The sequence below is a fragment of the Epinephelus fuscoguttatus genome, linkage group LG16 (assembly GCF_011397635.1).
Source record: "Epinephelus fuscoguttatus linkage group LG16, E.fuscoguttatus.final_Chr_v1".
NCBI lineage: Eukaryota > Metazoa > Chordata > Actinopteri > Perciformes > Serranidae > Epinephelus > Epinephelus fuscoguttatus.
The window spans coordinates 33,386,622-33,618,071 of record NC_064767.1 but is presented as its reverse complement, the minus strand read 5'-3'; the positions used below and the strand labels follow the sequence as shown (position 1 = coordinate 33,618,071).

Sequence of the window (231,450 nt, the reverse complement as noted above, 5' to 3'; positions counted from 1 at the left end):
ATACCAGTACTAGCACATACTGTATTAAGACACTTTATCTTGTGCATTCATCCCAATGAATGTTTATAAAGATGGATGACACGACCGCTCCATGTATTATTAAAGAGGACTGTATACTGTGTTGGAGGCGGGGCCCCGTTCATACCTATGAAGTGGCTCAGTGTCGTGCTCATAAAATTACCCGGATTATCGGGACTGCTTCTGCACTGTGTGGCCCAGAGAGCAGGTGCACCAGAGACTCCACCAGCTGAGTCGGCTAATTCCAGTTTAGCACTTTGCTAAAGTCGTGCAGCTCTGCTAGACTTCCAAATGTTATTGGAATAAATGGATCAAATTCTGATAGTGAAATGACATTAAGTGGTGTGATACTCAAAAACTGTATTCGCTGATACACAGACTTCTCTTTCTCTTTCCATGTTAGTCTATGGGGAAAAGTATTTTTGGGATGCATGGGTTATGGTATGGATGTAAGTCCACTGTTTGGCCACTATGAAAATGGGCTTCAAAGCCCAGGGCACTTCCTGGGGGCACGAACAGCTCCCCAAAAGTAAAGCTGAAACATCTCAATCCCTCCCTGGTGGCTGGCTGAAGTAAAGGTTATAACCTTGCCCCCTTTATGTTAGCACGGGCCAAACTAAAAGCTCAAAGTACATGTCAAATAAGTTGTACCCAAAGATGGTTTCTGCCATTTTAGGTAGTTCTTAACAGGCTGTTTGTTCAAGTGTTCATTTTTCTGATAAGTGTGGTTTTAATTGGTTATTTAACACTATAAAACGGGATATGACGTTATGATTGTCACCTGTGTTTGTCAGTCAGTGTGCTTGTGATCAGTGGCGCTGCTCATGATTGGGTCAGATCAGTGTACGGGTGGGAACTCAATACTGCGGCTCCACTTCCTGATGGCTACTGAGCAGACTCTGGCTCCGAAAGCACAAGATGGCAGCTGCCATATCTAGGATATTTTGGCTTTATTTTTATACAGGGGAAAGAAGTGGAGACATGTTTACCATATTTATACAGTCTGTGATTTAACCTGTACATAAACAGAAATTCAAAACTGACAAATTGTGGTTTTAGGGGAAGTTACTCCCAGTTCTCTGGGAGCAACAGCTGGGTGCAGCAACAGTGAGTCAGACATGCTGTGCAGACGTACTGACGGATAAACTGGTGTTCACCAAGAAGTATCAGCATGCAGCATGTAAATTCCCTTTAAAATAAAAAAATGTGTTTTTAGTATTTCAATTTCTTCATGTTTTAAACAAACTAAATACAGTTAAAGGGGCTGACAAATGGAGTTAGAGAGAGAGCCAAGCTAGATATTTCCCCCTGCTTCTGTCTTCATGCTAAGCCAGGCTTAACACATCCCAACTCCAGCTCTGTACGCACATGAAATTACATGTTACATGTTACAATAACACCTCTCTCACTGAGCAAATTAAAATGTTTGAAGGGATTTTTTGCATCAGTTTTTTCACTCCTTTCATCATCTGCCAACAGGTCCTTTTGTTCTGAAAGAACAGCACCCTCTTCATGTCTTCATAGCTGTAAATGCCAATCAGTGCCCGCTTCCCCAGATCATGTCTTTGTTTGAATTAATCACACTGATGTGTCATGGTGATGATTTATTGATGCATAAATGCTATGTAATTCTCTTTTAAATCACTCAAAACTGATTGTGTGTATTGAACTGGAAGGACCTTTGCCGTCCTCTCATCCTGTATGTATGCAATCAGGTTTGGAAGCAGCCCGCATGAAGTAACAAGTGACGTCTCTCCTGACAAGCTGCCATCAATAATGTAGAGTCTGTGGGCCGACAACAAAGAGAACTCGCCTCACAAGTAAACGCACTTGCCAGCGGTGGAATAAAAAGGCATGAGTTGAGTAGACAGGATATAAACAGCACATCAGACGGGCGGCTAGTCTCACAGCTCAGATGTGAAAGAACTGTTTTTCTTTAGTGCATTTTAACGGCAGTATTGTCCTGATCGCTGAAGTTTAGAGGGCACTGTGTAGGTGTATGATGTAAACACAGGAAATAGAAGCAGGAATAACTCCAGGACTCAACAGCTTTTATTTCAAATGACCCTCTTGTGGAACCGAAAAAAGGAGCAAACAGAAAACTCCCAAATGATAAAACAGTACTTTAACAGTTAAAAGAGTCATTAGACAAAGATGAACACAGAAAAAGTTCCTGGATATTTTTTTTTTTTTAATGCACGGAAACCACTTTTCTCTGTACTAGGCACCAGAAAATGTAAACACATTGGAAATAAACCTGGAGGACATTAGATTTATTGTTAACGTGTCGTTCACACTCGCCACATGTGTGTAAGAGAGTCTTACAGTTATTGCATGGCAGAGGTACCCTGTGTATACAGACATGAATCTCTGCGTCGGTGTTCGGCAGTGTGGTCTTAACTCTGTGTGCATACGTGTGTGTATCTGTTTGTTCATTTCAGCTCTTGCTCCTCTTTTCTTATTCTCAAAAACAAGGACTGGACAGTGGTGATGGGACCCATCCAGTGTTTTCATACAGGTCCTCTTTTGCTAGCATTGTCCAGTCCTGTTCCTCCCCCACCGTCCTGCCAGTCTAGCCCTCTGATTGGTCATCCAGGTTTATTTGCTTCAGACTAACTGTGCTTCTCTTGTACTGCACACAACAAAACACCACAATAAAGATGGCGGATGGCAGAACATACAGTTATAGCGTCATATATGAAGGGAGCAACATTTTACGTCACGTTGGTCCAGTTTTTAGAAAGAAAAAGATTGTGGAAATCCCATCTTGCTGTTGGAAGTGAGCTGACAGTTCACTTATCTCTGCTGTTCCCCGACAACGATCTGAGAGACTAAACCACACCACAGCGGGAGATACAGTACGGTACCTGCTCTGCTATTTAAAGTGCAGTAAAGACAACCCGCTGTGATTCCAGTGGCGCTTTATTTTGCCTAGGGGAGCGCGGGAGAAACAGCTCATTTCAGCAACAAGGAATGTCTTAACTGGGTCGGAGCCCAGGTTCCACTGAACCCAGCTCGTTAGGTTTTAAAACACATCAAAACACCACAGCGTGGCTACCAAAGACACCCAGGGGTGCTCAGAAATCACTGGGACTTAGAGGGAATCCTTTGGCTTGTTTTAACCAGCCTGCAGTGTGAGACACAGAACTGGACAGAGATATTAATAAGCCAATAAAAGTCTGATACTGGATAGTTGATCAGATTATGTTTGCACAGCCAGTGTGGTGTACATATATCAGTGGTTCCCAACCTTTTTGGGCTTTGAGTCTGGATTGTATATCACCGTAATGATCAATGATCCAATATTATCGATGGAAAGCGAAAAGAACAATACATATTATCTTTAAGATATGCCTTTATTTTGAAATTCCCATGGCATGCGTGTGTCACCATTTCTGTCCAAGTACACCTCTTTCCTAAACGTTCAAACAATGCAAGGTGCCTGGCGTCAGGTGCACAATGGTAAGCAGCCAAGAAAAAGGCAATGAGGATATTTACTGTTCCTTTTAGTTTCATATTGAATTAACTCGTATGGTGACAGACTCTGTGATATCAGCAAAAACTGTATTGTTGTCCAAATAATATTGTATTTTGATAAAACTTGTGCTTTACACTCCTCTCACAGGCTTTTTTTTTTTTGGATACAGCCAGGCTAGTTGTTTAGCCCAGTTTTCAGTCCTTATGCTAACCTCGGCTAATTGCCTCCTGACTTCAGCTTGATACTTGGCAGACAAACATGATCTAACTATCAGCGAGTAAGCAAATAAGGTTATTTCCCAACTTGTCAAAGTATTTCAAAAGAAAAATATTTTATTTTAGCAGGTGCTGATAACACCCAGGTGTCCAAAGACCAACGATGCTACCTGAGGTGTACATAGCCAATGTGGCCGTTTATACCCGGGTGTATATATTCCTGGGTGTCCTGGCAACATTTAAGTATGACATTAACTTGAACAGGTGTATTCAGCCATACACAGTGTGCATTCTGCTGCTTTATACATCATAAAAAGTAAAAATATTAAGTCTAAAAGTCTAAAAATAAAAAGGAAACATTGGAATCAGAGTCTCATGGGTGAAAGTCCTGTGTTTGACCCATTTATCCACCACACCTTACTCTCTCTATAAACTGTGTCACTCTTTATACAACGCCACCTGACTTTCTGGCACTATATTTGAACGTTTTTCTCATGTAAATTCACCACTTCACCAATACACCAATCTCAGAGAATATCCGAGAGTGGCTGGCACGAGTCCTAACCATGACCTCTTTGCCCTAATGCTAAACCCTTCCAACCATGATGCATCAACTTGATTAGTACTAGCCAATGACAGCACGCAGTGGGAACCACAATAACGTGTCATAGGGATTGGTGTAAGTAGCTGAATAGCTGCAGTGTGACTGTTCTCACCTGAGTGCAAGTAGGCAACTTCTGGGCTGTATCATCTGGCCCATGTTGTGACCCCCTGTCACAGTTTGAATATGTCTATGAGTCGGGAGAAGTTCGAAGAGTCATCTTCCCATCAGCCAGTGTTTAACTTGAATAGTTTTTAAAGTCCTACAAGGCCTTTTTCTTTTAATCACATTTCCTATTTTAATGATCTTGCCTACCCCCAGGTGTATATTCTGACCCAAGCTAAAGGTTGGGAACCACTGGTGTATGTGACCTTTCCTGTAGAGCTGATCCGTGGTACACTGTCTGCTATGGGGGGGAAAACGTAACCTCAAATGGATGTAATGAGACACTGTTATGTTTTCGAAGTCTTTGTGGGAAAATGGTCAGATTACGTGACAATGATTCAGTGAATCAGTGCAAAATAACATCTACTGTATAAGCAGCATTAAACCCATGTCAGTCAAACCCCATTTAGCTCCACAGGATGCTTTAAACTGGAGAACCTCATCTCCAGATCCCCCCTCCCCCCCATGGAGTGATGAAGAGAACTCAAACCAAACAAAGTCACTGAGAGTAGAAGCATCAACCTCTCTCCTATGGCTCTGAAAAAGTGGGAGGTTCACATCATAATCACATAAATACAGTACTGTTCAGACGACTATCTGCTACGGGACTCTGCTCGCCCTACAGAGAGGGGGAGGGGGAGAGGGAGGGGGAGGGTTACAATATACACAGCAGAGAGAGGGGTGAGGACATGGTAGCAACCACAAGATAGCCATATCTACTGTAGGTATTGAAAGACTATTCACTAACTATCCATTTTGGTAATGATATAATATTACTATAATAGACACTTGGAGTTATTGGTCCAGCAGCTCTCTTTTCTGTCGATTTCTGTCTCTTTCTTCAGACAACAACAACAAAAGGAAATCAAAAAGGAAGAGGGAAGCTGAATAACGGCGGGGAACAACAGCTGCCAGTCTTTCTTTTTTTTCCCACTCCATCCAGTGTGATGTCATCTTGGCTTTTAAAGGAACCATAGTGAAGGTGTGTAGGGTTTGAGGGGAGGCAGTCAAACTACCCCCACTGTGTGTTCTTCATTCTGTGAGGAGATGGGTGGGTCAGGAGCTGTTATGGCTATTTCCTTGCCATATGACTGCCCTCCGTCCCCCCCCCACCTTTCCTCTGGACCCAATTCTTGTCACTTCCACAGCTGAGTGCTGAGGGTCTGGCCGGAAGCTGCCGGTGGAGCCGCAGGCCAGCCAGCCGCAGGGGCCCCTGACTGGGTGAAAGTGGCTGGCGCCGGCCCTCCACCACTCACAGCCATGCCTGACATCTGCTGGGTCATCTGGGGGTGGAAAAGAAGGGAGATAGAGGAGGGAAGTCAGTGTTCGAATTCATCAGAGCTAAAGTAGGCAGCTACTCCCTCCTCCCTGCCTCTGGGAGGTGGGAGTAGCTGACTCCCGGGCCTCGATTCCTCGCTTTTTACCTTCGTCTCTGCTCTTAAAGGCTCAGGGCTTCCCCTGCTCCCTGCCCTCTCCCCACTCTTCTCTCTTCACCTCCCCGCCCCATCCACCTCCTCTGCTCCCCTGCTCGTCCTCCTCCTTCCATTCTGCCTTATCTATTATGAATGTGCTTTGGTGCAGCGCAACTCGCTTATCTGGTCATCCGAGAGCTACGGGTGAGTGTGTGTGTGTGTGGTTATGAATGTGTGTCGCCCAAGCCCGGACATACGTGCATCCAAGTGCTCGTTCATCAACTCACCATTCCATTACATCTTCCTGCACAATACACACACACACATACACCACCTTGAACAGACAAAGCGGGAGGTGGATGACTAGGTGTGTGTGTGTGTGTGTGTGTGTGTGTGTGTGTGTGTGTGTGTGTGTGTGTCTGTATGTGTGTTGGTGGTGATTTATGATCTCTCATTAACCTCCCAAGATGTCAAAATGCTGACAACAGTTTGGAGCTCCGAGTGCAACTACACACATATACCGTATGAAAAGGAGTGGCTTTAGGTGTGTGTGTTCAAGCAGCAGGTAAGAGACTAATGAAGGGAAGCTCTTGGACAGATGTGTTGACAGGCCTCCCAGTATTGATCCAGCATAGATACAGCAGAAGTCCTGATGTCAACATGTTTGGGCAAATTAAATTATTTTAACATGAATCATATCTGTTATTAAATCAGAAATCAATGTGGTCATTTTGATTATGCAATACAGTGTCGCCACCAAGGGTACATGCAGCACGTGCTGTGCACCAGTGCCGGAAGGGGGCACCAAAACGGGCCAACAGGATTTCATCGATCACAATTTTACGTATTGCATTAAGTTTTCCAGTTAAGGTCCTCTCAGACACAGCACAGTTTGAGCCCCACTGCCGATGGTTTCAGTGAACACAGCACATGCAAAATTACCATTGGATTCATGGCACATGGATTTCATGCCTATGTTGGTAAATCAGAATCATACTAAACTGAATGGCTCGTGCCCACTACTTGCAATCATCATGCCAAACTGCAATGCTCCCATTTCTCTATACCATTAAATATGTTTGCTGAGAGGTGTATCATGGAGAAGGTGGTGAAGTTATACACACAAATAAAGGTCCTGAAACTCCAGTGTCAGACCATCAGTGAGCATCTGTGAATGTGATAGCAGTCGATAAGCCATTAATTACTCTTGTCAAAGTTCAAACATGTCAGTTTTCCAGCAAGGTTAATCTTAACACCTGCTTGGAGGTGGACCAGAATCTATTATATACTCTGTTAATACTCATAACACTTAAACACAGTTAAAATACAATAATAATAATAAGAAGAAGAAGAAGAAGAAGAAGAAGAAGAATATAATGAAAATAACAATAACAATAATTTTGACAGGCAGATTCAATAAAAACAATGAAAACCAAAACTGTTACATTTTGATATGGTCACTCTCATAAACTCCACAGTAAGCTGGACTGGGACACATATCTTAATTATGACAATAATTGATGGGGATAAAAGGCCAAGGATGAAATAAGTGCATGCATTAGTAAATTATTCAAATTAACATGTTTAAATATTGTCCATTAAAGCCTTTTTAATGAATGCAGTTTTAATATTCTATGCATTTAGTTAAAAGATGTGTCTACATTTTATAAGACAGTTTGGCCCTCATCACTTTGTATATACACATGGTCTGAGGCAGGTCTAAATTCGTTCGCAAATTACGAAAAATATTAGGCAAGAAAAAATGTTTGTAAGCACGGTTTATGCACTCTTCGTAAATGAGACCCAATGTTTTTTCACTTACTAACTTCTAACTTCTAGCTAAGAAAACCCCCGTGCAATGTACAAAAAATAAAATGTCACTGAGCAAATGTTGCCTCAATTAGTTTCAAGTCAACTAAAAAATGGACCACTGTGTTTAACTAAATATCTTTAAATGTTACAGTTATGGCTAAAAATGACAACAGAAATAAACAAGTTTGCTGTTTTCATATCCCAGCAATCGAAAACAATCAGACAACAAGTGAGTATTTCTGTTAGCGCAAAGTCACAATGATTCAGTCTATTCATTTCTCAGTTTTGCCATTTTGAAGGATTGAAGAATGAAGTGCACAGATGCAACCTCAGACAGTTTACCTGCAGCTGAAGGATCAGAAATTAATTAGTATACAAGTTACAGTGCAAACTGTGTAAGATCTGATTTCATTCCTCTCTTGATGGTGACCAACAGACTACTTACATATCCACTTAGCTTTAACCCACCTCAGCTGATGTTTTTATTAACAGTGTCATAGTTGCATTTGGGCTTAATGATAAATGTCTTCTTTAATCAAATCATTAATTGGCAGCACAGCTTCACTCTAAGCCCTCTGAGGCAAATGTGTGATATCAGGCTATATAAATAAAATTAACTTGACCTTGAAAGCTTACTCTGTAAAGATTAGTGAGTTTGGTTTGTAAACTGGGATGAATTGAAGTTTCTGAAACTTGCAGAATCAGACTGCAAAGAAACAGCTAAATCTCATCTGTAAATGATCTGTCTCCAATTGTGATCAGATCCAGCTAAATAAAGCTCATTTAGCAACTTCGCTTACCTTTCCACCAGGTGTAAATGTGGCATATGAGACAGTTAATGAATGTCAAACAAGGACAGAACAGATTGACTCGCTGTAACTAAAACACAGCTGGTTTACTCTGTAAATACACTCAGCTAGTACAGTCTGTTAACTCTGTTTGTTGCAGCTGAGAGTCAAACAAGGAATAACTGAGGTGGGAAATACAGAGCCAGCCTTCACTCCTGGGCTTTGTTCGTTTCAAATCAATCACAGACATCAGATGTGTCATATCTGAGCTGGGCAACACTGACTGCAGCAGATTAGATTTTAACTAGAGGACAGATTTCTGCTCCATTGTGTATACCAGTCCACTCCTGCTGGCTATGGTCAAATGTTTAATTACTGGCTATCAAACTGCAGACCTGGACATGATCAGGAATAATAATAGACTTAATCACAGGATCAAAGAAAATTCCTTCCCATTTTTTTTTATAATAAGACAATATTTTACCCCACCCTGTCATGTGTCACTCTCAGCTAGTTATAGGTTTTTAAATCTCTTAAAGGTTTTAAAAACTGTCACAGCTCCCCCTGTATCAAAGAATCCCTCCAAATGTTATGTACTCTCTAATCATTTCATGGTACTGGGCTGGATTTAGAGGCTAGACTAGGGACAAGAAAAAAAGACTTCAAGAAATTCAAGAAAAATCCATTATATTTCATACAATAACCTTGGTTATAAAACAGATTGAGTAGTTGATTAAAGCTTCTCTTCATGGGCTTTTAGAGAGGCTGAAGGGGTGAGGTCATTACTGCACTGGGCTTTGCAAAAAATTAAGGAGCAGGACACTGTGTAAGACCATATATTAACTATTAGGACCAGGTTAATGGAACTCTTTGACATGTGCTGTGGAGGAAAAAGATGCTATATTTATGACATTTTTATCCAGGTTAGTGAAAATACAGTAAACATGTAAGTGTGCATCATAAAAGATTAATGTGCAGAGAAACTGGAGTGGGATTATGGTCAACTAAATCATAAAATGAGTTCATTACTACCATAAAATGAATTAAGTACCACCACTCTGAGTGTGTCTTAGTTGGATGATATACAATGTATATGTCTGTTACCTGGCTCATATTCCACTGTCCTTGCTGCTGTCCTTGCTGCATGCTATACATGTTCTGTCCTTGGTTGGCTGGCATCACGCCCTGCTGCTGCATGCCCATGTAGCCGCCGTTAGGCAGCGCCATTCCAGACATCATGGCCCCTCCGCCCATCATGGTGGTTGGTGGGACAGGTCCGCCCAACCCTGGAGCAAAACCCTGCGGAGTGAACGGCATCTGAGGCTGGCCCACGTACATTCCTGCTGGAGCAAAAAACAGGCACACAGAGTTCTTCATGTGAACTTGCCTACTGCTGAGAATATTTTCAACTAAACATAAGAGAGAACAGAGCTGTGCTTAAGTAAATAAACAGATTTCCAGAATCAAGTTTTGCTTTGATTTACTAGGAAATGTATGAAAATGATTAATTTAAGGAGTAAATAGCTACTCCTTAAAATCCAAATATAAGAAATCCTGAGGATACATCAAAGTTAAAATGTTCATTACTCTTTAAAACACCCAGTATTGCCACTACAACCAAGACAAGGAGGTCATGTCTTTGTTTGTTGGTTTGTCTGTCTGTTTGTCATCAAAAGTATGCAAAAACTACTGGCCAGATGTTTCTAAAAGCTGGTGGAAGGGTGTAGCATGGGTCAAGGTAAAACTGATCAGAATCAAGGATCTGATGGTCTTAAAATGACCCACCTGCCAAATAGCAGCAAAAATTCTTTGATGTTTGGGTGTGTTATAAAGTTATAATCCTTAATAATGTCATTATAACACAACCCAGTTTTATACCATTTATGGTCTGCATCCTTTTTTTAGTGGTGAAGTCCACCATTTTTGCAAGGTTCAAGTTTGGGGATTCATAGAACCCTATGCAGCATGTGGTTAAACCTTAATGTTAGATTTTTATCTTATTAATAGAAGTCTCACGGTTTACTTTTCACTCTCCTAATGCAAACGCAACAGCTACTTCACATTAAAAGCATTCACCTGGTATGAGGGTGGCTTTTATTGTGAAGCAGCTATGATAGACACAATGCATTTGGCTCCAATGTTACCCTCTGATGGGTCATATTAAGAATCTTTGTTGTTTACATGCACTTCTAAAATGGACAGTTCCAGTCCTTGATTATGACTGGCCGATGCCATGTTTTGAAGCCCACTGAAATACTGCATAAACACACAGCTGTGACCAAGTTACAATTTCAGTATTGTTGCACCAATCAGTTACCTGTTGTCATATGGAACGCAGAGCTTAAGAGAGCAACCACCAACTAAAGCACAAATCATTTATCATCCACCAGGACGGTCAGGCAATGATACACAACGCTGTCATTCAATAACTGCAGAAAAAAAAACACAAAATGCCACTAAAGAAACAAAGAGAACCTAGGAGGATTCATGTTTGAGCAGTCTTTATTGCTACCCCAATCCATCAGCCTTTTATCCCCACCCAAAGTGGATAAACTACATCAAGTATCAATGGTAAGTTAACAGTATGACTTTAGCTAACTTGCGTGTTTTTATTTGTAGCCTATTATGCTCAATTATGTTGTGAACTGCTAGCGATATTGTTGTTGTTTCAGTGTAGCTTGGTTACTCAGCATGTAACCAGGCTACAGTGTAACCAATATCGCTGGTGAGTTTCAACAGCTCCCAGAGAGTGAGCATAATAATTGCTGATGGTAGATATATATGTGTTTATATTGCTACTGGAACATGATTATTTCTTTTTCTTTCTCTTTACATTAGGTATACCAGAGCCGTAGAGGGTGAACTTATTGGCTTCACGTTGCCACAGATTTCTAAAGTAGCTGGTACTCCACACTGTGTCTGTAGTGCTTGACAACCATTCTGCTAAAATTTGCTGACGAACTACATTGGTGGGAGGAGGAAAGATTATTTGCTACCAGTAAATTACTGCATTTCAGTCAGGAACACTTAAGTCAAAGAAAACTTTATTTCCATTTGCAGTATTATATTTGGTGGTATGGCTCTGTTCTGGGGCCCCTCTGCCTTTCCTTGGGCCTATACAGAAAGCCTCTTCCACGTGCCTACATGGAAAGCATAAGGCGGAGAGAGCACACCTGTCTGCCCTTCCACGTGCAAATGAAGAAAGCCTGAGACAGAGAGGCAAACCTTCCTGCCCTTCCATGCGCCTACATGGAAAGCAGCAGCAAAGAACCCCCCAGGAACAGAACAGAGCAGCATCAATGACAAACAGAAATGACACTGATAGGTCAGACACAGCATGAAAAGGAGGAGCTGGGGTGGAAGCGGGTTGCAAAGTGGCTTACAGAGGAAGCAGCAACAGTAGACAGGCCAGAGCAGTTGAAGTAGGGCACTCTGAATGAAATTTGTCAATTGGTTGCATAGAAAGGAATCATGTGATGTATGTATGTAAGTATGACTATGACTATCTATGACTCCCTTTCATCAATCAGCTGCTCCATCGTTGACTGGCTGTTGAGATCAACTGATGTAGCTAGGATGCGAGCTGAGCTTGACACTGTGTCCGGCCTGAACTAACACTATGCTCAATTTTTTGTTGCTGTGTGTTTATTTGATGAAATGTTGCCAATTATATGAGGTAACTGTTTTCTAAAAGCAAAAAGCCACAAGGCCGGGGTTTACAGTAATTTTGGAACCAAGGGGGTTTTAGACAAGGTGTGAAGTTAGGTGCCTAACAAGTGCTTTATTCAAGCAGAACTTAAAAAACATCCAAGACGAAAATCTTAACAATTGTAACGGCTTTTTGTAAGTCACCGCTAACATTAATGTGAACATTAAAACATAACACCAAGCAAATTGTAAGTTTGCTCCACAGAGCCCATTTCCACACACCAAATGTCAGTGTCATTTTTAATTTCTTTTTTTATTTAATTGCTATCACGTCTCAAAGTTTTTGAAATCCTCAGATTCAATGTGGAAATCCATAAAGGATACATGGACTGTCTGTAACTTTTGACATTTTCATCATTTTGTTAGCTGCACTCAGAGCCACATCCATCCTGTTACAATACACACACACACACACACACACACAGGATGGAAGTCAGTGATTTGAGGCATTAGCCAGGCGAGCTTCTCTTGGCTTTGATCTCCATCAGCATCTATTTGGATTCAGAGAGGACAATAAAGCAGCAGAAAACCCTTCATCCTGATTTCCATTCCTAATCCTCTTTACGTCAGTGTAATCATGCAGCCATATAATCAATATGCACATTTGCCTGCTGCCTACTGTCCACCATTCAGAAAATATGTACCACTAATACTTTCCCATACACTCCCAACATGCTCAGGTTGATGTATGTGCACTTATGAACACCCACCCACATAAACACACATCAACAGTCTTGGCACTTGTCTTTACACATAATAACTGTGAGATGAGTGTGAATCTGCAGACACTTCTCTATTTTTACTGCTGCAGTGGGACTCCAGTAAGTGGAGCTGCCTGCTTTTCAGCACACTGACCTTTCATCTGCCTTCACTCTCCTCCATTTTTATGATGCAGCTTTCCTCTGATGTATGTGTGAAAGTGTATAGGTGTGTGTCTCTGTGTGTGTACAAACACCTACATCTGAGTGTACACTCTTGTGCTTATATTACTGCGTGTGCCCCCCCTTTGAGACACTGTGTGTGTATATAGTGTTTGTTTACATTCTACATAAACGACACATTTAAGTGGTTTGACCTGTCAGTCCTTGAACTCAAATAAGTGGTAGCTGTTGCAAATCTTCCCCTCGGCAACTGCCATTTATTACAACATAAAAATAGCATGTATTCCCCATAACTGGCTTACCAACTTGAGGGGCAAGATCCCCCCCAAGGTGTCACAAGGTAAACCTAAGGTGATTCCAGGGATAGGAAAGAAGAACATATTGTATATCTGCTGTACAAAGTTGTTTGTCTCAGATTTTTCTCTATTCTTTACCTTTCTAAAAAACTTTAACTATCCAGGATTGTGAATAATGGCCAGTTCCACCAATTCAATGCTATAAAAGTGGTTAATTAAATTCACCTGAGAAGGAAAAATCATTCTTTGGTTATACTCCTAACAACTCATATAATGAAACGTCTGACAGCAGGGTTCACTCAGCAGCTTTACAGCTCCCTGAGAGGAACTGCTCACTGGGGAGCTCCCCCAAGAACTACATACCTTCAATGGCTTTTTTTCTGTTTGATTTGCACCGCCAGTTGGAATGTCAAAGTGACACATTATATCCAGACAATGGTTGGTATAGCAATGTCACTTTTGCTTTGATAAGTCAAAATTGCACATTGATGAAGAACTTCAGAACTGAAGAAGCATCTTGGATGAGAGGTGAAACATCTTCAAGAAACTCAAGCAAGTCTAGTTGCCAAGGATATAGCACTTAGGATTTTCCCTTAGCTCTGTTTTGGTTTGCACCAACTGCTGAGGGAAATATCTGGCTCCTCAGCTGCTAAATGCTCTACTTAGTGATTATCTTTTTCTGTCTGTTGACTGGTGCAGACAATTTACAGCGATTGGTATATTGGAACGTTTTTTTTTTTGCACAAAATAGTTGCCTGCCGCTGGACACAAGCTTGATGGGAGGTGTGAGAGGGAAGCAAAATAGTAACTGTGTTGTAAAATCTAAATAAAAAAAAAACTGCCAGTGTTCAATAGGTAAGAGGATTCCTGGCGAGGAGGTGGGACACTGTAGCTGTAAACTGCAGTTTGATCGCCTCGGTTGAACAGCTGAGATGCCAACAGTAGACATTATTTTTGCAAACACATACCCATAAGCCTTTGCACATTAGGGTTATTTCCTGTAGTTGAATGGATTAAAGGAGCATATGCTTAGGAGTTGAAATAAACTGCTGCTAGTTTGATGTGAACAAATTTTAGTCCCTGAACATAAATATGTTGGATGTAGGATGTACGGACGACAAAGGGTTAATAAAAATGCTGCGTGTGTGTGTGTGTGTGTTACCTTGTCCTGGAACAGGCTGCTGCTGGCTCTGCGGCTGACTGGCCACTGAGCTGCTGGCGTACAGAGACAGGATGGAGTCTTTAGATAAAAGCTTCTTCTCCTCCGCCTTCGTGGTGGTAGTGGTGGAGGTAGAGGAGGAGGCAGAGGAGGAGGTGGAGGGGTCCGCCTGTGGAGGTGCTGTACTGGAACCAGACTGTCAGGGAGACAGAAGGGGGAGGGGATGAAGAGAAATGGCATGAAATATGTATAGTTGGTCACCTAATGCACACATACACAGGATAATACAGTGCAGAGTTGTATATGCCAATAATACGGCTGGGTAATTTTCTGATACTAGTAACAATAACATATATCACGCACATATTTGGCACTGATACCAAAACATTTTTTTAAATACCTTTCAATTATTTTTTAAATCCCCTGGAAAATGAAATAAAGATAAAGTGCGGAGCACTAATTTCAGGAGAGAAGCAGTCCACTTGACAAGGCTTATATTACAGACAGGTGGTTCTGCCTATTTTTTTCCATCATATAGTATATTTTATCATATGTTATTTAGATGTATTGTTTTTCCACCCACTTCCAGTTTAATTTGATGTTGATGAGGGCTGAAGGATATGGGAAAGTAATCTCGTTGTGAGTTTTTTAGACCAATTGTAATTGAGATTCAGTATGCAACTTTTTCATGTTACACAAGCAATAAATCATTCTGTAGTATGACCATCACAACACTGGATACAATCAACATACGATCAGCTCTTTCATGTCAGCCAGGCCTATGTGTTATGATTAATGAGGTGAACTGATGCATGAATTGATATGAATAACTCATTTATTTAGCTACTGAATTGTAAAAAAACTTCAATCACAGTAGAATATTGTAATTTGTAACCTTAACTTTATGATTTATATATAATCTAAAAAAAGAACAAAAAATCACTGCAGTACAAAGGGCCAAGAATGAGCATTAATGTATGAAAAATAAATATGAATCTTACTGATCTCCAGTCAGTTACAGCAGTATAACAAATCACACAAACGCATACTGACTATGGCTCTAAAATATTTAGATAACTCGAAGCGTGGTTGTAAACATGTTGTTGACATGTTGTAACGTCTTCAGCTTCCAGGCTGTGGTCGGGAAGCACAGGAAAGATTTTGTTTTGCCTCCAGGGCCAACGCTGATGCTCACTTTGGGGTTAACCCCCTTCACTTCACCCAGCAGCTGGGAAGCAAAACACGGGAACTTTACGTGGGTCTCGAGGATCTGCAGTGTTTATTTGTAGCCCAGCTGAAACCTACACTATTCATTTACTACCAGTGGCGTGCACAGACTTTTTGAAGGGCAGGGGCGAAAAGAAAAAAAGGGCACATACAGCGCATTCTCGCCACTGAAGAGGGCACTAAGTTTTGCGTGTTTTTGAGGGCACTTTAGACATGTTTATATGTTATACAAATGGCACATTATATAGCCTTAAAACAGACTAACTAGGCAGACTAATCAAATTAGTTTGTAGTTAGGATCAGCATCCACGAGAACTGTGTAGATTCAACGTTGGACTGTGAAGAACACACAGAGACATGGATGTATGAAAGAAATAAATCCCTGGGGGGTCTGGGGGTCCTCCCCCAGAACATTTTCAATTAAGTTGATGCCATTTCCTGTATTCTAGTGCATTTTAACACCATATTAGCACCAGATAATCCAAACTGGTTCTGTGAGATATAGTTCTGGCTCAATATAGATCAAAAAAGGGCACAACATAAAAGTCATTGCAACAGTAATGTTCCATAGTATTTCTTGGTCCTAATAGTCTTCTGGAGTTTAGTGTGTTTTCTTCACCCAAGAAGGCAGTTTAGTGTGTTTTGCCAACCAGGATGGCACTTTAGCACGCGTTTTGGCTCCAAAGAGGGCACTTTAGCACGTGTTTTGGCTCCAAAGAGGACACTTTAACGTGCGTTTTGGCTCCCAGGAGGGCACTTTAGCACGCGTTTTGGCTCCAAAGAGGACACTTTAGCGTACGTTTTGGCTCCCAGGAGGGCACTTTAGCACGCGTTTTGGCTCCAAAGAGGACACTTTAGCGTGCGTTTTGGCTCCCAGGAGGGCACTTTAGCGTGTGTTTTGGCTTCCAGGAGGGCACTTTAGCACGTGTTTTGGCTCCAAAGAGGCCACTTTAGCACGCGTTTTGGCTCCAAAGAGGACACTTTAGCGTGCGTTTTGGCTCCCAGGAGGGCACTTGAGCGTATGTTTTGGCTCCCAGGAGGGCACTTTAGCACGCGTTTTGGCTCCAAAGAGGACACTTTAGCATGCGTTTTGGCTCCCAGGAGGGCACTTTAGCGTATGTTTTGGCTCCCAGGAGGGCACTTTAGCATATGTTTTGGCTCCAAAGAGGGTACTTTAGCGTGCGTTTTGGCTCCCAGGAAGGCACTTTAGCGTGTGTTTTGGCTCCAAAGAGGGTACTTTAGCGTGCGTTTTGGCTTCCAGGAGGGCACTTTAGCGTGTGTTTTGGCTCCAAAGAGGGTACTTTAGCGTGTGTTTTGGCTCCCAGGAGGGCACTTCAGCGTATGTTTTGGCTTCCAGGAGGGCACTTTAGCGCGCGTTTTGGCTTCCAGGAGGGCACTTTAGCGCACGTTTTGGCTCCAAAGAGGGCACTTTAGCATGTGTTTTGGCTTCCAGGAGGGCACTTTAGCGCGCGTTTTGGCTCCCAGGAGGGCACTTTAGCAAGCGTTTTGGCTTCCAGGAGGGCACTTTAGCGCACGTTCTGGCTGCCAAGAGGACGCTTTAGCGCGTGTTTTGGCTCCCAAGAGGGCACTTTAGCGAGCCTTTTTCAACAACTGGGCCCATGGCCCAAAGCCCATGAGGCCAGGTTTTGTAGTCCCTCTGTTCAGTTAGATTGTGTAGCCTCGAATTTTTTTTTTTTTTTTTTTTTTATGCCAGCTTTTGAGATTTGAGTTTTGTGTTTTATTATATCACGATGTTGGCTTGAATGGGCTTCATCGTTCAGCCCCACAGTTGATCCTGTTTCCTCTGGATACGAAGTCAACCATTTTTTCATGTTTACATCTTTTCTTGATAAATTCAGCTTGACGTATACATCAGTATAAAAACAGAGTAGTCATATTCACCACTGCTGCTCTAAGTTTCACTACTCAACAGAAATGCTGTTGTTACTATGCAGTGTTAAACTGCTAGAAACTTTGAATGGGAATCAGCATATGTGTGCAGAATCTGCTGGCAACAGGACAAGACATAGTATCAGAGGCATTCTGGTTTCCCTCTGTAGTCCAAGTCAGGTGAACAGTCCTTGTGGAGAGGTCTAACATTTTGGCCAAAATGCAATCTTAGAATCCACCAGCTTTTATCTGACGATGATTTATATTTATATTAGCTTTTTTCTTTTTTCTTTTTTTTTAAATTGCATTCTTATGCAAATATGCCTGAATATCTGCTTGCTACACCAGATCTCCTGAAACATTCCACCCAGAGGTTTTGTAATTGTCAGACTGATAGCTGATGGATTTAATTCCTATATTCTGGTAGGGTTTTAATGTAAAAGATCTACAAGAACAGTTTCATTGGTGGCAGCTACAGAAAGGACAGCAAAGTAAAACAACTGAAAGTAACTGGTGAGTAGTATAAGGGGACCAGCTTTGCGCGTGCATGTGAAATGCGCGTGCACGTGAGACGTGCGTGCGTGCGTGCACGTGAACCCCTACACCCGCCCCTCCCCCACCCCCCCCCCCCCCCCCCTTCCGGTTCTCCCCCCCCCCCCCCCACACCGTCATATGAAATCCAGCTCTCATTGGTTAAACATAGCGCCTCCTTCTGGGGGGCTGGTTTCCAATGAAACCCTAACTATTGGCTAATCAAAAGCCCCTCCCGTCATACGAAATCCTGCTCTCATTGGTTAAACATAGCGCCTCCTTCTGGGGGGCTGGTTTCCAATGAAACCCTAACTATTGGCTAATCAAAAGCCCCTCCTTGCGCCCCTGCACCGGAAAAAATGTCGACAGGTGTTGATTCGTCACCTCGCCGGAAAGTAGCGACAAGTGTTGATTCAACACTTCACCTAGCCCAGACCACTGCGCATGGCGCGGGATGTCCGAGATCAGAGGAATTAAGAATGCACGGATGTTTTTACAACGACCCCTGCTGTGCAGCATCTGTTCGGTGTAATAAATGTTCAGACATGTCCGGCAAAACACGAGAAGAAAGTACAGTAGCCAATCATACAGCAAGGCTAGACCAACAACCAATCAGGGTTTCATGATGTGTGTGTTTGTTTTATTGTTTTACCCAAATGTATAAAAATCCCAGTGAAACAAGCAGAGGATCTTTTTTAAAAAAGTCTAGGTTGCGTGAAACACAGCGGACCCTTTTCTACAGCTTTTACTGCGGACAATGGCCTCATTAACGGTAAGCGTGCCTAAACTATATTGGATAACATTGCTCTCTAGATACTTAATTTTTCTCAGAAAAACATTCTAAAAACAACAACTACAAAAAAAAAAAAAGTATTTCTCATTAGGTACAGCTGCTGACGATTCGGAGTTGAAAACCGTGCCCCTGCACCCGCTGCAGCAGCCGTAAGTTAACATATCATTTCAGTAGTGTGCGTGCTTGTGTGTGATTACTTATTTTCATTATTACTGTTATTAAATTCTAAATCTAACGAATGTATTTTCGTTTTAAATCTTGATCTAATGAATGTATTTTATTATTATTATTTTAAAGAGTGTGTTACTAAGCTAAATAAATGGTATTACTTTCCAGCTGCAGCACAAAGACGCTCACTTTCGTTGAAAAGGCGCAGAACAGACCCTCCAGCCTCTGCTGCTGCTAGAGATTTTATACCGTAAGACTGTTTTATTTTTATATTTTATTTATCATTAATGGGGGAATGCTTGCGGCATCATTGCAAACATCTGTTTTACCTCCTCTTTCTCCACAGTGCACAGCGCAGGCCACTGAGACCCCTCAATCAGTTTTCTAGCGGGTTTAACACGTAAGACACAATGTTTTAACGCTACTTTATATGAATATTATGTTAATATGTGTCGGATACAGAATACTGCTAACATATCGTTTTGTTTGTTTTTTGTTTTTTTTCCATAACAGTGCCTGGGCGATTCACCAGGACTACCCGGCTGAAAATTTCCAGAGGGTTACACCGTCAGGACAAGGATTTCTCACGTAAGACACGTCGTTATTTAATAATAATAATAATAATACTAATAATAATAATAATAGCAGCCTAATAATGATAATAATATTAATAATAATGATAACGTTAATGTTGTATTTTTTTTAATAAACAGTGCTCAACCGCCTGAGCTGACGGCCACGCAAGAAACAAGCGCCGCTAGCTGCGTTACTGGTTGTCAGGGATTATCTGCGGGTGAAGCGGGAGCGCACTAGGATCGGGCGGTGTAGAATCGGCTCCAACGGCTGTTGAGGAGTGCTTCAACGGCACATTCGAGGAGGTCGGGGAGTCTGTGAACTCGTTTCCTAACGGTCGAGAGGAAGTCGGCGGAACAGCGGACGCCCAGCAGCGTGAGAGGGCATCGATCAGTGAGGAACACGGGCCATCTCCTCCTCCTCCTCCTCCTCCGCACCGGCGGCTATTTAACGTGGGAATATCTACAGAGGCTTTGTGGAGTCAGCAGGAGTCGCTCTCCCCACCACAGAACACCAGCCTACAGCATCAGCACGAAGTAAGCAAAGATCTATTTTCTACGAGTACACCTGTGAAGGCTGGCGTTGCTGATACTGGTGCTGCTTCTGCTCCCAGCGGAGAGGTGTGTGTGGGGAATCTCCCCACAATCCCCACATTATTAAGAGGTGCTGACTATATTCCAGATTTTGATGATCTGTTAGACAGTACTGGTGATTACAGACACAGTAACTTACCCGACTTACTGACATTATCACCTATACCCGCTTCATATCCTCCCCCTCCCAGTGTTTTTGCTGACGTTGTTGTTGAAAACGGTGAGGAGGAGAGCATAGCATTTATTGATGCACATCCAGGCCAGGCCTCCAGCCCGCCTCAGCCTATCCCTTTTCCCCTGCCTCCTCCAGTAGGTGTTGTTGTTGATGTTGATGAGAGTGTAGTGTTTGTTGATGCGTATCCAAGCCATCCCTCCAGCCCTCCCCGGCCTATCCCTCACCCCCTGTCTCATCCAGTAGGTGTAGGTGTAGTTGTTGATGCTGATGTTGAGAGTGTATTGAGCCATACGTCCCCGCCCTCCACCCAGCAGCCGCCTACCCCTCCTCAGCCTATTACCGACCCTGTCTCACCCTCTGATTCTCCCACCCCAGTGGCTGTTCTAGCAGAGAGAACGCATTGCTCAAAACCAGGTGCAGGCATCAGGCTAGGCTAATCAGGCGCGAACAGCGTCAGAAAAGATTTGCCGAGACGCGATACCTCCTCCTGGCAAGCGAGCAGCGAAACCTGATTAGGAGCACTAAAACTAACGAGCGACGCTACAGAGCCCTTAATACACAGGTACATTTGCTTAAACAGAGCGTCGGCACCTTAATTGAATTACAGCACACAATCACAACATCAATAAATAACTTAGTAGACGCACTGTATAGAAAAACAGGAGCACATTGTTAAGTAAACGTAGATAATGGCACCACCGAGGAAAATGTTAAAACGAATGAGCACCCAGGTCGGGATGGTCGTTATGACACAGATGACGAAAGCACACATTTTACTGATAATGTCGATTCGTCCCAGTGCACTACAGAGAGGCGGCGTGCTTTGACAGGTACAGTTAGGGAACGTTTTAACACACCCTCTGGACCAGATGTACTGGCTAGCCACAGCAGTGTTATGCGCTGGTCCAGATACATTATAAAAGAATGCGGGGGATAGAGAAGAGAACAGCACTGTTTTTAAGAGACAGAATTTTATGCCCATCATCATCAGCGTCATCACCATCACTCGCTTGCGGTTCAGGTTCTGGTGTTGCTGCTACTCCCGCTACATCTAATGCTGATGTTATTGTAGAAATCGGTGTTAATAATAACAACAGTGACAACGATAATATAGCATCACCATGCCGCTGCTGTCAGTTCTGGGACTGTGAGTGTCTCTCGTGTGAATGTGTGCGTGATAATGGAGCCTCTGCTGAGCATGCTGCTGCTGTCAGTTCTGGGGCCGTGAGTGTCTCTGGTGTGAATGTGTGTGATCGCGGGGTCTCTGCTGTGCATGCTGCTATCAGTTCTGGGACTGTGAGTGTCTCTCGTGTGAATGTGTGCGTGATAATGGAGCCTCTGCTGAGCATGCTGCTATCAGTTCTGGGGCCGTGAGTGTCTCTGGTGTGAATGTGAGTGATCGCGGGGTCTGTGCTGAACATGCTGCTGTCGGTTCTGTGAGTAACTCTATGGTCTGTCAACACGGCGCAGGAAATCCGGTAGAAGGAACACCTGCTGTTCCATCTACCAGTACAGGCGGTGCACAGTTGCGTGTCCGTGACATACCTAGATTCAACGCTGCCGAATTTCGCCAGAGGGTCGATTTCAGAGACGTTAGTCTTGATAACATCACCCAGGCAATTGACGGTGTTAGAGAGAGGTTGTCATGCGTGATTGGTGCAGCCTTAGAGGACTCTCCTGCAGGTAGTGTATTAAATGTGGTTTTGAGAGGACCATCTCTAGCCAGCGATGTGCAGGCTGTTTTAAGCTCTGACAACGCATATAACGCTGACGAGTTTTTGGAGGTGGTCTCTCAAGTTGTGCAGAGTAATGACACGTCGCTGACAGATGATGATCTGGAGTTTGTTGTGACCGTGGCACGGGTAGTAGTGGTGGTGGTTCTAGACTGAGGCTAGGAAGCGTCCCTTATGATGAAATTTTATCTAAGAAGGGAAGGCACCTGTATAACCCTGAAAACGACGTGTCTCAGAACAGTCTTTGTTTCTCTCTTTGTCTCGCCCATTTTGTTAATGAAAGCTTGTCTGCCACTGATAAAATGCAGTATGCTAAACAACTGCATAGCGCTGTAGGATTTGATGAAACCCACAAGGTGTCGCTCTCTGATATCACAAAATTTGAACATCACTTAAACATAAAAATCGTAGTATTCCACCATGGTTCAGGCGTAAACACCTGCAGTGTTACAAAACCCATGACGCTGTACACGCCAGCACTGTGTGGATGTACCTGCACAATGACCATTATTACCTGATTGTAAATAAAACCGGTTTCTTTGGCGGGACCTATGTGTGTGACTACTGTTACGGTTCATACACAGAACCGTTTAAGCACGTTTGTAAATACCTCTGCAATGTTTGTTATACACAGTGTCACATGCACACAGGGGCCACTATAAAATGTACAGGGTGTAAGAATCTGCAAGTCCAGACACTGCTATAATCAGCATAAACACCCTCACTCTAAACACGGCGCTGCGTCGTGTGACAAAGTGAAATATTGTGAAGAGTGTGGTAAAACCTACAATGCGGCAAGAACGCAGCATAAATGCAAGCCACCAAAGTGTACACACTGCGGCGAGGCCCTAAATGAGAGCGATGCTGTACACCAATGTTTTATCCAGCCGCTGAAAAAACAAACCCACACACAAAATACATATTTTTGATTTTGAGACACGTTATCACGAGGGCAAGCGAAGCAAACTTTGTGTGTGCTATGGACACAGAGGGAAACATATTTTGCTTCAACACCCTAAAATGAGTTGAAACGTTTGTTAAACGGTACCGGGAGCCAAAATATAAGGTGTACACATTTATTGCACACAACGCCTCTGGGTTTGATAATTACATACTGCTGGAATATTTTGTGCAACAGGATCCCTCCCACAGTAACCATGCGTGGCAGTAGGGTCATCCTGATGTATGACAAGGCGTTCCAGCAACGCTGGATCGATTCTTTCAGCTTTCTACCCATGCGTTTATCCAGGACACCGGCTGCCATGGGTTTTGAGGACATGGAGAAGGGGTATTTTCCGCACAAGTTCAACACCAGGCGACGAGTACTATGTGGGAAATACCCGACCCCTCTTATTACAACACCATGTCTGACAGTGACAAGCATAGGTTCATGATCTGGTATGACACCGTCCGTGAGAAAACCTTTGATTTCCAGACAGAAATTCGCCACTACTGTGTTAATGATGTAGAAGTGCGCCTGTCTAATTTATCGTGAGACATTTATCAGGTGCACAGACCTCGACCCGTTCGGCGTTCACGACACTGGCGTCGAGTTGCATGGGCGTTTTCAAAAGCGTTTTCTACCCAAAGACACCCTTGCCCTCACGTATGAAGGCGCATACACACGGCAGAATAAAACCTATTCTGAGGTGTCTATGCAATGGCTGGAATACGTGGCCAGGGTAGAAGGCTCCGAGATTAGACACGCTTTGAACCACGGTGAGCAACAATTTGGGCAGTTTTTTGTGGATGGGTATAACAGGGCCACAAACACATGCTACGAGTTTGCGGGATGCTTTTTTCACGGATGTGTCAAGTGTTGCGTCAGACCGAAGTGAATCCTGTCACCAAAAACCCTATGGCAGTCTGTACCACTCATTCTGTGAAAAATATCAGCGTTGAAAAGTGTGCATGGTCTGCGTGTGGTGGTGATGTGGGAATGTGAGTGGAGGCGCTAAAGCGTTCAGACCCATCTGTTCAGGCGCACCTCAACACTTACAGGCTCAAAGAACGCCTCGACCCACGACAAGCCCTTTTGGAGGCGTACAAAGCGCCATCAAGATGTACCACAAGGCTGATAACGCAGATGAGAAAATCAGATACTACGATTTCACAAGCCTGTATCCTACTGTACAGTCAAAAAAACAATACCCGGTTGGACACCCTCAAATTATCCACGAGATTTTGGTCCGGTAGAAAACTATTTCGGGTTTGTAAAGTGTACCGTGCTTCCTCCCAGAGGTCTGTACCACCCGTACTGCCCTACAGGTGTCACAAAAGGCTCATGTTTCCGTTGTGTGGCAGGTGTGCTGCGAGTTAAACCAGACCAGTGTCTGTGCGCATACTGACGCCGGCGACAGCTGTCAGGTGTGTGGGTCTCGTTTGAACTTCAGAAAGCTGTCGAGAAGGGTACCTGATTGTCTGCATTGATGAAGTGTGGCATTTCCCAAACAAGACAGACACCTTGTTCAAGGAATATGTCAAGGCGTTTTTGAAGTGTAAGCAGGAGGCGTCAGGCTACCCGGGCATGTCATTACTCCTGCAGAAAGCCCAGTACATACGTGACTACCATGAAAAGGAGGATTTTACTCGATGCTGACAAAATCTGTGTCAACAAGGCGGTCAGGAATTGTAACAAGCTTCTCCTGAACTCATTGTGGGGCAGATTCAGCATGCGGAGTAACATGCCCTCCTGCGAGTTAATTACAGAACCGGAGAGATTCACGCAGCTCATGTTCAGCGACCATTATGGCGTCGTCAGTTTGGGTTTATATCCGATGTCGTGGCCATTGTCCAGTGGTGTCACGCAGATGGTAAGGCGTCCAGAGTGAATGATGTGAATGTGTTCATAGGGGCTATGACCACCGCCTATGCTAGGCTGATGCTGTATGACTTGTTGGACAGGCTGCAGGAGCGTGTGCTGTACTGTGACACGGACAGCGTCATTTTCACGTCCGGCCCAGGTGATTGGGTTCCCCCTCTAGGCTCATACTTGGGTGACTTAACCGACGAGATCAATGACGGTGATGTGTGCGGGCTCCCAGAGGAAGATTATATCACAGAGTTTGTGTCTGGGGGTCCAAAGTGTTACGCCTACTGCACAAAACTTGGTAAAACGCAGGTCAAGTGCAAGGGTGACACACTTAACGACAAAAATGCAGCAGTGCTCACCCACGAGTCGCAAGGGGTTGGTCAGTCCTTTGTGACCAATCAGAACACTCAGATGCATGTGATCACAGAGGCGGAAACCATCAGGCGTGATAAAAGAAGTTTCATCTTAAAAATGACGTAGTACACAAAAAAGTCAAGGTTGTGTATAACAAGCGCAGAGTCCTGTCAGACTACAGCACCCTACCTTATGGCTACTAACATCTCTTTTGACTCAAGACTGCAGCATCCGTTTAGTTTGGTGGTGAGTGGTCCCTCAAATTGTGGGAAGACATATTTTGTCAAGGGTCTTATTGAAAATGCATCTACAGTTATTTCACATAACATTGATAATTTGGTCTCACGTATACTCATGCTGGCAACCTTTATATGACCAACTCCTTAAATTAAGAGACATCAACTTTGTTAAAGGGTTACCCGATTCCTGTGTGACGACGAGCTATTACCCCGGACAAGACTAAATACTCGTAGACGATTTAATGAATGACGCAAGTGACAATATAGAAGTTCAGAATGTATTCACCAAATATGTCCACCATAGAAATCTCAGCTGTATATATCTGGTTCAAAATTTGTTTATACAAGGCAAGGCTAGCAGAACCATTAGTTTAAACACAAACTACCTTGTCTTGTTCAAAAACCCTAGGGATAAATATCAGGTTACACTCCTGGGCAAACAGATGTTTCCCGGAAACACTAAATATTTTTTAGAGGCGTTTACTGACGCCACTAGTTCCGCATACGGGTATCTCCTCATAGATTATAAAGCTGTCACTCCAGACCACTTGAGGCTCAGAACCGCTTTGTTGTCAAATCAGCAGGTTGTTTATATGCCTAAAAACAAACAAAGGGCTAAATAATGTCGTCACGCGTGCAGAGGAATCTAGCCATGTTGGAGTTGTTATATAAAGCAACGCCGGGTATGAGAAGGGTCATTGTGTGTGCTAGCGCAGACTTTATCGATGCACTCTGTGAAATAGCTTTAAATGTGTTGAGAGGTAACATCCCTTTGACAGAAAAACAGTACTCTCAGTTAAAAAGAAGAGAGGCATCATCAGACTGGTTGGACAAAAATGTTAAACATTTAAATAAGAAAAAGAGGATTAACCAGAGCGGGTTTTTACTACCACTACTTGGAGCGGCTATACCATTTATCACAAGCCTGATAAGCAGAGGTTAAGAAAGAAGAATATGGAGCATGCACAGAAGATGTTTTTGGTTCCTCAGCATCAGCTTGACATGTTAAAACAGCAGCAGCAGCAGCAGCAGCATCAGGACCAAAACACTGCAAGCATAAGACAGGTAGTACAAAACGACCTTGACCGAGCCATGTCTGACATATTGAAACTACCGGACACAGACATATATGAAAAAGCCAAAAAATACTCTCAAGTACTGCAGCGTTATTTGGCATTGGTGAGACAGGGTGAGCGTGAAAACTGTACTGACCCTGGCAATGCCTGATAACGAAATTAGACCAGAGGACCGCAGACCTGATGATGATGATGATGATGATGGGCATAAAAAGGACACGGTTTTAGAGGGTGTGTTAAAACACATTCCTAAAAGAAGTCAGAGAAATGCTGAATACATTCTAGATGCAATTACCCGCTCAAAGCATGTTTTATCCTGGACAGACAACGCTGAAATTGTTGTTAACGGCCGTCCTCCACGGTACTCATTTGTATGACCTGGTGAAAAGTGTCACTGCATCACACAATATTTCAGACATTTCTAGACCACTGGGGTGGGACGTGTTCCTAAAAACCCTAGCCCATTTAAACATACCTTTAATGGCCATCCCTAACAAACAGGTGCGTGGGGATATAGCGGAGTATAAAAGAATCGGAGACGCCCTAGTTTTTCACCCATAAAAGCAAGGGGAAAACGGTCGGTAATAGGCTCACCGGGGTGCTTTAGCGCCCACTAAGGACACCTGCTTCAACACGCTCACTACCTCACAGACTAAACACTTCACAGTGGGAGGATTTTTAATAATAAAAGTGTGTGTGTGTGTAATTTTGTTACATTTGTTCTGATTTCTTTATATTTTTAATATTTACTATTGAATGTCGTTTGAATGTATTTGGTTTTTTTTTAACTTTTGACCAATTTAATGTATTTTTGTTTTATCTCTTGACCATATGAATGTATTTTTGTTTTAACCCTTGACCTATTGAATGTACCATCATTTTTCATCATTACTATTATTAAATTCTTGACCTATTGAATGTATTTTTGTTTATAACTCTTGATCAATTGAATGTATTTTTTATTTTTCATTATTACTATTATTAAATTCTTGACCAAATGAATGTATTCTACAAATGTGTTAAATAAATGGAATGTCTGAACTGCTGATCATGCTTTCTCTCTCTCTTTATTTATTAGAATTATTCACAGTCACACAGCATGTTGCTGCACTGTACACATGTAAAATTATATCCACGACATACAGAGGGCTGTATTTTGTTTACAAACTTGCACACCATAGCATCATTGCGTGCCAGATTAGCACTATACATGTTTAACATTCTTGTAAAAGGAATTCCTCTTTGTATATGACACAGAAAAAAGACACAATGCTGTCCACAGGCTGTAGAGTAGTTGTTCTGAACCTGCCTCTGGGAATAATACACGTCTGCACAGTTTTCAACGAGGTATCTGTATATCTCCGATGGAAATTTGTCGCTGTCGGGAGGGTTTCCAAAGCTATCAAAAAAATATCCATGCTTCTGTTTCGTAATATAAATAGCGAGCCAGTGTTCACCGGGCATGTTTGAGGTGTGTGTATTCACAACCAGCATGGCTGGGAACGCTGTGCCTTTATGGTTTGACAGTTGGTCGCATGCCAGGACTCCTAAAAAATTTGTCCCGTTAATGATTCTTTTATTGAGGATGCCGGTCAGCTCTATAGTGTTCATGGCTGATACCGCTTCTTCTTTTTAGTAATAATCCAAAAGTACTTGTCTCTTGTTTGATATTTCGATAACAGAATCGTAAACAGCATAACACACGAGGTTAACGGTGCGCTGTAGAGGTACTCTGAAACGGACTTCCAACCTCACATTACCACTTTTAATCAGTGATACATTCCCTGCACGACCATCGTCCAGTTCCAGATTGAAGCAGAATAACGTGTAACCATTCCCAAATCATTACGTGATATGGCCAGAGACCTGTCTTTTAAATGACGCCCTGTAGTTTGTACCAGCTGGAAATACTCTCACATACTGACCTCTCTGAAATAGTGGCTGAAAGGGCTTTGCAGGGTGAGACTGCCCGTCTGCGTACAAGCTAATAAACTCTGTATCGTAATGCTGAAAACAGAAGGGGTTCCGGTTATAGCTCCCCGAATATGCCTCATGGTCAACAAAGCCTATGATGACGAATTTGGGGATTTGTCCCATGTAAAGATTTTCCTGGTTGCACACTCTTGTTCCTGCAGGTATGGAAAATGTTTTCAGAGCCACTCTGTCAATAGCGTATTTAGCGTTAGTGTGCTGCAGTGCCCTGCTATGCGCCAATCTAACGGCAGGTGCCACGCCACCTTTTCACAAATAAGCTAGCCGATACGATCTTCACGGCGCATTGATTATTTTGCGCAGTCATTAAGGCAAACTCGCCCTTTGATCGAATAAATTTTAGGGAAATGTCTATACCGTTAGCAATAACTTTTCCTGAAAAACAAATCGGAGTGTATCGGTGCTATTAATTCCACAGTGCGACTGTTGACGGTGTATCGCCTCTTTCGCCAGGCCTTCGTTATCTCCGGTTATGGAGGCAGCATTCATGTGGTCTGCTGTGTCTTTACAAAACAGGCCGCTGCTAAACTGCGATCCAAGGTGTCCTTTCCGTAGTTGATTAAACACTCGATTATCCTCACGGGTATGTGTTGGAAGATTGGGTTATAAGCCTGTCTCCTAACATGATATCCACTTGCGAGAATAACGCATACACCGGGTAATTTACAAAACCCACATCTGCGGCTTGGGCCAAATCGGTACCATCGGGTTCGTGATTCTCGCGCATGTACAGGTAGGTATCGCTTAGATCAATGTAATCCTCGCCGCAGGCTGATATAAAAATTCCAGAGGCCCCGGCATCCCGTAATGCGAAACCGGTGGTATTTCGACAAATGTAGATTTTTCAATGGATGTCTGTGTGTACGGCACTGTGAACAGATCCAGCTCCGTCTTCACACATTCTTCCGACTGGTTGTGTATGAGTGCCATGGCTGTTGATGTTGTTTTCTCTTCTCAGACTAGAATATGTCTTTACGCAGAATCACTGCGCGTCTTTTGGAAGTTGTGCTTCTCTTGGTGGCCGACTTCTTTCTGATGCGTCGTGTCACTTTGGAGTCGTTTCGCTTTTGGACCTGCCGGGGCTGCGACCCCTCGATGAGGGGGGTCTTTTGGACGGTCTTTTTCTGATCACCATCAACCCGTTTCCTTCCTGTCGTCTCGATACAGCGCTTCTGGCAATGTTGGACGCCATATCCCCTACAATGTTTACAGCTGCGTTTTTTAAATGTGGCTTGGCGATGCTGAATCCTTTTTAAATAACGGTACAGCCATTCTAAGCAAGCCTCGAAATATGCCGCCTAAACCGTTACCGTATTGTGTCCTTGAACCTATAAATCCAGGTAATTCGCCACCCGCTTGGTTCATGTAATATGTCATATATCGGGCATCGTCACGCACATATGGTGTGTAGGCCATTTTCTCAGGTCTAGAAATACTGCTTCACAGGTCTAAAGTGTAGTTTAACAATCACTTTTCCGTACGTGAATGGTATATACTGGTTTTGATCGTTTTTTAACGATATCTCGATATCGTCAATGACAGATTTGGAGAGCGAGGTATAGTGTGGCTTGTCATATGTCAGAGTGGGCATCGACCTACCTCGGCGTTATATTTATACATCGGAGGCGGCGCGTGGCTGTCTCCCACTAGCTGATAATCAACAATATCGCTGTAAGCGTATATATTATAAACTCCCCCAAAAATATCTGCGGGGTGAGGAGAGGCGTAGATTTTCTTAAAAATAGGGGTCGCCGGTATCTCAAACGGCTCACCGGGCTTAAAACCCAATATTTCGGCCAGTTTCCCGCGGAACGTCACCTTATATCCTTCTCCTCCCGAAAAATGAACGTGATTTGTAATGTTGTTATATTGAAGACCTAAAGCGCGATGTTATCGGGTTACCGATGCATTTAGCATTAAATTCTTTTAGTATTCTGGGAATGGAGTCGTAAAACCCGGCAAACAGTGTTATAGTGGCTGTCTGGTTGGTTTACTATCGTATATTAACACGTCGCGTCAGAAGCAGGAAGCGTTGACCACACCTAGGGTACTGAAGTTCAATAACCCCCACCTAAATGCGGTTCGCTCAGAACAATCGGTTTTGCTAATTTTTTTAGGTAGAGCCATATCTTGTTATTAGGATACACGTGTAGCGATGCATTACTCGGTAACGTGACATAAAATCCGTTCTTGTTCTCCATCTTCTTGATGTTGTTGGGACGTGCGACAATTCCAAAGTGGCTGTGTAAACAGGTAACGTCCCGTGATATATATATATATATATATATATCACACGTCAACGATGTCCTTTTCAGAGACCCACGAGTTAAATTTCTCAGGCCACCCCAACCATTTCACAAGCGCCATCTTTTTCCGGCCTATAGTTTTTCTGGATATTACTTTCTCTATTTTAAACACCTTGTTTTTGTCAATGATTACCGGCTGTAGCTCAGGCTCGTAAAATGTGCCTTTTACCTCTTCACCCGAGCAATCTGATATTCTATACACAGGCTGGTCGCGGGCTATGCGCCTAGTTATTGTAAAAAACTCGTCTGTATATGTTTGTTCATAACCTTTTCTAAACACACGCGGAGTTTTGATATTCTCACAGTGTCCCCTACATTATATTTGAGCAATCACGATCTTCTGCGGTTTCTTCTTCTTCTTCTTCTCCTTGTACAGCGTGTTAAAAGCTTCGTTGTCTTTGTTTACATCGGATGGGGTCATCTTTATCGATCTGTGGTGAGACTTGTTGTAGCGTTGGCGAGGTCCTGGGCGACATCAACATATCTCTGCGAATTAACAGGCGTTAGATATCTCCACATGCGGGTCTTAAATGTTCTGTTGAAGCGTTCAACCGTAGCCTTAGTCTCGTTTGAGGTAGAGAAATGTTTAATTTTATACACCTCCATTAGATGTTGAAACTGTTTGTTATAAAACTCTGTCCCCTGATCGGTTTGGAGTTTTACAGGTATCGACCAACCGTTCAAAATGTCTTCAAACGCCTTTGCAACAGATGCACCGGTCTTGTTTTTAAGACACCTAACCCATGCATATTTAGAAAATACATCGATACATGTCAGCAGGTAGCACACTGTCATTTTCTGCTGAATATTCACTCATGTCCACCAGATCGGCCTGGAACTGTTTGTCAATACCGCAACACCTATTTCTAGGGAAGTGTACAGCTGCTTTAGCGTGGAGGGTATACACATCTTGCCCCTGTAAGTAACGCTTTACTTCAGGCATCCCCGGAGCCTCCCCAGTGCATTTTCTAACAGCATCGCAAAGTTTTTGTACACCTCCAAGACCCCCTGGGTGTGCGGGGTCGTGGTAAATCTTGTCTAGCGTGCGCTCCATATTCAGTCAACAACACAAGTGGCCAAGATGAATTCGACACACCGTCTTTTATTTATTTATTTATGGTTTTCAACATGTTTAGGTATTTTACACACCGTCACATCTCTGTCTATCATGTGTCGCACTAGGTGCTGAACTGCATCACAAACATCTAATGGTACACCATTTTTAATCATCAAAACACGCATCACAAAGAAATGCACAAAGACAAATAACATGGCGTGTTGCAAGCGCCTCAGACTCATTACAGTTTGTGAAATATGCCGTTACCACATCTTTAACCGCTGATGAACTGTGTGCTGCCGCACACTGTATCATTCCAATTTTTAACACTTGTCCTTATAACGTTTAAATGGTTGTTGAATGTAACACATTCGCAGGGACACCGTCACCGTAATTACCCCGCAGAAGTGATGTCAGTCTGTTCACGGCATGGCGTCTTTCCACGTGAAAAGATATGTGGCTAATGTGATCCCAAAGAACAACATCATTTTTTCTGCGGTAAATATTACAAATCTGTCGATATGCAGCAGCGGCACTTGGTCCACACGGTGAAGGTCTTGCGTAAAGCGGTCTCGTGCTTGTGGTCCTCCTCCGTCTCCATTTCCTCTTTGGCAGATGGTCCGTCACATCCGGGTCTGAGATAGTGTCTCAGAGTCTCGGCCGCTCCTAAAAGCCTGTCTTGTGAGAAAGCCCCCGGTGATATCTGCGCAAACAGGTAATGCAGAGCTTTTCCTAGAGACGGGTTGAACACAGAGTCCAGGATCTGGTCAAAATACATACATCTGATCTGATCAAAATCATACAAGCAAGAGTGACGCTGACTCGGGTGGTTGATTTTACACCCGTTGCAGAGAGCTCTTGTTTTTTCCAGCCCTGCGTGATACTGGCAGCGTGATAGAAAGTCTTTGATCGTGTCCACGTCGTCTTTTGTCAGGGACCGTGTCGAGACATGTCCCTTCTCCTCCTCCTCCTCCTTCTTCTCCTTCTTCTTCTTCACATGCAGCGCCTCAAGCGGCTTCATATGAGGTGTCCAGGGTTCCACACCACCGCAATCGTTTTCCCAACACCCTCTAGTATCATCGCTGCCATGGGTGCTGATCAAGACACTGCCTGTAAAAACAACAGAAAAACAACATTAAAATCATATACAGCGTTTATCATAATTTAAAAAAGACAAAAATACAAAAGTTATGCTAACCTAGGCTTTATCAGTAGTCGATGTGTCTGATGATTTTCGGGCGGCACAGGGAAGGAAGGTGACTACCCCGCGCATTAGTCTGCGCATCATCGAAAGAAGACGTTTTCTAACACTCTGGTAAGAAGAGAGGATCCTGTCTCTTCTGATGCCCTTGTCAGCTTCGTCAAACAATTTCTGCAGAGATCTCCAGTCACACCACTGAATAAAGAAAACAGTTTTAAACCACTCGTCACGCTCTTGAAGCGTAAGAGGTAGGGTTGTTGTCCCCACGCGTCGCGACCTCTGCTCGCGATCACAGATTCTCGATCTTTGCACACACTGAGAAAATAAAGTCCTCCCGCTTTGTTAAAACGATCCGTCTCAATGCGGTACATCTCGGGCCCGCTTTTGCTGACCCACTGCGAGACATAAATACTCTCTGGGAAACACGGTTGGTCGAGGTCAGGACAGCCCTCAGACCAAACCAATTTCCAATCGCTATGCATCAAACTGACCGACCATGTTTAAACGCCTGGAACCACACTGCGACCGGTGGCCGCACTGAGTGTGACAACAGAGTCCTGATATTTAACATTGTAAACATACCCATTAACACCCTCCAGCTCTAGCTCAAATTCACGATTCTCCGACGTAACGAGCCCACTTCCTACACGTCTCCTTTTCTTGTAAGGCCCGAGCATCCACAACTGTCGCGGGTCATCAGACATACCTGGGCGCCGCTGACCCGATGCCGCTGTTGCTGGTGCAGGAAGACATGGTTGCAGAAACGCGTCTTGCAGAATACAGGCGATCGTTGAAGAAAAAAAAATCAGAGCTCGTCCCGCCGTAGCTTCGCCGTCCGAGAAGTTGAGGATGTCCTGTTAAGAAAATCCCTTGTATATATACACCACACACATCCGTCCGCAAGGAGGGGCTTTTGATTAGCCAATAGGAGGCGCTATGTTTAACCAATGAGAGACGGATTTCATATGACGGTGTGTGTGTGTGTGTGTGTGACCCGGAAGGGGCGGAGTGTGGGGAGGGGCGTAGTGGGGGAGGGGCCGGAAGGGGCGGAGTGGGGGGGGGGGGGCGAACCGGAAGGGGCGGAGTGTGGGGAGGGGCGGAGTGGGGGAGGGGCGTAGTGGGGGAGGGGCCGGAAGGGGGGGGGGGCTTCACGTGCACGCACGCACGCACGTCTCACGTGCACGCGCATTTCACATGCACGCGCAAAGCTGGTCCCTATATACTACTCTGGTGAGATAAAAATTGAAAACTAGAAGCTCAGAAGAAGTGTCATTTTTTCTTCAAGACCCTTTTTTCATTGAACAAATCAACCAAAATTCTCAAATATTAAATGTTGTCTAAATATCAGAAGCCGCACAGGGACTTTGACTAAATAAAAGAATTTTAAATTGACAAAATTTTGACTAAAATCCCAAACTATCACACCAGAGAATAAGAAAACAAGAATACTAGTCTACTAGACATCCAATGCCAACTGTCTGTACTCACACTTTTTTTGGTCAGTACCAAAAATGTTCCAATGCCTGTCCCTAAAGGACTTCATGTCCTTTTGCATTTAATTCCTGGAAGCCTTTCTCTCGGACTACTTTAATTTAGAGTTGCATTAACATTCAGGAGCAAACTTTGACACATTGTCTATGTTTTTGTTTGCTGTATAGATCTTAAATCTATACAGGCAACAAATAAAAACTAAGTCCACTAATCAGAAGAAAACATTGGCATTATTCGTTTCTGCACACCGCACATACATTACATTTGTACATTTCACATGTATCACATCAATGTTTCTAAAGTGACGTAGTATATGAGCTGATTTTGTCATTGGAAGTTGGAGGGGATGGTAGACTGCGTGCCCCCTAGGCAAGATGTTCCAAGCTGCAGACCACCGTTCGAGGCCAACAAACAACAAAACTAGTTGTTTTTCGGCAAGTCACTGCTGCCTTTCCTGACGGGATAGTGCCATGAAAACTGGGTACTTTAAGCCAAAACATGATCTTTTCCTAACCATACCCAAGTGTTTTTTGTGGTTTTAAATCTAACCACACAGCTATCTCAAAACTGGACCAATCTCAAAAATTGTTGTTCCAATGAGTCACTTCGATACAAAAGCAAGGGAAAATAGGATCCAGGTTGAAAAATACAATTTTCTTTTCAAGGTATACTATGCAGGGTTTTCCCTTAAAAAGTATAAAAGTAATCCCACTCAACCATCACCTATGTATGACCCACTAGAAGTGTGTGGTGGTGTGTTGTTGAAATGAAAAGAAACGAAAGCCTTCAATATATCTGCCATATAATAACATACAAAAGTAACTTATGGTTTGAAGAAATCTGATTTATTCTGCCAACGAGGTTGTAAACAGGGCTGGAGGATATGGAGAAAATCAAATATGACAATTTTTTTAACTACCTTGATATCTTTATTGTGATATTGAAGGGTTGACTATTGGTGCTTTTACAAAATATTTACACAATGAGATTTCTGATAAATAATAATCAGCAATCTGGATGCTAAGACTAAGTGGGTAAAAGCAAATTACATAAAATCTAAAACAGTCTGGTCAGTTCAGAAAACTACATAACTTGAATGTGTGCAACCTTTAAAACCAAGAAAAGACAATATAATATCCAAAATCTAAAACAATACTGAGTCTCAAATAACAATATCCATATAATATCGATATATTGCCCAGTCCTAGTTGTAGAAACTGTGCACACAGACTGGGAGTATATTCACTCATACATACTGTATATATCAGGGTGAGAGAAGATGAGAAAAGACAGGAAAACAGGAGGGAGGCAAAGGGAAGAGACACGATAAAAATAAAGGGGAGAAGTGCAAGAGCTGAATAAAGGACAGGAGAGAGAAGAACGGAGGAGACAAAAGAGGAGAGGCATTGTCACCGTAAGTGAGACAGATGACATTAATTAGGCCGCTGCAAAAAGAGGTAGACATGAACAGTTGCAGACAGGACAGGACACACACACACACACACGCACACACACACACACACACACACACACACACACACACACACACACACACCTTTTTTCTAACCTTTCAGACACACACCCATTATGTCTAATGGATGGAGCTGCCAAAAAATGTAACACCTGCTTAAGAGCTGTGTACAGGTGTGTGTGTGTGTGTGTGTGTGTGTGTGTGTGTATGTGCGTGTGTGTGTGTGTGAGACAGAGAGAGAGAGAGAGAGAGAGAGAGAGAGAGAGGACTTGGAATGGAGAGAAAAGGGGAGGCGATAGTCAGCTGGACTTCATGAATAAGATAAGGAGAGATGGTGTGATAACCAGTGGCTCCTGCATCTCACACACACACACACACACACACACACACACACACACACACACACAAAGAGCTTTGCGAGTGGGTTGTGCTCAACTGCTTAGCAGGCAGTGCTGCTCCCCTCTGTCTCTCTATGCTGACTTCCTTCGACTGGAGGAGGGAAGGAAGGAGGAGAGGCGGGAGGCAAAAGAAGAGATATCACAAGGAGGAAGGAGACAGAAAGGAGGGGAGGATGGTAAAGAAAAGGAGGGATAGAGGAACCTGGTCAAGGAAAGGTAAGAAGGGAGGAACAAAGAAGAAAGAGGGAGGGGGCCAGAATGCAAAAGGAAGAGGAGTGTGAAGTGGGAGAGGACAAAACAAGCCAGAAGGAGGAAGGAGAGAATGACTGAAGGCTACAGAAAGGAAAGAGGAGGTCAAAATGTGAGGAAAGCCGACAGGGGCAGATGAAGGCATAAACAGAGCTGAAGAGGAAAGATGGTTAGCTAATCATGCCAGCACACACAGGGTCCATTTTCTCTAAAGTGCAGCCAGTTAAGGTGTGTCAGGTGTTGGCGGAGGCAGGATGGAGCTTCTTTCCTATTAATAGCTGCAGCCTATTAGCATGATACTGGCTCGTGATTAGAGGAGGGAAGGGAAGGTGAAAAGAGGCAGCAAACTGTCCTCACCTGATCCGTCTGATGTCAGCGAGATACATCACATGACTCAATCAAGGGGCTAAGCCTATTTGCTGCTAAGCTTGTTCGCAAAGTTGAAAACACATTTAACAGACTTTAAATCCCCCGAAATGCAGTAATCGCCAGCCGTTCAGCTTCCTTCTTCCAGACATATTTGTAGAATGGACGGTGTGACTCTGCCAGAGTCTACCAGCTCTGAACTTATGTGATAACACCATCATCCAGAATGATTTAGGAAGGGGGCAGCAACATGTGGAGCATGTGGAATGTTAACTGCTCTGAGGTGGGAGGAGTACAACTAAGTTTGTGAAACTCTAAAACTCTTAAAACCCTCTGTGTTCTACACAGTTAGAGACAAGCTGGGGAACATAGTGGAGCATTTAGCAGCTAAAGAGACAGATGTTCTCAGGAGGAGGTGGAGACAAAACAGAGCTACAAGAGACTGATTATTGGACTTATATTTTCCAGGTGACCAGGACTCAAAATGAATGATCATGTTGCTCCATATCTGCTAAGTGTGAAACTATGAGCTGTTTGCTAGCAACGTCACCATAGGCCAGCACATGTGTGTGAGGGGGTGGTGTGTCTGTGAGATGAGGCTGTGAGATTGGGAGAACATTGTGAGACAATTGGAGAATCGTAATGGCGCCGCCCTGCTGCTGGAAGACAATAAACCACAAAATCAGTAAAACAAACCTGGCTTTTGTCCCTGGACTATTGCTAAAAGCTCTGGATAACCTGGAAAAGCCCGCTGCTGAAACAACCATGACAAGAGTGGTCCACCAATACTGAGGACAACAGGACCACAACTATCCAGGTCAGTCTGCTCTAATCCATAAACAATAAACTTTTAATACTGGAAATACTACACACAGACATAAAAGGCCTAAAAACCAGTCTCAAATACACCCAGTCACATGTTGAAACCCTACAGGTGGAAAATAAGGAACCTAAACTCACCGTCAACACACTTACTACCCATGTCAACACCATTTCCAATGAAAAGTGCTGAAAGAAACCATAGTGGACCTCCACAGCCCCAGCATGCAGGATAATCTAATTTTCACTGGTATAACAGAACAAACACAACACAACCAAGAACAAGCGATAAAAGACTTCATGCAGTCAGCGCTGAAACTGACACACAACACAATCAACAACATAACTTTCCACCAAGTTCACCATATCGGAGCCAAAAACAACAACAGCAAACCCAGATCCATCATAGCTAAATCTGAACAATTCAAACAAAAAGAACTTGTTGAAAGCAGAAGAAGAGAACTTAAAGGAACGCACCATGGGATGAATGACCATTGCTCACAGGCAGGACAAATGCAAGAAGTTACTCCCAAGTCTTAGACAGTACTGTGAGAAGGAGAGAAGAGTTGCACTGAGGGTGGACAAACTGTACATAGACAGTCAGCAACATCACCACCTGGTTATAACCTCACGCACTGACACTTCTGACATCAATCTGAGCCTGTCAGTGGTAAAAATAAGCATTTTTAGCGGATGAACATGACAGTGCGCTATCGCCCTGTGTGGTTACATTGCAACACGTTTCACCGTTGCCAGCTAAAGCACTCTACGTCCAAACTGGACCAATCTCAAAGAATGTTGTTTTAATGAGTCACTTTGATACAAAAGCAAGGGAAAATAGGGTACAGGTTGAAAAATACAAGTTTTCTTTTCAAGGTATACTATGCAGTGTTTTCCTTAAAAAGTATAAAAGTAATCCCACTCAACCATCACCTATGACCCATTCGAAGTGTGTGGTGGTGTATTTATCTATCTCTGCCTGTTTTGTCTTATTTTCTTCTTTTCTTGCTTTGTTTGTCTGGACAGCACGCAAGTGAGGTCTGGACTAGGTGCTAGACAATAAGCAGCATGCATCTCCTTCTCCCAACTCTGGTCCATTTGGAGATTCAAGCAATACAGTCTCAAAACGAAGATGCTCTTGTATAACAGCATGGTCAAGTCTGTTCTGCTGTATGGTTCAGAGTTGGCGAGTGATCAAAACAGACATGATGAGAGTCACAATGGATGCCTCAGACGAATCTGCCAGATCTTCTGGCTGAACAAAATCTCCAACCTTCGACTGTACAAGAAAACAGGTAGCTGGAGCAACACCGAGGAAATCACACACAGACGTTTGAGATGGTTTGGCCATGTGCTAAGAATGGAAGAGGGCAGGATCACAAGAGTCACAAGATGGACACCATCAGGCAAAAGAAAACCTGGAAGGCCCAAAACCACCTGGCACAGAAGTAGGACACAGGAGTTGGAAGAGATGAACATGTCATGGGGAGAGGCGCAACATGCTGCCAAGGATCAAATGCAATGGAAAGAGCTCAGTGACACCTTATGTCCCATAGGGAATGACGAGCAGTAAGAAAGTAAGATCCAAGGGGGAGCTATGAAAATTGTGGACAAAGCACCAAAAGAACACAAATATAGTGAGGTGAAACGCCAAGTGGACACAGATGAGAGTGAACCTGGGATTGGCTTTCACTTTCACTTGCAACATTATACACAACAACAATTCCTGCATAGTACACATTTAAGGCAGTGTTTCCCAAACGAGGGACCCCATAACCACCCATTTAATAGGGTAGACCTTTTGATAGTGAACACTTTGATGTGTCAGGTTTATTTCATTTACGAACCACCACACATAGGCTTGATCCATTTGAATATCTGTTTTTAAGAATTATGTCCACAACAGGGCAAACCAATAGAACAAGAGACATGACTACTTGTGTAGGTATATTTATTTCAACATAAACATGTCAAAATTACAAAATGTTTATGTGTTTACAAAACAGATAAATAAAATAATGTCCTGTATTGTACAACTTCATTTTAAGACTGCAAACCGCCATGGCTGTCACTCAGGCTAAGATCAAATGAATGATTTTTAATTGATATTTTATTTGATAGCCTATTTTTATATTGTCTAGGTATTTCAACACTTTTAAATAGAGTTTAAATAGATAAATTGACAATTTTACAAATTGATTATATAGAATATTAATGGACAGCCCTATAGAGTATTAATTACTTAAACATATTGCATTACATTTATTAGGCAGACACTTTTATCAGTTTTTCTGTTCTGATATCTGATAACACACAACTGCAGCTAATTTCAGTGTGCTGTAATTAATGGCCGACTTACCCAACCATCTGACCCACCAGACATGATATATGGCCCCTGAGACTGCATTATCAAAGTCACAGACAGGCTGATGATATCTAGTAGTCTCTGAAAACATCAATATATCACTGTCAAAGTAAGTGTGTAGTTGTAGATAGTGTGATGCAAATGAAACTGTGGATGTTAAGTAGCCTTTACCTCATCCTGGTGCACGTGTTTCTTAAATTAAGGCCTCTTTTAGCACAAATGCAGATGCTTAAGTCTGAACACTTTCCGGGGGTCTTTCACTCCCTCCACCCTCTGCGACTGCCAGATACTCCAGGAGCATTAGCTCAATGTGTTTGGAAAGAACAGCAGAGCAGAAATCCTGCAGATATCTTGCCAAAACCAAACTGGTGGCACAGAATGTAAAACGCAGTGATACATCAGTCTAACGTCATTCCCAAAGGAAGAGAAATTTAAGTATGTCACATATGCATCTATCCTTTTGTCTTTTTGAGTCACACAAGTAACACACATACACACACCGTCCGCATAGTGTGTGATGTGTTGCGGGGCTCCTAGCAGCACATTGTGTGATAGAAAGCCTCTTCAACAAGGCTCCATTCTTCTCAGCCAATGTTGGTGTTGATGGGTGCAGCCAGAGCTCTGAATTACCACTCTGACAGCCTTTTCCTCACTGTCGCTATTCATAGACCTCTACAGCCAAACACACACACACACACACACACACACACACACACACACACACACTATAGACTATCTTTCACCCTATGGTATTCCATCACTGTTTGAAATACTCATAAACTCCCCTCCGATACACCATCTGTGTCTTTAAAACCACACCAGGCTCTGTGTGTGTGTGCTGAAGGATTTGGGCTAATTTACTGAAAACAAAAGCAAAGCTTGCCTTGGAAATCTGAATTCAAGAAAGAGAGTGCCAGTAAGGAACAGGGCGGAAGAAGAGATGAAGAACAAAATAAAAGGAAGAAAAAGAGGGAAGGCATCACTTGCTGGTCAGTTCATTACCTCATTCCTCTCCACCTCCATCCACTTCTTCTTCATCACTCAGTAAACTGCATTCACCTCCCCCATCCTTTCTTCAGCAATCAACCGCATTTCCTCTTTTCTCTCTTTACTCTCCCTCTTACTCCTTATTCCTTCACACTCTTTCTCATCCCTCTCCAAGTCATTTCTTGTTTCTTTTCACCTTCTCTCTTTCATCCCGCCTTTGTCCCCAAACACAGCGCACTTTCACAAAAGCCTCTACTTTAACTTAATGTCCTTGTTTTAACAACAGAAGCCATGTTCAGTTAAGGGACACTTGCAAGGTGTTGGTCTCTTTTTTGTTCCGTGCACCAATTTACACAAAAATACAGTTTTTGTTGACTGGACGGAAAGCCATGCCAGTTGCTACAGAAGTTCTTGTTCACCACCTAACCAATCTGGTACTAGAAGATATTAAGGTTATTCCTGTAAGATAAGAAGAATACTTATAACTTTAAAGCTTCACTAATCAGTAAAGACTCACCGGATGTAGACTGTGGCCATAAGCCTGACAATGGCCAGCTGATCTGCACGTTACCTTTTCTAAATTTCATTTTCTACAGGAAACAACAACAACCTCCAAGCTAACAACCTACTTGCTGAAAATGTTTTGACAAAGATTTGGATCGTGTAATAAGGCATGCCTGGTTCATTCCTTCAGTGAATTGTTGTAGAGATCTACAAGGAATAAAACAACTTGTCAACACACCTCAGAAAAGCCCAGACTCTGTTTTGTAGGACTCTCATACCTGATGTTGATCTGTTTTCTGACACGACCAGTCAGAGTTGATTTGCCACATCTTTGTACCCTGGCAGGTGCATGGACCAGTGACAGTGACTTCACCAATCTGTGACATTTGGTGCGGGCTTCTGAGCTATCGTCACAATAAATTTCTGCAACAGCTAGCAAACTGTTTGTGGTTTTAACGGGTCCAGTGAGCTCCTCCAGAGCTAAAGTACAGCCATGCTACACCTCTAGGGCAGCAATCATCAAATTATGTTTTTCTTTTTTATTACTTGAAGTTGAAGCACACAGTGACACACAACTGTTAATGTTTTTGTAGAGTTTTCTTTTGCAGAGACATTTTAATGATGGTGCTTGCCTCCCTGCCTGCAAATGTTTCACCAAAACAAGTTCACCCCCAACACTATTTTGCAAGGGCAGGGAGGCGAGAAATAAAAACAAGCCAAAGCATTTCTTCCCCCTATAGCAGAGTGATAATCACTGATTCCAGACCTTTCTCTAGTGCTGACACTTAAAGCTCTGTGGACATAGGTCTGGCTATGCAAGACTACATCGAAAGCTACAGTGGGTAATTTTGTAATAACAACGACCAAAGGTTTTTCTTTTCAGTGACTATAGCCCATCCTGACAGCAGTACATGATTCAGATAATCTGAGAAAAAAATCATATTCCTCTGCCTCCCCCTAGTACTCCTGATGACATCTGTAAGAAGCACAATAATGATCAGTCCGAGTCAAAGAGACTCTTGCGTAGCTGTCAATCACATCAACTCCTGCTTGTGAAGTGCGCTCAAACTGTCAAGATAGGTGGCACTGATCAAATATGAATCAAGATACTCTTACTGCATTGCCTATTTATTATTATCATTTATTTTAGTATACTGTTTGGTATGGCCAGTGGGCACAAACATTCTCTTTTTCGGCTAAACCGTCACTAAAATATGTCTCTGAAAACATTCAAGTTAAGAGATATGCAATGCAGTAATGGAATCTTGATTCATATTCAATCAGTGCTGCCGAGTTTGACAGTGTGAATGCAGTTCACGAGAAGTAATTGACAAGATTGACAACTGCTCTCTCTGAAAATCACCTGTGATTGGCCAGTGTCTCCTGTCATGGGCTAGATTCTCTAAAGCCTGAGTGGAAGTGCAGGAATCTAGTTTTCTCTCAGTCTACTTGAATTACACTATTGTATTTTTGCCCAATGATGGCAAAATCAGACTACGTACAACAGTATTTACATAAAAGTCACTTGTAGTGATGAAAACACAAAGAATTATCACCTGAATCATTTCCTTCAGCTCTATTTTATTTTATGGCCCATAGCCTTAGTGTTTTGGGTCAGTCCTATCAAATGAAATGAAAAACATTTCCAGCTCCAACATTTTTAACAAAAAAAAAAAAAAAAAAAAATTTCCCTGTGCAACACCAAATGGCAGACAGATAAAGTTACTGATTAGCTGGAGAGCCAAAAAGACAAGTTCAAGACCAAAACTTGACATTGGAAAAATGTCCAACTCAAAATAAATGTTACAGCTTGTTGTGCCCCCCCCCCCCCCAATTACACACACACACAAAAAAAAAAAATCAATTCATACAGGTTGAAGAGAGTTGGATTTGTCCTTGCAGTTAATCTTATCTTCAGAAACAGGTAAACATACCCACACTTAACCTTACAGTCAGTATTATACACTGTTGCATAATCTCTTATCTGTTTCCTGGTAAAAGCTTTCTTCTCATCTTTTCCTTCAAGATTAGACATGCTTTGTTCCGAGTAGACTGACAATCACCGTCTAATTGTGTTGCTGTGTCTTGAATAGGGTGCTCTTTGATCAGATGGCTTTGTTTGTCTGATGGTGTTCTGTCTCAAAAAGATATTCCTTTTATATACTGGTCTCCAAATGGCGTGCAGATTTCATGCCCACTAGTCTTGTTCTATATGAAAATGAAAATCTGTTGCATTTGTTGCACTGTCCACTTAGGGACTTTGAATTTAGCTGTAATTTGGTGCTGAGGTTGTTTTTTCGACACTCAGGAGAACAATCTGGTTCCTGACTACTTCATTAATGCTCCTCTAACATCATTACAAACAACTGGGAAAAAGCCTTAGTAATGGGGACAATTACAGCTGGAGGGTCGTACTGATTTAGTCAATATAGAGTACCAGTTCTTAGAAGATCAAAAACTACTGCAACTGTGAACTATGAGCAAATAACTGCTACATTTGAAGTTAATAGTGTATGCAATATGGCAGTAACAGGATTAGTCACTGTTGAATAATAATGAAGGCCAGATTTACTTTGGTGTTTGTTCAACTTTACATGCTTAACTTAAAAATTTAGTAATAAGATTATGACAAAATAAAATTTAGCATATATCCAGGTAATAATATATCAGAAGGCAATTAACACATATATGGAAAACCTACACAAGGTATACAAGGCACCACAGCTGGTGGAGGGAGGAAGGAGAGCAACAGATTCAGCAGAGGTGGCGATGGTGTTGATATGGATATTAAAACTGAGATTACTGTAGTCAAGCACGAACAGAAATGTCTTAACAACAACAAAAACTGTTAAGTTGCAGCCTGAAGTGATTCTACTGTTGATAACTATAAACCCAAACATCCCATCCACTATTTTGTTGGGGCTACAGCAATCAGATACAATGTCATTAATAATAGCCTAATAACTAGTGCATTTTTATAAGATTATTTTTTGGCTTTTTGCCTTGATTAGATAGGACAGTCTAAGTGTGAAAGGAGGAGAGCGAGAAGATGACATGCAACAAGGGGCCGCAGGCTGGAATCAAGCCCATGGCCACGTCGGCAAGGACACTGTCTTCTCATATGAGATGCCTCTACCCGCTAAGCCCCTGTGCGCCCCATGCATTTTTCTTTTTATCACCACAATCTTCCTTTGGCTCATGTAAATCCCCATCCCCTTCTTATTTCCAGGTTGATAAATACTGACGCTTTGTCAGACCCCCTTGGCGTCTGATATCAACACACAGGGCACCCTCTTGCACCTGTATGAGATGCATGTTGTCTCCTGGTTGAAACACATAATAGGTGGTAAGCATTAAGAAACAGATGTCATTAGGTTTAGGTGACAAAACTCGACCCAATCACTGCAATAAATGTTCTATGTTAAATGTAAACGATCCACATCATCCACCATCCCCTCCACCTTCCAATGACAAAACTAGCTAAGTATGCCAAACTAAGTATTTTTGTTAGGGGGTTAAGATTAGGCATAATTCAATATGGTGTAACTACATAATGTAAGGTATTACCTATGTAACTTATATAACGTTACATAAAAACAAGTCAAAGTTGACTTTTGGTTTCACATGGGACAAGAACAGCAGTATCCTGGATGAAAGTCCTGATTTGTTTGACCCATCCAAACCAACCTCCTCCATCTGTGGGCTCTGTTGCTCTTTATAGTACATCAGTTGCTCTGAGCATCTAATGTTGCAGAGGATGGTTTCACACTGGAGTGATGGGTGCGGGTATTTTCCCCACAAAAACTGACCTTCTTAAAACCAGACAAGTGCAAAATAATTTTAAAAAAAACACAGTAATACACTTGTAATTTTATATTTTCTCCTCCTAACCCAATCCCCCATTCAGTTGACAAATACATAATCAACCTCTGCTAACGTGTGTCCTCCAACTGCTTCCACAATGCACATGCACTGAGGAGAGAAATGCTCCATGAAGACATAAGTGACACTCGAACTGCAAAGCCTTAGTAAACCTGGCCCTGGGTTTCTTATTGGTTACCTCAAAACTTCGTAACCTGTGTGAACCCACAGCTTCAGGGGAAAAAATGAAATAGGATTGGTGGCGGTGATTCAAGCCAGTGCTTCAGGTGTGTCTGCACCATCGCACTCATTCTCTTAGAGCTGGTGGGACCTCATGATACATGTCTTGTGTGTCCCTGCCCTTACCCTCCACCTTCTGTTATTCGTTCATTCATCTCCTAACCTGCTCTCTGCCCACTCACCCCTCATCCATCTATTGCCCTCAACATTTTTTCCTCCCTAACGTGTTCTTCTGCACACTCACTCTTTCTCCCTCCTTCCACCTTTGTTTCCCTGCTCACCACTTCAGATTAAATGTTTCTTGTATTTTCAGTACCTTTTTTTCTTTTTTCCCCATTCTTTTTCTTTTTTTGGTAAAACCTATTTAATATCTATATTTTTCTCACTCAGGGTGGGGTGAATGAGAGATAGAGGACGAGACATAGTGTGTGTGTGTGTGTGTGTGAGAGAGAGAGAGAGAGAGAGAGAGAGAGAGAGAGAGAGAGAGAGAAGGGAAAAAGCTAGGGATAACACAAATCCTCCCCCTCCTACAAGGGTGTAATCGTATTTTTGTAATTGACGTATTCGCAGATAGGCAAGCGCTCCCCAATGCCAGTTAATAGCTGCACGAATCAGCAGGCTGCCGGCTTCCTCTTTCTTCACGCACCCAGCTAATCACAGCTGTAAAGCAATATCCGCCTGCTGAATCCCAAAGTCAGCCCTCTGTATGTGTGTGTGTGTGTGTGTGTGTGTGTGTGTGTGTGTGTGTGTGTGTGTGTGTGTGTGTGTGTGTGTGTGTGTGTGTAAGGTTAGGTGGATGTGTACTGACTGTCAAAACTGTGCCCTTGTGCAGACTGCTTGCTTGTATAGGAGGGGAAAGGTTGACACTGCAATGATGACACTACAGGTAAGTTCATGGAGTTTCCTCTTGGGAGCGTGACCCTGCAGAGCAAATTCTGTCTGCGTAAGGGATGTCAGCAGTTTACTGTTACTCAGTTAACCGCCAAGAATATTTTTGACTTGTCACAGATGTCGGTCTGTAGGTTAATTTTGCTGCTCTTCGGTATAATGCACTGCTTACCACCTGGGCCTGATGGGTGCTAGAAGTGCCACTCATTTGGCAAATACTGCTAGTACTCCCATCCTGACCCAACAATGTTGCTGTGGGAATATTGTGCCCACCCTCTGTTCTCTCCCCCGGGTCACTCAGCAGCTCAGTTTTTTATTTGCAAACCCCCTTTAGCCAGTCCATCCAGGATGTCATGACCGCAACAATTACAACAAATTTAGCCAATCCCTGTGAATTTTTTAAATTTTTTTTTTTATATATATATATTTCATTAATCCCCGAGGGGAATTCTGTGCAACCTTGAAATTTTGTCTAATCACCACAACTTTACAGCAAATGTGACTAGGACTAACGGTTAGGATCACATGGTTAACATTACCCAATGATTATTAACAGATTTAGTAACAGAGTTGAATAATTTTGGTGTTGGTGTGAGATTAATGGCTCAGTGTCAGATGTTAACTGCTGCTGTGAGACTTCTGCCCAGGCAGCAAAATATGACGAGTAGTGATGAGAGGATGTTGCGCTGTGTTACCTTGTGCTAACTGGGCAGGGAGAGCAGGAGGAGAGTGGCTCTTGAAGACGGTTCCTAGTGTGCATTAAACGGCACCACCACCTGCAACTCCCTGCCATCACAAATAAATTCTGTTTCTGTGGGAAACACTGAATGCTCATAATAGGATCCAAATCCTATACAGCATCACGACTACTTTTGCAAATTTAGCTTTTACTTGCAATTTTATTGCAAAATAATATTTATAAACTTTGCAAAATGCACTGGATTTTTTTAAAGAAAAGCTGCTATGAAATCAGGCAATTGAGGTTGCAAAAATCCCCAAAACAGCCCATAAAATCCTGAAGGGACTGCTTGGCATGTTAGCACTGTTAGCTGTGTTAGCACCATTAGCAGCTAGTGGTGCTAACATAGTTAGTAATGCTAGAGGTTTTGTGGCTCAAATTGAAGCTGTGTACCCACCAGGGTACCTAGGGGTAGACCGGAGTGTGGCTGCCATGTATTTGCAAATGAGTGGTGCTGCTAGCTAGCTTCCACACGATCCAGGTGGTGCTCAGGGCAGAGCGGCCAAGGCTAACTCACTGGTGGAGGTCAGAGTGTGGGCAGTCAGCGCTGCATTTCTGCATGTTATCAAAGCTAGCCAGCTGTCTGTCAGCAAAGCCAACAGAAAATGAAATAAGGCAACACATTTACATCACAAAAACATTAAAATTTCACCACCTTTAAATGGATAGTGCTTTGAAATGTGGTGCTGAAGCTCAGTCAATGGTGCACCAGACTAAAAGCAATTAAGGTCTGTTGTATTTCATGTCATTTTCTTTTTTTTTTTCTTTTTAAAAGTTAACCAGTTAGTTACCATTTAATGGGTCCTGAGCTATCGAAGGCAAAATCAACCAAAAATGACATCCCTTGTTTGAATCTGTTGGGGGGTCAGGAGGTACACTCATTTTAGCCCTGATAGTTTGGCCTGATGATGGCCCCACATGAAAGGTCACATAAATCCAATTGGTTTCTTCTCCTAGGAAGCAGACACATGCACATGCCGCTAGTTTCTCTGCCTTGTTGGTTACAGGCTAACCAATCAGGCTAACCTTCACACCAAGACAGATGCAGTTATTATCGACATACTGTGAGGTAACTGCCTCTTCTTCTTATGCTGCTGGAAATGTCAATGAAAGTCTCCACGCTCCACTGGACATGTCTCAGACAAAGACAAGCAAGATCTCTCCCGGTGCAAAAACTGAACTTTTGGCGGAGACTGAAGGCAACAAATAAGACACATCTTTGGACCTTGGTGGTGTGTTAATACATGATGAATAAAAAAAAAGATCCTGGCTGTGAGAGCTGCAGTGAACTCCATCTTCTGAGTAGAGGACTTGTGGCGGAAACAAAATGTACTCTTTGACATTCAAATAATACATTCTACAAGACAGACAGTGCTGCCGCAGGCAAAGGGCCATGTGAGAGCAGCCTGTCTGGTATCAAACAGCCACGACGGAGCAATCACTTGCGGTCTATGAAGTGCTGCCTGACAGTCCAAGGCTTTAACAGATAGCACAACTGCACTGCAGTGATAAATAATTATTTTTTATCTAACGTCTCTGTTCTTGTCTACAACACTTCAAAGGCCTCTCCATGGATGTCATGTGTATGTAATTGTTATTTAATCTGACAAAAAGTAGTAGAAAGTACATTTATTGAAGCTCGTCTTATGAGGTACTTATCGTCAGTATTTCCATGCTATGATACTTTATACGTTTATTCCAGTACAGCTAAGGGGAAACAGTTGCCCTTGTCCCTTTTCCCCCCCTACGTTTACTGAAGAGCATTAGGTACTAGTCACTTTGCAGATTAAGATTGTAACAACCAATAATACACTTACATAACACAATACATTAGCCCCTTTTACACTGCCAGATTTTCCGTGAATGTTGGGCCATTTTGCCGGCAAGCTGCGAGCGTTTATACACACAGAGGCGGAGTGGCGAGTTGATCCGAGACGCCCAAATTTTCCGCCTCGTAGGGTAGACATATTGGCAGAACCCTTTCAGTTTAAAAAGACCGAGACAGCCTTCCACAACAGGAGGGGCTGTTGATGCCGCACATGCGACCCACTGGCAGCGGATAAACAGGAAACAGCTGATAGCAGGAATTAGCGAGCAGCTAGTAGCAAGAGGGAAACGCAAACGCAAGTCGACTTAGGAGAGAATTGCCGCCTGACTATCGCTGCTTGACCAGCTGCGGCTACCCTCCCACGTCACTGTTCACCATTATAAGATTGTACAGGAACTACATATGGTTAAGTAGTTTAGTCCTGCAATAGTTCCCAGCCTAGGAGTCGGGCCCCTCCAAAGGGCCACAAGATAAATTTGGGGGTCATTAGATGATTAATGGCTTGAAAAGTACTTGTAATATTCTATGTACATTTTGCTGATAATATGTTTGCGTTTACCTCCACATTAATGTTTGGTAATTTTACTTACGTACCAGTACAGCTTCCCCACTGCTGCTGAATAATGGTGCACTTATATTAATAAGAAGTTGGCCATAGTGTAGATATATTTTTTCAGAACTGCCTGCTGTGCAGCACTGTGGTAAAACTATTTGCGTCGGTGAGCCTCTAAAATAATGGTTCAAAGAACAGCATGCATTATGCAGCTCATGGTGGGTGTGAAATTCCAGTCTTGTCTCTTTGTCCAGTGTTGGAAAGAGGTGGTGTCAGAAATCAAAAACCTACTGTGAGTTGTGAGTTTTTCCTCACAATTTAATATACAGTTTTGCTTTAGTTTTTTTATATTAAGATCTATGAACCTATGTAACCCGAACTGCAACAGTCAGGCTAATGTTTCAAGTGGGTGAAAATTTGCCTTTTAAAGTCAGTATATTCACATAGTGAACAGAGTCTGTGCAGAATTTTAATTGTTTCTATGTTCTTGTTGTATAAATAATTGTATGCTGGTACAATTTTTGTAAAATTACTCTAAAAAGGCCATCATTTGCTTCAGCTTTTTAATTACTGGACTTGAGAAAAATTCAACAAATAAATGTAAGAATTCCTTGTTTCTTCATGGTGCCGTGCACGAATATGATCTTGGCTGCATTTGAATTTTATGCACATTTAAGTGTACATCCAAGTTCATAAATTACACTTAGAAATGCTTGTACAGTATGTCTGATTTACACATATATTTGTACACACCTAACAGTGATTAATGAGGCCTTAGGTAAGAGGCAAGGTAAAGGACGTTAAGGGAAGGAGGCAAAAGGGAATAAGATAAAAGAAAGAGGTCATATGAAGGGCAAGACGGAGAATAACAGGAGCAGATCTCTATGTGCAGATTCAAGGAAAATATATTCTTGTGAGAGAATGAATGGTGAGTGACAGTTGAGAGAGAGAAGAAAATTGAAGGACGGGGAAAGGGTAGACGTACAGATAATAAAGGAGCATAAAACTGTGAGAAAAAGAAATGGTCGAAGGTGTAGGCAGAGAAAAGAGACTATTACAGGGAGGGTAGAAAATCTATGGTGTAGCAATATTAGTAGCCTGTATTTCTTTTGAAAAATGTACAAGCTTACTTATAAACGTCTTTGAAATGATGAATCTCACACATTAAGACTTCTGCTCCTGAGGTAATTTCATGTGAAAGAGTTGGAAGATCTCTGACATACTTGTTCCTGATTTGCTAAAAAGGACTGGATAAGCAGGGTTACCTCACATCACCTGTGACCACAGCAGGTTTTCACAGAGGAGGGAAGAGGAGATTGGTATAGGAGGAGAGTTTAGGACTAATGGGTTTATGGAGATGAGCAGAGGTGCGAGGCACACACAGAGCTGCAGTAGATGGAGTCACAGAGGAGGTGAGCATGGAGGGGAGATTAGAGGGTAAGTGGGAGGCTGGCAGGGGCAGAGGGGGAGCTTGCAGTTACAGCAGGCCATAATTGTTCGTCATGCATGGGTCTCCAGCGAGCAACTGCCTGGTCTGGTCCCAGGAGGCTCGGAGATGTGCGTGTGCTTGTGCGTGTACCAGAGTGAGATATTACACTTGAAACCTGGGAACAGGTCAGAGAGTTAAAGAATGAATTTTCAACCCAGGACTGGGTCACTTGTAGTTTGTGTCTGTTTGTGTCTGTGTGTATCCTTTGAAATGCATATCGTGTTTGTTTTCTGCATGTGTTTTCTCTAGTCCCTGAGTAGAAGTGTGCAACTGCATGCATCTTCTGAGTGTGTGTATGAGGGAAAGAGTTTAAATATGTGTCTGCATGAATGTGTGTGTCCTCATTTCCAGCCGAGCTGAGGTCAAAGGCCACGCTTGAGGGACCACAATGGCATTTCAAACTCAGTGCTGCTCCTTGAAAATGTTTAATTCAGCCAACCACATTGGCTCCCCTGAGACTAGCTGCTGAAGGACTGGCAGAGGGGGAACTGAAAAATAAGTGAGGACAAATATCTGGAAAATACAGTCAAGAATGTCATCCATTCCTGTTTATTTTCTTTCTCTTCTTATTCAGACAAACACCCAGTTATGCTTTGTTTACCCAGAAGATGACGACAATCTAATATGGCTGCGGACACTCATTGCACACCCAACTCCATCATTCCATCTCTGATTTTATCTTAGTTTTTACTTTCTATAAACTCCAAACGTGTATTTGTGTGGTGTATTTAACAGAATTACTTAAGGCAGTTTCATTTATTCAAACCATCAGAGAAAATTAAGCTAGTTTTCTGCAAAATAATGTTAATTCAGCTGACATTGACAAAAACACAAATGGGATACTTAGTATAGGTTACTTACCAATTTTCAGGTATAATCATGGTATTTAAAAGTGGTGGGTTTTTTTTAATTAATAAAAGCTACATACTGTCTATTTATGATAATAACAAACTTTTGGTGAGTGATGCCTGACCATGTACTTGCTAAAATGAACCTAGTAAGCTATGTTTCACACATGCTATGGTGTAAACTGATTAGATTTGCCTATTTTAGGCTAACACAACAGTGATTTTGTTTAAGTCCTACCTAACCAAAGAAAGTCACATAACAAATCAGAACCAGATCTCACAAGTATACACACAATAGCTATGTGCGGGTCAGGGCTTTTTAAAACCTGTACCAACCTAACGACCTACATGAACCACAAACATGTACGTTAATCAGTAGCCTAAAACCGACCAATAAACCCACAAACTTGAGCTGAAAATTTCTGTCAACTATCTCGCCAATAACACCCTACTTGCTGCTGGATATATTATATGTCATTCCCAGTAAATATCACAATATAAAACAAGTGTTTGCTGTTTATAAGTACAAACACAGGAAAACAGCAAGTACTCATCCATCTTTTACGTGGTTAAATCTTAAATATGATCTGGTGCGCACAGCTATTGGCACAGCGGTTTGTTTACAAGACAACAGAAATGCATATTTAACTGATTCAGAGAGATGCTTGCTTGTTGTTAGGACATGGTGGTAGGCTTGCATAATCTCTGAGGGAACTATTTTTACCGAACACTATGACCAGAGCATATTTAATATGTTGGACTTTGACAGACGAATAACAGCAAGCCTGAGCGGAGTAGTGCTGATGATAAAGCTACTTGCTGTGTGAGTAAGAGGGGCAGAGAGGCAGAGAAAAGGTGGAAGTAGAATTATTGCACAATGTTTCTGAAATTATTAATATCTCACTGAGAACACTTAATGACTCGCCTGCCCAAAACCTGCAACATTTTCTAACAACCTTACCCAAACCGCCCACCCTGAGCGCTAATGTGGGAAGTTGTTTTACAGAGGTCTTGATTCTGAGCTAGACTATGAAAATAACTACCTTATGACAATCACCAGATTCCAAACACTGTTCACTCTCCACCACTTTTACTAATTTCTAATGACTTACTGAAAAGCTAGCTGCAAGCTAGGTGTCTGAAAATGAGGCAAGGCGAGCAACAATTTTATGAAATACCTGTCACTCTCTTTTTCAACATTTAAAGATGCTTCTCTCCATCTCACTGAACATCAAAAAATTACAATGGTGCTACTTTCTCGACAAAACCATCTTTAGCCGAACGCAATTAACAGTCACCAGCACATAAACTTGACCACAGCCAAGTGTGCCTTTTCACAGTTTGTTGACAGTTTGTCATTTTAATCTCCCAAATTACACTTTTGAATGGTGACCAATTAATCTGTCAGATATGGCTTCTATCATTTTATGCTCACGCTCTCTCCCTCCATTTCCCCTCCCATTTTTTTACTTCAAAAAAATCTCTCTTCATTTCTGATTATTTGACTCATTCCTTTTCAATCTGTTCCTCATTCACCTTATTTGAATTTTTCAGGGTTGTTACAAAAAGCAAATGCACATAAAAGTATTTGGTGCGTGTAATCTTTCCCCATATGTCCAAACACAGTTTATCCATGTGTTCTTTCGTCAGCTGCATTGGATTCAAATTACATGCAGACAACAGGTGTGTTATTGCTTGTTTTAGTTTCTTTATTTGGCTTGTATATTTTAATCTAGCTCTGCTACATAGATTGGAGGGGTAAACTTAAGAAGTCTTAGACAAATTCAGTGAAATACATTAATATTGCTATATTCTAAAAAATATTATCACATCTCTCTCCCAGCTCCCAGCTGTTGTCTCCATTGTCACAGTTCACCATTGTTCCTCTTCCCTCTCTCTCACACACTCACTTTGAAGGACACTGGTCAAATTGATTCTGTAAAGCAGAGTCTGACAGTTTCCTTTGATATGATCCTTAGAGAGTATGTGTCTGCATGTATCAGAGAGATGACGTGTGTGTGTGTGTGTGTGTGTGTGTGTGTGTGTGTGTGTGTGTGTGCACTTGCATCATGGGAGTCTCCACAGACTCCCTGTGTTGCGGTCTGCCTGTGGTGATAAGCAGATGATGAAAGGCTGAGACTGTGTGTGTGTGTGTGTGTGTGTGTGTTTGTTACCTGCTGTGTGTTGTTGGAAGAGGGGAGAGGGTTGGAGACCATTGGTCCAAAGATGTCCAGTTCATCGCTGATTGGTGCAGCACCACCCGAGCCCCTCCCACCTCCCTCTGGAGCATCTGACAGAGAGAGAAAGAGAGAGTAATAATCAGATTCTAAGATGATTACCTAATACTAAAACCTGGCTTTTTACAATTTTCGAAGACATTTTTCATACATCTGATGGCACAGATTTCTCTCTGCACTGAGAAAAATTCAAAACCAATGTTTAACCTGCTGATGAAGATATTTTAATATGATCGAAAGCTCCAGAACAGCTACAAAATGGACCTCGAGGTCAGGTTGTTCTCTCAACATACAGTATATTTAGCCACATGACAATGACATTACTAAAATAATTAGTTAATTAAAAACAATGTAAGACTTCTACTGAAACAGTCAGCATATATTAATGATGTGAAAGACTAAGAATAAGAATTAATGGACAGACATAGCGAAGGATTACTGAAGACAGAAACACAGCAAAGAGTTAAAGCACTGACACAAATAGGAATTAATCAATCTGACCTTCACATACATATGCAAGGGTGTTTATAAGATTAAGGCTTTCACAAAATGCCCCACACAACTTAATTTACAATTACCATGCTTGTTAATTGGAACATCCTCAAGAACTTTTTGATGACTGCACTCCTTCAGTACTTAGCTTCACCCTAGAAATGGTTTCATTTATGCTTCTCCTTTTGCCCTTGGAAAAAGACTTACTAATTAATGTATAATTGCAAAATGACATTGTGTCACAGAGCTGGTTTAGTTTGGGGTGTTTTTATTTAAATTCAGTCGGATTAACAAGAGTCTAATATTGTACAGCTCTAAAAAGACACATTCTGTCTTCCAGAGAGCTGAATAAGCGTACTTATGAATTGTTAAAATGAATATAGACCTTTTTTACAGTAGGTATTTTGGATGTATTAGCAGAAAGGGCACAGGTGTAAGTAATAACAAGAATCACTGATGGCTGCATTCCATTTAGGTGTGCCAGTTTCAGGGTGCTGGTATTGTGCATGTTGACTCTGGCATGGCTCACTGGTGCATCCATATGGATCTGGGCCATCAATATTGTTATTAGTTCCGTCTTTGTCTTTCCTGCTCTGATGAGTCCAAATGTGTGAAAGGGTCTATTGTTTGTGCTGGCTCACTGGCATGATTTACTAGGGCACATAATGGAAAAAGCCAACTCAAAATGTCTGCTGTGAAAAAGGCATATGTCAAAGGTCATAAAAAACAATACTTGTCAAATGACAACTGAGGTAGTGCAGGCAAAACTTAGTTACCCTCTGATACACCATCGTTGGGGAGATATACACCGCCTGATACGCAGAATAATTGCATGTTTACTTTATGATGATCACCACCTGTGTGCCATTATTTTTATATCTTTTGTATTTGGTTCTACAGCACTGATTATGACAACAAGTTCAAGAAAAAAAATCTAACCTTTTGAGAAATACTTTTACATTTGCTTTCTTTACAAGAGTGAGATGAGAAGACCAATCGATATCAATTTCATGTCTGTGTGTTAAGTACAGGAATGGATTCAGGATTTGATTAGCAATGAAGACTGGGAGCAGGGTGACACATCTATCCTGGCTCAGTCAGTTACTCATCGGCAAAGTAAGAGCCTTATTTGATGGTTACTTTCCAAGAAGACAAAGGAAATCTTTAGCAGCCAGAGTCAAATTTCAAGTCTGGGTAAAGTGAAATCAGAGACCCATTTCTAAATGCATTATACATGTTAGAAAATATTTGTGGAAAACATTTGATAGGACTTTCCACTACAGTATATGGCAGAGGTTTGGACTTGAGTCATATGACTTGGACTCGAGTCAGTTACAAAGTTACAAAGTAAGTTACAAATTTGTTGAATTTAGACACGACAAAATCAAAAAAGACTTGCAACTCAACTTGGCCTTTAACACCACTGACTTATAACTTCACTTGAACTTGAGCCTTTTCACTTGAAAATACTTGATACCTTCCCACAAGGCCAAAAAGTAAGAAGTCTGTTATTTAAAAAGTGTTCTGCTATTCTTTCCCAGCAAGTCAACACTTCATTCCAAGATCCACTTTGTTTGAACCAATTCAACAACATCCAGTCATGTTGCAAGAGTGAACCACAAAGAACTTAAAGGGACACTGTGTAGCATTTTCAGTTATTTATTGGCAAAAACTGATGTCTGCATTCAGAAATATGTCACCATTGGTGTATTATTACCTCCACCATTAATATGACTTATTCTCGTAAAAGGAGAATTTCAGATTTGTTTGTACATTGGGCGGGTAAGTCATTTGGGGGGTTCCATAATGTTTCGCCATCTTGAAAATACATCTGCCAGCAAGGGACATATAGCACCACCAGGGAATAGCCCCGCCTTCTGCATTTTCGTTGAGAGCTAGGCCAGCAATGCGTGACTGAGAAGCCGAAGGAGAGCAGCAAGAGGTGCTTCGCTACTACCCCGGCACTACTGCAGCATAACAAAGTCTCACTCTTTGAGCATTATGCAGGATCATGCCAAGAAAGCGCAAAAGGGAATCAAAAAGGCAATGTGACCTACCCTGGAAATCCAGACCCAAACCTTGAAAGATTTAGGGTCTGGCCATGAGTAATGAAAATGGCCCAACTCGAGGGGCGGCACCAAGCATGCATTTGTAAATATCACTGCACGCAATTGGATAACACTACGACCAATCAGAACAATACATGGGGTGACGTATACGCTTAGCTACCAACGGAGCTAACTGGTAGATTAGACTCTTGCCGTATCCAGTCTGCAAAACAGCAAAAACGTCCTTCTTGCAAAGGAAAGACTTGAGCGCCGTCTTCTGTTCCTCTTTTACAGAAAAAAAACAAGTCTAACTCGTTCATTGTAGCAGGCAAAGCTGTTTCAAACAACTGGTGTTCATCCGTAGCCATCTTGCAATGTTTACTGACTGATTCCGGACTTCACCGTCACAGTGCTGTCGTCATCTGTTTAGCTGGCCTCTGGCCTGCCTATATCAGATACACTGATGTGATTGGTGCAGCTTGGTTTCATGGGCATAGGTAATAAGCATCATTACTGATTGCCAGAGTGACTCGCTGAGCAAATTCAAATTTCAAATTTCCAGGGTGAACGTGACCGGCAAATTCAAAAAACGAGGGTCAACATCGGGGTAGCCTTTCCCAGGTGGAAAGAGCTGCTGTCAGCGGCGCAGTGTTGCAAGGAGAGGGATGAGGTGTGTGAGGTTGAGCCACTTGTCAGTTGCCAAAAGACAAGACGTGATTGGTTTGTTTCGATTTACACCTGCCCCAACAGTCCTACGTTATAAACACAGCCAGCATCGCAAGGAGGGGGTTTGTCAGCTCGCATCGCGTGTGTCTGTGTAGGAGCCTGAATGAATACTCCATGAAGTATCAGATGAAATGGTTTCATCAATGTTATCATAGCTTTTTGGTACACATCGGCTACTGTTGTTGCAATAGGTGTTTAAAACAGTGAGGGGCTAGAGTGCACTATCCGTTTGAAAGCAATATATGATTTCAGCGTTAGATGGGAGAAATTCCTACACACTGTGGCTTTAAGTTATGTTATGTTACTTACAGTCAAAAAAAAAAATGATACCAAAGATAACTTTGTTTGCATACAAAGCAATATAGTGGTAAACAATTTATTTATATATAGATGTATATATATATATATATAAATGAAGTACAGTATGCAAATTGCGTGGGTTGAAAATTACAGAGACACGACAACTTTCAACAAACGTTTTAAAAATCAGTACAAACTGTAACAACATTGTGATTTTTGTGAATTTTGTTACTCTGCTGTTAAAATGGCCTTACATTTGCTTTTTAGGAATTGAAACTCAAAGTTTAGAACTTGGGACTTGAACTGGGAATTGAGTGCAAAGACTTGAGTCTTACTTGTGATTTGCAAAACAATGGCTTGTCCCACCTCTGGTATATAGTACTGCATTGTGGAGTTTGACTGTTTTTCACCATTTCTGTTTTCAGGACTGAAGGTTTGGCTTGATGACGGAGCCATCTTTATCATAACCGCGTAAACTATATAAACACTAGAGTTCACTTGACCCGTTATGAGAGCCAATGCATATGCATTAATTAGCCACCTGAACCCAACCCGCCAACTGTCATTTTTGTGAAGTATAACGTTACAATTGTCAGTACTGAGGACTGAGACGGACAGAGACAGGGACTGAGTGTCCTTGTGTGTGTGTTTGAGAGAGAGAAAGGTAAGAAAAGTTGCAAGGGAAACAGAGACTGACAATTTTCAACCAGTTCTGTGTCATTACAATGTGGTTGAGTCCTGCCTGACACACTGCAATGGCACAGAGCTTGTTGAAAATTGGGCAATTTCTACTTTTAATAATTTACTAGGGACACTGCTTTTTCACTTCATCATACATCACTGACTGCTTCAGCTTGTTGCTGCCAACATCGCCGCCATATTGGATGGGCAAAACTGATCTTCAGTGGACAGGCCCCCAGCGTTTCAAAGCAGAGTGCACTGCTTTTTTTTATGATTCTGAATCCTAGTTTTTTATACTTGGCATTTTGGCAGGGTGGTTAATAACACATTTTTCTGCAGTGTGACAAACTCAGAATAAATATTTATTTTTGCTTTACCTGGACTTTAAGCCTTGTCTCATTCTGACGGGTGTACTGTCTCTTAAGCTGCGTTCACACCAAACGCAAATTCGCAAATTCGCGCGTCAAGATTACATACAAAGTCAATGCAAAGACGCGATTAGATGCGAATGGACGCGTCTAGCACGACGCGATGGACGCGATAGAGGTGTCCAGCGTCCCACGCCTCATCACTCAAGTTGAAAATATTGAACTTTTGAGGCGAATTCGCGTGACGCTGTGCCGCAAAAGCCAATCAGTGTTGAGATTCTCCCGACGTCACTGGCATGTGTCAACAACAATAAACTGCTACTCACCGGAGACAGATAGACAGACGCTCCGCAGCTGAAATGGAGCGGCTGTAGTTGGTGTCCTGCCCGGAGATCCTGGCGCCAACCCTCGCCAACAGGTCCTCAAACTGGGCCCCAGTCAGCCTGAAGTGCCGCTGAAAGCGGCTATCATCCAGACGGAGTTCCTGGAGGAGGTGGTGAAACTCGCCAAGCTGGATACGCTTCTGCAGGATAGTGTAAACCCAAAAACGACGGCATTTGGCCGTCCGACGCATTTGGGACCTCCAGAGCAGGTAAACAACAAAGCAGCGATGGTGGTTATCTCAGCCATGGTCGTCAGTGACGTCTTGATGCCCCGACATCCAGTTATTGATGCTGAGATGGAGGAGAAACTTATCATTGCGGTGTGCGGCTACCCGGAGCTATATGATACTACCTGTCTACTCTGCAGAGACCGCAAAAAAAGGAGTAGGCTTGGGTGAAAGTCGCCGAGGAGACTGGTCTACTTGGTAAGTTCTGTAAATATGTGTCTTTTATTAGTCTGCAGAATGGTTGTACTATGAACATTAGCACTAGCTTAGCTCCGGTTAGCACAGCCGGCTTCCCCACTACTTGCACGAATGACGCGATAACGCGAATTAACAAAATGGTCCAGCGTCCAAACCCGCGCGTTACGGGCGGCGCGTTACTCACGTCACACGCGTGTAATTCTCTTCACTCGCGCCCGGTGTGAACGCAGCTTTATTCAGATCCAACACATTTGCTTAAAGGGCCAGTGTGTAATATTTGGCATGGTTTATTGTCAAATATGAATCTGAATCTGAATATTCTACCCATTAATATGTTTATATAAGTGTATAATCGCTATAAAATAAAATTCGTTTGGTTTTCGTAGCCTTATAATTATGCTTTTATATATATATAGGAAGGGCCTTGCTATAGAGAAGTCGCCATCTTGCGCTGCCATGTATGTAAGGCAGCCCTAGCAGATAATCCAGCCAGCCAGAGAATGCGTTTCGCGTGTATAAATAAACCAACAAAGACAGCGGAAGGAAGGAAGAAGGAGGAGGAAACAGCAGAGAGTTTTAGCAGTTCATCCATGGAGAGTAGTGAAAGGTTTTTTTAGTTATAAAGTTTGCGAATGGACCACACTTACCACGCAACAGGAGAGAATGAACCCGAACTGTCATCTGCGAGGAAAAGAAAACGCAACTTCACTCCTCGTGATGCACTCTCTGCGGCGCTTTTCCTCCTGATGATATATCTCCCCAACGATGGTAGCACCGAATCCCATTCTGTGCAGCAAAATGGGAGCGGAGGATTCAGCCTCTCTACTCGCCTGCTCAGCATCCAAGTTCCTCATCTGTATGCTCCGGCTCAAACAGGTATGGCTCTGGGTCTGTGTCCGCTACAAGAAACTGTTCAAAATCGCGTTCAAAGTCGTCCATTGCAGTTACTATAGTCCGGAGATATTGCTAGGCTAAATAAACAGCTGAGCTCTGTTTACTGGCTACGCTGTCAGTCAGTGTGCGGGCTGGAGATTGGTGGAGCAGAAAGGGGAGGGGGTACACGCTAGGTAATGTAAACGAGTATGTGTATATGAAGTGTGTGTGTTACGCTAGAAGAGTCACGCCAGATTTCCACTGGATGCGTGTCCGTTGCAGAACGGCAGCGCTGGTTATCCGCTGCATGTTCCGCCGTCCGTCAATACCCACCGGCTGCGTTTGCTGTGTGGAGCGGTGCAGCTCCGCCGGAAGACATCTCGGTGCACTGCCGTTATTAATATCTCCTCGTCCATGGTGTTAACGGGGTACAATGACGTCTAAAAACCTCTGACCTGTTGACTTCAGGCCTGCCTCACACACACACGGTTCACTCTCTCTTCCCTTTCACACACTCCCTCTCCCTCTTGCATCTCCATCACTCTCGCTGTCTCTCAGATGGCTGTACATTGTGTACTGGGGGTTTCCTCCTCAGCTCCACGGGAAGGGGTCTCTCTCTCTGGACAACACAGTTTTTGTCATTATGTCCTTTTTCAAGGTGTAGTGCAGGGAAATATGATCCGTGTGAACACTGTGTATTTTGTTTTGAAAATTTACCAAATGTTTTATCGTGTTTCTGTGCACTTCCTGCCCCGCACGTATCTGTTGCGGAGGGCTCCGGACTGCCGGAGCTGTGACGGAGCCGGAACGCAGCACAGCCGTAGCTGGTGGAAACACACACATTCACTACAATTGAATCCTATCGGCTCTGCTGCCGTGCCGGAGCGGAGACGCAACCAACACGCATCTGGTGGAAATAGGCCGTCAGAGTTTGGGACAGAGTCTTTTACACCCTGGAGTGTTAGCGGAGTTTCTGGAGTGCTCAAATAAACTGGCCTTTTTCCTGAACGCTACTCTGGTCTCCTGCTCATGAGGGATTCATTACAATATCGTAACATGGTTTAGATTTCTAAATAAACATTTACCTTGTTGCTAGATAGACCTACTCCTGAAAAACTCGTGTCTGCGCAAGGCTTTTTGTCCCTACGAGGCCACCGTCATTTACCTGACAGGAGGGGTGAGCGAGTGAGCCCTGCAATCTAGAATTTGACCACTGATGTCACTGTTTTCAACCCATTTTACACACTGGCCCTTTAACTGAAAATATGGCTGATCTTTGGCGGTCGCAAACTACAGTATTGTTATGGAAAAACTGTGTTGTCCAGAGAGAGACCCCTTCCCTTGGTGCTGAGGAGGAAACCCCCAGTACACAATGTACAGCCATCTGAGAGACAGCGAGAGTGATGGAGATGCAAGAGGAAGAGGGAGTGTGTGAAAGGGAAGAGAGAGTGAACCGTGTGTGTGTGTGTGTGTGTGTGTGTGTGTGTAAGAGCCAGGCGAGCAGCAGAGGTCATTTATATAACCACAGTGATGAAACATCCATAATTTAGCCCTTTTAAAGTGTGAACAAGACTGAGCTCCTTTAGCCAGACAGCAGGGTACAAGGAAAGCCATTTACTTTGAGAAGGCTAGAAAGACCACTCGACATCCTTTTAAACCACTTATTGAAACTCATTTTCAAAGCATTACTTTGATAGTGACATCTTCCATCCTAATAATTAAACTATTGATTTTTTGCCCTCTTTCCATCTTGTGATGCCTTCATGTCATTTATGAGCATGGCTTTTGTTTTGATAGTTAAATCACTCACACGTAAATTGCTGCTTGAAGAATAAAGCCTATAATGATTATGATTATTGCTTTAGGGGCTGATGAGAATGACAGGTGCAAGTCACACTGTTACATATTCAAATAGAAGAGAGAAAAATAGCATTTCATGTGCATCAATTACCCCCCTATCACCCCCTCCCTTCCCCTACCAAAAACTCATTCACCCATTGCCATGGAAATGAGCCGCAGGGAGAAAGGGGCCCATCATCATCATCGCCGCCATGTCGGGCAATGAGCCCACCATCCTTTATTACGGGATGGAGCCGCTTCTTGAGAGCACTCTCAACTTCACCATGGAAACAGACCCATCGTTTAGGGTGGGGGGGGTGTTTTATAATCACCCCAAACCCCAAATACATTCACATTCACACACACAAACACACATACACACATAAAGACAGAGCTTCCCAGTATCTTCAATGAATACAGCGGCCTCATTCAGCAGTGGGGGGCTGTCACATTAAGGACTTGGCCACAACACAAGGGGTAAAATATCTGACTTGATTAAACGCCTTGCATTAATTCTAATGCGATATTCTGATTAGATTTCACACATACATGTAAAATTGTCCCAATGGTCAAACTGGTGCTTCACAGCCTTTCCCATCCCGACACTACTACAATTAACTGGGTCTTTGAAGTGCCTGTACAGCCATAAACCCTAAAGTATGTTAATTTAACCCACTTTTTCCCAAAACACAAGTCGCAACTAGGGCATGAAATGAAGCTTTCCCGCTCTCCTGCGAGTGATTCTTACAGCAAGTGGGTCCAGAAACAGGAACACAAGCCCAGTTGGTGACTATTATAGAGAGGGAAGTGTGGAAAATGGACACAAAATGACCTGCCACTGGTAAAATATGTTTGTTTACAGGTGATAAAGGAAGTAGGACACAACCTCTTGCAGTCTCTTCGAATAAGCAGTGATATCAAATGGAGAACAGATAATGGTTTATATTGTGATGTTTGTGTTCTGATACAACATTGCACACATTAATGGCCTTTCGAAATGCTGCAGTAAAAAATAACTGCCTGCATTTCCACATTTTTTTTTTAAGTTGAACACTTATGCAACCAGAGTGAGAGTTCTATCAGTCAAGGCTGTGCAAAGTGAGCAACTGCATATTTCAGAATAAAGTTGTAATGAATTAAATGTGGTTGTATTTCTTCAAAATACCACTAATGTAAGTGACACTTTTCTCCTTGGGCCCACTTACAGGTTTATGTGGCCATGTTAATAGTTTTTCTAATCCCACTCCTGCCCGCTCCTGGTGCATTACTGACCATTACTGTCCGCTCCCACTGAGTGTGTTATCTACTCCTACAAGGTGTGTGTCAGCTCTCGCCTGCACCTGCAAGCATTCTGACCATACATGACCAAACAATAGACTGATAAACAGCATAATTATGCTGTAGTGCATAACAACATTCATAATTACAGTTATTCTGGTGTGTGGGGGATTCTATTATTATTATCTGTAATATTCCTGAGAAATTCCTCCAAATGTCTGACTTGTGTTGCTTGTAATGTAATGTCCTGCTTTTATCTTCTTTTCCACTTAACTTGTTGACGTCTCCATCCTTCATATGAATTAATCTCTGGGACCTTCTCAGATCTTTTTGACCACCCAGGGTTCGACATAAGCAATGGCCCGATGGCCCAGGGCCAATCAAAAAGTATGTTGGGCAAGTTGACTGACAGGTCACAGGCCCGCTCGGGCCAGTTACGCTGTAAGGTTTGTTTTTTTTTTTTTGTCAGGGGAACAACTAAAGCGGATTTTTATCCCACTTTTCTCGAGCTTTAAGTGGGCTTTTTGGCCAAAGGTGCCCTCACCTTTGTGCAGTGAAACGCCGGAGGAGGGGAAAACATGCCGGTGCGCTTGTGCGTCTCCGCCAACGCGGACACCGCACACCGCTGCCAGGTATATTTCTCTCCAACGTGCGTTCGCTGGCGAATAAACTGGATGAACTTCAGCTACTGATGGTAGTGAAGACTTTCTACATCTGCAGTTTTGTGCTTAACGGAGACATGGCTGTGTGGATCGATACCAGAATCTGCGGTGCAGCTGGCAGGCTTCCAGCTCTTTAAAGCGGATCGTAACACGTAACTCTCCGGCAAAACTAAAGGTGGAGGTATCTGTTTTTATACTAAGTGGCTGGTGTAATGACGTGACAGTGATCCAGCAGCACTGCTCTCCTAATCTGGAATCTTTTTTCATCAACTGCAAACCTCTTTACTCCCCCCCATGAGTTTGCTTCATTCATTCTGGTCGGTGTTTACATCACACTGCAGGCCAACGTACAGAAGGCACAGCGCACGCTCGCCGACCAGATAGCTACTGTGTGTGGTGTGTGGAGTGGTCTGCGGCCTTCACATGATTAAGAACAATGTGCTTCGCTCACCGCCAGGTGCTGCGCAGCGGCGCGGTCAAAGTTCAAATAATTTCAACTCTGAGCGCAGCTCTTGGGCGGAAAATCCGAGCGTTGCCACCCTGTCCATAGACAAACAATGGGACAGCCAGCGCAAAGTGGTTTTACAGCTGATCATGTGTAGCGGCCTTTACCCAGACTTGGCGACTTTAACAAAGGTAACCTCACCCATGAACTCCCCAAATACAAACAGTTTATAAAATGTCCGACCAGAGAGAAGAATATCCTGGATCACAGTTAGGCCTACACAACTGTTAACAACGCCTATCACCCGGTCCCCCGCGCTGCACTGGGCCACTCTGACCACAACACCATCCACCTGATTCCCTCATACAGGCAGAAGTTAAAGCTCTATAAACCTGTTTTGAGGTCATCTAAGAAGTGGATGAGTACACAGAGGCTGTGACATCATCCATCAGCTTCTGTGAGGACTGCTGTACCATCACACACTACGGTGAGGTATAATGGAGTTAAATGAAATGAAGTTAAATGAAATGAAGTTTTATAGACATTCTCTCTCTCTCTCTCTCTCTTTTTTTTTTTTTACTTGGGCCAGTCAGAAAATTTTTTTATGTTGAACACTGCCACCTGCTCCCACGCGTGGCAGATTTGAAACCACCCTTTCCCATTTGTGTTGGGTCTCACAGGATAAGTGGAATCCCAATCCTAATGCAGTCTTCTAGTATCCGTACTTATCCGAGTACAAGTTTCATTCAAGTAAAATTTGCCAATAGCCGTGCTTCTGATAAAGCAAAATCCTCACTTGTATTGCTGTGTTCAGTCTGTTACTCTTGGGATCAAAAGGATCTGAAGCTCAATTCTGAGATTGATCTGTTAATATTTTCTAACAAATTATATAGTAACTTCTGACCAACCCATGTCAATTTCAAGTTTAAATTAAAAACGTCTGGTTTAAACTCCACTGGTTCGATATGGGCACAGATAATGGTGTACTTGATCATCCCAACTAAATACACGAAAGTCAAAATCATTTTCAGGTCAGTTTTGTAAAGACTTTCATCTGAATGTCTGAACTACAGAAAGTTAACGAGTTCTTCTTTTTCTTATTTTGTATGGTAAACTACATAACTATGCTTCGCCAACACATTCTCACTCCCAACTCGTCAAATATGGTAGCTTGGTCACCAAACTATGACGCTCCAGGTTTCCCTCTATTGTCAGTTTTGTACAACACAGGACAGCGTGTCAGTTTCTACTAATTAAATTAATACAGTGTCTTTTTAAAGTAAACTTCCAACGTAGGTCTACTTAACTTCTGATTTTTGTTAGGGTTACACAACAAGAGTACTAGGCATCGGGAAATGACAAGGTGAGAGTTAAAATAGGTTGGCTTCACTGGCAACATGTGATAAGGAGTGATAATGATACAGCCTTGTTCAACCTGTCTCATGTCTCTTCCTGCTCTCTGTGATCATCTGTGCTGTGTTCTATATTTTCTTTTCTGTTTCCGTTGTCAGACAACTGAATTAATATGAAAGCGCTGACTGAATGTGGTTCATAAAGACTACCTGTTGACAAGGCCAACAGTAATTTTCATTGTTTCACTGAGAAATTGGTCGAATCAGTATTTTAACGAACTGGCAGTCCTCTGTCAAAATAGACACAAATGCTTGGAAGGCTACTTTGCTGGCTTTGCTGCTCAAACTACAGGCCATACATTCCCATTTTCGTATTGTCCGCCACCCATGCCGCCACTGTGGACACAAAGACTATAGAAGTGGTTCACAAGACAAGACTCCCCTCTCTCTCTTTCTCTCCCTCTCTCTCTATTTCTCTCTCTCTCTCAAACTCTGATAAAACATTTAAACTAGGCAGTGCTGATCAGTTACTAAGGTTTTTGTTACTTCACCTATTTCTTGCCTAAAATGTTCTTTAGGAACCTATTTTACTGCACTGTTTCACTGTCATAGCAACAGTTTGTAAACTGGAAGTGGGCACCATACTGTTTGCTGCACAGTGAAAACATAGGCTTAAAAAAAAGAGTTAATGGTAAAACTAAGCAGCGCTGATCAAATATAAACCAAGATTCTGTTAGTGAACTTCCTTTTTCTTGCCGCAAATGTTGTCAGAAACATATATTTTTTTCAGTATTTCAACAGTGAAATACTTCTTTAACGCTACGGAACAATGTTTTCAAGAGTGAACCCTTGTTGTGATTGTATTGTGTACACGCACATGGATGAACTTGCATGCACAAGCACCCCTGACTGACAGCAGGTGCCGGTAATGTGCTAAGAAATATAGCAATGCACCAACAAAGAAGACTGCTAGCAAGAATACAGGAATGTTAACAACACATGATGAAAATATTCAAGTAAACAGTTTTGCAAATTAAGCTCACTTAGTGTCTTAGCGTGTAGCATACATTGTTGTTAATCCTCATTGTTTTAGAGGACCCAGGTGTGCTTATCTTCTCCTATATTTCCCCTTTTTATTAGTCTCTATCTGGCGTAAAAAAGCCAGCAGTGCTTTGCAAAATCTATATGTTCGATGATGCATTTAGAAATTGTTAAGACTAAAATTAAGTGAATGGAAACAAAAAGATGCCTCATTCCTGGCTGCAACAATACAATTTCTGTATCTCCAAATTAACAATATGACTTAAATAGAGGTAAAGCTGGGACCAAAATAAGGTCAGCTGCTGCTGGAATAGAGGAGACAACATGGAGGAAAAATCCTGTTTATTCCCTCTGGACACAAGTGTCAATTCAGCGTGTCAAGACCATTGCAGTAGGGAGAGACCGAGGCAGAATTGAAAGGGACACAGAGACAGAAAAAAAGCTGAAACAAACAGACAGGGGTGCTCCATCAATAAAAGTTTTTGAAATTGATTCAGTGGCTCCTGAAGAGTTCTTTTTTTTTTTTGGCAGGATGGAACATCTCTGAGACAGCATTTATCACCATGGGACACCAAAGCTATCCAAGCAAACCCTAAAATAAACACATAAAATATGTCATAACGTTGCTGTGGTCAAAGAAAGTCCTATTTTCTGATATTTAATTAAAAAATCAATATTGGCCTAATTGTTTGGCAAACCAAGAAGAAAAAGCTGACTGAGAAATTGTGTAAAAATGCTTATCTGGCTGGTCTTACTGTATTGTTTATATTTTCATTCCAGCACAGCCTGCTAAACTGAATTAAACGGACCAGAGGAACTGACAAAAACACACACACACAGACACAGAAGCAAAAGCAGAGTCTGTTTGACAGCTGCAGAGTGAGGTAACCAGAGACACAGAGGGATGGATGGAGGAACGGGAGGATGTGTGAGTGCTGAAGGCATGCTGCCACGTATTTGACTTATTGATTATGTGTGAAATCTCATCCACTCGACATGGCTGCAAGGTGTGTAGCATTGGTTATTTATAGCAGGGCGTCCACACTCACTCTTCCATGCTGTGGTCGGGAATGTTTTATCAATGCTGTATCCACCAGCTCTTTCTTCTGCCACCAGAGCTTACCCTCACCTAAGTCTAATACAATACAGCCTTGTACTGGGAAAACACAGGGTGACTGCATATTACAGATTTATGGTGAAAACCCCTGAACCAACCCTGACTTCTTCTACTGTGTTTTTGCTGTCCAGCGCTGGGGTTGACAAGCAGGAAGCACAATGTGCGGCCGGTTAACGGGCCAAGACACATACCGTGTACTCCAAATGTCACAGGTTTGAATCCAGCTTGTGACCTTTGGTGAATGTCATATCCGCGGTGCATTCGATATCTCCAGCTTTTCTACTGCTGCGTTCCTCAATTAGGCACAAATGCCATTAACATGCATGCATGCAGGAGATTACGGACACATGATCAGTCCTCCCTCTAAACTGACCGGTACATCCACACATTTGTCTCATACTAATAATAAAAGCTTCTCTCCAGTTGTTGCTTCATTTTTAGATTATTTTGCATTGTGCATACTTAAATGTTGTGACACTTTGCTATAGATGGAGGGGTTCAAACTATTTTTAGTCACTCAAACTGATTAGACCTCTCGCCTGGTTAAAGTTGGTTAGGGCCACTTTTGGGGAGTAGTGTATGCTGAGGTCACCAAATTTTATGTATTGACAACAATCACAGAGATTAAGGATGGACAAAATATCAATATGGGAATGTATCATATTACTTTCTCTGTGATATGTTATTGATACTCTGGTGCCAAACATTAATATTTCTATTAAAACACACAGGCGCTCTGAATGGAATCCCCTGCCAATATGACTCACCAGAGTCAACTACTAATACTACAAGTACTTCACGACTCCTTGTGGTGGCACATCAAATGAAAGAGGGCAAAGTAAATGGAAGTTAACAAACTTGCAGTGAAGAACCTCACAGCATAATAATCTTCATAAATGAACAGTATTTTCATGATTATTAAAACCTAAATGTAATCACCAGACGTAAAAAGCTAACATTGGGCTATAAAAAAACCACACCACAGTCACATGACCTAACGTCACCACCATAACAAGACTGTAAAGCCGTGTTCGGTGCTGCTTGGCATGGTGATGCTCTGTATCCCATTTAGCCATTTGTTAACAGTCGCCTTTTTTGAGATACATTGAAACTTCAGACTTCGTGAGTGGGGTATTTACTGATATGTTTTATGTTGCAGAACAAAATGTTAAAGTCTCTTCATCTTGGGCTAATCACAGAACTTATTTCAGGTACCTAACCACAAACCCATTCAAAAAACCCACTGACCTTGAGACAGGGAAGCAATGAGTAGTAACATGATAGCTCATTTTCGGGTTTTAGGACTCATTCCCGGAGGAATCTATGGCAGACAGCGTAGAGCTGGACAGTGGGGGAAAACAAATCAGAAAGGCGCCATCATCTTTAATTCAAAAGACTGGGCCCATTTGGCTTTTACAACACAGCTGGGGCAAGCAAAATCAACACATTCTCACTCTGACCTTGTCACATATTGACATTTGGTCATGGACTTTCTACGTCAACATACAACGTGCAAGGTACCCTGGGTGAGTCTGGGTGTGTTGGTTGTTGATGTTCTGGGACGCCGCGTCAACTTCAGCCTGTTACATGCATTGCCTATTTTCAAAATACGCTTCCGTTTTCACAGGAAATGTACAGTTTGCATACAGTCTTTTTCAGAATAAATGCACTACATCGGTACAACACTGCGAATTGACCTTTTTTTTCCAACAGCAAACACACATGGTTATGTTTTGCAAAAATACGCATGTGTTTGGGTTTAGGAAAAAAGAACAGGATTTGGCTTTACAATCTTACAGGAAACTTATACTGGCCTCCTGGGTGAGAGTCGGTGGTTGGTGGACCCATCCACCACCCCTCTTGCCCACCCTACTCAAACTTCCTAAAACTTTCATTGTTGTCCCGCCGCATTTCTCCTTGATGCCAACGGGTGCTGTTAAACAATAATGGTGACCAGCCGCCTATCGTGCCAATGTACAGTCAAAGAACAGCTTTTTTTTGTCGGTGTCTGATGCTAGAAGTCAACGACCAAGAGCCGGATTGTGATGACGTCAGAGTGAGACCCGGCTGGCAAAATTAACGGGTTATGCAAGAGAGAGAAAAAATTATTGTGCTGCATTCTGTTATGCAATGCCGCTGTTGTCTTGTAGTATAAATCCAGCGCACCCTTTACATTCACAGTGATGTGCTTAGTGTTGCCAACTTGGTGACTTTCTTGCTAGACTTAACGACTTGTCAGGCCCTTGAGTGACTTTATTCTAATTACCCGCTGCCAATGCGATCTCTGCAGGTGCATTCTGTTGAGTTCACATTATGTTATGAGGAGGAGCTCTAAGGTTGACTGCTAATATTTTTGAATATGCCGTTATCTCCATGAATCTGAATATGCTGATTGAAGAACAAGACAAAAATCCACTGGAAGGCGAGTCCTTCTTCCCACAGAGTTCAGGCAGCCTCACACTGTAGATTCAGACCGTGCCAAAGTATTAACTAGTGCTATAGAATGTTTTGCTGAGGATATCCGCCCACACTTGCATACTGTATACTGTGGGTCACAGAGAATACGGAATTAAAGCATATGGTCAAAGTGCTGGAGCCCTGCTACAGTGTGCCTTCACGTCTGCATTTTAGTCAGTCTGTTGTGCCTGCCCTCTATAAACGAGTGCAAGCTGCAGTTCAGGAATTATCAACAGGTCAGAGTCTAGTGATGGAGAATCAGACTACATTACTTACATTTGTGTTATTTATTTATTTTATTGGATATGTGCCAGTATTTGAGCACCTTGACTGTTAAGATTTATGGCCACCTACAGCTAAATTACTATGCATTTTAATTTGAAGGAAATTCACTGTTAAGTTTGTATCGTGAGTTACTCAGTGATTTTCACCTGTAATAAAGATGACAGTAGGTGATAAAGGTAACAGGAGAGTCAACCACAGTGTGTACACACTGACACAAGCCTGATGGTGCATATTATAAAAAGCAAAGTGAAAGTTCAGGGTATGAAACCAAGTAGTTTGTTTGTAGTGGCCTCCAACAGACATCTAAAGAGGTGGGGCAGAAACCAAAGAAGGAGGAGACCTCACCTGACACTTTGGCTGACATCAATCAGCCTAAATAAGTAAACATTCATGAGTGGGTGCACTTTAAGTCAAGTCCATTGGGGTTTATTTTAGTGCCATTTGGTGCTTTAGTATGGTCTTCTTGTACTTCCAGCAGTCCATCCAGGACTATAGGTTTTTTGCGCTTTGCTGACTTAGAAGCATTTGATGTCCTCTTACAAATTTTGAAGCCACAAAAATGTATTCAGCACAACTGTTTCCCTCTACTAAAATTACTTTTTCTCAGTAGCTGATTTTCAGGTTGCTATTTATTAGAAAGCAAGCACACAGTTACTAATAAGCCATTCCAATTATTTTGTTCCTTTCACATTAAGGAATAAACCAGCTACAGGTTTCCCACAATGATACTGTATGTTTTACAACTGTACTGGAATCTAACAAATATTGTCCATAACTTTTTTTGTTGTAAAATATGATTTTCTAGTATGTGTTTTAGTTATGAAATTAGCTGTTTTTGCCACATTTCAAGTACTTTACTTTCCATTTTTGGAATGCACACTAAATCAAAATTGGATGGTCTAGCGCATGACTACTGGACTACTGGCCTGACACCAGATGCTATAATAACTCTGTGATACAAAGGGTCTCTGTACAGTACATGACTCAAATAAAGCTTGACAGCAATAAACCTTTACTTTATAATGTCACACATTATTTCTCCTGCAATTATTACAACGTCAGTCTAAAAATGGCATTACGTCATCCAGGATAATTGGTTTAATCTGACACATTAGGCAGTCATGTGAATATGGTTTGACAAGTTATTATATTGTCCGAGGGTTATTATATTGTAAGTTGGCAGAGGGTTGGTCTTACCCAAGCCCAGCAGGTCCACAGCCGGCTCTGTGCTTTCCTTGGGACTGGCTTTACACTCTGCCTGCAGACAAAGAGAAAGGTGAAAAAAAAGATTTAATATAATGTCCAATTTGCCACAGCTTCTATGTGTTCTCAATTTTAAACTATTATAGGATGTTGCAATTATGTGCAAGAATATGACATGTCTATTTAAGTTTGATACAGAAAAAGCGATTCTGACCTCTATTAAAAAGTAGTATATTAAATAGTCCAAGTCACCCACTGGCCATATGTTTTAGCACAGCTACAGAGTATAAAACTATTCCACTGCAGATTCCATTCAAGATGATGAGTTTTTGTAAAATGATTGCATTATTATGCAGGCCATAGAGTATGTCCTGCAATTATCCCAACCAATGAGTGGAAGTTTGGGGTGACAGTGTTTGATCTGAAGATAAAACAAAAAAAATCCAATACCCTGGATTTCAATGGAAAGTTTTCTTGTTTCAAGGGTCCCTTTGGAGTTTTTCATCAGCAGTGACACTATGGTGCATTGTTTTGAGTAGGCATGTCAGGACATGATACAATACATTTAGTAACTGATACAAATACCAGTAAAATTCCATGATTCTCAATACCTAATTTTATACTATAATAATAATAAACAAAAACAAAACAATAAATTCCATGCTTTTAAACATACACTCCTTCATTAAAACATTTAGATTTGATCTGCCTCAAATGCAAAGTACCAGTCTATGTGGTTTTATGAGATTTTGTGGCTGAGGATACATATATTAATATATACAGCCAATAGTATATTAACATATTTCTATGTAAAATGTCATGGCTGATCTCTGTGGTAGGCTATTCGCCCCACCCCTCCTCCACTGTGGTTGGATGGCAGGGTAAAAAGTGACAGTAACGAGTGCAAAGTTTTACCCAAAGTTAAACGTTTTTCAACTCTCAGCAACCAGAAAAAAGCCCGGATGCACAGCGCTCTGCACAGGATAGAGGATTAGCGCCTTGTCATGCTGCTGCCATTGAAGCAGGGCATAAATACGTGGCACTCCCACGGCAAAGAATTAACAAAATACGCTGACCTCAGGAAAACACTACATACTATATTCTTTGAAAAAGTCAACACAGAGCTGTCGCCACAGCTGCACTTGTTGTCATCTTTCTTCCGCCTCTGGTATTTAACAGCAGACTAGAACATTTGTAGGTGTATATGCCGCCCTGTCAGGTCCACAAGAATTGCATCCCAGGTACCATAGGTACCTCTAGATCTCCTACAAGTTCTGTTACATTTTCAGAACTTGGCACCGATGTATTGTGCTGACATGCTTGGTTTTGAAAGTCTGGGTCCCTGTTCTGTTTGTATCTTGTGCTCTACTATAAATGCACGTGCTCATAGGTGACATAACAGTCCCACTGATGGTTTCACACTATTCCACTTACAACTGGTAGTGGTTATGCAACAAGACGCGTAACAACAAGAAGTAAAAACAACAGACATTTTTTCATCTTATAAAGTTGACATGGTGAAAATGTCAGCAAACAGTTGCCTTTAAACATATACAGTAGATATGAAGCAACATTGCATGTCGTCATTTAATTCCTTTGTGTTGTAAAAGCAAAGGCAAATTGTTCCAGAAATTTACTTTGCAAATGTTTTATGTGGGAGGAAATGCATTCAGTGTAGTAACCTGTGAGGGATCAAGGATACTGTGCATTAATGTGCTTTGGTGAGAAACACTGAATGTAAACTTTGCTAAACTGTCAACAAAAAAAACAAACCAGGGTACCTTTCACTTAGAGGGAAGAAAAAGCTTCTACAAAACTCCTCGGCTCTATTTCTTTTACAAATCTGCTTGTTTGTTTTACAGCACAGCACGAAATAGAAAGAGAGCACTGTTTTTCCCGACCTAACAGATCTAATTGGTAGATTTCTGGGGCTTCTGGCAATGACAGACAGTAGAGAGAGTTTAAGTAAGTAGTAAGTAAGAGTACCCCCTCTAAATGACCTCTTAAAGAAAATCAATTAGCTTACAGACAAAAAAATAAGCAATATTGATAATCCCCTAATCGTTTAAGTCATTTATGAAGTAAAAATACTAAATATTTGCTGGTTACATCTTTCAGCTATTTGTCAGTGTTATAGTGCCATGGCAGTATTGTTTCTGATAAGCAATCATGTTAATTGAGTTTTTAAATTGAAAGCAAATTAGGGGAGGTGAATGGGGAAAAATAGTTAGTGGGGAAGGAATAGGAAGGAGTGCGAAATAAAAGGAAAGACAGAGGGAAAGAGAAAGAGGGAGAGATTAAAAGTCAAAGGGTAGGAGAATAAGACAGGAGGATGAAGAACAGAGGATGGGGCAAGATAGAGATAGAGTGAGATTGGAGAGAAAAATGTAGTGAGGGAGAGAGAGTATAAAAGGTTAACACATGGGCCATGAGAGATCTACAACGCTGGTAACAAACCCAATTTCCCCCCAACAAAAGATCGATGGACCACATTAAATTCAATGTCGTTCCAATCTGAGGCAATGAAAACAATTACTGTGTCCACGCCTAATCAAGAATGCATTGGCTGTGAATTGATGCGTGTTGGGACTGCAGCAAAGCTAGAACAGAGGCGGCATGAAACGCAGCAGGAAGGTCATTTGTGTACAGCAGCAAAAGGTTGGTTAGTGCTGTGGAAATACAGAACTAGTCAGGGTCAGAAGAAAACCCATTTTACGAGATATTGCGGATTGTGGTACCTTCCAACTACAAAAAGATCTGACCAAGCTACATCTTCAAAAGTTCTTAAGATTTTCTTTGCGTATTTAATCCGTTTCATGGTTCAACAATATTTCGTCAGTCAGAAACAGTTATGTCAAAGGACTGCCCATGTATAGCAAATGGTTTTAGTGAGATTTGGAGAATAAATGCCATAATTTCAGAAAAGTCTCAAATAACTGAATTATTTTGCAGGGAGAAATAATCCCCCTGGCCCAGTTGTTCAGAGGTATTCTGATTGGATTTCGGCTTGGATTGGATCAACACTTAAAAAGGGTTGTTCAAAATGGGAAAAAAAGGAATCTGAAATGAGAGTAGATGATGTAATCCAGTCTTGGTTTTGATCTTGATCAAACATTCAGTATGCATTGTTCAAAACTTTTTACTAGGATTGGGATGCCTTTGATCCCCAAAAAAATCTGAATTATCTCAATCAAGCAGAAGGGCGGATTAAGGGTGGATTTCAGGAACAAAATGCAATAAAACTTTTGGTCAAAAAGTTGGTTGAATATACATTTATTTATATTTTGTACTTTATTCGTTTAACCATTAAATTCAAAGTACATTGAGCAGTCCTTAAGCTATCTACTGAGCCTTTCTGTGCATTAAAGTAAAAATAAAAAAGTAAATTATTTCGTCCCCATAAAATAATCACCCAGACAGCTGTCAATAGCAAATAAAAATTATGTAATTCATCTTTCATTTATCACTTTATATTAATTCTAACGACATAGTCAAAAGTAGATTCTAACAGTTGCATCCCCTGTGCTGTTTTCTGTCTCCTCAAATAAAAACACTTGAAGTGACCCCAGACTGGCTATTCTACCTGCTGTTTTTTACATAGCTAGTCCCACTTAGAGCACTAGTTATCTCGATTTGGTCGTCTGATCCAAACCAATTTTGCTTTGAAAAAGTGGCACAAAAGTAAGATTAACTGATCCTGCATGGCAAAATGTGATTTCCAAATTCAACTGTTTGTGGCCCTTGATACTCACATAAACAGTGAGATCTTTGTAAAGTCAACAAAACTAAAACCCTAGCACATGAAAAGGTTGGGTTGGTGGAGGCAGGAACAGTGAACAATAAAAAAAGTATGTACACCTGTAAAAATATGACTTGATATTACTGGTCAGCTGGTCAAGCAGCTAATAAATGAGTTGTGAATGCTGCTGATGCCAACCAGCTTATAAAATTACAACCTCAGTTCTATGTCTGAACTTATGCAATTCATTCAGAGAAGCTTAAAATGCACCGTTAAGCCAGTTAGAAATTCTGTAGCACTTTCAAAAGCAATGGTTTGTTTCATGTCATGGTCGCAATGGTCTTCAGTACCTAGCCATATCAATGGTCTTTGTTTTTCAAATTTTAAAATATCTGAACCTCACTAAGTGGTTCTATTGGAATCATTTTTAAATTCAGTAACATGAGGCCAGGGACTGCTGTGTCTAGAGCTTGGTATTGTTTAAAAATTACAATAGCAGTACCAATAACCGTACCCTTAAAGTGGCACTGATACCAAAAGAGTACTGCGTTTGATACCCTTTTTATGACAGGCGTGCAGTACAACCAACTTTCAAACATTTTGGTGGCATCTTGGCATGCTGAACTACCAACTCTGTCAAATACACCACACTCAACCTCACCACACCACAAACTGTATGGGTTTTAACTGCTGCCATAGTATGACAATAACACATCACATTAAATTAAATGTACCCAGACCTAGCTGTGGAATTATAAACTAAGGCCCTGAACTGCCATGACCGAATGAATCTAACTGATAAAGGAAACAATTATAATAGTGGTGATGAAAAAACTGTATATCCGACTGGCACCAGGATGAATACAACAAATGGTATAATTGCATCTTCACCCCTAACCCAAGAGTTGAGGAAAACAACATATAATTGATAATTTGCATGTTTGAAAATCTTACAGAATAAAGTATTTATTGTCAATACAATTCTCAATTAGACATACTATATGTATTATTATTGGCCAAACTCAGACTCAAATCACAATACCAGATCTACTCAGAAAAGCCCACACCTCCATTAAGAGTATTTGCAGGGAGAAAGCAACAAGAAAAACAGTTTTTGGTATGCCTGTCCATTTGATTCCCGACATTTCAGACCATGCACAGTGTTACAAAATTGAGATTACATAGCCTTTCAATGCTACATCCCACACAGCTGCTGTGAGACACAGAAGAAAGAAATAAGAAAATCCAAAATGTCACTCTGCACAAAAAGCTTAAATTCCCTGCTGTATGTTTCGAAGGATTTGGATAGACATGCTGCCAATATTCTTCTCCAAATGCTGGCAGACAAGTTGGGTTTTCCATTAGTTATCCAGGATGACACCAAGTGATGCAGCCGACAGACGGCTAGCGACAGACTGATTGGGTGTCAGGGTCAGTTGTGTTTGAAGACAGAGAAAGTGGAATTGGAAGGGAGGCCAGCAATCGATAACCGCCACCCCCCATCCCACCCAAACAGGTGAATAGACTCTTCGACAATGAAGGTGATGCCAGTTTGAATGAAAACCACTGAGCAAACCAAACCCTTTGATGACTGCTGTCACATCAGATCGCTGTCAGATTCACACCAGACAAAGCCTTCAGCTGACAGCTGTCACACTGGACGTCTGAGTGTGGGCAAAATCCGCTGTAAGTTCGTCCCTGATGTACTCAACAGCTTCAGCTGGTGACAGTGAGGAACTGTTGAGTCCCTTTTATTTTCTGTTACCATACAAGGTCCACAGCAGTTATTCCATTAGTACAACAATGTAAACATTGATTCATTCCAGTTGTGGCAACTTTGGTGGGGTTTTTTTTTTGCTTTGTGTGAAGCTGTCAATGAAGCTCAACACATTCTGCCAATTAGGGTTGGGCTGATGGGTGATGCCATTATCCATGGAAGATGGGCCAACAGACATACATACCGATTAGGGATGCACCGAATATTCGGTAACCGAATATATTCAGCCGAATATTGCAAAAAACCACACATCCGGTATTCGGTGGAATAAGTTAAAAGCAAGGCCGAATAATAGATGCATTTTGATAACGCAATCAAACAGCGTACCGTGACGGGCGGAATAAAATGTCGGTAGTGTGGTGATCCGTCACGGCACTCGCATTTGCGACTAAAAATAGTTTTGAGCGAGCAAAATAGGCTTAAATCATTCAGCACGCTGTGCGAGCAGCCTACAGATTTCAACCAGCAGCAGAAATGAAAAGCGAATCCCACCAATTGTGGGTTGAACGGGGGTCACAGACACAGACAGTAACGTTAATGTATTCCTGTCAAATACGGCGGCCATAGGCTTACCGGGCGACTGAGAAGTCGGCTCCAATAATATCCTCTTCTTGGCGTCATGACTGCCCAGAAGTACCTGAACAGCCGAGCCAGCCGAACACAGGTATGTGACGTGTCAGAGGAGAAATGAGCCGCTCACGGCCCACAAACCTCACCGCACTTTAGGGACTGTTCTTTACTTATGAAGGGACTGTCAGGGGAGGAGGGTGGCTGGTTGATTCTTATTTTTTTTATTTACTTTATTTTGATCCCCCCCATCTTAATCACTGATTGATGCTGTTTTTGAAGTATGAATACATCAGTAAGTAATTTATTCCATTGAAATATCATTGATGTATTATAGAAAAGTGATTTATCTTTTTATAAATGACAAAAGGCACATCTGCCTCATTTTTTCTGTGGTATCGTGATACTACTCAGAACCATGGTATTTTCATTGGTATCGCACAGTGGGTCCCAATATTGGTACCCTGACAACACTAATCTGGAGGGGGTTCATCTGCAAAAACTAATGAAAAACTAAACAATGATATTCGGTATTCCGCCAAGCGTTTAATATTATTCGGCTCCGGCTTCGGCCACAAATTTTCATTTCGGTGCATCCCTAATACCGATGAACATGCATGCTGACGAACAATGCCATTGTCCATCAATGGACAATGGATGGATACCAAAACCCGGTATTAAACGGACCCTGGGGCCTAATTATTAAAGACCATAATCTTGATAAGCTCCGACATTAATGATTCTGTTATCAGTATTGGAGAAATTCAGGAGATATACTTCTTGTTTATTTAGGTTACATAAACATTGTCTTGTACAGTTTTTATCTCCCTAACTCCGCTTCTAATTTGCAACAAGATAAAAACATTCATCACTGATGCATTTTTGCAATTCAATCCAGAGGAGAGCTTACAGCCTGCTGAATTTGCGATGGGCGGGGCCAGCTCTGCAACTCTGTGTCACACACACACACGGAGGCCTTGCTCTCAGTGACAATGGCGGAGGGAGCAAAACGCTCCAAAGTATGGTTATACTTCACAAGAGTTGATGCCGACACCGCTTGTTGCCACACGTTCAACAACACCTGTGCACGTAAAGGCAGAAACACGAGCAATCTTTCGAAACATCTAGCAAATGTGTGTCACATGCAGGTGGAGAAATGCACTGTTGTCAACCACAGTTCTCATCTTCCATTACCCCATCCACCTTGGGTATATTACAGTCTATAATAATAATTCATCCAGGTTGCTGGGGTTTCTAGCATTTTTTTCCCTGTTAAAGGGTTTTTGGGGGGAGTTTTTCCTTATCTGCTGTGAGGGTCCAAGGACAGAGAGATGTCTCAGAGTCATATTGTGAATTGTGATACTGGGCTATATAAATTAAATCTAAATTAAATCTAATATCAAAATTTTTATACATTGAAAATGAAGCAATTTTATTTCTGTTCTTATTTTGTTTCCTTTTGTCATTAAAAGAACAGATAAGAGTACAGTTAAAGTACCGGTTTGAAAAGCAGTATTGGTAAGTACTAGAATCGTTTGAATCATAACGATGCCCATCCCTTTCCGTCACCAATGGCTTGTTGGTCATCGACCATTGAGTCTGACATCATGATTTACAAGCCCCCACTCTCCCTCTCCACACCAACATTGGAGCACGGGTTTACGATGGCGCTAAAGGCATTCATTGCATGCTAACAAGTTCTGATTTACCTTCCAGATGAAGTAGAGGCTGTCAGATGGGTGATGTGGTACCTTTTTCCGTAACCAAGTTGCTACCATCGCGGATCAATATCCACTCATACCTGCTGGGCTGATCACCTTTTTTTTTTCTTCTTCTTTTTAAATTCTCTGGTAATGTTATATAAATATCACAGGTCCTGGTGGGCCATTCAAAAATTGACAAAGCCGTGTTCTGGGTAATTTATTAATACTTAGGCCTACAGAAACACTGCATGCAATAATTCATCTTTTACCTTGTCTTTGTCTGTCTCTTTATTTTAAACACACACACACACACTCACTCACTCACTCACTCATCACACGCCTTGGAGAGCGCTGCAGTGCTCAGTCCTAATTGCCTCTGCCCCTGTTTCAGTCCTCAGTCCATACAATAGTGCTACTGTCTTGCATAAAGTTGGCAGTGGGCTGGTTAGGGGTTCAGTGCGGATGGTTGATCAATCTTTTTTTTTCTTTCATTATTCATTCATCATATTTTTGCATCTTTATCCCCCACCAAACACACACAATCAACAATATCCATTGGGATTTTTCACTGGGGACATTGTCATGTGCCAGTTCAGTAGACAGCACCCAACCCTATTGTCGATGTTTACCAGCAAAAGGAATGATAGTGCCCCATGTGCTGCTGTAAGGCTTTTAATATGAAACATTTCTGCAGGAAGTTTTTCTTGTTAACAACTTCATTCCCATCACTCCTACTTTGCTGTTTTTTTATTCAGTGTTCCAGCCACTGTCACTGAAACATACTGAGGCGGCTGTGCCTCAGGAGTTGGAGTGGGTTGTTCATAGATGGCAAGATTGGTGGTTCAGTCTCAGGCTGCTGCTGTCCATGTGTTGAAGTGTCCTTAAGCACTGAACCCCACATTACACGTGACAGGTTCTGCCGCCATCAGTGTGTGAATAGGTGAATAACAGGCAAATTGTTAAGTCCTTTGTTCGTTAAGGTAGAAAAGCACTATGTGAATACAGTCCAATTACCATTTACATAACATAGACATTTTACATTAAAAGCCTTCCACCAGCTGAAACTGCATAATCCTGAGGTCAAGAATTAACTTCCAAGCTCAAATGAGAACATTACTTTTGTTTGAGAAAAGTTTAAGCACCTGAGTGGTGAGTATGATAGTGCTGAATTTAACATGTTTATCATTATTTGCATACCTTTTTTTATTTATTTCATAGTTATTAGCAACAGTGAGGCATTACTGGGTCTGTCTTTTTTTCAGTCATATAAGGTTATGTGGATGGTTGATCACTCAAGATGTCCAACATCTCTAAATGGTTTTCAAGGTGAGAAAGATTCAGCATCTACTGTTACAAAAATTCAAGTCATTTTGAAAAATTTATGTCACGACCAGCATGGAAACAAACGCTGAGGGACTCATGAGGAAAAGAAATAATCAAGATTGGGAAGCAAGCTGCCAGAAATGGTAATACTGTATAAATATTCATTAGGTACATGAAACTGGACCTAAGATCCCCTGGGTACCTGTGGCATCCTAATTACATCAAAGCATGAGATAATGCTATTATAAAAAGTGCTTGATGAGACGATAAGCAGCACTTTGAAAGCAGACAGCAGCTTGTGTATCTGGCATTTATGCTTCTGCATGCAGCTTATATTAAGTGGACAGGATAGTCTGCCATCTCGAAAAGAAAACAGCACGGCGAACATGCACACAGAGGCATGACATTCAGATTTTGTAGATATCTACCACCTTGAGAACCTGCACAACAAAAGGTCAAACAATGTGGAGGGAAGAGAAAAGGGAGCTGCTGTCAAAGCAGTTGAATGACAATACAATAATGAGCAAATAATGTGGTTTTCATGCTGAAATTCAAAGGGCAGGCTTCTCAGGCAGGAATTACCCTGAGCTCAGGCTGAAAACTAGGGATGATTTCCAGTAGATGTCTTTCATGAATATAACATAAAACAGAAACTTTAATGTGTGCTTTTACTGACTTCCAATTGCTCCAAGAATACAGCTCATAATTCTATTCATCACTTATAAGGCATTTAATGGACTGGCTGCAATCTAAACCCGCTTAACTCATACATACAAGGGCGCACACTTAGCTCAGCAGGGCTCTTCTCGTAATTCCTAGGGCTAGATTTGATGTTAAGGGTGCATTTGCTGCCATGGCGAATATAGCAGCCATTTTAACATCCCCTCATCCCCTCATGTGTACAAGGTATCCCAGTTTTAACTTGTGTTCCAGTTACTTTTTTTGTGAAGACTTCAATTAAGTTTAAGTCCACCTAACTTACAGTACAGGCCAAAAGTTTGGACACACCTTCTCATTCAATGCGTTTTCTTTATTTTCATGACTATTTACATTGTAGATTCTCACTGAAGGCATCAAAACTATGAATGAACACATGTGGAGTTATGTACTTAACAAAAAAAGGTGAAATAACTGAAAACATGTTTTATATTCTAGTTTCTTCAAAATAGCCACCCTTTGCTCTGATTACTGCTTTGCACACTCTTGGCATTCTCTCCATGAGCTTCAAGAGCTAGTCACCTGAAATGGTTTCCACTTCACAGGTGTGCCTTATCAGGGTTAATTAGTGGAATTTCTTGCTTTATCAATGGGGTTGGGACCATCAGTTGTGGTGTGCAGAAGTCAGGTTAATACACAGCTGACAGCCCTATTGGACAGCTGTTAAAATTCATATTATGGCAAGAACCGATCAGCTAACTAAAGAAAAACGAGTGGCCATCATTACTTTAAGAAATGAAGGTCAGTCAGTCCAGAAAATTGCAAAAACTTTAAATGTGTCCCCAAGTGGAGTCGCAAAAACCATCAAGCGCTACAACGAAACTGGCACACATGAGGACCGACCCAGGAAAGGAAGACCAAGAATCACCTCTGCTTCTGAGGATAAGTTCATCCGAGTCACCAGCCTCAGAAATCGCAAGTTAACAGCAGCTCAGATCAGAGACCAGATGAATGCCACACAGAGTTCTAGCAGCAGACCCATCTCTAGAACAACTGTTAAGAGGAGACTGCGCGAATCAGGCCTTCATGGTCAAATAGCTGCTAGGAAACCACTGCTAAGGAGAGGCAACAAGCAGAAGAGATTTGTTTGGGCCAAGAAACACAAGGAATGGACATTAGACCAGTGGAAATCTGTGCTTTGGTCTGATGAGTCCAAATTTGAGATCTTTGGTTCCAACCGCCGTGTCTTTGTGAGATGCAGAAAAGGTGAACGGATGGATTCCACATGCCTGGTTCCCACTGTGAAGCATGGAGGAGGAGGTGTGATGGTGTGGGGGTGTTTTGCTGGTGACACTGTTGGGGATTTATTCAAAATTGAAGGCACACTGAACCAGCATGGCTACCACAGCATCCTGCAGCGACATGCCATCCCATCCGGTTTGCATTTAGTTGGACGATCATTTATTTTTCAACAGGACAATGACCTCAAACACACCTCCAGGCTGTGTAAGGGCTATTTGACCAAGAAGGAGAGTGATGGAGTGCTGCAGCAGATGACCTGGCCTCCACAGTCACCGGACCTGAACCCAATCGAGATGGTTTGGGGTGAGCTGGACCGCAGAGTGAAGGCAAAGGGGCCAATAAGTGCTAAACACCTCTGGGAACTCCTTCAAGACTGTTGGAAAACCATTTCAGGTGACTACCTCTTGAAGCTCATGGAGAGAATGCCAAGAGTGTGCAAAGCAGTAATCAGAGCAAAGGGTGGCTATTTTGAAGAAACTAGAATATAAAACATGTTTTCAGTTATTTCACCTTTTTTTGTTAAGTACATAACTCCACGTGTTCATTCATAGTTTTGATGCCTTCAGTGAGAATCTACAATGTAAATAGTCATGAAAATAAAGAAAACGCATTGAATGAGAAGGTGTGTCCAAACTTTTGGCCTGTACTGTACATCTCGCCTGGTCTACTAGACATTGTAGGCTACAAATCTCCTTTTGCCATGCACAGTAAACAACTTTACGACACCATAGCTGTCAGAAATAAATAATTCTAAATGTATTCTAACACAGAAATGATAGTAATATATTAGTAATATATCACAGTTTAAAATTTAGCCACTAATTTTATGTTTTTATTTGAACATCAGATAAAAACACACCTGTTTAAAATTACTTTTAACTTGTCACACAGGATCTTTGTTTAGGCACAAATTATTGCAAGTGTGACATGGGTCTAATACCGTGTTGGTCGGAATCTGTGTCAAACTGTAAAATTAAACTTTCGAGACGTGTGATGAATGCATAGACAATCATACAGCTACAGTGGAAATAGAAATCAAAATGTAGCAGCCTCTCGCCTGACCTATGTATTCTGCATCACTTCATGCTGTATACTGGTTTGGTCCTAAATTTCTGAGAATTTTTTATGTAGGCTGTCTTTTGTGGCCAAGGCTCTAAATCAGCTTTAATCCCGTCTCACAGTGTGGTCTAGGACAACCACGATACCCCACGAAAACCAGAGATTTCACCACATTTCTCTGTCAACTCTCATTCGAGACAGCCTGAAATTGCACAGCGTAGGGGCCTTAAGATATGTACCTTCTGTCACAGCATTCCTGGTAAGGAGACCTTTGTTGCATGAAACCCAATCTCCACCACCACATTTCATGACATTATATGCTATCAAGTAAATGTTACATACCCCAAACACTCTTTAAAAAACTTGAACAGTAGAATATGGTGAATAAAAATACTGAAAACTTGCATAAAACACCTGCTTTCAACAGCATGACTCCTAAAATATTTGTATTGACATAAAAAAAAACACTATTATTTGAACTCTGGGGAGCAATGCATCGTTGACTACCACCGCACAAATGATGAAACCTGGAACCCACAGAACTTAGACACACATATACAGACACACACCTGCAGCCCTTCACAGAGAGGCTGGCGACCCACTGAGACTGCACTCAGCCTTACGCAACACAGAATCCCACTGTCCTCCTTCACATATACGAGGCAGATGAAACAAACGTCTTATCCTCTGAGGAGAGGCAGAGCGAGGTGATGGAACAAACAAAGAGCAAGCAACACTAAAAGAGGGAGAGGAAAAACAAATAGAGTGGAAGGAGACGAGCGGGAGATGAGGGCTGCAAATTGCTTAGCGGTGAAGAGTAGGAGTGGGGGGGTGGGGGACAAATACAAGAAGGACAGGAAATAGAGGACGAATAGGAGAATGAGGAAGAATAAACATGAGGATGATTGAGGGAGATATTAGACGGACAGCTGCAGACAGTGCTGCTAACAAGCAGGTCTATAACAGCTGTAACAGGTCTACGTGCACCACAGTACTGCAGCAGCAAAAGTAGTAAGCTGTAGATCAGTTTGATTGGTATCAGTCAAATGTTACATATCCACAATAACTGTGATCCATGACTGTATATTGGTTTGTGGCAATGAGCTAATGTTGATGTGTTAAGCTACTGCTGACAATCACCACCTCCTGCATGCACTCTAAATTAAATGCATTATAATGTCATGGTAATGGTAAACCTTTACTGTGAAACCAATGTGTTGACAATGGCATTCGTCATTAGTTGACATAACCAGCATTAGCCTAAACATACCATTACCAAGCGGCAATCTCCAGGGCTGTAAAACGAGGTCAACACGGCAGTGCTTAAAACTGCAGTTCCTCTAATGGCCACTTGAGGCTGGCTCTAGAAGCGAGTAAATACCTATGGACCCTCATGTTAAAATGTAGCAGAAATAAACATGTTTACAGTAGCCTGGTTCCAGACCATAGACCCCGCCCACTCAACTGAGTAGGCTTGCATTACTGGTCTGGCATACTTCGATGAATTTGCGATTTGTCTCGTCCAAACGATGGACGGACCAATGAACGCCAGGGGTTTAGCGATTAGCCAATCAGCGCCATGCTGATGTCAAGCTGTACGCCGGTGGGTAACTGGTGAGGATAGCAACGATGGCAACCGCTACAGATCCTACAGACCACATTAACGATGCTATCGAGGTATTTCGCCACTACTCGCGTTAATGGAGGACCAAATTAAGGAAGCTGCAAAACTGGATTTAACAGCGATGCAGCTGGGCGTGCATGACGACGGAGACATTTTAAACGGGCAATGCTCGCTTGTTTTCGGCACCCCCGAGGCATGGATACTAATGACGTCAGATTCTGGGTGAGTCGTTGATCTCTACTGATTGGTTAGGGAAAAATCAAATTCCCTCCCCCTTGTAAATCGCCTTCAATGGAAGCCATGTCGGACTGAATGTTCTGGGAACTTCAGTCTGACACTCAGGCTATGTTTACAGCCTAGTACAAAAAACAGCTTTGGTTTCAACAGCTAATTTTTCTCGTTATGTGGCCGCTTTGAGTGACAGACTGTCAGTGAGGCATCATCACAGTCGCTGAGTCAGACCTCGCTCCTTCGTTTGCTTCCTCACCCTTTCTCCCAAACATGGTCACTTCTGCCTCCAACAATTCAAGATGGTGGCGACCAAATGTCAAACTCAAGGCTTCCAAAAAGAAGTCCACAAACCAATGGGTGACGTCACGGTGGCTATGTCTATTATTTTTAAGACCATATTCAGACCCAAAATAGAATGTTTTACAGTAGATTTATGCATTTTCTGCAATATTTCATGCACAAAGTAATGTTTGATTGTTTTACATGTTTAACAATAAAGATGAGTGATTAAGAAAGCATAGATCAATATTACTTTTCTATTAAGATTCAACTTTTTGCAACTGGAAAAACGTTCATTGATGTTTATGGCTCATGAGGAAAAAGAATAGCAAAGATGAGGCACATACAGGTGTATATAAGAGATGAAAATCTGCAGATGCATGTAATTGAGCCAAATATTAAACTGTGTTTAAACTGTAAACTGTTATTAAGCTGCCATCAAATCCACTTGTTCCAGATGTCTGACATTAAAGGCCTACCAGAAAAGTGAAAGATTATGTCCCACAAGCTGCTGAAAGGCTTTTAATGTGTCACATCTGTGCAGGAAATGTAGCACTGACAGTAGCTTAACACTGAACAAATAACACACACACACACACACAAAAAACAGCAAGGTAAAGGTGATTAGAATTAATAAGACTGAGATGATGAGAGTGTGACAAAATAATCTCAACTCAGGGTCCACTTACCAGGTGGGATTTGAATAATGTTTTCACACTGTACTTATTTGCTAATCAGTTTTGATTGCCTTACTTTTCCCCCTGTGTTTAGCTTCTTCCTGCACAGATGTTTCACATTAAAAGCTTCCCAACAGCTCCAAGTCCATAACCCCACAATAAAAAATGAACGCCCATACACACGTGAGAAGAGTATATCTGTTTAAAAGAATAAATTCTAGTACCAAAGTGGTGAGTATGATGGGATTAAATTGATCTCATGCTGACGTGCTGACGTATTGCGGTAAGTGAGTTGTGTCATTTCCGGTGTTTCTGTGACAGCGTCTCTGTACTGCTCTGGAGAATTCTACTAGCCTGCTTTCTGCTTTCTCACTTCAGCTGCTTTAACGTCTACTCCAAGTCTTAGCTCTCCTCCTTTCTACGACTTTCTCGCTAATCTCTTAGCTGTTGTTTGCACGTTACTAGCCTTGGTAGCTACATTAGCTTTACAGCTAGCGATGGCGTCTCTCTCTGCTTTTTCTTGCTCGGTGTGCCAAATGTTCAGTTATGCCTCTGCCTCCTTTAGCGACAGTGGTAATTGTAACAAGTGTAGCTTATTTGCTGTGTTGGAGGCGAGGCTCAGTGAATTAGAAGAGCGGCTCCGCACCATGGAAAACCATTCAGTAGCTGTGGTAGTTAGCCAGCCCCCTGTAGCCGGTGCGGAGCCACATAGCATAGCCTTAGCCTCTGCTAGCTGTCCTCCGGTAACTCCCGTTCAGCCGGGAGGTTGGGTTACGGTTCGCCAGAGGCACAGGTCCAAGCCGAAGCCCACGGCTCACCACCAGCCTGTTCACGTTTCCAACCGCTTTTCCCCACTCAGCGACACACCCGCTGAGGATAAAACTCTGGTTATTGGCAGCTCTATTCTGAGGAACGTGAAGCTAGCAACACCAGCGGCCATAGTCAAATGTATCCCTGGGGCCAGAGCGGGCGACACTGAATCAAATTTAAAACTGCTGGCTAAAGCTAAACAAAGATTCAGTAAGATTGTTATTCACGTCGGCAGTAATGACACCCAGTTACACCAATCGGAGGTCACTAAAATTAATATTGCCTCGGTGTGTGAATATGCAAAAACGATGTCGGACTCCGTAGTTTTCTCTGGACCCCTCCCAAATCTGACCACTGATGACATGTTTAGCCGCATGTCATCATTTAATCGCTGGCTGTCCAGGTGGTGTCCAGCAAACGATGTGGGTTTCGTTAATAATTGGCAAACTTCATGGGGAAAACCTGGTCTTATTAGGAGAGACGGCATTCATCCCACTTTGGATGGAGCTGCTCTCATTTCTAGGAACCTGGAAAATTTTATTAGTAATTTAGTTGTAGTTGTAGTAGCAGCTGCCAGCAACAATTGTTGGTATTGCACATTTCTGCAAACCATATACACATTCCTTTGTACGTTTTATATGTGTCATATCAGAGTTTCTAATGCAGGCGGAGGCCTGCCAAGCTGCAGACCATTGTTTGAGACCAACAAACAACAAATGTGGTTGTCATCACAAAGTTTCCAGCAGCTTTTTTAGCCACTAAACATGGGTGTTTTTCAGCGACCCCTTGCTGTTTTTCAAATGAGGATAGTGCCACTAAAAGCAGTTGTTTATTTACCAAGACACTGCAGCATTTCCAGCCAGGATAGTGCCACCAAAACCAGGTATTTGAAGCCAAATCATTATCTTTTACTAACCATAACTAAGAAGTTTTTGTGCCTAAACATCATAACATACTTAACAGCGTATAAATGTAATATATCTGTGGGTTGCAGAAATGCACAATGCCAACATTCAGTCTGGCCATTGGTATGTAGCTGCAGTGGTGACAACAGTAGTAGAGTGACTATTAACTATGACAGCAGTAGTAGCAGTACTGTAGTACATTAGAAGTTGTAGCACTGCCAAAATTGGATTGTCTCTCGTGACTGACAGCTGCCTTATTAACACTATAAAAGAGAATAATAAAGCTGCCACTAGCTGGATGAGCCAGTGATGCCAAAGACTGACAGCTGCAGTTGAGGGAAGAAGAAAAGAGAAGGAGAATCGGAGTTCACCGAGGAGGAAGGGGAGGATAAGGAGGTCAATCTGTGGGGAGAGGAGAGGGAAAAAAGGAAAGCATGAAGACAGAGGAGAGCAGAGGGCAATTAGGGGGAGAGAGGAGAGTGCTGGATGTGGAGCGAGGGAGACGGCAAGATTAAGAGCAAAGGAAGCAGGGAAGGTGGAGAGGCAGGTGGACGATGATGAGGAGGACAGGTATAAAAAGAAAAGATAAATGACGAGAGGAGAGGATGACAAAGGGAAGGACAGGGAGGGAGGAGAAAGATAGATAGGAATGGACGATGCATGGAGTGAAAGTGTGTTGAAAATGCATTATCAATACAGGCTGGGATATCCATATCATAAAGTCGGCAGCACCCCAGCTCTACCCGGAAACACACAACAAAGTCCATGTGTGTGAGTGTGTGTGTGTGTGGCACCGCAGTAAGTCAGAGGCTGTTAAGTGTGCCGGGCTGCTGTAGTTCTGCACCATTCAACACAATCTGTCACTCAGCTGGTGGCACACACACACACACACACACACACACACACACACAATCTAAAAGGTTTTGTCACAGAGGGGAGATCTAAGCTGCCACACGCAAGCATCTCTTCCACCCAGTTACATTCATCTGACAGTCATGGAAAACCCATTTCATTTTAACACACACACGCACGCACGCACGCACGCACGCACGCACGCACGCACACACACAGAAACATCAAGACATAAACACAAACAGGTAAAAACGCACATACTCATACATATAAAAGAAAAAACAAACACAATTGTAAGTAATGAATGCAAACGTGCAAAAACAACCACAACACAAACTTACACACATTGGTACCAAGCACACACACACACACACACACACACATACTCTACAAATATATGCACCCACAGAGACGCAAACAACACACACACACACTTGAGTGTTTGAGGAAGGTCATGGTGTGGTCTGACGGCTGATGCGTGACGGTGCTGTTCAGGGAAAGAATACCTAATCAAATCAAAACACTGGCAACTAGCACACACACACACACACACACACACACACACACCAATTTAAACAGGGTATTTTCAGGTGTTTTCAGGAGTGAATCTTATTTGTCACTAAACAGGAGAGCTTTCAGAGCATTGAGAATCTTGTTAGGCTGTGTTTTTGAGAAATTGGCAGCCAGCTTCAGGTTAGAATTTGTTTGGTGGATTTAGGGAACACACAGACAACTGCTTCGATTCAGAGAACACACACCCAATGCCCAACTTGTCTTGAGGAACACACTTAACGAACTGGATTTGATGTACACACACGCACTGAGACACACATGGATTTAGGGAACACACACAGTTGGATTTGGGAAAAACATGCGCAACAAGCTGGATTAGCATGCCGGCGCTACCACGGAACACTGCGCTAGCAATCTACCGGGGACACAGAAAATCTTCCCTCAGTTTTCAGTGTTTTTTAACCTTTAGAAATCAAAGATGTGTTTTGTAGTTTAGTAAGGTTGTTTTACTGCTACTCTCCTCCCACATACTGTAGTCTCTCATGTCCTGGTCCAGCAGTGAAGAAGCAGGATTGGACCTCATGTTGTCGCTGTGAAACCCTGCTCCACCACTTTGCATAAAGTAATTGGATTTATAGTGTTTTAAATTTGGTGTCCTAACTTTACTGTCAGTCCAACACCAAACACAGAGCTACAGAGTGTGTGTCTACATGTGCAGCAGAGAAAGTTGACAAGAAGTGAAAAGTGTGAAGAGAGACTAAGTGAGAGAGGGAGTGTGATTATGTTTGCATGTACGTTAGTCATTAAATCTGTTTGTAAGATAGCTGGTATTTTAGCAACTGTTTCTGCGCCTGATAGTCAGATGTGTGAATTAGTGAGAGTGAGAGTGTGACCGAGACTGTAGCAGTACTGGAAGGGGGGAGGTATAGATAGAAAGTACAATTCAAAGGAAAAACCCACCATGAAGTGTCTTAGTATGAAGTCAGGGAACCACAAGCCTCCAGAATAGCTTTAATGCTTCTCGCCAAGAGTGTGGTACTCTGTTGGCAACCCTGTCTCACCCCAAGCTTGTCAAATACTGATGCTTGGTCAGTGGCCCATCGGCGTTAGACACTGTCCCACAGAGGCACACTTCAGTGGCGGTATGAGACGACCCAGCTGGCAGCATATGTTGACGCTTAGGGCAACTACTGTAGTATTAACAGCAAGACAGTTGCTTTGGTTGGGTGGGAGAGGAGGTGGATGGGTCAAACAAACTTCAGACTGTCACTTGGGAGGCTGTTCATGTCCCCTGTGAAACCAAAAGTAATTTGAGTTGTTTCAATAACAACATACTGCTGGTTTGTGTAGCATACTATGCTAGTGACATATGTGACATTTGTGATGTCACGTTACATTACGTTAGTGACAAGCTTACTTATTTTAAGCCAAACCATGAAGGGTTTTTTCAAAAACCTAACCACATACTTTTGTTGTCTAAACCTAATGAGGTAAACATACAAAGATTTTCTTTTCCAACATTGTAAGTTTATTTTTAAAGAGACTTTTCAGTTAACGGGCAGCACAGTGGTGCAATGGTTAGCATTATCGTCTCACAGAAAGAGGGGTCTTGGTTCAAAACTGTTCATTTCCTGTGAAACTGAAGTTTATTTTGAAAAGAGACAATGCATGTAATGAGCAAAAGTTGACACACCGTCCCTGAAAGTCCAAAACTGACACAGGAGGGGTACCTAGTGGGTCATATTTTGATGTGACCAACCAAGCACTGGTATTTGATGAGTTGGGAGTGAAAATGTGTTGCTGTTGGAGGGGTGAACAGCATTTGACTGCAAGATATTCCCTCATTTAAATATACAACCTTTATCTGACCAAGTAATGTCACTGAGATCAAGATAGAGGCCTCTAGTTTCGCAGACCGGGTGTGGCGGAGGTGCAGCACACCTGCGCTTCGCCAACTAGGTGTGGCCAGGCGGATTTTGCAAGTTTGGCACACTGTGCGTGCTGGCGCAGCTACTCCTCTTTCCCAACTCCGTCCCTCCTACCTGCGCAAGTCGGAAAGAGGGAGGAGAGAAGGCGTGGAGTGGATTTTACACACATCACACCAATCAAATGAGCCCCTCTCCTCGCCCTTCAATGCGCCGCGCGCAGGCTTAATGAGAGTTTACTCAATTCGCCATGGCAGAAGAGAGCAGCAGCGTCAGACGGCCAAACTTCTCCCAGGAGGAAACTGATGTTTTGGTCCGGGAGGTCCAAGCTCGCAGTGTCCAAATATACGGAACTGTGAGCAGACCTCCACGGGCTGATGATGCAAAGGTAGCCTGGGAGGAGGTCACCACAATTGTAAATCAATGTTGCGTTTCTCTCGTGCACGCACACACTCTCTTTCTCTCTCGCAGTCTCACTCTGTTTCTTTTCTTTTCACTTTTCTAAGATGACAGATGCTGAATATATGCTCCCTATCTGATGCTGTGGCTGTTTGTGGTTGGCTGAGAGGGATGTGAACTCATTAGTTTGCAGCTGTGTTAATCAAATCAAGCTGGGTTTCCATTACGCATGCCAAACGTGCCAAACGGTGCCAATCCCCTTTGATCTGACATCAGATGTGACGGGACAGTCGATGTAGAGATACATTTATGTGCTGATTGCAGATAGTGTGAGGTTTTGGTGACGTGTGCGCACTGTCCGCCGGTCAGCCAAACTTCGGCTTACACCGGCTGCGCTCCCCCTGCACTGACAGTAGACCTGGTTTCAGCTGGCGAGCTTTTAGCGCACCTTCGGCGAAGACTTTTGGCACAAAACTGTCACTGCGCCAAGCTGGATCTGTCGACACCTCCCCCTGCTGCGCCGCCACACCCATCTCAGCGCACCTCCGTCTTCCAAACTACCAAACTGAGCGCGCCTCAGGTTGCACTGCTCAAAACTAGCTCTGCTCAAAGCTAGCTCTGTGAGGGCTTCGCCACCCTGCGCCACCCTGCGCCGTGCCGGGAAATAAGAGGCCAGAGACTCAATGCTTTGCATATAAACCTAATAACTACTTAAATAAGTAGGCAGACAGAGCATTAGATCCAGATCAAGGCTTATGGCCTTGGTGAAAGGCAGTGACACTAGTGAGCCCATAATATGCATGTCTTTTGGCATGAAACCAGAGCAAACAAAGGAGAGCCATGTGAACACAGGGAGAACATGCAAATGGAATATTTCTGAGCTTTCCTACCACAAATAAAGGCATCACCAAACCATGTTGCACAGAACGGACATCACACCACAACGTCACAACAACAATAGACCTGTTGATCATTTGTGGCCTCTGGCTTCTCCACTACTCCGTTAAAAAAAAAAAAAAAAAAAAGGGAGGAGTTCTGTGCTGCCTTAAATAGTCTGGACATACTGTAACAGACTTGTGTTGTGTTGTTGTGATGTTTTTGTTTTAAAGGCCCTGTGTCTGAGTGTTGCTTGTAGAGCTTGTGAAAGCAAATTTCCTCTATAGTGTGTAATGAAGAAAGACATCTGGAACATCTGAAAGTTGTTTATTCATTACATGCCAAGTGTGTGAAGGCCTTTAGTGAACAATACCTTGGTTACAGCTACAACAATTAATTGATTAATGTCAAATATTAAATTAACTGCCACTAATATGATTCGGTTGATTAGTTTGGGTAATTTTGAAAGAAAGGTCAAAATTCTCTGATTCCAGCTTCTTAATGTGAACATTTTCAAGTGTCTTTACTCCACTATGACAGTAAACTGATGTCTTTGGTTTGCGGACAAAACAGGCCATCCGAAGATGTCATCTTGGGTTTCGGGAAACACTGATTACCATTTTCAGACCAAACTAATTGATTAATCAAAAAAACAATCAGATCATCAATAATCATTAACAGATTAATCGACAATGAAAATATTCCTTAGTTTCAGCCATAACTATAGCTTTTGCCATTTTTACAAATGTTACGAGTACTATTTTGTTGCCAACTTCTGAACAAGAGAAATATTTTTTTGGTGGCACAGGATGCTGCTTTACTAATCTGTAGGTCGACTACAGTGTGTGATTCCACAGATGCATGTAGGTGGTTGAATAAGACATTAAAACAGTAATTAGTTCATTTGTCCTTTCGTCCATCTTTAACATTATTATTTAGATATACAATTTTTTGTTGACAAAATCAAACCAATCATTTTGGTTGCTAGACTCTACAATAGAGGTCTTCACAGATTCACTTGGTTGCTAATAACCAAGATCCAACCCAAGATCCAAGTCACCAAGGTCCAAATTATAGCTTTAATATAACAATTATAGGAGTCTAACTGGGTCAGGTCGGGTCTTGTTGTCCCATTGCTGCCATTTTCAGGTCTCTGTGTTGATATGTCTACAAGAAATTGATCCGAGATGACACATTATACAAAATGTGGATCCTTGAACACCTCTGTAGATCATTGCAATGAATTCAATTATGGTTAAGGGTCTCCCATAGCTTACCAGCACCGGCCATTTCTGAGACAAATGTTAACCATCTGCATCATATCCATCATACTACAGATGGATAATATGAACTGATTTAAAGGCCGTTATTGGCTCTAATGATGGTGTTCTTTCATTAAGAAACTTTGCATTGAGGGAGGGAGTGATTTGTGTAATACGGAGAAATTGGGGTCGTGTTTGACCATATTTTAATTTCAATAAAGTCTTTCCAAGGCTTTTGGTGAGTGCACTGAATAAATCAGATCTGAAAACATGTTAGTTACCAGCCAGCAGCTTCTCCTCTTAGATGCCCTGAATAGCATTTTAAAACTGATAGTGCCTTTGTTTGACTGTCTGTCTTTATGTATCTTCTTCTACACCACTCTTGAAAGTACTTACTGTAGGTTTCTGCATACACTTGCTGAAAACATCCCTCTCATCTGTAGTCTCTACTACCATTATAAGAAAGCAATATTTCCTTGACCTCCCTGCTCCACATACTGAATATCTACATGTAGAGAGACACACTTATAGTCAATTGAACAGTTGAGAATGAAGCTCTTTGTTCCGTCTTGACAGGAGTTTTACTAATTCAACGTCCCAGACCACATTTTCACCTGCATCTCTATTCCCAAGACTTACTAGTGAAGCGTATGTGAGTGATAAAATAATAATAATGATCTCGGGTTGTAATGTAAAAACAGAACATCAACAACCAACGCACCCAGTGTACCTTGTACGTCATATTTTGACGTGGAAAGTCCATGACCTAACGTCAAAACCTGAAGGTCAGGGTGAGATTGAGTTGCAACAGTATACAGTATAATAGAATTCCTAAAATCCAGTTATGACTTTTGGTTTTGATGTGCCACCCTACATTTTCACTGGCCACCCCTGTGAAAAAATTCTGGGGGTGCCACTGCTTGTTCTGCCTCCATGGCCAAGGTTGAGTCTAACCAGCTTCACTTTACCCAGCAGCTGAGAAACAAGACACAGGAACTTTACTTGGGTTGTGAGGAGCTGCAGTGTTTTTTCAGGACCAAACTGAAACCTACACTGTACTACTTGACAACTTTACCTCTAATTTCCACTTTGCTCCGATTGCCAGCAGCTGTCTGCTCTCAGCACATCTGCCGCCACTCGCTTGTCCACACACAGACACACACACACACACACTGAGCTCAGCGGGGTGGGGGCGAGGAAAGACGAGAGTCTCTCTGAATGTTCTGAAACGTTTAGTCAGTTTACTGTCACATCTCTCAACCCCACATTTGCAAAAACAAATAGTTGAAGTGAAAGTTGTGTCACAAAACTATGTTGTATCCTTGTGCATTTTTAGGTGGGTGTACGCCCGATATTCCTGGAGCTTTCTCAGTGAGTATGTGGTGTACATACATATCACAAAGACTACACCACTGATGTGACGGATACACTTACAGTTAAGAAGAACACAATATCAGAATAAGAAACTGAAGAGCCATTCACTCTGGTTATCTGGCTACTCAAATCTATTTTTTCTGTTATTGTAAAAAACTATTTATACTGCACCTGCAGTATTTACTGATCACTGTCAAAATAAATAGGTTGTGGACCATCTCCTTCAGCAGGGACTCATGTCAGCAGGGACCTGACACAAATCTCTGACTGACAATAAATCTGTTGTATGATATATTTAACAAAGCCCTGAGCTCTGTGAATGCCAACCAGCTGGGCGGACATGGCTCACTCTCTGTGGAGAGGTAAGCTGGGATATAACTATCTCAGTGGCATATAGGCTCTGCTGCATCACAGTGGGGGAGACGTGTTTGTATGGTTTTTTTTGTGTGTACAGGGTGGGAGGAGGAGCATGTTGGTGTGTGTCTCTGCATTTATAGTGGGGGAGGTTGGATGTGTGCATTTATGATAGCGTCTGTCTTTGTGTGTGTGTGTGTGTGTGTGTGTGTGTGTGTGTGTGTGTGTGTGCTTTCTTGGGAAACAAGCTTGATTCTCTTCCTCCAGCAGTGCAAATCCACCTTATTGATTAGCCTCCTTGTGGCTACACTATCGATCCTCTGACTGCTAGACCTCAGAGCACCACTCTCTACTGTATGCGTGTGTGATATGTGTGTGTGTGTGTGTGTGTGTGTGAGAGAGAGAGAGAGAGAGTGTGTGTGTGTGTATGTGTTTGTGTGTGTCACGTTATTAGTCACAGAACGCTGCTCCTTTGGCTGCCCTTCACACCATCCGCTCAAACTAACTCCAATCGACCACAGATATGCCTTAGCTGCTGCAACTGCTGCTGCTGGTGCGTGTGTGTGTGTGTGTGTGTGTGTGTGTGTTTGTGTGTCACATCCAATCTCGGGAACCTTTCACAGCCCAACTCAGTCCAGATGTACAGTGCACCTAGCGATAACACACTCCCCAAATCCCTGCACTGAATGAACAAAGATACACACAAACGCATTTACACACACACTACACATACACACACATGCACTCCTTCATTTCTATCTCCAACAAAGGCAAGCGCCAGTGTTTTCCATAAAGGAAAGCAGCCCCTTGTTCTCTTTGATAATTTATTCATGGGCTGAAAGAAAAAGACAACATACGCCAGCAGTCCAACGGGACGACAGTGATTTAGTGTTTGTAGAGAGAGCGATAGACACGCGGAGAGCTAGAAGGAGAGAGGCAGAGGGAGGGACAAATGAAGGAGAGATGGAGATGAATGGAGGTGAGGAGAGAGTGAAAACAACTGGAGAGATAATAGAGTCACTTCTTCCCTAAGAAGCGCTGTGTGTTTTTGTGTTGAGTACACTCTGTCCTTTCTCTCCACTTTGTTACACGCTTGTCCCTTCTCTTTCACACGTGTTTTCACTACTGTCCTGACTGCGCGTGTCATGGATAAATCTTTGAACTTGCTAATCTTAAAGCCTGGCATATGGCAGGTGTTTTAATCTGACAAAAAAGTCTCTGCCACGAACTGTGATAAGCATAAAACAAGCACAAATTTATAAGAGCTGCAACCACACGTGCAATGTGTCCATGCGTCACCCCTTTGTGTCAGTTGGCAACAGTTAAAACAGTTAAGCAGTGTTTAATCAATGCCTTACCCATGGCCTAGGGTCTGTAGATGTGTACCCTATGCTGTAGCCTGACATGACCCTCACCAGAAATGTAACTAGGCCGCACGTCCCTGTGACGCAGACCTCCTGTTAATTTTTGTAAACTAAAAACCATTTCTCTCAGTGGAAACTAAGATTTTATTGACTTTTTTTCACAGATAAATTGTAAAGACAACAAAGCGCCCACAAAATAGCATTTCAAATCTTGTGTGTGATTTATTCTAACTTCTGGCTTCAGGCTACTTTATGTATTGGGAAATGTCATAGGCTTATGCTAATAGACGCTTTTAGGGCAAACGTCACAATGAAGTCATTTTATTAGCTCGAGGCAAAACACGACTCGCCACCACAGGGCTGTAGGCTACATAGGAGTCTTAAAATGTCGTCTTGTTATGTTATTGGTTGCCAGATTAGAGGGAGTCATGGCTCAAAACTTAAATTTTATTGCATACCAAGCGCCACTGCCCATCAACAAAAACAAAGACAACTATGGTTAAATAAATGAGACGAAAGGACTGGACGGAGGGGATTATCAAAAATGTTTGCGTATGCAGCGCACAGTTCATATCATGTTAAGGAATTTTTTTTTACTGTTGTTGGGATGAATAATGTTAATGTGTATTAAGGGTTATCATGTCCACCTCATCAGAAATTATGGAGGTATTACTAGGAATACTGGATTTTTAGTGCATTAGCTAACGTTACCTTCGATTGCAAAACAAAGTGGAGGAAACCATTCAAGTGTTGTCCTCCTGTAAGATTGGCACAGTAACCACAAAGTCGGCTGTCCCACCTTCGGCAATCCTGTCTAATCATCCATCCACTGAGTGAGGGCATAGGGGTCGGCCTGTTTGACAGTCTGGTCCTGTTGGTCAGTGTTTACTTGTTCAAGTAACACGAGTGGTCCCAGAGAGTGAGTAACCTGACATGGTGCATTCGTAAATTCAGTCTGACGCTCTACAATGAAACGAGAGCCCTGTTGATCAAAGAAAAGGAGCGTTCTATTTCTACATAAATTAACATGGTTGATCACACATTCACTCCGCTCATCGCTCTGCTGCTCCGTCTCCCCAGACAGAGTGCCTTGAGTACACTCTGCCACTCTGAGAGTGCGGTGGTGTGGAAAACCGAATGGAACATTCCAACATCACTCCAAATTTACCAGTTTGTGCCAGAGTGCGCTCCAGCACTCGGAATGAGTATTTCTGAGTGCACCACTCACATCATCTCCCTTCATTGTCTAAATGAAGCCAAGAGAACTTGCTAGCTAGTGCGAGCTAATGTCTGTGGAGAATTGTTTTACCTCCAGCTAAGCCCCACCCACCAAAAAATGTCATACTATTTACGAACAGTAAAAGGGTCCACAATGTTACCATGTTCTATATGTGGGGAAAAAGTGTCTCGTATGATGGAGCTGAATTTTGTGATGTTACCTTTGCTAAATGTTGCTGTTGTTCTGGCTTCATATGAGTAGAGGAAAAGTCAGCTAGCCGCTGGGCTAATTTATGCCATGTAAAATATCATAGGCTTATGCTGATTGTCTTAGCATGTTTGCTTTGGGTAAAACACTTCTAGCAAAAGATAACTGTTATGTCTGTGAACCTTGTGAGTTATAATGGAGCCGAGTTTTGCACTTTTGTTTACCATTCCTGTAAAATTCACCTAAAAGCTGTTCTTCCATCTTTGGGACTCATACATGCATGGTCTCATTTGAAAGGTAACACTGAATTTATATTCCCCAATGGTCAGAATCACTGTAAGTGCTTCTGACATTGAATTTTATAAATTTCAACACACTGAAATGAATGTTGGGTTTTTGTTGTTGTTGTTTTTTTTATCTTCACCTGAATATTTTCTTTGAAAGCCTCACCTTGTCCAAATTCAATGTAGATATCAATGTCAGAAAATAATCATTCAACACATTCTTTCGAGGTTTTGTTCAGGCACTCGGAAATGTATATTTAGGAACTTACTGTATATAATAACACTACTAGAAAACCTAATTTAAAAATAAAGACTGTTTTTTCCCCTTTAAGACAACAGAGGAGCCAGTTGTTTATCATTAATGTAAATTTACAACAGTCTACAGTGCCAGTAACCTGTTCACAAGTGACATGAGGTCAAGAGTCTCACAGACTACAAGACCCATAAGCCATCGGCCCAAATGTTTGTTTGAGATTGAAGTTAGGCAAGCCCTTCCTTTCAACACAGGCCCTTGTTGGCTATTGTAGGGTACAGGTAGAGCATGGACGCTCCTATTGGATCAAGTTAGGTGTAATTTAAAAGTTAAACCACCATATCTAAGGAGTGGGCATACTTACATGCAAACGGGAGTTATTAGGTGAAGTAAGAAGGGAAATATGAACATTTAAAATCATGTAATGGCAGTTCAAGGATATCTATGGATGTAATAATGTGTTTGGACTATTTCACTGGGCTTAGATCATCTGGAACTTTGGGAGTGTATGTGGACTGTATGATCTGAGCTGTATGTATCTGTGGATTACAATAACATTTTATAGGTGAGTTATAACTGTTTGTTGTTTGTCTGACAGAAGTATTTATTGAAACTGCTGTGGTGGTTGTATCTTGAAATGGCCTGCATCAATCAACATAGCTTTCAAACGATGAGTAGTGTGAGTAAGCCACTTACAGCAAACTTTATGATGACCCGCACATGGACGTCAGATTGTATTGTTGCTATTAAGCCATGTTTTACATGTGTTTTATTTGTGATAGTCAAATCAATCAAACTTTACTTCACAGTAACTCAACACGGTGGCGTAGAAACTCCTCCACCCGCTAGTGTTTTGGAGGTGTAACCGCAGAGCAGCATAAATACTTCACTACACAAGTATAAATGGTAAACATGGCATAGGCTCTGCCTAGAGCCAACAAATATTACTCAGAATTTAATCAGCTGTCCTGTCTCATGACCAATCTTCCCACAAAATCTTGGGCAAGTCTGTGAATCCATTTGGAAGTTATGCATCTTTTTGTGATAGACCATTCTCATTGCCACCCCCCTCCCATCTTTTAACCATTTGATATTAACAAACACAGACAACTTCACACGCGCTCACACACACACACACACACACACACACACACACACACACGAACAGTTGACCTCCATGCCAAAATCAGCCTCCTAGGGTGAAAACTTTGGCCGCCAAAGGTTGCAGCTAAAAATGGTTGTTGAGCAAACATTTGTCTGGTGAGAACACTCTCAGAACACCACTTAACTAATCACAGTTTGACAGCATTGACAATTTGACAGGCAAATCATGGTGAAACACGTCTACCACCTTTGCCCTCACCAGCACCTCTATGTAATCCTGAGGATTTCCTCAGCTTTCTATATGTATGAGGACATGCTCTACACACACACATACTTAGATGCCAGCCTCAAATCAGTGCTGTAGTCTAATTAGTGCCTACAAGCACTGGATAGGAAGTGTGGAGAAGGAGACAAAGTTGAGCTTTGACAACCCCAATCAAGCTGAATAAAAATGGTTCATTTAAATACAGAAAGAAAAGACAGACTACTTGATATTCTAGTGTGTCTGTCAGGCTGAATGTCTGTGCACAACTATCTACATTTACATCAACACCTGTATGCAGTTTTATCCATATTATCTATAAGTTTGCCTGCTCTGTGTATTTCATTTCAAATCACACAATCACCTCTGATCCGGAGATTTCTCTATGACCACAGGTGGTGAATATGTTATTACCATTTCATTTAGGATGGCTGAGCAGAAAAGTCAATGCTTCTGCTTAATTTTTCATTTACATGGCCAACATATCCCAGAGTTCCTCCTGTCAATTAAAATATACATCACCCTGCCTGCCCTTCAGCAGAAAACACAAAAAGAATTTATTTTGTCTGTGAGGAGAGAAAATTAGTGGATTTTAAAGGTCAAAATACCATCAAGGAGGCTTTCCTGAAAAGTAACAAGAGGACATGAAAAGGGTGCACCTGAAAATATTAAGAATTCACACAAGTATTACTAACCTACCATATAACCAGAAGCATACATCTATCTATCAGAAGCATACATCTATCACCTCTCTTTGATGAACAGACTATTAAATCATATTTAGAGGCCATATGCTCACGTCATCTTCTGCAATGCCAAAACTGCTGACGGGATCTTCAGGCATGAGCATGGCATCAATTTAGAAAATGCTATAAGGTGTCAAATTTAAGGATAAGCTACAAAGCAAAGGTCATCAGTATTCACTCAAAGAATCACTTGGGCCCATGAGCTCTGGACCCACTTTACAACATGCATTTAAATGCATCTCGTAACCAACTGTATCTCGGGCTGTGCTCGTAAATCCAATCTGACGCTCTACACAAAAATGAGTGCTGTTGTTCAAGGAAATAGAGCGTTTTATTTCTACATAAACGTACAATTGTTAGGCTGATCACAAATTCACGCCACTTGGCACTCTGCTGCTCCATCTCCCCAGACACAGCACCCAGAGTGCAGTCAGTTACTCCCAGAATGCAATGCTCCTGATTACTGAATGGTACAATGCAATGGCGCTCCAAATTTGTAAATGGTCCAGTTTGTGCCACAGTGTGCTTTGGCACCAAGAGTAAAAATTTCTGAACACACTCTAAATATAATTTAACCTGGTTACATTTCCACCTGGTATTAATATTGTCCCCAGCATCCACACTGAGATTCGATTGAGATCTGATTGTTCTGTCCAGCTCAAACAACAAAACGCAGTCCAAACGGGCGCCTATCCCAGCCGGGCAACAACTTCTATGATAAGACTAAAAGTTTGAATTATTTCTTTAAATGACAATTACATAAGATGCACATCATAATATTGGCTGCATTTTCAGAAGAAATATTGGTGTAAAAATAGTGTGCCGTAGTGTTAACATCAGATAAGAGAGAGACCATCGCGTGCCCCGCAGCTTCAGCGTCAGGTGAGGGAGGTCAGGTGTTTTTTTACTTGTTTTTACGATATCTGCTTGTACTAACCACAGCATGATTAACACTTCATTTTGGTTATGTATAGGCAATGGAAAGCTTTGTTAAGATTAGCAAAATATCATGGTCTTGGTTGAATTCTGAAAATATCAATGCTGACTTAAAGCGTGAGACAGGGCATGTTAATGATTTACCACATGTATTAAAAAATGCATGCATGGAAATTTACACGGCTGATACTACAATGTATGTCTCTGGGGAAAATGTTGTGTTAGGAAACAAATTGTTGCAAGAGGAGTTGATGTTAGTCTCTTATTGGGTGAGTGAAAACAGGTTAAAGATGAATGTTTTAAAAACGAAGAATATCATGCTGGGCTCTAGATATATGCTAAGATCTAATCCTGAACTCCATCTTGTTTTACAGGGTGCTAATATTGAGCAAGTTAGAGAGGCCAAATTATTGAGTGTGATTATTGATGAAACACTTTCGTGGTCATCACATATTAATAGAACAGTGTCTAAAATGAGTAGAAATATTTCAATGATAAGAAGGGCTGCACACTTGTTGTGTGGCTCAACGGTTCAACTAGTATTGCAATCTTTAGTACTATCCTGTCTTGAGTACTGCCCAACAATATGGTCTAGCGCTTCAAAACAAGACTTACATAAACTCCAGATCACTCAGAACAGAGCGGCACGCCTCGCACTCCGCTGTAATGGAAGGAGTAGTGTTGAGTGGATGCATGGAGTACTGTCTTGGATGAAAGTGGATCAAAGACTGGCATGTAGTCTTGTGACATGTCTGTTTAGTATTTATCATTCTGGTAAACACAAGAATTTGTTGTTTCTGCTACAACCTATAAATGCTAGACATTGCTATACCACTAGGCATGCTATTTGTGTTCACTTTACTCTACCACTACCAAGATCTAATGCACTGAAGAGAACTGTAATGTATAGAGCAATAGCATATTGGAATAGGCTCCCGCCAAATATAATTAGGATAGACAATAAATTGAGATTTAAAAAGAAATTAAAAGAAGCCATTATTGGTAAAGAAATTGTGTTTAGTTAGCAAGTTGAAATTGCATAACTGTAATGATGTTTTGGTTCTTTGAATGAGGTATGTTGATTGTACATTAATAGTTATTAGAAACACTGAGTTTTTCTGTTTGTTTTGTTTTAATTTAAGTATGCATTTTGTTTTTGTATTTTATTGCATTGTTTCATTGTATTAAGTTTTTATTTTGATTGTACTGTACATATGAGTGTCTGCACCCCAGGAAGAATAGTCTTCACTTTGTGAAGACTAATGGGGATCCATAATAAAAACATAAAAACATAAAACATGTTTACTTAAATATTTGGCCAAAATACAATCTATCTCTACCCAAAGGTTAAAGTTTGAAACCTGACTCTCCTCACGCAGAATACTAACCCTGGTCCCTGATGTTAACCACCCTACATTGCCCACAACTGCTGTGGTACAAGAACAAACCATTTCCTAGACAGGAGAAAAACGTTGCTGCCATTGACCGCAATCCAGGCAGCAATTACGTTTCCTTCAAAATCTATTTGGCAAAAGCATTTAGTAGTATATAAATGTAATATACAGGAGTTAGGGCTGATGTCACAGAGTGAGGAGGCAATCTGGGCCTCTATTACAATTACCATAGGATATGGTAAGTGTCATTTCCTGATGTGTGTGGGTTTAGGGATGACACACGCCATGTCGCCACGCCGACATGTCTCTCTCTACCTCTCTATAGTTGTGACTCCCCTTTAGTCCTTGTCACTGTTAAGATTAATACACAAGTCAGAGTACTGTTAGGGGACTGCTGTGCTGAAGTAAGGTACAGCATGTAAGTTTCAATCACTATCACACTGGACTGACGTGCCGTGAAGCAACAACACTGCCTAACATCTGTCTGAACACCTGTATTATGGTGCACTAGGGAAAAATCTACACTTTAGTGTGCTTGATTAAAGAAATAAAGAAGACAGCATCAATTATAAAATCATCATGTTTCAGCAGCTACAGCCTTTCTAAGAGCAATGTGCCATCTGTAATATGCTAATTAGTATAACTGTGCAGCACACTGTGCTGTGGGTGTAACGTGGCCTCATTAGCAAAAGTAGATGTTCACAGGGTGTGTAGAGGGTGGAAACCCTTGAAAAACCCTAAGCCCTAACCCTGACCCTAACTTAATAGATTACTATCTGACTGAATAGTTTGCTTTTTAGATAAAGAAACAAAATAAGTTGGCTTGTACTTGATTGTACAATTGTACCTAATAAAGTGGACACTAAGTGTATGTACTTTGTATAAATATTGAATTTATCACAGCTGCAAGGTGCTGGAAAAGCTTGAAGAGGCACTTCTAAAGTGCTCAAAAAGTGCTTGAATTTGACTTTGGTAAAAGTGTAGTAAGCCTGTGTTTAGGTTTCAGTAAATTCAAGAGGTCAGCATGCAGCATCTCCCTTATTTTATACAATTCATTTTTTTATTGCTGCAGCTGTATAAATACACAGACAACAGAAAAATAAAACCGACCCCATTGAGATAATGAGGTAATCCATACATCTATTCATCCATTTTCAACCACCTATCCAGGGCCAGGTTCTGGGGGCTGCAGGCTAAGTAAGGTATTTCATACATCTCTTTCTCCAGGCACGTTTTCCAACTCCTCCTGGGGGATCTCGAGGCGCTCACAGGCCAGATGAGATATATATCCAGCAAGCATGTTCTCAGTCTACCCTGGGGCCTTCTACCAGTTGGACATTCCAGGAAAACCTCTGACAGGAGGTGCCCAGGAGGCATCCTGATGCCCAAATGCCCCTTTCAACGTGACGGACAAGCGGCTCTACTCCAAGGTTCCTCAGAAAGTCTAAGCCTCTCACCCTATCTCTAAGGCTGAGCCCAGCCACCCAACAGAGGAAACTCAATCTGGCCGCTTGAATCTGCGTCCTTATTCTTTTGGTCACTACTCAAAGCTCATGACCATAGGTGAGGGTCGGAACATAGATGGACTGGTAAATCAAGAGTTTTGCCTTTTGATTCAGCTCCCTCTTCACCACGACGGTCCAGTGTAACACCCATATCACTGTGGATGCCGCACCAAACCACCTGCCTATCTCACACTCCATTTTCCCCTCAATTACTCCTCTGAATCGAATCAATGTCATACATATGCCATAGCATGACATTCAAACAACACCCCCCCCCCAATGAAATGTGAAGACAATAAAACCCCCACAAAATAGCATTTAAAGCCATATTCGGACGCAATTAGTTTAACATGGAGGCGTGGGGTAAGTAATTATTACCAGGGATTTTAATCCTGTCTGAACGCGCCATGTCTGTAATCGTTACGGAAAATGTCAGTAAAAATTACAGTGACTTTTACCTTCTGTAAAATGGCCCGGAGAAAATACCTCGGGTAATATTAATCCCGTGTGAACGCGATCCTCTGTGAAAATGTATGTAAATATTTCGTTTACAACCATTTTTCCACATTTATAACTAGTTTTCCGTGTTTTTTCAATGATGGAGGCGCTTGAAGAAGCATTCAGTGTTGTCGGCACTCGTGATAGTGGACATTCTTCCAATGACTGCATAGCCCTACGTAGGAGACCAATCAAAAAGGTCGAGAAGAACGCACTTTTCAGAGCCACGAGACCTCTGGTTGTGTTAGATGGGCCTAATATAAATCCATATTGCTAATTGTTGTGTACACACTAGGGATGTAACGATTACCGATATTACGGCAAATTTCAGTTAGTTTTTACACAGAAAGAATTACCGTTTATTCATTCATTCATTCATTCATCTTCTAACCGCTTCATCCTCTTGAGGGTCGCGGGGGGGCTGGAGCCTATCCCAGCTACATCGGGTGAGAGGCAGGGTACACCCTGGACAGGTCGCCAGACTATCGCAGGGCTGACACATATCACACTCACAATCACACCTACGGGCAATTTAGAGTTATCAATTAACCTAGTCCCCAATCTGCATGTCTTTGGACTGTGAGAGGAAGCCGGAGTGCCCGGAGAGAACCCACGCTGACACGGGGAGAACATGCAAACTCCACATAGAAGGGCTCCCACGCCCGGGATCGAACCGGCAACCCTCTTGCTGTGAGGCGAGAGTGCTAACCACCACACCACCGTGCCGCCCGAATTACCGTTTATGTTTAATTTAATTTCATTATTGCGGTGGATTATCAGGATATGTAATAACAGCCTCATTCAAGTCTCGCGATGCAGGCTCTGCGTGAATGCGTACCATGTGTAAACACAAAGAATGATAACATGGCGGAAGATGGTGACAGCGGCACGCAGGACACCCCCCCCCCCCCCCAAACTAAATGCACAAAGTCTGAGGTCTGGGCGTACTTTGGGTTTCTGAAGAATGCCGAGGGACAGCTGGTGGAGGACAACTATCCTGTATGCAGAACAAGCAGAAAGAAAGTTGCTGCGAAAGGTAGCGATGCTACAAACCTGCTGGCTCATCTCTGTGACCGTCATCCACAGCTTTACAGCCAATGCAAGTTATGCCATGCAAACGTCAGTTATTGTGTGAGGGACTTTGGTTTTACTGAGGTTGTCATAATGTGTAACTCTCGACGCATACGGGACATTTGAGCCGTATCTGTCCTCCTAAACAGCGACAAGGTTTTCTGTTTTCATTTAAGACACTTAGGAGCTAATACTAGCTGATTAGCTAATAGCCGTATTAGCAGCTATGTTGCTAACGGCAAAACGAAACGGAGCTGAAACACTGAGCAGAGCCGACAGAATATAAACCGACGTAACGTAACGCTAATTAAGATCAACTATGATTGAATCACTATGATTATGGTTATTGTATGACGAGCTAGAATCAATACAGACGGCCAGTTATGCTTTCTTGACATAAGCTCAAGGAAACATAAAATGCTGCCGTGTTAAGCTCTGACCGAGAGCATGCACTCCTTTTCTCATACAGGTAATCCTCTGACTCACATGCACACTTCTAATGTGTGAATTATTCTGTGTAATGATGACTATTGCCTTTAGAAGTTTTTTTGGTTTCTCCTGCACATTTATGATATCTGTACTATATATTGTATGTCTTTTGTTCTACTCTTGTATTGTTTTGTTTTATATATATTTTTCCTCTCATGCTAATAAATAAATAATATATAAATTGTTTACATATTTTGCTGACTGTTAAAATGCACCAGACAAATAAGCTTTGCTCCTGTAATGTGTTTACATATTTTGTTAATTTAAAATAAAATTTTCTGTTGCTGTGCCAATCCCTTGCCCCTTTAATGTGAAAGTTTCATTTTAATATAAGATTTTGGCTGTTAACATTTTGGTATGATAAGGACGTTACAAGATTTAGTGAAGTTATTTCAATGTATCTATTTTTTGGACATTTTACAGCGCTTAAAAAAAATAAAAAATATCGCAATATTATCGTTTACCGTGATAATTTGGTCACTATAATCGAGATATCAAATTTTACTATAGTTTCGAGCAGCGCAACCCGAGGCGCGCTCAGTTTGGTAGTTTGGCAGACCGAGGTGCGCTGAGATGGGTGTGGCGGCACAGCAGGGGGAGGTGTCAACAGATCCAGCTTGGCGCAGTGACAGTTTCGTGCCAAAAGCCTTCAACGAAGGTGCCCTTAAAGCTCGCCAGCTGAAACCAGGTCTACTGTCAACGCAGGCGGAATGCAGCCGGTGTAAGCCGAAGTTTGGCTGACCGGCGGACAGTGCGCACACGTCACCAAAACCTCACAGGCAGGTTTCCAGAATATCAGGCACATTAACGATGCAATAAATAGCCACAAAACCACTATTCAATGCAACTATCTGCAATCAGCACATAAATGTATCTCTATATCGACTGTCCCGTCACATCTGATGTCAGATCAAAGGGGATTGGCACCGTTTGGCACGCGTAATGGAAACCCAACCTGATTTGATTAACACAGCTGCAAACTAATGAGTTCACATCCCTCTCAGCCAACCACAAACAGCCACAGCATCAGATAGGGAGTATATATTCAGCACCTGTCATCTTAGAAAAGTCAAAAGAAAAGAAACAGAGTGAGACTTCTTTGCATCATCAGCCTGTGGAGGTCTGCTCGCAGTTCCGTATATTCGGACACTGCGAGCTTGGACCTCCCGGACCAAAACATCAGTTTCCTCCTGGGAGAAGTTTGGCCGTCTGACGCTGCTGCTCTCTTCTGCCATGGCGAATTGAGTAAACTCTCATTACACCTTCGCGCGGCGCATGTAAGGGCGAGGAGAGGGGCTCATTTGATTGGTGTGATGTGTTTAAAACCCACTCCACGCCTCCTCTCCTCCTTCTTTCCGACTTGCACAGGTAGGAGGGACGGAGGTGGGACAGACGAGTAGCTGCCCAAGGCTGTGCCAAACTTGCAAAATCCGCCTGGCCACACCCAGTTGGTGAAGCGCAGGTGCGCTGCACCCCTGCCTCGCCCGGTCTGCGAAACTAGAGCCCATAGTATCATTTTATACCAAAGGTGAAAATAAGGTCAGTTACACAAGGTTTAGATAGCAGGTAGTCAAATATCAGATTTGGCAACAAAAAAGGACCCATAAGAGGTGTTTTGATAATTTAAGTAGTTTGTGCGTAAGTCAAGCCTTGGGAGGTTAAATGAGGGAGAACGTTCTGGGTAAGGGTGACCAGACCGTTCGAACAGATGTGCCAAGTTTCGCAATAGGAACGGTTGTTTATGCCAGACAGACAAAGAGGCGTGTCAGCTGGCGGCTGGGATGACAGCCAATGTTTATACAGATTCTGCTTATGCTCATGGTGTCTGTCATTTGTTTGGAGCATTGTGGAAGCAGAGAGGTTACAGGAAGTCAGATGGCGCACCTATACAGCATGAGAAACAGATAAATGATTTGATGTCAGCAATGATGCGACCAAAAGAACTCGCAATCGCATCAGTCAAGCGCATCGGAAAGGAAATGATGCGGTAATAAGAGGCAACAACGCGGCAGATGAGGCCGCCAAAGAAGCCTCTAAGTGCAAAAAAGCAATATTGGCACCAGTAGTGTCTCTGGAACCTGTGGTCACACCAGAGGACATTATACTAATACAGAAAGAAGCAGGTCAGAGCGAGCATAGTCTATGGCTCAAGAGGGGAGCAACACAGGACGAGAAAGGTCTTTGGAGATCTCATGAGGGACTCATAGTTGCACTAGTGGCTCTGTTAACCATTTTAATCTCAGACACCCATGGTGTTACACACTGTGGGAGGGGGGAAGTGTTGAAAAAGATAAGACAGCAGGGCTATTGGTCCCCATACATGCAAGCAATGGTTGAAGAAGTACTGAACTGATTTGTGCTGAAAACAATGTCTGAAAAGGGGTGAAAACCCCTGTGGGACACATTCCAGTCCCGGAGGGACCCTTTAAACACTTGTGTATGGACTATGTAGACATGATAAAATCTGTACATGGCAAACGATACATGGTGGTAATTGATCGCTTCAGCCAATGGGTTGAGGCAACTCCATCTAAGACCCTTGGAGCGGATACAGTCATTAAGTTCCTCACCAGAGAGGTCTTACCACGGTTTGGCATCCCATCAGAAATAAGCTCAGATAATGGCTCTGCTTTTGTTCAAAAAGCGGTGAAAGGAGTGTTGCAGTATCTGAAGATCAAACAAAGATTAGGTAGTGTATACCATCCAGCTAGCCAGGGTATAGTAGAGAGAATTAATGGAACCCTGAAAGCCAGAATCAGTAAGATCTGCGCCAGCATGAAGCTTAACTGGGTGGATGCGCTACCACTCGCACTAATGAGCTACCGCATGCAAACTCACAGAAACACGCACCTTTCGCCTCACCAAATGCTTACGGGACGATGCATGCCTGTCCCACTAGCAATAAGGCTGCCACACAAAGGGCCTAATCTGGAACAACTGCAAATGGAGTTGTCTGAATACATGACACAATTAACTGCCATCCATAGATCTATATATTTGCAGGAAAAAGCGAAGGAGCCAGAAGCCGACCAGGAGGCCGAGAGACAGGTGGTGCCAGGTTATCAAGTGTACCTGAAGGTATTCAGGAGAAAGAGCACGAGCCAAGAAGGGAAGGGCCGTACACTGTGGTGAGGGCTACTCCAACAGCAGTCCAAGTCGAAGTAAGCATCTGAGCCATTGCACCAAGGTCCAGGCAGTGACAAAGGGCAATATAAAACTGAAAAACAATGAGGAAAATGATGTGGTTGTTGGCGGGAGTAATGTGCAGCCTGGTGTTGCAACCAACAGGCAACCTGGGGACAAAGGAGGGTGCTTCAAGGAGCCTAAGTCAGACTCTGAAGACAGGGAGCACGGGACATCCGCTGGAGTCGCAGCTGCTCCAGGAAGCACCGCACAACCATGATCAAGATAAGTATGATGCAACCACAAAATTCCCAATTCACACTGTGTCGAAACCCATGCCAGCATTCTCAGATCATTATGACCTTAAGCTATTAAGTCAGGAGCAGGTTGACAAACGAGCGAAGAGAGATCTTCACACTATGTGGAAATGGACTGGAGTAGTGATCATCCCCGAAGAGATAAGAGGGGATGGAACAAAATGTGAAATAAATGTTGAACTAAATAAAACAACCTTATGTAGAATGACGTCAGGGGAAGAAGAGATAGAAATGAGAAGTTACTCATGCCAAGTTCATATATTACCATATCGTATGTTTTCTTATGCATCATCATATTCAAGTTTAAGAGTTTCGTACACGACCATATATTCATGTTAGTAAGGAACACTGGTTATAGTTACAGTGCCATATATCCTACTCACATTCATACAAGCATAGGCGTTCATTTACCATACATTATCCCTGCGAGTAACTTATGATAAAATCATAAAGAGGAGGGACTATGTAGAGGCAGATAATGTATCATTTTATACCAAAGGTGAAAATAAGGTCAGTTACACAAGGTTTAGAAAGCAGCTAGTCAAATATCAGATTTGGCAGCAAAAAAATGGACCCATGAGAGGTGTTTTGATCATTTGAGTAGTTTGTGCGTAAGTCAAGTCTTTGGAGGTTAGATGAGGGAGAACGTTCTGGGTTAGGGTGACCTTACCGTTGGAACAGATGTGCCAAGTTTCGCAATAGGAATGGTTGTTTATGCCAGAGAGACAAAGAAGATAGAAAATATTGACGCACGAAGTCCAGCTTTAGGAACAAACAAAGGAAATCAGGAGAACTTTAGATTCCCAGGGAATACGACCCAAGCTCGTAACTTTTCTCTGTGGTTCTCCGAGTCTCTTCATTTCAGTGTTCACTCATGTTGAGCATTTTGCTTACATTAATCATTAATTATTATCCATCAGCTAAATGTAACACATCCAGGAAGTAACGTAGCACGCACATGCCAACAGGGAGGTGACGCCGGGGCGCAAACTGAGTTACCATTCCCATCTTTGGTAGAGATTTCTTGTCCCATGCGAATCAGTCATTTATTTTACAGACATCCTGTGGTAAACTGACATTAGTCCACATCCCGATGTAAAATTAATCCCGTCCGAATAGTACTTAAGTCTTGTGTTCGATTTATCCTGGCTTCATATAAGTAGAGGAAATCTTCAATAGTTGCTAGGCTAATTATACAACGTAAAGTGCCATAGCCTTGTGCTGATAACATTACCATGTTATATTAGTTTGGGAAACATGTTTAATATAATAAGACAGTTGTTTTGTCAGTGAACCTTGTAAGCTGTAATGGAGCCAAATTTTGTAACATTACCTTTGTTAAATGTTGCTGTTGTCCCTGACTTCATATGAGTAGAGGAAATCTCCGCTAGCCGCTAGGCTTATTTATACAATGCAAAATGCCATAGGCTTGTCCTAATAACATTAGCATGTTGTATTTCTGAGGAAAATGTTTCCAGCAAAGGACAAGTGCTTTGTCTGTGAGTCTTCCGAGTCACGATGAAGCCGATTTGTGTACTTGTAATAAAAGTGTCATTTTAATGTGTGTTTTGGGTGTGTTTTGAATCCATTAAACTTTATAGCACTTCACAGTAATCCCCACCGCTGACTCATGTTTTGGAGGTGTAACTGCAGAGTGACACAGACACACCACCGCACAAGTATAAATGCTTGCAACTGTGTAGGCCACATACGTAGGCTCTGCATAAAGCTGACGCACAAGTATAGATCCACCTTAAGCAACACTTTCACCTTCACATCTCTAACGTGACCTCTATCTGTAGTATATCAGCAAGAGTCTGACTGACATTACTATGTTAATCACCAAAGTCCTGCAATTAATGCCTCTGTCCTAAAATAACACACAGTAACACATGCTCAGATTTTACCACCTAATTACCCAAACACAAGTTGCACCAAAACTAAACTGTAATCAAAACAGAAATGGATGGGCAATCAAAAGCCAAATAACCCCCCACCAACAGTGCTGCAGAAACGGCAGGGAATAATGAATACTTCAATCATTTTCTGAATTAAAAGCCTTGTGACACAGACCCAAGTTAGTCCTATGGCAACAGTATTTATTTTTAAATTGTCTCCATATCATTATTTCTATGTACGTATTAATTACAGATGCAATAAAACAAGTTAATCCTTTGTCAAGCTGCATCTACACTTAATAAGGCAGAATACAAAGAGAATAATGGGAGAGCAAAGAGGACAGTTCAAACCACCCTTTAGTCTGAAGGTCACTTTCTCTTTGGTGTTTCAAGTAGTTGTTTTTAAGGTTTTGTTTTACATATATTGTTGTTACAACAGATATTTTTCAAGGTTTCATTTCAAGTTCATTATCTAGCTGATTAGAATTTTGTTATTCATTATTATATTATTATTCATTAGTTCTTAGTTGCATCGCTTGTGATTGGCCTTTAATGACTGATCAGATGTATTCTTATTGTTTTCTTTTTCCTTTGCTGACTCCTGAGCTACACTAATGCACTCTGGAAGCTGTATTAGTTTGCATGTTAGTGTCAGTGGTGTAGTGGCTGTATGTCTTTTAAATGTTTTCTTTTGACTCATGTCTTTTAGGTCTTGGTACATTTTATTATGCAACGTTAATGTACGCAATTATTTATAAAGTCATGAGGTTATTCTGAACATTGATTAACTGGCAGATTACTTTTCCAATAATTCATTATTATTTTCTGTATGCAAACCAAGAAAATAGTGAAAAATACCAATTGTAAGGTGACGTCCTCAAATGTCCTGTTTTGTCCAAACAACCACAACATATGTGACACTTAAAGTCCAAACCCAAACCATCATGACCATCACGAAGAGCGGCAGCAAAGCCTCACATTGGAGACACTGGGTCAAGTGAATTTTGGGGATTTTTTGCCCAAAAAAAATCACTAAAATAATGAATTAATTATCAAAATAGTTGCTGATTAATTTTCTGTTTTCGCTCAAATAATCAATTAATTGACTAATTGTTTCAGTTCTAAAAGTTACATAATCCAATCTAATCTATGCTACAATGACGACATAAAGAGGAAAAACAGTAAAGGGTAAAGAGTGGAAAGCGAGACATACTGATAACTCAGTTTTAGAGGATGGATGAGGTCAGGTCACATTCAATTAAATTATGTAGCTGTCTGACGAGGAAAAGAAACAAGTGAATTGAATAGTTGACAGTTGTTGTTAAGCGTTTGCTTTGCATCTAGTGATATGGCCCAACCCACGGTGTTCTGAGTTATTGATAGCTTACATAAACATTGCTTGGAATAGTCCACCTTCCACCCTCTCTTCCCTCTTTCAATCACTTTCTCTCTCACACACAGTCCTACTGCAGTCAGCTCAGGTTTGGGTGGTTGATTAGTGTATATGAATATGACTGATCCCCTCCAGCTCACCCAAGGTCCCATCGCATCCCATCGAAGCTTCCAATACTCTTGGGTAATTATCACTAAAGCTTCAAAGCCTCTAATATGGTATTCAGAAAAGCCCTGATAAAAAAGAAAGATTTTTTTCTGTTGGACTCTGTACAGATTTGTTAATAACACTCAAATACTTCAAATATGTACTTCAAGTATTTACATGAACGAGGGATGCACAATATCATTGGCACGTCATCGGTATCGGCCTATATTGGCTTTAAAATGAACTATCATGAATCAGCATTGTCTGAAATAGCAGTTGGACTCGCTATGTGTCTGTTGTGTCAAAGTCTGTACCCCAAACAAACAGTGTTTCTCTCCTATTAACAAGCATAGCGCTCCCCTTCTGTGGTTAGGTTAAAAGAAAAAGTTTGGTTCAGATTTAGGTGGGGAGGAAGCAGTCTTCATTTACTGTGGCCAGAGTGAACAACAAATGGATATGTTCAGTTTGCTGGTCACCAAAAACATGAGCACATTCAATAAACACACTCTGGAACTGGATATTAGGCGATACAAATAAAACTGACCTGTCAGGATAATAACAAAAATCAACCTCATGATGACATCAGTGTTTTCTCAGATTGGATTTAAGGCTTTAAATTTTAACACAATGGAGCAGAAACACTGTGTTATAAACTGGAGGAGAGGTGTTTTAAAGATGTGAGCTGCGGAGGATCTCACAACAGTAAAAAGATATCGGTTGCACTGATGCACAGCTAGGTTCCAGCTTGGTACATACCATGGGCTAAAAGTTAGCTATCTCAACCATTTGACCACTGTATTTTTCATTGGCATCTTGTGAATCACCAAACTATACGGAGGTGTAATCAATTAATCGGAGGGTTGGATAGCTACTGGAACTGGACTTATCAATAATGTCTGTGTGCAGGAATCCCTGACCTGAACTGATTCATTACACTGAATACACTTACACATATACTTTGCATGTATCAGTCTCTCTAATCATCACAGTCTCTTATATGAAGAAAAACCTGTTAGGGATAATTAAGTCCTCTAAAATATTCTTTCTATCACAAAAAAGTCAAATTTATAAATATGGAAGATCAGCAGAATTTTTTCTCTCTGCAGCTGCCACCCGACAACATTAGAATCAATTCATATTGATTGTAGCCTCCCTCAGCATTACAGTACATGTGTAAAATTAGTTCAGTAGCTGGTGCATTCACAGTATTTTACACCCATTTATGTTTGAATTGTAATAAGAGCCAAGAAAAGCCAAAGTGCTGCTTGTGTAAACCTCTCTGAGGAAGAGAGGAAATGAAGTGATGCGAAAGGAAATGAAATACGGCTGCTGATTAAAGCACAGACTGCTCCATCCAGTCTCTTCTGCAGATACGTACAGTATATTATCTGCATCCACAGATGAAAAGGCTGCCGGGGTTATGTCTTGATGGTACAGTATGTCTTTGTTTGAGAGAGAGGAAAAAAGCACGGAGCAGACAAGTGGGTGAGAACAGAAGGAGTGAGGGTGAGAAAAGTGGAAAGTAAGTGAGGGACAAGTCAAAAGAGCGAGAAGAAAGAGAGAGAGAGACAGAGAAACATGGCTGTCAGCATGTTTCCTGCTATTCTGGAGATTAAACAGCTTTCAGCATGTCAGCATACACTTAGACTAACATCTCTCTCTCTCTCTCACACACACACACACACACGCACGCACACACACACACACACACACACACACACACACACACGCACAAGAACGCCAGAAATGTCCTCAAATATCTCCTTGACACGGGGGTTCATCGACAGCAGGGGCTCAGCTGATAAGAAGGAAGAAAAGCCATATATCTCTGCCAGCACACGCACAGACACACAAGCATGCAAAGATATTAAATCTGGCAACATATACATGTATCACACATCAACATGTAACATATCAGCAGGTCATCTGAGAGGCTGCAGAGTCTTTCTTCCTTTTCCTCTCTTTCACACAGAAGGCCAAGGTAAACTCTACATGTTGCTGCTTTGATGTTGAATGGTTATTACATTATAATAATAATCTGTTTACATCTTTCTGAAACTTTGTGAATCTTTTTAATGCTGGCTTGCATGGTACAGTGTTGGCTGGCTGCTAAAATTGTTGTTATTGTTGGCCACTGATTAGAAACCAGAGACAGGCCTGACAAAGTTTGAAAAATAAAAATCTACAGCGAATAAATTATAAAAAGCTGAGATACCACGTTTTTTTTTTTTTTTTGTAATGGCTCCTCCATTTTCACACAGGAAGTGCTACAGATGTTTGGTGGATTATTTATCAAGCAGGTAAAAGCTTTTGACATCTCTGCCAGAAGGGTTGATAATAATTAATAAATAAATAATTTCCCTGCATCTGCAACCCAGGTATCAGAGAGAAAGCATATTCCTCCATCTTCCACACATTTAGCTTCCACTATGCTATTTTTTTGGCCAAGTGAGCACCAAGGCTGTGAGGATGGCAGAGCTGGTGAGTCAGCTGCTCCACTACTTTGATCAAGACTGAAATATCTTGACAAATATTGGATGGATTGCCCTGAAGGTGTTAATGGTTCCTAGAGGGTGCATGCTTATGACTTTGGTGATCCTCTTCTCCTCCAGAGCCACCATGAGACTGACCATGTTGGTTTTGACCAAAATCTGTGACAACTATTGGATGGACTGACGTGAAATTTGGTTCAGACATTGATGTTCCTGAGAGGATTAATCATAATAGCATTTCAGTTAGGGCCACTTTAGTCAAAGAAAGCTTTATTTTCATTTGCAGTATTATATTAACGGTATGGCTCTGTTCTGGGGCCTACGCAGAAAGCCTAAGGCAGAGAGAGAGAGCACACCTCTCTGCCCTTCCACACACCTACATGGAAAGCCTTAAGGCAGAAAGAGGACACTGTGTCCTTCCATGTGCTTACATGGAAAGCCTTAAGGCAGAGAGAGCAAACCTCTTCACCCTTCCACGTGCCTATGCAGAAAGCCTGAATCAGAGAGAGCAAACCTACCTGCTCTTCCATGCGCCTACATGGAAGCCTAAAGCAGGGAGAGCAGCAGCAAAGACCTCCCAGGAACAGAACAGAGCAGCATCAATGACAAACAAAAATTACATTGTTAACTCAGACACAGCAAAAGGAGGAGCTGGGGTGGAGGTGAGTTGCAAAGCGGCTTGCAGAAGAAGCAGCAACAGTAGGCAGGCCAGAGCAGTTGAAATAGGGCACTCTAAATGAGATTTGCCAATTGGTTGCATAGAAAGTAATCATGTGATCTCTCAGTTGACTCCCTTCCATCAATGAGCTGATCTATCAGTTGATTGGGCTGCTTGAGATTAGCTGCTGTAGCTGGGATGGGAGCTGAGCTTGACATTGTGTCCTGCCTGAACTAAGGCTACACTCAGTTTGTGATCCCCTGACTGTTTCTCAAGTGCCACCATTGTGTCAAACGGTTAATTTACAACTGTGCTTTTACTGTACTTAGTATTTAGTGCTAAGTAGTAAACATTAGCATTCTAAACTAGATGGTGAGGATGTCAAACTTGCTCATGTGAGAAACATTAGCATTCTAAACTAGATGGTGAGGATGTCAAACTTGCTCATGTTTCTCTCCTGGCATTGATTAAAGCCGTAAAACTGATCACTGTTGATAAAAAAAAAATACATTTTAAATCCCTTCAAGCCTTAAAATGGTTTAGATGTAACTCTGTAGCTTTGCCTTTTTAAGTGTGCACAAATCTGTAAGTATGCAAATTAGTCCTCACCTCTGTTTCAACCAGCAGCTCGCCTGCAGCTTGAGCGTACCTGCTGATGTTCACTCTGACCATTGCTCTCTACAACACCAGAAACAGTAATATAGTTGTAGATAACATGAGCCCATGGGCTTACCTATGTTATCAAACAGCTAACAATCTGCTGTAATATCAGATAGACCTTGTTTCCAATAGCCAGCTCTGATGAGTTGAAGTGAAAGTGAAACTTAGCTTGCAAAATACAGAGACATAGCTACACCTGGCTTCTCCCTGCAAGTTGATGAGATTGGTTCTTAATATATATGATGCATGAAACCCTGGCTGTCTGAATCAGTGTTTTGGAGAATGTCAATGTGTACAGCCTCACAGAACAGCTAGCATGACTATAGACTCTTAGCTATATTAATATCGAATTCCTCCCTGTTTTAGACATGTTAGCACTACCTTTATTAAGGGTGATGCATAAAATACAGGGTATGAAACAACAACATTTTAAAGCTCATAACTATGAGCATTCGATTCAATTGCCTTGAGATAACTATGACCTGGATAAATGAGAATATCCACAGGTATGAGTACAAAACATAAAAACAGACTCTGGAAATATACCAGCAACCACTGATTGAGTTCCATGATGCTCCTCTTTGAACCAAACATGTTAAGGGGAGGCTTTGTTTTGCTGAAGCACCTGACATTTGGCCATTTACAACAGTACAGTCAATCCCTTCGTCAGTTTTTTCCTTATTTTAATGGCTCCTCTGTCTGTGTAAGTCTAAACTGGTGGCACAGGCTGAAGAGAACCTGCAGAGAGTCTAAATTAATTTTCTTCTTACGTAACCTTCATTTTGCATTTATGAATACATATGGCAAATGTAAGCAGGAGATTAAGCAGCACTTAATTTGTTTAAATTATTACTTTTTTTCAGTTAATGAAGTTTTAAACTATGAAAATTTGTTTTCCTACTTATGAATGTCCAGAGGAGACACCTTCAGGTATGTTTTGGATACACTAGAATTCAGTTTGTCAATTTACATAATTTCTGTGCAGCAAGTTATTGTTTTCTGAAGTGAAGAATGAGAAAACTGTTTTTAAAGGTTAGAGAAATTTAAAGACTTAACTTTATTACTACAACAGACAGCATTACTGAGTGAAAAATATAACTAATTTAAAAGTCAAATAATCACACAGTCTGTTACACATATGCATCCCACCTTGACTGATTTTGTATGATGCAGATGAAGGCTGAACCAGTCGATCTTAACCACTTTAAGTTCAGCAACACATGAATTTACAGCTAGAAGCAGCTCTGAAATGCTGCGTTTGTGGGTTCATACGGGAAGACGGTGTAACAATATACATAGAGTCTGGAGGTAAAAGCATTTCCATCGATTGGAAATAATCATATGCTGATTGTTTTTGATGCCATTAAAATAAAATGCAATCTTTCTTTTCAACATTGATTTTCTTCTGACGCTGGAGCAAATTCATCACAGCACAACAGTATTCTTCACACCAGCTTTACACAGCAGTAACCTGAGACAAATGTCTCTAAAGCTCCACTAAAGACCAGCCTGAGATTAACCGCAGGGACACACATGTTGGCAGGCAGGTCTACTGAGACAATATGATGATTTATGAGTGTGATTCCAGTTTTGACAGTGATGCCATAGACATGAATGTTAAGTCACATGCAGACATGAGAGACTTGAGAGTGTGATGCCAGGTGCTTCATTGTGCATTTGGTGACTGCAGGGGACAATGTATGTACCTCAATAGTGGGAAAAGCTCATCAAAAAGCCCCCAATTATTCACAAGCTCAGACAAAAGGAGAATCTTAATCTACACTAGCCTGTCAGCTGTGACCTCACAGCAGAGGTTTCTGGCAGTTAGACAGGAAAAATAAGCAATTTGATGACATTGCTGTGAAAATAACCTACAGACTAATCCAAGAACGTAAAACGTCCTTAGCTGTAACGTTACAATATGTATCGTGATATGGTACATCTTATTTTCAAATTATTTTAGGGATATTTTATAGGGGTGTAACGAAACATTGATCTGGAACAACATATTCATTCTATGATCAACAATCCAATAATATCAATGCAAAGTGAAAAAAATCAATTTAATATCATCATCATCTTTAAGATATGCTTTTATTTTGAAATTCCCATCGCATGTCTGAGTCACCATGTACATCCAAGAACAGCTCCATTTTACACATTCAAACAGTGCTAGTGGCACAGCACCAGGGAAATAATGGTAAGCAGTCAAGAAAAAGACAATAAGGATAGTTCATGATTTCATCTCATATTGATCACAGACCCCTGAATTTAATCAAACTGAAACTGTATCGTGGCAGACTTTGTGATACTAGCAAATATTATATATTTGTCCAAAGAATCAATCTAAAATCGTATGTTGATGAAACTTGTTATTCACACCTTAAGTATCTAAGCCTTTATTTCTAAGACTTATTGAGGAGAGGTGACAAGACAAGGGGAAGACGGAGACGCAACACAGGTTTCGCAATGGGCACGTCATCAGCTATTTCAAGGATAACTTCTGCGTTTTTCAACCTGGAACCTATTTTCTCATGTATTGGTGTCTAAGTTACTGATGTGAACAACAATTTTTGACATTGGTCCAATATTGTACGTCCATTAAAAGTAATTGTTTTTGCCACAGACAGGCTCAGATTGTTATTTTAAGTGGCTGAAGTGTCTCTTTACCTTTCACTTGATCCAGTCTGCGTCATTTGTCTTATCAAGCAGAAGTCTCCCTCTGAAATCTCATGAGATGTGACTTGTTTCAGGGAGAGAACCATGGAGACTTAGTGAGGGAGAGAGTAGTAACAGGAACAGTGAAATTGGGAATAAATTATTTTTTACTTTTTTACTAAGTGAGCCCAATGTGAGTAAGAGTTATGACTATTCTGATCATAGGTTTCACTTCCTCCACAGTCATCTCCTTATCTGTAGTTGACAACAATGGAACTCTGGTCTTATTCAGAATTCTTTTCAGGTCACTAAAGCAAAACGGTTGCTAACCATTGATATAATAATGATAATGACTAGACAGGAATTTATGTGTTTGGATAATGGAGCAAATCAAATACAGCGGAAACGCCTTGTGATCATGTCTGTCATATTGATCACTATAAGCACATGATTATTATAATTGATTTTTTTTTAATCCTTTTCATGCAGATAACCATCTAATTGACGTGTATATTTATTACATAAAAATAAAGCAATTAAATTGACAGTTCTGCTTTTTAATGAATTTTATTGATGGTTTCAAAAACACAGTACAGCACACAGGGCCTACTTAAAGGGGCATTACATGATGACTGAGCATTATCAATCCACTTGCAGAGGGCAGCTTTGACAACAGGTGCTTTCCCAATGCACATTCATACTGTTGTTTGAGTAGACTACACAAAGTACCCTGTGGAGCACCAGGTTTTGTTAATGCATCTGGTTGGCACATTTTTGGCAGTTGTCATAAGCATCGAGGAGACTACGTTTTTCATTGAGAGAAAATGACTTTCTTTTTCTCATCATGATTTCAGTGTGCTTGCAGCACCAGCCTCAGGTACAGAAATACTGTAATTTAAATGTTTTTTTATATATAGCCATGTATGAAAAGACCCAAAATCAATACTGTAAGCAGACTACATGATTACTATCAGTGAATTATTGAAACAGCATTTGTGTAGGAATGATTCTGTCCCAAGCTTTTTGATCCATAAAAATGGGTGATCACTGTAACCCTTACCACTACAAGCAGTTTCTACTGTACCTGAAAAATAAAGGTACTTGATTACATTGAGTGACACTAATGGGTGTGAAATCTGCCACGATACAATTTCGATTTGATTCAATTAAAGGGACTGAAGATCAATATGAGCCGATATGAGTAAATATCCTCTCTCTCTTTTTCTTGCTTACCATTGTCTGCCTGGTGCTGCACCACTAGCATTGTTTGAATGTTTTAGGAAGGAGGTACGCTTGGACAGAAATAGTGACACAGACATGCCATGGGATTTTCAAATAAATGTATATCTTAAAGATGATGAGATACACCAGTGTTTTCACTCTGCAATGATAACATTGGATTATTGATCACTGAATTGATATATTGATCTAGATCAATGTATCATTACTATAGACTGTGTGAAACAGTGGACGTTGTTACTATGACTTCATCCATTGGTTTGTGGACTGATATTTTGAAGCCTTGAGTTTGCCATTTCAAAAGCGCCATTTTGTTTTTTGGAGCCAGAAGTGACCATATGAGGTGGAGCTGTGGAGGAGTGAGGGGTGGCTCTGTCTCATGGACTGTAGCGACTCCTTGCGTACAGCCTGTCACTCAGTCGCCATCACCCATAAATGTGCATAACTTTAAGCCTTAATAAAATGTAAATGGGTGAGTTATATCAAAATTCATCTCCGTACGGTTGTCATGAGTGTTGAAATTAGCAATAGAGACCAAAACAGTTATTTGTAACAGAATATGAACATGAATTTCTGCTCTAATGTTGGGCATTTTAACATGGGGGTCTATGGGGACTGACTTGTTTCTGGAGCCAGCCTTAAGTGGCCATTTGAGGAACCGCAGTTTGTGGCACTTCCGTGTTGGCTTCAATTTTCAGCCCTGGAAGTTGCCTGTCGGTACACCCCCTGTGACCCTTAGAATATCCAACATTAGCAACCAAAGTTGCTATATCCTTATTGTTTGTGCAATCCTTCTTTAAATGTAAATGCTGTATGTAAAGAAGAAAGGTGTAAAAAATAAATTGGGACAGAGATGTTGCAATAAAAACTAAATGTCACCATATCCTTGAATAGGTAATGAAAAGCTAAAGAGTCCAGTTTATGAGCACATGGAGGTCGAGTTGAAATATTAATGCTACAGAGCACAGACCACTGTGTTACATTTCACTCTCAGTGGGTACAGTTGCCCATAGCCTTCATTCCATTTCCCTGTAGAGCATCTGAACACACACACACACACACACACACACACACACACACACACACACACACACACACACACACACACTGTAGGCCTACACCATTACCCACACTGCTGAGAGCTACATTATTCCCTCACCGCTTCGCAGGCCATGGAAATATTCTGAATTTACTAACCATGACCCAGAAACACACACATTCACTCCTTCAGTCCTGCCCCCCTTGCTCTGTCTCTGTCTCTGTCTCTCTCTCTCTCTCTCACACTCACTCACACACACACACACACACACACACACACACACACACACACACACAGTATAGATATGCATGAACACATACCACAGCTCTGGCACGCACACACGTACGCTCAGTTAAAAGCAATGTCCAATGCACAGCAACTCACATACTGTCTTCCACAACAAACGCATTCATATCACACACATCTACTGACCTCTGTTCCACACGTCAGTAAGTGCAGCTCATTCTGTACTCACTGAGCTGGATTTATGTTCTAGTCAAACGGCATTAGTCATTTATTTCAAAACACTTATCTTGGCATATAGCAGTAATTTTGTTCTTTCATTTATCTTTCCATCCATTTGCAGATATTCTTTTGAATCACAATGTTATGCAAGTTGCCTTTTATGATGTAAGAGCATCTTTCCCTGGTGCAGTGAGCGTTAACAGTCCATCTACATTTAAAAAAAGCTAAATTTAGATAAATCTGCCAGCAGCAAGGGCTCCACTTATTACAGTGAGTGACATAACACTTAAGAAAAACAAGACAAGAAGAACAGTGTTCAGAAAGTAACAGTTGTTACAGATATAGGAAACAGCTAACGTGTTTGATACAGCTGAGGTACACTATCCAACACACACTGTCACTTTCATGGATGATAGTTTTTGAAATACAGTTCACATGTTTACGCGCGTGTGCATGAATGAGAAATGATCCACATTGATGCATGGAGCAAAACTAAAGCATCTGTGAACAAACATGAATGTGTATGAGGACATTCCCTTGAGGATTCAGTTCGTGCACCACAGAGGTGGAGTGACTGCACAGGCTCTCTCTTGTCACACATCGTGCATTCATAACAGCACAGTGACACACACGGAGAAAGCAGCATTCCTCTTTGTCCTCATTCTGGCCTTGGACACACTTAAACAGCAAGATGTCTGAAGCACGATCAATGTCAGTGAGCTGCATTCTCAGTTTTACTACTCTTATTGTTGCTGCAGGTGCATTTATAGGCTAGTTTTCATAGCTACAACTGAATTCCAATAAAAACACCTCTGCCACTACTAAATGCCAAGAACATCCATACATTCGACTGAATAGTGATGTGAACATTAGTTTTATTGAATCATTACAAAGATGTATCTTCATTCTAGATTGTAGACTACAGGGTCTGCTGTGGCTCAGGAGGTAGAGTGGTTTGAGCACCAGCTCCTCCTGTTGAAGATTCTTTGGACAAGACACTGAACCCCCAGTTGCACCCAACTGGTATGACAACTTCTTTGCTATCTCTGTGTCATACATATATATATATATATATATATATATATATATATATATATATATACATATATATTATTTTTTTTTTTTTGTAAAGTCACATTTGCTAAAACTGTTACTATATCATGACAGTAGCACATGCAGGTAATCTGTGAAAAAAATCAGGTTGCTCTGTCTCCTCCTAGTGCTCCTAATGGCAATGTCTGAATGAAGACAACCAATCCAACCCAGGAGGAGTCACTGCTCATGCACACACTGTCCTGCCAAAAACACTATACACAACAAAGACAAGTAAACAGAGGAAGACGACAAAAAAACTAGCTTTAACTTCCACTTTCGCAGGAGAAGAACAGCGTCTTCTCTGATTGGGGTTTTTTTGTTCAGGTGTGGAGGATTCAAGCAAATGCCAGTAGAAGTAGTAGGAGGAGCTAGACTCTGTCTCATTTACCATAGTCTGGATATAGTGACAATTTTAGCAAATATGACAAAATAGCGTTTTTGTTTTTGTTTTAAATAACAGTTACTGTAACTTTAATGTAGAAAAGGCTACATAAGTGCAGTCCATTTACCAAATCCAGTCTGAGTACTGGCATTAGTGCATATTTGGAGTACTTCATTCCCATGGTTCATGAGGACAATGTCCGAAATTAAATCGACAAAAGACATGTCTGTCATGTCAACTGAAACACATCATTTGACACCCACAGCACAAATCCTCTAGTGCCGTGGGGACACTTTACCCATTACCACCTCTTTGTGTATTTCAGACACCATCATTAATTGTTTCATCCCATACTGAACACACAGTCATGTAAAGCTGCATATACAGATTTTTTTTTTTGGCCATGTGTGCAGCAGAACATCAACTGGCATATGATGACAGTAACTAGAAGGAGGAAGGTGAACTTCATTAATCTTGCAAGGGGAAATTCAATTTTATCCTCAGATATATATATATATATTCACATGCACACAGGCCTGAATACAAACATGCACAGAGAGGACCTATATATGTGCATTATGGAGACATGTCACAACGAGGGGGCTGTCTCACAGCAGGGTGCCCAGAGCAGTTTGGGGTTCGGTGCCTTGCTGAAGGGCACCTAAGCAGTGCCCACCAATTATGTTGTGAAGCAACACTTTTTGGAATTGAGTAGGCACGTTGATTTGATTTCTTCCATCATGGTATACTGGATTAAGCCCTGTACAACCTGAATGCAGAGATGTGACATCAAATCCTAAACTCTATTAATGTATTACCTATTACTGTACCAAGGTACAGTAGTGTTTGCCTGCGCCTCACTGTATGTAAATTGAGCACCCCCTACTGAAATTGTACTGTAACACATTATAGATGCAAGAGGGTGGGATATTTTCTAGTGCTATAACGTATCATCTTATAATTAAGAACAGAATTAAGAATTAAGAACATTTTGGCAGACAGTTGCCTTTCCACACATCCAGCAACTTTTAGCTCTCATCTGTTGAACTGCTGACAAAAAAATCTGGATTCTAACTTACTAAAAACTCCCCTATGTTCAACAGCTAGTTACTAACTTGGTTTGGTGCTACTGTTTGGCACAGTAGTGTGTTTGTCAGAGTTTCTTCACTGAAAACTGCCATGTTCTGTGGCTGGAAGTGATGTTTGTTAGCAGGAAAACAAAAAAACAAGCAAAAAAAAAAAGATGCTAAAATGCTCCACAGAGCTGAGGAAAACTGCAGGTCGGACATTGATAAAACTCTGGTTCATCGCTATGATATTAACAATATCAATAAGCCCAGCTTTACAGTAACTACTAGTAACTGATTCTGAGCTCTTTTTTGTGTTTGTCATCAATGTCAATTCAATAATTCAAAAATTAACATAAGATTTTCATAAATTCAGACCACATTTTGGATACTGTTTATGGTCAGCATTCTTTCACAAATATCCTTTCAATTAATTTACATTCTGTAACTATCTTCCTGTACAGTAGATTTCATTGTCAGTGGGAGGGTCCACCATTTCACTGCTGAATTTAAATTGCCTTAACACCCACAGGGGATTCACAGGAAACGATGCTATATGTAATACAGCATTTTTTATATTATTTCATCAGTATCAACCCACCTGTTTACTGTTCATTCACTTAACACAGGGCAGTAGTCACCATATACACTGAGGGGGACACGTCCCCCCCAATGTTCAGATATGCCCAAAATGCCCCCCCCCCCCCCCCGATATATAACTGAAACTGAAATACAACAACAACAAAAAACTTTTTTTTTCATTGCTATTCTACGATAGGCAATCACATACCAACATCCGAAATAATGTAATGATCATAATTATAACTAAACATAACAAATCCCCGTTATTATTACAATTGGTTCAAGTATTGCAATTCTGTGTGTGGTTTGTCCAAGTGGAGTTGTGGTAGCAGAATGCCAAGGCTGGATGCCATGGTTGCCATCAACGTTGATGCCAGACAGCTGTATGGGTAACGTTCCAGGCAGGCAATGTAAATTTGTCTCTCTATTCATCACTGAATAAAAGTGGAAAACGAGAATGTAATATGAGCGTTACGCAGGCTATATTTTAACTGTTTATTGTGATTTCGTAAAGTGTTATGAAATTTTGATGTCATGAATGGTTATTGTTTTGCAGTGTTGCACCGAATGTAACCACTTTATAATAGCTAGCTGGCTAGCTAACAACAAGACTGCGTGACGTTTGAAATTGGAAGTGTCTCTCATAATGTTAGCGCTGCATGTGTAATTTCACAGTGAGTCATCATGAACAAGAGTAAGGGTGGCAGAGACATTCCGCTTTTTTTTTTTTTTTTGGCCAGTCTCAGAAAAGAAGCAAAGTAAGTTAAGAGCTGTGAGAAAATGAGTAGTGTTAACCTATCAGTTGGATTATAGAAGTAACATTAGTTACACGGTGCAGTAGTGTTAGTACAAAAAATGAGTCAGTGTATCTTGATAGAAGAATTATTGTCATTCAGATCAGAAATGGTTTGTAGGCTATCTGATCAGAATGAAATCAGACTGTGGTCCAATTCATATTGATCAAATTCTTTACTAAAACAAAATGAGTTTGCTTGCTCACGTCCAAGTCACAGGCAAGTCTCAAGTCTTAACCTTTAAGTCTCGGGTAAGTCCTGAGTTACTGTTGTGAGAATGAAGCAAGTCAAGTTCCGCTATAAGTCAAGCTAGACAAGTCAAGTCATTGTTCATGTAAAGCAAGTCACCTGTGGAGTTGTATGAAATTATGGTGATCTGGTTTAACATTAGCTTTCGAGCTCACTTATGAGCAGCCAATAAGCTAATAAGTTAGCTAAAAAGACCCATTCAGGGTAGGTTCTGTAGTAACTGATAAAGTTGGATGGTGTGTAACTGATTTTTGAGCTGCAGACCTTACATATCGCTGTTCTCTTATTACTCTCATCAGCAACATAATCCTTCAATCGAAAATGTTTCATTTTTTCACTAGCCCCTGACAGCTGCCTCATGCGTTGGCTTTTGCTGGTCTGTCGTGTCCTGGTGGGTTGCCAGGTTTGCCCACATTGCAATTAAATATCACCTAATCATGTTTAAAAAACAAAACATAACCTCTCCATCTATTTATTTAAGAAAAGTCAAGTCCTTTCAAGTCATCTGTCTCAAGTCAAAGTCAAGGCTCAAGTCATGAAGTCAAAGTTAAGTTTTTTATATTGATAGTCAAGCAAGTCTCAAGTCCCCAAATCTGCGGCTCAAGTCTGACACAGGTCAAGTCATGTGACTTGACGCCCCCACGTCTGCTATAAACAGACACACCACTTGCCTGACTCTTCTATTTCTGCTTCCAGAATTCTGGGACCTGTAGTATTAAACTACACTTGCTGTTACCAAGGTAACCACGGGTGACGTCAAATCAAAGATAAGAATTTTAACCTTTGACAAATGACTGTTTTCCAGGTCACAAGTAATCTGTTCACTGTGAACATCACTTGTACCTTTGTGTTGTTGTGTTTCTCCACTTTGTCGGCATCCTTCTTCTTCTCCTCTTTTTTCTTTTCACGCTCCTTCTGTGGAGAGAAAAGATGGTCTAAAACACTGGCATATAGCATATACAACCTATACTATAAATTTGTGTCATAGCATCTACTAAACCCGCATACACACAGTAATGTTAGGCCAAAATGGCCTACACTGATATCAATAATAATGCATATTCATATAATCTGACCGAATCTGAGCATAATTAATCTAATTTAATAATGAATTTCTGTATCACTCAATAGATGCACCAAAATACTTCAGCAATATAACAGTATATCACAGTGATGACTGAGTCTCTGTCTCTGTCCTGCAATACCATAATTAGCATATAATACTGCTTAAGCATGCAGAAAGAAGACACTTTTCTTCATTAAATCACCATTCGACAACCATTATAATATTCTGAGGGAGGAAACATGAGGCCTAATGGTAATGATTTGTTGTACCTCATAGCAGGTTGAAAACAATTACATCTCGTTCTTTAATGTGATTTTAATGCACTCACAATGCAGATTTAATGTGCAGACATTATTAGCGCATGGAGAGTTGATGTAGTGTTTTCAGGTTAATGGTTCCGTCTTGCTTTGTTATATGTAAATGAGCTGGTTCTGATGCCAGCCACCGACAGGCTTTAGCTAATGACTGTCAGGATGCCAGAGAGAAAAGCTTTAGCTTAGCGGGTGAAGCCTAAAATCTAGCCATTATGGTAACAATAACAGTCTGTTTCTCTCTGTGTCTCCCTTCGTCTCTATTCTCAATGCAATTACTTTACTGCCTGTTTATGTGCATAGTTATTTATGATGCTTATTTGTCTTGAGAATACAATAAACAATACCACATAATCATCAATATTTACAATGATGAAAATCAGCATGTATATTTATCATGATCTAGAGTCATTATGTTTTGTGCTCTTTTGTGAGCATGTATTAGGTCAGTGGTTTTTTGACTTCAGACTAATGGACTGAAATACATAAAAAAAGAAAAACAAAGCACAGTATAAAACTGTCACACACAGAAAGCCTGGGTCAAATGTCAAGGCTCGCCGCAGGGGGAAAATGTTTTTATATCTGCTTGGATTTGAACTTCTGACAATTTTTCTTGAGACTTCATGTCAGTGAAACGGAAGCAACAATTTACACATAAACAGTATTAGAGAAAGTCTCTGTTATTCATCTACAGCACAGCACACCAGCTATATTTTGGCTGCATTTTTTGTTGACATATCCATCAGCAAGTTTTGAGTGTATTATCTTTGAAGCTCTGGCAGGCACCAAGTCTCCAACTCTATTAACTACGAGCTAATGAGGCTAGCATTGGACAATTTGCTCCAACAGCATTAGCAGGCTATTATACTCCCATCTGACCATTACTAATAAAACACAGCAAATTACAGCTGGGATCCTCATTCACATATCATGTTGGCTATGTTTCTAACTTTGGTTATTTAATCAGTTGAGCTGCGTCTGAGCACTGGCCCTGTGCACAGGTGCAAAGGATTCTGGTTGGTAGAGCTGGGCGATGCACTTCTAAACACCAGTGCTGTGTCTGAAACCACCTGCCATCTAAATTCGGAGTGTGAAATATCTGCCCTATATAGAAAGAAATCAACAATGGAACAGTGACTGTCTGTTAAGATTCCTGCAATGTGCTGCATTTGATAGATGAAAAAAAAAAAAGTGTCCAAAATCTCATTAAGCTGCATACTATAACTCACTAACTACTGAGTAGGGCTGTACTCTGAAAGCCAGGTATCCGAATCATCACTCGGTGAACCCTCAGTCGACGGAAATTGCTTCAAGTCAAGCAGTCGTTTTTGTGTGTGTATGTGTGTGTGTGTGTTTGCTTTGCTTTATTTTTGTTTTTGTTTTTCTATAGCCAGTCAGTGTGCAGTGGGGCTGCATGATTCTTGCTAAAATGTGAATTATGTTTTTTCACCCTAAAGATTGAGATCACAGTTCTCTCACGATTCTTACTTTTTCAGCAAAAACATTTACTGCACTCTTAGATGCTCAGGTGTAAAAAAAACATATCTGAGATGCAGAGGAAATTAACATAAGACATACCAAAGTGCTTGACTTGCATGATATAACATATATCAAAGTGCTGGACTTTGATATGTGAACGTGAAGTCTCTTGTAACAAAAAACCCCGCTCAGGTCTCTTCTTTCCTTAGTTAAAGGGAAATTTCGGTTTATTTCAAACTGTCTCCTATCGTCCTAAATTTGTTTCAAGTGACTAGTGACATAAAAATAATAGTTAGCATGTTAGCCGTTAGCCTAGATACAGCCGAGGCGCATAGTAGCATCAGACCTGTTAAAACGTAAGTGAACGGGCAACCTTCAAGTGCAAAGTTAGTCCACTAAACAAGCTTTTTTCCCACAAAGACCACCTCATATTGTTAGGATAAATGTCAGAGAACATATAGAAAACGACATGTAAACGTGTTGTCTTATCTTACCGGTGTGCTGCCATGTTTGTTTACCATCTAGCTCTGCTTTCCAAAGCGCGGCTGAAATATCGCGAGAACAAGCAGCGATCTCATACTGTGCCTGAAATATCGCGAGAACAAGCAGCAACGGCTGGGAGGCAGAACCGGACAGTAGCCTGAAAAGTTCATTCATTTATTTTATGAAAGATTTATAGAATAATGGCTGACTTTTTGCCAGACTTTGACTTTGTGGAGGAGGATTTTGATTTTGCAGAGTTTGATGGCCGCCCTTATTTATTTGAGCCAGAATACACTGACGAAGAGCTTCATGAAATTGAAGAAGGGAGGAGGAGAGAGAGAGAGAGGCGCAACAGGTAGAGGACGAGAGGGGAGGAATGGCTGCTGCAAGGCTGCGTAGCTCTGGAGATTGGTGGTGTACCTGTGAATGCTGTGCCCCAATGCCCACAGAAGAGGAATGCCTCTGTTGCAAGGAATGGGACCGGTTGCAGCCTTATTTTCAAGGTCTGGATGTGACCGAGGACGAGACACCTCCACCTGGAGTAACGTTAGTATCCAGCTGGGCTTTATCTAGAGCTCGCGAGATTTCAGGCAAGCTATGAGATCGCTGCTTGTTCTCGCAATATTTCAGCCGCACTCTGGAAAGCAGAGCTAAATGGTAAACAAACATGGCACCACACTGGTAAGGTAAGACAACACGTTTACATGTCGTTTTCTATATGTTCTCTGACATTTATCCTAACGATAAGAGGCGGTCTTTGTGGAAAAAAAGCTTGTTTAGTAGACTAACTTTGCACTTGAAAGTATGTCCGTTCACTTACGTTTTAACAGGTCTGACGCTACTATGCGCCCCGGCTGTATCTAGGCTAACGGCTAACATGCTAACTATTATTTTTATGTCACTAGTCACTTGAAACAAATTTAGGACGATAGGAGACAGGTTAAAATAAACCAAAATTTCCCTTTAAGGACATCAAAGTGACTAATGTAAATTGTGCTGAATATAAAAAAAATGGAATGTAAAGTTAGAGCTTTAGAATAAATAACACACTGACCATTATATGATGCACTTGTGTTAAGTTAAGCGACTGTAAAACAGTGACCGTTTTATTTCCTATAAATTTCTTACAATAAAAGTCCCACGTTGTTTTGCTATTCAATAGCTTTTACTGTGAAGCAGCCAAAACAGGAAACATTGGGTTTTCATCAGCATTAATTAAACACGATTCAGACAACTGAAAGCAAACATTAAACTGTAAATCAAAGCAGATATCTAAACAGAGACACAGGAGAGAGACTAAACTCCAAACCAAAGACATTCCGTTACAAGCTACAAAAGTACTGAGAGCTGAACACAGAGACTTTAAAAAAAAACGCTTTCTCTCTGGTTTTCTGCACAGACAGAGGTGAGTTGAGTCTCGTAACACACACGTTTGGGGGATTTGCTGTGGTCACTGCTAGCTGCCTGGAGGGGGGTGGGACCTACTACAGAGGTAGCAGTCTGCGCAGCTCGCCATATTAAAAGTGACAAAGGAAACGCAAACTACCATGGCTTGGTGTGATGAGACGCAGCCAAAAGTGACAATGGGAAAGGCCTATAAGAAGATGTGAATGCAGCATGACATAATGCATAGAGAAATAGGAGAAAGTGAAATGTGTCATTTAGAAATGAGATTGCACACGTATGAATTGAGATTGTGATTTTCTTTTCTTTTTTTTCTGATTAATTGTGCAGCCCTTGTGTGCAGTGTACTTCTGGAGCCGTTTTGGTGTCCCGATTTTTCTGCAGAGTGAGCGCTCTGCACTTTCATACTGCTCTTTGGTACAGGCAGCTGTGGAAATGGAGTCAGCTGCCTGCAAGAGTAGAGGCTTCGCACCATAAGCCTCCAAAACCATGTAATTTTCTGCCTCCTGTGTACAAGTGGTAAATTTACAGCTCAGTGTCAACAAAAAATATTGTTGCACATTTTCGACCTGTTGTTAGCATAGTTAGCTTGTTAACTATAGTATGTGTTTGTCATTGTCAAACTCAATGTCCCGCTGAACCCCGTACTAACTCTCAAACTCTATGAGGAAAAAAAGACGACTAGTGGAATATTAGTATTGAACAGCCAAATCTGATTCGACTGACATAATTCTGAGTCAGGTACACCCCTCGTATCGGGAATAGAGAATGAGTGAACAAGGGAGTGATTTCTGACCCGACACAGGTCTATACACCAACAAATTATAAAAAACACTCTCGTTGCTATAACTTGGATAGATACAACAGTGTGTAAATAAATCCAAGGACAAAGTTAACAATGCCAGATTTATAATTTGACCTTGTTTGACCCAGGTAACTACAAGAGAAGCAGACAACACCACAAAACAAGAGAAAAATCTCACAACACAAAACAATTGAAAACACCACAGCATTGAAGTGCAGCAAAATAAATTCAAGGGAATGCTACCTCATTTATGTTGTATTGTGGGTAAGGTTATGTTCTGATAGAAGGTTCACAGTTGGCAAAACAACAGATTTGTTCAGGTCTGGCGCTAATTAATCTCAAAGCTTTTATCTCTCCTTGTTTTTTTTCAGCAAAGAGTAATGTATAAAACAGTCAGGTGGCAGGCTTCTCATTTTCAGCCACTGAGCGTCACTTTTGCCAGTTATAATCAACATTACAAATGGCTTTAGCTAATATATATGAGGGATAAAATAAAACTTTCAGCTCTTCTTGGGCAAATGTGTTCTCAGTCGAAGATCATTTGTGGAGGGACAAGAAACCCTACCATGTCACTGAGTGTGTCAGTATTTTAAGTTGTGCTTATCAACTTAATAGTCCTGCCTTTGGGACCCCAGTATTAGAGAAATTAGTGAAGAAAGGTTGGTAAAAGTCAGAATATTATTTCATCAACATTTCATTTTATTGCTGCTCATCTCATTTTCAGGTTGTAGCAGGTTAATGAGGCTGCCATTTAAAACTGCAGAATTTCTGCCTTCTCATCCAACAGAGGCTAATTACAGATCTTTGAGTTTTAGTTATTCATTTCCTTATTTTTTAGTTAAAGAAACAAGCAATGGTGTGAGACATGGCATAATTAATACATGGATGACATGAGAGAATTAACCTACAAGGCACTGGGTACAATGTAAAATAAAGAACAGAAAGAGCCATGGATCAATCCTCGAGTGTGGGATGTATTACAGAAGGTGCTGGGCAGTCTGTTGTGTAGGACTCCTCTGTGTGTAAGTGTGTGTATGCAAGTGTAGAGGGGCAATGGGGGTAGTGATTTCAAAAATTTCTAATTATGCTGCATTGTGGCAACAGTTTCTCTCTTTTAACCGCCACCAGGAAGATGGCATCCTGTTGCCTGTTTGCCCACCCTGAACAGCACCCCCCGACCATAGGGAACCTGTTCATGTGGAGAGAGATCTTTTAATTATTAATAATTATTATTCTTTTTTTACATTTATTATTTTTTGTTTAATTATTTACTAGGACACTAGACCAGCCCAGCCTAGAAATAGGGAAAAGAGAAGGAAAAAAAGACAATAAAAATATAACCATGACAATAATACTACTACTACTAATAATACATAAGTTATTTTTTATTCTAAAAAGGGGAGGGGGGAGCTTTGTATATTCACACATTAGAGTGATTAAAGGTAATACTTCATGCAGTGTGAGGATATGGGATAATAGGATATGATTGTATGTATATGTTTCTGCCTTAGTGTGTGTAAGTAGCAAATTAACAATAATAATAATAATAACAGTAATAACTAAATAATAACAATTAAAGTGGCAAAATACAGGAGAAATAAAAAAAAAGGCAAAGAGATAAAAATACAGATAAAAAAATATATATACAGCTAAAAAGAAATCAAGGGAACACTTACTGGTCACAGTGTAACACCAAGTCAGTTAAACATCAGGGATATCACTCTGTCCATTTAGGAAGCACAATTGATTGTGAATCAGTTTCACCTGCTTTGGTATAAATGAAAGTGACAGCAGGTGCAATGGAGAGGCAAAAGCAAGACAGGGCCCAAAAAGGGAATGGTTCTACATGTGGTGGCCACAGACAGCTGCTCTCTCCTTATCCTTCCTGACTGATTCTCCTCTAGGTTTGCTGTGTCTCCAAGCACAGTCTCAGGAGCATGGAGGAGACACCTGGAGACCAGCCTTGAGACAAGGAGAGCTGGACAGGGCCGTAGAAGGGCATCAACCCAGCAGCAGGACCAGTATCTGCTCCTTTGGAGGAACAGGAGAAGCACTGCCAGAGCCCTACAAAATGACCTCCAGCAGGCTACTGGTGTGCATGTTTCTGACCAAACTGTCAGAAACAGACTCCATCTTCTAGTGGGACCTGTGCTCTGAGCTCACCACCATGCAGTTCAACTGGCATTCACCAGACAACACCAGAATTAGCAGGTCTGCCATTGGCGCCCTGTTCCCTTCACAGATGAGAGCTGGTTCACACTGAGCAAATGTGACAGGCATGAAAGAGTTTGGAGACACCATGGTGAACGTTATGCTGCCTGGAACATCATCCAGTATGACTGGTTTGGCGGTGATAGTCTGAGGAAGCATATCCTTGGAAGGTCACACAGACCTCCATGTCACAGCCAACAGTACCCTGATGTTAGGTAACGGAATGAAATCCTCAGAGCGACTGTCAGACCTTACACTGATGCAGCGGGCCCTGGGTTCCTTCTGGTGCAGGACTATGCCCGGCCTCATGTGGCCAGAGTGTGTCAGCAGCTCCTGGAAGACGAAGGCATTGATGTCATTGACTGGCCAGTTTGTTGCCTTGACCTAAATCCAATTGACCACCTATGGGACATTATGTGTCAGTGCATCTGTCGCCGCCAAGTATCACCACAGACTGTCCAGGAGCTCACTGATGCCCTGATCCAGGTCTGGGAGGAGATCCCCCAGGACACCATCTGCCGACTTATCAGGAGCATGCCCAGACATTGCTGGGAGTGCATACAGGCACGCATACAGGCCATACACATTACTGAGTTACATGAGTTGACGTGATAAAATTCACTCATGTTGGATCAGCCCGTGATTTCAATTTTTTACTTTGATTTTCGGTTTCACTTTGAAGCCAGCCCTTAGTGGGTTGATGATTGTGGTTTCCATTGACCACTGTTATGTCATTTTGTTCTCAATAAATGATACAATGTACATCATTAAAGATTTTCAACTTGAAGAATGAATTTATCAAGATCTGATGTGTAATTTAAGTGTTACCTTGATGTTTTTGAGCAGTGTATAAAAAGAGTCTGTGTGGAAAAATGAAGACCCTACTGAGTTTAACTTATTCATATCTTCAGCTACTGTTAAAAGTTAAACCTACTTTGAATTAATAAGGGATTTAAAAGGTGGATTTAATGAGGTGATTTGATGCTGGATTTGACCAAATACTATCAAACTTTAACCCAACCTGTGGATCGTCTGAAATGTAATTTTCATATTGTAATGTTTGAGACAGAATATCTAGTGGATGTCTTGAATAAACTGAGACAAATGACAAAAAGAAGTATGTGATCTCTTGCTTCCTTGGACATCTTTGACCAAAGTATGACTTGTTTTGCATGGCTGTCTGAATACAGCTAGAGACTGTGACTCAGGCCCAGTGACAGCACAGGACCTCCTCCGCTGTCAAACTGTCTGACATAGTTTTATATGATTAAATAATCTATGAGGCTAAAATGAAAGACTGTCAGGCTCCATCCCAAATACTGTCGGCTAATTTATGTTATAAATTAGCTGAAATGAGTATCGGGAAAAAAATCTATTAGTCAAGTCACACAATCTGCAGCTCTGGCCTTTCACTAGGCCAAACAAAACAGTGACAAAGTACATGATGACGATACCACAACATATCTACAAGACAACAAGACATAACCACAGCAAAACATCACCACAGCACAGAACACAGCAAAGAACTGCACCTCCTGTCTGCTCCTGTCAGCCTGGGAGGACGGTGAGGTGGAGGGAGGAGCAGCTTCAGAGGACTTCGGCTGGAAGACAGAGAATTTCAGACAGAGGGTTAGACAGAGACAAGGGAGGAAGAGGAGAAGAAAAATGAAGACAGACAGAACAAGGAGAACAGAGTGAATAGAGAGAGGAACGAGGAGCAGAGAGAGAGCAGAGTTAATTAGAGGGAATGGAGGAGGATGTTCTCCTCGACTGCGGAGTACTCTTCGCTTCAGTAGATGCTGCGAGCCAAGGTTATATTCAGCCTCACAGCTGCACAGAAAGAATGGTGTCAAAAGAGCGTCTCACATGCCCACAAACACACATACACACATACACGGTTATAGAGTGTGGGGATGACCTCTATTAACCTGCCGTTGACCTGTGAGACAGACTGAGAGCAGGCTTGAATTGAACTCTGTGGTCTTTCAGTAACAGTGGCTGGTTGTTTTCACAAGGCTTTTTTTTTTTATTATTTCTCTGCTCATCAAAGTGTATCCTAGAGAAGGAAACGGTGATCAAACAGAAAGTTAAAACAAAAAAGTCAGGCCACTGTCAAATGTGATCAGACTACTCCGACACAGTCCTGATGGAGCAGATTAGTTGAGTTTTTGAGTGTACACCTCCTAAAAATACCTTTTTTTTTCAAACTTCATAAATGAAGATATAAATATTTAATGTTATAGAAAAACACTTAAACCTGGAATCATTTTCTGTCTCTCCAGAAACAGAGGGAGAAACAGCAAGTTCAAGAACCTTCAAAGCTCACTATTTAATAATGGTGGTAATAATCACAAGTATTATATCGGTCCTTTGGACAACAATCCGATATTTCCTGATATCGTCATTGTCTCTTTCTTGGCTGTCTGGCACTAGGCTGCTAGCACTGTTTGAATGTGTGAGAAGGAAGTGTGCTGGGACGTAAATGGTGACACAGACGTGTCATGGGAATTTCAAAATAAAGGTGTATGTTTTCACTTTGTATCGATAATATTAGATTAGTGATCACTACTGATATATCAATCCAAATCAATGTATTATTATACCCCAGTATATTTGCTGTATTCAAGCATGATAGCACAGTGGAATTAGCAAACCACATAGCTAACTGGCCAGTTGCTCAATAAGTAAAATGTAGTGCTTCATCAATACACTTTTGTCACAGTGTAGGAAAGCACATTGCTTCCTTTAGATAAGTGACAAGTTTGTTCAGCTCATTGTCTAGAACTCCTGTAATGTTAGCATAAAAAATGGTGGAATTAGCAAGCTAGATAGCTAACTAGCCAGCCGTGTTTGAAATGACAATTTTTGACAGAGGAAAGCTAGAATCACCTCATCAGTTTGTTTGAGGAACAGTCATGTTTGTATAACACAAGTCTTACATTTCTTTAAATGTTAATGAGTATTACGTTTTACACAATGTACCACAATGACAAAATTCTGCTTGTAGTTTGCGCCATTGGGTTGTTTTACAAACTATCGTTATCAGCAGAACTTGGCTCCAGTACTGGTCAATGGCTTTTGGGCTGGGCCGCAACAACGGGCCAGCTTTGTAAGTGAAAGTCAAGGTGAACGAAAGTCCGTGACTGGGTATATGCCTGCTACTCCCTGTTTCAAATTAAGAGCCATCAAGATAGAACCAAGCCTATTTTCTAAAATTTTTATTTTTGTCTTTATGCCCAATATTTACTCTCTTTTAGCTCTGCTTTGAGCTCCACCAGCTCCTGAGAAAAATACCTGGCTCTTTATTACCCAGATCAGGGGTGTTCAAAGTTTCAATGACTGCGTGCAAATTTAGGGAGCCAGCGTATCATTGCAGATACGAGTCACACAGAAAAAGTGCAGTTACAAGCTGTCCACAGAAATTGCTAACTTTAGCTAACAGCACTAGCACTGATGACAAGATGCCATACAACCCGTAGCTTTCTACAAGCTTTCATCCCTAACCTGATAGATGCTTGTTAGGAGGGCACAGCATGACATATAATGCATGCATTTCATATAATGTTTAGTGGCCACACAAAACCTTTCTGAAGTCTGCCGTGGCCCGCAGGCTGCACTTTGAGCAACAATGTGCTAAAACCTTCACGTGGTTGCTAAGTTTGTTTTGTGCAGTTCATAACTGATAATCCCCTTACTGTTAATGGGAACAATGAGCAAAAAGGGGTTAAAAAGCATCATAAAGCTAAGCATAATTGCAGCGTTCAGAGAATAATTTCTAGGGGGATTGTCTACAAGGGGGCTACCCTGTACACTGACAGATTTTCGGCAGATTGGCAAGTTGATCTGAGGTGCCAAATTTTCCGCCTCGTAGGGTAGTCATATTGGCGGAACCTTTTTGGTTTAAAAAGAACGAGGTGCCCTTCCGCCTTGAGAGGGGCTGTTGATGACATGTGGGAGGAGCTGTTGATGACGCGGCACGTGCAACCCACTGGCAGTGGATAAACAGGAAACAGCTGATAGCAGGAATGTGCAGCTAGTACTAGTAGCAAGAGGGAAACACAAGCCTGACAGACACTACAGTAAAGATGAGCAACTGGGGAGACAAGGAATTATGCACCCTCCTTGCCCTTGCAAACAAAGAGGCCATTAACTGTCAAATGACGGGAACGGTGAAGGAAGGGCCAACTTATGAGAGAATCGCAGAAGGACTGACCAGCCACGGCCTCCCTCGGAGCAGGTCACTGTTCACACGCTAAGCTACACGTTTTGTTACTCACTTGCTCACGCCCCCCATTGCCCCGAAAAAGGTGCATTCTGTATAAACAAAAGTAGGCAGGCAGCGTTTTGCTGCACTCCCCGATTTTGTTTTCATACCAATGCTGAAAGAAGACTGATTGAGCTTTCCTGCAAATTTGCACAATTCCTATTTAAAAATGGCTTATAAGACATCCCTTTCATATCGTTTGATCAGTTAATATAAAAAATATTGATTACTGCAGCTTTAAAAGTGTGTCTGCCAGACGTTTCCCTTGTATCAGATGTAAGACAGCCAAGCTCGATATGCATTTCTCCACTGACAGAGATTATCACAGTACCAGATGGATAGAGAAACAACAAGACTGAGAGGAATAAATGGAGACAGGAAGGCGATACTGAAAGAAGAAAGTCAAGAAAACATAATTCCCAAAATCACATTTGCATGCAGATCTTTTTTTTTAATGTTCAGGAGACTCAAAAGAATTCAAACCAAGTATTGTTTTTTTAAGAAGGTGAAAAGCCTGCCTTATGCCCTCTACATCTTGGTGCACACAAAATCTATCATAAAAGCAGGTCGTCATCATCAAAAAAATGAACACACTTTGTACAATAATTACTGCCATTTTCAGTCTGTCTTCAAAAACATACCAATGTAATCTGACAAAAATCCCATCAACTGCTTCACCACAGAATTTAAATCTTTCCCACCTGTAACAAGACATGTCAGTTAACAGATTAAACTAAACAGTTCAGATGCTACCCTGGCCTTGTCTTTATCGCTTCCTCATCTATTGTTTGCCATCTGGCTGTTCACTGCTTCTCAACATGCACCGCAGCTTTAGCTACATCCCTCAAGATTTGTGTGTCATCTGCACTTAATGCCTCTCCACACAAAGGATGAACAGACTGATTTTTCCAAAAATAGTGAAAGTAATCAAGTCATAAAAAAGCTTAAATGTGTATGTTTTTGCAATCTGTGACAGAGGTAAAAACTGAACGGACAACACTCTGAAGAAAAATTATGAAAGAATAACTTCACAGTCCTAAAAAGTTTGAATTATGCTTTAATGACAAAAAAATTCTACACACTGGTGGAAAATGAAAAATTCAAAAATCCAACCTAATGATTCAAAACAAGAAACTAGCTGTCCCAAATCATCAACTGTAACACTATGGAAATATGGTAATTTGGTTTACTTAGATAAGGATTTAACTTTTTTTTTGAAGGCGTTGATGAAGTTAAGAATGTACAAAATGGCCAATTTATTACAACCTCGGTTTTATTTTTGTAGTTAAGTTGTATTGTTAACAGGCCCATTGTACTTATCAGAGTAATTGCTGACTTTTTGGAATGTGCAGACATTGATATAGTTAGTTCCAACAGGTAGAGAAATATAGTTCCAACAGGTAGAGAAATATGCAATGCAAAATATAAGTCAAACTATCAGGAAGGTCGTGAACAGATAAGCTACAAATTTTATTTTGAAGTTAAGTTCAAAGTGTGTGCACCGCTACGGTTGTAAATAATACCTCATTACATAGAAAAACCTTCAGCGTCCACAGCTGAGGTAAGTCAAATTTGAACAGCAAGGTTGGGCTGTTCACTGTGGTGGAGGTTTACAATGAACACTTTGGAATTATTTTACAGTTTTCCTTCCTTTTTTCGTCCAAACAAGTCTGGTTATTTAAACGCTCGGAAAACTTAAAACTGTCTATATCAACATACACTACCGTTAAGTCTTTTGCGTTGTATCACAGAAGGAACTGGCAGTATGAAGGGGATCAGCAGTTAGGTTTTGGCAGAAAGCTGCTTGGTTATGATAAGGAACAGATGCGAATGTTGCTAAAAAACACCCAGCCTTTGAGTGGAACAAACCCTGTTTGAACAAACCAATGTTTTGGACTCCTGGGTGAAAGTCCTGCGCTTCTTGCACCAATCAACCACCGTTCCCACCCACCATAAGTGGACTTTTGCACTCCTTGATATGTGTGCTACTCTGAGTGTCTAATAATGACGAGTTTGTGGAAAACCCCATGCGTCTTACACAGACGCAAAGGAGTGCCCAGGCTGAGTATTTTAATGGCTAAAAAAAAAAACAAAAAAAAAAACTGAAGGTATGGTTGTCCATTCAGGAGTGTGGAACCAGGACTACACAGTTCTAGCCAGCCAGCTCATTCTCAGGGCGTTAAATACAGCAGCTTCGTCCGCAGTCATCAGCGTCTGATTCTGACGCACAAGGCAACCTTTAGCATCTGTATAAGATGTACCAGGCTATCAACTAACTCCAGTGTAAACCTAACCATGGCAATAATGTAATATAAAGAGCATAAAAGTCCATGTCGGGTGGGAGGGTCCCATGTGAAATGTTTTTTATAACATGACATACATGTCACGTGACATGGCTAAATAAATTATTTTACACTCAAATGTTGTAATTTCACCCACAAACGTTATTCAAAACCAAGAAGTTTTGTTGCCTAAACCTAAAGTGGTTTTGATGAGGAAATCAATGTTTTCTGTGAACCCAGAAGTTTATTTTGAAAAGACACTATGCAAGTAACAAGCGTAAATTGACATATCGTCCCTGAGTGTCCAAAACTGATGCTAGAGGGGTACCGAGACTGTCATGGTTTGAAGGGTCACTGACCAAGGTGCCGTATTTGACGTGCTGGGTGTGAGAACAAGTTGTTCTTGCAGCAGAGTGTGTTACGTCATTACACACAGAGTGCTACATTTGATTTTGTCAGGATCTTAAATGAGGCAAAGGGAATGCAAATCTGTACCGGGACTGTACGAGAGTCCCATTTTGGACTGCTGATACAACCCCTTAGCATCTAACTGTAAAAATGAAAGAGGTTACATCATTAACATCAACCCACCTCTTTTCCTTCCTCACTGCCTTCCTCTCCTCCTCCTTTGCTCTCTATACCACCTCAGGGTGGAAACTCACACTGACTGTGTCTTTCTGAGGGCAGAACAGAGGAATGTTTTCTCCATTTTTCATCTTTCTCCATTTCCATCCTTCTCCCTCCCTCCTCAACTGTTAAGGCATCAAACGACTGCTTGCTCTTGTTGCCTGTGGTGGTGAAAGCAGCACAGAAGAGATGTGAATTCATTTTCTAGCCCCCTACTTATTCTGTTGATGTCTTTTAGGTTTTTTTTTTCTTTCCTTCTCTCAAAACTTCCTCCTCTTCCGACTTTGATGCTGCCGGAGATGTCGACACAGCACTAAACAGGCACAGATGGGTTGATGATGAAGATAAAGAGAAAAGAGGCTGGAGGGTAAGAGGGAGGAGTGAAAGGAATACAGAGGGATTGGGGGGGCAGGATGATAAAGGGTGGATAGATAACAAGAGGAGTAGAGTGTGCTGGGTGAAAGAGGATGAACAGAGGTTGAATAGATATTAGGACTCGGAGATGGAAGTGTTTGGCTATCTGCTGTGGCGACTACTGATAGTGAGACAGAAAGATGGTTAACATCTTAACTGAGACTTGTCCGCTGGGTAGACCTTTAAGAGCTTCATTTGTACTCTTACAGAGGACATTCGCTGAAGTAAAGTGGAATAGTTATACAGGGACTAATAAAGCAGGAATTATGGAGGCTGAGGGACGGTTTTAGATGTTTAAACGGTAATATAATTCTACAGTGTTCTAAAAGAATATCAACTGAATGACCTTGAGCTATACTTTGTGACGTGGTTGATGTAGGTATCACAAATCTGCTTGCTTCTCCCAAATGCATCCATTATAGAGGACCCTATTTCACTTTTTGGTGGCAGTTATGAGCTCTACTTTTCTTAATTTGCATATTTGTGTTGTACACACAGACAGGAAAATGAGATGTGTGTATGTGTGCAGCACAGTAATATGGAGAGTGCTAGATCTTCACACCAACATTCATTACAACAAAATTTCAGATCTCTTCTTGGAATCACCTTCATCAGTGGATTTGTTCACGGAGACAAACTAAAAACACGCACTCAGTAGAGTGAAGATCACCGCCAGGCCACCCAAGCTGATCTTGACCACTAGAGACTAAGCTTTTCAGTAGACACGCAGCAGCATGTTTCAAAAGAATCCTCAAAGCTAATACAAATATGCACCTTGTCTATTTTTGACAAAGCCATAGTGCATTGCACAGAGCAGATCACGTTTTCCTGTGAAAAGGCACTGTATGTAAAATATAGATACGATATAATTATGAGAATAAATGTGTTTTTAAAAACTAAGACAGCAACTTAAATCCATGTCATTCATAACTGGACCATCAACGATATCAACTTCGTCTGTAGGCTACAGCACATCAAAGTAGGCAATAACAACAATAAACAGTTAAAATAGACTAAACAGAAACCATTTAACTACTATCAGGGAAAAATGACCAAATCAACAAAATCTGCAAGTCTACAAAATTGGGCAGAAAAATGCTCTGTTTCTGAAGCACCTCCTGTGTGTTCTACCACAAGAAGAGAAAGAGAAAAGAGAAGAGAGAAGCATCTCTGTCGCAGAAGCCAGAGACCGAGCCAGTGTTTCAGCACCAGCTGCACCACAACAGCCTCCACCGCCCCCAGCGAAGGATTCAGCTCCAGCACCACAACAGCCTCCATTGCCCCCAGTGAAGGATTCAGGCCCGTCATCGGTTCCACCTCCCCCCGGGGCCCTCATCAACAGGCCTTGGACTCGTCTGTGATGGCCCCAGCAGAAGTTTCAGACCCGGCAGCACCCCCATCACCTCCTCTACCCACAGACCAGCCCTGGGCTCCCCTGCCACATCTACTCCCTCTAGAGACTTGTCCCTCTCCCTCTCCTTTTCATCCCCACCTTCCCCCACGGGCCTTCCCAACCATCTTGAAAGCCTGATCAAATCAGGGATTAAGATGGTTCCCCTCACCCCTAATATAGCAAAGTCAAGACTTCTATCACCAACTATGCTGAACTCTTCCCCATATAAAACTGTGCCCCTCAAGTCACACAGGAGCTTCAACTCTCCTGCTTCACAAACTAAAGCTCCCCCAGCTCCTCCCCCTCAGTTTTCATCTGGTCCATCACCCAAACTTCCCCCTGCTCGTCCTCCCCTGCCTGCCCCCAGAGCTGGTATCCCTAAGAGCTAGGATGCACAGGGCCTCTGCTGTCCCAGGACTTACAGCCATGATCAAGGTAATATCAAGCTGGGGCCCTGTGAGACAATATTTTCCCCTAGTGCTATATCTACAGCCACACCATATAGACGAGATTACAGAAGGACAGTTAGACTGTCCAATCAGAGAAATTTAATCCATATCCTCTGTAAAAAGATAATGTCCAGTCCTACTGAAACTAATCTGAAACTTGCTGTGCTTAATGTCAGATCCTTGTCTAACAATTCATTTTTAATTAATAATTTGATCTCTTCGTATAATCTTGATTTTATGTTTTTAACTGAAACATGGCTTGACAAAAACACAGGTAATGCTGTTCTAATGGAATCAGCTCCACCAAACTACAAATTTGAATCTGAAACACGAGAAAACAAAAAGAGTGGAGGTGTCTGTGCAATATTTAGAGATCATATGGTTATGCACAGGTTGTCATTTGGGGTGTTTTCATCATTTGAGTATGTATCCTTTAAAATGGAGCTAAAACAATCTCCGTGCATACTCTATGTCGTTATATACAAGCCTCCCCAGCACCGTCAAAGTTTTATTGATGATTTTACCAGGATGCTTTCAATTGTATGCACAGACTGTGATGGTTTGGTCATTACAGGTGATTTTAATGTACATGTGGATAATGTCAAAACCTTGTCACAGCTGCACCCACAACTTTAGCAGATCATATCAGGTGTGGAATTAATCTGCAGATGTTCCGCTTTAAAATGGATGTCAGTTTTTGAGTCACAACAAAGGACAAAATGTGGCCTGCAACAGATTAAAGGCTTATTGTTTTTAGTCGAGCCAATTTCTGGAAAATCTGTGGACCAGCCGATTAAAAGGTGTGAGGAGTCAGCAGTCATACGGATTTGACTGAAGTGTGTCTGTTTCCCGTCAGGTGGAGCTGTTTGGTCTGATGGGGGGACACCTATAAACAGGGCGCAGGGATTTTTGCTCACTGTCTTCCATCCTCCAGCCCTGACGGCAACAGCCGGGTGGTGACTAATATGATTTTTGGGGGTTTTTGGTGGGACCTGTAGTCCTATTTTCAGGGTTTTTTGTTAGGTTTAGTTGTTTTGGTGATTTAGGTTAGAGGGAAGAGCCCAGATTCTTCAACCCTTTATGGGTTGGTCTGAGTGCCTTCCCCTCTTTTTGTTAATTTTGGCTGGGCTATCAGTCCTTTTGTTAGTAGACTTTGATTAATTTAGTTTAAAATAAGTCAGTAAAACAAGTTTTTTAACACCTGTGAATCACTGCAACTACAAGAGGTCCTTGAGCACAGTTAAACATGTACACACAAAACAAAGGCTGATTGGTCTAGCAGTTTACGGACAGAAAGATACACACACTCACATGCGCACACATGCACACAAACGACCAAACCTTACGAATCATACACATTATATCAGCATTTCTAAAGTGATGTAGTATGTGAGGTGATTTTGTCAGTTGGAGATGGAGGGGATGGTGGATGCCGTAACACCTCGGCATGACGCTTGCCAAGCTGCAGACAACCAAACGAACCAAAAAAAGCGGTTGTTATTTAGTGCATCATTGCTGTTTTTCCATCAGCTTCTAAGGCACCAAAAGTGGGTGTTTTTTAGCAATCTGTGGCTCTTTTTCCAGTAGCTATTTAGACAGCAAATGTGACCGCAAAGTACTTTTTACTGACCAGTGGCTCTTATTCCAGTGGCTTTTCAGCCCCAAAATATGGGTGTTTTTTAGGGGCCTAGGGCTGTGTTTCCCATTGCTTTTTATCCCCAAATGTGGGTGTCTTTTGGCAACCCATCACTGCCTTTCTTGCCAGAATGGTGGCACAGAGAGCAGTTGTTTTTTACTGAGACAATGCTTTTCCAGCAGGGATTGTGCCGGCAAAACCTCGTATTTTAAGCCAATACATGATCTTTTCTCACCTACAACCAAGTGGTTTTCACGTCTACACCAAACCTCATGCTAACCACAGCGTCGCTGAAAGATAAGCTTTTAATGTATCTGCTACATAAGAACATGCCAATGTAACATACGTATCTGTAGTTTGGTGAAACATGCAATGCCAACATTTTTCCCTGGTGATTGGGTTGAAAAACAGACTACACAGGAACAATCAAAAACAAAGTTACAAGGTAAACAAAAAAAAAAATGTGCACTGAACTTTTGCTCATAGCAAAAGAGTCTACAGCCAGGCTAGCAGCTCTGTGAGGCTGTACTTAGTGTCAGCGGATGGCAGAAGTTAAGTAGGCTGCCACAGCTGGCTGTAGAAACACACAGAACCTTGGCAAGCATTGTGGACACAGCAGACAGGACATCCGTATGACTAACACAGGCAAATAAGGTTGAAAAAAAGGCAAAGTCTTCCTCCAGGGTGACTGTGCTGCTCTCTTGTGACATTTTTAGGCCAATCACTGGGCTCATCACAGAGGGTCTGCAAGATGCACTGTGATGTCTTGTTGATTCCACTAACATTGAAATAATGTGTGGTCCGCATACTGACACACACACACACACACACACACACACCAACTAATTCACTCATGGCAGAACAATGAGCTCATGCTGCATGGGCAATGGGAATGGAGTGGATGTACTCATGTACCCCACTACGAACAAAGTACAGCAAGCTGTCCATTACAAACTCTGTCCTTTCTCTACCTTTCTCTCCATTGGTCTCACACACACGCGAACAAATACATATCCAGCACTTCCAACTTTTAAAAGCACTAAAAAATTGTGAATACCATATATCTGGTTTTGAGGATACAAATTTATTTTTCTGCAGAACTGCTTCAAAATGTTAATGTCCACAGTATGTGGACTATCACTGGAGGAGGACTGAGTATCATATAAAACTCTGAGTACTGATTCCAAAACAATGTCTTTTTCTAATTCGAACTGGTGAGTACAAACATGTATTTGTTGGCAGACTTTTTGCCCCACTATTTTTGGTTCCAGCTGGGGACCACTTTTTCAGGTTCCAAACCAATTTATTTTTGGTCAAAATGTCCTGCATGGTTAAAGGGATAGTGCACCCAAAAATGAAAATTCAGCCATTATCTACTCACCCACAGTGTTTCCTCTAGGATTTTTTTCAGCAGCGGGGGTGGCGGGGGGAGGGGGTGAGAGACATCCCTTGGCCGAATACCAAGTATCTAATACCGAATGCCGTTGTTTAGTTTTTCATTAGTTTTTGCAGATGAACCCCCTCCAGATTAGTGTTGTCACGGTACCAAAATTGGGACCCACGGTACGATACCAGTGAAAATATCATGGTTCTGAGTAGTATCATGATACCACAGCGAAAATGAGGCAGTTGTGCCTTTTGTCATTTATAAAAAGATAAATCACTTTTCTATAATACATCAATGATATTTCAATGGAATAAATTACTTATTGACACATTCATACTTCAAAAACAGCATCAGTAAGTGATTAACTTAGGGGGGATCAAAATAAAATAAATAAATAAAATAAGAATCAACCAGCCACCCTCCTCCCCTGACAGTCCCTTCATAAGTAAAGAACAGTCCCTAAAGTGCCGTGAGGTCTGTGGGCCGTTACCTGCCACAGAGAAATGTGAACTCCTCTGATACGCCACATACCTGTGTGCCGCCATGGCTCGGTTGTCCAGGTACTTTTGGGCAGTCATGACAACAAGTTATTCACTTGGAGCCGGACTTCTCCGTCGCCGGTAAGCCGTTATCATGCGCCGCTGTATTTGACAGGAATACGTCCTGTCCGTGTCTGTGACCCCCGTTTTACCCACAACCGGCGGGATTCGCTGTTTCGTTTCTGCTGCTGGTTGAAATCTGAACTCACACAGCGTGCTGAATAATTTATTTTGCCCACACAAAACTATTTTTAGTCGCAAATGCAAGTGCGGTGACGGAAGGAGTAAAATATCGCCACACTGCCGACATTTTACTCTGTCCGTCACCGCACGCTGCTTGATTACGTTATCAAAACACGCCGCTATTATTCGGCCTTGCTTTTCACTTATTCCACCGAATACTGAATGTGTTTTTTTGCAATATTCGGACGAATATATTTGGTGCATCCCTAAATAGGAGCCTTCCCCCACTCTCCACTCCCCCCTCCCCCCTCCCCTCACCGCTGCTGTCCTCACTACACTGTCTGCTGCGCTGTGCAAGTGCACAGATGTCTCAGAGCGGTGGTGGTGCATTTGCAAAATAAATGTTTTGAAGGAGCAGCAACGGCGGCAATAATTTAAATGAATGTAGCGGAAACACTGAATATGCCGATGGAGGCCCTGGTGAAGTTTTAGCAAAGCAAATCTCATGCTTTTGCTGGTTGCGTGCAAGCGCGCATGCGTGAGCGCGGAGCACAGAGAAGCAGTCTGGGCCACAGGCTACAGTGAGGCTAAAAACAGAGTTCATATGACGTTTTTCGAAACAACTTTTTATGTCGCGGCTGCAGCACACTTGGATCACTATGGATGAGCAGTATGGAGATACTTTGTGGATTCAATTTTGTGTTCTTGGACGTTAGTCTGGGGCGCCGTCTACCATTAGGTGTGCTAGCTGCTTCCCCCATCGATCTCTGCAAGGGATGTGAGGACTCGAAAACTTCACCAGGGTCTCCATCAGCCTATGGGTGAGTAGATAATGGCTGAATTTTCATTTTTGGGTGCACTATCCCTTTAAGGCCTGAAAACAGGGACAGAACCTGTCCATGTTAGTGGAAGAGGGGTGTATGAGTAATGTGAAATAAGTCCCTCATAGTGATAAACCTACTGTTTTCATTTCTTGGCCCGCAAATGTACTGTTTTAGTTTAGTCATCATGTGTCTCTCCAGCAGCAGCAGGCAGCTGCTTTTTTTCAAAGCCTTTGATAAACCCACTGTACACAACCGGCTCAGCACCAAACAGCAGATACATACAGTTAGTGACTAACTTGTGAACATAGTGGAGCATTAGAGCAACAGCTAAAGAGCCAGATATTTTTCTCAGGAGGTGGTGGAGACTAAAAACAGAGATGAAATGCGAGGCTTGCATTTCTCAGGTCCTCATACAATGGTTTGTATATCTTACAAAAAGTTTTGCAAACACTTCCTATAATATTTTCCTAATAAGCGCCCCTACCAGTGAGGTTAGCTTTAGGAAAAGACTCATGGTTGGGTGTTTGGTTTGTCACCTTACGTACTTAACGTAGCATGGCAATGTGGTGTTATGGATGTGTGTAACTTACAATAATTCAACATCGACTTTTGGTGTCACAGGGGAAACAAAATCTGTCCTGTGTCAAAGTCTTATGTTTGTTTCACCCATCCACCACCCAGACCACCTTTCTTTGCAAACCTCCTCGCTCTTTATACTACATTACTTGACCTCCTCCTTTGTTCCCATCACATGATGGGTGACAGTCCATAGGTCACATGATCACAGGCTCACAATTAAGTCAGTTATGTATAAATTATAGTGCATTACTCTTTGGGCTCTAGTTTCCCAGCGCAGCGCAGGGTGGCGCAGGGTGGCGAACCCTGCGCAGAGCTAGTTTCGAGCAGCGCAAAATGCATTTTTCCTGGACAACCAGCACAGGAGTTATAATTTCTTCAAGAAATACTTAATGATTTTAATCTAACTGTAATATTCTCAATCATATTGCAGTATTATCGCTGATCATATCCAGTCCTCAACTAGCTGCCAATATCATTGAAACAAACTGGTAAACAAATGCAGCAAAGGATGATGATGTAATTACAGTGAAGAGGCATGAAGAGACCCAAACTGTTTTTCTATAAGTGCTCAACAAATAAGTCAAGCCAATGAATTCCTGACTCTCATTCCAACACACACACACATACACAAACCACAGCTCAGGGTTACTGTAGCCCGCTCTCTCCTCTTCTTTCTCCATCTGCACCAAACTGCTTAAAGTGATAATGAGTTGTTTTTAATAATTAATTTGCATATAAAAGCCGAGCCGTCTGTGTGGGTGGCAGAAACAGATCCTAGATCACAGTCTGGCTGCTGGCAATGCTTCAGAGAAAACCAGAGAAAACAGAGAGAGCGAGGCAGGAGGCGAGAGGGAGAAAGAAAAAGGCAAACTGAGAAACAGAAAGAAGAAGAGAATGAGGGAAACAAGAAAAGAGACAATGAGAGGAAGAAACGGAGAGATGAAATAAAGCCGTGCCAGAGAAAGACCGCTGTGAACAAGACATTTTGCATTAATGTAACGCATTTGGTTCTCATGTTTTAAAGTGTTTTCATATTCCTGCAACTTTTTTTAAACGCTGTTCAGTTTGTGTGTATGTGTGTATCCTCCTCTAAGTTTGCAGCAGTGCTAGCTCGAGTGGAGTGTGTGCCTGGATAGAAATGTGTGCCAGTGCGCTTCTACGTTCCATTGTTCATATTATTTTACAATACTTGGTTTGAGTGTGTGTGTGAGCGCTTGTTTGCTGTAAGACTTTGATGCCTTACATTGAGGCTCAACGAATTGCAGTTTGAAAGAGCATCATTGATTGTGCCAAGTGATTATTGCTTAAAACAGCAGATATTTACACTGAGAGCTATACTGTCAACAATCTCTTCAGCTGTAAAAGGTGAAAAAATATTAAGCAACAGTTTATTTTTCTGGCTACAATAACAACTGTCGCCAGCACATGTAGTCAGTTATAGCTAATTACTAAAAATCAAAAGGACAACAGAGTGGTGCATCTTTCCCTTAACCAATCACATGGATCATTTTCAGCTTGGTGGTTATCAAATTTCAGTGACTGACAGCTGGCAGATCATTTAAGCATTCATTTATTTTCCGTAACCGCTTATCCTATTCAGGGTCCCAGGGGAGCTGGAGCCTATCGCAGCTGACATTGGGCAAGAGATGGGGTACACCCTGGACAGGTCGCCAGACTTTCCCAGGGCTGACACATAGAGACAGACAATCTAATCTAATCTTGTTGTCTCAGTCAGTCCTTTATCAAAATGTTGACATGGTCACAAATTACTTCATGGCTGTCCACAAGTGGACAACTATACAGCTATTATAATTGAAATTAGTACCAGTTTTGAATAGTGATTATATTCCAAAGTTGGTGAGTAAAATAATGAAATAACTTTCTAAAAGTAAGCTACAAATCTATAACTCATTTCCTACAAAAGTCAATTTCAAAGTTGACTTTTTGGTGACAGGTTTGAAGGAGAGAAAAGAACCCAAGGAAGACATCAATAGGTCTTTTTCACAGCACACATTCTGACTTGTCATAGTAAGAAAAGCAGAGGTGTTACTAATAACATTATTGCTGACTCTATTCTATTCAAGTGTCCCAGAAAGCCATGGGAGCTTGTCTGTGAGCCAGCATGAACAATACCAGGACCCTGAAACTAAAGCAGCTGAACAAAATTCAGCCATTATTCATTTTCTTATTTACAACTGTGCTTTTTTCCCCCCTCTCTAGCATGCCATAACAAGCAATGATGTTATGATGTCAACAATGTCAGTCCTCAATGTTATAACGATGTTAGTTTATAACTTTTTGCCCATTTACCTGTATAATAGATCTAGTTCATTACTAACAAATTAAGAAGGAGGAATCCAGCCATGCATAAATTCAAACTTTTTAAGTTTAAACTTATTGTGGTGAGTACAGTGAGTTCCACTATAAATTAGTAAAAAGTGGTTTCACCACACAAGTTACTATAGTACATTGATACCATGACAGAATGATTAAAAAAGATGGGATGATAGGCAGGACGATTTTGTCCATGACAGATTAGATACTTCTGATATTTTTACAGTACGGACATGCATGCTCAGTTTAGATTCTAGAGTGCAGAGATGCAAAGATTACTGTAAAAAATAATTACAGTTAGTAAAGATTTAACAAAACATTGAAATAGATTACTGAAAAGGGATATGGAAAATAATTTGGGATGAATTTACAGTGATGGTAAGTTAAGGTCAGTCGTTTACTTGTTGCCAGTATTGATTCATTGTGTAACCTTGGAATGGGCTACTACCCAGTACACACCACACATTTTAAATCCCTACATTTGTATGACTCAGCAGGCACTTAACAATTTGTTGACCTTTTTTGTGGTAAGTAAAATTAAATCCGAAGTTAAAAGTTAAGTACTGTCTGTTGCTGCAATTGTTACTTGGAAGATGAAAGGTCAGAACATTGATTTTTGTGATGCATTCACCTGAAATGGGAAATGCGGCAAGCATCGCTTGAATGCCTGTGATAGAAACGTCTACCTGTTAAGGTGCTGACTTAGGCCTGATCACAGAAAGCATTTTAGCAGCTGGAGGTGGCTCTTTGCAACTGTTTTTAGTGAGAATGAAGCTTTTTGCTTGCTGTTTTTGCATTGCTATGCGCCTCATGTTTCTGCACTTTAGACACCTGGCATTGTTGATTTAAGAGGTGGGCCTTCTGTGGTGGTCACAACAGCAAGTTTACAGTTAGTAAACAATGGAAGAGAAACCGGAGGTAGCAATTACTGGATACCCAGAGCTATACGGCCCGACAATAGACAGCATGCTGCCAAACTGCCCCAAGTCATCCTAAAATACACCTGGAAATGACCATCATCAAAGCGATGCTCCTGGACCAACCGGTGGTACACCCCATGATCCACCCTTTTTTTCAGCTCCCATGTAGCTACCCACACAGATCTCCATTTCCCTGTGCCCAACAAACTATTTGCTGACAGCCTATTACCCTCAACCCGAGCTACAGCAAGTACCCTCTGCCTGTCCATTTTAAGGAACTAGCTACTAATTACTGTGAGTTAAATAAAATAAAGGGTAGATCGATTATTAGGGAAGGTTAGAGTCGGGAGGTGATGGCATAGTTGCCTGGCAACAAGAAAAAGGTGCGACGAACATTTTTTTTTACTGGTGGCATTTACATTATTTCTAGGGATGAGGGAGTACACCATTATCTGTATCTTTGTCTGTGTCTGTGCCTGTCTGTTCAGCCAACTAAATCATCTGTATTCATATCTGTACTCGGAATGGGCAGGGTTTAGTCTGGAAGTGGGTGAAGTTTAAACCAGAAACAGGTGGAGCCTAATTATAAATTATTATTTTAAACCTGAAATTTATATGGGTTGATCAGACGTTGCTATATTTATTAGAAAACTATTTGCACAACAATCTTATGATTGAGTTTCATATCATTTTTCATCACAAGAAAGAATACAGTTACCAAAAGTAACACATTTTACTCAGATGACACATGTACATGTAAAAAGTACATTATCTGGACTGGATACTCATTTAATCCAAATATTTGGCTCAAACCAAATTATTTCTCCTTATAATCTTTGAATTGTTAAGAAATGAAGTGTTGTTTTAGAAAAAAAAGCTATTTGAACTGCAGTTGTCCAGCTCTACCTTACACACAGTACAGCGAGGACCGCTGAGTCAATTTGCAAGGGAGTGTAATGTTTCTGAGAGTGGAAATGGGAGTGTAATTTTTGTTGGGAACACAGGAGTTTAAACATGAACACACACACACATAGAAACTGCTTCACACAAATTTTTCTGAGCATTCACACTGCCTTGCGTAACTCGCAGTATAGAAACAACCCACTCACAGAAACACTCAAAAACACACACCTCACACAGATAATCTCTCTGGAAACAAGACAAGGAGATGTGCATCCACCCACCCACGTACACACCTACACAATCTCCTATTATCCACACAAAAGACGGTTTGCTTTTGACACTGACACACACAAACACAGACATCTCTACTCACTGATAAAGACCTGTATCAGAAGATAACAGTGTTTTTGAAAGGTTATTCTCTGCTCTGTGCACCAACTCTCGGTATCAGATCCAATAAGACTGTGCTGTTTGGGCTGAAATCAGGGTTAAAAGGGATTTCACTGCCTTTCCACACATGTGAGGTTAGAAAACATTACCAGGGTGATAGATATAAGTGCACAGAAGGTCAGCGACTGTAAAAATACAAACTTTACAGGCTTGATGAGTCAAAGATACTGGGAGCCAGCCATGAGGCCTTGGCACAGACAAGTCAGAGCTGAAACCCATTCAAATGTCTTGTGGAAGGAACGGATGCCAAATGTGATAAGTAGCACATCTGAACTTTAAACACAACTGCAGCCAAATCCATGCACACACTCTTTGATGCAGTTTCTGGCCTTTTAACATTAATTTTCAGTTTCTTGCCATTGTCGCCAAGAGGCAAGAGATGGGAAATCAGTCATATTTGATCATGAATATGAAGTCTCCTGAAATAAAAGCCTAAGTATGCAGGTGTATCTAATGTTTTTAGTTGGTGAGAACCTTTGAACAAGAAAGGAAACATTAGCTGGTGTCTGTCTGTAGCAGACACTGGCATCAAACAGCCTTAGATCAAACATATGCAACAAACAGCAATTGATGCACACATTTATGAAATGGCCTCCAACCATGGCAGCTCTGTATACAGCTATAATGATAACATGGAGTGACGGACTAAAACTTAAAATGTAACAAACAAGAAGTGATGATACTCACTGGGGCTGCTGCCAGGGCCTCCTTGTTGTAGTACTTTTTCCTCTCATACTTGTCCCGAATGAAGACCTCCACTGCTCTAAAGGTTAGGATTAAGGACTGAAATACGGCACAAACATATCCAAGTATCCATAATGCACACAGGACAGAGACAAAAAGCACATAATATATTGTAGTTCTCAGGTACACGGGAAAAAAAACATAATCCCCAGTCTTTCCTTTCCCGATTTTATGGCTGTGATATACTGCAGGCATTAGAGAGAAGAAATGAGATGAGGTTTGCAACTTGAATTCCTGGACAAGATTAAAGCTAAAGTTGCAGATAATGTGTGAGAAATTGAGGCTGTCCTCCAAAATAAAATGAGAACAATTGTTTTTTATTTGAGAAAGATGTTGAGAACATGATCTAATATTCCAAACTAAACCACAATCTTTCCCAGACAAATGCCCAAGTGTTTTTTGTTTTGTTTTTTGCCTTAATGTTAACCATGACGGCAAAAGGAAACGGTTATATGAATCTTATTTGTAACAATGATTGAAACGATTTTAGAAGATACTGCTCCTGCTGATGTGGACATGAGGTAAGAAAATGCTAACGCAAATAAAGCAATTAACGCTCCTTTCACAAACACTGCCAAACTCATCTTATCTGGAAGTGGGTTTTAATACAAATCCTATCAGTCTTTAAATATATAGCAAAATTTAATGTTGTACAAACACCTGTCTTAAAGAACTTCCAATTCATTTTAAGCATTGTTGGGAATAGAATGATTTTATGCATTTTACTATCAGTTGTGTTTCACTATATAAGTTTTAGATGTGTGAACAATGAGAATACTAAGATGATTTCAGCTGATCTGAATGTGTTTGCTTTGCAGAAGCGGAGAAGTACAGGAGAGGAAGAGACATGAAATCTGAGGAGCACATACCGCAATGCTTAGATAATTAGTTTCATATATGGTAAAAATAATAGAAAGTGATGTACAGATAGTAAGGTACAGCACGTGTAGGGAGTTGTGTTGTTCTCTTGTCTTTCAAAACAGGAACCACGCCCCCACTGTCAGCGGGAAGGAGTCAGATTAACACGAGGCAGGGGCGTGGTGTGGTGAAGGAGGAAGTGGAACTGCCAATGAGAAGAGGACAACGCCTTGCGTGCACAATGACACTCTGTTACGCTCAAATATACTGGGTCAGGGAAAGGACAGGAGGTCAGACTTCGTGAACTGACACACCTTTGTTGTTCGTCAGGGACTGTCGTGAGCAGGGTGGATGTCCTCCCATCCTAGTAAAAACACAGTACGGGGAGATTAGGAAACAGTTATTGTCAGGAGTAATAGATAAGCAGAGACAGGCTGTAGGAAAGGAGTTTGATGATTTATGGAAGGCATTACAGGCCCAAAATGAGCTTCCTCGGGATGAGGAGGCAGTAAATGTTACAAAGAAATTGCTGGCTGCAGAAAGACACCAGGGTGAGAGAAGATTTGCAGGCGAAGCCCCTGACTAACGCAGAGGAAACACTGTTCACAGACGGATGCTGTTTCAGGCATCCAACTGAGGGACTGAAAGCAGCATATGCAGTGGTGAGACAGACAGAAACAGGGTTTGAGGAAGTCCTCACGGAAAGGGTGACAGGGAAAGAGTCCTCACAGTTGGCTGAGCTCCAGGCAATGATTGCAGCATTAGAATGGTCAGAAGGGAAGAGAGTGAACATCTACACAGACTCTGCATATGTTGTAGGAGCAATCCATGTGGAGATGACACAGTGGATCAGATCGGGTTTTCTAACGGCAGCAAAAACCCCCATTAAACACGAAAAAGATATGAAGAGGCTACAGGAGGCTCTGATGAAGCCAGCACAGGTAGCAGTCATTAAGTGTAAGGGCCATGATAAAACAGGGACAGCTATCGCTAGGGGAAATGAGGCTGCAGACATGGCAGCCAAGAGAAAGGCAGGATATAGTTCACAGTATATCATGCTACAGCATCTACACAGTCAGATTACACAGCCCAGCCACCAGAGAAAAATATTGGCGCTGTACATTGCTGCAAATAAATACGTTACATTACTAAATTGACATCGTATATGAGCTGACTTGTCATCAGGAAAAGGAGGGGATGGTGGATAAAGTGACAGCTAGGCAAGGCGCTTACTCCCGACCACTGTTTGAGACCAACAACCAACAAAACCAGCTGTTTTTTAGTGAGTCATTGCTGTGGTTCCAGTGGCTTTTTAGCCGCCAATCAAGGTTGTTTTGGTAGCAACCCATGGCTCTTTTTTCAGTGGCTTTTCAGCCCAAAACATGGGTGTTTTTAAGTGACCCGCTACTGTGTTTCTAGCGAGTATTGTGCCATGAAAACCAAGTATTTCAAGTCAAAACGTGATCTTTTCCTAAATGTAGCCTAGTGGTTTTTGAGCCTAAACCTAACCACAAATTAACTCTAGCGTTGCTGAAACAAAATCTGTGATTTGCCGGAACATACGTGAATTTCATTGTCAATAATTCATTGGTGTTAAAGTCCAGAAATACTTTGGGGTCCTTGCAGCATAATGGAAAAAGCACAAAAAAAAATCATGTTAAAGTGATGAAAGCCGATGTGTCATCATCACTGGGAACCCTGATGAAAGACATCTAGACATGAATCATATCTTCTTGCCAAATAGCATCAATGACATGACCAATTTTGTTCCGTTAAATTGATGGATTAGAAATAAGTATTATTCATTAGCAACATGAACTATGGATGGCCATGGTGTTTGCATTAAGATTCCTGCAATTGTCAAAATACCATGAAAGACAAAGTGTGTGCACACACATTCAACCTCACACCCACAAACTCCCACTCACACACTCCTAAACATACGCCACCATTACACCAGGCAGTACATCGGCACTAATCCGGACTGTCTTATCTCCCTATTTCAGCAGCAACACTTCTGTCGGATCGAGTAATAGACTTCAAAAGATATAAAAATGATCACCACCCGCACGAGTCAAGCTACGAGATTGGATGGAAGAGGCAGGCTGCTGAAGCTGCATCTCAAACACAGCACTTATATTACTATAAACTGGAAACACTTCAACACTCAGCAAAGCAGTACAAGTGTATTGGATAAATGTGTGCCAAATTATATGATGTTATGTACACATGACCGTAATGTAAGGTTAAATGACTGATGACTGATGGTACGTTTATGTAGGTCTGATATATGAAGGTCTGAGACTGATATATGGGCCCATTGCTGACTTTTGACATACATTATATCCGGTCCAGTCAGTGCTGTCCAGCTCTGAGGAGATGGATGTCATACAGCTGAACTGATTTAATATCTATCATAATGTATAACTGACAAAATGACACTGGTTATCAAAGGAGAAGCCCTAAACTGAAATATTAATAATAATTAGAGCAAGTACGTGCCCATATGTTTTATTATTTCTATTGAGATGCTGCAGTTAGCAGCTGCCATGCAGCATATAGAGAGTCTCTTAAAGTCTCCCACCTTCTGGTGGACCACCATGGAACCTTACTCTGGAAAAAATATGTACAGTAGTGTATGACATGAGACAAATGTTTTTTAAATCCTGTTTGAATTGTGCAATATGATGTTTGGCATTTTGAAAAAAACATTTTGCAAGTCAAGAAAGTCACAGTTTGTCTCAAAACTATAAGACTGTGTAGATATGTGTGACGTCACTGCTTTCTCTCTCTCTCAAACTGGAACTTTCTTAATTTGCAAAATTATCTTCAAAATTGACAAACATCATATGTGTAATTCATGGCACAGTTCTCATAGGATGAAAAAATATTTTTTCTCTCAATGTTGACTACCATGCATTAAAACTAAATGCTGAGGCAGGTACACAGGTGATAATAACGTTTCTACAATGCTACAATATCATCGACCTGCAGAGCCAGAGAGCCACCATTTTAAACGTGCACATGCAAGTTCCAGAGCCACCGTTTTAGACATAGACACTCGTGAGTTTAAGAGGGCAGGGTATCTGTCAATTATTTTTCAATGTGGCCAGTGAGAGGCTCATAACCCCATGTCAGTCAAAAATGTATCATTTCTTAATTCAGCCAATCACTTTACAGTGGTGGGAGTAGTTAAGATTTCAACTAGCTAGCTATGCTTGCGTCCGCTAGTGTCTGTGTATCAACTTCTTAATCGTAACAGTATACAGTAACTCCAACCACTGCTCATTTTAAAGGGACCACCGTTTCTGGCTGCCAGGGTGAGCTAGCGTAGCTAGCACGCTAGCAATAGTGCTCTGAATGTACTGTCCAGTTTGGAGTGAGTATCTCGAATGTGTCCTAAGTGTTGTGGGTGAAATTAGATGTAAACTATAAGTTAAAACCTCTGTATAGGAAAACAGATTTTTTTCCCCTTGAAAAGAATGCAATGCTGATGTGAAGAGTAAAATAATGTATATGAAGAAAAAGATAAAATATGGCTAATTACAAGTACTAGACCACACTTAATATTTTTATTGGCCCTACTAGTCAAACTCCACTCTGCAGCTGCAAGTACACAAAGAACATAAACGAGTCCACACATAAAAACATTCATAAATACACACACACTAATGTAGGAGTTGAAAACAAAATGGCAAATATGGCGGGGGAATCACACTCCATTTCGTCATTTTACATGCATAGCACAGTAAATAGCAGGGCCAAAGTGATGTGTGAGTATGCAGACAGAGGCACACATAGAAAACGCTCACACACGTTCAGGCGGTAGCTCCTCTAATCCTGGGTCTGTTATCTGCTGTTTTCAGCCAGCGGCACTGCTGTCAGAACGACTAATGGACTTCAAAAGAGTGAAGAATGATGACCACCCGCACAAATGGGCCTGCCAGATACAAGATAGGGTATTAGAGCAGCATTTCAAACAGGGAGATTATTTATTTCAGTCTGCTGGTGGAAATATGAACATATGCTGCTGTGTTAACCACACAGCTGTCTTGTCTTGTATCGTGGAAAAGGGCAAACTGGATACCGCTGTTTCACCGTTGTGCACACAGACACTGCTAGAGGTGTCCTGATTAAATGTGTGGAATGATGCTGAAGTAGAGTGGCCTGTCTCTACTTATTTGCTGCTCGAAATGATTGGGGATGTGTGGAGGATGCTAAAGTTTGTTAATGATTATGAGTTAGATTTGAAACTGTAATTTTTCTGCCTTGACACAGAAAAAGGCACAATGCAGGGGTGATTTCAGGTAGGGTTAAATCAATCGGTATGGTGATATTAGTGATATCGATTTGATGGGAGATAAGAGGGGACGCTATACCCCTTGTTAGCAAAATGACCAAAATGTGATGGAGCATTTCTATTTTTACTGCCGCAGCATTTATAGCACTGGTTTAGCAACAAGGAAACTCACACCATGCCTTAAATCATCTCACATTATGGTAGCCAATCAAATCATTCTGATAAACATTGCGACACAGGTGAGTGAGTGAGACACACACACAGGGGAGAGATGAGACGAGAGACAACAGTCGGAGAAATAAGAGAGTCGGAGAAAAGTAATTTCACATGGTGTATTCTGAAGAGAGAAACAGCAAAAGCAGCTTTTCATCGAGAATGGACAATGTTCACTTTTTTCCACAGGCAGTTCAAATCACTATCCAGTCTCTCATCATATGTGACTTGCTCTATCATTTTCAGTCACAGTGACTTTGAAACACATTTAGAGTTTATACACAGTTGGGAAAAATAAGATTCTTAGCTTTCTAATAATATCAGTACTGTTTTTGTAGTCTAAATACTAAGAAAAATATGTCGTATTACATTATGACTGTGAGCGAGGGATGGTTTTGAGAAAAAGGCCTTCAAAGTTCTTACAATACAGTGGCCACAAAGATAAGTGACAGAGCCTTTTGGCCTTCCAAATTGGGAACGTATGCTGTACTCCAGGGGCTGTCCTGAGAAAATATTCTTTGCGTTGGTGCTGCGGTCTGCTTACCAAACGAAGTTAGCATACAGTAAGAAATAGACTACCCACAACAATTTTTACAACTTGGATTAAATTTATGAAAAACACGGTGGACCCTTACAGACTTAGAGAATACAAATGATCATGGAATGAACACACATTCAGACTTCATGGCTGCTTTAAAGGTACAGTGTCACCATTTTTTTCCATCTCTTTTGTTCAGCATGTTGGTAAATATTAGGCGTCTAACAGTGGCGGCTGCTGGTCTTTCAAACAGGCAAAGCTCACTTTAAGTTTATATCATAAAATCTGTCATATTGTAGCCAGGCATTAACTTATAAAAGGAACATTTAATTGAAAACGTTTTTCAACCACATTCATGCCATAGAAGCATAGCAAAACACACATCAGAGATTTTCAGATGGGTTTAAACACCTGAACTGTACTGTACAAACGGTCCATTAGGTCCCAGGGAAGCTGAGCCTCCCTGGAAGTGACAATTTTGTCGCATTTATCCAATGACCGTCTCGCTTAACTGCATGTAAAAAACCTGCTCAGCGCTGTGTCATAGGAAAGGTTGGAGGCTCCGCGTCCACTGTGCTGACATGAGAATGTATGACAGGGAGGTGGCGTTTGAAAACTGGTGATAAACAGCTGACGTTTGAACATCATAGGCATGATGTTTAACGCATCCTAGCGCACGTTTAATGCAATGTAAATTCTTATTTTAATGTAAATTCAGCCTCCCTTGTTGTCTCAGAGCAATCGCCCCTAGCGTGTAATGATCCATCAAACTGGATTGATATATCGATGTAATGATCAGTAATCCAATATCATCGATGCCAAAGTGAAAACATCGATCCATATCATCATCTTAACGTTACCCTTTTATTTTGAAATTCTGTGTCACCGCCAAACAGCAGCAGGCAGATGGCAAGCAGCCAAGAGAAAGACAATGAGGATAATGTAATTTATTCAGGAAATATTTTTTATTTCGGAGAAAATACGGGTCAACAGACAGAGCACATGCCATACTGTATGCTGCGAGATAAGACACAAGGTAACATTACTTGAGTGGCATTTCACTCCGCTAATTTCTTGCTACAGCAACATTAGCTGCTCTGTTTCAACAATGTTCGGCTGAAAAAACGTGCATGCAGGCTGAAATTCAACCATGTTGTTCAGTCAGAAGATGCAGTGACTTAAACCAATGGTGAGTATGAACAAGTATAAATCATACATGTAATTTGTTAAGCTATGAGTAGAGAAAAAAAAGTCTGCGAGTCGCATATGCAGTGTAAAAATGCTTAAGCTAAGGGGTGACTAGCAAAAAAAATAGTTGTTTTGAATCTTGACAGTTATTATCGAGCTGAATAAGCTTTTGTTAAATGATCTTGTTATTAATTTAAGATTCATGGCTGCTTTAAGCCAGATAGACCTTAAGTTTTATGAAAAAGATCATGGTTTGGGTTAAAATGAAAAGATTTCTTCCATAAAAGTTTCTCTGGCAGAAAACCCTGAAGATTAATTTATCCCATTTGCTGTTTTATGTGTGTTAGTGGATACAGTTTAAAGTAAACTTTACTGCACTTATCATTTATGTCTTGTTTTTATCATTTATAGTCAAAAGTAAAAGAGAAAGGTATGGCAGCTTCAACTGTAACAGATTATGTTAAAAGATCACATATTACTGTCTCATATCGATCACGGGCCCTGAATCGCACTGAATCGAAATCGTACCACAGCAGACGTTAAAATATCGGCAAATATTGTATCCAAAGAATCGATATAATATGGTATCATGATAAAACTGGTGACTCACATCCCTGGTAAATATGACTGAATTATTCTTTGGTGCTCATGGTTTCCGTAAAATGAACTGAACAATTGAGTTATGGAGAATCAAAGAGTTAATGATGTGTAGCATGTCCATATCGACAAAAGTTTGATGTTAAACATACATACTTTGAAGCACAATGCTTATGCTGCATAGAACTAGCTCATGCAGATTCCCAGTGGGCTCCTGGTGTGTTTTAAGAGGTTTTGGTCATTTAAAAGCCAAGACTTTGTTTATTTAAAATCACATGAAAACTCCCAGATCCTGCCTTGTTACATTAATGCTAAGCCTTTTTAATCATAATTTTAGGAAGGCTTAAAAGGGAGGGAGGGACAGTGGCACTGAGTAGGACCAGAATGCAGTTGACAAGTGTCCGGTGCTGACTTGTCATAATGTGTTTATAAGCTTTAAAACTGTAATGTCTTTACGACTGGTAAAGTGTGAGCCTGTGTGTGTGTGTGTGTGTGTGTGTGTGTGTGTGTCTGTGTGTCTGTGTGTGTCTGTGTGTGTTATGTGGTCCTGGTGACACCAAATGAAGTGGGAACTACCACATAAAGCCATTGTGAGTATTTTGCCAGGTGATAATATGTCTTTCTATCTGTGGACACTTTGTCAACGCAATAATATCACAACCGTGCAAGAGGCAATCACGAAACTTAACAGGTGTGTGGTTGAGATCAAAATAAAGGTTGAGTTCAAAGATGGGTGTCATCCAAGCAAGGGTGCTGGAAGTAGAGAAGGGGCCATTGACCACCCCACTTTACACCCCTGGCTGGAAAACAGCTCTACATTAAAATGGGCTGGCTGACAGAAAGGTAAAGTTATGACAATATTCTAAATATAGCATTCACTTAAACAGATATTGTATTCTTAGGTGGGTTTTTAGGTAGCTAAAAACACAATTGCTGAGCGCTGTTTAATTTTTATGTAAGTGACACCGGAGATTTCTACCTGGAGGTTATTGAAAACAAAAAACAAAAAAAAAGAAAAAGAAATTAAAAAAAAAATAATTTAAAAATTGCCCCGAAAACTTCAGCAGACCTAGCATTTGAAAGATAAACATTATGAATTTAAGTTCATTTTCTGACTTATTAATAAATTAATATTGCACGTTGGGATGCTTTTCCTGTCGTATGAGTGGTAATGCTAACATATCATCAGCATGTGGAAATGACCTCATAGGACCAGCACTTGAAGTGCTGGTGCTAAATGTACAAGACGAGCGACTTGACTCTGCAATTTATCCACATGAATGGCCTGGAGGGCGAAGACGTTGCTCTGTTGAGAGCAATTATAGCTGAACAATAGGCCAGTGATGATGGTGATGATGACAACACTGCCTTTGTTGATGACAGTCTTGACAACGGTGATGAAGTTCAACCAGCTGAAGACAATGCCGCTGAGCCTCAAGTTGACATAAAAGTCTGCCAGCCTGTGGAAGCAGAAGATCCCCTGCCTGGAGGATCCAGCAGGAGGGCATGATGAAGACGGTCATGAGATGAGCAGCAAGTGATTCAGGTGCTTGTCTGACATTGTCTCAGACAGAGAAAATGAGAGCGATAATGAGGAAGATGACCCAGCGTCAGAGCCCACCTATAGCCCAGCGCCAAGCGATGATGAGATGAGCAGCTGGTGACTCAGGTGCTTGTCTGACGCTGTCGTCGACAGCCACACTGACAGATATGCTGAGGCAGGTGACCCAGTGTCAGAGCTCTCCTCTGGCCCAGCACCAGAAGGATCCAGGAGGAGGTAAAGAGAGGAAGATAATGAAGGTGATGAGATGAGAAGAAAGCAATTCAGGTGCTTGTCTCGTGCAGTGTTTGACACAGAGACACTGAGGCAGTAGACCTAGCGTCAGTGTCCTCCTCTAGCCAAGTGTTTGGAGGATCCAGGAAGAGGTTAAAGGAGGAGGATGACAAAGAAGATGGGGAGGCAGCAAAAAATTCGGACACTGAAAGTTTGCTGACAGACTACAGTGACTGCAACACCCCGTCTCCTGGGAGATGTTGTTTAAGATGGTCATCCCTGGAATAAAAGAATGATCAAAAAACACTAACAAAATGATCATCTCTTATTCTGATGAATCTGATGTCATCTTACTGTTTTTCCAGCGTCTTTAAATATATCTGTGGAAACTACACTTCACTTCACATCATTTTTAAGCATGTATTACAGCTGTACTGTGCTAAAATGTTTGAGTTTCTAGAGATTTACATTGTTTACTTTTGACTATGGAAATAAATTTTGCATACATATACATACACTAAGGAAATCCATTCATTTAAGCCTTGGAAAGAAGTGTCTTCCCTCATTTCCATTGATGTCGAGATTCAGAATAATACACAGATTTTTAAAAAAAAACAACAACAACAAAAAAAAACAACAGAACAATACTATTGTGAAAGCAAATGCACACCAAGGTGAAGTGGTTTGAGATCATCGTCTTGAGAATGCTGGCTTTATGGTTTTAGCTGGCTAATGTTAGCTAACGTTAGCTTGCTCACTAACCCAGATGAACTGTTTGCTAGCTAACACAGAAAAATACTGTCTTGAGTGATAAAAGTCATTTAATTAATTAACACTCCAGGGCTCATCTGGCTGGTATGGCTATCTTGTCGTGGGCAAATTACTTTATTTAGCTAACGTTACTAAGCAAGCAACGCCAGATCAGACTAGTAGCCCAGTTATAGCTAGCTGGCTACCTTAGCTTGTAATCACGGTCAGTCTTGTGTTTGCTACTGCCAATGCCTAGGTGCTCACTCACAGAGTGCAAGCACCAGAGTGTGAGCAAAGATGGTGGATAAACCAAGACGGTCCACTGCGAGTCAGTTTCCTGTATCAGTGTCACGTGGAGTTCGCGACCACCACGCCCCTTTAGGAGACTAACAGCAGGTCCTGAGTCCATTGACTTCAGTGGGAGAAATGAACGTGATTACAGATTATGGCCGATTCTTTTGCCCCATAGTCACAGAAGCAGATATTGGACCCATTTATCACAAGCCACATATCTTCAGAACATTCCGACACCAAAATGGCAAATTTCAGATAGCCAAATCAAGGAAAAATTTACTTTGTTCAAGACCTGTCTCTGTCTCAACAACACACTCTCGCAAAATCTGGCAACAGATATCTCCTCTCTGGTGCTGAAATCAGTGCAGTTTCACCAAAGATACTGGATTAAAAAAAAAAATTTTCCAGCAGATATCTTAGTTACAACATGATTGAGCTAGCAAAGCAGTTTTGTGTTGCTATGTGTGGTATTTATTGAGTTTTGGGAAATCACGATGTCTAGAAAGCATCACTGGCTGCAGCTGACAGGGACAACTAACAGCGGCAGCAAAGCTAACATCAGGACGTCATCTGTTAAAAGCCTCCCGTTGTTGGATACAACATGAAACTACTCCAGTTAGCTCAATCATGTTGTAACTAAGACATCCGCTGGAAAAAAAAAATTCACGGACCATTTATTTATTTAGCTTACGGCCAGTAAGGGTACACACATGTTGACAGAAGCGAGGTTGGGGATACTCGTCTTTGATTGGCGGTTCTCCATTGTCATTGATTGGGGTACGGGGACAACGCCTACTTAGGAGACCGGAAATGTATACCATTTCATACAATGGGAGTATATTGTAGGTGGGCCATCTTGTAGTAATCCAGTATCTTTGGTGTGAGCAACAGGATGTTGACTGCATTTCACTGAATGGCCTCAGAGAGAGTTCTCACTAACAACAAATATGTTTTGAAAGTTACATACAGAACCTTTAATATATCAAAAGCCAAATTTATTTAGATTTTGCAGCAAAAACGTTCAGTTATGGCTTATTTACATGGTTGATTATGAATTAAAAAAAATAGCTTCTCCGTTAGGGAGTTTTTATGTCAATAGATGTGACTTAAGCTTTATACAAAGCCAGTCATTTGTTTTTCTGTTACTTATTGGAAGTTTGTATGAAAATGTATGATGACATAGGAAACTTTAAGAATTGTACATAAAGACCAGGTAGCAGATATGATGGTATGAAAATTGACGTACAGTGTCAGGGGGTTTTATGAATCTGTGCTCTGACACACAGTTTTAACGCACCCGTAGTGTGACACTGGAAATTTATACAGAAGTATTTAATGAGAAGGAGTTTTTCCGCCAAAGTACAGTAGCATGTACTGTGACAAACAGACTTTTTCATGTACATGAAGTTGGGGCTGAAAGTATGTAAATACACGATTTAAGACCAACACAAAGAAAGCCAGCAGGAGGAGGATACTGGTCTGTCTGTGGCCGTCTGAAGCTCTCTGGTAGGTGGGCTTCATACAGCTGTCTGGCCCTCGTGTTGCCCATGTCCACCATACTCTGCAAGAAGAGAGGGAAAGGAAGAAAAAACTTAAAATATATAAGTGGTGTACTAGCAAAGCAATTGGTAAAGTGTAAGGCTGTACTGAATGTCTTTTTACATTCAGAACTTCTATTGAGCTTTTCGAACGAAGCTTTGAATGTCTGTCATCATATTTTGATGAATATTAAACATTTATTGAATTTTTTTTAATGAATAAATGTAATTTATGGTGCTGTTAGATTGCTGATAGACCACCCCGCTAATACAGTTGCATGCCTCCCTGTTGTGAGAGCAAACAGTTTTTTGACTGCAGTAAAAATGTTGTTTTTGAAAGGCTAAATGCCAACAAATATGGATTGAAGCAGAATATTTCATTAAATAAAAAAATGTTGTGAAATTTGGAAATGATTAAATGTATCTTTTCTTTTCAATAAATTTTGACTTTTGGACTTTGCAGCGCTTTGGATTCAGAAACATCCTATGCAGCCACCACTGGAATCTAATTATTAAAACAGTATATGACTAATAATATTAGTGTAGTCGAATCTTGATCTGCAACTGTGTAGAAATACTGGGTTTGAATAGGAGGAATAGTCATGCAACAAAAAAAGCTGTGCAGCATTTGAATGTTGATTTAGAAATCTAATGCCAAAATTATGAAAGAACCTTTGGAGCTTCGAACTACTCGGTACAGCCCTAGTAAAGTGCCTTTAAGAACATGTCAAACACACACAGGGAGTTCTTTGATTCATCACATTTGCATTCAACTCAATTTGCCTGCTGACTCCTTTCCATGCACGCTCACACACACATGCGAACGCACCAAGTGAAAGACACACTGGTCTTATGTGTCAAGGCTAAATTAAGAGGAGGGTGATAAATGAGGTGATGATAGGAGAAGTGGAGGAGATGGAGTCGGAATAATCAGCCATCCAGAATTAATTAGTCATTGAAAACAGTGATTAACATTCAGAGTGAGACCCTTTTGACTCACACTCAGCTGATGGATAGGCACTGGCTTGATGAAACACACACACACGCTTTTAACATTGTGCTCACATACACACCGAACAATTGGATATATTAACAACTGGATGATTGAATAAATTATGGGCATGCTCAGGTGAGTTTCACAGACACACACACCAGCTCCTGATTTATTGTGTGTAATTGAATCAATGTGACATGCTAGTTAGCCACAAAACACACCTATACACAGACTGATTACTGTTCTCTATATTCCCAAAGCAAGGTGTGTGTTTACACATGAGCATGTATACTCATATATCATGTTGATAGAAGGCGGGAAAATAAGTTTAATTCATAATTTGAACAACCATCTGCAATGGTTACTATTTAGAATAATATTACTATCAGCAATGTTCTGATACTTTATTTGGACCACTGGCTCCATGATACTGACTAGCTTACCATTTGAAAAACCACACCTTATATTACGAGCAACCATGTAGAATACCTAAGTTACAGTTAGCTGGCTAACTAAGCTCAGGTTATTGTTAGCTTGTTGGCAACTACTACATCGCTCCTGGCTAATGAAAAGTGCTTTGCTCTTGTATCTTCTATTGTTGCCTAAATTAGCATTGATTGGTATAATACGTAAGTTGGTATTCCATACTTATTTAGCTAGGAAAGGTAATTTTGCAAGCTAGCCAACAAACAAATCCACTCAGTATTTTGCGAGCAATAAAGTTAGTGAACAAGCTAGCTAAGGTAGCCAGCTATCAAGTAAGTCTAACCAAGCTTTGCTACACTGATCTGGCATTGTTTGCTTCGTGACCTCAGCTGATAATGTAATTTGCAAATGGCAAGATAGCCTATAGGAGCCAGATAAGGCCTAGAGTCTGGATGAATTAGTAAATGACGTTCCTCTGCATTAGCAAGCAAGTTAACATTAACTAACATTAGCCAGCTAAAACCACAATATTAATATATATTTGACATATTTTCTGCCAATGTTGGGATTTATTTTCAACACCCAGGGGCACTGAACTTAATGGATACTGTTCATCAGACAACAAACAAGACAAAAATTAGCTAGCGAGCACAGCCCACGGACCCTTCACCTCACTCCCCGCTGCTAGGAAACAACTTCCGGTCAAGATGGTGGTCCACAGGGTGGTCCAGGATCAGACCCCCCTGGTGCTCAGGCTTGTACTGGCTGAATTTGAGTTGCTATGGGGCACTTAGTAAAAGACTGTCTCCTCTAGGCAAAAATGTTTACAACAGAAATAGCATGTGTGGAGTCTGTCTTGTGGTGGGTGCCGGTCATTTGTTGGCGTTGGAGGCAAGGCACTGAAACGCGGTAACTCCACATCCTTTGGGTTTTCCAGGAAACGTGTGACCTGAGTTAGTAACATAGAAGTAAGTCTACAGGCTGCTAGAGGCAACCAAAAGAGTCAGGGAAAGTCTCAGCTTTTAACTTAGGTTACAAATACTGGTGAAAAGTTACATACAGAACCTTAAATGTATTGGTAATGTCAAAGACTCTACAGATAGTAAAACCAAAATTATTTTTTTGTCACTTTTACTGGTTTCTTTATTTTATTACTTTTACCAAGGATGTTATGTTTCAGTTCGGTTTGTTGGTTTGTTTGGCAGTTGTCAGCAGGATTACAGAAAAATGAATAAAACTTGATGGAGAGGTGTAGCATGGGCCACAGAGGAACCCATTAAATTTTGGAGCAGATCTGAATGACAGGGTGGATACGCAAATTATTCTTCATTTTTGTTTACATTAGGAGATAGAGCATTTAGTCATCACTGAATAAATGCCATACATCTTAAAATCCAGAAGACGATAGTTAGGTTTAATAGTGACAGAACATAGCCTATAGTAGAAATACAATGATCCATAACACAATCCATATTCAGTTTTACCAGTAACGCTCTGGGGTAGTCTCCACATGTAGTTGCTCAAACGTCATACAGAAAGCAGTCGTTATGGTGCGCTCTGGGCCAGTGGTTTATGGGAGAACTGGCACAATTGTAACAATGCCAGGGTAATACCGTTTTTTTTTCTCAAACTAGGTGTGGCTATATAAACATACCATGCAACATACTGTATTCTTACCCACATCCAAATTTCAAAATTTCAATTGTCTGTGATAAACTCCACCTTGTAAACATATCATATATCATATCATGTTCATATTTTTTCAGTCTAAGCACTTGATATTTGTACATAGTGTTCTCACAGATGAATTTTAAGTATGTCAAATATTTCCAGTTTAGAGGTATATAATATTTCCAGACATATAGTGGTCGCACTTGCAGCTTTTCATATGACAGAAAACTGGGCGATTGGCCTTGGTGGAGGTTTGTGCTCTGCATGTGCCCTTCTAGTTTCCATTTCGGATAAATATATTTGAATATATATAATATATGAATATATTTAAGGATTTAGCAATTAGAGTTCCCATCATGCTTCGGGTCATGGAAAAGATGATGTAAATCTGCACCATAACTGTTCATGCAGTGTGAGCCACCAGCAGCTTAGATATACAGTTATCACTTGGATTATTTGGATAACAATTTTTTTTTAAATTTGATTACATCATAAGGATTGTCTTTTTTCTAAGACTTGTGTAGGGATTTATTGACTTTTGTGATGAACATCAAAGACACTGTTATCACCAGAAAGAGTTTCTCTTATTCCAGCATGAATGTACAATTTCTGTGTGTTTCAATTTGACTGTAAATCTGAGAGGAAAGGATGCAACTTCTGACACAAATTGGGTCAACTCTGGTTCAAAGAGTTAAAAGAAAACCTCGTCCGTAAAACAGAAATTACATTGTGCCACTCCAGCGATTTTTAAAGGCCAACCTGCACAAGGCAAACAATAATTATCTGATAATTTGTTGACCATTTTCTCCAACTGTTTTTTTATTGTATTTGAAGCACAGCTTGTTGACTGTCCCAATTTTAAAATGGAAAAGTAAATCATGTTGAAAATCACAATAATCAGAACATCTGATCTTTGATAGGGGAGCTACTGGCCAGGACCACAACGAATCAAGTCCAAATTGGTCTCATTAGAACCGTAGATATAAATTAAAAAGAGTAACAGTAACAGTAACAGTACTGAAAGGCAGTGAGAATTGTCATTGATGGTGTGTACGTCTCTGTTTGTGTGTATACCTGGATCTGCTCGGGTGTCCACTGGTCCAGATTGACAGATTTGACTCTGGAGATGTGGACACCCAGGTTACGGTGGATGCCGGCACAGCGGATACACATGAATACCCCGAGGTTCCATGACGCCCATCGAGGACCTAAAATAGGAAAGAAAGAGAAAGGGAGATTTCTGCACTGTGTACAAATGCTGATGTAAGGGTCCTGCTGTGTTATCAGTTTAACCGACTCAGTTCAGTAGTACTGCTGCAGAGAGGACGACTCCATCCCTATAACATTTGAGACAATGTAGCTTCAGTCTTTCAATTAAAATCTAAATTGTGGAAGTCATAAAACAGCAGGAAGTGATCAATTAAATTTGGCTGTGAAATGAAAAAGCAAACGAGAGACCGCTATTCACTCCAAACCTCTTCATCCAATACAGTCCATCAAAAATGTGCTTTAACGGATCACGGTTAACTCAATTCCAAGTGTGGATTTGCCAAGTACAGTTTCTGAATTTGTCATCTAACAATAAAAGCTTTTCTAGGTTCTGGCAACACTTTGTTAGAAACAAATATAGCAAGACCTCTGTGGTCAGTATGAGCAGTGATGTCCACCAAATACAAAGTTTAAGAAAACAGTCCTATCCACAGAAACTCGAGCTGAGAAGTTGCACTTTGGACAAACTGTTTGACTGACAGGGGATTTGTGGAATGTGCAGGAGCACACAGGTACAGTACACTATCAGAGTTGGACAGAAACTCAAGAAGTTAATAAGAAAAGATAAAATCCAAACAGCAGAAACATTCAAAGCCTTTACTCACTTTGGAGAAACTGTCTCACTTGAAAAGCCTAGTTTAGTATTTCAGAACGTACACACTTCAACTTTAGGTTATCCTGAGACATTTTGAAGACATTCTTATCAAAACTGCTCTGGAAGTAATATCCCAAATCCCTTCAATACATGTTAATGGGATTTTACAAAGGAGCATAGTGAGGTCTGTATTATTTATGGATATCATTTGATTGCAGTTCCTGTGGTTTAAGAAATATTCTCCTCTATAAAAGTACAGTTCAGTTAGTCATTTTGAAGCACAAGAAAATGTAGAGATTTATCATTTTTTATATTAAATGTACAAGTTGTATCTCTAGAGCAGCTGCATTTAATCAACTCCAAATTAGACAGAGTTTTTTAAATGCTACAGACTTTTCAGATTGCTTCAAATCTGGTCTTTAAAGGCTGAAGAAATATGAAATTCATGTACTTGTATGGCATTTATTCTCAATTTCTTTCATTTGGTGATTAATAGCTTTAATTAAATGTCAGTATAATTAAAAACCTATAATCAAAAATGAAAGGTATAATAAAAACAGGCATTTTAGTCCAATAAAAGCAACTTTGAGTTTAATAAACTGGTTTTCAAAAGCTTTCACTAGCTCAAGGGTCAAGGGGAATTTTAAATTCATAAAGCCTAACCAGAATTAAAACAAGAAAACTGCCACATTATCCATTATATGTGGTAGGACGACGGGGTGAAATACAGCTCTAAATCCATTCTTTCTGAGCGCAGTGCAAATTCTCATAGCACCAAACTGAAACCAACTCAATTTGGGAAGAGTCCAAGTTGGATTTTGGATCCCTGCTTGCTAGACAGAGGTCACTGCAAAAATAACCATACATGAGGTTACATAAAAAGCCCTGGCAGAGAACAAGAAACAAGGCCACGCGCTTGCTGCACAGAACCAGAAGAAGGAAAGAACCTTCAGGCATACGCAAACAAGACTTTGACTCCTGCTGACACATGATCGTGCCATGTCTGTTGAGAGGAGGGATGGAAATTTTGAATCATCCCACAAGCAACTGCCCCATAAGAGTCAGTCTGAAGCAGGGTCTGATGTCTAATAACACTGCAACCCTGCAGTCCTGCAACAGTAGTCTAGGACCTTTGCCATGACAGCATAACATATCAAATACTTTAAAAAGCAACTGTTCACCAAATCCTTATCCTGAGTGGCCACTGTCCAATCATAGGTTAGCAACCATCACTAGGCACAGCAGGGTGGGAGTGTAGATTTCTCTACAAGCCAAAGCACGGGGCAGTACCCTGTTTATTTTTTTTTAGCTTTTCAAAAACCAAACACACAGGAACAATTGCACAAGTATGTCTGTACTGTATTCCTCATAGTAAGGCTGGGCAATTTATCAATAGTATATCAAAATCGTGATATGAGAGTAGATATCTTAGATTCTGGATATCGTAATATCATTAAGTGTTGTATTTTCCTGGCTTTAAAGGGTACATTACAGTTAAGTGATGTAATTTTCTGAACTAAACAGACTGTTCTACCCACTTAGTCATTAGCCTATATCCACATTACTGATGATTATTTATAAAAAAAAAAAAAAAAAATCTCATTGTGGAAATATTTTGTGAAAGTACCAATAGCCAACCTTACAAAATTGAAATATTGATTTTGAGGTATTTTGTGAAATATATCATATTCAATTTTCTCCATATCAGCCAGTCGTATCTCATTTTAGTCCTATTCTTGCCAAGCAGTCACACACACTGTATTCTTTCTTGACGGTTTTAAGTCTTGGCACAAATATGTCTTTCACTTTTCATGTGAACAACCAAGTGCAACACTTTGAGTGTCTTCCAGGAGAGACTGTCTGAGAATGTGCGGCGTTATCCCCACATTTACAATTCAAGTTTCCTTCCTCTCAGTGACAGTCAGCTTTGCACTCCATCATGGGGTTGAAAATTTGGTTAATAATATGATATTATACTAAAAGACTGAAGCTGAGGGCCTGGCTCTGCTGGAAAAACGTGGTTTGTACGATGTGTCGTCTGATCACATTGGACATCAAATGTGTTTGTATCTGTTTCCAATGATCACATTCAAAGACTGTCATTTTAAAACAAGTCAGCTGGAGACATTAAAAAGTTAACTCATGAAGCTAAACTTAGCTGATTTTGCCAACTTATTTCAGCAATTAAACCAGCCACAGACAGTTTTCATTTCAGCAAATAAACCTGGCGCTGACCAGCTAAAAATGAGATGACAGCTTTTGTCTGCTTCTGTCTGAGATCAAGGTTCCACTGTGTGAAAAATGAATAAGAATTTTGCATGGTAAAGCTGCATTTGTGCAGAGAGACAACAGAAAGACTGACAGACAGAAAAGGTAACAAAGAGGAATGGGGCTTAAATTATGGCAGAATTCAAACAACGTTAGACTCTCCAACCCCCACTTCACTGAAAATAAAATAAAATAAGTTGCTAAAGGGATCTCAAAAGACACCAAAATTAGGCAATAGACTTCTTTCCCATTGCCAGTAGACGAGTATGCCTCTGTTTTTTTTCTTTACTAGTGTGTCACGGTTGACATTGGAGATGTGTGGGAAAACACGTTCTGATACCTTTTCAGTCTCTCTTTCAAACTCTGTGACAACATTGTTTGAGCATTGCTTGGATGGAGACAGACAGAATTTTGTGACAGTGTGTCATTGCATCATGCGGCAAAAGGGGCAAAAGTGATCGCCTCCAATCAGGTGTTCCATCACTGCCAGTCGGAGCTGATCGGAGCTGGAGCTGATAAATACCCCTGACTACTGCAAAGTCATTTGTCCTGGGATCATAACATTTCTTACTAAGTCAGATGTTAGTGGGTGTTGGTGGGTTTTTTTGTCCAGTGTGCAAGGGGCAAGCCTATGAAATGAATTAGGGCTGGGCAGTATGGCCTAAAATCAATATCATGGTATTATTTTGGGGGGATGCGGTGACGGTATGATATCGCGGTATCGTCTTTGCTCTATTTTTTACACCTTAAATAAAACAATTTAAGAAGCCATACAAGTCTAGGATGGAAACTATTTATTGTCAGAAGTAAAACGGTTGCTAATCCATCTATTATTGTGTATGCAAACGTTATATAGTATGTATAAACTTTAGAGGGAAGAGGGAGGGCCGGTGTGCCAGATTAACTGGTGTTGGAATTAACTGGTGAGACAGATGTGTGGTAGGCGTGGCCTGTGTGAACCCATTGTCAGCTAACCAGGAAATAAACATTGCGATCGCTTCGCGTCTGTATTTCATTCATCTAAAGTTGTCGTTTGCAACATTATGATAGAAACAGTATGCTGGACATTACTCACATTAATGAGTCGCCGTTTCCACTGATATCCTGGGAGGAGAGATAAAAGTGTGTAACACATAACATACAGGGGGACACAGGCTGAAGTTGACCCCGGCTCACTGCGACAACGGCTTAGTTCATAGGTCGCCTGCTCTATCCACTAAGCCACCGACGCTCTTTCATTGTGTAATGTATCTTTACGTTATGGAGTGGGCAACGTTGGTGTCTCTGTTAATGCCTGTTTACAAAACTGTAAATGTCAGTAAGTCAGCTACAAAATGTTACTGTCATCAGTCTTTATCATATATCATTATTAATTCCATATCAAGTGGATCTGTGAGCTGTCTGTGCTTTCCCACAGCCTGTGAGTTACACATACAGTCAGAAGTGTTGGCGTGTAGTGTGGAGCAGTTCACTGTGGGAACATGTGATCCGCTCAGATTAACTTGTGATACTATCATCGATTGAGTTTTACACCAAATGCTACACACTTTAATTTTGCTCAACACAACAATATTCTTTACAGTTCATTTAAACTCATTCATAAACATTTGGCATGACTGTGAACTCTAATTTTAAAGCAATTTGGATGCATAGGTGCGCACAGGTGTAGGAAATGCTAATCATCAGAGGCACAGACTAATGTCAGTATTGTAGCCTATACACTTATATCGTGTGACTATAACGTATCAGTACACTCACATTTTGGATGCATTCAGGTTTTTATTATTGTGAAGCGTTACTGAATGTCACAGGGAATCGTGCTCTCCTGGCTCTCGTCTTGGCTTGACATCTCCGTGGCTCAACGTGTCTTTGGAGGATATCAGTGGAAAAGGCGATTCATTAATGTGAGTGATGTCCAGACCAGTATACTGTATCATCATGTTGTAAACAACAGCTTTAAATGAATGAAATACAGACGTGTAGCGATCGCAATGTTTATTTCCTGGTTTTCTGACATCGGGTCCACACAGACCACGCCCACACCACATATGTCTCTGTCACCAGTTAATTCCACACCAGTTAATCCGGCAGACCGGCGGCTCCTGGGCCCCCTTCTCCCGCGAGCCTGGGTTTGGTGCGGTTGGCCAGGCCACCTCCATCACTTGGCGAGGTAGGTGTGTGAGGCCGCCGTAGCCTAGAGTACTGCGGTATGAAGGTAACGTTAATCACAAAAGCAGCGGCTCATGTCTACTGCGGTAAGTTACCATCACTGCAAATACCGCCCAGCCCTAACTCGAGCACATGCTTTGTCTTGAGATGGTAAAATAAATTGCTCGTGTTACCTTTGTTTGCTGTCACTGTCACTAGACACTTCTTGCAAATTGTGTTTTTCTGCTCACTATCCGACTGTTTAAAGCCGAACCAAGTCCAAATCATGGACGTAGCACCGTTTTTTTTAACCAGCTCCTCTTGCTCCACTGTCTCTGTGCTTGCAGCCATTTTCACACTGAGGCAGGTGCAATGACGTCATCAACAATAGGACGGTAGAGTGCACATCTCTACCGTGGGCCAAATTTATATCATTTCTACCGTCTACCGCATATAGTACTGCACAGCCCTAAAATGAATGGACGATAATAAAGGTCTCCATGTGCTGCAAACAAAGTAGTTTCTACAGTATGTTGTCTAATCATGGCTTAAGGCAAAAGTTTTTGTTCTCATTCAGAATTGCCATACTCAAAGGCAAGGCTTGCCATCACAGCTGATATACTGTCTCGCAGCAATGAATTGTACAGATGGCTGTAATGGCACACACTGCCGGACTCTCCTTGAAGAAACTGGTGATGTTGTGCAGTTGTAAACACGAAAAATTAAATATATAGTTTTGAGACAGAAGGTCAAACCTTGCCTGACCTTAAGATCTTTGCAAACCCGGCCAATTGCTGCATTAAATGGGCATTATTGTTGGATTTTCTCTCTTGGAAAATTACAAAAAGCTCCACTCAATTCCACAATTGAAAAGCAGGATTTAAATGCTGTAAGACACTTCAACACATACCTCTCAACCTTCTGAGGTATATTAAGGCCCTAGTCACTGAAACCCAGAATATTAAAGGGGCAGTTCATTCCAAAATCAAAATTCTAGATTTGTCCTCATACCTGTATTGCTATTCAGCAGTCTCGATTGTTCTGGTGGGAGTTGCCAAGTGTTGGAAATATGGAACATAGAGATGTCTGCCTAAATGTCAGAAAAATTGAGAAAATGCCTTTGCTTGTGTTGCTCAAAGCACCAAAAAAGAAGAAAGCATGCATCTACTCATGGACAAGAGGCTCCTGACAGTGTGAGATGTTAGCATCAATGGCGTCTGCCTCGGCTGAGCTGTAATGTTATCAAGCTCAGTAGTGCTAGGTGAGCTAACAGTAGGTGCACGCTTACTTCTGCATAGTAATACGGTTGGCGGGTGTAGTTTCATAGAAAGGACATAGTTCCTACATGAAACTGCTCACAACTGTGGATTATCTTAAGTAACTTGTTCATGATTTCTGGAAAGATACATTGCTGTTGAGTTATTCAATTGCATTTTTTTGGCACTTTGAGCACCACAAGCCGAGTGCCATCTAGCTCCATTGAGAGAAGGCAGACATCTCTACAGCCAATATCTCCAACATTCGGCAACTCACACCAAAACAATCTACATGTATAAATGGCACTATAGGTAAAAGGAAAAATGTTATCTCAATTTGGGGGTGAACTGTTCCTTTAACACACTCATGCATAGTTTTGGAATCCTCTTAAAAGATCTTGTTTGAGTGAGTCCAGGTTAAGAGCTTCCCACAGAAATCTGTGGTCCAAATACATCATCAATCATATATAAAGTAGTACAAAACAACCCTCGCTCTGCCAAATCTCCATGGGGATGAATGGGAGATGGCACGGAAATGACAGTCAAATCATTTTAATGGGCTAGTGGCTACAGTCCCTCAGCACCATCGTTGGCTCTATCCCTCTCCAGACCGTGAAGCTTACTATCTGTCAATTTGACGACTGAAAGCGACTTTGAACACAGCAAGTGCAAAGGATCAACTTTTATGGATCCGGGCTACATAATGGTGGTGCAGCAGGGATGGTTGGATGGCAGCGGGGATGCATGCAGTCTAGTGGGCCTGCCTGTCTCGAGTAAGAGCATCAGTGTGTTAATGCAGTGGCACTAATGCGCTAGACGGCCTAAAGGAGCATTAAGGCAGGGATGACTGAGTGTTAAGCCTGAATCAAGCAGCTCAGCCATTGTAAGCTGGACTCTATCTGTATGGATTGGACCTCACTTTGGTTTGCTCTTAGATAACCTCTTTCAACACATTCTCCAAAACATATTGTACTTCTCTTGTACTTTACATACAGAGCACATGCAGTGTGTGCATACCCACATATCGCACATGTACGCATGCAGTGGCTGAAAATCAATTTTTGGCACACTGCAAATCATCCAGATACACTGACATTTTCCTAACAGTAGGTTTTCACAATGGATTCTCATTCTCCACTGGCTGCATAGTATTTCTATTACTGTGAGAAAATCAATTGAGCGCTTCAGCAGGGTCTGACTGTATTTAGAAAAGTGAATGGCTCACACAAATTATACTCTAAAGTATGCTATTGTAGAAAGACATAAGCTTTCACTTGTGTCTCGCATGTTAAACTGTGCTGCACTGTTTCAACCAGTCAATCATATTTCTCTCTGAGATGATGAGCAGTCAGCGCTGATGCTCTTTGGCTCTCTGACTGGTGAGTTCACAGTCAGTAGATGATGACCAGCAATCCCTCCGAGTCACTTACTGTAATCTGATTATTCTTCGCTTTTGGCAGCAACCAGATTTGAGGAAGTTTATGTAAGTGGGCGTTCAGGTTCCCTTTATTCCTCTATTGCTTTAGGCATCACTGTGGTAGCAGTGGAGTAAAATGTTTTGGGTTTTTTTGCTCTAAAGAAGCAGAAAAAAAGCTGCTTCATAGGTTTAAGCACTCACTAGATAAATCTAAAAATTTTAAATCCATGTTAGTGAGCACTTCTCCTTTTCTTAGATGTGCCCATGCACCTGACAGGTGTGACCTATCAAGATGCTGATTACATAGCATGATTACGACAAAGGTGTGCCTTGGGATGGTCACAATGAAAGGACACTCTAAAATGTGCAGTTTGATCAAACAACAAAATGTCTCAAGTTTTTAGGGAGTGCAAGAATGTCCACCAAAGCTGTTGCCTGTGAACTGAATTTTCAATTTCTGTGAATTTGGCAGTACATCCAACCGACCTCACAACCACACAAGTCTGTTACAATGGCAAACTGCTGTCAGGTTAAAATCCTGGTGAGGACGAGAAGCATGAAGATGAACTTGGTGAACTGGTTTCTGAAGGGCTGTGCAGAAATTCTGAAAAAGCAATTATTGCATCAGTTGTTCAGGTGGCTGTTTCAAACCAGCTCACCAGCCCACTCATCTTGCAGGTGAAGACTCTGGATGTGGAGGTCATGGTCTGGTGTGGCTACACGTGGTCTGCAGTTGTTTGAACAGTTGAATGTACTCCCAAATTCCATTATACCATTTAATCACATCTTGGTAGGTCACAGATGTCTGGTGGATGGAATATTTGTATCTATTAAGTATATGAAAAAAGTCCTCCATCTTTAATTTACACCTGTGAAAAATAGGAGCAAAAACAAGTGCTGCGTTTAAGTTTTTGTTCAGTGTATATATTATTGTAAATAAAATTCAATGCAATTCAATAGAAATTAGTTTATACTGAAGGATATTCTTGTGCCAGAGAATTCCATAAATTACAGTAACACAAATTATCGTGACAACAATTACGTTCACAAACCAGTAACAACCAGAACTTCAAACACTGGGCCAAGTTTTAAAAAACAATAGAGCATTAAGTATCAGTATCAACATATTCCAAATATACAAGATACAAAGTGTGCAAAAATGAAAACCAGTGCCTAATAGAGTAACGATAGAAGTGAGAAAAGTACAAGAGTCACTCAAAACATAGATCACATTTAACATAAAAACACAGTCGTATGATAATCTATCAGCAAAATCAGTGCTGACTAACTTTGTGTAAACTAGGGTTTGCTCATTTGTATGAAGGAATGAATGAATGAATAATTTTTTTTACTATTGTTATTAATATTATTAAACAAGCATGCCCAACCAGCGTGGGCTTACAAGACACCAAAATGGTTTGGTTTATCCTGATTTCTGATGGTAATCTGCTCTGCTTTTGTGTGCATAGAAACAAAGTCACTGTTAGAGCATTAGCTTCCCTGACAGACTATTTTAGGTTCCCATTTTCACCTTGTCTTGTTTCCCATGAGATGGTTTCTGTCATTTTAGGTAGCTCTTATCACGCCGATGATTGTCCAGAGGTTATTTTTCTCATGAGTTTGGATATAATTAGTTATTTGATGCTATAAAAAGAGGTTCTCACATATCTTTGACAGCTGTCTGTTACTAAGTGTGCTAGCTATCAGTGGCGCTGCTCAAAATTGGGTCGGCTGGGTGTATGGGCAGCTCGGCGCAGCTCCATTTCCAGATCACTGGCTTCAGATTATGTCACCAAATCAAGATGGCAGCCTATGTGCCATATTTTGAATTCATTTTGGTACAGTGGGATGAAGTGTTGTCTTTATGTGCATTCTATGTTCTGGCTAGTAAATGTACATTGTTTGATTCTAAGGCTCATGGACTTTGTGTAATTTACATGATGGAAAGGAAAAAAAACGCTTAAGAAATAACAATTGCATTGATGTTATGCCTAAAAAATAAGGGAATAAAATTAGTAGTAGCACAGGGTCTAAACTGAAAAAATACTTTTCTGTTTTTATCTCTGCTTGAAATCCATGCTCTTTGTTGTAATATTAACTGTAACTTCTGTGGCAGGTGCAATATAATAGCAATTGTTTCAAAGAGGAGCCTTGGCTGTGGAGGGCAAAAGCCACTCTGATTTATGAGCGCTGACCTACTGCACTGGTCTGTATCTATTAACCTACCATTCGCTGCATGGTCTGTTTGGATGTTGTCCTATTCTGAATCAGCTGTTTCCATCTATTGACCTTTTCTAAAACAATAACTACTGTTTTCAGAATTCATCAATAATTTCTCGAGTAAAAACAAACTTTCCCTCCAGACCTAAAAAGACCTTCCCCGAGTCCTCAAACGAATAAATGCAACTGATGCTTATGATCACTGAATTGTACATGAAAAAGCAGTCGCATCTGAAACATTAATATCTGTTCGTCTGACTCTCGTGAATTATTCAGATTCATTAACAGTTTTATTATGCTATGCATCTTTACAATTGCTCTGCGTTGAAGTTTGGACAAAAACAGACAGCTGAATTGAGTTCTCTCAGTAAACATGAGCCCTGCAGTCCCCCCCTCCACACACACACACACACACACACACACAGAATACAAACACACCAATGCTAATTTGTAGACTGCTGACCTGATTAGACACAAATGAGCTCTTCTCAGATACACACACGCACACACACTTTAAGCACTTTCATGCAGGTAAATTCCAGCACATCATGCAGGGTGCCGTGGAGGAGGGCACACACGAGCATGCCTGAACAGACGTGACATACACAAGCACAGAGAAACAGATACCAATGAAGATGACATCACTGACACACACTTTATTAAATATGCGCACAAATACAAGCATTGATTTTTAGCTGCATGGAAACAGAAACACGCTGAGACAAATAAATAGTCATCCCAGCTGAGAGACACACAGACAGACAGCCTCGATGAGTGACAGCGGAACTTTCCAACTGGGAGCAGGGGGGGCGGTCAGCCAAGCATGAAATTAAAGCCCCAACTGTCAACCTGAGGACAGGACGACGACTGACGTGTGTGTGTGTGTGTGTGTGTGTGTGTGTGTGTGTGTGTGTGTGTGTGATGATGTGTGTGTAAATGTGTGCAACGGTGGCAGTGAGGTGGGGACGGCGACCATAGATGTCTAGTGAGGTGCTGTGTCCTTCCAAAGAGATCAATCTGGGACCCTTTTTTTAATCCTGCCTAACATTATGCTTATGTTGGTTTAAACTAAAATGCTCTGAGGCAACAAATAAAAAAGAAATAAGGAACATCTCAATGTACTGACATGAATCCTGCGAGCTCATTCAATCAATATTTTAAGCCAGAAAAACAAAATCTGCAACGAGGAAGCACAGCCGGTTCTTTCTCCAGGGACATAATAAAAAGCAAAGTTTAAAGCTTTAAGGCTGAAAGACACAGACTTTGTGGACTTGAACCATGTCTGCTTGACTCATACAAATCCTCCAGGAATAATAATACTGTAGTCTTTATCTGTTCTGAACCACAGCTTCCAGAAATCCATTCTGGCTACTGTCACTGCCCCCCATCTACCTTTTTTTTTTTTTTAATCTTTTTCATCATTTTTATTCTGATCGCTCTTTAGGTTTTATGTCCTTCTTTTCTCACGACTTACAGTGCTCATGTAAAATACACTGAAACACTGCATTACCAGAGCCCTGTATAGTTCTTTAAATTACGTCTGGCTGAAACCAATTTAAATCCTCTCCTTTTACTTCTAGGAATAAGAAACAACAGCTAATGTTACTGCATAAAGGCTGGATGGTGCCACAGGCAAGAGAATGAGCCATCCCTGTGCTGAAATTCAGCCTTATTTGCCTTTAAAAAGAAGGTTAACAACTTCCAGTGCCTAATTAATAAAATGTCTTCTTAGTAAATCATCGGAATGCTGCCAAAATTTTCAGCACAGGCCGGAGGAGAGTGGAGAGAATCACTGAGTGACGAGCCAGACGCTGAGGGGAAAATAAAAAAGCACTGTGCTGCTCCCTGCTGGTCCATTACTGTGATTCAGTGTCAGCAGTAATGAGGAGGAGTGGATGGACTGCTTCTATGAGGGGAAATGTTTTCCTCTCAGTGCAGCGTTTCCTCTTTATTATTACAATAATAAAAACTCATCACCTAGGCTTATTGTCTGTTCTTAAACAAATGGAGGAGCATTATGGTCCAGACAGTCTATAAATCATGACGAGTCAAACCATTATCAGAGGTAATAAAGACTCGAACAGCTAGAGGGGTTTACACAGAGAGACAGAACGCAGGTACAAAAACAGAAATAACAACTTTAGTCCACAGTCTGGCATGTGGGTTGTTTCATTATGTTTTTGATGGGAAAGAGATTAATGACAGAGCATCAGTGAACCTGTAGGCCACATGACGTAGAATGTTTTGACCTGTTCAGAATTTTAGAGTCAGACAGCAGACAGCAAAGTGACGGATGGATGGATAGAGAAAGTGAAGATATGATTCCATCTGCTGGTGACAGGAGGCAGTGTAGTGAATACAGCCAGAGTAAGTTCACACTCAAAACCAGACAATCATCCACTGAAGCAATACGTCAAATGACAGAACTCGATCTGGGAACTATTTTGAAATTGATTTATTCTTAATGCGAAAATATTTACTCTACGATACCATACCAGTTCCAATACCAGTATTCTTAAAGTGATAACCACACCAATAGAGTATGTTCTTTGATACCTTTTGCTTCTACTCCATTCTAGACCCTTCATGTGAATGAAGGGGCACGGACTATATCCATACTTCCGAATTAGGGATGCACAATATTGGATTTTTTGCCAATATCCTATATGCCGATGTATAACAACTCCTTTGACTGATAACCAATAGTGATATCGATATACAGTATCCACTCTTTTCCCCACCTAATTTTCGTGATCATCAAGTCTCTTATATCATGCATATCATGCATGCATACTCTTATCATGATGACCCAGATGGAGACATGAAATACAATAATTTTCAATGTATGAAATATTCATTCATGTACAAAATAAGAAAAAGCATGTTAAAAAAAAAAGCATGAAAAAGTCAATATGTTTTTTGAATGGGATTTTGGTAAAATGCCTCAAATAAGGTCTGTGGTTAACAAAAGCTTAAGCAAGTTTCAGGTTTTGTTCTACAACGTAAAACACGTCAGTAAATACCCTACTTGTGAATTTTGAAGCTTTTACGTGTCGTAAAAAAGGCGGTTGCTAACAAGTTGCTCAATACGACTATAAACCCTGTCGGGGACAGTAAACGTCATCCCCCCGAACAGGCGAGAGTGCTGGCAGTCCGCCATTACAGTTTCTTATTTAGCTTAAACAGTCCGACTTCCCCATTATACAATGTTTTTAAAATAAAGCGGCCGAAATCAGTTGAAAACTTAGTGGCGGTGACGTCAAGAGTCATGTGACCGTGGAGTAGTCATGTAGTCCGTTAAAGCCTAACGTTAGCTTTTTACTTCTGGCGATTGCATTTAAGCTTCAAATGCGGTATGAAAGGTGTTCATATGTGAAGATTATCTCGCTGAACAAAACCTAGTATCATAAACTTGTGTTAGCCACAGAGCTTATTTTCTGACATAATCCAAAACGCAATGCAAAAATCTCATTCACATTCTCTTCCAGGAACCAGCGCAATGCTAAACTTCTGGGTTTTGACATCAGCCCTGGCACGCTCTATATCGGCCGATACAGATGATGTGCCAATATTATCATGCATCCCTATTACGAACATTTTAGTGGCATCTTGGCACGCTGAACTGTCAACTTGGTCAGATACTGGACTTCACCACACCACAAAGTGTATGGGTTGTAGCTACTGCTGTAGTGGGCCAGTCACATGTAAATCAAAGAATGCTTGTGGCCACTAGCTGCGAGCAAAACCATACAAATAGTCTTTTTGCTAAATCTGGGTACAAAAAGGATTGAATGAAGGTATTGTTTGACTACAGAAGTTTAGATACTACATGGGAATGGGTTATTTCTGTTGATATCTGAAAGGAATGGAGCACCAATACCCTTAAAGTGACTGAATCATCAGCTGAATCACCTCATCAAAACCTGTACGTTATAACCTTTATGACAGGAGGATTTATTTCACGGCTATAGCTGCAATGATAAGTTGATTCATCGATTTGTCTTTTTAAAGAAAATGAATGGCCAACAATTTTGATAACTGATTGTTTTCTGTCTTTTTTTTAAGCAAAAACTTAAAATATTTGATGGTTCTAGCTTCTTAAAGGTGAGAATTTGCTGCTTTCCTTGTCATTTATGATGGTAAATGAGGAGTCTTTCAGTTTTGGACTGTTGGTTGGACAAAAGACGCAATTTGAAGACATCACTTCAGGCTCTAAGATTTTCACATTTTTTTTCAACATTTTATAGATTAAACCATCAACCACTTAATTATAAAAATAATCAGCAGATTTATCAGTAATAAAAATAATTGTCAGGTGCAGCCCTATTCAAGGCTGCTGTATTAGACTGGTTTGTTTTAGCTAGATGTACCTAGATAAGAGAGATAGCCCAGAAGAAACCCAAAAGATCCAACTCTGCATGTTTTATCTCATCAATATTGCAGATTAGTTTGGTCACTTAGGAGATAAAATACCATCCATGGATGAGTTCTCAATGTTAAACAGAGGGCAGGGTTAACTGGGTTTAACTTCTACTTGACTTCCCCTACAATCTGGAAACCAACACTTTATTCTCAATTTGTTAATGAGCAACAACCAAAAAAATAACATTAATATGACGCCTTAATGCCACCATGCACTACTGTATGATGTCAGACTTGGGTTAAAAAAAAAAAAAAAATCTTTTGAGCAAGGTGACAAGTTTCTAATCCTCACGGAACACTGACTAAATGAATCTTTTTGGCAACAAACCAACTTCACATGAAGAATCAAATACGTCTGCTTCAATGTTATTAGTTGGGTTACTTTCAAAAGATTGTTATTATGGTGTGATGTAAAGTAAAGTATGTTCGGATTTGTCAACTCAACAAAAATGTTTGTTTGGTTGGTTATAAAAAACACATTAGCCCCCCTTCACTCAAAATGTTTTCCTTCTCTTTGTCCCCTAAAATGTCTGACCTTGACCATACTGACCTCTATGTGTACAAAGTTTGTCACAAAAGAGTTGATACACATTCCTCGAGTGAAAGGGGCAATAACTGTACACACTGATTTTCCACTTTTATTCCCATTATGACAATACTCTGAATTTGATATGAGTCAAGTAAACACCATATTCTGATTGGATATTCTGAATTAGGCCATTTTCCAAATGAAGCGTTTTCCAATTAGGACATGTGAGATATGCCTGTATTTTTCGGGTTCTAAAAGCATTCTCTGGACAAGCATACAGCGCACATGGAATATGCTTCTCCACTTTTTTTCCCCCTCGTTGCAGCAGAGCTTCTTGCCTAGCCTGAGTGTCGGACTGAAGCTCTCAGAATCTTCAGTCTGACATGGCTTCCATTGAAGGCGATTTACAAGGGGGAGGGAATTTGATTTTTTCCCTAACCAATCAGTAGAGAGCAACAACTCACCCAGAATCTGACGTCATTAGTATCCATGCCTCGGGGGTGCCGAAAACAAGCGAGCATTGCCCGTTTAAAATGTCTCCGTCGTCTTGCACGCCCAGCTGCATCGCCGTTAAATCCAGTTTAGCAGCTTCCTTAATTTGGTCCTCCATTAACGCGAGTAGTGGCGAAATACCTCGATAGCATCGTTAATGTGGTCTGTAGGATCTGTAGCGGTCGCCATTGTTGCTATCCTCACCAGTTATCAGCGTGGCGCTGATTGGCTAATCGCTAGACCCCCGGCGTTCATTGGTCCGTCCATCGTTTGGACGAGATAAATCGCAAATTCATTGAAGTATGCCAGACCAGTAATGCAAGCCTACTCAGTTGAGTGGGCGGGGTCTATGGTCTGGAACCAGGCTACCTCTTGCCTGTTTACAGTCAGCTCTGTGCATTGGACACAAACCAACTTGCCAACAGTTTGCAGGGCTGGGGTGGAGATGCATACCTAAAAGAAAAGCCATCCAACCATCTCAAAAAGGTGGCTGAAAGAATGAAAGAAGGAGGCTGTGTCCAGTCGAGTAAGTCCACCACCAGTTAAAACTTTTAAAAAGTCCTATGTTGATGCAAAGAAGCAAAATGGCACACAGCTTCAGCTGTTCCACTTTTTCTTATTTTGTTGTGATAAACGACATGTTGTGTTAATCTGAGTATGTATGGCTGCATGTCAATGTAGCCATCTATCTATTTTCATATGCTTATACGGGGCCGGGTCATGATGGCAGTAGGCTGAGCAAAGCCCCCAGACATCCCTCTGCCCAGCAACGCTTTCTAGCTCCTCCTTTGGGATCCTGAGATGTTCACAGGCCAGATGAGATATATAATCCCTTCAACATGTTATGGGTCTACACCAAGGCCTCCCACCAGGTGGGCAAGCCTGGAGGCATCCTGATCAGTGCAAAACCACCTCAACTGGCCCCTTTCCATGCGAAGAAGTAGCGGCTCTAGTACGAGCTCCCTCCAGATGTCTGAACTCCTCATCCTATCTCTAAGGCTGAGCCTGGCCACCCCACAGAGGAAACTTATTTCGGCTGCTTGTATTCACAATCTCATTCTTTCGGTCACTACCCACTACAGCTGCATGTATATGGGAATATCAGAGGAACATTCAGCTTACATTTTGTGCATGTAAATGTAGTCTGCATTTCCCTAAAATGTGAGAAAAAAACTCCTCACCTGAGTCTGGTTCTGACTGAGGCACAAACAGGTATGGCTGAATCTCTCCAGTGTTTCCTCTGATGCTAACGCTAGCCCTCTTGATGTGTACTGCCCTTTCAGTGGTCAACCTAGCGCTAGCAGCACAGGAGAAAGCAAAGTGAACCTACTGCAAGCAGCGGCGGTGAGCGGGTAGAGGCCAGGTCCAGAATTTCTCAATGAGGGAGAAAGAGTAGATCTGCTGCCGACCCCTTTTCAGAGATTTTTTTTTACTATTATGTGGGAAAATAACATTAGAGATATTAGCATAAGTATTACTTCAAAATATGTCTATGGGGGACTTTAAATATTGATGGAAACACTAAATTACTACAACGTGATGAATGTGTTCTGAGAGAACGTGCTGGAGAGAAATGTCAGACCAATATCACTTACACTGCTGTAGTATCATTGCTATTAGCTGCTGAGTGAGAACAGTGAAATACATGTGTTTGTTTTGGCCCTTAATCAGGATGATTTATGGCCAACATTAGCTCAAACAATAACAACACATCACTCTCCCTCCATCATGCTGACATAAAGCTGCCCTTTTACAGAAACTATAAATGCTTCAACATAAAAATAAACAGAGCTTGCATTGTATTTTTAACATTTGCATGTAACTTGCTTACCAGTCGGAAACAAACACAACTTGTGTGACATTGACCCAACCAGCAGCCACCTACACGCATGCTGAGCTGCAGCTTCTCACTGATGACCGTCTCCTTCCCTGGACACTGCAAGGCTAACCTGTCCTTCACACCTTTAAAAGGTGTACAATTGCAGGTGTGTATGCAAGCTGCTGGGTCCAAATTAGCGGGAGTGTGTGTGAGGCCTGTGCCAGTTCCTTAGTATGTGTGTGACAGCAGAGAGGTACCAAGGACAGGTCGTCAAAGCGCTGAGTACCCCGCAGGCGCTTGCCAAGATCTGCTGTGCCAGCACAGAAGAGAACATGTGCCAACTCAGAGCACCAACAGCCACAAATCATAACACTGACACACTGCCAGCATGTGTGTGTGTGTAGCGTTTTAGACACATCGGTGACAGGATTGTGTTAAAACCAAAGGCGAAAATTATAGTCTGGACTCTAAGTAGTGGACGGACTGAGATGCCAAGGAGGACAGGAAAATGGAATTGCAATCAATAAGGACTCCATCCCTCTCTCACACACACACACACACACACACACACAGGAAATGTAGGGCAGTGTGTGGAGACAGGAGACAGGAGTGAGGGTGAAATTACAGCTGAGAGGCTAAGGTGAGTCACCACACTGCAGTGGTCATAGCAGGGCTGCCACACCCCGACACACTGCAGCCAGTATGGAGGACAGATAGTGTTTGGCCAGACCCTAAAACAAACTGATCAATCAAAGCAGAGCTCTGCACTCGGAGAGGTCAATCAGCCATGGAGTGAATGCTTGTTTTAAAAATCAATAAAAGCTAATACACTACTGTGTTTGGAGTGCGCTGCATCCAGTGGAGGCGGCCATGCCTCAACTCAGAGAGAGAAAAATTCAGAAGTTGATAAAAACAATCTCAACTCCAGGTCAACTTGGTGCAGTGAAACCATGGGGAATGTTCTCAGGGTTAATGAATAAAACTAATGACAAAAAGATGGTAACCTATATTAGCTCCATTAAAAAGCCCTTTATGTTTTAGCCCAAAAACTAAACTGGAATTACGTTACCGCCTCACAGCTGTATGCTTCTGCCAACTGGACGAGGTGCATTTTACATTCCTGTCTGTCCAGACTCATATATATGGTGAAGACTTTAAAGGAACTTAATGAAAAGTTAATGAAGTGTATTTTTTGACAAAATGGAAGTCATCACCACATGACGTAGAATTCCAGTGAATAACTTCCAGTGAGAAACCTGCTGTCTTCACATAGAGACAGTACAGAGGACTGACAGAGAGCTGTGTCACACGGTGCAATGACAATCACCTGAAGCTCAATATCAGCAAAACCAATGAGCTTAAATATTAAAACATGCTGCTTCACGCACATCTTCAACCCGGCAGCTCAGAAGATCTACATTAGTGTAGATTAGTGTCACCATTTCTGTTCCTGAGTCATGTCGTTGAATAATGGCCCGAAAAGTGTTTTTCCAGATCATTATGATGTCACAGTGAAGGTGACCTTTGACCTTTTGGATATAAAATGTCATCATTTTATCTTGTTGGACATTTCTGTGAAATTCTATCATAGCGTATGAATTCTTCAGTTATGGTCAAAAACATATTTTGTGACGTCACACTGACCTCTGAATCTAATCACTTCATCACTGAGTCCAAGCGGACATTTGTGCCAAATCTACAGAAATTCCCTCCAAGTGTTCTTGAGATATCACAGTCACGAGAATGGGATGGACGGACAGATGGGACAACAAAAAAACCCTGTTGCCAGCAGGACGCACAAAAACATTAATGACAAATAAGGTTTTTCAATAGGCATGATGACAAGTGTGGACCCTGGAGCAGCTGGAATGTCACAGAAGTGCAAAATGTTTGATGGTTACCAGTGTTCATACTGAGGCTGCATGATACATTATTAATATGATCATTTTTTCAATTCATCGATTCACTTTTTCTCTCAAAAAAAAAAAAATACCAACACAATTTCTGAAAGTCCAATGTGACATTTACAGATGTCTTGCTTTGCCCGACCAACAATTTTAAACCCAAAGATATTTCTTGGACTTTTACAAGAGAGAAAAAATGCAGCAAATCCGTGTTTATTTTTGCTTGTTACTGATTAATTTTCTGTTGATGAACAAATTAGTCGACTAACTGTGTCAGCCCTGGTTCATATCTTGTCACCACATCTGTGATCAATTATATATTTTTAAATTAAACTGCTTTTACATTCTATGTGGATCAAATGCTTGGCAGATAAAACATCTATCAAAAATATATTTGCACAAGCTTATCTTGTGTCTGTGTGAAAACAAACATGAAATGATTGAGTTTTCTTTTTTTAAACTAGACAACTCAATTTCAGAGTAGACTTAGATCATCTATAAACACATTTAGCTTACATTTAGCAAAATATCTTCAGCATAACTTCATGTGTAATGACATTCACTGATAACAGCTACCTACAGTGTTTGTCCACTTTAGGGAAGTCATGTTTCACAAGGGTAGAGTGTGAGAAAATTCCAACTAACAAATAATTTATTTAAATTATCCTTAACGCCACCCATATAAATGTAATGTATGAGGCTGAGAGGGTGCTGTATACAACAGGTAAAGCTGATAATGAGATGTTAGAGCGTCCTCTGCTGGACTACAGGGTGAACTACTTGCACTTACGGACTGTAAATTTTGAATGTTAACAGTTCATTACATTTCCAATATTACATTACTACCCCATGGTTGGAATGAGTTTCAAAGTTTGAATTTCTAATAAAAAGTGACAGCCTTTCCACTTGTGTTGTGCAGGTAAATCAGCTGTATTTTTACACATCATTATATTTTTTAATTTAAATGAGTACTACATAATAAGTACTAATGAGGAAGCATTAAATGGAAACAAACAGAAAACAATCTCAGTGGCAGATGCATCTGTTCCCCATGCTGTGCTTCTGAGACTTTTCTCTTCTCACCTAAGTGTTAACTGCTTGGTGTCAACTTTTTATATCATTTTGCACTTGAAGCTCACTCACACTGTGAAAACAAAAAAAATTGTGATTTCTTCATGATCTCAGTTAACACCACTTTTAGTGGTCCTGAGACTTAATCAGCACTGAAAAAAACACTTTAACTGATTTCAAGTTTCAGCTTCAGATTTTTGAGGCTTTTCCACATCACCCACTTATTGTTTGGATATAAATAGCTATGACATAGTGAATGTGACTCATCAGGCATAGCTGGATGCTGCAGCTTTATGAGTAACATAAGTAAACATGAGTCAAGCTGCAGGCCGCAGGGGGCAGGGGGAGGGGTCACTGACTGATGCAGGAAACACAAATCAGTAGATCAGAATCTTAATTTAACCAGTGAAAAGACACAGATTATTCACTTGATCAGCTGCTACATTATATATAGTCTGGGTAAGAACCAGCAGTGACAGCTCAGACATAAAATCTTTAAATTTGTGAAAAGATTATATATTTTGATTTTCAAGTGTCTCATTCAAAAACAAACTTCACATTTGCTTATTATCAGACAGGTTCTGAGGCATGCCAGCAGGGCTTATTAGTTTGTTTGGCTAAAAACTTCCAGGATCCAATACTTTCCTCCCAGCTGTAATGCTTAAGAAGGATTTACAAGAACAAGCTTTGCCACTGCTGAAAATCAACTCACATGGGAACCACACGCCCTATCACTAATGTTCCTATGCAAAGCAAAACGCCTGGAATCTAACAATGCAGAACAGAAGACAGCTTATCTGCACATGCCAAACCCTCATTTAAAGAAGCATGATATTGAGTGAGACAGTTGTTGACCTTGTAGTTTAAAGGTAAACTTACTAGCTTTTTTCTGCAGCTTTCAACCACATCTCATTGTCTTCCTCAGTGGATTATGGTTGCTCAACAGCTGAGAAACATGAGAACTTGTCTCAATGCGTCCAACTACATCCCATGGCTTTCCTCAGTGGATTAGGTTGCTCAGTTGTCATGGATATTGTTTAGTTGTTGTCATGTGACCTCAGTGTGGACTTTCACATGATAACAGCTGGTCTTGTAAACCATCATCATCATGACACGTGAGCGACTCCATCCGCTGTGGAAGGCCATAAGATGTGGTGAAAGCTTCAGAAACAAGTTGTAATGAATGCTTTCTGGCCAAACTGCTGTTTCCATGGTCAAGAATAAAATGTAAAGCTTAATTAATAATTTAAGATTTTACTTATACTGTATTTGTATGGTACATTTACCTTACACTATGTGCCTGCTGGGAGCTGCAACACCAGGCTCAATTTATGAAATGTTATTTAGATTAAAAATTGGTATAACTGATATTAAATGAACAAAAGATGCAGCATCAGGCTGATGCAAATCATAATCAAAACCGGTTTACTAGTAAAGGGAGGTCTGTGCTACAGATTACACTTGTCAGATGGCAGCATAGGCATGGTGATGACGCAAAAGGCATTTAATCTCAGTCATAGGTAGCCCCGATACGGGCTGTTCAAGCTCACTTCAGAAGTCTGGGAATTTCATGCATCCGCACTTGTCGGCAAACACACAAGAAGGTTAGGGCGTATAGGTTACAGTCACGATCCTGTGGCTATTGTGCTAGATCAATAGGGCAAAAACATTATTTCGTTAGTATGTTATTTTTAATAACATATCACCACTGGTAATCATCAAGTACATGCATGTAAATTTTAAAACGAACTGGAATACACTGCTGTGTGATGAATGGGATGCATGCCGAATAACGGACTGGTTCCTGAAGATTTATAAAACATCTTCCATGAAACTGTATTTGACAGTCTCTGCGTGGGAACTTTAAACTTTCAGATTTCTGAATGGAGTCTGGGGGTGGTTCTGCTCATGAGGGCATCGCCGGTCAGAGGTAAGGTGTTGGCTGCAGCTGCAACAAACCCACGGTATCTGATGCTGACGGGGTTTTCTACGCGGGATTTTTCAGCGAGCAAACAACACTTGTAATTTAATGTTGCCTCCACCGGACACGCACGTTTTCCGCTCATAAATAAACCAGTCAAGGACATGACATCGATACTGTCGGGCACAACCTGCGTAAAGTTAGCCGCAGGCATATAATAAAAAACGGAAATACAAGCGATCTGATTTCAAAATAAGAGAGAATTTCGAGGACACTTCTTAAGAAGGATAAAAATGTATAGCCCGGTGGGAAGAAAGACCAGCCCCCATGTCAAATCCCAACATTGCCCATCCTATTATTTGTCAAAGCTTCGGAGTGTAATTTCCACTATATAAAACATAGTCAAGGTGTAAACTTTTCTGTTGTTGTCTCTGCCTCACTTACCCACCACTTACAACAAGACAGTTAATTTGCACTGTTTTACCTCAGGTTATACGTATCTTCTATTTATTCATTTATTCTATTTAAACATAAATACTTACATACATATCCTGCCAATATACTACTTTGTAATATTCCTGTGCAGTTTCCCGATGTGTAATACTTTCACCACTACTGTACAATAATATTCATATATTTCTATTGTAATAATACTACACACCACGTGTGCATGTCAGTTATCCTGTGCAACTATCAATCATGAACATACAGTATCTGCACATATGTGCATATAGTGTATATACGATTATATACTTATCTTTTTTTATGTAATTTGTGTTTTTGTAGTATTTGTTATCCTATTTAACACTTAATGACTTTTTCTCCTACTTTTCTCTTGATTTCTGACTCTTGAGCCGCTGTAACGTGAATTTCCCTGCTGTGGGAGTGGGAAGAGTTCGATTAGGATTTTATTTTGAAAATACGTAACGGAAGTTGTGTGTTTTTGTGGTACCTTGCAAGATTTCGCTCAGTAGTATTTGTAAGGGCTTAATTCTGACTGGACAGCAATGCATCTGTTTGCACTGTACGACATAAATATACGGACATTAAAAAATAATAAATAAATTTCATCGGAATAACACACTTTGTCATGAAGCAACTAAGTTAGGCGAAGAGGCTCAGAGGGATGTGAGCATAGCTTCACATAAGTGACTCCCATCTGAATAACGTTAACGTTACAGTATATTGCTAGCTTTAGCAAGCCGTTAGCTGCCAAATTCACCCATCATTTCATCTTGTCACAGTCACATTTGTGACACACAGGTTTAGAGGATACACTGTCGGACTCACCTTTCGCCTCACAGTCCGCACAGTACTTGTTGTCTTCTTCCCTCAGCAGTTTAGACAGGATGGCCTGATGCTGCTCATTCAGTTTCTGGGCTTTTTCTCTCTCCGACCGCGTCGTCATGTCGCCAAAGTTTGGAGGTTAGTCCTGTTTGTGTAGAGCCGATAAAAACCGCGGAGTCCTCAGTTTGTATTAAAAAGGGTGGGACATCCCCGGGAAGCCGCACTGTACCGCCTTTAGACAGCTAGCTTGCAACCTGCTAACAAGGTAATATGGACCCAAGGCAGCAGCATCCCTGCTGCCTTCATGACTGTAGGAATTTTCACTGCAGCGCATGAAGCACGAACAGAAGCAGCTTTACTGGCCGAGTGTGTGTGGATACACAAGGGACTTGACTTTGGTTTCCATTAGCTGTCAATGTACTTACATAAAACGTACCATATACACAAATAGATAACCAGATAAACATAGCATATAGCTATAATGTACAGGCATGTAAGTGAAAACACTTTAAGCTGAATGGTAGGTATGAATACATAGATTATTAATACTGATACATCAACATGTGAGGTATTTAAATGAACTATGCTGTCAAGGTGAAACCACTTAATTTTATTATACATTAGATACATTAATCTTTAAAAAAAAAAAAAAAAAAAGCCTCATATTTTACAAGCTGATTGTATGTAAAATAAGACTTTTAAAACTTATCTTCAAAGGAAGAAAAAAGTAGCAGAAAAAATACCTGGTAATAATACATAATAGGGCAGACTACTTCTTCAGTGGGAACTTTACCTCCAGTTACACCGTGATTTCATGCTCCTCAGTAATTGTGCAACTGTTTATGTTTCCTTTTTCTAATATCTGAACAGCTACGGTTATTAGTGACACTAGTAGTCACAATAGTAGTAGTAAGGGTTATTAGGATTCTGTCATCACTCTTAGTCAAAACTTCTATCTGTGCTGACTGGGGACATTTACTCATCCAAAAACATGGTGTTTTCTTCTCACCATGACTCTGATCAAGAATCTAGTTTTCACCTGGTGCTTTTATCCCCAATGTTACTCCCTATAAAGTGTCTCTAAAACAGCTTTACATCAATGTGTGTTGTGTCAGTCCAGCATCCATCAGAGAGGATCCAGCAGAGTCATTCTTGACTGTAGCAGATGGAGTGGGGAGAGTTGGTTTCCACTCTCCAGGCGGTAATCGATCAATGAGGTGTTTAGAGACACACTCAACCCTCCACCTCCATCTCCTGTCCCTGCTGGGCTAGCGTTCAATTAGTCAAGTAATAATTCAAGAGTTCTCAGTGGAGAATAGAATAGAATGAGGTATGCCCGTACAGACCAAAGATTCGCAACCAATAATGCGTCTGAATGTTCTCTGCCTCCCATTTTCCTTGCAAATGCTGTAAGATATAATTTTATCAATTAGAAAAATAAAAAAAAATCTCCTAAATGTTCAGTAGAATTTTTTTTTCTCAGCTTGCCAACCTTTCATGAATAATTTCAATGATTTACAAACCCTACCTCCCAGCACGGCGTGTCCCTAGGCTTACAGGGTTGGTACTTGAAGAATGGCATAAAGCAGGGCGTCAGCATCATTCAGCACGCATGCCAACCTTGTAGTAACTTAACTGATGGCACTAACAATAAGCAGTAAGTGTGCAATAGAGTTTTTGTAAAATTTTAAAGTGCCCTGTCATCCGCAGGCCAAATTTTCTCTTTCACAGCTGTTGTCATCACAGTCACATCCTTTATGTAAAGACCCAAGCTTCGCAGAATAACAACGCTGCTGGAGCTGGCTTAATAGACGATGGCAGGCTCGCTAGCTAAGAAAGCCAAAGTAGAGGTTTGGGCACTCTAGTCCTCATGGACAGAAGAATGGGGTTTTGTGTTTCAGAGAGACCATGCTGTGTATACTTGAAAATGTTGTTTGCCAAACATCAAGTGTTAAATGCCATTTTGAGACCATACACAGGAAATGTCACACTCTAGCCTGGATGAGTCAGGTGGTTATGTGAGGATAATGTTCTTCAATTTTTCGAGCGCATTCAACTACATCCAACACCCCCATACTCAGAGACAAACCTGAGTAGATTGGAATGGATCCCTCCCTTACTGCCTGGATTTCAGACTACCTGACGGGAAAACCACAGTTCGTCTGGCTGGAGAGCTGTGTACCTGAGACAGTTGTGAGCAGTACTGGGGCTCCACAGGGGACTATTCTGTCTTTATTCCTGTTTACACTGTTAACAATGGACTTTAAATACCAGTCTGAGTTCTGCCATGTTTAGAAATACCCTAAGGACACAGCTACTGTGGCGTGTACGAGGGATGGATAGAAAGTAGAGTACAGACAACAGACAATATTACTGACGTTGCGGAGCACTTTTTTTTATTCGAACGCCACACAGTCACATCTACAGTACACGCATGAACACGAACACATGCTTGCTCAGATTAACCCCTCTGATCCCACTCTAACATTCACACACAACAGGCCAAGCCTTTTTATACATAAAGGCACAGATGAGGCCACAGTGGAAGCTGGAGTAATTTGATCATTTTGTTTTTTCTGTTTACTTGAAGAAAATCAGATATCGACTTCTGTCTCTTCATTTTCCCAGATGCAGCCAGCGCAGGTGCCCGCCGTTAGCTCGCGACGCTCATGCATGACGTATTGATAAACAATGCACTTGATAGGCACACTAATATCAAATCAATATGCAGCAGTCAGTGGGAGTTTTTTTTTTATCGGCAGCAGTTGGTGAGAGTGAGTGAAGGTATGTGGTGACTTGGCTCGTAAAAACACGGATAGGCTACAACTTAGGCTTTTATTCATGTAAGAGCCGTAATTTATGTTTGAATGTAATGCGCCTCCACGCCACTAGAGGGCAGCCATGAGTTGTTTGTGGTGGTGGCTGAGATTGACCACAGGTGTTTCAAGTTCATTGATTATTGTGACAATGATGCTGCTGGAGAAGCAAACAGTTTTTGACTGTGCACGAATTTACGTTTACGGTTTTTATTTTGTGGTTTATGTTCTGCGTTTTTGATTGAGGTTAAGGCAAGTGTCAGGATGAAGTTACTGAGGGGGCGGTTAAAAATTACAGGGGGGCAAATCTTTATTATGCAACATAGGTTCACACAGTGAGTTATAAAGAGCACGCAGACGTGCGTAATAGTCGCGCATAATGACAGCTCGTCGCCGGTGAAACACAATAAACTGCACGTCTTCTTTCATGTTTGTCTCATGACAGATGGAGCTGACAGACAGACAGGTGGAGCAAGCGGCAAATTGGTATGAAAGCTGGTTCAGGGCATATTCGTCCATTTATGAATAAATATGGAGTGGAAACGCTCATGCATGTGCACCAAGTTCCTGTGTTGACATCCCGTCGCTAGGCTACGTCTTCTTCTTCTTCTTCTTCTTCTTCTTTTTCTTCTACTGTTTAATGGCGGTTGGCAAACAGTGAATTGGCCCATTACCGCCACCCACTGGTGGAGTGTGGATCAAAATGACTATTACTATTTGCGTTGGGTCCCGCCGGGTCCCAATGCAGCCCTTTATGTCAGAGTACAAAAGTTACCCGGGCCATGGTCCACCTGGCCCCCTCGGTTCCGCGGTCTATGCAGGGAGGTGCTGAGGGCCTTTTGTGACTGGAGTGTGTGTAGTGTGGCGCCTTCTTTTAAACACTTCAAAGACAAAGAAGATGGTTGTGGACCTGCCTCTGGCCAGTCAACATCCAAGGGTAGGACAATGCGATGTTATAAACATACAAATACCTTGGACAATAAGCTGGACTAGTCAGCAAATATAGACGCCCTCAGCCAGAAGGGGCAGAGCATGCTCTTTATTCTGCAGAAGCTAAGGTCATTTAAAGTGAGAAGTGACATACTGCATATGTTCTACCAATCGGTGTTGGCAAGTGCACTCTTGTACGCCAAAGTCTGCTGTGGAGGTAGCATGATGGACAAGAACAACAAACGACTGGATAACATATATCCAGCACAGTCAGTGGTACCTACATGATGTTCCCCATCTCTCACCTTATTGAACTCCAGCCTATTAATTAAGTCTGGAACCTCCTGTTTACAAGGGGCTCGAGATGCACACACGTGGAGGATTTCGCTCAGATTCTGGAGTGACTGTCTTAGGAATCTGATCCTGCTGGATTCGGTGGTGGCATTCTCTTGCAACCGCATGCTTTTGCTGACATCGACCCCAGCAGGATTCGAGCCCTGGGCTTTCCACATGGAAGACAAGTGCTCTAATCACTAGACTAGGGAGGCCCCTTAAAAGGTAGTTCCCATACCGGGAGTCGAACCCGGGCCGCCTGGGTGAAAACCAGGAATCCTAACCGCTAGACCATATGGGAAAGTTGCATTGATAGGGGCTATAAATTTTACTGTACTTGTTTGTTATGTCTTTCATTCTGGTTTGTTCATTCATATTTGGGATTTCAATGTTAAGATCAGGAGGCAGTACTACAAGGTAGGGTAAGGTATAAATATGTGCCATTTCTATCTAATCAATCAATGATTTAATAATGTCCACACAGCCGAGGTCAGTGGAATTTGCTTCCAATTCAGCATGGTGGGTAAGCTCAAAACGGCAGGTCATTTACATCAAACTGTTACATCAAACATTTAACTGTTCTTTAATCAAAATACATCACACATTCACACTCTAATCATCTTCAGTGTTTGGTTGTAGCCGTGGTGTATTTGACAGCAGGTTAAGTGGTGAAGGATATCAATGCAGGACCTTTCACAGCTGTACAGAACAAACATACACGCCCATTCCGGACTTTGTCCTGCACCTCCAGTTCAAAACTCCAATGTAAAAATGACACATTTCAAAACTATTTAAACTGAAGTCGAAGCTGTACAGTCAGGTATTTTTTTAGGATAAATAAACAGTTATCAACAAGGCTGTCTGTGTCAGAGTTTCAGGTGTCAGACTGAGCTCAAGTGCATCTCATAATGAGGCAGTGGCAGTGACCTCTGTGACCCTCTGCAGCAACATTCAGACATATTGTGGTTATATATGTGTGCATAAAGATTCTCCAAATTTGCTTTTACTTAACAGGTGTCACTGCATTTCTTTCAAGCGCATACTAGAACTAAAAGAGAGAGGAAACTCTGACACTTGGTGGAAAGATTATGTCATTGCAGTTATTATCTACGAGTGAGTTATCAGCTGTGTGGATATGTGTAGTTATTACTCCTCTCCATAAGCATAGTGACACGCTTGATCTCATAAATACAGTCTAGGCTTGATCCCAATTACCTAAATAACAAAAACACATCATCTCAAGTTCTGGTTTTAGATCTAATTTTTGAACTAATGTAGCCATATTTAGTATTAGTTTAGCATTTAGTATCTAAGATTTATTTACTCTTAATTTCTGTCTGCAAACCTCTGGAAATCCATCAAATCTGGAGATGGGATTTTACTTGTTCTGTGGATGACATGGTTTACAGTCTGGAACAATTAAGATAGTACTTCAAAAAATCCCAACCACAAGCTCATGCACTTCAAATTTCTGCATAGGGTGTATCTTACTCCCAAGAAGCTCCATCTGATGAGGTTCATAATCTGTCTGTGAGCTCTGCCCTTATGGTGACACAGGGTCTTTTCTGCACATGTATTGGAATTACCCAGGGGTAGTATACTGGACCAGCTTTTTACCCTTGCGAGGTTGCTGGAGGGGTCATCCACTCTACATGTGTTTTGTGGACTTGAGAAGGTTTATGACTGCGTCCTTTGGGGGGTCTTGTGGGGGTACTGCAGGACTATGGGGCACCGGGCTCACTGCTACGGGCCATCCGGTCCCTGTATGACCAAATTAAGAGCTCCTTCGAGTCGAAAGGGGTCAGTTGAGGTAGTTTGAGCATCTGATCAGGAGGCCTCCTGGGCACCTCCCACTGGAGATGTTTCGGGCACGTCCTACTGGCAGGAGGCCCTGGGGCGGACCCAGAACACACTGGACGGATTACATATCTCATCTGGCAGCTGGAACAGCTGGAAAGTGTTGTTGGGGACAGGAACACCTGGGGTGCTTTGCTTGGCCTGCTGCCCCCCGACCCAGCCCTACATAAGCAGATGAAAACAGATGGATGGATGGATGGATGGATGGATGGATGGTGTATTTTTGGAAAATGGCATCTACAACCTTAATTGATCTACTCAATATTGAAGTGCCACGTTGTCAAAAGCTGCTCCTACTGAATGATACCTCCTCTTTAGATCTTTTATTTTTTATTTTTTTATTTCTGTCTTTTACTGTTATAATTTCTTTATTTTCTTCCACAGTTGATCTGCTAAGGCCAAACGTTATGTGGACTGGTTGCTGCCGGGGGTGGGGGTGGGAGTTATGTGTTGCGTGCATTATTGTGTTTGTTGTTTATCCATGTTAAAACATTTTTTTAAAAGGCTGATAACAAAAAAGTAACGTCTGATTAAAGAGAGTTCTCTGCTTGTTCTTTATAGAGAATGTGAAGGTATGCCATGCCGTGTGGGATGAGGGCACCACATTGTGAGGTATGTACTCTATTGCCTTTGCATTGTGAAGTAGCTATTTCCGACTTCCCAGTTGGAAATTTCAACTGGAAAGCCCCCTGAAGTCATATTTCTGATGCAGAAAGTCAGAGGAACCTTACCAACCCCAACCTCAGAATCCAAGATGGCGCCAAGTGCGTTTATGCTTCAGTAGTGCCAGCTAATTATGAATGTGGATATGATTTATTGTATTTTTTGGATTCCACATGAAAAGGTTCCAGATGTTTCCATCAGCAGTCACATGTCTTTCAGCTGTAGGGTCAGGACTTCTTAAGCTGACATGAAATGCAGATTTGGTCCTTGAGTTGATGAGTGCACATTAACTCAACTCGCTTCAGAAGTCTCATTAATCTTTGAAGCCAGACAGAGATTAAACAGCACTGAGCACAACTTTGCTTTGGAAGAGGCATATCTTTTGACACATGTCCCTTCAGCGGATATCATAATTGCTCTTCTAATCCTGAACAGATAGTGTGATCATCTTTTCAGTCATAATTGCTGAGTAGCAACAGCAGCTGCTCAGGTTTGATGAGAAAGGGAAACTGTATCTTATTATGAAGGAGCTGTTGGCCTTTGGCGATCATATAATATCCTAAAAATGTGAGCTAATAAATGTGCCTCTTCTCCATTCTGACATGTTGTTATGGCTGGTGTTTGGAGGGTAAGAGGATAGGACCCAAATACAGACACTGGAGGTTTACTGGTACAGTACAGTGATTTATTGAACCAGAGACAGTACAGGCTTACAGAATTCTGTGTCAGACATGGGTCAACACCAGGAGGGCACTCTGAACAGGCAAACTTTTCAAAAAGCGTTAAAAAAGAATCAAAGGATCAGGCAGAATGTCAGGCAGGCAGGTAGGAAACAGGTGACAGATAATAGACAGATTATGCTAGAAAGCAAAGGCATGAGGCACATGGCAACTTTGAAACTCTCGCTGGAAAAAGAAGTGTGTGGAAAAGAGCCGGCTACAAACAGTAGGGCCGATGAGGAAAATGGGAACAGGTGTGTAGATGGGTGGGGATGTCAGCAGGGTTCCCACGGTCATGAAATTCCTGGAAAAGCTATGAAATAAGAAAAAAAATTTCCAAGTCTGGAAATGCTTTGGGATTAAAAGAATGTGGTGCCTCTGTTTGTCCCCTGTGTGTGTGTGTGTGTGTGTGTGTGTGTGTGTGTGTGTTTTCTACTTGCTTCCCTCACTCATGTCTCTTCCTTATGTCTATATGTATATAAGGGATTGGATGATCCTCCATGGTGGCAGATGAAAAACAATTTCCAGGAGTGGCAAAGAAAGGAAAGAAATCAAGGATGTACTGACTAAAAAGTCCTCGTGACACACATGCCATTGAGGTCTTTACTGTATTTATAACACTTTTCCAGTCACAACTACACAGTACATTACACAGTAGAGTACATTAGTTTCCTCAGCAAACTCAGCCTCTCTTCACATTTCACTCTGGTTCTACCCTCTTTCCTGTTCTCCAACATCAAGTTCCAAATTTAAAAAAAAAAGTTTCTGTACACTTTAATGAATTAAATTCTGCTGGCTGAGAACGTTTTATGTATATTTACCCTCAATTAAAATAAATAAAAGTATGCTTTCATAAACTCTATTTTTATTATCATTATAATAATGATGGCAATTAAGAGTAACAATATTACTAGTACTAATGTTAGATTTTCCATTGGCAGGATTGCTGGAAATTTTTTTTACATTTATGCAAACCACAAATACAATACATTTGTACATTATGTTGGTGAAGATTCTCAGTCATCCAGGTCATGGTAATCGTAAGTGCTACATCGTAGGCAACTGGACTTACTTGCGTTTCTTGAAGACATTTTGCCTCTCATCCAAGAAGCTTCTTCAGTTCTAAATGACTGGTACGAAGTTGCAGGCTATAAACCCTGTGTAGGTGGGAACCCGACGACGACTCTGCAAGGGTTCCCACCTACACAGGGTGTGGATCTGGTATATGCAACTTCGTAGCAGTCCAGTTGCCTACGATATTAGCACTTAGGATTTGTACATTATATTGTAGCAGATACGTTGAAACTTTCTCAACAAAGCTGTGGGGAGGGTGTGGTTGGGTTTAGGCACAAAAACCATTTGGTTATGGTTAAGAAAAGATTATATTTTGGCTTACAATGTTTGGCCCACATTCGGTGGCAAACAAGTTGTAGCTGGAAAGCAGGGACAAGTCAGAGAAAAACACCAAGATTTGGGGAGGGAAACACTGGGATGTGCTACTAAAATCACTTACTTTCAGAGCCACAAATGCCACTGGGAAACATTGCAATGTGCTGCTAAAACACCCAGGTTCAGTGCCGTAAACACTGGTGGGAATGCCTTGACAGGTTGCTAAAAAGCTTTCTTGTCCTTGAACAGTGGTCTTGAGTGCTCTGCAGCTTAGCAGGCATCTCACCTGTGGGTGTCATGCCATCCACTATCCTCTCCACCTTCCAATGACAGTCAAGTCAGCTCATATATTATATCAGTTTAGACATATGATACGTATGAAACATGCAAATGAAATGAATTAGTGGTCTGCAGAAACGTATAATGCGAACATTTTCTTCTGGCAACTTGGCTGGGCATGAATGAGTTTGCCAGATGAGTTAAGTGTTACAAAGCTCTGGCACAAATTGTGACATTTTGACGAGACAGAAACATCAGCACCAGGCCAAGAACTCTCTGATTCATACTGTACTGACCAAGAACCTTATCAATCATATACTAATGTGTGATGGTCAGAAAAAATGATTAGCCCTTAAAATTGCATCAGTTATTCCTGTATAATGGGCCTGGTTCAACAAAAGCCTTCATAGGGCATCTTTTTCAACTACATGCAATCAGACAAACAGCTTGTGTTGACATAAACCTCAATTGTAATACCAAACGTTTATAAAATGGCCTTATAACTAGTACAAAATCGGTAGCCTTTGTGTTTGCGTTGCATGAAAAATGTACTGAAACACCTTTAATGTTGACAGACAGCAGGACCAACAGCAAAGAGACAGCCATACAGTGTTAGACAGTGACATGGTACAGGCAAGGTAGCAGCTATTCCAAAACAAAAACACACAACAGGAATTAAATCACATTTCTAACAAGAGGTTATCAGAAACACTGGCAGAAGAGTTCATTAAAAATTCTATCATAATAAAAAAATTGACACTGAGAGAAAGTGTTAAAAGGAGAAAGTACAAATAATACAAAAAGTTAAAACAATTACAATAAATTAATATCAAATATATATATATAGTACATGTACCACATCATATGTAATTACATGTGATTGTACCAGTTATACTCATAAAGCTTCAGGTTAACAGAGCAGTGGTTAGCTTAGAAAAGTCATCTGTTAAATCTCAAGTGATGAGTACGAAATTTTCTCTATAGAGCACAAAGTTTCAACATACAATCGTGATCCAAAACTAAAGCAGCACCATCACTTCATAAAGAGCGTCTCAGACATCAGGGGACAGCAACATGCATTAAGCTTATTTCACAAACATGATGTTCCTTCACCTCTTAGTGGGTTTCACTTGAAAATAAAGTATAACGTCACAGGACTGGAGCAGTCTCATCATTAGGGTTTTTCTCATCAATGTTAGATCAGATACAGGAAATAGTATCCCAGTTATTATTCAACAAAGCCAACTCTCAAGTGTCTCAGCAGACACAGAAACGGTTCAACTTAGCTCTGCGATATGATCACCCTCAGTACTACTTTCACATTAATGCTTGCCACCACTAGAGGACAGCACAGGCTCTCTGTCAGTTGAGTCCTGCATCCTAAAGGGAGACTTTCTGCTAAATAGTCACAAATTTGGCAGTTTCCTTTATGTGCAACAACTATGGCATGCTGCAAATCCATATAGTTTTTATCCCTAGATCAAGGAAAACCGACACTTGAGCCATGATAATGTTTTGACTAATTTTCCCTTTAAAATGATCTAGCAACCACAGCTTCAAATGTATCATACAGACTGAATTAAAAATGTGCTGTAAGTCGTCAGCCATTGAGTTAATATCTGCTATTGTCAATAGAGGAAGAGGTTTGGTAAAGACTCAGGGCCTGTGGCATAGCCTGGTTTGAACTGAACGATCGACTTCAGCTTTTCAAACAATTGAAATACAGGTATTAACAAACATCATGTAACTTTCAGGCTTATATTATGACGCAAGCCTCTGAAACACCACACAGAAAAAATACTCTAAAATCAACTCAGAAAATAATGATAAACAGAATTATGTAGACTCATTAAACATTTTAAGGGAGTATTTGTGTATTATCATATGGTGAAGCTTTGAGTCAGTTCTTTGTGGGTGTGCTGGAATTTTATAACCCTTAACTACTGACCTTCCTGACAACTGTATCTGTTCTTCAATAAATGGGAGGCTGGAGTGTTTTCAACAAACTAGTGTGTTTACAGTACTTCCAAACGAATGCCTGATTAACTGTAATTATGTTCCATGGCTATGTCTTTAACAGGATCCAATGAGCTCATCAAAATCATGGATGTATTAAAGGACCTGGATACAGCTTTGAAGCCGGGACATCATTCACTCCTATGAAAATTGCTCAGAGGTGCATGAAGCCCAAAAAAATTGAACGGAGAGACATCCACTGGTTTAGCGCTCCCTAACTTGATTGGAAATAAAATGATTTAATCTTGCGGTTCTTCTGGACTTGTTATTGGAACAAAGGATTTAATCCTGATAGTGGAATGAGTCATATCACAGGGATGGTGACGCTCAAAAAATGCATCTGCAGATTTAGAGATGTCTCTTTCACAATATAAGTCTATAGAAAAAGTCTTTTTGGGCCCAATGGCATCACATGATGGGCTCAGAGGTTGTAATTCAACTGTTTGGCCATGACCAAAGTTGGCTTCAAACCCTGGGGGACTAATCAAGATGCCTTTAAATAACTCACTCTATGGGGGCCATGTTGGCGGTCTTCAGCTTTTGTCTTCATCTGTTTATTTTGTTAAAATTGCTAGCTAACTAATGTATCAGGTCAGCTAAGCACACCTTAGTGTTTACATGTGATATTATCTACGCAAACATTAGCTAAAAAATAAGGGCATTAATGATAGCTGCATGTTAACATTGCTTTATCTGGCTAGTCAGCTCGCAAACAAAGACCCAAACAAACTAATGTTAGCTATTTTACAGTCTCCTCTGTAGCATATTTCTCAAAATCAAATAGCAACAAAGCTAAATGCTTCTTTTATAAATAAAGCAGGTTATTAGTAAGAAAGATGCCAACACTCACACATATTTGCACAGCTAACTCGCTTAATTCAAACTGATGATGCATAAATCTGACTTTTAAAGGCCAGCCAACGTTAGCTGATATATCTGAATGTTCAGTGTGTAGCCATTTAGAGGAGCATGTTTAGAAAATGCTGAAATCAACTGGGAAAGGAAGGCAGGTTAAGATATGTGCCTTATGTGTGCAGTTGGCTTTTTCTGAGGTCTTTTTCTGTGGTGTCAGAGATTTAGAGAACCTTGGTTATGTAAATAACCCCAGTGTTCTGTTTACTCAGGGATAAATAGGATTAGTCGGGGGATATAACATGTATCAGTGGGTTTTCCCGCATGATACATAATGGCAATGCATACATCTAAAGACACTGTTTCAAATGGGCCAATGTTCAAAATGCTTTACCATACTGGGCCAGTGTGTCACCAGATAAACTGGTTGTGTGAGGACAAATCTTTAACCTGTCATTTGAAGGGGTTAATGTTTGACATTGTCGGCTGACTTTAGTGGTCAGCAAATAAAAGTCTGGGCACATCTTGTAAACACCTCTCTGAGTTACGACAAACAACTATTTGAAACTTGGGACCAAACAGTTTCCTTGTCAATCTGATTTAACTTTGAAAGGCAGAATTTGCTGTTTCCATGCAGCAAAGAGTGTGAAGCAGTGAGCTAAAATCAAATGTAAACTGCAAACACTTCCACCAGCTGAAGCGAAGTGAGTGAAGAGACGTCCCAAAGGTGTAATTAGGTTATAACGGACACTGTCAAGCATGTGTTAGACCCTTGGACTTGTCAGCATTTGGCAAGTTGTTAGTGTTATGTGGTTAATGTTGGTCGTTGTATTTGCTGTCTGAAGATAAAACAAAGAAATGTACCTGATGATGCTCTCATGAACAAACTTATGGCCGTGAGCATCTCATACAGTGTATCAGTCAAACAGAGCTACGACATTTATGGGAATGTTTAAGGGATATATAACACACACTGTGTTTTCATCGCAAAATGCCTTAATCAATAATTTTAAAAACACAAAAAAATCCAACTCAAATGAGAATTTAAAAAAAACTTTTTAGCTGGATTAAGGAAATTTTTTCAAATGCAATAATCCCCAATCATCATAACCTAATCTGCTTTAAAATATCTGGATGGAAACCCAGCTGTTGAGACCAAGTGGCTGAATTTTGACAGCACAAAAGGCAGCACTAGGTACAAGATAAACTGTCAGTGCTCTAGACAGACTGTTACTATGGCACTTTGTTTTTCCTCACAAGTGAAATCATCAGTGACCTTGTTTTTTTTGGATGGACACTGTGTCAGAACGATGTCCCGTCAGCAACAACAGCAGAAGTACTGATAGGTCAAAAGGTCAGGGGGCTAGAGAAAAAGTCTTTGAGTTCACAGGACTGACTCGATGGCTTCCGGCATGGCCGCCGAGGCTTTGGTTTGGTGTGTGACCAGCGGTGAGGTCTCCTCCTCCGCCTGGATGTTGGCCACGGCCTCCACCCGGACCTCCGCCAGCTCCGCTTCCTGCTGCTTCTGCTGCTCCTGCTGCTTCCTCATCTCCTGTTGGTTGATGTGGTGGAGGATACCAGCACCCAGAGCATCGCCCTCCACATTCACCACCGTGGTGGTACGATCCCTGCATGCAAAGTGGACATAAGAGACAGACAGCCTGGATTAGTCTACTTTTAGCAAACACACAGAAAATGAGATTACATGGTCAAAGTTAGTCCTGGATCAAGAGTTACCATCGTTTACCTGCTATCATCATTTGGAGTAATCAGCCACTACCATGGATCATTTTTGAACGCCATCTTATTTAAACTGTTATTTGGAGTTAAATGTACAGTATTTCCTAAGAAAACTAAGAAAAAGGACTGAACAGGGCTCAACATCTCCTTATCAGCCCACACAAGCGAATACATGAAACCACTACAACACTGCACAAGGCCAAGTGTCTTATCACCATAGCACAGATGGTTTTGTTCCACAACATGGAAACAAAAATAAAACCTGACATGACTTTTGAAGCCTGAGTTTTGCACCAACTGTGACCTGCCTCGTGAAACAGACCTAAAGCATTTTTGTATTTCAACTTGTTCATGTTTAACCTGCTGCTGTGTGTGTGTTTGCTCTGTTTCTGCAGCGCAATGTTGCAATGTTACTGGGGGGAAATTCAACATTCTTTTTTTTTTTTTCAAACTCTTTTCCTTCATTTTCCTTTGTTGCAATGCCAGTTAGGAAACCCTGGTCTCGTTTTGCTTAATGTTATGTTGGCAACATGTGTGCAGATGTGATTGGACGTAGCTGTGTGTGTTTTGTGATATTTGTGTCAGTGGGGTTCACAGGCTTTACTCACACAATCCAGTCAACAGCCAGCATGAGGGAGAGGTCGTTGGTCGGCAGGCCGATGGCCTCCAGGATGATGGCGATGGTAATGATGCCACCAGCGGGGATGCCTGCTGCACCGACACTTGAGGCAGTGGCTGTCACCCTAGAAATAATGATGGAATAACCATATGAATTATATAGTACTACTATTAATATCACTGTAACAGACTGAAAGAAGAGTTGACTTGTTAACTGGAAAATGTGAGAACAAATCCACAGATGGATGATTTTGCTAATGTTTTCATCTCTTAATGTTTATGCTGAGCAACAGGAAGAGAGTTTGTTATCATCCCTTGAACTCACAGGATGGTGAAGATCTGTCCAGCGTTCAGCTCAGTATTGTTGAGCTGAGCAATGAAGACAGCAGCAATGCACTGGAATATGGCCGCTCCGTCCATGTTAACAGTAGCTCCGATGGGAAGGATGAAGCGGCTGATACGTTTGTCCACACCGTTGTTCTCCTCCACACACTTTATCATAGAGGGAAGAGTTGCTGAACTGGTAAGAAAAAGAGATATAGAGCATTAATCTTTTCATTTTCATCAGCCATTGGTGTGAAAATAATAACAAATAGTAATCTCACATACAAGCTTCTCAACCTTTGTCCCCCAAATAAACGTAAGCCATAAGAGTTTTGATTTTTAAATTATAATGTGCCGGAACTTGAAATGCGTGAAATAGGTCACACAAGCTTTTCTTGTTTATGTAATATTAAAAGTCAGCTTTACTCCTAACAAGTATGTGAGAACATGTAAGCATGTTTCTGCTGTTTTTACATGCCACATACTAGAGGTGTGGACTCGAGTCACATAACTTGGACTCGTGTCAAATTCAAGTCACAAATTTGATGACTTTAGACTCGACTTGACAAAATCAAAAAAGACTTGCAAGTCGACTTGGAATTAACACCAATAATTTCTGACTTCACTTGGATTTGAACCTTTTGGCTTGAAACATAAAGGTCAAAAAGTGCAGATGGAGATGCAACAACTTCCATGATTGCTCGACATTTGAAGGTGCACAAAGGATGGTAATTTGAGGCTATATAACCTAGCGACCTAATGCTTGGCTAACATTATTAGTCTTTTGTTAAAATGGCATTACATTTGGTGAAGAGTGCATTATGGCTTATTTTGGACTCAAAAAGTTTAGGACTTGGGACTTGACTTGGGACTTGAGTGCAAATATTTAAGACTTACTTGTAACTTGCAAAACAACAACTTGGTCCCACCTCTGCAACTTAATATCCAACTAAATGTCTTTCTTAAAATCATAATGTTAACTGATAATATGGTATATCTAAATCCCTTGCAAAGGACTCCTTGAGAGGCTGTACTAACATCATTTATTGTAGTGCTGAGTCATAAAATCCTAATCCTAAAAAAATCTAAATATTTAAACCAATAATGGTCCCAATACGCTGCATTGTTCTATGCATTACAATATAGTGTTGAAAGAAACATGTGAAGTTTGTCTTGGGGATGGTGCTCCAGCAAAGTTCACAGGGGTTACTAAACTCTGAAAGGTTATCCCATAAGAGGCCCGCATGTGTGCCTAGAATTTGGTTTCCTGTGTGTGGCGTAAGAGGAAAGTTCACGTGGGGAAAAAGGTTTTCCCTCTGCAAAACATATATATCCTCAGTCGATCTTGTTTACGAATTCACCCTATGACAGAAATAGCCAGAGAAAGGTCAGTGTGTCGACACTGTCCAAAGGTAAAGCTAAAAATAGGGAAACTTTTTACTCATTTCATTTAAATTTCTCTCACTGAAAAGCAAACAAAATGTTCCATTCCTGTACAGCACAGGGCACCACCTTTTGTTCTCACCCACCGCCCGCCCACATTCAGCTCATTTTCACCCGTAACCCATGAATCTACATAATTATATTTTTGTTACCCGTTACACAACTTTTTTGCAGGTGGTACCCACCAGCCCAAACCTGCAGGCCTCTGTGTGAAAATATACCTGGAGCAGGTGGCGAAGGCGGTGGTGAAGGGTGTGATGAGGCCTGACAGGAAACTGAAGGGATTCTTGCGTGTGAAGCCAAAGTAGATGAGCGGCAGGACAATGCCTCCATGGATAATGTGGCCCAGGATTGAAGCAAAGATGTATTTTCCCAGACTAGTGACCAGAAGAACCACATCTTCCATCTCCACAATCTTACTGCCCACCAGGAACATGATGCCAAAAGGGATATACCTGAGAGACACAAGAGGAAAGAATGGAATGTGTGATGATAACAATAACAAATGATTAATAGGTCTACAGACGGTCAGTGCCTTCTTCTTCTGAACTTTAACATATTGTCACAAAATACCATCCGATGCAGTCCAAATATCCCTTCTGCATCCAAGTCTACTTACCACATGATCCAGGAAACCAGCACCATGGTGGCCTCATTGAAAGCATTAAAGAAACGAATGAGCTCTTCCCCCTCATCTCCCAGCTTCCTCAGCGCCACGCCAAACACCATGGCAAACAATACCAGACCAAGGATGTTCATGCCATCTGTTTCTGTACCAATAGGCACCTAAAACACACAGCAGAGTCAGACTGTAAGAGAGCAAACACAGTGAAGAGATTGTGGAAAGTGTGAAGAACCCTCTGGTGGGTTCAAATAACAATGGAAAAATAGACAAAATAGAAACTGCCTTCTAGCCATGCAGAGGGTTCAAGAGTTGAATTTGGTTTGGTAAGACCAGGGGTATGCAACCTTAAAGGGATTCTTACATTCTCCACCTGTAAAAATGTGTAGCCTATGTGCCAAGTAAAAACAGTGTTTCAACATTTTGCCAACTAAAATGTGCATCATACATCTGCGGCTGGGTGCCTTTTTCTAGGCTGACCAAACGTCCTCTTTTGCCCGAATATGTCCACTTTTCACGTCCTGTCTGGGGCGTCCGGGGTGTGTTTATAAATTGACGATAATGTCCGGTTTTCCTTGTGTGTGTGTGTGTGTGTGTGTGTGTGTGTGTGTGTGTGTGCGTAATCCCCGAGAGGCTGCCTTATCGGCGGATCTCCAACGAGGAAGCAGCAGACACCGGTGGTGCAGCATTAAGCTTCCAAGATGCCGAAGTGCAAGTGCAGCTTCACAGATGAACTGCAGAAAAAATTCCCAACTTACCATCCCGACCCGGCCGGGATATATGGGAGGCTGAGTGCACCGTGTGCAAAGCTGACACATATGATTCTGTGTCTAATAAAGATGCCAGGGAGCTCAAAGTTGGATTTTCTAATACAGAAGAGACATTATTTCTATCATTATTTCATTCCAGAGATTTTACATTTATTTTACATTTATAGCCTATTTATTTTTGTGCAATTGAAACTTGTAAAAAGATTATTATTTTAGGCATAATAAAAGCAAGTTGAGTAACCTCTGAGAAGCCTATCTAAATTTCTGTCTCTGAGAGATATTATTTTGCAATAAAACTGAATTTTCTATCCATTCATATAAACTTTAAATAAGGCATCTTTGAGTAAACTGCAAGTATTATTTAAGTAGGCTATCTCGTGGCCAGGTCGAGTGTCCTCTTTTTTGGAAATCAAAATATGGTCACCCTACTTTTTCTCTACATTTTGCCGAACCTCCATAACAGTGGCTAGTCTTGAGTATCCCAAGGCAGCTTAGTTATGAAGTCCAGAAGAAGGAAAAGTCTCAGTGGAATATACAGAATTAATAGTGCGTGGACAGATTTACAGACGTTTGTTGACGAATGTAAGTCTATGGGGAAAAGTCTTTTTCAGCCCAGTGACATTACATCACGGCCCTGGAAGTTGTAATTCCACTGTTGGGCCACTACAATACATGGCTTCAAAGCCTGGAACACTTCCTGGGACTGCTACCGCTGCCTGCTAGTAATTAAACTTATTTCCTCTCACACAGGCACAGAACATAAGTGGTAGTTGGCCATTAGCTGTAGTCAATGCGGTGTGTTCAAGTGCAACTTTTTGGCCGAGACACAAGGCACATGAGGCAATGCAACAGTTGGCCTTCAATGCCACTAGTTCTTAAATGACAGTTTGGTGTGTCTGGGCCTTTAATTGTACTTAGGCACAGTGCATGGTTGAGCTAAATGCTAACTTTAGCATGCTGACATGTTCACAATGAAAATGCTAACATGTTGGTTGGATTCTCATGTCTGTTTTTCTTTATACATTCTCTAGTAGCATTGTCAGGAGGAGACTGAGAACAAGACTTTAATTGCCAACAACTGCACCAGTAATTGTTGTGCTGTGCCCATTACTAGTAAAGACTTGAAGTCTTGATCTTTAGCAGATTTAGCTGCATGTTTACCATCATACAGTAGTTAGGCCTGAGCGTGATAGCACGCTAACATTTGCTTATATTTGCACTGAACACAAAGTACAGCTGAGGCTGATGTCATTAGTTTTTAGTCATAGTCAAGCATTGGGCAAATTGAAATTTTGACCTTTTATAGCACTAGAGGAAAGATCAGAGGAACAACTACCATGTATCCTGTAGGAAACATTAATGTGTATGTCAAATTTCAGGGCAATAATTATCAATAGTCACTAATTTCATTATAAACCAGAAATGTCAACTTTGAATTAGTCAGGTGATCACCAAAGTCATCAGGAGACATCTTCTGGAAACCACATTTGTGCCAATCCATCCAGTAGTTGTCAAGACATCTTACTCCAATCCAAAATGCCAAGTCAAGGGACAGTCAAGGGAAAGTTCTTGTATCAATCCTCTGAGGGCCATGACTATCCATACAAATTCATGGCAATTGTACTGTTAGTTGTTGAATATTTCTGTCTGAAGTCCCAGTGTCTTGGAGCAACACATACTGTAAGCTTGGACTGGGACTTCATTTCTAGCCTTTCATTAAGGAATGGAAACAATGGTGGTGATATATTTTGCAGTAATTTGTACAACACCTCTTGCTACAGAGTGTGCGTGCGTGGGTGCAAAGATCTGGGGGCAGTTGAAGGATTCAGTGAACTGGATGATGGATAACGAATAAGGACAGGGACAAATCCTGAGCTCAATCCCCTTCCATTGTCCTGAGTTCTCCCACAGCTCCACCAGCTTCATCCCCCTGGCACTGGGGGGACTGTCCACCATGACCCACGACAGACAAATACCATGGACCGATGCCAAGATCAGATCTTCCAACTGTTCCCTTATACTGGGTCATTGGGGGAGAGCCATAGCCACTGGGGAGAAGTAGTTGATTTTTTACTTGTGTTCTAATTGAGCAAATTAGATTATAAAGAAACCTCTGACTTATTTAAAAACCCATCAGTCATTAAAGATGTTTAAAGACTGGCCTGTTGCACAAAACAACTTAAGTTAGGATTTTACTTGAAGTGACAGTTTCCTTAAACTTCAAATCAGTTGCGCAAAACACCTTTAAAGTCATATTATGCAGAATTTTCCTGAAAAACAATGTAGACTATAAACTCATTCAAAATAAACCCCTCTAAATCAACAATTATGAACCACAAGGAATGTGTGGTGGTGTATTTATCTGCAGAGACTCTGCCCTCTTGCCTGTACTTTCTTCTTATGTTGATGTGGTCAGGATGTTTGTGGGCAAACAGTATAGCCCCCTACCACCAACAGTGTGCAGGGGAGGTCAGGACTAGGTAGTGGCAGCACATATCCAAGAGGAAGCTATGGAAATCGGGGACACAGGGCAATATGGTGAGACGAAACATCAACCGGACAAAGCTCATTCCAAAATGAGAGTGAACCTGGGGTTGGCTTTAACCTTCAGTGTCACTGGTGAGCACTGAAAGAGAGAATGCAGATAAAGGGCGATGGTAGATACATGAAGAAAATGAACGCATCCCGAGAACAGTGTTCCACGACAGAAGAACCCAATGAATACGCTTAATATTGAGCAATGGATTTGTCTGAGCATCTTGAGTTGGATCACTCTACTCTTCTAGCCCCTTTGCAATTAATGATTGCTCTACGGTTTTGCACTACAGGATCTTTCCAGGCTGTAACAGACAAGGTAGCCTATTTCATGTGTACAAGTCAATGTGTGCTGAGTCATTCACTGAGTTTCAAACACCCTAACCCATCTGCTGAACATTCCCCTCCCATATTCGTTGTCTTGTGTGTGCTGTTATTTACAGATCAGATTTACTTTTTAGTATGTGCTTTAATGTATTGCATTCCTCCAAAAAAAAAATCTATCCTCTTCTGACCAATTTGGCTTTTGTGTCCTCTTTTCTTTTGCCATTTCTTACTATTTATAGGCCAACTTTGTGATACAATAACAAGTGAGGTAAGTATCTACTGGATTGAACCATTTGAGCGTAGTGCTTCAGAGGACCTTTGAAATTGCTTCTTAACAGTAGCTAACATGGTGCTGCTGTGGTAGAAACCTAAAAAGCCTTATGTGCAACAATATTAAACATTTTTGTTCAACAGTCTGCATATTGTCATCCATCTGTTACTCTGCTTTTGATTTTCTGCCTCTCCCCCTGACAAACAAACAAACTCATCTTATACTCATCTATGATCCAACATCCACTATATTTAACAGGCCCAGTGGCAATCTAGACATCTGCCACCAGCCCTCTGCCAGGCTTTGTTTGCTCCCTTTATAAACCAACAAATCATCTTCCTCACAGGCCCAACAGACATCTAGTGGGTCAAACTGACCTGGCTACTGGTCAAAACTCTTGAAAGACTGAAAGCTCATTACGTCACAAAAACAAAAACGATTCACTAAGGCTTTATGGATGTGTTTTAAAGTTGTACCAGCCAAGATTTGAATGTAAAAATAAACCAGACAGGGTCTATCCCTGTTAAACTAGATGCCATACCATAACCCTAACTCAGTTTACTAAAAATAAGTTCATGTGTTGGTACTGGAGGGATATCTCTCCACAGGAAGAGACAAATCCAAAGTTTCGAGCACCTTCTGAAGCTGTGTCTGTAATAACACTGCCCAGATAGAGCTGGATGCATTCACGATTTCTAAAGCACCTTTAAACACACCAGGGCTTCTCAAGGTTTCAATATGCTTTAAAAGGACTTTGTTGTCCGGACACATCTGAGTGCAAAAGTGTATACCTGTTCTAAATAACTACAATTTAAGGCAGGGTGAAATTGAGCAGATGAAATTTTGCGTTCAAGTGAGGATAATGTGCACACTTTTGGACATCTTTTCACCTAAGACTTTCATGATGTTGCACTCAATTGTGTACAAGAAAAGGACAGAATTAGTTGCGTGAAGAATGACTGGTTAATTTGCTGTGTGAAGTGTCCACGCTTGTTAGACTGTCTGATTCAGAAAGTTACAAAATTGTCAGAAGTAACCCCCCCCCCAAGCCCAATATTTATTTAAAACCAAAGAAGTAGGGGTTATTTAAATGAACACATATTGTAGGTTAACAGTAAGTAATCACTGATGTTTTTCTACCACGTTTCTGAAAGCCAGACATCCACTCTTATTCATTCACTGCTTATTTGGCACCAGTGTACCTGAATCCCTTCTTAATCTTTAAAAAAAACCCCACTTTGACCTGAAGTACAGATTGAACATACGGCCTTATTTATAATGACTAATCAACCTTGAACCCATTCTCCCTAAACCAAGTCATCCATTAGTCTCTCACACAGTGCTTATTCAGTGAGTTTGCACCCATGGGTGACTCACATACACACACAAAAACTGCTCAGAGCAAACATGTTCTCAAAGGATGGACAGTAAATTCACCCCGTTTTTTATCTGGCAGAGGTCACCGAAGACACAGATGAGAGCACATTTCCTCTCAAAGGTGCAATGTTTAGCATTTTATACATGCAAGTATCAGTGTGTGTGTGTGTGTGTGTGTGCGCGTGTGTGTGTGGGATGCTTCCTGTTTATACCTTTTGGTAGAGGGTGGTCCCATTGGTGTCATTCCCCACAGCAAGCATCTTGTAGTCAGTAGCATACTGCAACATGAAGAAAAGGAAAACTTGTTGTAGCTAATTTTCTTTGATGCTGCTCAGTCACACATTTTTGTTTAGTACATCCTCACAATGATGACAACTCCCCGTGTGTTTATTAGTGAACATTTTAGATCAAACCAGTCCAGCTGTTTCCCACTGCTAAGCTAAGCTAATTGTCTCCCAGCTCCACCTCCATAGTTAACCCATGGATATGAGATAAGTATTGATCTTTTCATCTACCTCCGTGAAATACAGAGAATAAATGTATTCTTCATAATGTCAAGCTTTTCTTTTAATTTCAAATAATCAGAGCAGCACTTAAAGGGACATCCCTGTGCCAGCCTCTTGCCCAAACTTCTGGCTCCAACAAACGAGATGGCGATGGCAAACATGCTGAACTCAAGGCTTCAAAACAGAAGTTTACAAACCAGTGGGTAATGTCATGGTAGGTACGTCCATTATCTTTACAGTGTATAATTTGCAAGCAGACATCCACTCATGATGCTCAGCACGAGATATAAACATTATTGGTGCCCTCCTCAGCTGAGCTGTAGCATTAGCTAGCACAGTAATGATAGGTGAGTTAGCAGTAGATATACTGCTACTGCTACTTCTACTGATGAAACTGCTAACAGCTAGTTTGTGGATTATCTTGAGTAACCGAGTCATGATTTCTGGAAAGAGACACTGTTTTTCAAATGTATTTTTTGGAGCTTTGAGTATCACAAGCCAAGTGCCATCTAGTTCCATTACATTGGAAAGACGGCAGACATCTCTAGGGCTGATATCTCCAACACTCAGCAACTCAGACTAAAACAATCTAAACTGATAGATGGCACTACAGGTTAGAGGACCAGTATGTATTTTTTATTTTTTATATCTAACTATCCATTTAAATTCCGTAAAACTCAAGTAAAGGATAACAAGTTTTTTGATGGTTGAGATGTGTGGTTGGGAATTTAAAATTGTCACTGGCTGAAAATGACAATGGTGATAAAAAATGTTACCACTTTAAAACAATGTCTGTTTATTTCTCTCATAAGGAATGCAGTATGTGCATGGAGCTGGGGGCCAGTTTGACACTGTCCCTTAAAGTTCAGACAGTCTTTCAGCAATAAAGGAGAAAACCAGCACTGCAACAATGCCCGCTCTCTCTCTCTGCATTTCCTTAGAAAGCCCTTTGTATAAAGCTTCCCAACATCCTGACAGATCTATGGACTTTAAATGAGGCTATAGGTTCCTGAAACATACTTGGCCATGCAGAGTAAGAAATCTTACACTTCATTAGTTTAAATGTCAGTTTAAGCATCTAGCTGCTTGTCATGTTGTGTAAATCTCTCCTCTCCTCTGCTTTCTTGGTTTAATCCACAGTTGGACCCATTCCACAGGGGATCTGCCATAGGCTGGGTGGGGTGGGTGAAAATTCAACTCTGTGACCTGGCTGCACTTTGAAACTCCATTTCCTCTCCCTGTGAAAAGTCATGCACTTGTTTGTCAGGTTATAATTCACCGGCCTGGTTTTAGGCAAGTTTTGGGCAATCAGTTGGAATACGTGAGTGAGTGCATGACTAAGTGTCTTTGCACTTTGCCTTCTGTGTGTGCATAGCCATTTTGCATCCCCTCATCCCCAAATATTGAACTTTCCTGGTCCTTATTTTAGCCTTAATAGACACGATCGTAATTCTGGGAAGTGGAGCGGGCTACATTTAAGAGCAGCCAGGCGAGGTGGGTTGCTAGGCTGGCTGGAATGGAATGGTTTCGCCATGGTAACGGCTGGTGAGGGACAAGGAAAAGAAGCGTTTTGGCGAGCAGGGGAGAGCAGTGGCCTCTATTCTGTACGTCTCCTCATTAAGAGGCATTATGAGGCTCTTAGTGCTCCGGCCAGGATTTACAGCTGCTGTAAATGAACGTAGAGTGGCATCCGCGTGGTCGGTGAAATAAATTCTGATGAACAATCCACACAAGACACAGGTGGTAAGGAGAAACAGACTGAAAGCGGGGATCAAAAAGGGGAACTGGTGAAATAGTGCAGACAATTTGGTGTGGTGAAGTGAGGTGCTGGCACTCACAGAACGGAAAGCAGCAGCCACCAAGTTTGCCGGGAATAAATTCCTGAGAAAGAATGAGAAAAACATGTTAGAGCCACAGAAAAAATGTTTTTCCTGTTTGATCATTGTAATGGAGAAAAAGGTCTGGAAATATTTAAGCCAACAACTGAACACTGGCCTCAGAAAGTCTTTCAAAATCATGTGTTTGACCCATACAAATGATTAATTGTTCACAGGATTGGTTTGTCATCACACACTCCTACAGTTTGGCTCTTCTCCCAGGATCTTCCATTAAGTTCACTGTTCTCTAAATTCCCTGACAGAGCAGTTGTTCTGGCACTCATCTACTGTCTGGTTCATCTTTTATTAAAACAAATCACAAAGGTCTTTACTAGGATTAGATATTCCTGGAGGTTTCACTGTTACTCCTAACTATATGCCTGTATTTGATAGTTAAACTGAGAGATTTCTTTTTCAAAAGACATTCATAAAAATGAAAGATAATGGCTGTAGTTTGTATCCTCTCAGCCAGCCAGTCAAAAACTGCGGGGGAAAAAATACTGCTTGTGAATCCACAAACAAGAAAAAACAAAAATGCAACTGACTGTTTGCATTTGGGGCAAGATTACTTGTGCAAAATGCATTTCTCTACAACTTTTTATAAGGACAGATCTAATATAATGCATTGCAGTGTTGTAACTTTGACTCATGAAGATGGAGTTTTGTGCACATGTGGTGTCTCTGTCTATTGTTACCCACAGAGAGTTTAATATTTAAATACTTCCTTGATAATCAATGACAGATCATGTTATAAAGATATCAAAACAATGTTGGCAGAGCATGAAGCAGATCAGGGTTAACCAAAGTTCAAAGTTACATGGGTGAAGCATTCATTCAGACCCTATTACAGCATTTACAGCTGTATTCTGTTGTTTGTGGACAACACACAACCATCCATGCATGAGCCATACTCGTGGCAGACTTGCTTGCACTTGTCATCTCATGAAAATCAGTTTTTCATTATAGCTAAAGGCATTTTTGTCTGCCATCACCTCACTAAAGGTGTAATTCAAGACTGAGTAAAAAAAAAATGTCACCAAAAAGTCAGTGTTTGGGGGTGTCTAGTGCATGTTTAATACCAACAACAAAGCAAAGTTGTGAAAAAGCAGTGGTTTTATTTCCCTGCCTGCACACGCACAGGCTGCGATTCCCACGGATATGATGTACAACATGTGGTTTAACCCATTAATGGGCTGTAAGAAGTTCAGTTTCCCTGTATATAAAAACCAAAGCTATTAAGATGTTTTATACTTTCCAAAAATCACTCCTGGTTAGAGCAGCAAAGGCTAATGAACTGGCTCCCCTCACTAAAGAATGACCGAAATCCTTCCAGTCTGGCCAGCACTTGCAGCATTTGAACTGGAAAGCATCCAGTCAACTGGTTTACCTCATTTGAATTACATGAGGTGCTGCTGAGAGCCCGTTTGGGGGGGAACATTAACTTTTAGCCAATTTTGCTATAACTCAGTGCTTTATGATTATTCCACTTACAATGTTATATAATCAAAAAATAAAATATATAAATGCAGTTATCTTAACTCATCAATTGCTTGCTATTGAATGCAGGCAATAGAGAGAGAATATGCAACTGTCTGCAGCCATGCTAGCAGCTCTGTGAGGTTGTATTTAGGCTCAGCAGGGTCTTAAGCTAAATATTAACATGTCCAAAAGGCCAGTGCTACCATGCTGATGTCCAGTAGGTTTAATGCTCACCATGTTACCGTTTTAGCTTAGCATGTCTGTATGCTAACATTTGTTAATTAGCCAGCCCAGTCACCACAGGAAAATGTTGGCATTGTGCGTTTCTGTAAACCATGGATATATTATATATTCACGTTTCATACGTATCATATCAAAGTTTCTAAAGTGACATAGTTAATAAGCTGACCTTGTTATCAGGAGGTGGAGGGGGTGGTAGTTGCCAAACTGTAGACAACTGTTCAAGACCAACAAACACCAAAACCAGTTGTGTTTTAGCAAGTCATTGCTGTGTTTCCATCTTGTTTTTAGGCTCCAAACATAAGTGTTTTGTAGTAACCTGTCTGTATTTTTCGAGAAGATTTTTAGGCTCCAAACGTTAGTGTTTTTGTAGCAACCCATCTGTGTTTTTCCAGCAGGTTTTTAGGCTCCAAACGTAGAGTTTTGTAGCAACCTGTCTGTGTTTTTTTCGAGAAGGTTTTTAGGCTCCTAACGTGAGTGTTTTTGTAGCAACCCATCTGTGTTTTTCCAGCAGGTTTTTAGGCTCCAAACGTAGTGTTTCATAGCAACCTGTCTGTATTTTTTCAGCAGGTTTTTAGGTCCCAAACATGGGTGTTTTGTAGCAACCTGTCTGTATTTTTCCAGTGGTGTCTTAGGCTCCAATCGTGGGTGTTTTGTAGCAGCCAGTCAGTGGAGACTGTGACACAAAAAGTTGTTGATTTTTTACGGAAACATAGCTGCGTTCTCTGCTAGGTTTGTTCCCCCAAAACCAGGTATTTTGAGCCAAAAACATGGTAATTTTTTGACCATAACCAAGTGGTTTTTGTGCTTAAACCTAAACCACACACTAACCACAGCACAAATAATGCTTCAGCGTATCCGCTACATAACAATGTGCAAATGTAACATATCTATGGCTTGCAGAAACATGTACCAACATTTTCTCAGGTGAATGGGTTAATCTAGCACTTGTCAAGGCACTGGACTAAAAACCCAAAATGTCAACCTCATGGTGGAGCTAGAGGGAAAGTCAGGAGATCACCAAAGTCGGTGGGCTTAATCCTCTGCATGAATGCCTATATAACATTTAATGGCAATGCACACTTGCTGAGATATTTCAGTCTGAACCAAAGTGGTGGACCAGAGAAAGATAACAGCAACAACCTGAAAAAAATAATACATCTGCAACTTTCTGACACAAACAGAACCCCACATACATGAAGGGGTTGCTACTATTTATATAAATTGAAACTCAAAAATTAAAATTACAATCTGAAGGTCATTATTTATCTCATAACTGGACAGTCCAGTTTGGTAAATTATATTTTTATCAGTGTTATAAATCCACTATAAAAACGTTTTCCTTGACAGTCTGTCTGTATAGGCACCATGCTGAGTTTATTTTCACTACTGTAAAATAAGCATTCAGGGATTAGTGGAAGCCAGCAGGCCTTTTCCATGTATTAGTGTGTTTGTTGTAACTTTATCCTCTGTAGTCACACTGTATTGTGCAAAGAAATACAGACTTTGCTCACATCTATTCCCATGGCCAGACCACAGCCAAGCAATTCAGTCCATAACCTCATGACCCCTGTCAACTCTGCCTTCAGTCCAGGGCCAAATGCTGCTTCAGCTGTTAGATATATTGGCTCCACTGGCCACACTGGCAGGTAGCCACGATACTGTCACTTATAGTTGTTTCTTTGTGTCATAATGCTGCGAAGAAATGTAATAGTTTGGTTAAAATCTTGGACCCACATGAGGTCCCATGTTCTTTCCATGCAGGTGGTCAGGTTTCCCGCTGTCACATGAGCGAGGCAAGGATCTGGATTAACTCTGGGAAACCAGAGCTGAGAGCTGGCATGCTGTTCCCACTGAGCCTCCCGGAGCCCCACTGCCTCCTCTCTGTGGACTGATTTTTAAAGCTGTTACGTAACAACTTGATTTCCTAATTAATTGAAGCCAAACATCACTCATGATCCTTTTAATTCAAGCCAGCAGATGCGGGTTATTCAGCTAATGTGGTGAGGAAGGATTCTGCCTTTCTGGTGGCTCTCTACATTCTGAGTCTTTTCTCTAATAGCTGGATGCTTGTTTTCAATTCAAGATAAATTTTCCTCACAGATACATACAGAGGCATCATGCAATCAAAAAAATTGCTTTATTTTTCTGAATTAATCAGATGTGTGTCTCGGAATTCTGAGAAAAGTTTCATGAGGAAAAAAATACGGAGGTTTTCCTTGTTTATCTAAATTAACAAGATTATTATGTAAAAATTATACGGCGTCACGAAAGTCCCGAAGCTGTAACAACACAAGATATATTAACTTCTGCGGACAAAAAATGTACTTGTTTGCAAAAGAACATTATCTTGGGCGCACATGATTAAAACAAATTTCCCCATTCGGGACTATAAGGGCTCCATAGCAATCTGAGAAAGGTTTTCATGGGGAAAAAAAACTGCTACTGTTCTTCTAAATTCAAGAGATGAAATTGTTGTTTCTGTGAATTAATGAGGTGATCATCTGATTGATTCAGAAAAACACAAGCTGATTTATCATGATGTATCATCAGTTTTGTAAAACCTTGAAGAGATTTTATAACTGTGGGAACAATTTAAGAGTGTTGAGTTTAACTTGAAACAACCTTTAAGGAGTAAACCTGTAAAAAGACTTGGTCTGTAAAAAGAGTGACCCTACTGGATTTGGAAAGATGTTTTTCAGGTCACATATGAGCTCAAAGTGAGATCCAGATAAATGTTGATCCATGTAATGAGAGTGTGTAGGCAGACAAACCATATAAATGCCTCACATAGATAAGGAGCAACTGATTAAGACAACATTTGGACTTGAACATCATGTCCAAGATGCTATAAAATCCAAAGTTCTGCCAAGGTCTAACCCTTTCATGCTCAGACTGGTGTAAGTCTCTGGAGCTTGAACTAGAACATGGTGTACCTATAGCCTCTGTGGCTGACCAAGACCCCAAACTGTCAGCTTCAGTCCAAATTCATCAGCATTAAGAATAAGAGTTCAGAATTGACTTTCATATCCTGTGGCTTAATGATTGCTGAAATGTTTTGAGCAACTGGTGACCAGTGCAGTTATAAAGTCTGACTCACTCTACAGCGTTAAGACTGAGAAATCAAAGCTGCCCGTCCACCTGCTCTATTGTGATAAGGGAGAAATGCTGACAGCAGCGGACAGTGTTCAGTTTGTACTACACAGTGCTGCTGGGCTTTATCCCTCCACCTCCTTCCCTTCCTCAAAATACACCCCACTCTTTCAACAGCTGTCAGCTTTCCCTCACACTGTGGGAACTTATTATTAGGACTCCTCCTGCATGGGTCTCCGAATAGACTGTTGCCAGTAGCTGGTATTTTCTGGACATAAAAACTTGCCTATGTGCGTAATAATGACATCAACAAGATGACACTGATGAGGATTACCCTGCTCCTCATGCTGCTCCTTGCACTCAGCCAAAACTCCTAAAAGTGGCAACCAAATTAGGTCCAAATATGAGTCTGCAAGATCTCAATATGTCTACACAAGTCCACTATGCATTTCCTTCTTCCACTCAAGAGACAGAGCATGACTGAGTGGCACTTCAGCACTGCCTTATGCTGCACCCTGAACTTAGTGGTAGAAGAAGTACTTAGATCTTTAATTAGTAAAAGTTGCAATACAACAAGTACAAATACATTAAAATTGTTAGCTGTTTTCCACCACTGACTGAGCTGCATGTGGAGGACAGGATTTGAGTAGCTGCTTTCCCATGAAACCAGTCCAGAGAGTCATGGATGCTGGAAAGGAGTCTGCAACAATGATCTGATAATTCATGCAACAAAATCTACCAATATGGAGTGTGTGTGGATGTCATTTAAGCTGATGCTGTCAGTGTGAAGTTCAGCTTGTCTAGTCTCAGCAGTGGTTGAGTAGAAGTTGATGAGCTGGGAATATTACTACGTAGATGGGTAGGTTGTCGAGGAGGAAGTGGGTATATTCTCCGATATATTCCAATAGCTTTTCGGCTGATAGATGGGTATACTGTAAACAGCCAGAAAAAGTGGTAGGTATACCCCGTATACCCTCCACTACACAACTGGCTTAACAGCTAAGTAACTTTACAATGTATTTTAACATGTATTTTGCAAAGTTTAAAAAGCATTTATGATTTTTTGTAAATATGAAATAATATTACCCTGTTGGTAAAATGGCATTTTATTGGCTGAAGAGCACATTATGACTCGTCAAGGACTTAAAATTCAAAGTAGGACCTGAGACTTGACTTGGAGTTTGTCAGTCTTGACTTGGAACTTGACTTGAGACTTGCTTGTCTTGACTTGTGACTTGCAAAACCATGACTTGGTTCCACCTCTGCAACACACTCATTATTAACTTTTTTACGTAATCAGAAGGAGGGACTAGAACCTTCTACACCCTGATGCACTGAGGACTCCTCCACACTGTCAGTGGTCCAGACCTGAATAACTGACCTGACTGAACAAACATCATAATTCTATAAACCGCAGGCTACACTGACCTGCTCTGCAATGTCATGTATCTCCATGCCACGCGGGTACACTCACAAATAAGTTGTGTGTTTAAAGAAACGTGCGCCACTGCATGTTGTGCAGCAGTACTTGTCACTTCTTGCCTTCAGCTTGTGCGCGCGCACGCCTCGGATGGCTCCGTGCGTCGAGGCGCTCATGTGTGTAAGTACCAGTGTTCCCATGCGCCCGAGGCACGCTGTGCCACAATTTACCTCAGAACTACTTCACTATGACTCCAATCTGCTCCATATTCAACAGTGGCCTACATATCAGTGTTTAATTTTTCACGGTGTTGAAATGATTACAGTGTTGCCTCGGTGTTACCTGGCCAGATCTAAGAAGGAGTCAGCGGTCTCCTTGTTGCTGGTGACGCTCTCCAGTCCCAGACTGTTGGTGTTCAGGGCTCCTGCACCCACCCCGGGTTTGATGATGAAGGCCAGGGCCACCCCGATCCCTGAGGCGATCAGCGTGGTCACCAGAAAGTAGGCGACCGCGATGCCACCCAGCTTGCCCAGGGAGCGAGTGTCCAGGCTGGCGGCGCCGGATATGAGGCTGCAGACGACCAGAGGCAGGATGATCATCTTCAGCATCCGGAGGAGCATCTCTCCCGGGAAGGCGAAATAGGTCATCTGCGCCCTGGTAAGATCCATGTTTCGGACCATCATCCCGAGCCCGACGCCCACCAGCACCCCGGACACCGTCATGATCACCAGCAGGTTCTTGCTCAGAAACTCCATCAGCTTCTCCCTGAAGCTCTTCTTCGCGCTTTTCTCCAGGATCCGGTCGGTAGAGGCCGAGCTGGGCATGGCGTGCCCGTTGATCTCGCTCTTTTTCTCCATCTTGTTCTTCTTCGAGCGGAGCAGCGTGAGAAGCCGAGTCCGATTCAAGGCAGCGTGGGTTGGATGCACACACACACGTTGGGCGCACGCAGCTGTGTTGTATGAAGGCTGGGCTCGGAGTGATAGCTGAGCTCAGAACGGAGGGGGAGCCAATGGAGAAGGAGCGACGACACAAAAAGCCAGTGGAACATGCGCACAAATGCCGCTATATTATACCGAGAGCAAATGATGCAAGAGCGGAGGAGATTGCCAGGGTCTTTGGCACTGAGGCACACTTTCCTCTACTGAACAAAGTGGATGAATAAACCAGCAAAAGGACGGGCTTTTCTATCCCTAGTCAAATGCAGAATGACAAAGATTCTTTCTCATCATGTTATCTCATGTTCACCACCAAAGGCCCATTTTCTGTAGAACTTATTTTTTATGAAAACATGATCATGGTCTGTTTTTTTCTTCATAAGTGCACCAGTGTTTTCCATGGTATAATATTCAGATTAAGCGTGATGCTTTCACAAACCTATCAGGCCTTTTTAATGCTGCGGTCATTTTTAAGTACTGGTCTTTATGGCAGCTACAGCTGATGTCTGAAATCAGACTGCAAGGGGAAACAACTATCATGAGAAGCTACTGTCTACAAAATGATGCCTAAGAAAACCTGGACAGAACACATTAGAGGTCAATTAAACTCCTTATTTCTTCCAACTAATATAAATTATTCACAGATCCTTGCACTTTAACACGTCTTTAAAAATCCATGTGACATGAGATTTGGCCCATCAGGTCTACATACTGATGTTTGATGGATGGAAAGCACAAGGCTGTCAGCACCATGGCCAGCTCTCTGTCTCCTAGATGGCGCTGCTGCTCGCTCTTTTTCATCCTTTTTTTGTGGCAGTTCATGTAGGAAGAAGAGGTACTGAAAGAAAGATGCAGAATTTCATGAACTAATGGTTATTTTAGAAGCGGACAGTTAAAAAATACTCATATTTTCTGAGGCAAGGATCGATACATTATTGCACATGATGGAAATTAGATTTGTCTACATTTACTCATGTGAATCCTCATTGCACCTCTGGTATTTAACCACGAGATGGCAGTATTATATAGGAATTGTACGAGTATTCATACAGCAGACAAAAGCAAACTGTAGTAGTGCATTAAGTGAGTAGAAAATTTAAAAAAAAAAAAAAAAAACGAAAGAAAGAAAAGAAAAAAGAAAAAACCTTCTGGCTCTGCTGGAAATGTTAATGTTCCAACTACTTTTTTTTTTTTTTTTTTACCAATTTAGTCATTTTCTAAAAAAAACCCATTGCATTCATTTTTTTCTTTTTTTATGACGTGTATAAATAAGGATAATAATAATAATTATTATTATTATTGTTGTTGTTGTTGTTGTGAATGAATTGTGTTTATTTTATTTTACTTTTTTATTTTGGTTTTTACTTTTAATTATTTATTTATTTATTTATTTTACTGTCTAATCATCTTGTACTACATTTTGTTGCTTTTGGAGGCTCCATATATTTTATACACTTTCTATTATATTGCAATAATGTACAAAATACAGAAAAAATGTGGGTTTTGTAAGATTTTGAAATGTAAAATTTTGGGGGGGAAATGACAGTAAGTAAAATCAGCTGATCAGTTCATAAAGGCACTGCCATGCTTTAATTATCTATGCTGTAAAGGCCACGTTAGTACAATAATATGAGGAGCAGTGTGTAGACGGCAGACAGAGAGAAGCAGCCCTCTGTCGCTGACTGTCGTCTGTGTTGTCCTCAGTGACCTTAGCTGTGCTGTTGCTAAGTTGAGCTAAACTTTCCCTCCCTCCACCAATAGAGACAGATTGTCCCCCTTCCCCTCACAGCTGTGTGGCCTGAATGCTGGAAATAACCACCGGCCTGCGGATCAGGAGTCATGGCTGTTTAATAGTGGCAAACGTTGGCGCTGTGCTGCTGTAAACTGGAAGGAAAAAACAAAAACAGAGAAAGAAGAAGGCTGAGCTTCAGAATGGAGAGCACTGAGCTGTGACTCAGAGACATACAGTATCCAGCGCAAAGAAGAGACAGTCAGTGCATCAAGCCGGTACCAACACCTCATTAAAAATCTAACATGTTCCGGTCATTATGGTCCATGTCTGTTATGGTGGAAGGGATGCAGCACTGTAGACTGGTTTTACTGGATTCTACAACTGCCATTAATTTGACAGCTGTGAAATAACAACTGTTACATCCCTTGGCTTTCTATAACAACCTGATGTACTGTGAAAAAATCCTTTGCAAGGAGTCATTTCTCCTTTATATAATAATTGTAACATAGAACAGAATCAGATTTCATTTGTTTCCCATGCAAATCAGTTTGTTAGGAGAATTTCCTCTTATTTGTGTGTCATTTTTTAGCTGCAGGGGAATCAAATTAAGGACATCTTATTAATGTTTGGTGGTGAGTGTACACGAGCGCAGCCTTTGTGTGGAGACCTTCGTGTTGTTAAATACATTTACAGAAAATAGAATTGAATAGTCGAATGGATGGACTGTAAAATATTGTTCCTTTTGCTGTCTGGTTCAATTTTCTAAAGGGGTTGGAGTGCACTGGCGGACGTGGAATCATGACCTGAGTAAGATCCAGTCAACAGCCATTCATGGGGGGCTTGTTTTTGACAACTATATGTAACCACTAAAGGTCCCAGTCTAGTATGTCATCCAAAGGTTGTCTGTGAAAACTGAACATGTACAGCACAAGGTCACTGCTGTATTATCTGTTTTTGTCTACATGTGCTGAGTACTGCAGGGCTATGTTGGATGATGGATTTATCATTGTGAGTCGAGAAAGTCAGTACTGAGCCATGGCAACCTCCTGGTCAATCAGACAATACAACACAAAAAGAACACACATTCAGTAAGTCCAGGGAACCTTGAAAATGAAAAACCTGGTCACTTAATACAATGTACTGAAGAAACATTTGAGCAACAAAGTCAGTGAATGGAAACATGCCAAAAGAACTAAAAACCAAGATTAACCAAGGAACAGAATTTATCATCAGAGGTGGTGAACATTCAAAAAACTGGGAAACCGATTGAACTTTCAAACTAAATGCCTTGAGGTGTTTTCAGACCAAACTACAAAACAAATTTTTCATTTCAATTACATTCAAAGTCAATGCAAAAATGGGAACAGACGTGAATTAGTGTTAGGCGTCGCAAATAGACACAAATACGCTGTCTGTGGGCACCTAGAGCTCTACTCTTCAGTGTCAGTACTGTACAGAGACAGAACAAAAAAGTAGGGGGCGCACAGATTAGTGACTGAAGCCAGAGGACTAGAATGCAAGCTCTAAGACATGTATTTCATTCATGATTCCAGCTAAAGGTTGTGCTTTAGGCCAGTGGTTCCAAACTGGTCCAGCCACGGGGCCCAGATTTCTCCTTAGTCATTAGTTCAAGGTTCACAGAGTTAAATATTCAGCATCACATTTGCATTTGGCCATGTCGTCAAGTTAGTTTGCTGCCTCTGTAAAATAGCCATCTGTTAGTCACTCACTCTACAGCAGGAAACGGCACTTCAAGATAAAATCTCTGTACCGCAAATTCATTGTACTTCAAAATAAAGTGTGTTTTTTTACAAACTTACCACATTTGCGAGTCACTTGTCACATTCAGAATGGACTATGACCCACTTCTGGGCTGCGACCCAGCAGTTTGGAATCACTGCTTTAGGCTACTACTAGGCAAACCAGGTTAGCATTTTTGTTGACCTTTATTAACTTCCCCAGTAAGTAAGCAAAACTGCAAACAAAGCTGTCACTCCAGTTGTGGTATTATTGCAAGTTAGGGTACCATCACACACGAGTGGCTATATTCGTACTTAATGTGGTTCCGGTTGTGACAGACACACAAAGCTAGCTTGCTAGCTAATGTTAGCTAGCTTGCTAATAAATAGCACAAAATATGATGTTATTGGTACATTTTCTAATCTCTCATGTTCCCGGGCCTGTCTTCTAACTCACTGTGAGCTAGGCACCATCTCTCATGAGGGGTAGTGTATATATTTCATTGCCAAAATTATCCAGTATCAGCTGATGAGACATGGAAACAGTCAATGCCTCCTACACACTTACTTGCTATTGGCTGAGGCTGCAACTTCGCCGGTCAAGGTTCAGCAAAGTTGCACTTCTTGCTTTGTTATCAGAAGTGAATATTTTATCTGCCCCTTTGGTTGCATTGAGTGGAAGTAAACGGGAGCCGTATATTCAGCAATGTTAATTTCACGTGCCCATGCTATCACGCAAAGTG

At 41.3% G+C, this 231,450-nt stretch overlaps 2 protein-coding genes and 1 non-coding gene across 7 annotated transcripts; all 3 read right to left on the bottom strand.

The window, feature by feature from the left end:
• Positions 1-5,598: 5,598 nt before the first annotated feature.
• Positions 5,599-196,106, bottom strand: smap1 (small ArfGAP 1). Of its 5 annotated transcripts, none has more exons than XM_049600392.1 (11): positions 195,809-196,106; positions 172,262-172,395; positions 168,034-168,119; positions 155,990-156,065; positions 137,651-137,719; positions 129,203-129,274; positions 72,556-72,616; positions 54,524-54,639; positions 14,537-14,729; positions 9,594-9,832; positions 5,599-5,760 (listed from the first exon to the last, which is right to left on the bottom strand). In XM_049600392.1, exons 1-11 carry the CDS (start codon positions 195,924-195,926, stop codon positions 5,614-5,616), a joined length of 1,311 nt encoding a protein of 436 aa, XP_049456349.1. In that variant the 5' UTR covers positions 195,927-196,106; the 3' UTR covers positions 5,599-5,613. The 5 variants fall into 5 exon arrangements, with proteins under 5 accessions (XP_049456349.1, XP_049456350.1, XP_049456351.1 ...); XM_049600393.1 differs by having other exon boundaries at positions 9,594-9,829; XM_049600394.1 differs by having other exon boundaries at positions 129,203-129,271.
• A 4,007-nt stretch (positions 196,107-200,113) lies between these two features.
• Positions 200,114-200,185, bottom strand: trnae-uuc (transfer RNA glutamic acid (anticodon UUC)). Its single transcript has one exon. It is a non-coding gene; the product is annotated as a tRNA-Glu (tRNA).
• Positions 200,186-203,096: 2,911 nt separating this feature from the next.
• On the bottom strand, positions 203,097-227,323 carry slc1a4 (solute carrier family 1 member 4). Its single transcript, XM_049600376.1, has 8 exons — positions 226,644-227,323; positions 220,031-220,073; positions 217,899-217,964; positions 212,404-212,570; positions 212,006-212,239; positions 210,343-210,537; positions 210,008-210,142; positions 203,097-209,287 (listed from the first exon to the last, which is right to left on the bottom strand). The coding sequence occupies exons 1-8, from the start codon at positions 227,156-227,158 to the stop codon at positions 209,044-209,046; spliced, it is 1,599 nt and encodes a 532-aa protein (XP_049456333.1). The 5' UTR covers positions 227,159-227,323; the 3' UTR covers positions 203,097-209,043.
• Positions 227,324-231,450: the final 4,127 nt, after the last annotated feature.

What these genes read in the sequence shown, in the direction of transcription:
- smap1 (XM_049600392.1), bottom strand. Translation starts at nt 195,926, where the DNA reads ATGACGACGCGGTCGGAGAGAGAAAAAGCCCAGAAACTGAATGAGCAG. An exon ending in GGACACCCGAGCAGATCCAG is followed by an intron (nt 168,120 to 172,261) that starts GTATACACACAA and finishes CTCTTCTTGCAG; the next exon opens with AGTATGGTGGACATGGGCAA. An exon ending in GACAGTGGAATATGAGCCAG is followed by an intron (nt 5,761 to 9,593) that starts GTAACAGACATA and finishes TTCCACCCCCAG; the next exon opens with ATGACCCAGCAGATGTCAGG.
- slc1a4 (XM_049600376.1), bottom strand. Translation starts at nt 227,158, where the DNA reads ATGGAGAAAAAGAGCGAGATCAACGGGCACGCCATGCCCAGCTCGGCC. An exon ending in TCCTTCTTAGATCTGGCCAG is followed by an intron (nt 220,074 to 226,643) that starts GTAACACCGAGG and finishes ATTCTTTCTCAG; the next exon opens with GAATTTATTCCCGGCAAACT. An exon ending in CTGGCTGTTGACTGGATTGT is followed by an intron (nt 209,288 to 210,007) that starts GTGAGTAAAGCC and finishes CTTTGCATGCAG; the next exon opens with GGATCGTACCACCACGGTGG.